This window comes from Mytilus edulis, chromosome 10 (assembly GCF_963676685.1).
Source record: "Mytilus edulis chromosome 10, xbMytEdul2.2, whole genome shotgun sequence".
Lineage (NCBI taxonomy): Eukaryota > Metazoa > Mollusca > Bivalvia > Mytilida > Mytilidae > Mytilus > Mytilus edulis.
Window position 1 is genome coordinate 20922458 of NC_092353.1, and position 280857 is coordinate 21203314.

Here is a 280857-nt window from a genome sequence, read left to right on the forward strand (position 1 = left end):
ACCATTCATACGACTATAGGTAGATGTGTGTAACGAAAACAAGGATTTTTCTGCACCTTGTTCAGATATAGACACCTTAAAATGTTACAAATTTATAAGTTCTAACTTAGAATTAAAGACCGTTGTGCAAATTCATCATGTACGTATATTTATATCTATAAGTGCAAATCAATGTATATGATTATCTACAGTACGTGACGGTTTTTCTCTAATAATTCTTTCACTATGGAGGAAGTTTAAAAACTCTTTTCTAGCATTTCTATAAATTATTTAAATGCTTTTTATATGCAGACAATCCAGCACTCTAATACGGTTTAAATAGAGATAATATCATGTTAAGCACAAACAAATAAAGTACATTTTCTACTGAAAATAGTCTATACATTTAGATTATGTCTTTTGGATAAGGCGAGATAACTCAAATGATCAATTTAACTTGAATTGTCTCTTAAAGACATTTAATTTGTTTTGACCGTACGTGAGTTCAAAATAAATGAGGCACGGGATGAATAACCAATTAATTTAATTTACAGACAGTCTTAATGATTTGAGGCACACCATATCATGTTTCATGCTATTCTGCACTTGTAGACCAAAAATCAAAGATAGGTCTTTCAAAATAATGAATTGTTGCCCGAAAAGGATGCTACAAACGTAAGGAGTGCAACACCTTTTTGTGACATAAAAATAGACTTTTATTAATGTCTACTATTTTAAACTTAAAAGATTTATATCAACAGGCAGCTGTTGTTTCAAAAACTTCTATGTATATTAATTTCCAATAATGATTTAACATTCGATGTATAGGATGTCACTCAAAGAACGTGTAATACCATATCAGGAGTGTAACACACAAAATGCCTAATTTGTATAGAATGATGTATTTTTAGTTCAAAGACTGTAATGCAAGTATAAAAGTAATTTATTCTGTCAAAACAATATTTCATCTGTCCATTAAAACAAATATTTCAGTTTGGACTCATATCTGATTCGATAGAGCCAATTTAATGAGTGTGTGAGGGAAGTTTATTATCAAGAAAAGGGTTCGAATCTATCATAGATTTTTTTGTTGTGTGTGTTGAAATATTAAATATTAATGTTTTTATCATATTTTTTCGGATGTTCGCTTATTTCATAGAGTCATTCTGTATTATTTTGACTATATATCATTCTATTAAAGAAAAAAAATAATGTATCGCTTATTGTGTGTATTCCAATGACTGTACATACTCTGGACTTACTTTCTATTCATGTGTTTACATTTATTACATATTTGCAAGGAACAACTGCCGTCAATCTGAAGTAGATGCATGTACATAATCAATTAATCGAGAATTGATTATATAGCAATGCAGCTCAAATATTGCATGTGTAATATACACATAACTTACAATTGTATACAAGTTTCAAAACAGCACAAACAATTTTTGGAAACATTTTTTGAACATGGTATTATATGTAACAAATCCAGTCATCAGCAATCTTGTCGCCAATTCACCAACTGTGTAGATACTAGGACTGTAATTTTACCACTGTCCCTTCACCGGTAACTAAGTCATCGGTAACTAAACAATACCACAAAACAAGCCAATTACACTACAAATCGTGATTGTATGTAAAACATCAAGAGCTGTTGTATTTGTTAAACGGCCAGAAAAGGCCATATAACATGTGTTGTGTGGTTGTAACACAAGGTGTTCTATGACCAACTAATGTCAGATGGTGTCGTCCGGTTAAAATATATATGATCTTATCTTATCTTATAGACGTTCAAACATTAAAGACCAGGGCAAATACAGATCTGTATACTTCAGAATGAGAAAACAGCATCCCATTTCAATTTATTCGATATCATTTGACTTCTTAACATGTTACGTGGTATGGTACCTAAAGGCGCATAAAGGGTGTTAACAATTAGATAAAATCAATATAAAGAAATCAATAGTCTTGGTCCTGTTTTTTTGTAGGAATACCTGTTCAAGGTATGAAAATAGATGATGTGACGTATTTTAATGTACTATAATAAGCATCTATCGGGCTACTTAAAACATGATATACCCATTTATACCTATCTTATCGAATGCAAAGAATTCACGGGAAATTAGCCATATTTTTAGATACTATAGGGATAGTCAAAATATTTATAAAGCCACACATGTACAAAGTTAAAGAGCATTGAGGATCAAAAATTCTTAAAAGTTGTGCCAAATACGGCTAAGGTAATCTATGCCTGGTATAAGAAAATCCTTAAATTTTAAAAGTCATCTGGAGCCAAAACAAATAGATTTGTTTGCTTTATTTGTGTACCATATCATAAAATAACAACTAACAGTGTTATTTATAAAATTTGTAAAAAAACTATTTTTTTTGTACCCTCGAGTTTTCTAATGCACTGTGTTATTGTTTGGGTTTTTTTTTTGGGGGGTTATATCCTGTAAATAAAAACGCTGAAAATTTTATAAAAATTTCTTGATTTTATTGCTCTATTGGGTTTATGAACTTCAATGATTAAACAACATAAAATTACCCAAAGAAAACCACTTGATTGGAAATTGACAAAACCATTCACTGCTTGCCTTGTTTATTTTTAATTCACCCACTTATAAATTATAGTTTCCTTTTTCATAGTTGCTTATTTTTCGTTTCATTTATATATTCATTTATAACATGTATAGTTGGCATGTTGGTCAAAGTAGTTCATCTTCAGTGTTACTTGGCTGTCAATTTTTAGGTTATAATTTGGAAACCCGCTCATTGCGATGTGTGTTCGGGTCGAATATAATTGAAAAGGGATTGTCGATGTCCTGCCAAGGGTCGCATATTTCATCCGGGTACTCTTGCGTCCTCCACCATTATATAAACAAGGTGTATTATAAGGTGTTAATAAGTGTCTATGGGAGATAACATTAAATCATTATTCTTTTGAATATAGAAGACTTTTCAACAGATATTGTTTTTCTTTTGTATACTACGTTGTTAGTAAGTTTCCATTGGAGATAGACAATTTTTCTGTGGCTATATTCAAAAGAATAATGATTTTGTGTTATTTCCCATGGAAAGATACTAACAACATAGTGTAATTGCACTGAAAAGAAGTTTATATTTCACTTCCTGGTTAGCAGTAGTAAACAGGATAACTTTTTTTAACTACTCTTTTTTTTACTTTCTGACAAATAAAGGCAATTTAAGTGTTCATGTGTTTAAAAGTCATAAATCGATTAAGAGAAAACAAATCCGGGTTACAAACCAAAACCGGGGGAAACACATCAACTATAAGATAAGAAGTGGTAAAATGCACAAACGTTTTGTTGATACAATTATTTTTAATGTTTTTCATAATTCCATTATAAGTAGAAGTAAAAAGAACAAACTTGTTATTCGTGAACTTACCTAGATTTTACTTCCTGGTAAGTAGTACTATAGTTAACTGTATAAACTTTTTGTTCGTTCAATTATCAATTATAGTTTGTACAGTTAACGTCTCTGAATTTTACTTCCGGATAAGTTTGTTTTCATGAAGTCAAAATGCAACACCAAAAAAATATCTCATAAGGAAAGGTTTATTTAAGGAATAACAGTAATATTTGTTTCTGTCTATGAAGAAATAACATAAAAAATGTGGTGCACACTGAATAACCCGCGTAGCGTGTTATTTTTAAGTGTGCACCACATTTTTTATGTTATTTCGAAAAGACTGAAAAATATTACAGTCAATTCTTATAATTTAATTTTAAATTCCATTTTAAACCGGAGTAAACCATGAAAAAAACCGTTGATGACGTCACAGTCACATGACATAATAATGTCTATGAGCTGATAAACAAAACAACGTCAGCCAATCAGAAGATGTGTTACATCCAACATTAAATTATTGATATATAACAAAGGAATAGATCCAGTAGGACTTCTTTTTGGCACAAAAATATAGCAGTTTTACAAAATTGTTAAAAAGTAGAATACTTCTGTTACATACATATGGACTGTCTTTGACAATACTATGCACATATCTCGGGGATTAGCATCATAAAATCATGCAAAATTACTGCAATTTTCACAATTTTAGCATTAATTTTGAGTCACCTTTTAGACAGTTCTCGTCTTAAATAGAAGTGGCCGCATTTGTGTTCATTCTTAATATCAGAATGTAAGTTGTATTTGATGATAATACATAACATATATAAAGGTTGAGAGTGAACACGAATGCTGCCACTTTAATTTTTGTCAAAAAAACATCTGAAAAGCGACACATTATGGCATATTTGTTGGATTTTTCATATTATAGCTTGAATTTGAGCGTCTTTAATGACCCAGTCAGTTCAAATTATTCACGTAAACTTATTGAATCGAATCGACTTTAGTAGACACTCAAGTATTTAAAAAATGTTCAAAATCTTTTATCAGATGAACCTGAAATTGAGGCAAAAATTGGCCCTTACCGGATCTGCTCCTTTATAATCGACAGTTAAGTCTCACAAGACACCACTTAGAATCTTTACAGAAGCCTCATGTTCAATGCATGTCGTTTGTTGATGTGATTCATAAGTGTTTCTCGTTTCCCGTTTTTATATAGATTAGAACGTTAGTTTTCTTGTTTGAATGGTTTTACACTAGTGCTTTTGTGGCCCTTTATAGCTTTCTGTTTAGTGTGAGCCAAGGCTCTGTGTTGAATAGTTATCAAAGGTACCAGGCTTATAATTTGATATGTCAAACGCGCGTTTCGTCTACATTAAACATGTTAAACTCATTAGTGATGCGCAGATCAATATTGTTAGAAAGCCAATACAGATACAAAGTTTGAAGAGCATTGGGAATCCATAATTCACAAAAAGTCTGTATTTTGACCTATAATGGTTTACTTTTACAAATTGTGACTTGGATGTAGAGTTGTCTCATTGGCACTCATACCAAATTTTCTAAAATCTATTTCATGCCATCATGTATTCTTGTTATGTTGATAAGAAACATTTCCAAATACCGTAGGTCTTGGTATCTTCCTGTGAACGTTTTGTTTTGTTCATCAACTTACTGCTCAGACACTTATGACGTTTCATAAAGTTTGAGAAGCAGCTGCAAGCTCTCGAATATCGAATGAGTTGGGAACTATACATCTCATATGCAGGCGAGGCTTATATATTAATGCTACGATGCGTGAAATAATAATTTCAAATCAAAATCGTCTCGTTTGTTATGGATTGACTGTCTCTCTGGTATCTTTCGCCCCTCTTTTTTGGCACTGATATGACCGCTTAAGTCAAATTCAATTCAATTCAATGAAAATGAGGCAGAGGAATCCGTCTCTGCTATATCTTTCATTTCTAGATCTGACGGATATTTATTAATATGGATATGAATCTAAATAACATCATCAATATAATCTTTATCTGATTGTAAAATTAAATGATCTGGATCCGATAAAGATCTAGTTTATGACAAGTGTCCAATGAAACAGTTTTAAAGTTTTTCTGAAGGCCCACTTGATACACTTGGGGACTTATAATTCTCCAGTAGCGACTCGATGATGGTTTAAAAATATAAAAGTGGCACGAAAAAGCTACTTTACGAACGTCTTGAAAATTGAAGATTAAAAGAAACGACAATTAAACGAATTTTGAATACGATGACAGTCAGTTAAAAGTTCATAAAAGAAAAACAATAAACGACATAATACGAAATACTTTTTTTTCCTTCTAAAATATACATTTCATTTTTAAATTCCATACCATATTTTCAATCTTTTTTTGCAGAAAATCATAACATTTGCTGAATTAGTTGTATCTTCTGTATATAAGCAATATTGAGGAACTTTACTAGCAGTTGAAAAGGTAGGAACTTTTTGATGCATATACATTGATTATTTAGTTTGCATTTCTTACTTTATTGCGTCATATTTTCGAATGACATCAAGTGTTCTTAACACAGTTATATAGACATTCAATTAATTACTCATAATCTTATATAAGTATAATAAAACATAACAATATAACCCATTTAAAAAGTGTTCGTACAACTAAACACACTGGAGTTTCAAAATCCTGAAAGAACTAACATTAAAACGATTTAGGAACGATTTAGTAAAAATCATCTTATTTTCAAAATAACATGTCTGATCTCTACAGTATTTAGAGCAAACTAAAAGACAAGAAAGATCCGCGATCTCTTAATCTTAAAAAATAATGCCGATTTTATGGGTCCATGTCCTTTAAAAAAAATTGATGGTGCAATTGAAATTTGTTATCTTATGTTTATATAAGATATTTGATCTCACATTTAGATTTGACTTTAAGGTTAAGCGTAATGTCACTTTTATAAGACATTCTTTATGATTTATATCTCCTTTGACCAGACAGCTATAAGAAACATAACGCTGCTAGATTGTTATATTTGTATTTACAGTACTTCCAGTACATTGATAACGTAACTGAATTTTTCATGTCTAGCTTTCATATACTATCAGATTATTACATGGCATTTTTCATATCGCATGTATTATCAGCCCTAGGTTCAATATCAGCCCAAGAGCCGCATGGTGCGAGGGCTGATAATACATGCGATATGAAAAATGACATGTTATGATCTTTTTATCATATGCTTCAACATGCAATATATTGATCCTTTTACGTGGTTCCCAAATAGAAGTTCAAAGAGTAAAAAGTTCACGGACGTCGGACCCCAAATTTAGTATATTCGATATGAAAACTTTCTATCATATGCCTCAACAGAGAAGAAAAACATTTTAATATGGACGAATCAACAAAAAAATAATCCAACAATATGTATCATGAACACTGTTTTGAAAAGTCAAATTTTGTTAAAAGTAACTTTCTAAATTATGTTTGAAACTAGTGTCTCAGATTTTTCCTATTGTATTTCATTCTCTCATAAATCTTCAATGAAGTTTGAAACATCAATTCATAGTTATCAAAGGTACCAGGATTATAATTTAGTACGCCAGACGCGCGTTTCGTCTACATAAGACTCATCAGTGACGCTCATATCGAAATAGTTATAAACCAAACAAATACAAAGTTGAAGAGCATTGAGGATCCAAAATTCCAAAAAGTTGTGCCAAATACGGCTAAGGTAATCTATGCCTGGGATAAGAAATCCTTAGTTTTTCGAAAAATTAAAAGTTTTGTAAACAGGAAATTTATAAAAATGACCACATAATTGATATTCATGTCAACACCGAAGTGCTGACTACTGGGCTGGTGATACCCTCGGGGACGAAACGTCCACCAGCAGAGGCATCGACCCAGTGGTGTAAATAGTTATCAAAGGTACCAGGATTATAATTTAGTACGCCAGACGCGCGTTTCGTCTACATAAGACTCATCAGTGACGCTCATATCGAAATAGTTATAAACCAAACAAATACAAAGTTGAAGAGCATTGAGGATCCAAAATTCCAAAAAGTTGTGCCAAATACGGCTAAGGTAATCTATGCCTGGGATAAGAAATCCTTAGTTTTTCGAAAAATTAAAAGTTTTGTAAACAGGAAATTTATAAAAATGACCACATAATTGATATTCATGTCAACACCGAAGTGCTGACTACTGGGCTGGTGATACCCTCGGGGACGAAACGTCCACCAGCAGAGGCATCGACCCAGTGGTGTAAATAGATATCAAAGGTACCAGGATTATAATTTAGTACGCCAGACGCGCGTTTCATAAGAGATCACTTAATTCAATTGGGTATAAAATTTGTTCTATTGATGTTTTTGGAAATCTGAGACACGGTTTTGGAGGTCAAGCTGTGTTGTACAAGAATCTATAAAATATTTTGGGATGCTATGAAGAACAAAGAAGCTAAATTCATTCAAGTGTGGACATCACAATATAGCATCTAATTACATAACAATTGATTATGTAATAATTATGTCATAATGAAATTATCACAATTTGAAAGATTAATCTTTCTTCTTTCTTTTGGTACCTCATTTATAAAATATAAAGACGGATAAAATGAATTACATCAGTTTAAAGTTATCTGATTGGGAGTGAAAAAATCTTTGTATTGTGCTACCTTAAAAGGTTAACTTCTTATCTTCCGACTGTCTGTCGATACTTTAACTTTTGCCATAGCACAAGTCATGTCTTTGTTGACTACCCATGACGTTAAAATGCTAAATTATTGGGATGTGTTTTAGTTGAAATTAGTCTCTGATGCATAATTTTTTTATTAATAATTGTTGTTGGCGTTTAACTAGCTTTCAGTAATTGCGAGTATTCTCAAATTGTACTGTTGTGTTAATTTGACCTGTTGTTACAATTAGTATTGCTTTTTTTAGTCAATGTTTACATAATTAGCTTTAATTCTCGTCTCTATATTTTAACATACACCAGCTTTGATAAATGTTTGGTATGACTATAAATTTTCACTTCTGCTCTTTTGCTATGAAAAACAAATCTATAGATTATGTGAAAAAAAATTCCGTATTCCATTACTGTTTACCCTACAACAAAATTATTTTCATTCACCTGTGTACATTATATTATTTGGTGGTATGTTGTCCAATGTCTTTCTGATATCATTTAACATATCACCCCTTATTTCATTGCTTTTGTAATTACATAGTGTCATATAGCAAAGTTATTCTTTCAGTGTATGTTAAATTGTTTAAGTTAATATGTCTCTTGATTGAGTTTAGCCATTTTAATTGATATTTTATAATGTCTTTCTATATTGGGATGTTACACTTTTGTTTCAGGTAAAGGTGAAGGTTTCTTCCTATTCAAACGTTTAAACATGCTGCATTTGTTTATTCTTTTCTAAGTCAGGAACCTGGTTCGGTGTGAGTCAAGGGTCCGCATTAAAGACCGTGCTTTACAAATTGTGACTTGGATTAAGAGTTGTCTCATTGGTACTCAAACCATGTATTTTTCAGCACTTTGTTTCTTATTTACTTTTAGAGAATGTTTGAACATAATGCTACGATGGTAAAAGTGTACAATACTTTTCTTTTCTGCTTATATCTTTTTTTCCTGCTTATATCTTTTTTTTCTGCTAGCATTATTAGAAATATAATTATATATATGTTTGTTCCTCTTAAAAACCTTAGCATTCACCAAAACCGCGTATTATATCTTTTCTGTTCGTAATCTCTCTAAAAAACATTTTCCACAAGTCTGCCACACAGACAATCATACTGACACAGATACCTACACTGATTAAAAACATACAGAGACCGTATCATAATGTCAAAATATACTGAGTGAATTAGATCGTAAACATTAGAGAGGTGAAACATATCAATCCTGTAATTGTTTTTTTTTAATTCGGAATCTGATCTGGAAAGCCAAGTGCTTACATTAGTTATTGGAATTCTTTTAATGATGAATTTGTGATAAATTCATCATAGATACCAGGATTGACATTTTGTGGTTGTACATACACTCATCATAGATACCAGGATTGACATTTTGTATTTGCGCCAGACGCGCGTTTTGTCTACAAAACAATGATCAGTGACGTTCGAATGAAAAAAGTTAAAAAGCCAAATAAAGTTGGAATTTGAGGAGCATTGATGACCAAAAAAACATAAAAGTTTTGTCAAATATAGCTAAAGTAATTTATTCATGAGATATAAAAGCCCTGGTTATTAAAAAGTGTTGACTACTAACACTACTGGACTGGTGATACCCTTTGACTGTCTTGTCCTGAAAACGTATAAAGCAAACTTATTTGATGCATCCTCTCAAAGCAGATCCATCTTTTAAACATATGTAAGCTACATTTTGATATAATAAATATTACAAATTCACAGTACAAAATACGAAATAGAAATGTCAAGTGAAATACCTTTATTATGTGTCATAACAACTGATACATTTATCCTAAAATATCTGTTAAATGTTAACAGGCAGTAGAAAATCATGCATTGCAACTCATTCTATTGATTGGTCAATAAGCTATGATGAACATTGTTGAGAATTATTTCAACAAACAATTATGTTGACATGAATGTTAATGAATGTGTATCCATAAAAGGAGGTAAATCCAACCGTATTTAGCGGATTTCTGACGAGATATTTAAATGACTTGACTACCCGTAACACTGGTGGTAAGCGGATGGTCGTAACTAAAAGTTACGACCATCTGAATATGGGAGACAACTCTAGGGATAAGTTTTTCTTTTCCGATTTTCGTGCAGTAAAAGGTTCATTTGAGTCAAACCGCTTGTGTCATATACACATATCGTGAGTGCGTTGTTTTTGAAACCAAATTTGACGCATAAAATTATTCCATTTTTCGTAAAATAGTCATTCAAAAATTCGAGCATGATGGTCGTAACTTTAACTTGTGATGGTCGTAATGTCAACTATAGTATTTTGGATGATGGTCGTAACACACAAAAGATGGTCGTAACTTTGAAAGATGACCGTAACTCAAGTATTTAGACGAACTTTTATCAAATTATTTTAAAAGTACTGTGCACATGCATAACCATGTTAATAAACTCAGTTGTTATATAAATTTTACTACAAAAATATTATTTCATTTGTTACTCTGATAATGGTATGCAGAAATTAAAGAAAAGAATTATCAAACATACATTTTTGATATGTTCCAAACGACCATCATTTAGGAGAAACATTGAAAACTAATCAACTCGCATTAAGCCAAATAGTATGTTAGGGTTGAGTATTAATATATTTTTTACTGTACGTTAAGGCATAAAATTGTTGAATATTTGCTTTCAGATTTTTTTTTATTTACGACTTTTTATTACCAGCAATCATGTCGGCAGATGGAATTATTGAACGTACAATTTTGAACAATCTTCTTTAATTTTTAATCAGCTATTGCAGTTTTTATAAACCATTGGCTTTCAAATATTAGGCTTTTGGTGAATCATGATTAATGAAAATCCACAAATGACTGGTGTTTTTAACGTGTTGTCTTTATTTTTTATCGATTGCAAGACGATCTTGCGGTATATCATTGATATTTGTTCTAAGTATTGGTTTAGAATAAAAAAAAAACTGAATCTATGGTGTCGCAATGAACATTGTGTTAACCTAGAAAGTATGAATAAGGTTGGTATACACGCGTTGAATTTAAGAGTAAGATCAAATATTAGTAGTTTATAGACAGGCTTGTAGCCAGGATAATATTACAAGGTAGAACTAAATGTATTGCGGCAACTATCACATACATATGCAGATTGAAAATAATGTTTATGTTATATGTTTATATTGTATGAATGTACTCAGATTTAAAAGACCAGCACGCTGAGTTGAAGCATAAAGTTCTATTTTTTAAATATTATCCTGGCTACAAGCTATGTATGAATACTGTTTGCTGAAATTCAAAAAATACATTATCATCAGCATATAGTAAACAATGTAAATTGCTAACCCCTTTGATATTCTTTAGGACTACTGTGAAGGATTTTTTACTCGTGTAGTAATTTTGACTCTAAATATGGCTCCTCTAGTAGTGGAAAGATGATCCCAAATTGTCAAGCCTGTGCTAGTATCTGATCATAGACTTTGCAATGTCAAAATACAGAGTGAATCTACCGAGTTAAGAAAGATTGGCAAAATGTGTTGCTCTTTTGGGTACACCAAGTAAATGTTTACAAAATAAATTTCATGCGTAGTCTTTCTGAAAGAATCTTAGGATAAGCATGATCTACGTTTGTAGTCATAGATTTTTTTTTTTGAAAGGGTTGAAATATCCCCAAAGGAGTAGGTTCAGTAAGGCCCTTTTTTGGCCCCAAAATATAGCAGTTTTACAAAATTGTTGAAATGTAAACCTTTAGTTATTTATTGGACAGTAGAATGCTTCTGCTACATAAATATGTGTTGTTTTTGACAATACAATGCACATATATCCGGTACTAGCACCATTAGGTCATGCTAAATTACTGAAATCCTTATAATTCTAGCATTTTAATTAAATTTAAGACGGTTTTCGTGTAAAACGAAAGTGGCCGCATTCGTGTTCATCCTTAATATTGAAATGTAAGTTGTATTTTATGATAATACATAACATATATAAAGGTTGAGGATGAACACGGATGCGGCCACTTTCATTTTTACCAAAAACCATCTGAAAAGTGACATTTTTCGGCATATTAGGTAGATTTTTCATATTTGAGCTTGAATCGGATCGTTTTTAATGACTAAATCTGTTAAAATCTTTCACATAAATTAATCAATTCAAATAAAATAGACACTTAAGTGTTTAAAAAGTGGTCAAAATCTTTCGTCAGATGAACCTGAATTTTGAGGCCAAAATCGGTCCTTACCGGACCTACTCCTTTTAGTACTGTATAAGAGATTAGATTTTATTGCAATTGTATGCTCAAAAACATGAAGACTGTTTTTTAAACTTGGATTCAGTGACAGAATGTCCTTGCATAGCTTATATGTCTCACTACAGAGCTTGGAATTGATAAAACTACTGGTAATCCTACATATTCTTTAACATCATTTACCAAGGACGAAATTTTACAAAATCATAAATCTGTCCTTCTTTCTTTTGGTATCAACATCAAAGAAAACGAAGAAAACTTGCCTTCATTATACTGGATACTCAAATTACACAAAACTCCATATAAAGAACGATACATAGCTGGGTCTTCAAAATGTTCAACCAAACATCTTTCTAAAGTACTGACTACTATTCTTTCGACAGTTAAAGATGGGCTTCAAAAATATTGTGAGGAGATATATTCTACCAGTGGTGTTAACCAGATGTGGATTCTCAAAAATTCGAAAGATCTACTGCTTAACCTTCAATCACAATCTTTGCAATTTTGCAGCAACATAAAAACTTTTGATTTTTCTACGCTATATACTACTATTCCCCATGCTCAGTTGAAAGATCGACTACACCATCTCATAAAACAGAGCTTTTTCTATAAAAATGGAAATCGTAGATACAAATTTCTTGTTTTGGGTTACAATAATTCATATTTTGTGAAAAATCACACTGAATCTCCCAGAAAATATGCAGAAGATGATATTATCAAAATGCTGGACTTTTTGATCGACAATATATTTGTTGAGTTTGGAGGATTTATATTTCAACAGACAGTCGGTATTCCAATGGGTACTAATTGTGCACCCCTGCTGGCTGATTTGTTTTTGTACTCGTATGAAGCAGAATTCATTCAGAACCTTCTAAAAGACAAAAAGAAAAAGCACCTTGCGAAATTCTTTAATTTTACTTTCCGATATATTGATGATGTTCTATCATTGAATAACCCATATTTCAGCCAATACTTACATCTCATATATCCAAGTGAACTTGAAATTAAGGATACCACTGATACTAGAAGGACTGCTTCATACCTTGATCTTTTCCTCAATATTGACGTAGATGGACGACTTCACACGAAAATCTATGATAAACGGGATGATTTCAACTTCCCAATTATCAATTTCCCATTTCTCAGCAGTAACATACCCTCTGCCCCTTCGTATGGTGTTTACATATCACAATTGATACGTTATTCACGTGCTTGTTCACACTATACGGACTTCATATACAGGAGTGTGCTCCTTACGCAGAAACTGCTCCAACAAAGTTATGAGGAGGACAGATTAAAATTGACACTCCGTAAATTTTATGGACACCATCACGATTTGGTGGATCCATACGATGTTTCGTTGACCAAACTAGCTAAGGACATTTTTACCACATGGTAGATTGTGTTTTGTCATAATGTCGTCTAATCTTTTAATTACCAAACGTGACTTATTCCCGAGTGTGACTGTTTTGCCGAGTGTGAACTCGCATTACTATAAGACGTGGTACGGTACTTATACATCCCAAATTCATGTATTTAGTTTAAATGTTTAATGTTATATTTGTAATTCTCATCGGATTTTGTCAAATGTGTTGACGTCTTTTCTATTATATTTATGTGTTATGGTAAAGAAAATTAATCACCGCCTTCATTTATCAGATTTGATTTCGTTCAAAGTAATCAGTACGATATTTTACGTTTGAAGTTAGATTCATAACAAACCTGACATAGTTTTATAATATAGTTAATTGCTACCTCAGTTTTATATTAATAAGAATTAAAATGTGCTTTGTTATTAAATGCAATATCAGTATTTAGTTCAAATATATAATCTTAAATTAATCCTAATTCTAATGACGTCATTTTTTCGTCATTTTTCATTTTTTGATGCTCTGTTTTACTAATTCTAATGACGTCATTTTTTCGTCATTTTTCAGTTTCAAATAGGACGTCACTTGGCGTAGAGGTTTAAACGTATTCGGATGTGTCTACTTTTGTGTTTCAAATGTCTGGTTATGTAAATGTATTTCAGTTGTTTCCTGTAATTAGTTAATACTTCAGCTTTATCATGTACATCTTTTGAATATTCATTTTATTAAATTTACTGTTTGCAAAAGTATAAATTACTCTAAATTATAGGGATTTTCTGGTAACTTAACGGAAAACCCTTGCCGTTTTTGGCACAACCTTTTTGATCTTTTGGTCCTCGATGCTGTTCAACTTTGTACTCGTTTCGGCTTTCAAACTTTTGTATCTGTGCGTCACACATAGGTCTTGTGTGGACAAAATACACTTCTGGCGTATTAAAATTTTGAACTTGTTGCCTTTTGTTGGCTGTTGTTCGTGTGATTCTTTGTCAATTGTGTTCTCCAATTTATTTATATTGTAGTCCTGTGTTGTCATTTTGATGTTATATTTCACATGGCCATAAAAGTGCGAGGTTTGGCATGCCACAAAACCAGGTTCAACCCACCATTTTTTCCTTTAAAAATGCCCTGTACCAAGTCAGGAATATGGTCATTGTTATATTATAGTTCGTTTCTGTGTGTATTACATTATTACGTTGTGTCGTTTGTTTTCTCTTATTTTTGAGTGTAAATTCACATTGCGATAAGACGTGTCACGGTACTTGTCTATCCCAAATTCATGTATTTGGTTTTGATGTTATATATATATGTTATATTTGTTATTCTCGTGTGATTTTGTCTATATGTGTTACATTTTAGTGTTATGTCGTTGTTCTCCTCTTATATTTAATGCGTTTCCCTCGGTTTTAGTTTGTTATCCCGATTTTGTTTTTTGTCCATGGATTTATGAGTTTTGAACAGCGGTATACTACTGTTGCCTTTATTTATAGTAGGCTTTTAACGCCTAATAATAAAATTCTCTCTGAGCGAAGGAAAAAAATCCAGATGCACTAAAAGTTATTCCTTAATATTTACAATGTTGAGCAAAATCAATAAGTCTGTTATTAAAATAAAAATCATGTTTGATATGTCTGCCTGTCTTGTTAAATACAAGCACCTTTGTTTTAATGGCATTCATTTTCAAACACCGATCTTAATCCATCAAGTTTACTTTGAAGTCCTTTGGCTGAAGTTAAAAAAATGGCAATATCATCAGCATATATATAGTAAAGAATAAACTGGTCGTGACTAAACAACAGCTTGATCAGGGGAACTTTTAATACAATCAGGAAGATCATTTATACAAATTTCAAATAAATTTGGAGTCAAATTGTCTCCTTGTTTTACTCCAACTTTAGTTCTAAAGAGATCTCTTACCATACTCTTTAACTATATTCAATAGCTTAAGTTTTATCCCTGGGAGAATGACAGTATCAAAAGCCTTCTGGAAATCAACAAAGCAGGCAAACACTCTACCTTCTTTTGTATAACAATACTTATTAATAATAGTTTTTAGAATGAACATATGGTCAGATGGTCGTTTTTTTTTTTGGTAAACCCAATTTGGCTATCACCAATGATATGATATTTATCTAAGAATTTACAAAGATGTGTATCTTAATAAAAAAAAAAGCTTTCCCTATGAATCAGTAATTGTAATTCCTCGATGGTTATTAAGATCGGATGCATCATTCCCTTTGTGTATTTGGAATAAAAAAACCTGTGGTCCAGGGTTCATGGTATTTTCCATAAGAAACACAAAGATGTATAGCGGATAGCATGCATGGTACCAATAGGCGTATTCAGAACTTTCTAAAACCACGGATAATAATTATACCTGAACTTCGAAATTGCACCTTATAATCAGCTTGACTATATACCAAATGACATTTACGACTTCTCAAAATCCAGGCTAAGAATAAGATGTATGTTCTTTAATTCAATTACGGACCTGCGAATTCGCGGATATGGTCTTGTCTCGATAACGACCCCATACCATTATTTTGATTCCTTACTTATGCTATCTCGACCTAAAGCATCAATTTTAAATTGTAGATTTTTCTTTTGAAGTCCACCTAGTACATTGTACTAGTAAGTACATACTAGTTTTTAAAAAGTTTATCTTTTCAATACATGCAAAATATAAAGAAAATAAATCAGGATACTGTTATTTCATGTGATGTCAAATTTGTTAAAAGCGCCTTTTCTTAATTCGTAACTAAGAATGATCATAACCAGAGCTGTGTTTTAAAATGAATTCTCCACTTTTGAGAAATTTATATTGTTATTAAACTTAACCGCTTATAATTAGTTGCCTCTTGGTCGATTTTATACATTATATTTTAACATTTCATTTTGTATTGGGTTTTTTTCCGATTCATTCCAATTTTCTTTCCTTTCGCACTTTACAGGTATACCTCTCTTCATCCCTTTTAGTTTTTATCATTTAGTGAAATCAACTTCACAAATATATCATATAATATATTCATATAACAAAAGACACATTTAAAACTCTTGATTTGTCTTATTCGGTCCTATTTAATAAAGAGTTACGACCATCCCAATTTTAAGTTACGACCATCTTGAACATTTTTGTTTTTTTAGTTACGACCATCATGCTCGAATTATTGAATGATCATTTTACGAAAATTGGAATGTTTTTATATAACAAATTTTGTTTCAATATCAACGCACTGACGATTAGTATGTATGAGATAAGCGGTTTGACTGTAACATCTTTTTTTACTGCACGAAAATCGGAAAAGAAAAATTTATCACTAGAGTTGTCTCCCATCTTCGGATGGTCGTAACTTTAAGTTACGACCATCCGCTTACCACCAGTGCCGTAAGTAGATTTATATTGCGGCACGATATATTATATTTTCAGCAATCACAAATCAAGACATTTCTATTCCAATTTTTGGCAAATGCGATTTTTAGCGTTCTAATAAAACCTGTTCATGTTTAAATAAAAAACTGCAATAAAACTTTAACATTCACAAATAATAGGAAAGTTGTATGAAACTAGACGGGCAACATTTGCTCAAGTGAATTTCACATGACAGTCACGCGAAAGTCACGCGAAAACTTTCATGTGAGATTCATCTAAAACGAGCATTTACATGAAATTCACGTGAAATTGTTTTATGTGTTTCTTACTTGAAATGAACTCACACGAATATCATGCGAAATTTTTCGCATGAACTTCTGGTGAACTTGACCAAAAACAATTTTGGTATTTTTATGATTTAATTTAATACAATTTGAAAATGTAGATGATATTCAAATACTTATTTTTTAAAATTTCACCAGAAAATATTCATGAGATTTTGAAATTCTCTCGAGTTTTACATGGGATTCACGTGAAACTCAAATAAACTGATTTCACGTGATTTTCATGTTTTAGCTCCTTTGTGGTGAAATTCATATCATCATATCGATGATGTTCTGTCTCTGATTTTTGAAATTAAATAGACGTTATAGTCATAGCACTTTTTGAACTGACTGACCTTAAATTAAACCCCGTTTACACTGTCAACGAATTACTTCGATCTTTATTTGAATCGATCTTAAAAAGACCAGTTCGCGTTTACATTGCACAAGCAAGATCGATCGAGATCGATCTTATTTAATCCAGTGCGTTTACACTACAACATAAAAAGAACCGGTCTGACCTTTTTTTTCCTATCTAAATATAACATTCACCTGAAAAAAGATCGATCGCAATCGATCTAAACGTTTACACAAAAAAAAAGATCGATTCAAATAAGATCGATCTTTTTAAAACCACCTCTAGAGGTAGACTTTTTAAGTCCGATTGATGATCGATCTTACCCGTTTACACTGGACCAAAGATCGATCTTAAAAAGACCGATCTTAGTAAAGATCGATCTTTTTTGTCAGTGTAAACGAGGTCTTAGTATATGCGCAGAAATGTCTGATTGGAACAAGAACATAATATTCGCCTGTAAGCGTTTAACTTTGATGATTTACAATCCAAACACATATTCATTGATTTCGTGTACCTGGCTTTGATCGGTCATGAAAAACCTAAATCCAGAAAAAACTTTGGACCCATAAATTTAAAAATATTTATTTTTATTTTTTTCTTAAAAAATATTGATTTTTTATGAGTCATTTATGAGAAAGTCAACTTCTTCAAAACAAACTCATAGATACCAGGATTGAAATTTTATATTTGCGCCAGACGCACGTTTCGTCTACAAAAGACTCATCAGTGACGCTCGAATGAAAAAATGTTTAGGCCAAATAAAGTGCGAAGCAATACTACGTTTAGCAGTGGCAGTTTTCTCTTTTCCGTTTGCTTGCCAATCTTTTAAGAATCTGCTTAACCGTTGTATTTTTTGTTTCATCATTAAATTTCACAAAATCTATATGCCATTGGACGTTTGCACAAAATTGTGTATGTACAAAACTCAACCTCGATCCTCTATGTCATTATTACACACTAATGTACCAAAAATAACTCAAATTCTACGGGCATTACAAACCCATCATAAATATACAAACTTCAACATTTCTTCAAGTCGATTAACAAGAACGAATAGCAAAATTGCGCAATAAGTCCTCGTTTCACAATTATTCATAAAGAAATCAGCTCCAAATCTAGACCTGATAACATTACAAAATATTTGGACAATATAAAGGACAATTTAGAAGATGTGAAATGATTTCCAATGAAACAGCTCTCGATCAGACACTACACGACATTGAAGGCTACAACTATAGGTTGATGTACGATCTTCACGTACAATTCTTTCTTTAATTACCTTACTTGGCAACACATCAGTAAAGCGGAACAAATCGCATTTCATCTAAAGGTTATCTTCATACACTTACATGTCAAACATCAGCCCCAGGTCTATGGACATAGCAAAAAGATTCTGGACTATTGCTTTAGAATGACGGACTAATGAAAGCAAAGAAAAACAGAACGATCGATATCGGTTTCAACACATGCCCCAGTCGTTTAGAGTTCTGTTTCCTGTTGATACAAAAACTGGTCGGTATGATCTGGAGGAGTGCCAACTTTTATAAAAATAATACTTATTTAGTACTTAAGGAACGCCTTTCTGAATTTACGCAGAAAGGAAAAGTAACCTACGATTTCCAGTATGGCAATTGATTCACTGGTACATAGAGAATAATACATGGCAAAATCCGTATCATATTTCGTATCATCCCGAGACATCAATATCAGCCCAAGGGCCTTTAGGCCCGAGGGATGATATTGGTCGAGGGTGATACGGCATGTGATACGGATTTTGCCATGTATTATACACTTTATCATATATTTCAACAGAAGAGTATTATATTGTATGAACTGTTTTCTGATTCATAGCACTGGGTTACCTTCAGTTCTACTTTTATACACTTTATCATTTATTTCAACAGAAGGGTATTATATTATATGAACTGTTTTCTGATCCACTTTTGTCTTGTTTCAAAGGCCTTAAAAGAACTGCTCAATTACTTATCCGAAGCACCTGGGTTACCTTACAATTTGCGTGCTGTTGTTTTAAAAATATTTTGTTTATTATTGTATTAATTTGTGTGTTTTGTATTTTTCAAAGTTACATTTAGTGTGCCACAAAATATGAAAACTTGACGTTCGTGACGTCACATACAATATGAAAACTCGACGTTCGTGACGTCACATACCAAACAATGACGTCATTCAAAAAATTTACCTATTTTGAGGAAAAATTTTCTTAAGCAAAAAAAAAACCAAAACTGACTTTATGTAAAAAAAAAAAAAAAAAGTAGGGGTGTGATAAAGGGTATGCGATAAAGGGTAGGGTGTGATAAAGGGTATGCGATAAAGGGTGCGCATCAAAGTTGCGCGATATGGATTAAACAGCAGGCTATTTATCACATATGCAAAACTACTGTATTTACTACTAAACATATGATAAATGAAAATATTTAGTTGAACTTTGAAAAATAATCCTGCTTCATGTATTCCTATTTTTAATATATATCATAACAATGTTGTAAAATAAACTCATAAGTATTCAAGATGTTTTTATTTATACGGGGGAGGATAAGAATGTTTATCATATGTTTAGTAGTAAATACAGTAGTTTTGCATATGTGATAAATAGCCTGCTGTTTAATCCATATCGCGCAACTTTGATGCGCACCCTTTATCGCATACCCTTTATCACACCCTACCCTTTATCGCATACCGTTTATCACACTCCTACCCTTTATCACACCCCTACTTTTTTTTTTTTTTTTTTTTACATAAAGTCAGTTTTGGTTTTTTTTTGCTTAAGAAAATTTTTCCTCAAAATAGGTAAATTTTTTGAATGACGTCATTGTTTGGTATGTGACGTCACGAACGTCGAGTTTTCATATTGTATGTGACGTCACGAACGTCAAGTTTTCATATTTTTTGGCACACTAAATGCAACTTTGAAAAATACAAAACACACAAATTAATACAATAATAAACAAAATATTTTTAAAACAACAGCACGCAAATTGTAAGGTAACCCAGGTGCTTCGGATAAGTAATTGAGCAGTTCTTTTAAGGCCTTTGAAACAAGACAAAAGTGGATCAGAAAACAGTTCATATAATATAATACCCTTCTGTTGAAATAAATGATAAAGTGTATAATACATGGCAAAATCCGTATCACATGCCGTATCACCCTCGACCAATATCATCCCTCGGGCCTAAAGGCCCTTGGGCTGATATTGATGTCTCGGGATGATACGAAATATGATACGGATTTTGCCATGTATTATTCTCTATATGAAAGATGATTGTTCTGTCTGCTGGCTAATTATTCAATATAACATTTTCTCTCTTTCATTTTCTGTTATATTTTGATCAAAGCTGTAAAATGTCAGTTTGAACTAATCTCATGTCCTGCTGTACATTAGGATCTAAAACATTTAACAACTAAGAGATTTGTTAGCCAAATGTCCGATATATCGAATTCCCTAGTCCAAAGATGCGTAGGAAAACATCAGGTTACTTATTCATGATCTGATGCGTGGCGCAGTTGATGACCATTCCAGAAAATGAGCAAGGCGCAAGCCAGATGAACCAAAACTTAAAAACACTTCAAATGAATGAATCAAAGCTGTTCAGTGCATTTATACGCGCATTCCAAATCTACAGTGTACAAAAAGCACGCGGATTTCTTATCTTTTCAAGAACCCCAGGGTTATGGATGCTTTACAACATATTTATTATAACTAATTGTAAAACCGAGAAAAAGTATCTATATACTTAATGGTTGAACTTGCAAGCTGCAATATGTTGGCGAAACATGAATTAAATTCAGCATTAGACTTTAGAATCACTTGTCATATTTTTCCCAAAGTATGAAACTGCCAAATTACGAGACACCTGAAGAACAGGACACACTTTGGAATCTATCAACTTTTAAATAATAGAGGGCCTAAAACAAATTTGACAACCAAAGTAGAAAACAGGAATAAAGAGTTTGGATGCAGAGTTATGTAATCTTGAACCTGATGGACTGAATGAGATCGATGCATTTGTTTTATCATATACCAAAGGAATAATTATTGAACTCCTCACTGTATAACCAACGCAATTATTTGGTTTTATTTGATAATCGCAATGTGCAATAAGCAGCAAACTTTAGTTAAGGGACATGTACAATAAGCTGCAAATATTGCACTACAGCATCCGACTTTTACCTGGACGGCTGTACGCGCCTCATGGCGTTTATTTATGCAGCAAAATGTTGGTTGAATTTTATTTAAATTATATATAGCTGAGAGGGGGGAGAACAGATTAATACCTAGCTTGACAATGTCTTTTCGAGGGGCACCAATCTGCGTTATCCACTCTTAGCTTTGTGTTATTTAATCTACTATACTGAATGTTCTGTCCTAAGTTATTATTTAATTTCAAATCTAAAGTAAAAAACTATGAAAATCTTGTCCATACGTTTTTGAAAAAGCGCACAATTGATCCAGCGTGTACATAAAGGATAATAGAGTATTTTGCAATGGGATAGAGTAAATTGTGTACGTCGTCTTAACCAATCAAAATCCGGCAGTTTGACATGAAGCATAATAAATGAAATATAAAAACTATTTGCATAATACTTATTAATGTGTTAAAGTTTGGCATTTATAAATACGTAAGTCTGAAAATTAAACCCAACAGAGGATTATATTTTTATGCTGACATATTTTGTCCCTCAAACGGGATTTCAACTCACACCTTTGATACACTACGACACATAGCCTCGTATCCAGTGCTCTAAACTACTCGGCAACATCCGCTATTTTAAAATATAACTTCAATAGTCGTATTGTTACCGTGTTACGTAATTGGAAAGACGTAAGACATGAGTGTGTATTAAGCGTGTGTAAATAATATATTATATCTTTCTCCTACTTCCTCCATAAACAGATTTTACAAAATCACAAGTCCGTCCTTCTTAAAGTTTATTTTGGTATTAACATAAAAAAGAATATCAACTAGTATCTCAATTGTTTGTAAAACAATTGAAAGGTCTTTCCTGAAAAAGTGATGTTTTCGTATTGTACTTTGTACGACCTTTCGTTTGATATACGACAAGCATACCTTCTGAAACTTTTCGCTTTTTACACTTAATGACCTCATCCGCCTACATTTTTGAGATCGAAGTTATGATATATGTAACACAGGGTAGGTGAGCTTTCATTTGAAATGCGACAACACCATGTTCTAGAAAGTTTGATTTTTGCACTTAATTACCCTATCCAACTAATTTTTGGAGGTCGGGAATTTGATATTTCAAAGGTACACATCATGACGTTTCATTTGATATACAACAACCCTACCTTAAAAGAACATTTATTTTTTGCACTCATGACCCCATCCAACCCATGTTTGGGAGAAGTCAATTTGAAATTTGAAATGTACGCTTTATGTTCTTTCATTTGTTATGCGACAACCTTACCATCTGAGAAATTTGAATGTTTGCACTAAATGACCCCACCCGTCCCCCTGGGATGAAAAGGGGGTTTAAAATTTTCATTTTTAAGTAGAGTTTATTAAGACCTTCAATTTGATATATCAGATGACCCCATTTGACAAAGTGCAAATAATGATGCAATATCAACTATATAAATAGAAGTTATGAAACTTACAAAGTCAATGCAAAACTTGAAATTTTCAAATTGATTTTTTGGTGTTTTTTTCAATAGAATGTGTTTGGTATTTGGTCAAACATATAACTATGTCAACCTCTTCAATTTCTAAAACATTTTAAGTGGTAAGCTCTTGATGATTCAGAAATACATGCCTCCGCTCGCAAAACTTCAAACTGCATTATCTCTAAAACGACAATAGATATCTCAAATCTGTTAAATGGTAAATGATCTACAGTTGAAGGACAACATTATAGAAAAAGAATTGGGACAATTTCAAAGTTCACCAAGGTCACAATTAATCATCAAATATATGATGCAATACAAAACTTGAGAACCGGAAGTCGTAGAGACATGGGACTATCACCATTCAACTCAGGACCACTTGTCCTTTCAAATATCACAAGGTCAAGGTCATAGTATAATGTGAAGGTCAAGGTGAAATTTCATCATGACCTGACATTGACCTCAAATTGAAGGTCTTGAACTACTGATCATCTTTGCAGTTTATAGTAGGTTAATATCTGTTACCTTTAAAAAGATATACACACAATACTATACTTTTAAGAATCATCCCGTCGTAACTTTTGAACAGACAGTCGGACTCTTTTGAGCTCAGTGTATAAAATGTAGAGCTCGTCGAGAGAAACATTTTATACGCTGTAAGTATGCAGCAAACTCTTATCGTTTTCTTAATATGAACACTTGAAATTGCAGCGTAAATTTTTTTTGCACTCGGTGACCTTTGACCTTGGGTGCAAATTGAAGGTCACATGAACTTAAGATTATTGGTGTAGCTCCCAAGTCTTTACGACTTCCGGTTCTCGAGATACAATTTTTCAAAAATTGTGTATATTTTTTCAAGGGAAATAACTCCTTATAAGGGTTAACAACAAAATGATTGTATATGTTAATTAACATTGCCATCTGGTCTTGTACATGTTGCCGTTTTCAAATGGATTCTATCTTGAATACTTTTTGAGAAAAATGTAAAAGAAAGAAATTGCTTCAAGGGGACATAACTCTCATAGGAAATGATGAAATCCTTAGCAGCCTCATATGGTAAGACATCATGATGAGATCTAACTATTGTCCAAATAAGGTCATGATATCTTTTAAAACAACGAGGGGGAGCCATGTCGAAAAAACCCAATAAAAGAGAGATAACTTCTAAAGGGGATGATGAAATCCTACACAGCCTCATCTGGTAATACTTCATGATGAGGTCTACCGATGGTCCTTATTTGGTCTTGATAACTCCAATAGAAACGAGGGGAGGCCATGTCAAACAAATGCTGGATGAAAAAAAAAACAGGAGAAAAACAATAAGGTCTTTCCTCGCGGAGAGGAAAGACCTTAAATATATTAATATTTCAACTGACATTCAGTCGCTAAATTAATATCAATTGTTCATTTCAACTTGTCGATTCATTCACAAACTTTTCAAAGAAAGAAGAATACAAAACCTTGCATAGTTCTTTAATTCTAATATTCCAAATATGTTAATGATACATTAATAATATCCTGTCACTTAATAGTCCCCATTTCAGTTAGTGCTTACATCTCATATATTCAAGTGGACTTTATGATACTACACTACGATCTGCATCATGTCCAGATATTGTTCCTTTGGTATTGATGCAAAATGAAGTCTTCAAACTAGAGTCTACGACAAACGCAATCTTTTCAACGTTCCAATTGTCAACTTTCAATTAGTCAACAGTAACGTGCCCTCTCATCAGTCGTATGAGGTCAACGTATCTAGGCTAATTGGATAATTCGCAATGTTTGTGCATGTTCATAATATGCGAACTTCGTTAACAGGATGTGCTCGCTCTTTACAAAATCAGAGTTATGAGAAATACGACTGAAATCGACACCGCATAGGTTTTACAGCATAATTACGAATTGAATAACTGATTTGATGTGTCTTTGTTTTACCTCACTATCATGTGTCGTGGTCTTAGAACTTTTGATACACGTCTAGTCTCCTGGTCTGTAATTTTAATGATAGTGTCGTCAAAGGACACTTTTACTGAGATTTTATTTGTCTGTCTAATGACTAATGTATATCAGAAAACGCTTACCATGTCAACGCCTCATCCAGTTCCTAGATTACTTCGTTTTTTTACCTTTTTTGTTGCTTGGATTTGTATCTCTTCATGATTTTCATGGTTCTAAATATCAAGTATAATAAACAAAAATATCCGAATTTTTGTGAATCGATAACAGAACTGAGCTTTTGGCCTTATATCATATATATATATATATTGCTGGTTGGTCCTTTTTATAGACTTTTATATATATATATATATATATATATATATGTGTGTGTATCTATGAAACAATTTAGTAAATGTTTAAAGAAATTAATCACTAAGTTCCTGACTTGTAACAAAACAAACACAGTCATTGGAAAAAAGTGAGTTCCTAGTCAAAAAAATGGCCTATCATTTCAACTAAATCAACATTTATCAAACAAATAATACCAGGTTTCTATATGACTGATTTATATTCATATAAATATAGTAAGATGTAGAAATGTTTGAAGATTTATGTTTATTCGGCCAAGATATTATTCATCATGTTTATTATAATTTTCTGACGAGATGAACACAAAGACAGATATTTCTTGAAAATTATGCTAGGTATTCTTACCAAATTAAAATCGTAAATATTTGCATTTGTTATTAACCTACCAGATAATGAAAACGAATCTCAGGAAAATTATTGCTAAATAAACAATAAAAATTCAGACATTTCTGCTTCTTATGGTATCTAGTTTATAAAAAATACCTCATAAATTTACCTGGTAATCTTTTTTTGAAAACTATTATTTTAGTTGATATGATAGGCTTTTTTTGAGTGAGAACTCACTTTTGTCCAATGACTGTATATACTTAATATAGGTTATTTTTATATCTCATATGACGCTATTTATATTCAGATACTTCCGTGTTTGTGTAAATTTTCCTTATATGTGGTGTGATCATTTGATGAATTATTTTAATCTAAAGTTTTCAAATTGTTCTGGTAAGTAGTTAATATTTAAAAAGATCTATCATGATTTATAGGTCACCATACGGTCATCAACATTGGGCAGAGCCCATACTACATAGACAGCTATAAAAGGCCTCGCAATGACAATGTAAAGCAATTCAAACGAGAAAACTTACAGCCTTATTTATGTACAAAAAATGAACAAAAAACAAATATATAACACATAAACAAAGAACAACCACTGAATTACAGGCTCCTGGCTTGGGTCAGGCACATACACACACAATGTGACGGGGTTAAACATGTTAACGGGATCCCAATCATCCCTTAACCTGGAACAGTGGTATTACAGCACAACATAAGAATGAACTATAAAAATCAGTTGTTAAAGGCTTAACTCATCAGATGGACAAAAATACAAGTGGACGTGGCCGGGTACTTGTGCATCCCAACAAGAAAAAGACACTAGGTACATATAAGTTACAATATACGTCGGACCACAAACGTCAAAATCATTCAATCGCGTAGTGGAATTAACTATTTTTGGATTCTTATAAATTCTATATATAACTTTTGGACTAGTTTAAATCTCGGTCTATTTCTTAATTTATGCTTACATACTTTTGATTTTTTAACCCTGTATGCTAACATTCCCATGAAAATTTTAAAATTGTTTGTACGCACATTGAACGACAAATTTATGTGACGTATAAAATTTTCTGACGTCAGACACTCAAATCAATAAATGTGTTCGTAGATAGTAGATGTTTTTGTGTTCTGTTAAATTGTTCCTTTTAAAATTGTTAAACGATGATGACTGATGTACCCATATTTTGACTATTATATTTATTGTGTCTGTTTATTTAACGCATCAATGTAAAAATATCGGAAATTGATGAGACTGTCATTAAAGTGAGAGGGTTAGCGCTATAGAACCAGGTTTAATCCACCATTTTCTACATTTGAAAATGCCTGTACCAAGTCAGGAATATGACATTTTTTGTCCATTCGTTTTTGATGCGTTTTGTTATTTGATTTTGCCATGTGATTATGGACTTTCCCAATTGATCTTCCTCTAAGTTCAGTATTTTTGTGATTTTACTTTTAACGTCAATTGCCTTCGTCCATGCATGCAAGAAGTAAGCTTAGTTCTCAAGTTTTCATGTTTACAATATGTCTTTCAAGCATAATAAATTGGTTGAATATGAAAAAAAAATCAACTAAGAAGACAAAGATGGTAGTAACATCAAATTTAAAAATAATCTAACTAACATCATGTAAAATTGATAAAAATTGAAGAAATTGAAAAGCGGTAAGAAGTAATACAGGTTTTCTAAACTTGATGTTGATTTCCAGTTTTGTTTAATACATTGTAACAAGTACTTTTCCATGAATTACCATTAACCAGGAAATTTACACTTATCTATTATCCTTTACGAGGAAACAAAACTTTTCTAGAATATTATTCAACAGAGATAAATATTTTGAGTAGGACTTTTGATATGATATAAGTTAAGGAATAGATACTTTTAAATGAGTAGAACTATGATTAATAGAATAAAATGGACAAATATTGAATTTATCCTTATATGTAATATTCATTGTATTTAATGTAAAATGACTCACCTGCATCGCACTGCTCTCAAACAGGTCGAGAACTCTAGATTTCCTGACGTCAGAATACATTTGCATAGTAATTTCCAAAACACAAGGCCAATGTCGCCTTGAAAACTGACCAATCGACTCAATGAACTGCAATGCATTGTGGGCTACTACGAGTTTACTTACACTTGAAAACACGTGGAATTAGTGGGAAAACGTCAACTAATATAGTGTCTTGGACTCTCATAATATATGTTTTTGTTCTGCGAATATGTTTAATATAACATATAAAACATAATCTTCAATTTGCATGCTCAGATTAAAAAGTATTGTTTACTGGCTTCACGATTTGACTTTCTTTTTCGTCTTGTAAAAGTAGTTGAACAGGATTTTTCCATTGTTATGCATTGTACCTGTGCATTAATTTCACGGCGTAAAATTTGATATGAAGTGACCTCTGTACAGTATGACATTTTTTTATAACTTGAACTTAAGGACATCATGATATTCGGTTTGCTAAAAAAAAAGTCTTATAAAAAGCGTGCCAATAAAAAGCTCAACAAATTTGTATAGTTGTGTCAATCGATAAAGTCCGTCTGTTGTTGATTTTATCCCAAATATATCTTAGAGGAATTTTATTGATCGGCTGCTGTCATATTGACTTATGTGCAACATTGTCAATCATATAAATCCTCTGGATCATAGTAGGTGCCATATTGCCCACTACGGTTTTCCAAAACGTGCTATGTATAAAGAAACCAAACGATGAGGTATGAGTGCCAAATGCGATATCTTTCCATCCAAGACACAATCTATTCGAGCGTCACTGATGAGTCTTCTGTAGACGAAACGCGCGTCTGGCGTATATACAAAATTTAGTCCTGGTATCTATGATAAGTTTATTTAAACTAAGCAATCACTGGTTCAACGCTGAAAAATAAAAGTAGTATAATAGGTTTAGATCCAACGCCACAATTTTCGCAAAACATGTCAAAGCTCACGTCCTTGTCGCACATACACATGGATAACATCATAAATGATTTTATTAAGGTTGGCAAATGTCCGAGTCCGTTAAAAATATAAAAAAATCCATTATCTCCATTAGAAAGAAAGAGAAAAAAGGGAACTTTGAAAATACTTAAGCAAAATGAAACTACATCTGATGGCTTCATTACCTGCAAATCAAAGGAAACAGTTTGAAATAGAAAAAAAGTCCAAAATACTGAAATATGTCAAAAATCAATACTTAAATATTTTGTTAACATTGTCAGATAAGACAAAAAAATGTCTTTTGCAGTTTAGATGAAATATGATACAAAAATTGCAAAAAACTAAGCAAAATTGTGAATCCCGCAATGCATGAAAATATGTGTTGCATTTCAGTACATAACATGTATTCTCGGTTGATTGTAAACATGTAGTAGTCCATCATGCATTGTTACTCATTTATTGGATTGGTCAAAAACCCAGGTATAAATAAATTGCGTCACACGTAAATAAACAATTACATGCGCGAGGAAATAAGTATGCTAATTTATGCATATCCATATAAGGTAGTGTTCCCAACCTGTTAAACGGAGACGTATTTACTCTTTTGTATCTATTAAATACAATATGTAATATTGAAAGCACAGCTATCTAGAGGTATATCACTTTAACCCGTTAATGTCTAAAATGCCCAAATCTATACTCGGGTGTTGTGATTTTTACTCGATCAGTCTGAATTGGTTTGAAATTTACCTGATATTACTCGACTGATGTCTGTACCATACTTGAATTAATTTACATTTGTCATTTCGAGGTCTTTTATAGCTGACTATGCGGTAAAGTATTTGCTTATCGTTGAGGGCCGTTCGGTGACCTATAGTTGTTATTTTCTGTGTCATTTGGTCTCTAAACAAGAGTTGTTTCATTGGCAATCATACCACATCTTATTTTTGCTATTAACAATATATAAAGTGTATAAGACCTTTACTCGACAATAACTTAATTATTTTAGACTTTTTTGAAAAAATACTTGACTAAGTATTTAACTTCTTAGTATTACTGTATACATGTATAAGTAATTCACACATGCACTATAAGTTTGTAAATTGTAAATATGTATATGTTCTCTGTAACTGTTGTTTCATAAGAATAAAGTATTCATTCATTCGTTCATTTATTCATTCATTTATTCATTCATTTATTCATAACCTTTTTCTACAAAGTCTGAACAATGCTCAACCTAAGGTTTAAAGGTCCGTGTATATTTGCGTCCATTCTTTTTTCATTTTTAAATATCAAAAACAAAGCTGTTCCCTAAACAACAGTTGTGTACTTATTCAACGAATCAATGCCTATTCATGTGTAAACTTTATGACAGACATTCTTCATCGGATAACACGTGGTTATACATGGCTAACACTATAAAAGAGGGGCGAAACTCAAACTCACAGATCGAGAAAAACTGACAACGCCATGCCTATGGCTAAAATGAAAGCGACATACAGACAAATAACAGTACACATGACACAACATAGAAAACTCAAAACTAAGCAACACGACTCCGGTACTTCACGTGAATTTCGTACAACTGGCTTATAAATAAAGGCAACAGTAGGAAACCGCTGTTCAAAATTCATAAATATATAGAAAAAAAAACAAATCCGGGTTACAAACTAAAACTGAGGGAAACGTATCAAATATAAGAGACCTACGACAAAACAGAGACACAACACCGAAATGCAACACACACAGAAACGAACTATAATGTAACAATGGCCATTTTCCTGACTTGATACAGGGCATTTTATGAACAAATGGTTACAATTGACTATAAAAGTAATTTGAAATAAACATTATTTTATGTTTGATACTTATGTTAATGTAGTTCAAGTGTCGTATTAAATATAAAAAAAAGGATTATTTGTTATTATTTTCCGATGTTAGTGTTACTAACTATCTACACAACATTGTTTGGTTCCTGTACCCGAGATTAAGTCTATTCCGAAATTGGATCTAAATTCAGGAAATTCAAAATGTCAAATGTGCGATTCCTCAAAGGTTTGCGAACAAGGTACAGGAACAGTATTCATACAGAAATACAGAACGGGATGCACATCTAATTATCAGAGGTAAATAAACCCGATGAACAACGTTTGTGTTGGAGGCAACGAAATATGCGGACAAGCTGAAGATGTACGCCGACAAAATAGAAATTCAAAGTGGGAAACTTGATTGTGCTTTGGAAGATGAAGGAGAAGTCATAAATGATATAGATGAACATTGTAAGCTGTGTTCAAGTGCGATAGATTGTTACTTGGATGTGACAGAAATTAAAGAAAGGTTAGTTGACTCTATTAAAAAGGCGGGCATGGAAGTTAAAGAAAACGAATTCTCTTGCCAAGTTGTAGAGTTACAAAAGGAAATAAAAGATATTATGCAAAGTCAAATAAAACAACAACATGAAAAACAAATGATAAAGGAGAGGGAAAATTCTATCCGCTCTATAAAATTCTACATGCTCTATAAAATTCTACATGCTCTATAAAATTACCAAAATTAGATCTGCTCTCTTTTAATAGGTGAGAAAATAAAGTGGATGGAGTTTTGGGATTCGTTTCAAAGTTCCGTACATGAAAATACATAGTTGACAGATATCGTGAAATTCAATTATCTTTGGAACAAGTCACAAGAAGAGCTAAACGTGCAGTGTCAGGTTTAGCTTTATCTAGTGATAATTATGCTTTAGCCATTAACATATTAGAGGAAAGAATTTTAAACAAACAAGATGTGATTGATATTCATTTTAATCAATTAATAAATCTTCCAACGCCATCAAACAAAATTTCTAGGTTGAGAGATTTTTTGGAAAAAATTAACAGACATATTTGAAGTCTGGAAGTTTTGAAACAGGACGTGAACAAAGACGTGTTTGTATCTATTATCAGATCAAAATTACCATACGATGTATTGCTTCAGTTAAAAAGAAGCTAAAGCAAAGTGGAAAGTATCAAGTCTTTGTATAAATTTAAACGAGTATGCACGATAGAAATCCTGTGTCACTGAGAAGGCAAAAGATTCTGAAAAACCGAACGGTTTTGGAAAATAAATTTTCTCCAAAGCCATGGAAAAAACAATTCATTCAATAATAATAGAGGTGAAAATCGTGTGTGTCAACAGAAAAGTTCTGCTGAGGCATTGATGGCAACTTTATCCAAGTCATAACCTGGAAGTAAATACTTTGACAAGTGTAGGTATTGAGGAAGTAAACATTGGAGTGACGAGTGCCAAAAATTAAAGACGAGTGAAGAACGAAAACGTCAGTTAAAAGGAAGTTGTTTCAAGTGTTTGAAAGCAAGACATGGTTCTTTTGAGTGTAAAAGGAACAAATTGTGCATTCAATGTAATGAAGTAAATTCTCATTATAGAAACCTGTGCCCACACGTTCAACCTGAAGAACACATGTGTTTACTTGTCAGAAGAAATTAGTGAATATTGAAATTGAATCCTTGGGGTTCTTTGATATGCCGTATCTAAAAATGTACTTAGATTTTTTATTATTGGCCCAGTTTTCAAGTTGGTCCAAATCGGGGTCCAAAATTAAACTTTGTTTGATTTCATCAAAAATTGAATAATTGGGGTTCTTTGATATGCCAAATCTAACTGTGTATGTAGATTCTTAATTTTTGGTCTAGTTTTTAAATTGGTCTACATTAAAGTCCAAAGGGTCCAAAATTAAACTAAGTTTGATTTTAACAAAAATTGAATTTTTGGGCTTCTTTGATATGCTGAATCTAAACATGTACTTAGATTTTTGATTATGGGCCCAGTTTTCAAGTTGGTCCAAATCAGGATCCAATATTATTATACTAAGTATTGTGCAATAGCAAGAAATTTTCAATTGCACAGTATTGTGCAATAGCAAGAAATTTTCAATTGCACAGTATTGAGCAATAGCAAATATTTTCAATTACACAGTATTGCGCAATAGCAAGAAATATCTAATTGCACAATATTGTGCAATAGCAAGAAATTTGCAATTGGAGTTATCTTTCTTTGTCCAGAATAGTAGTTAAATCAACTTAAATCATTGTTTTATACAATATACAATGTATATTCACTTTTACTACCAACTGATAAATTAATTTCTTAAAACATTTTTTTGAGAGGATTAATATTCAACAGCATAGTGAATTGCTCAAAGGCAAAACAAAAATTTTAAGTTCATTATACCACATTCATTCTGTGTCAGAAACCTATGCTGTGTCAACTCTTTAATCAAAATCAAAATTTAGAGCTGAATCCAGCTTGAATGTTGTGTCCATACTTGCCCCAACCGTTCAGGGTTCAACCTCTGCGGTCGTGTAAAGCTGCGCCCTGCGGTGCATCTGGTTTATTTATGGTTTTCTTTTCAGAAAATATTCTCAGAGGTTAATAAGAAACCTAGATGGGGACAATCATGAGAAGTGCAGCCACGATCTAAGTTCCAAATATATGAATAGCTACGATAAATATTGCATAAAGAAATAAATTGGAAGCCTGAACAAAAGACAACTATCAACTTTAATTATTACAGCCTCTCACCATGGCGTCTAGACTTTCACAAGAGGAAGAAAACTATGTCAGGATGGGCCTATTACTGACGGGAATATCTCCTCGTGCAGCAAGAGCTCTGTTTGATCAGGAATTTGCTCCATCATGCTTAGATTTCTCTCTGAAGAAAGAGTACAATAAACTGAAAGACCTTAAAAAGAAACGAGTAATAAACCAGTCACAGTGGAATCTCCTGTTCCCAAGATTTCCCGGTAAGTTAACAGTCATGTTTTATGTTAGTTAATTACATTGAAACTTTACATTCCCTAAATTCCAGTGTAAGAGCATTTTATATTTCAAACAACGGTAGAAAGTTCTGTTCTCTAACTTTCTGACCTGTTATATTTTAGCCTGTGACAGACATATATTGTCAACAGACTTTGAAAGTTTTCATCATTAACCAGTTGCTAATACTGGTGAAATAAAATGTACCAAAACAACAAAAATAAAGTTTGTCTACTGAAAATGCATTGAAAATTTAAATGAACCAATGATGTTTCTACAATTTTAGACACTATTTCTTTGTAGCGTTTTGTTTCCACGCTTTGTTTTTATGTATTCTGCGTTTTATGAAAATGATCCAATATCTCTGATTGTCAATCTTACTCCCAGGAATTATACAGGTAGTTTTGTAAAAATGATCAAGTTTCTGTGGTCTTCAGTTTTACAAAAATATATATTAAGGTCATTTGTAGAATTGATCAAATTTCTGTGATCCTTCATCGTAATCTAAGGATTTTTGTAGTTTATTTATAGAAATAATCCACTATCTGTTATTTCTTTGAAAGTGTTCTATTTGTAACACAAATCTCTGATTTTATTTTTTGTCCTTTAACTATACAGGAAGTGTCCAATAAAAACAAAGTGAAGATGAATCCGGCAATAATTTTTTTTTTCTTTTAACAACAAATGAATATTCTTTATTCTTCTGATTGCTTGTTACAACTTAACTTCATGTTCCGAGCTTCAATAAATCTCTGTGAAATACTTTTAGTGTATCAAGGAAAATACACAGAATATAATAAAATATAAAAAAAAAATTCCCATCAACTAATTTGATCAATCTTTTTAACTTTATGAAAAATACATTTTGAGATACTGTTTTGTTCTTATTCATAACCCTTCGTAGCTGCTTTATAATCAAAGCATGCATGTACAAAACTAACCATTTCAGTTTTCCTCGGATACATAGATCGACTTGTAAATACAAAAACCTAAAATTGTCAAGAAATAGTTAAAACCGTTATACCCTTGATCTGATATTTTGTATTCAAATACCATATGTTTTGCTAATATCTTGTTTTGAAAATTCATTTTAGCTAGATGATAATTTACTTTCTCCCAAAAATCTTTCAAAAATGAACATGTAATAAAGAAATGAAAATTTTCAACCATACATAATCCTATACAAATGAAATATGTGGAAAGCATTTTAATTTAATATCTTGTCCAAATGATGATACCAATTGGCTTTGCATATTTTTATCTACTAAAGTTTTATAGAGTATTTTATTATTGATATCTTTCGTTTCAATTTGTTTATTTTGCCATCCTACTTTAACCTTACATATATTGATTATACTCTTAACAGAGTTTTCTTTTTTAAAAACGTGCATCCATTCTTATGGGATGCAGGATTTTAACATCTTTTTCCTCTGCAATCCAGTTTGATTTTTTTTTTAAATTAAAACTTTCGAATAAATTTCCTTCATGATACAATATGTCGTTGATATACACCAATCCACTTTTTACCCAGTTCTGGAAAAAAAAAGCATTTGTTGCGATATTTAATATATTTATTTCCCCAAATAATCTGTTTTCTAATATGCGGAAAGTGATCAGAAAATGTTGCTTAACCTCCTCCTGTTTTAACCCAACTTGAAATTACTTGTAAAAAAAAGTCGGCTAATGATAAATTCATTTATTGATCTAATATTATCTAAATGTTAAAGACAAGAAAGTTAAAATATTTGGTAAGAATCATTTTCCAATTTGGCAGATTAGTTGTTGTTAATTTGGAGACCCATGAGGCTTTCAGTGCTGTAAAATAACTGTCAAAATCAATCATTCTTAACCCCTTTTTGGTATTCCCCAATAAATTTGTTTCTTTTTACTTTGTCATTTTTTTCCTTCCCAAATATATCTGAAACAGCAGCTTTCAATTTTTTTTAAGTAAATATCTGGAACTTTGCACGAAGTAGTCAAAAATGTAAATTTTGGTAATATTAAAACAATTATGATCAATATTTTCCAAACCATTATTAATTTCTTTTTCCCATGGTTTAATTAATGATTTCATGTTATCTATTTCCGAATTTAACTTTTCACATTGAAGTCTGTCGTGACCAAAACATATACCTAAAGTTTTGACGGGTTTGTCCGTCCAGCGTATGCCCTCAATCTTATCTACGCTTACGCTGTTTTTAAGCACCCCAATCCAAATTCCTTCTATTTTGTTACGGTTCAACTTCAACTCTGAGAAAGAACCAAATGTTTCAATTATATTCATAGCTTTCGATATAGCTGACTTTGAACAACAAAACAGTAGTGCATCATCAGCTAATTGGGATAGTTTGATGCTATGTGTTTTATTATCTATATCAATACGAAAACCTTTAATGTCTGAGTTTTGTTTGCCTCAATCGTTCCACCATAATTTCGACCGATAAAACAAAAAATAAACCGATAAAGGACACCCTTGTCGGATTCCTCTAGAGTTTTCAAAAATTTCGGATACCCATCCATTATTTATTACACACATTCTGTATTCCCTTATATAATGTTTTCACCCATGATATGAATGATTCATTAAAACCCAAATGTTTTAGAACGTTTAACACAAATTCCCATTCCAAAGAATCAAAAGCTTTTGTAAAATCAACAGATATAACCCCATCTATTCCGTTTGATTCTGCATAGTCCATTATATCTTAGATTTTCCATAAGTTAAATCCAATAAAACGATTTTTTTACATATCCAGTTTGATCTATATTAATTAATTTAGGAAGAAGTGTTTTTAGTCACTGTGAGCTAAAACATGATCTGAGATAGATAGTATTTTCAAATCTACATTTAATAATGATATTGGACGATAATTGTCTACAGTAATGGATATTTTTTTTAAATATTAAAGATAAAACACCTGTTCGTTGTGTATATGAAAGAAGTTTTCCTCATGTCCCTTATTTAGAACTTTTACTAACATTGTTTTTAATTATTCCCATTAAGGATACATAGAGGTTATTCATAGAAATTTTCAAGTTCTGAGACCTTCCATCTTACTCTAAGAACATAGGGTTATTTATAGAAAAGATGATCAAGTGTCTGTGATCTTCCATCTTTTTCTTAGGATATATAAAGGTTACTAATTTATGAATTTGTCTGAAATCTTTAACGATTTGATGATCTTATATATTTTGTTTCTAGATGTACCTGATTCTAAAACATTTGACGTAACTCTAGTAATAACGTTACTCAGAAACCTGACCAATATCAGTCCTACTCATGGTGGATTTTACAGGTTACCATCTGATAATGAAACAGCACCTTCTTCAGATTTAGCCAGGATAAAATATTACAGAAATTTCTTAGCTCACCTGGATGAAGGGAAAGTAGAAAGTACTATATTCACAACAGCATGGGACAATGTCACAAAGGTAAGTTCATTGTAAATAATATGTTACCATGGAAACAAACTATAAAGTTATAGTACTTATTAATATACAATATTAGGTCAATGTCAGAAAAAAAACTTGATTGTATGAGGCTGAAAACCTGGGGGAAGTGCGACGATTTAATAAGTCCTTCCCCAGTTTTGTGCCGATTACAAAAAGGATTATATATTTATGGCATCGACCTAATATTGTTTTTATACTGCAACTTAAATTAATTTCTTGCATGGTATTGTCACAGGGTAAATGACCATTTTTCTTTAAGGCCTTATCATGCATGTACTTCTATCCAATTCATAGTTCAATTTAAAAGGAAACTTCAAGTTAACATTTGAAATAAATGTTTATTATAATTATGTACTTTCAGTGTGAAATAAATGGTTTGCCACATTATATTTCGTCACAATATTCAACGCCCTATTTACAAAGACCAAATGGCCATTTACCCTGTGACAATTTGCAATCCTTGGAGTTCTTTGATATGCTGAATCTTAACATGTATTATTATTTTTGCTTATGGGTCCAGTTTTCAAGTTGGTCTAAATCGTGGTCCAAAATTAAACTTTGTTTGATATCAACAGAAATTGAATCCTAAGGGTTCTTTGATATGCTGAATCTAAAAATGTTTTTAGATTTTTTATTATAGGCCCAGTTTTCAAGTTGGTCCAAATCGGGGTCCAAAATTAAACTTTTTTTGATTTCAACAAAAATTCAATGTGTTGGGTTCTTTGATGTATGCTGAATCTAACCATGTATTTAGATTTTTTATATTTGGGCCCGGTTATCAAATTGATACACATTGAAGTCTGAAGGGTCCAAAATTGAACTTTATTTGATTTCATCAAAAATTGATATCTTGGGGTTCTTTGATAAGCTGAATCTAACCATGTATTTAGATTTTGGATATTGGACCATAATAGGTAAATGTCCAATTTAAAATTTTAAAGTTTTTAATATTTAGTTCTTAGACCACATTCATTTTGTGTCAGAAACCTATGTTGTTTAACTATTTAATCACAATCCAAATTCAGAACTGTATCAAGCTTGAATGTTGTGTCCATACTTGCCCCAACTGTTCGGGGTCCTGCGGAGCATCTGGTTTGGTGTTTTTTTCATGGAATGTTTCTGTTATTTGGTCAAACATATAACCATGTGAAACTCTTCAATTTCATAGAATATCAGGTGGTAAACTGTTGTTGCTTCAATAATTATGCCTCCGCTCGAAAAACTTCAAACTGGATTATCTCTAAAACTACAGCAGATATCTCAAATGTGCTAAGTCATAAATGATCTTCATTCGAAGGACAACATCATAGAAAAAATTGGACGATTTAAAAGTTCATCAAGGTCACAATGAATCATCAAATATATGATGCAATACCAAACTTGAGAACTGGAAGTGGTAGAGACATGGGACTACCACAATTCAACTCAGGACCACTTGACCTTTCAAATATCACAAGGTCAAGGTCATAGTATACTGTGAAGGTCAAGGTGAAATTTCATCATGACTTAATATTGGCCTCAAATTGAAGGTCTTGAATTACTGATCATCTTTGCAGTTTATAGTAGGTTGATATATGTTACCTTTAAAAAGATATACACACAAATGTACTTTTAAGAATCATCCTGTTTTAACTTTTGAACAGACGGTCGGACATTTTTGGGCTTATTGTATACAATGTAGAGCTCTTCGAGAGGAACATTTATACGCTGTATGTATGCAGCAAAGTTTTATCGTTTCCCCAATATGTAAGTTTGAAATTGCAGCGTAATTTTATTTTGCACTCGTTGACCTTTGACCTTGGCTTCATATTAAAGGTCACGTGAATTATAGATTATTGGTGAAGGTTGCAAGTCTCTAGACTTCCCGTCCTCGAAATAAAAATTTTCAAAAAATATTTATAATTTTTAAAGGGAAATAACTCCTTTTAAGGGTAAGTAACAAATTAATTGTTTATGTTTATAAACATTGCAATCTGTTCTTGTACATGCTGTCATTTTCAATTAAATTCTATCTCTAATACTTTTTGAGAAAAATGAAAATAAAAGAAATTGCTTCAAGGATATATAACTCTCAAAGGGGATGATGAAATCCTATGCAGCCTCATATTGTATTACATTATGATGAGATGTACCTATAGTACAAATAAGGTCATGATATCTTTAAAAACAACGACGGTGGGCCATGTTGAAAAAAATCAATAAAAGGGAGATAACTTCTAAAGGGGATGATAAAATCCTGAACTGGGTCATCTGGTTAAAACAATAAAAGGGAGGTAACTTCTTAAGGGGATAATAAAATCCTACAAAAGTTCATCTGGTAAAACTTCATGATGAGGTCTATCGATGGTTTCAATTTGGTATTGATAACTTTAATAGAAGCGGTAGGAGAGCGTGTCCAAAAAAAAATAAGGTCTTTACTCGCATAGAGGAAAAACCTTAAAAAAGAACCCACCAGAACAGTTAACCGTATATTTTGGTTTCCTTTCCTTCTTTTTATTTGAAATTAATGATATTTGATCTCGGTTTTTTTTTCGTTTCTTTTTTTCAATTTTTGATTCCCTTTATTTTCTATTTCGTTTGGTTTCTTGTTATAATGCTTTTATAATTTCAGTACATGCATACCTGCAGTAACGACTTCGTTTGCACGCTTGTTGTGAGGCATATGAAAGATATACTTCACTCGTGTCATAGAAACCATAAAGTTCGGAGACACGATGTATAGTCAATTGGGATGGAATGGGTGGAAATTTCATAATCTTATTAAAATATTAAATATAATCTGAGATGGAAGGGTTTCTCATTGGAAATTTATGTCATAAGCGTTTCGTAATTGTCCTGAAGTTATTGAATTATATAATTTGAAATGCGTGCATATATTTCGTTCGTTCGTCAAATTATGTGCGTTTGTGAAATTGAGAGATATCTATTTGATTAAACTTATCATCCAATGTACAGTGTACTTCATACCACCGTTCCAAAAATAAATACAGATTATCAGTTAATCTAGTCGATTTGATAAATAGGTTATCGCTTCAAACCACAATTCTTTATAATTTCGTTTGTAAGTTTCCGTTTAGCAGTTAATCATAATCCACAGTTTTTTTTCCATTTATTTTAGTCATTCGGGAGATTGCCAAACGTACAGAGTTCCGACATTCAAAGCAATTTACAGAAGTGGAAAGAGTAAGTGTCTTTCATTACTATTAGAACTGGGACCTACATAGTGGACGAAAAGAGAATTCATGACAAATTTCCAAGTTTCAACTCAAAACACAAAAGAGGACAACATCCTCATTTATAAGGACTATCACTGCTATAAAGCTTGATAGACTTCTTATTTTATTGGTAAAGTTTTACTTGTTTGAAGATATTGGCCATCGTCCATCGATTACCGCTACATTTTCTTTATTAAAGATAATATCTTGCTGATAAATTTTGCTAATTCAAATTTCCGTCTTTCTATTATGATTTTAAGATACAATGCAAGTACGTCAAAAAAAAAAGGTAAAATCGTCATCAAAGAGCAATTACTCTAATGAGTTGTATACTGACAAATTCAAGCATGCAGACTTATTTGTAGATCTGGTCGTGTTGATCGTGTTTGCAATTTACATTTTCACTGTATCCTTTATCGTTTTCAAGATAAGAGTAAAAAGGGAGAATCGTGGTGAAATTTGGGCAATGAGAAGTTCACTGACAGTTTTGACATATATGGACAATTGGTAGATCTCAACATTCTCAACATGTCTGCCTTCGTCAGATTTCTGTATTTATAACGCTTTTCAAAATGATAGACAACACTTGCATTTTTATTCTGTATGCTGTTTAGCAATGTCGGCCATCTTGGTTGGCAGTCAGCGTCATCAGACTTATTTCAAAACGAGATACCCCGATAAAGATTTTAGCCAACAATGGTTAAATTCGCCCCATTTGTTTCTGATGAAAAAAGTTTTTTTTATAGTGAACGTCAACAGACAACGACTACGGACGCTAAGTGATGATGACAGCTCATTTTGGCTTTTTGGCAAGGTGAGCTAAAAAGGAGTTCGTCAAATTATATGTCTAAACAACCAACACTATGTGTATGACATATTTGTACTATTATAGACAACAGTCTGCACAATTTTTTCAATAGATAACTATTATCTTGTTTATTTAAATATCATTTTCTTCTTCGAAGTAATCACCTTATCATTTTAATACACAAGTGTAAACTCAAACATATGCAAGATATGAATGATTAATTCAACTAAATACTTATACAAGTGCAATGTAGACTTTGTTTCTCATTTTGAAAACCTTGAATTGACTTATTCATCAACTCTTTGTTTTGAACTGTAGAATTATTGCGCGTTTTACTCGACCTGCGCCAACATGGAAAATCACTACACAACTATTCGACTTGAGATATTGTCATTTAATTGACTAACACTGTGAAATACAAAGTTATTTTATCGTAAAAACAGGATGAGGAAAGTTAAAGATAAATGTCAAATGCACATTGAAAATCATTTTCCTAAATATGAAACGACCTGGCGCTTTCGCTCTTTATTTTTACTCAATTATAATCACCTTCGCAGGGTAGACTGTCCTCTGGTGTTGGAGATTTTCTGCCCCTTACAATAAAACTGAAAAAATTGAACTGCTCAACATACATTTGGAATCTTTCCATTCTTCTCAGTAGCATATAGTCATTGACTTCTTTTGAAGTACGCGCTTGCGATCCGGTTGATTCATTTAATCAGATGATGATAAATTTTGTTTTATTTCGTCTGGAGTCAATAAATGTTTTCACTTGTGTGTCAATTTCAAAGTTCCTTAGATTCATGTCTGAACTGTTTGCAATAAAGTATTGTTCGACATTTCCTAGTTGAGTACTTTGATGCGATATTACAGACGGCAATCTTGGAAGGTCGGGTATAGATTTAGGTTTTATCGGCACACATGGAGGTGGATAGGAGATGATGTTCACTCTTTCGTCGTCGTCATTCATGAATGCGGAGGAAGACACTGAATGTTTCAAGTTGCGAAATATCATAGGAAACTTGTAGCAATCAGAACATTTTACATGATAAGATAAAATAAGTTTGTCTTAATTGGGATCCAATTAATTTACGAATATTGCACGATGGGGTATCCAGAGCTACCACTAGGTATCTATCGCGTGACTTAGTTTGGTTGCGGTCATATCATAGATATACTTTGTCATCAATTTCTCCATCCGAACACATTGGTAATTTGCCTGAGGAACACATTGTCCTCTCGCTGTGTGAATGTTTCTTAAATTTTCGTTCGTGTTTGGCAATAACAAGATTTTGATCGGAAAGTGGTACTTAATTATTGGAAAACTAATCTCTCTACATTTCTCGTGCAGAAAGTCCTCGATTTTGAATACGTGTTTTCAGTAGGCATCTGACAAGTAAAAGCGTTAATGGCGTTAATGTTGAGCTTTATGGGTTTCAATCTAGTTTCTTAATAACTTTTTCAACCACCTGGCTTTTTGTTAACATTTTTGAGACTCACAAATTCTACAGTACGTCTTTTAACTGATGTTTTAAATAACAGCAAATGGGCCGTTCAGTTGGTGGACTTCAAGGAACAGTTAATAATGTCGTTTCGTAAATTGTGATGGCGCTCGGTATCGAATAGTTTCGTAAAGGTCACGGTGTAAGAGGTTACGCCTTCTCGAAAAGCAAACACTAACTGATGCTCACGTTTTAAAACAACTGCAGCAAATAAAGAACCAATTGTTCTAGGGGGTTATGCTGAAACTAATCTTCGCGGACCTTTGGAGTATTCAACGATGAAGCACACTGGTGACAGCTATAAGTTACATATTCGATCGCCTTGTCCATGTCTAATGCTTAAAAGCATTTTTGTAATATAAACTTCATTAGGTGACACGACGGATGGTATATTCTAATGTGAATTGAAGTAAATAATTCATCTAATGCCTGACGTGGTACAATTATTAATTCCCGACATGTGAAAACGGGAGAATTCGTTTGACAACCAAAAGTCCTTCATCAAATAACGCATCTATATTCAGGTATAGCTTAATGTCCTTTGTGTTTGTGAGTTTATAGGAGGGTTTAGTCCCCTGGCGTAAAGAGCAACAGTTCGAATGTGGTCGGAAACATGTCTAATAGATATTTGATAGTTGAAAGCAAAGGGTTTAATGAAAATTAACTTGTAGATAAAGATTGAATAATGTACAGACTAAAGTTTTTTTAATAAAGCTCCAAGGCTTCAATGAAACCACTGATGTTGAGTTTGTCCAAGTTTTGCATGGAAGAACCTTGCGAGAAGAATTTTCTTTTTTCTGCTTACGTACAACTACAAGGCCGCATGTTTATAAGGCTCCATCAGTTATTATCCAGAGTTTGTCGATTGGCCAATGAGAGCAATCGGGGGATAAGAAGAAAATACGCTTTGTGCGCTAGTAAAGGCTGGGTTCAGTTCTGCAGTCCATAATATTGTGGTTTTGACTCACAATCAGCTACTGCGTTTTCAAGAAGTGACAGGAATTCCAGACTACTTCTTAATTACCCAAGACAACACTTTGTAAGTACCTTGCACTTATGGTCTTTGGAGACTGACAGCTAGAACGTTTAGCAATACGATTAGGTCCGAGTTCCCAAAGACAGGCGACGATTGTACCTTGTTTAGGTGCAATGATTGTTTTTGTAGCTGATAAATTAATTCAAAGCTACACTTCTGTAAGACTTGTTATTCTCTTTCCTACTTACTATGAAGATATTCTGGTAAATTACCGCCGCAATATAGATCGTCGGTAGTTTTTAATACGACGCCTTCTTGTATTAGTTGGCCAATTACTAGCACACGTCAATTAAGGTCCTCCTACGCCGTATCAGATCCAAGTATCCCCATTATAAACTTCGCATACTGTAACCTAACTTTTTTTCGCAGATACTTAATTTCACGTTTAGCCCTTTCTAGCAGACTTCACATCAAGTAATTTTCGCGGTTGTTAAATTCACTTGATGACGTAAATAATAAATAGAATGCCAGCCAATATGTCAAAATCGAAGTTCTCAACTACTAGTCCCTCAAAATACAACTAGTCTTTATCTCTCGGAAATGTGATTCTAGTATTTCGTCAACTGTAAAGTGTGATGATCCTTCTGCTTGATTGGCGGGCTGTAAGATGCTGGTTTTTTGCGGTATGTTTGGTAGCGGCGGAGCAGGTATCATATTTCTAATAGCACCATTGCCACTGGTAAGACTTGTAGGATTGTAGCCATAATATAAGTTAAAACAAGTTGATTGTTGAATCTGAACCCTGTAAGATGTTTCGGGGAACTGGTCTTGAAAGATGGAATCATTGTTATCTGAATCGGATTCGCCATCATCATTGATATCAGATATTAGATTACCTGATAACATCGTGTTGTTTCTTGTACTTCAAGGCATGATTTGTCCATTTCTCCTGTATACCATGCGGTAGTTTCTTAACAATTGGTAGTTTTCCAGACGATGAATCGTAGAATGATAGAAGTTGTCGAAATTACTGATCTTCTTTTACTGCCTCAATTTCATATAGAATGTCCCATTTTTATTGTCTTTAGCTTTCAGTTTTGGAAAGTTTCAATTTTATTACAAAGTGCTGTGTATATCATTTCTGGACAACCGTACTTCTCAAATAATCTTTCCCACAGTCTAGAACGTCCCTTGTGAGCGTTTGCTGATCTTTTACTGTTGGCATATGAGGATAATTCCGAACCCAAATATTTCACTAAGAGATCAAGATCCTCGGACGGATTAACTTCGAGTTCTGACATCATGCTTTTAAAACACGCCTTCCAGCTACAAAAAGATTCCGATTTATCGTTAAATACCGTAAATCTGGAAAGAAGCAAATCTTTCTTCAACAAAAAAGCATGTTAAATACGAAGCAAAAGTTTGTGATGGTTGGTAACCTCCCATTGTACGCGATTATGGACTTTTCGTAAGTTGAATTTTCCTCGGAGTTCGGTATTTTGTTATTTTACATGATCCTAGATATCAAATCTTTACAAATGTTCCTTGTTATTATTTATTATGTAGTAGGTGGTTTTCAATGCTAAGGAATAACACCAACAAGAGCTAAGGGTTCTGATGATTTATTGTACCAGTAGATAAAAACAAGTCTGAAATAGCAATTCAACATATATAAATAACAAGCTATTTCATATAACATAAATATATATACTTTACGAATATCACAGGTTATATGATACAGAAATATAATAAATATTACCTTTAACTGTTATTAGATCTTATTAACTAAGTAGCAAGTAAAATGTATTGTAAGTAGAAAATGTTCAAAAAGTAAAATCACAAAACTACTGAACTTAGAGGAAGATCAATTGGGAAAGTCCATAATCACATGGCAAAATCAAATAACAAAACGCATCAAAAACGAATGGACAAAAACTGTCATATTCCTGACTTGGTACAGGCATTTTCAAATGTAGAAAATTGTGGATTAAACCTGGTTCTATAGCGCTAACCCTCTCACTTTAATGGCAGTCTCATCAATTTCCGATATTTTTACCTTGATGCGTTAAATAAACAGACACAATAAATATAATATTCAAAATATGGGTACATTAGTTGATGTTAATACATTGAAATTATCATCGGATGTCACGTGTTTTTTTACACATGCTTGACCTTTGACTTGTTCTTTTAATGTGTCACAATTTGCTTTCAGTATTGTTTTTCCTTCCACTTCTAGTAGGTAAGTCTTTTGTGGAAGGTCTAGTGTGATTTTTTGTATTATTATCTCCCCCTTTTTGTGTTTGCGGCGTTCCTTTCTTTCTCTACCAGTTGTCGATGTACCCTCGGCATTAATAGAGAAAGCGGAACCTTTTGGCGATGATGTGGCTGTTGGTAGTGGAGGAGCTTCATCTTTCTTAGAGATTAGCTCAGCCGGTGCGTCGTTGCCGAATCTGTCTCTATTGGTTGAGCGGTATTGCCTAGCTCATCAGATTTTGAGGAGTCATTTTCTAACATTTGAGCTGGAGTTCCAATCTCTGCAGTTGACTCAGACTTTTTGGCAAAAAATTCCCTCAGCCTGCGGTTATTCCTTTCAGAACGGGACTTTGATGACTTCTTTTTAGGTGGTAATGTCGACCTCTCTCTTTCCGCTATCTTCCCTGGTGTCCATTTTACTATAAGTTTGTAACGTCCATTCCGAGCTGATAAAACCCAGTCGGCGGCTTGATGTTCAAACAAATGCAAAATGGTAAAGATATCACAAGATAATACGGGCTGTTGTTGGTGTGTTTCACTGCCATCATCAGACATTATGATAGTTTCCAGGACATAATGTCAACACGTCCGTCCAGGTGATAATCTACTCACTCGCCTCTGACATGTTTAACTAAATGTGGTGCTTGACCTTTGACTAGACACTAAATCGGAAAGTGATATGTAATATATATAAGGAAGTTTTTAACGACCTTGACTGGCTTTATTTTTTTTTATCTTTATTATAATCACACTTCAATATACATATCACAGATTACAATTACACATATATAAAACATCCATATCAATTATTGTCATTTTTCCCTGAAATGAAAAAAAAAACCACAAAACAAATCGCTCATTCACTCTAAGTCATCAAAATGTCATATAATAAACTGATTATATCAATGTAACTTTTTTAGATTTTCATTTTATATATAAAACAATAAAACCATATTTGAACTAGTACCAGAAACAAAAAAGACACGAAATGTAAACATACGCAAATTGCTATTCAATTAATGTTTTAAGTCCTAACAAAAAGCGGTTGGATTCCAAACCCGAATTTTGATACTTAATAAAGCTGTAATTTAGAAATAATTCACCCATGAAATGGATCTTGTTTTTTAAATACTGTTCATTCAACAAACCATCACGGACAAATACTGCTATCTACCGCATGTTTTTTCCTGATATCGGAACCTTAAATCTAACTGATCAATCATGGCTATACAGCCCTTGCACGGTCGGCTGATATGTAATTTACGTGTATCTGTATATTAATATTCAATACTGGTTTACCTTACAAACGGTATATAATAAATGTACGTTACATCTACATTTATTAATAATGACTTCATTATAATATATAATAATGTATGTGAAGTTAGCAGCCGGTTCGTTATTCGTTATTCGATATTCAATATCCAACCGGCTGCTAGCAGCCAGTTTGATATTCAAAATTTAGTGAAAAATCATAAGAAATTAAATACTTGAAATTATAAAAAGCACGATTTTCATAGTCAAAAGGACTGAAAAGATACGTAGGAATCATTAAATGACCTTTTCAAGCTGTCGCAATTTCTCGTTGTCCTCGAATATAAACCCTTTTCCGTGCGACTTATTTGTCTGTATGTAATATAGAGTTTTGTCATAAAAACGACTTCAAAGATGTACTTTTGTGTATAATGTTTCTTACGACAAAAAGAAAAACCAATAACTCTAGAAATATTTTTAACTATAAATAGAAATATATATGGAAAGCCAAAAAAAAAAATTTCAGTCAAAAAATGTCCAAATTTTAGGACAAAGGGCACAGGGTGATGGTGAGAGCCCCCTGATCTCTCAATCTTACTAATATTTAACAGACATTTAGTCAATAGGTAGATACAAACGTGACTAAAAGGACTTTGGGTACACTTCCTGTCTTCTATGTTTACGGAGCGCCCAAAGTGCCAGTTGGATATTCAAAATATATAGCGAAAACCTACCCGAGACCGCTTAAATGAGGTTGAGACCCCCCTGGTCTTTCAATGTCCCTAAAATTCAACCAAATCATTGACTCTGTATATATAAAGATTGTATTAGATGGAGTTTCCAGAAAAACGTCATCTTCAATATCTACGGAGGGCTAAGATTGTCACTTTTCAGTCAAAAAATGTCCAAATTTTAGGACAAAGGGCACAGGGTGATGGTGAGAGCCCCCTGATCTCTCAATCTTACTAATATTTAACAGACATTTAGTCAATAGGTAGATACAAACGTGACTAAAAGGACTTTGGGTACACTTCCTGTCTTCTATGTTTACGGAGCGCCCAAAGTGCCAGTTGGATATTCAAAATATATAGCGAAAACCTACCCGAGACCGCTTAAATGAGGTTGAGACCCCCCTGGTCTTTCAATGTCCCTAAAATTCAACCAAATCATTGACTCTGTATATATAAAGATTGTATTAGATGGAGTTTCCAGAAAAACGTCATCTTCAATATCTACGGAGGGCTAAGATTGTCACTTTTCAGTCAAAAAATGTCCAAATTTTAGGACAAAGGGCACAGGGTGATGGTTGAGAGCCCCCTGATCTCTCAATCTTACTAATATTTAACAGACATTTAGTCAATAGGTAGATACAAACGTGACTAAAAGGACTTTGGGTACACTTCCTGTCTTCTATGTTTACGGAGCGCCCAAAGTGCCAGTTGGATATTCAAAATATATAGCGAAAACCTACCCCGAGACCGCTTAAATGAGGTTGAGACCCCCCTGGTCTTTCAATGTCCCTAAAATTCAACCAAATCATTGACTCTGTATATATAAAGATTGTATTAGATGGAGTTTCCAGAAAAACGTCATCTTCAATATCTACGGAGGGCTAAGATTGTCACTTTTCAGTCAAAAAATGTCCAAATTTTAGGACAAAGGGCACAGGGTGATGGTGAGAGCCCCCTGATCTCTCAATCTTACTAATATTTAACAGACATTTAGTCAATAGGTAGATACAAACGTGACTAAAAGGACTTTGGGTACACTTCCTGTCTTCTATGTTTACGGAGCGCCCAAAGTGCCAGTTGGATATTCAAAATATATAGCGAAAACCTACCCGAGACCGCTTAAATGAGGTTGAGACCCCCCTGGTCTTTCAATGTCCCTAAAATTCAACCAAATCATTGACTCTGTATATATAAAGATTGTATTAGATGGAGTTTCCAGAAAAACGTCATCTTCAATATCTACGGAGGGCTAAGATTGTCACTTTTCAGTCAAAAAATGTCCAAATTTTAGGACAAAGGGCACAGGGTGATGGTGAGAGCCCCCTGATCTCTCAATCTTACTAATATTTAACAGACATTTAGTCAATAGGTAGATACAAACGTGACTAAAAGGACTTTGGGTACACTTCCTGTCTTCTATGTTTACGGAGCGCCCAAAGTGCCAGTTGGATATTCAAAATATATAGCGAAAACCTACCCGAGACCGCTTAAATGAGGTTGAGACCCCCTGGTCTTTCAATGTCCCTAAAATTCAACCAAATCATTGACTCTGTATATATAAAGATTGTATTAGATGGAGTTTCCAGAAAAACGTCATCTTCAATATCTACGGAGGGCTAAGATTGTCACTTTTCAGTCAAAAAATGTCCAAATTTTAGGACAAAGGGCACAGGGTGATGGTGAGAGCCCCCTGATCTCTCAATCTTACTAATATTTAACAGACATTTAGTCAATAGGTAGATACAAACGTGACTAAAAGGACTTTGGGTACACTTCCTGTCTTCTATGTTTACGGAGCGCCCAAAGTGCCAGTTGGATATTCAAAATATATAGCGAAAACCTACCCGAGACCGCTTAAATGAGGTTGAGACCCCCCTGGTCTTTCAATGTCCCTAAAATTCAACCAAATCATTGACTCTGTATATATAAAGATTGTATTAGATGGAGTTTCCAGAAAAAACGTCATCTTCAATATCTACGGAGGGCTAAGATTGTCACTTTTCAGTCAAAAAATGTCCAAATTTTAGGACAAAGGGCACAGGGTGATGGTGAGAGCCCCCTGATCTCTCAATCTTACTAATATTTAACAGACATTTAGTCAATAGGTAGATACAAACGTGACTAAAAGGACTTTGGGTACACTTCCTGTCTTCTATGTTTACGGAGCGCCCAAAGTGCCAGTTGGATATTCAAAATATATAGCGAAAACCTACCCGAGACCGCTTAAATGAGGTTGAGACCCCCCTGGTCTTTCAATGTCCCTAAAATTCAACCAAATCATTGACTCTGTATATATAAAGATTGTATTAGATGGAGTTTCCAGAAAAACGTCATCTTCAATATCTACGGAGGGCTAAGATTGTCACTTTTCAGTCAAAAAAATGTCCAAATTTTAGGACAAAGGGCACAGGGTGATGGTGAGAGCCCCCTGATCTCTCAATCTTACTAATATTTAACAGACATTTAGTCAATAGGTAGATACAAACGTGACTAAAAGGACTTTGGGTACACTTCCTGTCTTCTATGTTTACGGAGCGCCCAAAGTGCCAGTTGGATATTCAAAATATATAGCGAAAACCTACCCGAGACCGCTTAAATGAGGTTGAGACCCCCCTGGTCTTTCAATGTCCCTAAAATTCAACCAAATCATTGACTCTGTATATATAAAGATTGTATTAGATGGAGTTTCCAGAAAAACGTCATCTTCAATATCTACGGAGGGCTAAGATTGTCACTTTTCAGTCAAAAAATGTCCAAATTTTAGGACAAAGGGCACAGGGTGATGGTGAGAGCCCCCTGATCTCTCAATCTTACTAATATTTAACAGACATTTAGTCAATAGGTAGATACAAACGTGACTAAAAGGACTTTGGGTACACTTCCTGTCTTCTATGTTTACGGAGCGCCAAAGTGCCAGTTGGATATTCAAAATATATAGCGAAAACCTACCCGAGACCGCTTAAATGAGGTTGAGACCCCCCTGGTCTTTCAATGTCCCTAAAATTCAACCAAATCATTGACTCTGTATATATAAAGATTGTATTAGATGGAGTTTCCAGAAAAACGTCATCTTCAATATCTACGGAGGGCTAAGATTGTCACTTTTCAGTCAAAAAATGTCCAAATTTTAGGACAAAGGGCACAGGGTGATGGTGAGAGCCCCCTGATCTCTCAATCTTACTAATATTTAACAGACATTTAGTCAATAGGTAGATACAAACGTGACTAAAAGGACTTTGGGTACACTTCCTGTCTTCTATGTTTACGGAGCGCCCAAAGTGCCAGTTGGATATTCAAAATATATAGCGAAAACCTACCCGAGACCGCTTAAATGAGGTTGAGACCCCCCTGGTCTTTCAATGTCCCTAAAATTCAACCAAATCATTGACTCTGTATATATAAAGATTGTATTAGATGGAGTTTCCAGAAAAACGTCATCTTCAATATCTACGGAGGGCTAAGATTGTCACTTTTCAGTCAAAAAATGTCCAAATTTTAGGACAAAGGGCACAGGGTGATGGTGAGAGCCCCCTGATCTCTCAATCTTACTAATATTTAACAGACATTTAGTCAATAGGTAGATACAAACGTGACTAAAAGGACTTTGGGTACACTTCCTGTCTTCTATGTTTACGGAGCGCCCAAAGTGCCAGTTGGATATTCAAAATATATAGCGAAAACCTACCCGAGACCGCTTAAATGAGGTTGAGACCCCCCTGGTCTTTCAATGTCCCTAAAATTCAACCAAATCATTGACTCTGTATATATAAAGATTGTATTAGATGGAGTTTCCAGAAAAACGTCATCTTCAATATCTACGGAGGGCTAAGATTGTCACTTTTCAGTCAAAAAATGTCCAAATTTTAGGACAAAGGGCACAGGGTGATGGTGAGAGCCCCCTGATCTCTCAATCTTACTAATATTTAACAGACATTTAGTCAATAGGTAGATACAAACGTGACTAAAAGGACTTTGGGTACACTTCCTGTCTTCTATGTTTACGGAGCGCCCAAAGTGCCAGTTGGATATTCAAAATATATAGCGAAAACCTACCCGAGACCGCTTAAATGAGGTTGAGACCCCCCTGGTCTTTCAATGTCCCTAAAATTCAACCAAATCATTGACTCTGTATATATAAAGATTGTATTAGATGGAGTTTCCAGAAAAACGTCATCTTCAATATCTACGGAGGGCTAAGATTGTCACTTTTCAGTCAAAAAATGTCCAAATTTTAGGACAAAGGGCACAGGGTGATGGTGAGAGCCCCCTGATCTCTCAATCTTACTAATATTTAACAGACATTTAGTCAATAGGTAGATACAAACGTGACTAAAAGGACTTTGGGTACACTTCCTGTCTTCTATGTTTACGGAGCGCCCAAAGTGCCAGTTGGATATTCAAAATATATAGCGAAAACCTACCCGAGACCGCTTAAATGAGGTTGAGACCCCCCTGGTCTTTCAATGTCCCTAAAATTCAACCAAATCATTGACTCTGTATATATAAAGATTGTATTAGATGGAGTTTCCAGAAAAACGTCATCTTCAATATCTACGGAGGGCTAAGATTGTCACTTTTCAGTCAAAAAATGTCCAAATTTTAGGACAAAGGGCACAGGGTGATGGTGAGAGCCCCCTGATCTCTCAATCTTACTAATATTTAACAGACATTTAGTCAATAGGTAGATACAAACGTGACTAAAAGGACTTTGGGTACACTTCCTGTCTTCTATGTTTACGGAGCGCCCAAAGTGCCAGTTGGATATTCAAAATATATAGCGAAAACCTACCCGAGACCGCTTAAATGAGGTTGAGACCCCCCTGGTCTTTCAATGTCCCTAAAATTCAACCAAATCATTGACTCTGTATATATAAAGATTGTATTAGATGGAGTTTCCAGAAAAACGTCATCTTCAATATCTACGGAGGGCTAAGATTGTCACTTTTCAGTCAAAAAATGTCCAAATTTTAGGACAAAGGGCACAGGGTGATGGTGAGAGCCCCCTGATCTCTCAATCTTACTAATATTTAACAGACATTTAGTCAATAGGTAGATACAAACGTGACTAAAAGGACTTTGGGTACACTTCCTGTCTTCTATGTTTACGGAGCGCCCAAAGTGCCAGTTGGATATTCAAAATATATAGCGAAAACCTACCCGAGACCGCTTAAATGAGGTTGAGACCCCCCTGGTCTTTCAATGTCCCTAAAATTCAACCAAATCATTGACTCTGTATATATAAAGATTGTATTAGATGGAGTTTCCAGAAAAACGTCATCTTCAATATCTACGGAGGGCTAAGATTGTCACTTTTCAGTCAAAAAATGTCCAAATTTTAGGACAAAGGGCACAGGGTGATGGTGAGAGCCCCCTGATCTCTCAATCTTACTAATATTTAACAGACATTTAGTCAATAGGTAGATACAAACGTGACTAAAAGGACTTTGGGTACACTTCCTGTCTTCTATGTTTACGGAGCGCCCAAAGTGCCAGTTGGATATTCAAAATATATAGCGAAAACCTACCCGAGACCGCTTAAATGAGGTTGAGACCCCCCTGGTCTTTCAATGTCCCTAAAATTCAACCAAATCATTGACTCTGTATATATAAAGATTGTATTAGATGGAGTTTCCAGAAAAACGTCATCTTCAATATCTACGGAGGGCTAAGATTGTCACTTTTCAGTCAAAAAATGTCCAAATTTTAGGACAAAGGGCACAGGGTGATGGTGAGAGCCCCCTGATCTCTCAATCTTACTAATATTTAACAGACATTTAGTCAATAGGTAGATACAAACGTGACTAAAAGGACTTTGGGTACACTTCCTGTCTTCTATGTTTACGGAGCGCCCAAAGTGCCAGTTGGATATTCAAAATATATAGCGAAAACCTACCCGAGACCGCTTAAATGAGGTTGAGACCCCCCTGGTCTTTCAATGTCCCTAAAATTCAACCAAATCATTGACTCTGTATATATAAAGATTGTATTAGATGGAGTTTCCAGAAAAACGTCATCTTCAATATCTACGGAGGGCTAAGATTGTCACTTTTCAGTCAAAAAATGTCCAAATTTTAGGACAAAGGGCACAGGGTGATGGTGAGAGCCCCCTGATCTCTCAATCTTACTAATATTTAACAGACATTTAGTCAATAGGTAGATACAAACGTGACTAAAAGGACTTTGGGTACACTTCCTGTCTTCTATGTTTACGGAGCGCCCAAAGTGCCAGTTGGATATTCAAAATATATAGCGAAAACCTACCCGAGACCGCTTAAATGAGGTTGAGACCCCCCTGGTCTTTCAATGTCCCTAAAATTCAACCAAATCATTGACTCTGTATATATAAAGATTGTATTAGATGGAGTTTCCAGAAAAACGTCATCTTCAATATCTACGGAGGGCTAAGATTGTCACTTTTCAGTCAAAAAATGTCCAAATTTTAGGACAAAGGGCACAGGGTGATGGTGAGAGCCCCCTGATCTCTCAATCTTACTAATATTTAACAGACATTTAGTCAATAGGTAGATACAAACGTGACTAAAAGGACTTTGGGTACACTTCCTGTCTTCTATGTTTACGGAGCGCCCAAAGTGCCAGTTGGATATTCAAAATATATAGCGAAAACCTACCCGAGACCGCTTAAATGAGGTTGAGACCCCCCTGGTCTTTCAATGTCCCTAAAATTCAACCAAATCATTGACTCTGTATATATAAAGATTGTATTAGATGGAGTTTCCAGAAAAACGTCATCTTCAATATCTACGGAGGGCTAAGATTGTCACTTTTCAGTCAAAAAATGTCCAAATTTTAGGACAAAGGGCACAGGGTGATGGTGAGAGCCCCCTGATCTCTCAATCTTACTAATATTTAACAGACATTTAGTCAATAGGTAGATACAAACGTGACTAAAAGGACTTTGGGTACACTTCCTGTCTTCTATGTTTACGGAGCGCCCAAAGTGCCAGTTGGATATTCAAAATATATAGCGAAAACCTACCCGAGACCGCTTAAATGAGGTTGAGACCCCCCTGGTCTTTCAATGTCCCTAAAATTCAACCAAATCATTGACTCTGTATATATAAAGATTGTATTAGATGGAGTTTCCAGAAAAACGTCATCTTCAATATCTACGGAGGGCTAAGATTGTCACTTTTCAGTCAAAAAATGTCCAAATTTTAGGACAAAGGGCACAGGGTGATGGTGAGAGCCCCCTGATCTCTCAATCTTACTAATATTTAACAGACATTTAGTCAATAGGTAGATACAAACGTGACTAAAAGGACTTTGGGTACACTTCCTGTCTTCTATGTTTACGGAGCGCCCAAAGTGCCAGTTGGATATTCAAAATATATAGCGAAAACCTACCCGAGACCGCTTAAATGAGGTTGAGACCCCCCTGGTCTTTCAATGTCCCTAAAATTCAACCAAATCATTGACTCTGTATATATAAAGATTGTATTAGATGGAGTTTCCAGAAAAACGTCATCTTCAATATCTACGGAGGGCTAAGATTGTCACTTTTCAGTCAAAAAATGTCCAAATTTTAGGACAAAGGGCACAGGGTGATGGTGAGAGCCCCCTGATCTCTCAATCTTACTAATATTTAACAGACATTTAGTCAATAGGTAGATACAAACGTGACTAAAAGGACTTTGGGTACACTTCCTGTCTTCTATGTTTACGGAGCGCCCAAAGTGCCAGTTGGATATTCAAAATATATAGCGAAAACCTACCCGAGACCGCTTAAATGAGGTTGAGACCCCCCTGGTCTTTCAATGTCCCTAAAATTCAACCAAATCATTGACTCTGTATATATAAAGATTGTATTAGATGGAGTTTCCAGAAAAACGTCATCTTCAATATCTACGGAGGGCTAAGATTGTCACTTTTCAGTCAAAAAATGTCCAAATTTTAGGACAAAGGGCACAGGGTGATGGTGAGAGCCCCCTGATCTCTCAATCTTACTAATATTTAACAGACATTTAGTCAATAGGTAGATACAAACGTGACTAAAAGGACTTTGGGTACACTTCCTGTCTTCTATGTTTACGGAGCGCCCAAAGTGCCAGTTGGATATTCAAAATATATAGCGAAAACCTACCCGAGACCGCTTAAATGAGGTTGAGACCCCCCTGGTCTTTCAATGTCCCTAAAATTCAACCAAATCATTGACTCTGTATATATAAAGATTGTATTAGATGGAGTTTCCAGAAAAACGTCATCTTCAATATCTACGGAGGGCTAAGATTGTCACTTTTCAGTCAAAAAATGTCCAAATTTTAGGACAAAGGGCACAGGGTGATGGTGAGAGCCCCCTGATCTCTCAATCTTACTAATATTTAACAGACATTTAGTCAATAGGTAGATACAAACGTGACTAAAAGGACTTTGGGTACACTTCCTGTCTTCTATGTTTACGGAGCGCCCAAAGTGCCAGTTGGATATTCAAAATATATAGCGAAAACCTACCCGAGACCGCTTAAATGAGGTTGAGACCCCCCTGGTCTTTCAATGTCCCTAAAATTCAACCAAATCATTGACTCTGTATATATAAAGATTGTATTAGATGGAGTTTCCAGAAAAACGTCATCTTCAATATCTACGGAGGGCTAAGATTGTCACTTTTCAGTCAAAAAATGTCCAAATTTTAGGACAAAGGGCACAGGGTGATGGTGAGAGCCCCCTGATCTCTCAATCTTACTAATATTTAACAGACATTTAGTCAATAGGTAGATACAAACGTGACTAAAAGGACTTTGGGTACACTTCCTGTCTTCTATGTTTACGGAGCGCCCAAAGTGCCAGTTGGATATTCAAAATATATAGCGAAAACCTACCCGAGACCGCTTAAATGAGGTTGAGACCCCCCTGGTCTTTCAATGTCCCTAAAATTCAACCAAATCATTGACTCTGTATATATAAAGATTGTATTAGATGGAGTTTCCAGAAAAACGTCATCTTCAATATCTACGGAGGGCTAAGATTGTCACTTTTCAGTCAAAAAATGTCCAAATTTTAGGACAAAGGGCACAGGGTGATGGTGAGAGCCCCCTGATCTCTCAATCTTACTAATATTTAACAGACATTTAGTCAATAGGTAGATACAAACGTGACTAAAAGGACTTTGGGTACACTTCCTGTCTTCTATGTTTACGGAGCGCCCAAAGTGCCAGTTGGATATTCAAAATATATAGCGAAAACCTACCCGAGACCGCTTAAATGAGGTTGAGACCCCCCTGGTCTTTCAATGTCCCTAAAATTCAACCAAATCATTGACTCTGTATATATAAAGATTGTATTAGATGGAGTTTCCAGAAAAACGTCATCTTCAATATCTACGGAGGGCTAAGATTGTCACTTTTCAGTCAAAAAATGTCCAAATTTTAGGACAAAGGGCACAGGGTGATGGTGAGAGCCCCCTGATCTCTCAATCTTACTAATATTTAACAGACATTTAGTCAATAGGTAGATACAAACGTGACTAAAAGGACTTTGGGTACACTTCCTGTCTTCTATGTTTACGGAGCGCCCAAAGTGCCAGTTGGATATTCAAAATATATAGCGAAAACCTACCCGAGACCGCTTAAATGAGGTTGAGACCCCCCTGGTCTTTCAATGTCCCTAAAATTCAACCAAATCATTGACTCTGTATATATAAAGATTGTATTAGATGGAGTTTCCAGAAAAACGTCATCTTCAATATCTACGGAGGGCTAAGATTGTCACTTTTCAGTCAAAAAATGTCCAAATTTTAGGACAAAGGGCACAGGGTGATGGTGAGAGCCCCCTGATCTCTCAATCTTACTAATATTTAACAGACATTTAGTCAATAGGTAGATACAAACGTGACTAAAAGGACTTTGGGTACACTTCCTGTCTTCTATGTTTACGGAGCGCCCAAAGTGCCAGTTGGATATTCAAAATATATAGCGAAAACCTACCCGAGACCGCTTAAATGAGGTTGAGACCCCCCTGGTCTTTCAATGTCCCTAAAATTCAACCAAATCATTGACTCTGTATATATAAAGATTGTATTAGATGGAGTTTCCAGAAAAACGTCATCTTCAATATCTACGGAGGGCTAAGATTGTCACTTTTCAGTCAAAAAATGTCCAAATTTTAGGACAAAGGGCACAGGGTGATGGTGAGAGCCCCCTGATCTCTCAATCTTACTAATATTTAACAGACATTTAGTCAATAGGTAGATACAAACGTGACTAAAAGGACTTTGGGTACACTTCCTGTCTTCTATGTTTACGGAGCGCCCAAAGTGCCAGTTGGATATTCAAAATATATAGCGAAAACCTACCCGAGACCGCTTAAATGAGGTTGAGACCCCCCTGGTCTTTCAATGTCCCTAAAATTCAACCAAATCATTGACTCTGTATATATAAAGATTGTATTAGATGGAGTTTCCAGAAAAACGTCATCTTCAATATCTACGGAGGGCTAAGATTGTCACTTTTCAGTCAAAAAATGTCCAAATTTTAGGACAAAGGGCACAGGGTGATGGTGAGAGCCCCCTGATCTCTCAATCTTACTAATATTTAACAGACATTTAGTCAATAGGTAGATACAAACGTGACTAAAAGGACTTTGGGTACACTTCCTGTCTTCTATGTTTACGGAGCGCCCAAAGTGCCAGTTGGATATTCAAAATATATAGCGAAAACCTACCCGAGACCGCTTAAATGAGGTTGAGACCCCCCTGGTCTTTCAATGTCCCTAAAATTCAACCAAATCATTGACTCTGTATATATAAAGATTGTATTAGATGGAGTTTCCAGAAAAACGTCATCTTCAATATCTACGGAGGGCTAAGATTGTCACTTTTCAGTCAAAAAATGTCCAAATTTTAGGACAAAGGGCACAGGGTGATGGTGAGAGCCCCCTGATCTCTCAATCTTACTAATATTTAACAGACATTTAGTCAATAGGTAGATACAAACGTGACTAAAAGGACTTTGGGTACACTTCCTGTCTTCTATGTTTACGGAGCGCCCAAAGTGCCAGTTGGATATTCAAAATATATAGCGAAAACCTACCCGAGACCGCTTAAATGAGGTTGAGACCCCCCTGGTCTTTCAATGTCCCTAAAATTCAACCAAATCATTGACTCTGTATATATAAAGATTGTATTAGATGGAGTTTCCAGAAAAACGTCATCTTCAATATCTACGGAGGGCTAAGATTGTCACTTTTCAGTCAAAAAATGTCCAAATTTTAGGACAAAGGGCACAGGGTGATGGTGAGAGCCCCCTGATCTCTCAATCTTACTAATATTTAACAGACATTTAGTCAATAGGTAGATACAAACGTGACTAAAAGGACTTTGGGTACACTTCCTGTCTTCTATGTTTACGGAGCGCCCAAAGTGCCAGTTGGATATTCAAAATATATAGCGAAAACCTACCCGAGACCGCTTAAATGAGGTTGAGACCCCCCTGGTCTTTCAATGTCCCTAAAATTCAACCAAATCATTGACTCTGTATATATAAAGATTGTATTAGATGGAGTTTCCAGAAAAACGTCATCTTCAATATCTACGGAGGGCTAAGATTGTCACTTTTCAGTCAAAAAATGTCCAAATTTTAGGACAAAGGGCACAGGGTGATGGTGAGAGCCCCCTGATCTCTCAATCTTACTAATATTTAACAGACATTTAGTCAATAGGTAGATACAAACGTGACTAAAAGGACTTTGGGTACACTTCCTGTCTTCTATGTTTACGGAGCGCCCAAAGTGCCAGTTGGATATTCAAAATATATAGCGAAAACCTACCCGAGACCGCTTAAATGAGGTTGAGACCCCCCTGGTCTTTCAATGTCCCTAAAATTCAACCAAATCATTGACTCTGTATATATAAAGATTGTATTAGATGGAGTTTCCAGAAAAACGTCATCTTCAATATCTACGGAGGGCTAAGATTGTCACTTTTCAGTCAAAAAATGTCCAAATTTTAGGACAAAGGGCACAGGGTGATGGTGAGAGCCCCCTGATCTCTCAATCTTACTAATATTTAACAGACATTTAGTCAATAGGTAGATACAAACGTGACTAAAAGGACTTTGGGTACACTTCCTGTCTTCTATGTTTACGGAGCGCCCAAAGTGCCAGTTGGATATTCAAAATATATAGCGAAAACCTACCCGAGACCGCTTAAATGAGGTTGAGACCCCCCTGGTCTTTCAATGTCCCTAAAATTCAACCAAATCATTGACTCTGTATATATAAAGATTGTATTAGATGGAGTTTCCAGAAAAACGTCATCTTCAATATCTACGGAGGGCTAAGATTGTCACTTTTCAGTCAAAAAATGTCCAAATTTTAGGACAAAGGGCACAGGGTGATGGTGAGAGCCCCCTGATCTCTCAATCTTACTAATATTTAACAGACATTTAGTCAATAGGTAGATACAAACGTGACTAGAAGGACTTTGGGTACACTTCCTGTCTTCTATGTTTACGGAGCGCCCAAAGTGCCAGTTGGATATTCAAAATAGATAGCGAAAACCTACCCGAGACCGCTTAAATGAGGTTGAGACCCCCCTGGTCTTTCAATGTCTATAAAATTTAATTAAATCATAGACTCTGTATATATGAAGGTTGTATTAGAAGGATTTCCCAGAATATTGTCATATTCGATATATATATGGAGGGCTTATATTGTGACTTTTCTGCTAATCATTATCAGAATTTTAGGACAAAGGGCACAGGGCAATGGTGATAGCCATCTAATCTCTCAATCTTTGTATTACTAAGCAGACATTTAGTTAATAGGTAGGCAGAAATTATAACCTATGTTGGAAAGGGCCAACCATATCCCCACTTGGGGTTGTGAGAGATTAAACAAGCAGCTGACCACCGTCTTGACAAAGAGAGAGACAGATTGAGCTCGGCAAATTGTGAGCTATGGGATGAAAAAAAACCAGGCGCACCGGGTATGATTACCACGAATTTTATATTTTTGATATGGACGATAGGATCGAAAGATCAAAATCTGGGTCTAAAAACCGTTTAATCGTGGATATTGGTTTTGGGTGAAACAAATTGATTTTATTTTGGATTGTTATAAAGATTAAGACATCGATCCAATAACTATTAATAGCTGGAATTAGTTGTTGAAAACGTCAAAGCCCTGAGTGGTATTGCCAAAATGAACCACCGCCGATGGTACTCCCGGATGAGGAAGGATCAGTTGGATCAGTTGATCGGAACGAAGACCAACATTTTTTTAGCGTTGGTCCAACCCTATACTAGGAAGGATATTATCACCCAAGCCAAACAGCATGAGTTGATAGAGGTTAGCAGGATGTCGAAAGATCGACTACTGGATAAGTTACAGGAACAGATCAGAGAAGATGGGAAATCATTGGGGATAAAATTGAGGTACATCCACTGAAGAAAGCCTTTAAAGATGTATTTAATACCTGAAAGATGACCACTATTATTGACATGGAGGTGCAGACCTTCCTTGAGGTCTCTCAGATGTCAAGAGTGGAACTTATAGACGATTGGGCATTGAAAGGATAACAAGTCAATGTGATGCTGCACTGTGAAGATTAACCCAACAGGTAAGATGGATGATGAGAACGTGGGATACTTTCACTCGGGAAACCAGATTTTCCCTTCAACCACGGACTTGCTTGAAACCCTTGAGAAGGGTAGATTAACCCTTGATTTAGAATAGATGATAGTGAAGTATACCCGCTGCACATTTCAAACATTGGTGAACAGCGGGAAAGAGAACTCAACTTACTGCTGATCCAAGGCTACATGTGCTTAAACCACGTTTATAGCAAGGAAGTTCTGGAAACCAACAAAGAGTGTTGCGTCAACCACAAGGCAGCCAAGATCAGAGCTGCCCAAAGAAGGGACATACCAGCTGACTTTTGTCAACAACACCCACCCGATGAGAGTCCCTTTCGTAGTGTACGCGGACTTTGAGTGCTTTGATTTACCGATAAGGTTGAAATCAAAAACGATAAGGTTCTGTAGCAATACACAGTTTAATAGAAGTTTAGTATCGCATTATGGCCATGGTGAATTTTTTAAATATGAAAGTTTTTGTACAATGAAATACATTTTTAGATAATTGAAGAATAATATAGCCTCCTTAGTGGGGTTATATGAACATTTAGATTGTTTTTAGCATGTTTTATATGGTATGTATCTGTTTGACAGTCCGTATTTTTCTATCCGTACCACCCATAGGTCCATAAATTATTGTAGTGTTTATCAACAAATATTTATAGCTCGACCTTTTCAATTCAAATTATGGAAAAACGAGCAAAAATGCATGTATGTTTTTTTAACCTTTCGATAGTTTCAGGAAAGGTACAACTGTTCAAACCAACGCTTAGGGGCGTTCAAACAAACGCTTACAGGTATTCAAACCTTCACTTAGGAAGGTTCACGTCAACGCTTTAAATAAATGAACGTTTATAAAGATTACAGACCCGAAACAGTGTGAGGCGCTCGCCAAGGAGTTGCAAGAGATCAAGCGGAAGATTCAAGCCAGTAACATGCAGCATCGCCTGGAGAAGATTGGACTCAACCCTGACCTTTCCAAGGTGTTAAGCCTGTGGTTGAGGCTCAGCGAGAGGCAGCTTCACCGATCACCTAAACGATCGTTTAACTTCCTGCAGCAGTGACAGCCCTCCAGCCTCCACCGCCCAAGTTTGACTACCCACTATCCATTGCACCACCTATAGACACCATTCTCGGACTTCAAGCACAGCAGTATTTGCAGATCAGTAACGATCCTTCGCCGACCACACCTTTGGAATTCGATCTCTTCATCGGAAGCTAACCAGTTACTTCTGACGACGATGATATTTTCGTGGATGGTGTGAGGTACAAAGGAACCCTTAACCTCTGGGAACTCATGGTGAAAAAGAAATCAGAATCTTTCGAGTCCGAAGTTTTTAAGACCTTGTCGACTATGCAGAGATCCTGCACAGTTCCGGTGCATGTATCAAGGCAATTAACCCTCTCGAGAACCCTAAGGCGATAAAGATCTAAGTGGACGAAGATTGTGTCTCACATCTAAAGCAAGATAAGCATTGTAGCGGACTTCAAACCGTGTTTCTACCCTCCGACTTTGACCAGCTCCTTTTTTGCTTGGATCTGTGCAACACTGCATACCGTGCTGGAAACAATGGTGTGCGCAACGCGATTATGGCGATCATCGATGTCATAAAGAAAGGTGAACACATCAGCATCAAGGAATATAAGCAACTCCATCGTAATATCCTCAATTAAGAAAGGTTTTGTTTGAAAGTATGCATACGGTGGTAGAAGTTTTTTTGACACTATCACCAGTATCGCTGGTCGCATGTTCACCTCCTCTGCTGCCAAGACATTGAAAAGTAGGCCTATGAGCACTGCCACCAATGCAGCTATGATAGGAGTGGTAGGTGGTAGTCGTCAACCATGTCGTTGACAAAGTGACTCGCACTCGAAAACCCATTGACCAACGCAGCAAGCCCAATCAACAGCTCAGTGTTAAACGCAGAAAGCCCAACAACCAAACCCAGTTTAACAATTTCATCTCTGGTCGTGGCATCGGTACCATCCCAACTTCCTCCAATGCTATAAATAAATACATAATGTCTGACATCCTTACAATCACAGAAGGGTTGACCTTCGATGAAAGTCTTCAAAAATATTAATACTAGGTTCACGAATTCGAACCTTAAGCCGGCGCCCAACTTACCAACTCTGGAGCGTCACTCCTGCAGACGAAAACAAGATGCAACTGTACAAAACCATCCAGAAAAAATCCACGATCCTCTGTGGATTTCGCATGAGACAGTGTGATTTCATAGTCGTTCTCCAAGCCTCACAGTTTAACTGCCGCCTAGCTGCCAATAGTGGTCGCGAAAAGCCAAGATATATTATCGTTGCCTTTCAAACCGACAGAGATAATGACAAAACCAATAATGCTTCCGTGTTCGATCGCTGTCGATTGCAAAATATCCATGTCACCCTCAAAGCTGAACGCTACTCAGCCGTCGACTTTAATGCCGGTTTTTTTTCAGAAAACAAGGTTGCCATAGTGTTCAAGGAGGATGTAGACTTCAGAAAGAAATTCTACAACATTGACACCCTCCTTAGTAACGGTGATGTCAACCCCTCTGATTTCATTGACATATAGCCGCTGTTGGTCATCGATGTAAGTCATCAGTCCGAGCGGACATCCAAATTCGAGCGGAATTCGAGCGTTATGTTCCCGCCAACACCGAAGCATTTGCACTTCAAATCTCCGTAGGAGTCCTAGGCATCCAGTTCGAATCGTTCGGTCACTAGTTGAACGTCGTGTTTTAATAAATAAATGGACACCACACTGTTGCAGCAAATCGTCCACAACACAGACCTAAAACAAGGGTTTTCCATCCTTGTCTCTAGAAACGACAGTCGCATTTTTACTCTGTTCAACCCCCTCCCCCAACTACAATTTAAGGAATCGAACACCACATTGGGATTTAAGCGACAGCTCTACACATTTGATCGGGCAACAAATGTTACAAAGAGGGTGAAGACATTGTTAGCATCAGAAGCATCAACAGCATCCTGGTGAACAGTGGCATCATCAATAGCAGCTACATACACGGCTCCTAACAGTCCACTATCTGAAGCTTCCCCCCCCCCCCCCCTGCAATCGATTCCGGGGTAAAGATCATTCAAACCCCCCAAAAATATGGTGTTCTTACCCGTGATCTTGAGAACCATCAATCGCATGTAGACATACCTCACCAATCCAGACGGCGATCCTCCACAATCTCCGCAGAGAACATCTCACCATCCGCTTCCATCTTCGCGAGGCATGAATAAATAGTCTATTGAAATACGGTTTGAACTTTATAAAAGGTCAATCTAAATATTACAGAGAGCAGACAAAAAAGGTTTCTCGGTCACCATTCGTTTATCCCACACAAACCTGCATGGTGAACACAAGATGTTGTTTACCCCGCGACAGATTGAAAAGATCACCAAGCTTCTACAAAATGGTTCTAGTGGAAAAAAGCACTAACCAATTGAAGAAAAACATTCAAAAAGAAAGTGGATTCCTATCCATGTTAGCGGAAAGGGCAATGCGAGCCTTTCCTATGTTGGCGAACACAATTCATGTCAGCATGAGGTGTTGGAGCCCTAAGTTGTCTGTGTGAAATAGCGATCAACAATGCATTTGGACCTGGATTTTACATCAAAAGGGGTGGTTGTGTGAGCTGTGTGAAGGTGTGTGATAAAGGTCTGTATATTTTCCCTTCAACCTATAGTGACGGTTTGTATTTTAAACTAGGTCATCGATTCTACTAGGCCTAGGGTTCTGGTCTGATCTGATCTGCAGCAAACAGGACGTTCAAGAACATTCCACTTTTGATACAATCTTTATATATATAAAATCTATGATTTGGTTGAATTTAATGGACATTGAAAGACCAGGGGGGTCTCATCCTCATTTAAGCGGTCTCAGGTAGCTTTTCACTAAATATTTTGAATATCCAGTTGGCACTTTGGGCGCTCCGTAAACATAAAAGACAGGAAGTCTACTCAAGTTCCTTTTATTAATGTGTGCATCTACCTATTGACTAAATGTCTGCATAATATTAGAAAGATTGAGCAATAAGGGGGCTCTCACCATTGCCCTGTGCCCTTTGTCCTATAATTTTGATAATTTTTAGCTGAAAAGTGACAATACAAGCCCTCCATAGATATCGAATATGACATTATTCTGGGCAATCCTTCTGATACAACCTTTATATATACAGAGTCTATGATTTACTAAAATTTTGTGGACATTGAAAAACCAGGGGGGTCTCACCCTCATTTAAGCGGCCTCAGGTAGCTTTTCACTATCTATTTTGAATATCCAACTGGCACTTTGAGCGCTCCGTAAACATTAAAGACAGGAAGTCTAACCCAAATTCCTTTTAGTCACGTGTGTATCTACCTATTGACTAAATGTCTGCATAATATTAGAAAGATTGAGCAATTAGGGGGCTCTCACCATTGTCCTGTGCCCTTTGTCCTAAAATTTTGATAATTTTTAGCTGAAAAGTGACAATACAAGCCCTCCATAGATATCGAATATGACATTATTCTGGACAATCCTTCTGATGCAACCTTTATATATACAGAATCTATGATTTACTTAAATTTTGAGGACATTGAAAGACCAGGGGGTCTCACCCTCATTTAAGCGGTCTCAGGTCGCTTTTCACTATCTATTTTGAATATCCAACTGGCACTTTGGGTGCTCCGTAAATATTAAAGACAGGAAGTATACCCAAATTCCTTTTAGTCACGTGTGTATCTACCTATTGACTGAATGTCTGCAAAATATTAGAAAGATTAAGCAATTAGGGGGCTCCCACCATTGCCCTGTGCCCTTTGTCCTAAAATTTTGATAATTTTTAGCTGAAAGTGACAATACAAGCCCTCCATAGATATCGAATATGACATTATTCTGGGCAATCCTTCTGATACCACCTTTATATATACAGAGTCTATGATTGACTTAAATTTTGTGGACATTGAAAACGGGGGGGTCTCACCCTCATTTAAGCGGTCTCAGGTAGCTTTTCACTATCTATTTTGAATATTCAACTGGCACTTTGGGCGCTCCGTAAACATTAAAGACAGGAAGTCTACTCAAGTTCCTTTTATTAATGTGTGCATCTACCTATTGACTAAATGTCTGCATAATATTAGAAAGATTGAGCAATAAGGGGGCTCTCACCATTGCCCTGTGCCCTTTGTCCTATAATTTTGATAATTTTTAGCTGAAAAGTGACAATACAAGCCCTCCATAGATATCGAATATGAAATTATTCTGGGCAATCCTTCTGATACAACATTTATATATACAACGTCTATGATTTACTTAAATTTTGTGGACATTAAAAGACCAGGGAGGTCTCACCCTCAATTAAGGGTCTCAGGTAGCTTTTCACTATCAATTTTGAATATCCAACTGGCACTTTGGGCGCTCCGTAAACATTAAAGATAGGAAGTCTATCCAAATTCCTTTTAGTCACGTGTGTATCTACCTATTGACTAAATGTCTGCAAAATATTAGAAAGAGTGAGAAATCATGGGGCTCTCACCATTGCCCTGTGCCCTTTGTCCTAAAATTTTGACAATTTTTAGCTGAAAAGTGACAATACAAGCCCTCCATAGATATCGAACATGACATTATTCTGGTCAATCCTTCTGATACAACCTTTATATATACAGAGTCTATGATTTACTTAAATTTTGTGGACATTGAAAGACCAGGGGGGTCTCACCCTCATTTAACCGTTCTCAGGTCGCTTTTCACTATCTATTTTGAATATCCAACAGCCAATTTGGGCGCCCCGTAAACATTAAAGACAGGAAGTCTACCCAAATTCCTTTTTTTCACGTGTGTATCTACCTTTTGACTAAATGTCTGCATAATATTAGAAAGATTGAGCAATTAGGGGGCTCTAACCATAGCCCTGTGCCCTTTGTCCTAAAATTTTGATAATTTTTAGCTGAAAAGTGACAATACAAGCCCTCCATAGATATCGAATATGACATTATTTTGGGCAATCCTTCTGATACAACCTTTATATTTACAGAGTCTATGATTTACTTAAATTTTGTGGACATTGAAAGACCAGGGGGGTCTCACCCTCATTTAAGCGGTCTCAGGTAGCTTTTCACTATCTATTTTGAATATCCAACTGCCACTTTGGGCGCTCCGTAAACATTAAAGACAGGAAGTCTATCCAAATTCCTTTTAGTCACGTGTGTATCTACCTATTGACTAAATGTCTGCATAATATTAGAAAGATTGAGCAATTAGGGGGCTCTAACCATTGCCCTGTGCCCTTTGTCCTAAAATTTTGATAATTTTTAGCTGAAAAGTGACAATACAAGCCCTCCATAGATATCGAATATGACATTATTTTGGGCAATCCTTCTGATACAACCTTTATATTTACAGAGTCTATGATTTACTAAAATTTTGTGGACATTGAAAAACCAGGGGGGTCTCACCCTCATTTAAGCGGCCTCAGGTAGCTTTTCACTATCTATTTTGAATATCCAACTGGCACTTTGAGCGCTCCGTAAACATTAAAGACAGGAAGTCTAACCCAAATTCCTTTTAGTCACGTGTGTATCTACCTATTGACTAAATGTCTGCATAATATTAGAAAGATTGAGCAATTAGGGGGCTCTCACCATTGTCCTGTGCCCTTTGTCCTAAAATTTTGATAATTTTTAGCTGAAAAGTGACAATACAAGCCCTCCATAGATATCGAATATGACATTATTCTGGACAATCCTTCTGATGCAACCTTTATATATACAGAATCTATGATTTACTTAAATTTTGAGGACATTGAAAGACCAGGGGGTCTCACCCTCATTTAAGCGGTCTCAGGTCGCTTTTCACTATCTATTTTGAATATCCAACTGGCACTTTGGGTGCTCCGTAAATATTAAAGACAGGAAGTATACCCAAATTCCTTTTAGTCACGTGTGTATCTACCTATTGACTGAATGTCTGCAAAATAATAGAAAGATTAAGCAATTAGGGGGCTCCCACCATTGCCCTGTGCCCTTTGTCCTAAAATTTTGATAATTTTTAGCTGAAAGTGACAATACAAGCCCTCCATAGATATCGAATATGACATTATTCTGGGCAATCCTTCTGATACCACCTTTATATATACAGAGTCTATGATTTACTTAAATTTTGTGGACATTGAAAGACCGGGGGGTCTCACCCTCATTTAAGCGGTCTCAGGTAGCTTTTCACTATCTATTTTGAATATTCAACTGGCACTTTGGGCGCTCCGTAAACATTAAAGACAGGAAGTCTACCCAAATTCCTTTTAGTCACGTTTGTATCGACCTATTGACTAAATGTCTGCATAATATAAGAAAGATTGAGCAATTAGGGGGCTCCCACCATTGCCCTGTGCCCTTTGTCCTATAATTTTGATAATTTTTAGCTGAAAAGTGACAATACAAGCCCTCCATAGATATCGAATATGACATATTCTGGGCAATCCTTCTGATACAACATTTATATATACAAAGTCTATGATTTACTTAAATTTTGTGGACATTAAAAGACCAGGGAGGTCTCACCCTCAATTAAGGGTCTCAGGTAGCTTTTCACTATCAATTTTGAATATCCAACTGGCACTTTGGGCGCTCCGTAAACATTAAAGATAGGAAGTCTATCCAAATTCCTTTTAGTCACGTGTGTATCTACCTATTGACTAAATGTCTGCAAAATATTAGAAAGAGTGAGAAATTAGGGGGCTCTCACCATTGCCCTGTGCCCTTTGTCCTAAAATTTTGACAATTTTTAGCTGAAAAGTGACAATACAAGCCCTCCATAGATATCGAACATGACATTATTCTGGTCAATCCTTCTGATACAACCTTTATATATACAGAGTCTATGATTTACTTAAATTTTGTGGACATTGAAAGACCAGGGGGGTCTCACCCTCATTTAACCGTTCTCAGGTCGCTTTTCACTATCTATTTTGAATATCCAACAGCCAATTTGGGCGCCCCGTAAACATTAAAGACAGGAAGTCTACCCAAATTCCTTTTTTTCACGTGTGTATCTACCTTTTGACTAAATGTCTGCATAATATTAGAAAGATTGAGCAATTAGGGGGCTCTAACCATAGCCCTGTGCCCTTTGTCCTAAAATTTTGATAATTTTTAGCTGAAAAGTGACAATACAAGCCCTCCATAGATATCGAATATGACATTATTTTGGGCAATCCTTCTGATACAACCTTTATATTTACAGAGTCTATGATTTACTTAAATTTTGTGGACATTGAAAGACCAGGGGGGTCTCACCCTCATTTAAGCGGTCTCAGGTAGCTTTTCACTATCTATTTTGAATATCCAACTGCCACTTTGGGCGCTCCGTAAACATTAAAGACAGGAAGTCTATCCAAATTCCTTTTAGTCACGTGTGTATCTACCTATTGACTAAATGTCTGCATAATATTAGAAAGATTGAGCAATTAGGGGGCTCTCACCATTGCCCTGTGCCCTTTGTCCTAAAATTTTGATAATTTTTAGCTGAAAAGTGACAATACAAGCCCTCCATAGATATCGAATATGACATTATTCTGGGCAATCCTTCTGATACAACCATTATATATACAGAGTCTATGATTTACTTAAATTTTGTGAACATTGAAAGACTAGGGGGTCTCACCCTCATTTAAGCGGTCTCAGGTAGCTTTTCACTATATATTTCTTTTATGGGCTTTCCATAAATATTTCTATTTATAATCCTAATTGTTTTCTAGAGTAATCGGTTTTTGTTTTTGTTTTTAAGAAAAATCCTGTATTAAAGTACTGTACCTCTTTGATTTTTTTTTATTGACATTAATCTATATTACATTTAGACAAATATGCAAATTAGAAAAGGGTTGATATTCGAGAACAACGAGAATTTGCGACAGCTTGAAGAGGTCATGAAACTATCTCCTACGTATCTTATCAGTTCTTTTAACTATAAAAATCATGCTTTTAATGTTATTAAGTATTATTCTTTTTTTATTTTCAACTTAATTTTGAATATCCAACCGACTGCTAGCAGCCGGTTGGATATTGAATATCGAATATCGAATAACGAACCGGCTGCTAACTTCACACACATTATATAATACGTATAGTAATTAACTACATAATATCATACAATAATCATATAGTTGCAAATATTATAAAAATCATAAAGACTTATGATGTCAATATTATTGATTTATTATAGTGCCTAACAAGATTTTGTGAGGTAGACGAAATTGACTTTAAAAAGATCGTATTGACTTTTGATGTCCAAAAATAGGCAGATCGGACATATTTTGACTTCATATACCTACTACTTAAGTTTGGGAGTTATTGTAATTAACATATTCCAATGAGACTGAATAATGCTTTTTTTTGTTATGATAAATAATAACTTTACCTGCCGTAGCTGTGCGTAAAATGTATTTCGGCATTTCTCTTAAGAAAATGACTTGTTTAATGGAACAAAACGTCTTATTTGTAAACTTTCTCTTTTATCTCCACAATAGGCTTTTAAAAAATAATCTATCAACTGTGTAGTCGGAAAATTTTGTGAAAATAGAAGAAGTGGCAATTCTTACCTTTCATACCTTAACTTTCATTGATAAAACATAATATTAACTCGTCCAGTGTCCAGTTTGAAGGTCATTTTAGTTACCGTACACATGCATGCACGTTCTTATTATCAATATTCATGTATGAAAAGAATAAACAAGTTTGAAGGTAAACTAATTACAAGTTAATCCAATCAAATTGCGTACGAATTAATAACAATGACCAGTCCACATCATAAACAATAATAGGGGTAAACTGGGTAGGGAGAAAATGTCAGATATTTTAAGTTCATTATTTTGCAATAACGAATAAAAATTTGTAAACCAAAAGATTTGCTATAATTCCATAAACATGTCGTTCTGTATTGGTATAGTTTTTGGATCTTTTATTTGCGTATTTAAGGCTGTAAAAAGTTTGGGCTTCAAAAGTCAACATAATTATTGACTTTATACAGAAAATTCGCCTTTTTAAAACATTGAATGTTTAAAAAAAATACGCGACAACAAAGTAAAATCATTTTCTAAAACACTGCAAAAATAATCATACAGATTGATGCAGTGGTATTGTCATAAATTGCGTTGGAGTGAACAGTGGTACAGCAAACGTCGAATTCCCTCACACAATGTTATCACACACTAAGCTCCAAACTAACGGGAGGTAACTCATGTTTACAATACAATATAAACAATGCTAAACTATAAATAAATATATACTCTTACCACTTGTGGAGTGAATTGTACCGATAAGGTTAAGGTTTATGTACCCTTCTGTAGCCATTTTTGTACGAACTTTTCAAACTTCAATTGTATCAAAACTACACATATTATGAATAATAGAGATAGGCCATTTTGTACATATTCCAAGGGGAAACTTGACGCAAAGCATTATTTTTTACTGTTCCATTGCATTTAATAGAAAAAGAGGACTTTGTGGCAAATAAATTAAGATTTTTATAGAAAATCCACAGCCTTTATCCTTGTACTCTCATATTTGGCAATTTGATGACTGATAGATATAGGATTATTACTTAGAACTTTTTGTAAAAAATAAACACTAGCACATCATAGAAAATCAAGTGAGTAATTTATGTTTCAAATTTTATAACAAAAATCTCTGTATTAAAGGCTGTGGATTTTCTATAAAAATCTTGATTTATTTGCCACAAAGTCCTCTTTTTCTATCAAATGCAATGAAACAGTAAGAAATAATGCTTTGCATCAAGTTTCCCCTTGGAACATGTACTAAATGACCTATCTCTATTATTTATTATATCTTTAGTTTTGATACAATTGAGGTTTGAAAAATTAGTACAAAAATGGCTACAGAAGGGTACATAAACCTTAACGACACATCATATACACATCACACAATCTAATCTGGATTGTACTAATGAAGTTATATGCAATACTCAGACTCTGTTCACAAAAATAGTTTACTAGAATTATTCCTTCTTTACCTTCAGTGTCGCTTTTCCTTTTTCGGCAAGAGCCTGTTTTTAACTAGAGATCCATGACTCAGGGGCGGGTCCAGGTAAGGGCGTAATGGGCGTACGCCCCCCCTTTAAAATGAAAAAAAAAAAAAAAAAAAAATGATCGTTATAAACTGCTAGTATTGTATTGAATGATGGCAATTTATCATATTCATTGATTAAACACATACTCTGATTTCTTTTTATACGGATTCCCCAATTTGATGAGTCATCATCAACCGTAAAATTTCGTTTCTCGGAGTCCGGCGTGTTCGACTCTGCGATTAGTATCCATTGTTGTTGATGTGATAAAGAATTCGCAAAGATGTCGATGTCAAAAACAAAACGTCAAAAGACCTTAAAATCGTATCAAGGTGTCTTGGACACCTTTTTTAAACAACCAAAACGGTAAGTAAATCAGTATAATACATGAATTTTGGTTGTTTTGTGTGACACTAACAACGATTCCCCATAGCCATTCTAAATATACCGGGGGGGGGGGGGGGGGGGGGGGGGGGTATATTACTATATATACGATACTGGGTATATTCTGACAAAAGGGGTTGTATTTTCAGCTAAATTGTCTAAAATGGGGTAATTTTTTTACGCGTTGCCTTGGAAAGGGTCACTCAGATTTGACTATGATATCCAGAACGGGGTTCAAACCTATGATTGCGTTGGATAAAAACCGCAATTTTTATACGTGTGCATTCAAAACAAATTTCTTGGTAGAGTGGTATAAATACAGCACACCGTATTGAAATGTTAAGTTACTCCTTATACCCTTGAGATTAGAATTTCTCGTTATTGGTCTACTGCTGTTAAGATCCATCCAATCATTTTAATATACCATAGACAATTAATGAAGAAAACTCGGCATAAAAAATGTCACACCCTGACACTTTAACTATAAAATATACATGCTCCAAGTCAGGAACCGTTACATTAGTGCAATTCTCTATTATTTTATGTTTTTAAGCCAAAAAAGGTCAAAAAAAATTTTCGCCTCGCTTCGCTCGGCGACATAATTTATTCTACACCCCCTTTCAAATATCCTGGACACGCCCCTGTGACTGTCCCCTTCCGAAGACAAATCAAGTACTGGTCTTCGGAAGGGGGCAGTCGTATTCATTTCTCCGTTTCACAAACTTTTGACAAATCAAGTACTGGGCATCGCAAGGGGGCAGTCCTGTCTGCGTATTCATTTCACGAACTTTAATCTTTCTCTTTACAGATAAATAAAATATAAATAATATGAAATATGCATGGATTAGTTTTTATCCATGTTTCTTTAACTTTAAAAATTGAAAGAATATCCCATATTCCAATTTGATATTATTGAGCAATGGTAGAACTTTTAACACAGGATTTCATCTTTACTTATTCGGGACTACGGAATTTCGTTTCTTTATATTCGGGGTTTCGGAATCGGACACCCCCAACCCCTAACCCCTAAATTTATAGATTCTGGAACTAAAATACCACCAACTATTTCCAGAAATAATTGGAAATTACGGACCTACATGTAAACGTCAAAAACTCCATTCCAATTTCCCCTGTACCCATCTGACAGATATACTTACTCTATAGATAGAGTCATATACCTGTATCTTATCTCATTCTATCTCTAGTTTGTCTACTCTTTGTCAGCATAATATTTTTCTATTCTTAATTTATATCCCAAAAATGACAAAATAGTTGTCAAAATAATTATGCCGTTTTTGTACGGCTTTTTGATAAAAAAAATTTGGACGCCTTCCTTCGTATGAGACAGCAAAATCAAAAATATCCTTTCTAGACGGCCTAATTATTTGGACTAGCAAAATAGGAGACCCGCTCTATATGCATAATAAAACGCTATAAACGCGATAAAAAGCCGCCGAAGAGGCTATTTCACATGTATTTTGCTGGAGCCTGTAAAATTTCCTCCAAGAGGCTATTATGCAGGAGCCAGCAATGCTTAGTATAGTCTGAGATCATTCTGACGTTCAACGGCTGTTTTGCAATACAAACTGGGGCCATGGGCGATGTAGCGGTATGGCCGAAACAACCTATGAATGTCATTGCATTTTGTGGCCGTCGCTTCTCAAAATATTAATTTACTTCCGGTTAACTATTGGTAATAGGATATATATTTGGCGCCATCTGTCAAAATATATATACATATCAAAAAGTGAAACCCGTCTTTTATATTTGTCATTTATTGATTGCATCTAAAACACCGCGTAAATATATTATAATATTTTAAGATTTAGGGTGGTAATGATGTTTGTAGAAATAAATGTTCACAAAATTTCAGACCCTAAAGAAGTTCATCCTGTCAGGTTCACGCATGCGCGATATTTAACACTTTACAGTAGAAGACGCACATCGACGTATCGTCGAACATTGTTATTTCACATAGGCCTATATTGACTGATGTATGAAAGTTTAAAATCAGGAACACATTTCAATTTCATCATTCAGAGACGCATGTCCGAACCCAATCATGTCCCTTGATTAATTGTCTAAAATACTATGAAAATGGTGTAACATAAGAGGAAACTATTCATACAAGCAAGACAAGTTTTGTCATCTACATCTACATCATACGACGACCCATCATTACATTGATGACTATACGTCGACGCATCGCAAACAGACACTTAATAAAATATAATAACCAATTTTGTGCAATAATTCCAAAAACAAAAATTAACACATTTACATTATTTACAAACAGGTTAGATATCTAAATATACTGACTCTGGATCAGTATTTTAAACTGATCCAGGGAGTTAACACTGATGACGTTTTGTGGGAGTGAGTTCCACAGTACAACTGTGAATGGAAAAAAGCTGTACTTGAAGTAGTCTGTTCTTGTGCTAAATGTTTGGTATTGTAATGAATTAGTGAATCTGGTGTTTTTGACTGGCTGTGGTAAAAGGTAAAGGTTTGGGTCTACTGCAATGAGATGGTGTGAGATTTTGTAAAGCATAGTGACTCGATTGATGTTTCTGCGAGTTTCAAGTGACTTCCATTGAAGATGGTCAATCATGGAAGTGACACTAACGGTGTTGTGGTATCTGTTGGTGACATAGCGTGCTGCCCTTCTTTGTACTTTTTCAATGTTGTTTTTTTGTTTTTGGGTGTGAGGTGACCAAACTGAAGAGCAGTATTCTAAATTTGAAAGTACCATGGATTTGTATGCCAAACTTTTAGTTTCTTCCTGATTTATTTTTAAGTTTCTTTTTAGAAAGCCTAAGATCTTTTTGTCAATTTTGACTCCAGGATCAGGAGTCTGTCCAAAAGGCTGGTCATTCTCCCTAGCTCTTGCACAGCCTTGATGATAATTAACATGTTTTGGTCAATAGGATGTAATGTGGTTCCCCCTTCACAATAGATGCACTTTGGCCTACTAAACCTAATGCTCAAAGTATCAAGTTTCCTGGCTGCCTCCAGTTGAAATCTCCAGGTCGTCACTGCTCTCTTCACAGTGGTCATCAACCAGACTTTCCTGGTAATCATTGCATGCATCAGTTTTAAAATTAAATTACAAGAAACTCATTTTATATGACATTAAATCATGTTCAGTTATCAAATAGGTCTGACGATGTCTGCCAGAAACTTGATAGATCCAACTGTGGCTTCATAATACATTTTAATAATTTGAAATAATTTAGTTTTTAATCAACATTTTAGATTTTTTATTTGGTTATATGTGTAAAATTTCTCACTAAACTCATTAAAACTATAATATATATTTTTACAGGACAACCAATAAATGCACCAAGTTATCAGATGAAATGGATTTTACAGAAGATTTGAAGTTTCATGAAGATGATGATATAAAAATTAAAAAAATAGGTTTGTATTTTAACATTGCATGAGTTTTATTGGGCTATATCATCTACTTGTACATGTATATTGTCATTTCCTGTATTGTTAGACAATATTAATTTGCATCATCTGCTCTGAATCAAGCCTCAGCCAGGCCAATTTGAACCAAACTTAGCAAGAATATATATGTAATCATTCTTTATATACATTATATGTTTGGTTTTGATTTGATTTGATATCACTTTGATCCTGATTGTCTGCAATTTATAAGGAAATCCGTTCATTTGAAACAAAAATACACAAGGGGAAATGATTTGAAAAGTTTGATTTTTTAAAATTCTTTAACCAAGTTACAATGTACATGTCCGATTAGTTTCTGCATGAAATTCCAATGAAGACTCATTGCTCATTGTTGAAGGCCGTACAGTGACCTATAGTTTTAATGTCTGTGTCATTTTGGTCTCTTGTGGACAGTTGTCTCATTGGCAAGCATACCACATCTTTTTTATATTGTTGTTTTTTCAATTTTGTTAAATTCCTTTATGAAATCATGGAGATGAGCCAGGCACCTCAAATGTTGATTCAGGTATACAAATGTGGTCATCCTTGGACTTTCATCATACAAAATTTGATAAAATTTGACATCTGTTAAGTGTTTTAATGTAGAAGGAAACAGCCACACCAAGAGTGAATCGATCCTAGGCCTCCATAAAGGAGATTGCTATGTTTTCTGCAAATGATAACTGCTATAAAACTATTTTTCCCCATTAAAAAAACATGGACATTAGCTGAAAATTATGTATTTGTTGTTTCACAAATATAAATTTACATGATAGGAAACACGCAGATGTGGGGACATGATCAAGAAGATTTAGATGTAAAATGTGCAGTGGTAAAGATTGAACAGAATAGGACATATGTTACTGAACAAGATAATGGTTTGTGATTTAAAAAGTTAAGAATGACAGTATAGACTGCCCATAGAGTTTTTTTAACCCAAAATATTGTAACAGATGTATTGATATTCATTTGCATAAGGTTGATTTTTTCCCTAGGCAGCTTAAATGTAACTAATTATGGTACATGTAGTATTACACAAAAACCAAAATTATGAGTAATGTACTATGTCATTGAAGTTTAATTATGACTGACTTACAAATATTAACTCTTTTTCAGTGATTAGTGAAAATCTTCAGATGACTAACCAATAACTTTAAGAAAAACATTAAAAAAGGGACAACATTTTACATTAAATTTCCAACACCACATTCAATCCTTTTCCAATATTTAATCACAATCCAAATTCAGAGTTAATGCATACAGCATGTAATCGCTACTCAAGGATGCATTGGTGGACCTCTTCTGCAGTGCCTTATCAAGTTCACTCAAATTTTAATGACATCCCTACTGCTCTTTAGTTTTAGATGTATTGTTTAATGAACTTGTGTTTATCTTTTCATCTGTTGTTTTTATACGACCGCAAATTTTGAAAAAATTTTCGTCGTATATTGCTATCACGTTGGCGTCGGCGTCGTCGTCGTTGTCGTCCGGCGTCCGAATACTTTTAGTTTTCGCACTCTAACTTTAGTAAAAGTGAAAGGAAATCTATGAAATTTTAACACAAGGTTTATGACCACAAAAGGAAGGTTGGTATTGATTTTGGGAGTTTTGGTCCCAACATTTTAGGAATAAGGGGCCAAAAAGGGCCCAAATAAGCATTTTCTTGGTTTTCGCACTATAACTTTAGTTTGAGTGAATAGAAATCTATGAAATTTTGACACAAGGTTTATGACCACAAAAGAACGGTTGGGATTGATTTTGGGAGTTTTGGTCTCAACAGTTTAGGAATTGGGGGCCAAAAAAGGGCCCAAATAAGCATTATTCTTGGTTTTCGCACAATAACATTAGTTTAAGTAAATAGAAATCAATGAAATTTAAACACAATGTTAATGACTACAAAAGGAAGGTTGGTATTGATTTTGGGAGTTTAGGTCCCAACAGTTTAGGAATTAGGGGCCAAAAAGGGACCCAAATAAGCATTTTTCTTGGTTTTCGCACCATAACGTTAGTATAAGTAAATAGAAATCTATGAAATTTAAACACAAGGTTTATGACCATAAAAGGAAGGTTGGGTTTGATTTTGGGAGTTTTGGTCCCAACAGAATAAGGGGCCCAAAGGGTCCAAAATTAAACTTTGTTTGATTTCATCAAAATTGAATAATTGGGGTTCTTTGATATGCCGAATCTAACTGTCATGACTGTGTATGTAGATTCTTAACTTTTGGTCTGTTTTCAAATTGGTCTACATTAAGGTCCAAAGGGTCCAAAATTAAACTTAGTTTGATTTTGACAAAAAATCAATCAGTTAGGTTCTTTGATATGCTGAATCTAAAAATGTACTTAGATTCTTGATTATTGGCCCAGTTTTCAAGTTGGTCCAAATCGGGGTCCAAAATTAAACTTTGTTTGATTTCATCAAAAATTGAATAAATGGGGTTCTTTGATATACCAAATCTAACTGTGTATGTAGATTCTTCATTTTTGGTACTGTTTTCAAATTGGTCTACACTAAAGTCCAAAGGGTCCAAAATTAAACTTAGTCTGATTTTAACAAAAATTGAAATCTTGGGGTTCTTTGATATGCTGAATCCAAAAATGTACTTAGATTTTTTATTATGGGCCCAGTTTTCAAGTTGGTCCAAATCAGGATCTAAAATTATTATATTAAGTATTGTGCAATAGCAAGTCTTTTCAATTGCACAGTATTGCGCAATGGCAAGAAATATCTAATTGCACAATATTGTGAAATAGCAATTTTTTTTTTAATTAGAGTTATCTTTCTTTGTCCAGAATAGTAAGCAAGAAATATCTAATTGCAAAATATTGTGCAATAGCAAGATTTTTTTTTAATTGGAGTTATCTTTCTTTGTCCAGAATCAACTTAAATCTTTGTTATATACAATATACAATGTATATTCACTTTTTACTACCAACTGATAAATTAAAATAATCTTTACCATTCAGTGATAACAAGCAGTTTTTTTACATCTTATTTCCTTATCTTATCTAAAATGTTTTTAGATAATGTATGTTGGACATTTGCCAGACATGACTATGATGTCATTTTCTATTTTTATTTGCCCATTACTTTATGTAAATAACTTCATTGGAAATTTGCCAATATAAAATGTTGCTGATGAAGTTTTTTTTTATTGTTTTATACAATAAACAATGTATATTCACTTTTACTACCAACCAATCTTTACCATTCAGTGATAACAAGCACTTTATTTTACATTTTAATATTTTATGATGTATTTAAAAGAGTAGTTATTGTTGCAAACTCCATTAGAAATTTGAATTGATATCAGTTTTGGAAAAAAGGAAACGGGGATGTGAAAAAAGGGGGGGGTTAAATTTTTCTCATTTCAGATTTCATAAATAAAAAGAAAATTCCTTCAAACATTTTTTTGAGAGGATTAATATTCAACAGCATAGTGAATTGCTAAAAGGCAAAAACAAACTTTTAAGTTCATTAGACCACATTCATTCTGTGTCAGAAACCTATGCTGTGCCAACTATTTAATTTTAGATTTAAAAAGTTTGAAGAAGAAATCTTTAATTGTAAAATTTGTAAAATCTTGACATTTGTTTTGTGTAAAAAAAAACCCATGTAATGTCAAAAATTTGATCACAATCCAAATTCAGAGCTGTATCACCCTAGAATGTTTTGTCCATACTTGCCCCAACTGTTCAGGGTTCGACCTCTGCGGTCGTATAAAGCTGCGCCCTGCGGAGCACCTGGTTTGGGTATATATGGCCATGATGGTGTTTGTTTTTCATTGACTAAAAGTACTAAATTGTTATCTTGGAATTTCCTCTTTTTTTTTGGCATATGTACTGTTGTTGGAATGAGAAACTAACAATACCTTAATTTGTAATCATGCATGCACATACCAATTTTTGGGTGTATACTAAAGTAATATCCTAAGTTGTCTATCACCAGTGGCAAACATTTCAAAATTAAAGACAACAATATCAGATAAAATTTAACATGCTTATCTTTAGCCTTTGGTATTATCATTATGATATATCTATTGTTTTTATGCTTTGCAGACCAAGTTTTGAGTCCAGGTGATCACATTATTGACAGAAGAAATGAGAATAACATTTGTTATCATCATCATGCAATAGTTACAGGTATGATAAAAGAAATAATGATAGATGTAGAATTAAAATTTGTTTTTAAAGCTGTGAATAGTTATTCATTATTGTCAGTCGTTGATAATGTGGTCTGTTGTCTTTTTTTGCATTGGGTGAATGTTGAACTAGCAAAATGTACATTGTAGGTATTGTGACAAGCTCATTATGTTCTATTCAAGATTATCTGTTTCCTTTCCTTTACAGTTTTCATTTGCTTCCATACATCAGTTTCATTCTGTGTTGGAGATCAAACTTCCTTTAATCTTAAAACTTATGCACTGTGAAATAGTTTTCTAACATGTCTTATATGGATTGTGTAATTAAAAAAGCATTATTATGTAAAACTTTGATCACTGCTGAAATTTAAATTTATGTAGAAAAGTTTTTTCTGTTATTTTTTTCTTTTGAAGAAGTGCTATTGATATTGAATATATGATGTTTAATTAAGACCCAACCTGTGATTGATTTAAATGTACAGCAGAATTTTGTTATTTTGTTGATTTAGTCATGACTTAATGATCTTAACCGTTAGAGTTTTCACATTCTTCAAAGGTACAAAAAAAAAATCTGAAATGGCAAGAGTAGAAAAAAAAGATACAAAAAAATCACTAATATTAAACATACTTGTGCTGTCATGGTAACAATATCTAGACATCTGAGTGGGAATTTGTTCAGTCATGCTCTAATGATTTGAAATTTTGCCAGTGTTTTATGCCTAGTCTATGATAGAATTTCTATTGGTATGTTTTTTGTGTTAGTCCATTTATTAGATTGTCTGTACATATTCTTGCTGAAAGTTGGGGGTTCTCTACATATTTCTGGCTTACTCCACCAATAAAACTTGGCAGCCACAAAAAAGCCTATACACATTTGTAGATCACAATAGGTTTTGCCCTTGAGGAAGGTGATCTTATAATTTACATGTATTAGTTATTAAAAATCTTATTGTATTGTTCCTTATAAATAATTCATATACTCTGTTATATATGTTCCAGACCATATGAGTATTTGGACCGTACGCGTACGGTCCGGACCGTATACGTATACTCGTACGGTCCGACCATACGCGTACGGTCGGACCGTATGAGTATACGCGTATGGTCCAGTATGAGCTGACCATACATGTTATTGAATAATATGGGTTACATCTATACAAACATTTATCACAATCTTTATTTTTAGTTTTACAAATTGTTATTATTACATAAGATGGATAAAATGAACTACCTAACAATTTCATTAGATATTTGTTAAATTGTATATCTGAATCCTATTTTGAAACTCTCGCCAAAGGTGACACTCGCTACCAAAAGTATATTTTTCATATTTACATTTTTTCAGTTCATGCATGTTCCTTTCGATTAGCATTTTTTTGAAAAGTTGCTAAATATTCTAAAGCAATTGTCCTCCCACATTATTTGCATTCAATTGCAGTGAGAATAATTGTCATAATTCAATTAGTGTATTATGTATTACTGATCTACATGTACATGCTTAATACTAGAGATTTACAGATTTAATTAGCGTGAATTTTTTAAATAGTTAAAATGTAAAGTTTTTATTTCAATTACAATTGATTTTTTTTCTATTTATTTGAGAGTTAAGTTATGTTGATCTGTTACATGTATTTGTATCTAGTACAATTGATCAACTCCTTGATATAAGTCAGACCGTACGCGTACGGTCCGACCGTATGAGTATTTCGAAAAAGTACGCATACGGTCCAGACCGTACGCGTACGGTCCAAATACTCATACGGTCTGGAACATATACATGTACACAATCTAAAGTAAAACAAAAAAGAATTCAGCAAGTGTTGATGTACTTTTTATCAATTCAATTGGTAATAAAAAAGGGAAGCTGTCTGGACTAATGTCTTAAAGAATTATATGAATAAATGAAATTTAGAAGTCAGAAAACCAATGACATAAGATGCCAGAAGACTTCTTTATGTGTTATCAAGTTTTTTTTCCACATTGATGCTTAAAGACCAAAATGGTTACACAATGACTATGAATTAAAAGATTGTTCTGTTAATTAATGCGTTTTGCCTGGACAAATCATACAAATAGCACACTGAAAACCTTCGTGTTTGCACTTGTGTAATTAATTATAAATCTTTTCTTGTATTACAGATCTACAGATCTGTTCTGAAGTAAAATTTAAGAGGAATGTTGAAATAACAAAGGTATGTGACTTTTCTTTGAAGCAAGACAAGTACAGAATTTTGTATTGTATTTTTGTGAAGCAAGAATAGGACCATATTAATTTTAACTGGTTGATATCATTTCAGTTTTAATGTTTTAAAACCGTTTGGAGACCTATATAGCTATTTATTGCTGTGAAGGTATTATATGAACATGATGAACAGATAAATATAGCTCCAAACAGTTTTTGCCATTTTAGACCCATGTTCAATTAATTTTCGATTAGATTGTTTTTTTAATACTTTCAAATTTAAACAACCTATAATTATAGATTGCTATTTATTTTTATACGAACGCAAACATTTTAATTTTTTGGTCGTATATTGCTATCACGTTGGCGTCGTCGTCGTCCGAATACTTTTAGTTTTCGCACTGTAACTTTAGTAAAAGAGAATAGAAATCGATGAAATTTTAACACAAGGTTTATGACCACAAAAGGAAGGTTGGGATTGATTTTGGGAGTTTTGGTCCCAACATTTTAGGAATTGGGAGCCAAAAAGGGCCCAAATAAGCATTTTCTTGGTTTTCGCACTATAACTTTAGTTTAAGTGAATAGAAATCTATGAAATTTTGACACAAGGTTTATGACCACAAAAGGACGGTTGGGATTGTCTTTGGGAGTTTTGGTTCCAACAGTTTAGGAATTAAGGGCCAAAAAAGGGCCCAAATAAGCATTATTCTTGGTTTTCGCACAATAACTTTAGTAGAAGTAAATAGAAATTAATGAAATTTAAACACAAGGTGTTTGACCACAAAAGGACGGTTGGGATTGTCTTTGGGAGTTTTGGTTTCAACAGTTTAGGAATTAAGGGCCAAAAAAGGGCCCAAATAAGCATTATTCTTGGTTTTCGCACAATAACTTAAGTATAAGTAAATAGAAATCTATGAAATTTAAACACAAGGTTTATGACCATAAAAGGAAGGTTGGTTTTGATTTTGGGAGTTTTGATCCCAACAGTTTAGGAATAAAGGGCCCAAACGGTCCAAAATTGAACTTTGTGTGATTTCATCAAAAATTGAATAATTTTATTTGCCAATATAAAATGTTACTGATGAAGCTTTTTTTCCTTATCTTACAGTACGCCCAAGGAGTTTGTAATCCCAAACTCCATACTCCGATATGTTTCATGGTGTAACACCAGGAAACCCTGACATCCCTCCCAAAATTCTCGGAGAAATTTGGGAGTATTCTCTCCGACTTCCGCGTAAATCCGCTACCTTTTGTTTATTGTATTAGCGACATCTCTCCCAGTCTGGTGTGACGCGGTGTGACACCAGGTAATTAATTGCCCTAATCCGTCTGATCTATGCCGGCACGCGACAGTCAAGGTATGTGAGATTTCTAATGTAATTAAACAATTGTATTTCCTGTCTATTGATTATCAGGTTATATTTGATTGCTTGAAACAAATGAAAGATTAAAATAAAAAGCAAAACGTTGTTGTTAATTCTTTCAATTACTCTGTACATTTTAATCAAGTTTTTAAACAACTATATTTGATTTTGACTTCCGTTTTTTTATCAGTAAATAAATATTTAATTTACTGAAAGAGATATAATTGTGCAACAATAAACGGAGACTAACGCTGAATAAATGAGGGCAGTTTAAAGAAAAATTACACGTCTCAAAGTTTTTTATACTACAAGTAAAAAAGAAAATATTATTCCTTATCTGTTAAATGCTAATAATTCTACGCCATTTCCATTTTACGATTACAAAATAAAAGTTTTAAAATCCAAAACGTTGTTGTTAATGCTTTCAATTGCATTAAAGTTTTATAAAAAAAATCTATACTTGATTATGACCTCGTTTTTTATTTATCGGTAATTGATATAACTTACGAAAAGAGACATACTTGCGTGAAAATAAACGGAAACTAACGCTGAAGGTATAAAATGTGAGCAGTGAGTTTAAAGATAAAAATTACGTGTCTTAAAACTTGTATATGCAAGTAAAAAAGAAAATACTATTCACCATTCGTTATGCTTAATAAGTCTACGGCATTTTCTCTTCACGATTAGCATTATTTTAGGATATAATACATTTCGGCTACAACAGGAATACTTCTAAAGCTGCATCAACTCGTCGTTGCATAATATTCATTTACGCACAATGAATGTAAACCTTTGTGTTGTATTTACAACAGTTATCTTTAAATATTTTTAAAACAATTAATTGCCGTGGGAAGACGACACGCATCTCAGTGATCAACAGTGCGTGGTTGAACTTGAACTTGACTTCGCTCACAATATTAAATTCAATTTTGTCCACGAGATTTATATTTGGCGGGAAATAGTATCATGTAACAGTAAACTCAGGTGACCTTTCTAGATAACCGTGGGAAAATTCATGTAATGATTGACATTTGTGTGCGTAAAGATTGAGGCTCTAGAAGGTCCTTTTACAATTGATTAACCGGATTCTAAATTTTATTCCTTTTCTGAATAAACGAACATCAGCCTTTTATTTATACGTTTCTCAGTCAACAGAGGACATAAACCTGGACATTATTTATTTCCATAGTCAACACTATACATTAATGGTAGATGAAAACAGGATGCATGTCGTTCAGTTCCTGATGGGCGTTGGTAGAGATCCTCTGTGAAAATGTGTCGATCGTAAAAATCCGATCCACATTTTTTTTTACATATTTCTTTCTTGTACGATATAATTTCATTTTAATATTCTATAGTATAAATTGTTGAAATATTCTTTTTATATTTCGCCGAGGACTTTTAACACCAGTAAAATACGGATTGCGCCAATCCAATTTTATTTTAAATAATAAAAGATCAATAACAGATCATAACAGATAAAAAACACATGATTTTATTTCTTCATATAATTAAATAAGGTTGTGATTATTGTGTTGTGTCTGGGCGGGGAATTATCTCAGTATTTATGAATATAGGGCTGCCACATTGCATACAAAACTATTTGTCACTTTACAGTTTCTTTTTTAAATTCAAATATTTCAAGTCGGTAATCTACCGAGGTAGTGAAACATAATATTTTACATTTCAAAATAAATTGAAAGTAACAGAGTTCACTTGTTGGTCTGATAAATTAACTCTAGGGTTTGATTTAGATTGGACAAATTACCGTAAAAACAACATTTTGTTTTAAGCCAGTTGATATTAATTATATAATATTGAACTATTAATGAACCGGATATTCACTGAGTAGGTCATAAAAGGTTCTAATTGTGGTAAAATCATCTTTGTTGAAACTTTGTTGAAAAAAACAAAAATTATGACCTGATCGGACTATAATGAAAATACTAAATAAGTATTTTTATACGTTTTTACGTTTTATTTAATATGACAATGACATGGGCATATACATACAAGAATAATTATCTTATTTTAAAAAAAAATGTCACACTTTTATCTGACAATGAATGGACATTTAAATAACGTATTTTAAAACACACAGGTGCAATCAAGATCGATTAAATGTACAAAGGTAATAAATCTGGCTAATCCGATTATGTTGTCACGCGTCATTAATTTTCAGTTCATCCGATGGGTAATAAACCAATTAACAGCCACGCGGTGTTGGGAGAGAATCTTTGGAGGAAATTGGGAGTAGAATCCGTGATTCGCGGTGTCACACCGCTACACTCGGAAATCGGTGATAAAAGTTCGCGATTACAAACTCTCTGGGCGTACTGTATCTAAAATGTTTTTAGATAATGTATGTTGGACATTTGCCAGACATGACTATGATGTCATTTTCTATTTTTATTTGCCAATAACTTTATGTAAATAACTTCATTGGAAATTTGCCAATATAAAATGTTGCTGATGAAGCTTTTTTCCCTTATTTTTTCTAAAATGTTTTTAGATAATGTATGTTGGAAATTTACCAGACATGACTATCATGTCATTTTCTATTTTTATAATTTTCTGATGTATTTAAATGAGTGTTTATGGTTGCAAAGTCCATTTAAAATTTGAATTGAGATGATGATAATGATGGAGTGGCTTGACATTTGTTTTGTGTAAAAAACCCATATAATGTCAAAAATTTGATCACAATCCAAATTCAGAGCTGTATCACGCTTAAATGTTTTGTCCATACCTGACCCAACTGTTCAGGGATCGACCTCTGCTGTCGTATAAAGCTGCGCCCTGCGGAGCACCTGGTTCAATTTTGTAAAAGCATGAACATGATGAATATGTATCCTACATAACTGCATTGATATGTGGATAGTGGATAATGAAGATTGAAGCATATATATATGTAAATATGAAACAAGCTCTCATTAAAAAAAATGTTTTTTTTTAACGAAATAGTATTTACTATCAATGTTGATTGTTAGTTTGACAGTTTAAAAACCTGTTATTTGGAAATAAAAATATTGTATTGTTATGCCTTACAGATAAACTAGTATCAGATCTTTGTCTAATTTTTATGGTTGTTTTTCATTATGCTAACCTAAAATTTCGGAAGCTAAAAGTCGTTACTTTGTCCACCCACCCTAATCCAAAACTTGCATAGATGAAAGATACAAAGTTGGCACTTCTATTAAAATATGAGTGATGAATATCTTAATAAGCTAGAAAGGTATCCTGAACAATTACAGGACAAAATTATAAATAAACTAAAATTTTATGCATGGTGGGGTAAAATGCAAAGTGTTTTCTTTCACACACCCTACCCCCTATAACCCCCCCTGCATTTCTTACATTTCATGCAAATTAATAAAAAATGAAACCAACACATAGATTTGATGCATCCAAATATCACATCAGTTGATAGTAGTTTGTTTCGAACATCTAGGTGCACAATAACTCATTTATATGCTATGTTTATAGGTTCAAATGGCAAATCAGGAAGAACCGAGGAAAAGGCTCAGTAAAAATGATGAGCCTTGTCATATAATGCAAAATCATAAAACATGCACAGAGACCTCTCAGAATTATGCTAGATCTCTAGTGAATGGCAGTGAGAAATTGAAAATTAGCAAAGTTGAACATGACATCAAAGGCGGAATCAAATATGGTTTAATAGAAAGCATTAAACAATTTCTTAATAAAGGTAAAATCATTATACCAGTCACAACAAAGTTGTTAAAGGTATTAATTGAAACAACTCCCTGATTGTTTTCAATGTTACTGGAACATTTTTGTTGAGCCTGCAACATTTTGTTGCAGAAGCAAGACAGAGCAATCCTTCATTATGTTGTCATTTATTGATTTTATTTTCATTTAGGTTTCTTCTGTTGTTGAATTATTCAGACATCAATAACTTTCACAAACCTTCATGGAATTTAAGGAAACTCAAAGTTTTGAAGAAAAAGAAACTGTTTTTCCACATTAAACTTTAGTCATACAGACAAAGTATATCACATTTCAAACTGCAAATAATTTTTTTATTTTAAATGTTGGATATGCAAACAAGGTAAACAATAACTGAAGCATCATGAGAAATTCATAAAATGGTGCAGGCGTTAATACCTTCGAATGAGGACCAAGTCCATATTACAAATTTTCATTGGCTTGTCATTTTTGGGGGGTTATTAGATATATGCAAAATTGAATCAGAAATAGTATGACTTACAATATGGCTTCAGCTGAAACAGGGTATTGTGCAAGGACAACTGTTGGAAAAAGTTAAACAATTTTGAGTTCAATAGTACATTGATTTTTATGCCCCACCTATGATCGTAGAGGATCGTTGTGTTTTCTGGTGTGTGCGTCCATCTGTCTGTTCGTTGGTTCGTCCTGCTTCTGGTTAAAGTTTTTGGTCAAGGTAGTTTTTGATGAAGTTGAAGTCCAATCAGCTCGAAACTTAGTACACATGTTCCCTATGATATGATCTTTCTAAATTCAATGCCAAATTAGAGTTTTGACCCCAATTTCACGGTCAATTGAACACAGAAAATGATAGTGCAAGTTTCAGGTTAAAGTTTATGGTCAAGGTAGTTTTTGATGAAATTGAAGTCCAATCAATTTGAAACTTAGTATACATGTTCCCTATGATATAATCCTTCTAATTTTAATGCCAAATAAGAGTTTTACCCCAATTTCACGGTCCACTAAATATAGAAAATGAAAGTGCAAGTTAGGCATCCGTGTACTATGGACACATTCTTGTTTTACATTTTCGAGTAATGTTGTTATATTTATAAAAATATTTATAAAAAAAGGAGGATTTTCCAGTTTATGGACATTAACTCAAAAATTCTTTCAGCAGTTTTCATGAAATTTTGAATCATTGTTTATATCTATTGACTTAAGCTGGCTTTCGATTTTTATGAATTTAAGATTTTACGTTTCAGAGATTTTATTCATAAAACAGGGGGGATTTTCCAGTTTTATGATAATATCTTTAAAATGCTTGGGGAGTATCGCTGAAATTTTGGTGATTGATTTATATCTATAAAAATAACCTCCATTTAGTTTGTCATAAATTCTGATATGACATAGAGATATATTGAACTTCAAACGCAAAGGGCATATCATGCAATCATGGTACAGCTTTTAATTTTATTATTTTCACCAATTTTGTTACTGATATTGCTGGTGAAATGCAACATTATGCATTTATTAAAGTAATTCATGATATAAATAAATCTTTTGTAGTTGGTAATTTTGATTTGATGACAACAACCAGAAGTGGTGGAAAGTTACGTCTGACACTTCTTCTGTTACTGGTATGTACTTTATACATCCTTTTACTGTAATTACTGACAGGTTAAAGAATGTTTGTCGATTCTGCTCTTTGTCTTTACAAATTACACATGTTATATCAACTTGGTTAAAAAGATTGTTAAATCTTAAAAGTTAACACTTTATAAGGATAATGCATGCATTGTTGATAGTTTGGAAACTTCGTAATTCTGATATACACTTTAGTAAATTAAAATCAAATATGAGAGTTTTGGTCAATTTGGTGAACACAAATACGACAACTAATGCTGCCTTAAGTGTTAATACTAACTGATAAGAAAGTATATAAGTCAAATTATGATTAAAAACATGAAAATGGACATTATCTTTGAATAGTTATGATCACAAAAAGATGGAATCCATTGTTATGATGAATCATTCTCAAACAATAAGCATTATCTAGTGTATGGTAATACAAAAAGTTCTAATTTATGCTTTAAAAAGTAAAATTTAAAAAAACTCTGAAAACTAATTATCATCTAGATTTGAATTACAGTACTAAAGTTTCATATTACTGAGTATTCATTTGACATATATGTATATATATATATATATTGATTACTGATTACAAACAATTATATATGACTGAAATAAATAAAACCATCCTGAATGTGCTTGTATTGGATAACATATATATCAAACATCAACAAATAGATTAAAAAAAAAAATCGTGACAATTTCTAAATGGTTATTCTATGCAGCTAGTCATGAAGTAGTTCATTTTCACATACTCTGTGTTAATTAAGAAATAATTATGTTTTTAGCTCACCTGTTCCAAAGGGCCAAGTGAGCTTTTCTCATCACCTGGCGTCCGGCAGTGTCCAGCCTCGTTAACTTTTATAAAAATCTTCTCCTCTGAAAACACTGGGCCAAATTTATCCAAACATGGCCAAAATCATTATTAGGTATCTAGTTTAAAAATTGTGTCCAACAAAGATGGCCGCCATGGCTAAAATTGGAACATAGGGGTAAAATGCAGTTTTTGGCTTACAACTCAAAAACCAAAGCATTTAGAGCAAATCTGACAGAGGGGGGGGGGGGGGGTAAAAAATGTTTATCAGGTCAAGATCTATCTGCCCTGAAATTTTTCAGATGAATCGGACAACCCGTTGTTAGGTTGCTGCCCCTGAATTGGTAATTTTAAGGAAATTTTGCTGTTTTTGGTTATTTAATCTTGAATAACATTATAGATAGAGATAAACTGTTAACAGCAAAAATATTCAGCAAAGTAAGACTTACAAATAAGTCAACAGAACCAAAATGGTCAGTTGACCCCTTTATGAGTTATTGTCCTTTATAGTCAATTTTTAACCGTTTTTCGTAAATCTTGGTTATCTTTTACAAAAATCTTCTTCTCTGAAACTATTTGGCCAAATTAAACCAAACTTGGCCACAATCATCATTGGGGTATCTAGTTTTAAAAATGTGTCAGGTGACCCTGCCAACCAACCAAGATGGCCACCATGGCTAAAAATAGAACATAGGGGTAAAATGCAGTATTTTGCTTATTACTCAAAAACCAAAGCATTTAAAGCAAATCTGACATGGGGGTAAAATTGTTTATCATGTCAAAATTTATCTGCTGTTAAATTTTCAGATGAATCGGACAACCCATTGGTAGGTTGCTGCCCCTGAATTGGTAATTTTAAGGAAATTTTGCCGTTTTTATACGACCGCATGGTCGTATATTGGTATCACATTGGCGTCGTCGTCCGTAGTCGTCGTTGTCATCAGCGTCCGAAGACTTTTGGTTTTCGCACTATAACTTTAGTATAAGTGAATATAAGTCTATGAAATTTAAACACAAGTTTTATGACCATAAAAGGAAGGTTGGGATTGATTTTGGAAGTTTTGGTCCCAATAGTTTGGGAATTAGGGGCCAAAAAGTGCCCAAATAAGCATTTTCTTGGTTTCCGCACTATAACTTTAGTTTAAGTAAATAGAAATCTATGAAATTTTGACACAAGGTTTATGACCACAAAAGGAAGGTTGGGATTGATTTTGGGAGTTTTGGTCCCAACAGTTTAGGAATAAGGGGCCAAAAAAGGGCCCAAATAAGCATTATTCTTGGTTTTGGCACCATAACTTAAGTATAAGTAAATAGAAATCTATGAAATTTAAACACAAGGTTTATGACCATAAAAGGAAGTTTGGGATTGATTTTGGGAGTTTTGGTCCAAACAGTTTAGGAATAAGGGGCCCAAAGGGTCCAAAATTAAACTTTGTTTGAATTCATCAAAAATTGAATAATTGGGTTCTTTGATATGTCGAATCTAACTGTGGATGTAAATTCTTTATTTTTGGTCCCATTTACAAATTGGTCTACATTAAGGCCCAAAGGGTCCAAATTAAACTAATTTGATTTTAACAAAAATTGAATTCTAGGGTTATTTTGATATGCTGAATCTAAACATGTACTTATAATTTTTATTATGGGCCCCGTTTTCAAGTTGGTCCAAGCCGTGGTCCAAAATTAAAATTTGTTTCATATCAACAAAAATTGGATCCTTGGGGTTTTTTGATATGCTGAATCTAAACCTGTATTTAGATTTTTGATTATAGGCCCAGTTTTCAAGTTGGTCGAAATTGCGGTCCAAAATTAAACTTTGTTTGATTTCAACAAAAATTGTATATATGGGGTTCTTTGATATATGCTTAATCTAACCACGTATTTAGATTTTTGATGTTTGGGCCTGGTTATCAGATTGGTCCACATTGAGGTCTAAAGGGTCCAAAATTGAACTTTATTTGATTTCATAAAAAATTGAATTCTTGGGGTTTTTTGATATGCTGAATCTAACCATGTATTTAGATTTTGGATATTGGACCATAATAGGTAATGTCCAATTTAAAATTTGTAAGTTTTTAAGTTAAAGTTCTTAGACCACATTCATTATGTGTCAGAAACCTGTGTTGTGTTAACTATTTAATCACAATCCAAATTCAGAGCTGTATCAAGCTTGAATGTTGTGTCCATACTTGCCCCAATGTTCAGGGTTTGAACCAGGGTTTCTGCTGGCGGTCGCCATTTTCGCAATTTGCGAAAAAATAATAATTGTGGCGATAAAAATTAGTCATTTACGAAAGAATTTGGCGACAGAAATATATATAACGATTTATTTTTCTCCATCTTGTTTATTTACTTTTTCGAGTTTCTCGGACTTTACCCGATCAGACAATACTCGAAATTCGTCTTGACCTCATTAAGATTTGGATAGAAAATCAATAATCAGCTGATTGCATTTTATAGCTATCGACAACAAAGGACTAATTAATAAAGGTGTTGATTGAATTGTTTGACAAAATGATATGGTTAAATGGTTTCAGCTAAATATCACATACAGAATTTATTTACCACTTTGCGACGCACGTATTTGAAGCAAATTTTTGACGTCTCCTCTCCTTTTAAAGATAGTTCAGAAAAGAAAGCTGTTGTGAAGAAAAATGTTCAAAAGCAAGAAAAATATCATATGATCAAAACATGTCCATTAATTTTGTTATATTCTAGGACTTATATTTTTTTAATTAATAATAGTATAGTGGCCTCATCATTTAGAAAAGTTGTTTAAAATACAATGAATATTTTTCCCTTTTAAGTTAAAAAAAATTCTGTTGCTTTAACGTAAATGTTTAATTTTTATTCATCAAAATAATAATAGTTTGAGAGAATAATCATATACACAAATGGGCAAAATCATCTTATTTAAGGGAAGGGGGAGGGGGTAGAAAAAAGGGTAAGTTTTAAACGAAACATATATTTATGTGACTTGGCGAAAAAAATTATAAAGTGGCGAAAAATATATTGTTTTGGCGAAAGAGGTGGCGAAAAAAATAATTGACCCAGGGGAAACCCTGGTTTGAACTCTGCGGTCATATAAAGCTACGCCCTGCGGAGCATCTGGTTTGTTATTATCTTGAATATTATTATAGATTGAGATAAACTGTAAACCGCAATAATTTACAGCAAAGTAAGACCTAAAAATCAGTCAACATGACCAAAATGGTCAATTGACCCCTAAGGAGTTATTGCCCTTTATAGTCAATTTTTAACAATTTTCATAAAATTTGTAAATTTTTTCTCATATTTTCCGCTGAAACTACTGGGCCAATCATTATAGATAGAGATAATTGTAAGCAGCAAGAATGTTCAGTAAAGTAAGATCTACAAACACATCACCATCACCAAAACACATCACCAAAACACAATTTTGTCATGAATCCATCTGTGTCCTTTGTTGAATATTCACATAGACCAAGGTGAGCGTTGACACAGCCCCTAAAGAGCCTCTAGTTTATGTTGTTTAGAAAATAAAGTTTCCTTCTTTCTCCTATAGATGCTTTCAACTGCTCATAGTAAACCGGTAGACAAAATGGAATTCAGTTCAGTGTATGCATCCAGTAACGGTAAGTAAACTTATGTACAAGTCAGTGGAATGTACATAAATGAAGTATGAGGAAGACTAAAGAAAATAGGCATACTGGCTCATACTATAGCTACAATCTATATATACTACTTACATAGCTACACTTTCATTTATAAATCAAATACAAGCACATCACAAATTGCAAATAAATACGAAAAAATAACATTAATAAATGATACTCTGGTTTCAATTTTGGTTGATGGAAAATTTGCATTTTCTTGGATATTAGATTTCATTATTTTTTCTAAATTTGCCTACAAAGCCTATAGACAATAAGTAAACTCATTTTAAAAACATTTTAATTTGTGGTTCACTTGTGCCCATGAAACCCACAAAAATTGTTATTCATTGAATAATATTTTTTTCGTTAATGTAATTTTACTTTAGTAAGCCATTAATCAAAACCTTGTTTGCAACTTTTGGTTTTTGATGCCATTCAACCGCATAATTGATTAAGTAGTCTAACTGTTTATAATATATAAATACCACTTATGATTCCTATGATATTTGGTCAGCAGCTCAATAGTGACAAGTTTTAACATGTGTATGGTTGTTAGATCTGTCTGCAATCACAATCTTATTTCTATTTGCTGATGAATTCTTACATCTAGTACAACTACAAGATCAGTTTGTAATTGTAGTGGATCAAGATCAAATCCTTATATTAGTTGTTTATAAAATCTTTGGTTGAAGCTCTTTTTAGCAATTTAAAACATTGTAGAATGAATGAGTGTCTGTTTGCCTTAAATATTCTTCATTTTTTGCTGAATTCTTTTTGTTTAAAAGTCCTTGTCATGTCCAACTTAGATAAACAGTTAAGACTCCCCATTCTATATAAGTCTTGTCAATATTTCTGTACAGTTATTCAATCTCAAAAGTGTGTTTCCTTGAACCTTTCATTGTAAACATAGCAAGTTTTAGAGCTATAGCTAATCATTAACTATGCCATTCAAAATTTTGTCAACCTGAAAATCCTACAGTTTATGAAACTGGCAAAATCACCTCTTATGAAGTGTATTTGTGCGGATCTTACTTTATTCTTTATCATAATATTTTATTAACTGTACATTTCAGGATCTATTTCATGTCATGAAATGGGAAAATATGTGTGTATGTATTCAACTGAGATCAGAAATATGACATGCAACAGTCTTAAGTTATTAACCAGACCACATACATGTATAAGAGTGATTTGTTATGATGCAAAGCAGCAGATATGCTGTAGGCAGACAATTTACAACTTTAGTAGTCACTTGTTTCAGAAATACTATGGAACAGAACTTCACAATCCAGCCATGCAGATGTTCTTAGGTAGGATATTAAAACTATCACCAAACAGTGAAAATGTATCATTGCCTTTGCACAAGTACTATAACATCCTCTATATGACATGCAGTGACATGCTATTATTTAAGTTAAGATCTTATTTATGTAGGGTGTGTGGTTAAATATGAATATGTTTTACTTTTTTAGATAAAAAATTAAATGAACAAAGGGTGAGACTATGAAAATTTAATAAGAGTCAGTTTGATAGAAATTTTTTGGAACAAATTGTATATAATTACACAAACAGTTATCAAATCTGGCTCACATTACAACTAAAAATAAATACAAAAATAAATATATATTGATGGTATTTTTTAGGCAGTTAAGCTGCCTTATGCGAGCAACTTATGTCAATGATCCAAAATATAATCAGACATGTTCATCAGTGACACTAAAAATGAAAATTTAAATGAATATAATTCAATAGTCAGTTATTTCATAAATTAGAAAAACATTATTTAGGTTTAAACATATGTTCACTCTTTATACAAATGCCAAAAAAAATTAAGAATCTTATAATGCTATCATGTCATCGTTGTCTTTGGAAGACATTTGGTTTCTGGACAATAACTTTAGTTTAAGTGGTTGGATCTCTTTGAAATTTAGGCAAAAGGTTTAATACCTCAAAAGGAAGGTTTGGATTCATATTGGGGGTAATCACCTAAACCATTCAGGAATAAGAGCCGAAAAGTGAAAATTTCACCCACGTAAATTTTTTTTACCGAGGGTATAGTTTGCCGGCCTAGATGGTCGAGAGACCCGCGGTAGCCCGTCCGCGTCTAACGTGCGACACCTCGATGAAAAGTCTAAAACAAATATTTTATCTAGTTTTCAGACAATAACCAAAGTACTTATGTATGAATGTCTCTTAAACTACCACATTTTACAAAACAGAAAATTTTCTTCAAATGGTGTTTTTTTTGTTGGAAAAGGGTGGGGTGTAAATTTTGTTCTGCAAGATTTAAGAAATTGTCAATTTTCGAAAGAAAAATTGGAGGTGACAATTGCTAATTCTTTGTATATAGTCTGAAAACAGATTTACTAAGTAATGCACAATAGCACAGTGCATAGTAGTGTATTGAACTTAAGCAAGAAATCCTAAATTGAATATAAATTCAAATCATATAATTAATTTTAAGATCTTCGACTACATGTCTTCTGTGTCAGAAACCAATAATAAGTCAAATCTTTAATTACAATCCAAATTCAGACTTGAATATTGCTTGACGAAGCAGTTCATAGTTAAAAAAAATTAAACAAAAACACAGGTCAACCCTATTTCAACAAATTCATAAATCTTAGTCAGGTTGTATCTATGCAAAATATGAGATAAAATGATCTTTTTGTTTTTATGCTATTGAAGATATATAGATTGACAGATTGATATTTCGAGACAATGTATGGTTATTCTTTATATACTGCAACTCTTATAACTGTTCAAAATGAAGTATTTAGGGTAAAAAACGTCATTCTTTTATTATGAGCGGACAACGTAAAATTGCCGCGAATCTGTATGTTTTATTGACGTCATAAATAAAACTCTACGGAAACGCATTGTCAACGTCATAAACAAGGTGATATACGGTCAGTGACTGTATATCACAAATAAATATACAGTCAATGCAATTTGACTGCTCAAATAGCACAGCTGCAGTATATAATGATATATAAGTTTCTATAGGATATAAGTGATATAGAAAGAGCTTACTGTAATTCTTTCCTAATACAACTTGTATAAAACATCGAAACACTCTCATGTTTCTTTCTTAGATTTTCTCTTCTCATTTACAGCATTTAGGAGGAATATCAAACATTTCATAGTTGGAAGAACAATTGAGAGCAACTCTAAAAAGAAGCAGAAGAATCCATTTAAAATTGATGATTGTTATTTACTGTTTTCAAAGTTGATGAAAAAAGAGACTTTTATAAATTTTTCTGAATTAAAGGATGCTTCACCATACTTTTCATCAACAAAGAAGTCTTCAAGGCATAAAAAGAAAAGGTATGTACTTCAGTCTGTGACAAACTCTTTTGTTTCTGTCTGACATTCAAAAAATAATCAGTTAAGCTTATTGTAATGTTTATGTTTTTATCCGGTTTACAAAGTAAAATCTGTTAATGATTTGGCGATGTATGATGGGAGGGTGGCTGCCAAACAGTGTCCCTTCATTTATGTAAAAAAACTTTGAACATTTTTTTTCAAATTAAGATATGTCATGTGACTAAATCAAGGTCAGGTTCTATTTTCACTATTTTAACCTTGAGTTATCGCCCTTTTTAATCATAAAAAGTGGTACTATTATGTGATTGAGTTATTTCTCTTTGAACAGAGATGGTTTATTATATATATAAAGTTTAATTACACTTACATGACTAATTTTCACCTGTTTATAAATAACAAATTAAAGCATCTGGTATATGTCATATGATTGGATTGACAGATTTATTTGAGTTGTTTCCCAATTGTTGATGATTGTAAGTTATATAGGACTGCATAAATAAAGTAAGAAACTTACTGTTCATTATTAGACATTTTGAAGATAATTACAGATAAGTTTGTAGATTTTGAAAAATACTTTGTGTTTATGATAAATAAAATTTTGGATTTTTGTTGAGCCTGCAACTTTTGTCGCAGAAAGCATGACATAGGGATAGTGATCCTGTTTTTCTTATACTGTATGCAATAGGTCTTCTATATTTTGTGTATTGTCAGGCCACACCAATTTCATTCCTTATTTGACCGCACATATTTTTTTCAAAACAGAAGAAATTTTTTTTTATTCCTGCCTCCCGCATCCGGAAAAGTAATTGTGACTATTTCCAGTACCTGTTTTTTTGTAAACGATAAAAAGATATATTTACATTGATTTCTTTCCCCTTTACTTACATTCCCCTGCAATATCATGCTGATTTTCTAGAATAAAGCATGCAGAACTTTTGAAGGAGAAGTGTTACTTTCAACTGTAATATTATTTGCCAGGGGAACAAAAAAATTCAACTTGCTATATGTCTGTTCACCTGAATCGAGTTAGGAGCCAGTTGTTCAGTAGTTTTTGTCGAGCCTGCGACTTTTGTAGCAGAAAGCGTGACATAGGGATAGTGATCCAGCGGCGGCAGCATTAGCTAACTTCTTAAAAGCTTTATATTTTAGAAGGTGGAAGACCTGGATGCTTCATACTTTGTATATGAATGCCTCATCTTACGAAGTTTCCGTCAGTCACATGTCCAATGTCCTTGACCTCATTTTCATGGTTCAGTGACTACTTGAAAAAAGTTAAGAATTTTTGTAATGTTAAATTCTCTCTTATTATAAGTAAAAGGATAACTATATTTGGTAGCTGCACATGTCTGCCTGGCATGGTTCATTTGACCTTGACCTCATTTTCATGGTTCATTGATCAATGTTGAGTTTATGTGACAGTTGTAATAAAGCTTTATATTTAGGACTATCAACATAATATCAATGTTTAGTAAAGAAGGCAAGACATTTCAGTGTGTGCACTTTTGTTTGCCCTTGATATCATTTTCATGGTTCATTACTCAATGTATGTTAAGTTTTTGTGTTTTGGTCTGTTATTCTTAAACTATAAGCAATAGGTCAACTATATTTGGTTTATGGAAGAATTGTAAGCTGTACATATCTGCCTGGCATGGTTCATCTAACCTTGACTTCATTTTCATGGTTCATTGGTCAATGTGTAGTTTTCTTGGTTAAGTCTATCGATCTGTTTCTTAGAAACTATAAGCAATAGGTCAACTATGGTGTATTGGATGATTGTAAAGTGTACTTGTATTTTTGTTTGGTTTAATTGACCTAAGTCTCATTTTCTTGGATCATGTTTTTGTGATACTTGTAGTAAAGCTTTATATTTAGGACTATCAACATTAAATCAAGGGTTAGTAAAGAAGGCAAGACATTTCAGTGTGTGCACTCTTGTCTTCAATTATGTTTGCTTTATATGCACTCAATCTATATTCAGGTTAGTTTTTGTATATTATACATGTAATGTGATATATTGTTTATTTATAGCCAAGACAGCCACTCCCATGAGCATACTTCAAACTTCTTCAGAGTGACAATCTTGTGCTTTTTGATAGTAGCAGCCTACTTGGTGATTGTAGAAGGTTATTCTCTTCTACTCCGCACTACTGTTAAAATTGCAGTAGCAGTTTTAGTGTGGATGACATTTTCAGCAGTCAAGCAGTACAAAGAAATGGAGAAGGTCATTACCTGGATGGAAATACTAGGGGAAAAGCATATTTTCTTTACTGAGACTGCCACAGCTAATCACCTAACTTATTTTGAAAGGTAATTTTATTATTGGCAATATTTACAATTTTCCCTTTTTTCGTTCAAGAGTTATGGTCCTTTATTTATTTGGAAAAGGCAAGTGTTTGTAGTTTTAGTGCAATATCTGAAGAACCTTTTATGCAAATGCCTGCCAATTTTAAAATTTTAGTACTAATGATAAATGGAAATAAATTTTGATATTGACAACTTTTCCTTTTGAACTAAGGGTTTATGGCCTTTGATTGACCAGAAAATGACACTTTATGTTGTTTCTGTGCAAGAAATATGAGAAAATTGAGGTCAAAAGTGATATTGACATATTCATTATTGTTATCAGTTTTTCCCTTGACTAGAATATCAATCAAAACACATTCAATGAATAGATTGTAAAGCTTCAACTAATAAATAAATCTTGTTCTCCCAGACTTAAATAAAATGGATATCTAGTGTTAAGACATCATAAACAGTCTATGAAAAATATGACCTTGTATAATGAGAAAATAGAAGTTTAGTTGAAGGATCATAAGTGCTTGTTACTGTTTTGTAGAACATAATAAAAAAAACAAAGGATATGGGGTATCCATCCATGACAGAAAAATCTTAACATGCAAAACAACAGCAAAACACACGAAAAGCAAAGGACAGCACTTTCATTGCTATTCTTCATCTGAAAGTCACAGTGCACAATGACATGGAGCAAAAAATATGAAAAACAAACCTCTAACCTCATTGCAAGTTAATGACGACCCCAGGCACTGGCTTAACTGGAATTCTTTGAAAAAATAATTTAGAATGACTTTGGTCAACATGGTCAATGTTCAGTTATATTCTTATTTATTTATAACAAAATCAATGCAATTACTGACATAGAAAATGTTCAAACTCATAAATGAGTCTTTATCTGATTATATCTCTATTTTAGGTTAGGTCTACTATTGAGGCACTTCAGCTGTATGATAGCAGGTATCTGTGTCCTTGCCATTTATGCAAGTAAGTTTTGATATACAAATGTATTTTAAGATCAGATTTTTTATTCATCAGATTAGTATTTTGTCTATTGTCCTCCATCAAAATTGAACACTAGTCAAGATTATAAAAAATTATTGGCTCAGACCAAGTTTAATGATTTTGATGAGTCATCAATGCCTCTCGTCTGGCATTTTCAGTATACTTGTGTCCTGCTTTATCTCACATATAACAAATTTGTGTCTTAGGTATTTGTCTCACCTATGATAAAAATCACAGAATGCAAGACAGGAGTGCCAAGTGGCTTTAATTATTTGTATAAATCTTTGTATATATTTTAGACCTTGCCACTTTATAAATTATATACAGACATGACAGATGCATTATGTTATGAAGTTTCTGTCTCATATATCCATGTCTGGTCTTTGTTACAGATACTATAAGCAATAGGTCAACTATATATATTTGTTGTATGTTATAATTGGAAGGTGTTCAGGAATGTCCAACTGGCAGGTTTTATTTGGCTTTACCTAAGTTGCATGGTTCATTTTTCAATATTAAACTTTTATGGTTCCTTTTTCTGATATAATAATCATCTGTATTTCGAATCAGGAATGATAGCAAGATGTACATATATATAAGAAGATATGGTATGAGTGCCAATGAGACAACTCTCCATCCAAGTCACTATTAATAAAAGTAAATCATTATTGGTCAAAACTGTATGACCTAATGTCTGTTTTGCAGAGTTCATCTGATCGTGATCTCATTTTCATAGTTCATTAGTCAATAATAAATTTTCCTAGATAGGTCTGTTTCTAGGTTACTGTAACCAATGTTATATGCTTACAGAACAATTTTATGACAAACATGTCTGCCTTGCTGTGTTCACATGACATTGACCTCATTTAAACACAATGCTTTCAAGGTTGGGTTTGTTTCTTTGGAAGCCTATTGGTTGTGTATGGAATAATGGAAATGTGAACATGTTTCTGTGCAGGTTTCATGTAACCTGGACCTCATTGTTATTGATAATTGCATAAATAGGATTCAGTGTTTATGATACTTGATGTTGATCAAATATAAATCCTTATATATAGTTTGTTGATATATGTTTGGGTACATTTAGATAGTACTCCAATAAAAATAAATCCAAGAAGTCAAATTGACAACTACAATTTACTTTTCTATAAAAAAAAAATCATAGTAATGGGAAATTTGCATCTTTCAAATGAAAATTCAGTTCACACAATTAGATATTCAAATATTGCTTTTTGGATATCTATGATGAGCTATGATGCCACTTTTGATTTTATTTTTGTAGGAAAGCTGAACCCTCTAGAAGTTATACTGGTCTTTAGTATTGTTTGCATTATGATGATTTCAACACTATGGACAGCATACTTAGTGTATCTTCCAATTTTTAATATTTTTAAAATCTTATCAAAAATTTGTAGTGGATTAGGTGAGTGCCAAGTGTTATGTAACTATTTAACTATGTACGGCAGAGATGAAGCAAAATTTCCCTATATGCTCTTGTGTTTCTGATTCTGCTGGTAAATGTTCAAATGAATTATTTCAAAACACAGAAAGAAATATCACAGCAATTTATATGATGCTTATAAAAACTATAAAACAACCACACCAAACAGTATACAGTACTAAAACCAAGTTGTTTTCAGGGTGATTGGACTTGTACTTCCAAGTATAAAGAGGATCAGTTTACCTGGACAAAATAGCTGCTCCTCAAAACTACCCCAAATGTTCTCATCAGATTACTCATTCTTAATAAGATCATATTTGTGAAAGTGTCATTATCTCAACCACACAACTTATTGGAGTTGTTAGAAATTAAACAACTTAGGCAGGTAAAACAAAAATTACAAGGATTTTAAAACTGATCAGCAGGCCAATTTCAATCTGTTGCAGAATTTTTAGAAAATAAAGACTACCCATTTTGGAGTTATCTTGAAAATTTTAATACAGAGAAAGACAGAAATTTTCATCAGTAAAAACAACTAAAACCTAACTAAACGACCATGGATAAAAAGCATTTAGAATAAAATTCAAAGGTTCTTCTTAATTTAACCTATATATTTTATACAGAGAAAAGGAACACTTTTATTGATCATGAGCAATGTTTATTTGTTGAAACGATCTTCTTTTATATTAATATTTCTGCCTTAGAAACACTAGACAAAATCATTTGTTACATGTATTATTATATATCTTAAAGAATCTTTAATTTATGTTTTTTAATATTTTACAGGAATATGTTTCATGGCAAATTTGAATTCCACATATTTACTGATAATGTATCTTGTGCGTAAAATGTTCCCTATTATTGCAAAGTTATTCTGCAAGATGAAGAATATTGAGTACAAAAAAATGTACATTGGAATAATAAGAGTGATTATGATATTCATACAATGCACAAAGTATCTGTGTCTTTCTTTGGAAGAAATTTGTGGTAAAGTTATTTCAGGGAGCGAAGAAAATGTTCAATCAAATAGATTGGAAAGTGAAAAAGAAGAGGTGAAGATAGGCTTATCAGAAGAAAAAATTTGCAACTTAAGTGAAGATGAATTTGAAAGAAGCAGTAGTAAAGATTCTCTGTTTGCAGGTAGGAACAATTTTGTGTGGTTTAGTGCATTCTCCATATAAAATCTGTACAATATCTGACAGTTTTGCAGAACATGTAGCTTGAAACAAAACTTTTTATTCTATTTTTGAAATTGTCATGTTATTAGCTACATTTTGGAGAAGTATCTCCACCCTTCAAATTTACCTAATAGTCCCGTTCACACAAGGACATTATTAGTTCACTTAGTCAATTTTAGGACCAATGTGAAATCTTTGAATCAATCTTTAATCGGTCTAAACTAAAATGCCTAAAGAGGTAATTCAGCAGTCAGAGCTCTGACATAAACAAGTCAGAATAAAATGACTTCCATAGGTCAGATATAATTTGATGTAAGTGTTGTCTCCCTTCTGGCACTCAACAGAATATGACTTGTACAGGTCAGTTTATGTCAGACTTTAATTTATCATAAAATGACTTCCACAGGTCAGCTTTTGCATAAAATATTGTGACTTAATATCTTCATATTCTAATAAGATTTATGTCCCTTTTTAATGCATTTTGACTTAGAGAGGTCATTTTTGTTCTGACTTGAAGCAGTCATTACTACCACTTTGTTATCAATCTCCATAAAATATAGTGATTACTAGTTTCGAATCTAAGAGTTTAAAAAGTGGGGCTCATCATACCTTCTTCTTTCCAGAATCTTAACATAATATATTTATCTCATCAAATTCAATCATTTCCAAATAAACAAAAACCAAAGCAGAAAAAATGGATCATACAATTTTCTGTCAATATCAAAAGATTTACAAAATACAATATTGGATACATTTACTAGTACCATGACAATACTTCAAATCTTCCAAGGAAAAAAAAAGGGATCTATTCTCATCCACTTTTAGCTAAATTTATCAAGAGCAAAACATTTATTATTTTAATATTTCATTGAGGTAAATACTGTTGTGCAAACTGACTCAAACAAGTCACACTATGTTCTGACTTCAAAGAGTCAGTCCAAACTAAACTTATTTCAACCTTTAAGTCTAGTACTGTCATATTGATTTAAAAATGTATGGGAAAGCCAGATATGGGACAGAGAAAATATTAAAGGTCCCCTAAAGTCACAATGAGGACTTTAAAAAAAAATATTTGGTATATTCAATATTTAAATGCATTTTCTTTTAAACAGGTCAAATCATGTTTTGACTTAAAACAGTCAGCCCAAAACTAAATTTATTGAAATTTTTAGAGTGGGGCACTGACATATGATATTAAATGAAAGTATGGGAACGTCAGACATAAGAAATATATATAAGATCCCCTAAAATAAATAATCATTTGACTTAATTGTTTCTAAACATTTATCAAATAAATTCACAAATGGCAGACTCAGAAGCAGGGCTTAAAGGAAGTACACCTAGCTTTGATTGAAAAATTGTTCTGCAATCTGACTTGAACAGGTCAAATCATGTTCAGACAAATTGACTTAAACAGGTCAAATGGGCATGTTCGGACTTAAAATAGTCTGTCAAAAACTAAATGGCTTGCAAAGTTCTGTAAAAGTTGTGCATTATCATGATTGTGATGTGATTGTTAGAATGTATGGATACAAGTAGGAAAAAAAAATCACAAAAAATTAAGTCACAATTATAAGAACTATATAGATAAAAGATAATTTGGTATATTTTTGATATCTTAATATTTCATTGAGGTAAATCCTGTTGTGCAAACTGACTTGAACAAGTCACATTATGTTCTGACTTCAAGGAGTCAGTAAAAAACTATACTTTAATTAAGTATTGCAACTTTAAGTCTGGGATTGTCATATGCATTTAAGAATGTATAAGAAACTCAGATAAAAGACACCCAATAATAAAGTCACAAAAATGTGGACTATAAAAAAGTGTATTTGGTATACTATTATTTAATATTCAAATGTATTTTGTTAACAAATTTCTCCAAATTATTTAAATTTTTTTTTTATATTTCTGTATTTTCATGACTTTTTTTCTGTTAAATTAACATTTTGGAACTTTCGGTTTTAAAAAACATTATTTTAAAAACCATTTGACTGAATTGTTTCTTAAAAAAAAATATGAATTAATTAACTCAACAGTAGCAGATTCAGATATGGAGGGGGCTTAAAGGAGGAAGACTTAGTTTTGATTGGACATTTTTTTTTCTGTCAACTGACTTTAACAGGTCAAATCGTGTTCTGACTTCAAAGAGTCAGTCCCAACTAAACTTATTTCAACTTTTAAGTCTAGTTTTTTTCATATTGATTTAAAAATATACGGAAAAGCCAGATAAAAGACAGAGGAAATCAGGTCCCCATACGGCGCAATAATGAGGACTATAAAAAAGTTTATTTTGCATATTCAATATATTTAAAAGTATTTTGTTTTAAACCGGTCAAATTATGTTCTGACTTCAAAGAGTCAGTCAAAAACTTCACTTTAGCTAATTATTACAACTTTTTAGTCTATATAATACAATGTAATATATTATTTTAAACCATTTGACTGAATTGTTTCTAATAAACCTATCAATTAATTAACTCAAGGGAAAAAGGGGAAGAAGGGGGGGGGGGGGGGGGGGCTTAGAAGAAGAAGACCTAGTTTTGATTGGATTTAATTTTCTCTGTAAACTGACTTTAACAGGTCAAATCATGTTCTGACTTCAAAGAGTCAGTCAAAACTAAACTTATTTCAACTTTTAAGTCTAGGATTTTCATATTGATTTTAAAATGTATGGGAAACCAGATAAAAGACTGATGAAATAAGGTCCCCTTAAGTCACAATAATGAGGACTATACAAAAATGTTTTGGTATATTTTATATTCAAATGTATTTTGTTAACAAATTTCATCAATTAATATCTTAAAAATTTATTCTATTTCCGTATTTTCATGACTTTTTTTCTGTTAAGTTAACAAATAGAACTTTTGGTTGTAAAAAACATTATTCTAAAAACCATTTGACTGAATTGTTTCTTAATTTTTTTTTTAACTCAACAGTAGCAGATTCAAATAAGGGAAAAAGGGGGGCTAAGATGAAGAAACATAGTTTGATTGGATTTTTTTTTCTGTAAACTGACTTTAACAGGTCAAATCATGTTCTGACTTCATAGAGTCTGTCAAAACTAAACTTATTTCAACTTTTAATCCAGGATTTTCATATTGATTTAAAATGTATGGAACATTTTTATTTGATATATTCAATATTCAAATGCATTTTGTTTTTTAAAGATTTTCATCAAATTATCTAAAAAAAAAAAAAAAATATTGTATTATTTCTGTATTTTCATGACTTTTCTTTTCTGTTAAGTTAACACATGGTTGCAAAAAAAAATTAACCATTTGACTGAATTGTTTCTAAAAAAAAAATCAGTTATTAATTAACTCAACAGTAGCAGATTGATATTTAGTAGGGAGGGGGATTAGAGGAAGAACACCTAACTTTGATAGGACATTTTTTTCCTGTCAACTGACTTTAACAGGTCAAATCGTGTTCTTCAAAAAGTCAGTCCCATCTAAACTTATTTCAACTTTTAAGTCTAGTTTCTTCGTATTGATTTAAAAAAACGGAAAAGCCAAATAAAAGACAGTGGAAATAAGGTCCCCATACAGTGCAATAAATAATGAGGACTATAAAAAAGTTTATTTTGCATATATTGATTATTCAATATTTAAATGTATTTTGTTTTAAACTGGTCAAATTATGTTCTGACTTCAAAGAGTCGGTCAAAAACTTCACTTCAACTTATTATTACAACTGTTAAGTCCGGCATTGTCATAAATATATGCATTTAAGAACGTATGGGAAAATCAGATAAAAGACACCCAATAATAAAGTCACAATAATGAGAACTAATATTTTATATTCAAATATATTTTGTTTACAAATTTCATCAAATCATCTTTAAATTTTATTATATTTCTGTATTTTCATGACCTTTCTTTTCTGTTAAGTTAACACATGGAATTTTTGGTTGTAAAATATATTATTTTAAACCATTTGACTGAATTGTTTCTAATAAACTTATCAATTAATTAACTCAGCAGTAGCAGATTCAGATAAAAGGGAAAGGGGGGGGGGGTTAGAAGAAGAAGACCTAGTTTTGATTGGATTTAATATTCTCTGTAAACTGACTTTAACAGGTCAAATCATGTTCTGACTTCAAAGAGTCAGTCAAAACTAAACTTATGTCAACTTTTAAGTCTAGGATTTTCATATTCATTTTAAAATGTATGACAAACCAGATAAAAGACTGATGAAATATGGTCCCCTCAAGTCACAATATTGAGGACTATAAAAAAAAATGTATTTGGTATATTTTATATTCAAATGTATTTTTTTTAACAAATTTCATCAAATTTATATCTTAAAAATTTATTTTATTTCTGTATTTTCATGACTTTTTTTTCTGTAAAGTTAACATATAGAACTTTTGGTTGTAAAAAATCATTATTCTAAAAACCATTTGACTGAATTGTTTCTTAAAAAAAATTAATTATCCCAACAGTAGCAGATTCAGATAACGCGAAAAAGGGGGGGGGGCTAAGATGAAGAAACCTAGTTTGATCGGATTTTTTTTTCTGTAAACTGACTTAAACAGGTCAAATCATGTTCTGTTAAAAAAATGTTGAGGAGAAAATACTAAGAAAATCAGACTAAGTTTGGTGACTTTGTTGTCCTTCAAGAAGTGGTACATATAAATACATAATATTTTCACTACAACTATCTATTGGGTGTTTTTTAAATAGATTTTTTAGCAACATTTATAACTTTGTAATTTATGTTCAATTGTACACTTGTTATTCTTAATATATATTTTTTTGGGAACAAAATCTTGTCAGGGTTTCTTATGGTACTAGCATGACAAGAGCATTCATATTCTTAAATACTCTAAACATTAAAAACAAGTCATTATCTTCAGATCATTCTGAGTCTTTCTTTTATTAAATTAAAGTCAGAACATTCAGACTTTCATAAGTCAGAACATTCAGACTTTCATAAGTCAGAACATTCTGACTTTCATAAGTCAGAACATTCAGACTTTTATAAGTCAGAACATTCAGACTTTTATAAGTCAGAACATTCAGACTTTTATAAGTCAGAACATACTGACTTCCAATGTTCTTCTCACTTCTGTAGAAACAAAGATTATCTATATTTCAAATAAAAGGTTAATGCTTTATGTGGCTAAGCATCTGGGGTAAGAATTATAGATGTGTAACTTCATAGGAAAACATATATGCCATATAATTAGGGATTGACCCTGTACATGTATGTCATTCAAATTTTCTTGAAATGACGAACAGGAATATTATATGGTTTAGGGGTGGTGATCCAAACCATTTCAAAAAGGGGGATGGGGATGACCCCCATGGACTTTCCCTTTATTTCATTTGATTTGTTGTATTGTCCCATATAATAATATATAGGCTTAAGGGGTGGGGATCTCAACCGTTTACAAGTTTTCAAACATGAGGGGGTGGGGTGACCCCAAGGGACTTTATCTTTATTGTATTTGATTTGTCTTGTTGTCCCTTACACTAATATATATGGTTCAGTGGTGGGAATCTTGACCATTTACATGTTTTCACACTGTAGGGGTGAACACCCCCCCCCCCCCCCAAAATGGGACTTCCCCTATATTACATTGGGTTTGTTTTATTTTCCCATACAAGAATATATATAGTTTAGGGGTGGGGATCTCGACCGTTTACAAAATATAAGAACATTCGCAAATGGCAGGGGAGGGGGTAAACCCAGAGACTAGCCCGGTATATTTCATTCAAATCAATTTGACATTATAAAAAGGAATATATATGGTTTACAGGTGGGGATCTCGACCATTTTCAAGATATAAGATCATTCTAAAATGACAAGGGGTGGGGCGACCCATAGAGACTAGCCTGGTATATATTTCATTATACTTTACAGAGAGAAAAAATTGAGTTAAGGGGGCAGGGATCTCGACTGTTCAACATTGTCAAATGACAGGGGTAGGGTGATCACTGGAGCCTTACCCTACATTTCATTTGAATTGTTTTAAATATCATATTCCATGTTCATAATTGAAAAACCCGTTTTGTGAATCTCTTTATAATGTTCTCAAGTTAAAATCATTTTTAAAATTAAAATAAAAAAATATTTCGGTTCTTTAGTTAAACCCTCCTTTCCCTTTTCCTTTATTAAAATTATTCCGATTTCATTTCATTTTCATTAATATCAATATTCAAAAGATCGTTTTTCTCATTGGGAGAAACGAAAAAACAAATATATTTATAAGCCGCAAACTCGGAAAGGTTAAAAAGTCAATTCATGATTGAGTTTAAAAATAGAAAAATCACGTGATGATGTTCAGCTTGAAGCAATAATTTTACTTTTAAAATTGCACTGACTGGTTATTAATGTTAATACTGTTTAAGACAACACGAGTTGTCTCCCGAAAATAACAGTTCATTATCATAACAACATTTTCTGACCTGAACAAGTCAGAATTGTCAGACACCAGGTCATCTCAAAGGCCACGCGTCCGTATTTACAGGTCACGCGCCTTCATGAAACAGCAACAAAATGACTTGCAAAGACCTTCTTCACACGCAAAAAATATTAAAATGGCCATGAAAATACGGAGATAATATGTATTACCTTCTGAAAATGACCACATTGACCTAGATTTTCACTAAAAAAACGTAAATAATCACTATATTTTCAATAACTTCTCGTTCGAGAAACTCCCAAAACAACGACTCTCAAACACGTGATCTCTCGCAAAAAAACCACGTGATCGTATGTGTCTTAGATCGGCGGCAAATTCAAAATATCTTCTGGTTTGACGGACTCGATGGAAAACTACGCAAAACAAAAATTGACCCGTACAGGTCAGAATGTCAAAACATTTTCTGACTTGAAGAAGTCATTTTATTCTGACTTGGGTATGTCAGAGCTCTGACTGTTCAGTGTGAATCGATCTAAAGTGAACTGATTTTACTTTATTGTGAAAGCAGAAATCAGTTTAAACTATATATATATCTAGTATGATTGAATCAAAAATACTTTATGCACATTTTTTCTTTCAATAACAGATGCCCAATGTAGCAGTATTTATCATTCTTACAATTATATGTAATACTTATCACTGGACATTAGACAGACATTGATCCAATCTGATGATAAAATTTATTTTTAGATGATGTATTAACCAAAAAAAGAAGTGATTTTGAGAAAGAGGAGTATAAAAAAGTAAAATCTTTTGAAGAAGGTCATGTTGATTGTGTTATGTCAGAAGAATCTCTGCTGACCATTAAGGATAATACTGGAGAGTCTTTTCTGAAAGTTCAGGAAGTTGAAGAAGTTAAAGACATACATGAACAAGATGAAAATATATGTAAGAGTAAAGACATGTTGGACAAAGCAAATAATAATTTTGAGACAGATGAGCTTCTGTTGGAGAAATGCAAAGAAAAAGATTTCTACACGAAAGACAAAATTGTTTATTTGTCTAACACAGTACAGACAGAAAATTATAGAAAACCAATGGAAACTGATATCCACGAAGAAACTTCTGCCAAGGCTGTTGTAAACAGCTCTTTCTCAGAAACTGATGGAATGAATAATCACAATAATGATTCCAATGATTTGTCTGATTCTTCTCATTTGTCAATTAATGACTTCGCAGAAGACCAAGACTTTGGTGTTACTGAAAATGGATATAATATAAGGTTATGCACTGAAACATCTGAATTAGAACCTATGAGATCGGAAATTTCCTTCTGTAGGTCGATTGAAGTAGATGCTAATGTTTCACCAGTTGGTCATTGCACTTGTCACGCTGATGAGAATTCTGGCAGAGAGAAGGTATGGGGGACTCATGATGGTCACGTCATGCCAGATACAGAGATGAATGAAGTATACAGTTGTCATAAATACTCCCAATGTTCTGACAGTACTAAGAGTGAAAAGAGCTATATCTCGTCTCACTGTCTTGGATGTAATACAAACAGTAGTTATGAACAAGATATGAAAGTTTATAGGTGTGAATCTGGTGGTTCAGCACTTACAAATAGCACAGATTTATGTAAAAATTTAAAAAGTGTATCAGTTTCAGATGAGAAATTATCGCAACATGAAAATTCTGAGGAGCCAATGTATTCAAGCCAAACAGTTATAGATCTACAGAAAAAGATAGAAACTAAAGCAGTGAAAACAAAATATTCTGATGGAGAGGAAATTTCAAAGAAATTAAAAAAATATTCAAATGACAATGACATTGCTAATATTGTCATGAATACCTTGAAAGAAGAAGCAAAGAAAGAAGTGGCTAAGATTTCAAAATCACATGAAAAATGTCTGAGAAAGCATAAAAGGAGAAGGATATCTAGTAGAAGACTTCGCCGAATAGTCTTTTCTAATAGAAGTAATTCACCACCTTCTTGTACGATGCAAGTAACACCTGTTCAGAATTCACCTCATCTACAACATGTACAAGCAGGGTCAAGTAATGTCAGTCATGCAAATCAAAATTCAAATCCAAATGGAGCTAATTTGAGCTTACAGCATGTAAATCAACAAAATGCAGTCCAAAATGGGTTAAACAATATTCCCTCTGATATGAGACCTGATGCAGCTTCTGCTACTGTCTCAAAGTCATCATTTTCAACATCTTTGCCAGCTTCATCTAGTTCATTATCAACCTACTTCAGTAGGCTGTTGATGGGATATGAGTTCAGTGTTGAGGAAAAGATGCAGTATGAAATGCTGAGAGTACAAACTTTCCAGGATCTTCCTGCTACCTGTCATGCAAGTCCCCTACGTTTAGCTAGGACTGGTTTCTTCAGTAATGGAACAAATGATGAAGTTGTATGCTTCAGCTGTGGGGTTAGATACAGGAACTGGCAAAAAAGAGATGATCCAATGGAAATTCATCGTAAAATATCACCAGAATGCCGGTAAATATTTGTAAATTTGTGTTACAGTTATTACCATCATTATTTATTTAATTAAATAACAAGTTGAACTAGAAAGTTGGTAGAGACAGAAATATTAATTGCTACAGTATTTAAGTACTAGGCCTTCTGATATTTGGTATGTAATGATCTTAATACCATCATTTAAACAGAAATATTTGTGCCAAGTTCCAGTAACATAAGATATCAAAAAAATGTCTATGCACTGGATTTGGAGCAATTAGGATTTGAAATTAATTTTACTTTAACTTTATACAAACTGCATCTATCATGTCTATTTTAAGTTACTTTAATTAATTATATTACGGAAGGTCATTTTAAGTAATGATAGTCATTTTACTCTTAAGTTTATACAAAAAATGCAAGGTCTTGTTTGATAATCATGGTTTAGTTAGTTTTATGTATATTATTGCTGTAAATCACAAAGGGTGCCTATCAAAACTTTGCCTAATGATACCATTAAACAAGAATATGTTTGGTTTTTTTTTTATATAGGATGGTCAATAGGAGAGAAACAAGGAATATACCAATAATTCCAGAAAGCAATGGATTTGTTTCTCACAATCCAAACCAAGAGTCGCTCCCAAATCTCTCAAACGGTAAGTAACTCAGAAACTCAAGTAATGCTGGTTATCAAAAGCAAAATATGAATATTTCTCACGACAAGTATTATCGGGTCAGTACATCAGTTTGAATTTATCACCACTAGCTAGAACAAGGGCTCAAAATTCCTACTCTCTGTGGCATGCAGGAATTAAAAGTTTCAGTTTGCAGTTGTTTTGGGTTGCCATTCATACAATCATAACAAACAGAAATGGCATATCTAATTTTATTTTGAAGTTTGAGAAAGTTAAGGTAAAATCCAAGTAAATAAAGAAACTGAAAGTTTTTTTGCTAGATATATCTAGGTTTGTAAAAAAATTTTGATATGAATCAAATCATAAACATGATAAAAGACAGTATGTAAATATTGCCCTCTTATCTGATTTCAGGTTTTCTGCAGTCAACTGTACTCCAAGATGGTGGTGTTAGTACACAGACATCTCTTTCTACTCAGAACAGAACATTGACAAGAGAAACCATACGGAATACCAATGATGCAGACACTACAGCACAGTTCAGAAATCAACCACAGCAACCATATGCAGTGCAAGAGGCAATGAGACAACCTGTCGAAGAAGAACAGACAATTAGACCACCACCTTCTGTTGACAGAGCCCATTCTGTATTAGAGGGAGAACAGAACAGACCTGCACACAGAGACATGGCTGAGGATTTGGGTATCACATTAGAAAGACCAAAATATCCAGCTTATGCTCAACTGAGTGTTAGAGTCAGTACATTCCAGGGTTGGCCTGGATACTTAGATCAGGCTCCTAGGGATATGGCACTGGCAGGATTCTTCTATGCTGGATACAATGACTATTGTAGATGTTTCTTTTGTGGAGGAGGTTTACGTAACTGGGATGCTGGAGATGATCCTTGGGTGGAGCATGCAAGATGGTTTTCTAAGTGTCCATTTGTTAGACAAAACAGAGGCCACCGATTCGTTGAAATCATTGTGAAGAGACAAGCAGAAATGGTATGTACAATAAGAATACTCATCAATGCATGTGGAAAGGTTTTATCCCAAGTAGAAATATCCTTCATTTTATGATATATTGTTATCCTTATGACCCTGTTTGAAATAATGAATATAACTAGTCACTGACCTCATTTTGTCTTAGATGGAATAAAAAATCAAGACAAAAGGGATGCTAATCAGTGGGGTATTGGTATAAACTTTTTATTTAAAGCTTTATATTTCACTGAATGTGTAATGTCAAATATAAATGCATTTAGTTTCCAATATTGTCCATTGACATTGTCCTTGACCTCATTTTCTCTTTGGATCAAATACTGAAAATACTGTAAGGTTTTTTATTTTTATAAATTGCTTGCTTAATATGAGTAGTAGGATAACTGTATTTTGAATTCTTCAATCCAGGTAAGGTCAAAACGTCCATTTGACAGGGTTCATCTAATCAAGGCATCGTATGGATCAGTGATCAAGGTTTAGTTTTTGTGGTGAAGTCATTATAAAAGATACTATAAGCAATAGGTGAACTATGTTTGATGATTTAGATCACCTAGGTTAAAATATGGCAGGGTAATTTGACTTAGACCATATGTTCATGGGTCTTTGATCAATGTTTAATTTTCGTGGTAAGGTCCGTTTCTCACCTATTATAAGCTATTGTTGAGCTATTTGTGGTAAATGGAGTGATTGTAATAAGTATATGTTTGAAATTAATAGTTAGCCTATCTTAGATAGAACAGCTATATTATTTGAGAGATGCCACAACTCTACTGTTCAGTACCTATATTACCTTTGAGCTACAGAAAAGGTGGTTTATTCCTTTGGACAATATTTTTTGAAATATATTTCCCTTCAAACTTTGAGAAAAAAAAATGACAACCTATTTTCTCCCCAGAGACTTGTGGATATGACCTCAACAATACAGTTTGATATGATATCATCTTATATACTTTTTTATCATAGATGACTGATCTTTTTTGTCTGTGGAATAGAAGTTTTATAAAAGTCTAGATATAAATTCTTTACTGAATTAATTAAAAAAATCAAAAGTTCGAACATATTTTTTAAACTGAATTTCTAAAGGTATGGTTATTGTTTATTTAAGCAAGCATCAGGTGCATCAGGTAGTGCTAAGAACCAGACAGCAGTGACAACACAGAGTGAGATTGAAGCTAGAACCCAAGTAACATCACAAGAAACATCAATGACACAAACATCCATTCAGTCAGGTAAATTGTTGTTCATTTGTACATGTACTGTTTTTCCTTTCATAGTAAAAACAAAATATAAACATTTGGTATGTTCTAATGTAAACTAAGTGGATATTTTGTTGTCAGAATAATCAGTAACATTTATTGGCTTTATGAATACCTTTTAAATCATTTTTATGTCCAACATACGATAGAAGGGGGCATTATGTTTTCTGGTCTGTGCGTCTTCATTCATCCTTCCGTCTGTTTGTCCTGCTTCAGATTTAAGTTTTTGGTCAAGGTAGTTTTTGATGAAGTTGAAGTCTTCTTGAAAATTAGTATACATATTCCCTGTGATATGATCTTTTTAATTTAAATGCCAAATTAGAGTTTTTACCCCAATTTCAAGGTTCACTAAACACAGAAAATGATAGTGCGAGTGGGGCATCCATGTACTATGGACACATTCTTGTTTTTTGTGTTTTGAGTTGATATTTAAATCTAATTAAGTTTTCTTTCAATGTTAGCTTCAGCAAATTCCAACCGAGATCCTGCTATTGAGAGTGTAAGAGAGCTTGGATATTCTGATGAAATAATACAGAGAGCTGTTGATATTGTCAAAAGTCACAATCCAGGTATTACTATGTTTAATAAGTAGAATTTGAAGTCATTCAAGTACAGTAATTATTTGAATGAAGATTCATTCTTAAAAAGAAGCATTTTTTCAGTAATGTACGCTTGAAATTATAAACATAATACATGTAATAAATATGCATTAAACCTGATAGAATAATTAAATAGTTGTATGCCATCACCTAAGAACTTTTTTTTTTTTAATTTCACAAAAATAATGCTGTGGCTTGATGTCTATGTTATTCAGGAGGCAATTAATAATTTTTCTCTTTACTTTGAATAACTGCACATTGACATGTCAAATTTATCTTAAATTTATATTCCTAATCTGAGTAGGTTCAAAATCCTCTTAATTTCCTAACCTCTCTCATGAAATATCATGTAGATCATTTGCACATAAGGGGATATTATGATATTTTAAAATATATAATTCTTGGATTGGGAACATTTTACCCATGGTTGACATGGCCAATTTGGATTAGGCACAGCTGTCTTAGAAGGTACCAATATCATATTTAGGGATAGATTGACAATACTTCTGATTGGGGAGATAAACCATTGTTTATATAAAAATAAGAAGATGGCAGAACACTCAGCAAATTTAAAAAAATGTTGGGGGTGTTTACACATTCATTTATTTGGAATTTTGCTAAGATGAACAATTATGTAAGACAATATAAAATTTTGAATAACAGGCAAAGAAAATATTGAAGCAAGAGACATCTTGGAAGTGATTTTCACAATAACTAATGACGATACTACTACCCAGACTAATACAGCTGTTGTATCAGAAAACACACCAAGTTCTGCTTTTGGTTCATCACAAGCAAGCATACAGCCAAGTGTTAGAACAACAACAAGTCAGTCACAAACAGCAACATCAAGTGTGCCAGCCAGTACATCTGAGAGCTCTCTCCCATCTTTATCTGTTAGCTCATTGGAAACAGCAAATGCAGCTGTATCAGGTTTGTAAAAAACATAATAACAGAAATATGATGTATTTTAATGTTGGAATCTTTTCAGTTGTTAACTTCTTTTTCTTTTGAGTGTCAAGTAAAAATTAGGTCTATATCGTGTTGTATACTGTAAACCAACTTATTTCGCGGATACTTTATTTCACGTTTTAACCTTGCTTGACCACTTTGCGGCTATTTATATTCCGGATTTATTGATTTACTTGATGAAGTATAGATAATAAGGAAAGATCATAGTTTTACATATTCGTAAGATTTATATTCACGTTATTTTTCTTCTCGCAAAAATAAGTTGGTTAACAGTATACATTTGTTTATAGATATAGGAAGATGTGGTGTGAGTGCCAATGAGACAACTCTTCATCCGAATAACAATTTAAAAAGTAAAGTATATAGTATATTTCAAATCTATCTTATTATATCATGCTTTGAGAGGTGAAAAAGCATTAACTAAAGGAAGCATTGGAATAAGCGGTAGGAAGCAAGAGTTATTGTTGGAAATAGAGGTCTAGAATAGGGATATGCTATAAGGGGTAGGTGGAAGTTGGTTTAAGTTCAAATCAGGGACCCATTGTACACCTTTATGTTTTATTCAATGAGTTATCAATATATTGTGTTCTTATTGTTTTTGATTAGTCATTTATAAATGTTAACAATGGAGACATGAATCATTCATCTCAGTCATGGATTACTGATTTGTGCATACTTAATGTGTTAAAGTTTGTGATTAATTAAGACAGCCAATGATATTTTATCATAGTTGCCAACCATGATCTTTTTGGTTGTGATACACACTTTTTTTTAATTCCACCTATATTATTTGGACGGACAGCTTTTGTCATGGTGTATTGACTTAAAGTATTGCTATTTTAATTTCAACATTTGCATTTTAATACCAGTTTTCAGTGAATAGTGTAAAAGCAATTTACAAAGGTTTACATGAGATATTTGTTTTTTAGGTGGTAAATCAGGACAGGCAAGTGCAAATAAGGAAATAACTGAAAATGGTAAGTTGTATATTGATAAAGAGGATGAACTATTTCATTGATTTTCTCTTAGAAATGATGAAATGAATTTAGAAAAAAATTGTTAAATTTCATCATAAAACATTGAAAAGAAATATGATGTGATCTTAGAATGAAATATTGTACTTGCTATATGCTTAATAGCTATAGTGCTTTCTGCTTGTGAATTTTGAAATTTGCAATAACCTTATTTACTTTAAATTATCATTTATATGCTTATGCCACTTTGATTTTTATAGTAATCTTGATCTTGTAATTGATATAGACATAATGCATGTTCATGATGTTGTACATTGTAATATTACACATGTTGATCAGTGATATATGGACATTACTAGTATTGATTGGAACTACAAAACATCACAATTGTTGATTGTTATAAAAAGATATGGCACATGTTGATCTGTGTAATATGGACATTACACATGTTGATCAGTGGTATATAGACGTTACACAAGTTGATAAGTGTAATATGAACATTACACATGTTGATCAGTGGTATATAGACGTTACACAAGTTGATAAGTGATATATGAACGTTACACATGTTGATCAGTGGTATATAGATATTACACATGTTGATCAGTGGTAGATTGATGTTAAACATGTTGATCAGTGGTAGATAGACATTACACATGTTGATCAGTGGTATATAGACATTATACAAGTTGATCAGTGGTATATGGACAATACACATGTTGATCAGTGGTATATGGACAATACACATGTTGATCAGTGGTATATAGACGTCACACATGTTGATCAGTGGTAGATAGATGTTACACTTGTTGATCAGTGGTAGATAGACGTTACACATGTTGATCAGTGGAAGATAGACGTTACACATGTTGATCAGTGGTAGATAGACGTTACACATGTTGATCAGTGGTAGATAGACGTTACACATGTTGATCAGTGATACAAAGACATTACACATGTTGATCAGTGGTAGATAGACGTTACACATGTTGATCAGTGGTAGATAGACGTTGCACATGTTGATCAGTGGTAGATAGACGTTACACATGTTGATCAGTGGTATTTAGACGGTATACATGTTGATCAGTGGTATATGGACACTACACATGTTGATCAGTGGTATATAGAAGTTACACATGTTGATCAGTGGTATATAGACATTACACATGTTGATCAGTTGTATATAGACGTTATACATGTTGATCGATGGTATATAAACATTACACATGTTGATCAGTGGTAGATAGACGTTACACATGTTGATCAGTGGTAGATAGACGTTACACATGTTGATCAGTGGTAGATTGATGTTAAACATGTTGATCAGTGGTAGATAGACATTACACATGTTGATCAGTGGTATATAGACATTATACAAGTTGATCAGTGGTATATGGACAATACACATGTTGATCAGTGGTATATGGACAATACACATGTTGATCAGTAGTATATAGATGTCACACATGTTGATCAGTGGTAGATAGATGTTACACTTGTTGATCAGTGGTAGATAGACGTTACACATGTTGATCAGTGGAAGATAGACGTTACACATGTTGATCAGTGGTAGATAGACGTTACACATGTTGATCAGTGGTAGATAGACGTTACACATGTTGATCAGTGATACAAAGACATTACACATGTTGATCAGTGGTAGATAGACGTTACACATGTTGATCAGTGGTATATAGACGTTGCACATGTTGATCAGTGGTAGATAGACGTTACACATGTTGATCAGTGGTATTTAGACGTTATACATGTTGATCAGTGGTATATGGACACTACACATGTTGATCAGTGGTATATAGAAGTTACACATGTTGATCAGTGGTATATAGACATTACACATGTTGATCAGTTGTATATAGATGTTATACATTTGATTGATGGTATATAAACATTACACATGTTGATCAGTGGTAGATAGACGTTACACATGTTGATCAGTGGTAGATAGATGTTACACATGTTGATCAGTGGTATATAAACATTACACATGTTGATCAGTGATACATAGACGTTACACATGTCGATCAGTGGTAGATAGACGTTACACATGTTGATCAGTGGTAGATAGACGTTACACATGTTGATCAGTGGTAGATAGACATTACACATTTTGATCAGTGTTATATAGACGTTAAACATGTTGATCAGTGTTATATAGATGCTACACATGTTGATCAGTGGTATATGAACATTACACATGTTGATGAGTGGTATATAGATGTAGCACATGTTGATCAGTGGTATATAGACGCTACACATGTTGATCAGTGGTACATAGACGTTACACATGTTGATCAGTGGTATATAGATGTTATACATGTTGGTCAGTGGTAAATCGTCGTTACACATGTTGATCAGTGGTATATGGACATTACACATGTTGATCAGTGGTATATGGACATTACACATGTTGATCAGTGGTAAATGGACATTACACATGTTGATCAGTGGTATATGGACATTACACATGTGTTGATCAGTGGTATATGGACATTACAACATGTTGATCAGTAGTGGTATGTTGACATTACACATGTTGATCAGTGGTATATGAACATTACACATGTTGATCAGTGTTGTATGGACATTGCACCTGTTGATCAGTTGAATATGGACATTACACATGATTACCAGTGTGATACAGACATTACACATGTTGATCAGTGGTAGATATACACTACACATGTTGATCAGTGATGTATGGACATTACACATGTTTATCAGTGATATATGGACATTACACATGTTGATCAATGATATATGGACATTGCACATGATGACCAGTGTGATACAGACATTACACTTGTTGATCAGTGGTAGATAGACACTACGCATGTTGATCAGTGGTAGATAGACACTACACATGTTGATCAGTGGTAGATAGACACTACACATGTTAATCAGTGATATATGGACATTACACATGTTGATCAGTGATATATGGAAATAACACATGTTGATCAGTGATATATGGACATTACACATGTTGATTTGCATTACAGAACATCACAGTTGTTGATAGTTATAAAAGGACATAGAACCTGTTACTCAGTGATATATGAAAGTTGCATATTATCATCAGTGGTATATGAACATTACACAATGTTACATTTGTTGATTGGCATTACAGAATATCACTGTTGGTTTGTTATATTAGGAAACCACATTTGTTGATCAGTGGTATATGTACATAACATCAATAACATGAGAAATTACACATGTTGATTGGAAATGCAGTACATCACACTTGCTGATCAGTATTATACAAGTATATGGAAGATATTCATGCCATTAAACTTGTTGAGTAGCATACAGAAGACCACTTTGTTGATTATAAGTACTCAATATCATGTTTTTGGATTGACATTCATGGTCATCAATTTGCTGGTTGGAATATGAAAATCAGTTTTGTCTGTTGCCACTGTTTGACTTCACACTTGTTGATCAGCATTCATTATACTTGTAAATAGCCATTATAGCCCATTGCACCTGTTGGGCAGTATTATACTGTAGCCATCACACTTGTTGAATGGTGGTACAAAATGTCACATTTGCTATTTACCATTTTAGGACATGACACTTGTGTTATATGATTTCTAGACTGAGATTATGGTTAACATTGAAGAATTCACACTTCTCTAAGAGAAGATCAAACTATTCTGAAAGTGCTTTACCTACGAATCAAAAAACATGTGTACCAAGTTATGGAGTGATACATTTTAATGACACATTTCTCACATGAACTGTCTGCTTTAAGAAAAGGGAGGATTGGTACTAGACATATTGAATACATTTGTTGACCTAACTATCCATGGATACAATACCATTACAGCTTATTTGTGAGCTATATTTATTATTGGCTGTTTAACATGTTTAATTCATATTACAATGTATACTTGGTCATTCAGGTTTTTCACAGAAGCACTCAATTGCTGTGGATTCATTGCAATCAGTGGCATAATAATTTTTATTAATGTTATGGAAAATGTTAAACAATTATAGTTTTTGCATTTAACAAAATGCACATTCTCTAAAATATGAATCCACAGTTATATAATCATCTGTTTGGCTAAACATGCATGAAGATATTAATTGCTACATTACCTTGCTTGATATGTATGCTAAAAATAGCAATGTATTTGTTCATCTGTTTTCCACCTGCAAGACTATCTTCATTTTTAGTTGTCAGAGATTGTCTTTATTATGATTAGTTAAAATTTCATGTTTATTTTTTTATAGAAATCAGATCACTTCAGGAAGAGAACATACAACTAAAGGAACAAGTCATGTGCAAGATCTGTATGGACAAAAATGTTTCCATAGCTTTCTTGCCGTGTGGACATTTAGCTTGTTGTATCGACTGTGCCCCAGCCATGAGAAAGTGTCCTATGTGCAGAGTTTATATAAAAGGGACAGTGAAAACGTATTTAGCATAAGTGTAGGGTCTGACAAAGCTATATTCACTCCACATATATGTGCCAAATCATATATCATTCAATCTTATGTGTTTATCTTTAAAGACATTTCATTCTCATATACCTTTGAAGGGGGGAATGGGGCACCTTATATCATATTTATCTGTGTAAGTAGTTCCTCATTTATTATCACACTCACCATGGATAAGTACATTTTTTTTCGAAACTGAATGTCCTCCATTTCAAAGTGCAGTAAAAAAATATTTAAGATTTATTGATGTACATGTAAAATCAAAAACAAAAATATGTTATTCATTATATAAGTTGAAAATAATGTCAATTAACCATTACGGGTATATATGTAAGAAAAATATTTGAATGTTGCTGTATTAAAGGGATGAATGTGTGTTTCTTTTTTATAAATATGTTAAAATAGAATAAATATCTTCAGATCAAAAATAAATAACACATGCTTTTAGTAATAAACTAAACTATGTTCATCTTTAATCCCTTTTTGTGATAAATTTCACCATATATCTTTTGTTAAAATATTACCTTAAAAACATCTTGGATAATAACATCAATCGGATAATAACATCATTTTGTTTATAATAAAGGTATTTTTATTAGAAACTCCATTTACTATTAACATTAACAATTTTAATTAAGTTTTGGAAATTATTTTCCTATCTGTGAAATAAACTTTATTGTAATAGTTTGTCAATTATTTGCATAAAAGAAGAAAGTTCATTTTGGGATACAATATTAATTAGCCCTGAGGATTAACGAAAAAATTTGTCATTTTATGAAAAATAATTGATAACATTATTAAAGCTAGTGTCCACTTTATACAAGTGCCAATTTTTTGTAATTTATCTTAATTCGTACTACTTGTTATAATATTGTAAACGCTCGTTACCATATTTTAGTGTTTAAATGTTAAATGACATTCTCATAATATGAATTGCATATTTTTATTTTTGACTGTACAGTATATTATTAAATCAAAATAATGTCATGAATGTAGTGCATTCAGTTACAAGAAGCTTATAGTAAACCATTAGTATTGCTTACACACATGTTTTACAGAAAATGTTTTGATTTCCATAGTCTATTAACATATCAATAATATGCAAGGCAGACACATATTTTGAAATATACAGTAACTTTTTGACATGAAATTGCCAGTTAATTTCTGAAATAGTTTTTACAATATGAGCACCATACAATTATCAATTGAATGACAAATCTTCACTCTGGTGGTGCATTCTGCATGTTTAAATTGCTGAAATTTACAGCTATTAATGCAGAAGGAAACATCTAACATGGCAATCAATTTCATACAATATCATATCTTGGATGTACATGCAACATTTAAAACAAAGTTTCCTGAAATAATGAAATAATGTGTTTTTGTCCTTTATAAACATTTCCCAAATGTGTCCAAGTGAGTTGAAAACTGTCCAAGTTCAACTGTGTCCAAGTGCAAGTGAGTTGAAAACTGTGTGAAAGTGAGTTGAAAACTGTGTCCATGTGCAAGTGAGTTGAAAACTGTGAAATACAAAGAATTGTTGGTTCTAAGTATAATAGTTTAAATCGTTTACATACATGTAAACATTTTCATCCAATATCACAGGGATTGTGCAATACAATACAATTAGTATTATAACTGATACATATCATTTGAAAATTTTAATTTAAGAATGCGAATACTTGACATGTGTGTGTAAGTCATAAAGAAAAGTTTAAATGTTTACATTAAAACCAAGGAAAGAAATAAAAAAAAAAGAAAAAAAGATGGGTGTAATTGCTTTTTAGTGTATAATTGTAGATGAGGGACTGAAAATCCTGCAGTTTATTAGCTGTTCAAAACTTCAATTGATACTGTTTCCGATTGTTTGGAATTTGAATATAGCTTTGTCTTTCACTACACTATGTTATAATCGCCCTAAACATATATATGTGAAAGAATTTTTTCTGTAGATTATATTTTGTTGTTATATTTCGTTATTGTTGCTGGGGTTTTTTTTTGTTTGTTTTTTTTCATTATTTTCGGGGTTTTTTTTGGAGAGAAGGGAAGGTTTTTTCATTTTATTTAGAGTAGGTAGTCTGTAGATTTATTCTTAACATCAATTTTAATGATTGAAACAACTGATAAGTTATTTAATTTGGGGTGTTTTTGTTGGCTGGGGGTTTAGTAGTAGTTGATTTATATTGTTTTATTCCAAAGAATACCATGAAAAATTCACACTAGTTTTTTATGTGAAGTTTGATATTCTGTTGTTTGTATCTTAATATCAGTATGTATACTATTATAGGTTTATTATATAAATATTGATGAATATTAGGGACAATATTCATGCAATAACTTTTTTGTTGTTTTATTGTAAAACAAAACTTTTCAAACAAATTTTTGTCACTGATGTCATTACTAATTTAAAATTTTATTTCAACTAGTAAAATTTAAGATATTATTGCAGGCTAATTTTGGTAATGCTTTGTATGATATCTATGATTATATACAATACATAAAATTACTGTAACTCTAATGTTCATTTATATTTTGCTTTTGTTTAAAGAATGCTAAATGTTTCTATTTTTCTTTTTTTATAATGCTAAATGTATTACATTTAAATTTATATTTTTTTTTCAATTATATTATTGCTGTAAAAATTGGATTGTAGATGTACATGTATGTATTGAATTATAAGAATATATATATAGTTTTGGGGTGATAGTACAGGAAGTACTTTTCTTATTTTACATAAGATGACACAATTGTTGTATTGAAGTATTAGTATGTTGGAGACATCAGCTTTGCAATCCTTAATGCTGGTTTCTGAAATAAAAAGTATAAAGAGGTTATTAATATCAGTGCTTTCTCTAGCATTGCTATAAATAAGATATTCTCTTTGTATTCTTTATGAAAATCAACATTCTTTCAAGTGGTTTAGTCTGTCCTGTTCTGTAGATAATTATTTCACAACCAAATAATGATACATTTCTTTTGGCTCGTTATATTTTTGAACTACAAGTGACAAAAGAATTGAAAAATCATTCATTTCCAAAGTCAAAAGGAGTTCAAGAGAGAAATTTCATTGAAATAAACTACACCAAAATTTTTGATAGATAAGATAAGTTTTATTTTCCAAATTAGGTCCCCAGGGGGGCATATACACATAACATATATAATTGATACAACATACAGTATTTTACATGACATTAATATAGATTAACAGATTTTGTAAATATATATCTGAATGTTTTTAATTATTTAGAACATTGTAAGGGCTAGATCTTGATTTTGATTAATTTATATTTATATTTATAAGAGGATATCCAGTTGTGTTATTTTGATCAAGGAGCTCTACATTGTCTGTCATATACTGGCAAAACTTTATTTTTTTCATTGTTGAGTGTATGTACATAGATTAGCCCATCAGTTTTTCTTGTTTGAATTGTTTTACATTTCTAATTTAGGGGTTTAAATGAATGAATATTTTATTTGCAAAAGCATATAGAACATGCTATGGCAATACATAATATATACATAATGTGACAAAAGACTGGTAACAGAGAACAATGCAATAATAAAATACATGTTGTAACTAACCAATAATATCAGATCTAGCTTTCCATGCACTCTTCAAATAGTTACAGAGCTTAATTGTTAGAGATCTAGAATTAGCTTTCAACAAACAAGATAGTTTAAAAATAGAAGGCCATGAACAATAATAGCGTGGCAAAAACAATATTCTAATTGCCCTATATGCTGGACATACCAATACAAAATGGAATTCATTCTCAACACATTGCATATTACAACATACACAAAGACCCATTTCTCTTGGTATATCAGGGAAGCGACCAACTTCAACATTTAGTTTCAATGTACCACTTCCTAGTTTTTATACGACCGCAAAATTTGAAAAATTTTTCGTCGTATATTGCTATCACGTTGGCGTCGGCGTCGTCCGGCGTCCGAATACTTTAAGTTTTCGCACTCTAACTTTAGTAAAAGTGAATGGAAATCTATGAAATTTTAACACAAGGTTTATGACCACAAAAGGAAGGTTGGTATTGATTTTGGGAGTTTTGGTCCCAACATTTTAGGAATTAGGGGCCAAAAAGGTCCCAAATAAGCATTTTCTTGGTTTTCGCACTATAACTTTAGTTTAAGTTAATAGAAATCTATGAAATTTTGACACAAGGTTTATGACCACAAAAGAACGGTTGGGATTGATTTTGGGAGTTTAGGTTTCAACAGTTTAGGAATTAGGGGCCAAAAAAGGGCCCAAATAAGCATTATTCTTGGTTTTCGCACAATAACTTTAGTTTAAGTAAATAGAAATCAATGAAATTTAAACACAATGTTAATGACTACAAAAGGAAGGTTGGTATTGATTTTGGGAGTTTAGGTCCCAACAGTTTAGGAATTAGGGGCCAAAAAGGGACCCAAATAAGCATTTTTCTTGGTTTTCGCACCATAACGTTAGTATAAGTAAATAGAAATCTATGAAATTTAAACACAAGGTTTATGACCATAAAAGGAAGGTTGGTATTGATTTTGGGAGTTTTGGTCCCAACAGAATAAGGGGCCCAAAGGGTCCAAAATTAAACTTTGTTTGATTTCATCAAAATTGAATAATTGGGGTTCTTTGATATGCCGAATCTTACTGTCATGACTGTGTATGTAGATTCTTAACTTTTGGTCCCGTTTTCAAATTGGTCTACATTAAGGTCCAAAGGGTCCAAAATTAAACTTAGTTTGATTTTGACAAAAAATGAATCAGTTAGGTTCTTTGATATGCTGAATCTAAAAATGTACTTAGATTCTTGATTATTGGCCCAGTTTTCAAGTTGGTCCAAATCGGGGTCCAAAATTAAACTTTGTTTGATTTCATCAAAAATTGAATAAATGGGGTTCTTTGATATATATCAAATCTAACTGTGTATGTAGATTCTTCATTTTTGGTCCTGTTTTCAAATTGGTCTACACTAAAGTCCAAAGGGTCCAAAATTAAACTTAGTCTGATTTCAACAAAAATTGAAATCTTGGGGTTCTTTGATATGCTGAATCCAAAAATGTACTTAGATTTTTTATTATGGGCCCAGTTTTCAAGTTGGTCCAAATCAGGATCTAAAATTATTATATTAAGTGTTGTGCAATAGCAAGTCTTTTCAATTGCACAGTATTGCGCAATGGCAAGAAATATCTAATTGCACAATATTGTGAAATAGCTAATTTTTTTTTAATTAGAGTTATCTTTCTTTGTCCAGAATAGTAAGCAAGAAATATCTAATTGCAAAATATTGTGCAATAGCAAGATTTTTTTTTAATTGGAGTTATCTTTCTTTGTCCAGAATCAACTTAAATCTTTGTTATATACAATATACAATGTATATTCACTTTTTACTACCAACTGATAAATTATAATAAATAACATTCAGTGATAACAAGCAGTTTTTTTTACATCTTAATATTTTATGATGTATTTAAATGAGTAGTTATTGTTGCAAACTCCATTAGAAATTTTAATTGAGATTAGTTTTGGAATAAGGGAAAGGGGGATGTGATTAAAAATATTGGGTTCAATTTTTCTCATTTGAAATTTCATAAATAAAAAAGAAAATTTCTTCAAACATTTTTATGCACCACCTACGATAGTAGAGGGGCATTATGTTTTCTGGTCTGTGCGTCCGTCCGTCTGTCCCGCTTCAGGTTAAAGTTTTTGGTCAAGGTAGTTTTTGATGAAGTTTAAGTCCAATCGACTTCAAACTTAGTACACATGTCCCCTATGATATGATCTTTCTAATTTTAATGCCAAATTAGAGTTTTTACCCCAATTTCACGGTCCACTGAACATGGAAAATGATAGTGCGAGTGGGTCATTCGTGTACTGAGGACACATTCTTGTTTTGAGAGGATTAATATTCAACAGCATAGTGAATTGCTCTAAGAGAAAACAAAAATTTTAAGTTCATTAGAACACATTCATTCTGTGTCAGAAACCTATGCTGTGTCAACTATTTAATCACAATCCAAATTTAGAGCTGAATCCAGCTTGAATGTTGTGTCCATACTTGCCCCAACCGTTCAGGGTTCAACCTCTGCGGTCGTATAAAGCTACGCCCTGCGGAGCATCTGGTGTAAGAATGTTAATATTATTAATGTAACTAAAATAATTTTCAAGACAAAAATCAAACTTTATACTTCTATACACACTTGATTTCGCACAGTCACATATATCTGCTGACCATTTATGTAGATATTGGTCTTTAATGTGTGTCTTTATAACTTCAAAGATATATCAATATTATTCTGATCAATCCAAATATGGTTCATTCCAAGACTAAATAAAAAATCACGCACATTAGATGCCCAATTAATTTTACCATGATTTGCATCATCATATAAAATTTTATATACATCATATACAAAAGCTGTTTTATATGTAACAATAGTTAACCAATATTTTAAGATTAATTGTTTTCTCAAAACATACATAGGTAGATGACCAAGCTCGCCACAAAGAAAACTAATAGGAGCATGTTTACCTAATTTTAAAACAAACCTACAAAAACGGTTATGAATAATCTCTATGTCGTTGGCACAATGAAAACCCCATATTTCAGAAGAGTAGTTCAGTACTGATCCAACCATACTGTCATAAAGCAGACATTTTTGCTTTTCCACTGAAACTACATGGCCAAGTTCATTATAGATAGAGATAATTGTAAGCAGTAAGAATGTTCAGTAAAGTAAGATGTACAAACACATCACCATCATCAAAACACAATTTTGTAATGAATCTATCTGCATCCTTTGTTTAATATTCACATAGACCAAGGCAAGGTGAGCGACACAGGCTCTTTAGAGCCTCTAGTTATTTTAACTTCTTACATTATTTTAAAAGCATTCCAAAACACATCACTGTGTTTACTTGCATCTATTTATATATTTGTACAAGCTGTCTGTGTAGATATATTGTGCCAGCATTATCATATGCTCTTGATTATTATTTGATATATTTTTAGATGAATGAATGAATGATCTTTATTGTCATAAACTATATACACAGTTACAGAGGAAAGATAGTATTACAATAATTATAAATATTTAATATCGCATGTGTGAAATACAAATTATAATGATTATAATATGTAATTGGACAAAAGATGAATAAATAAGTTATTTTTAACCAAGCGGAAACACTTTTACAGAAACAGATTTGAAAAATACAATAGTTTCTCAAGTTCAATTCCATTTCCGGATTAAAATATACTTGTTTTTTACATTATTATTACAATACTGTTGTAAATATTTGTTTCTTTAACATTTAAAAAAATAATGTGACAAAATGTGAAGCTATTCATTATATATGCTTAGTTTGATTGATTTTTTTTTTATCTCTGTGGATACATTGTTTATGTTATATTACTTTAGTTATTTAGACTTCTGTTTAGTGTATTACAATCAAATATACCAATAAGCTATGCATTGTTTCTAAGGAATCTACATTGATTCATTTAATTTTGTACAATAATACTCAATGCCATATTTTTTAAAACACAGATAATTTCTGTATAATAAACACGGGTATAATCCTTATACAACTTGTTGAACATTAGAGGACACAGAATTAAAATTTTATTGTATAACTATAAGTATTATTCAATTGAATGGAGACTGTTTTTAGGGGTAACATAGGACCAAGTAAGTTTTAGTCCATGGAAAGATTATATTAACTAAATCATGTGAGACAAGGTGTATGTTGTGGAATGCCCTTAAATAATGAGCTGTAAACAGACTTCATCAATCACCAACACCTTATCCCTCTGAAGATACTTACAAACAACACATGATTAAGTTAGCCAAACAGGATACACGAGCAAAATATAATGAGCTTCAAACTTGTTTACATGGAGCACAGACCTTCAATGTTGTCCATCTTATGTAAATTATGTAAATTGTGTACATTGTAATTGTATTAAGATATTTTTAGAATCAATTTTCTACTTTTGTAAATGCATATAAAAAAAAACGGGAAAAAAAGTTTAAAAAAAACATCCTGTAATTCAGTGGTTGTCGTTTGTTTATGTGTTACATATTTGGCTTTCGTTCATTTTTTTTAACATAAATAAGGCCGTTAGTTTTCTCGTATGAATTGTTTTACATTGTCTTATTGGGGCCTTTTATAGCTGACTATGCGGTATGGGCTTTGCTCATTGTTGAAGGCCATACGGTGACCTTTTGTCTTTTGTGGATAGTTGTCTCATTGGCAATCATATCACATCTTCTTTTTTATATTATTAAAATGAGAAAGCTATAATTGTTATTTTGCTTTTTAAATATGTTAAAAGAAGTTTTATGATTTAAATCAGATTACCATTTTTGTCCTATGGATAATAATTAAAGCTATTCTTAGGTTTGAAATGTTATTTTATTAAAAAAATTAGTCTAAAGGGAGTTTTAGATATCTGTCATATGATCGAGTGATTCTGTAATTCTTCATAAAAAGAACTGATGTTTTGGATAGATTAAAACTCGTTCTAAATCTTTTCTAAGGCACAGGCCTTCCTATCAACAAGTAGCACAGGTTAGCTATAAATTCTCAAAATGTATACACACTGAAATATAGTCCCCTATATTTATCATGTCTGTGTACATGTATGCACATATAAACTGTAAAAGATGTGGGTATTTTTTATTGTGTCACCTTTCTGACTTGTAAGTTAGGTTATATATAATTATTTATGTGATAATTGCTTTCAGTGCTTTGTTATCCTACTTGTGCAGCTGCTTTACAATAATTTTTATATGGATTTAGTTTGAAGAGAACAATTAATCAGATTTCATGTGTATTATATTTTCAAAAATGGTAACCAATGTTTAAGATATAACTATAACAAATACATATGTAGGCTAGCTAATTCTCAATTATGTGTATATATAAATTGACAGCATGTTATGCACTTGTTTTGTTTTGGTTTGGTGTTGATCTAGAATTTATGCTTCTTTTTTATCATTGAAAATGTTTCTACCTAACTGTCAATTTCTGTAAATACCAATCCTACACAGCTTTCACGCTTCTTAATGATTTCTGTTGGTTTGCGGTTAGATTGTTGTAATTTTTTATATAATTTGAATAGGAAAGGCCTTTCCTTTTAATAAAAGTACTTGTATTCTTTGATTTGTATGGATATTAGAGTTACTTCTTAAGTAATCGCTTGAAATTTTATTTACAAGAATTAAGTTGAATTATTTGTTTGGATACACTTTACAATAATAAGTCTAAAACACCACTTTTTATTTTCTTTGAAATTTTAAGTTCATAATGTGAAATAACCTGAATAATGATCAATAATTCAAGCCTTTCCCATAATCGATCTATCTAACTGTAGTTATGATAGAACAGCCAAGTTCAAGGAATATTAATTTAGGTTAATATAAAAATCTTCAGAATTGTTAACATTCACCTATATTGGAATCCCACAATAAAGGCACTTTTATTTAGATTATCATTTACTGTTTTATAGTGTCTTAATTTTAATATGCTTGTTCTTATAAATTACCAAAAAAATTAATAAAATTTGGTTTAGAAATGTGTTGTTACCTTTTAGTTCTGTAAGAAGGAACGTTATCTCCATGTATATGGATAAAAATGGTCTTTTCACTATTACCACTTAAGTCTTCCACTAGTAGCAGCTGAAAATTGAGTGCAGTTTATGCTTAAAAAGAATTAAGGAAGTCTAATAACTTTGTATTGATTGCATAGTGATTTTTATACGGACATCAAAGATGAAATTGAGAGAAAACAAACCCGGATTACAAACTAAAACCGAGTGAAACACATCAACTATAAGAGGAAAAGAACGAAACAGCAGAAAAACTGAAGTGCAACAAGAAACAAATGGCAATGCAACACTCACAAAAATGAACTATAAGATAACAGCTGTCATTTCCCTGACCTGATACAGGACAATATTCTTTTATTAAAAGATGATTACCCGCTAGCCTTACTTGGGGCCCTTTTTAAGATCGTCCAAAACGACATAGTATATACACATAAACTATAAAAACACACAAGCAGTATAAGTTTAATAAGAGTGAATAAAAAGACTCCTGGAAGTTTATGATGATATATATTTCATGCATTCATTCTTAGTTAGAATCCTGTTGTTCGGTGGTTGTCGTATGTTGATGAGGTTTGTCGTTTCTTTGGGGTAAAGATTGCACGAAATGTAACTATTATGGTACTGATTTGATATCTCCATTTTCAAGGCTTGATCACTTGATCACAAAATATATTATGTCATAACATTCTATACATATTATCCATAGCCATTTAAGAATTTTATCAATAAAATATATGATCAGATATTCATGTTATAAAAGTATGTTAAAACTTGGTACGAACACTATAACACTATTTGTGCAAGGTGCAGGAATCTAACATTAGTTCTGAATATACCAAATATGTCATTGCTAAAGTAATCTTAAAGATTAAAGTCATCTTCGTTTGTCCATAATTGTAGTTGAATCAACTACAACCAAAGCTTTATACAATGCAATGGTAGTTTTACTTCCCACTGATAAATTAATGCAATCTTTACCCTTCAGTGCATACAACTACTCTGATAATGTCATAAGACCGTTAGGTTTCCTGTTCGAATTAATTTACCCTAGTCATGTATATGCCCTTTATAGCTTGCTGCTCGATGTGAGCCAAGGCTTCGTGTTGAAGGCCGTACTCTGACCTTTAATTGTTTTGTAACTTGAAATACATTGTTATACAAGTAAATGACTGTATGTTAATGACTACCTATATACCACATTTATGTATAACCAATAGTGGTAATGGAAGTGTTATTATTGAGAGGAACTGTGACAACCTATATGCTTGTCATTATGAATACTGTAATACTATACACAACACGGTTAGTAATTATTTCTTAATTTTATTGACAAACTAAGACACAATTGTATAACACTACTCATAACAAATTCACAAACAATTCTAAAAGATATGCACATAACACATAAAATAGCAACAATTAAATCATTTAGATTTCCAGGGGGTTACAAGCACCATAACTTGAGTTTGTTTAGATTGATAACACACTTTTTGGAATTGATACATGGCACACTTCTCAATTTAAAAAAAAACAATTGCTGATACCAATTTATCATTATAGAGCAATCACACGTTTGATCATCAGATAAAGAAAAGACATTGGCTATAGTATGCCTTGACCAAATCATGCAAACCTAATACTGTTATTGGGTTTAGTCAGAGACATTATGTCTCTGGTAAAGTGAATACCCATTCTATTTTCTATTCAATATAATACTGGTATGACGTCTCAGACAGATAAAATCTGACAAAGAAAAAGAAAACTTGATGGTGAACTTGTTTTGGCGATAATATAAGTATTGTATGTAACGTTTGAATTAATCGTTGGACCGAATTTACGTTCGCTGTAAAAAGGGACAGTTAAAAAATTAATAAAAGACTGCGTATGACCTTTAAAATTATAACTTCTCTACCTGAATTACACCCCTTAACTCCACTAATAAAAAAAATAAAAGGCTTTCATATCTTATACATTTAAAGAAATCCAAGACCTCAATACAAAAAAAAACACAAACCATGAAATATGGCTGGCCTGGAATTTATGCAATCAAGGAATTGGCATTATTCAAGTTAATCACTGACGAATATTTATACACCAAATCACAAGCTTTATATCTATTGTATCTAGTTGAGCAATTCTTCATTCATTCATTCATTCATTCGTTCATTCATTCGGGAAGCATTTGAAGTCGACATATCACAGTCGAATAATCCGAACTATTGTACCTACTTTTATGTAGAATTCTTGTAATATAAAGTTTGATTGCAAAATTTAATTACATTATATATTCACACTGTACTAAACAGACAACAATCACTACACGTATTGATCATGTGCACGAAAAAGTGTCATATTGGACAGGCACATAATTCAGTGTGACTATCATATTAAGTTTGAAAAGTATTACTTCGGTTTTTGTCATTTACTGAGTTAAATTGATTGATACAATGTATATTGCTTGATGAAATGTACCCCTCCTTTTTGGGTAGACATTGCATTTGGTAGACATAGCATTAAATGCAATCAAAACCCTAAAGTACTGACTTGATATCTATATCTTCCAAGATTGATCACGACTTTTGATATACGATTTATCAATGAAATACATGATCAGATATTCATGTTGAATAATGATGTTCTAATAAGAATAAACATTACATAACTTTTGCAAGGTACAAGAGTCTAATATATGTTCTATGATGTCTTTTTACAGTAATATTTAAATTCAAAGTTGTCTTTTGTCCATAATTTTAGTTGAATGAAGTACAAACAATATGTAATACAATACAATGTTAATTTTGCTTTCCTTGATAAATTAAAGCAATCTTTACCCTTCAGTGCTTGTAAGCACTTTGATATGGAGTTGTATTTTTCTTATCATATTAGGCGACACAAATTAATCAAATAATTAATCTTTACTACATAATCTGACTACATATTTAGACTCATCATACACTAATTGGAAAAGCATAAAAAAAAGCTTAATTAAATCACTAACATGAATATTCTTTTAAATAAGAGGTAGATACAAACATTTGAATACACAAAATTGGAAAACATTGTATCATAATATTGATGTTATTTATTCAGTAATTTCTGTTTTGTATGATTTTGATTATGTTAACTGGTAGAAAAAAAAATTATACAGAATCTTTTCCCAACTTACATATTGACTTGTTTCGTTTTTCTAATTGTTCAACGACAAATCATCGACTGTAAATTGAGTACTATTATTTCTTTTCTACTTGAAAGTATATTCCAGGGCCTGTTTATCTTAAGTGACACCCGAGTCAGATTAAAATGCTTGAAATAAAGTAACTGAACAAAGTTCTCAAAAGTTCAGTGTTGAAATTACCCTTTCAAAGTGATATCGATGCCATCTTGATTTGTTGACGTTAACAAATATCTATGTAACATTTGACCGTGAACTTATTCCATTAATGATAGACACAATCCCCTTTTCTTCCAATCGATGAGCAACACGACGGATGCCACTAGGAGGGCAGAAATTATAACACTTACAGTTTGTCTCCGATTTTGAATGGGTCTGTGTTGCTGATTCTTTCCTTTCCCGTTGTTTTTGTGTTGATTGTTTTTTGTCTTCTAATATTTGAGCTCTACTGACTAATTAAGTGTAGACGGAACGCGCGAAAGAAGTAAAATATTATATGCTGAGTATGTTTGACTACTTTGCAACTTCAACTTAATGTCTAAAGTGTCTAGACGTTATCAACGTCACCAGGAAACAAAGAAACCAGCATTTTTTGTTTTCAAATACTGTTCCTTTCAATATAAGTACAAGCCAATATAGTCAATGTGTAACGATCCATTTGACAGGATTGAAAGCTACAAAGTTTTAGAATTTGAACTGTTCCATTAAAGGAGTAGGTTCAGTAAGACCCCTTTTTGGCTCCAAAATATAGCAGTTTTAGAAAATTGTGAAAATGTAATCTTTAAGCTATATTTAGGAAAACAAAATGCTTCTGCTACATAAATATGAGCTGTTTTTTACAATACAATGCGCAAATATCGCGTTCTAGCATCATTAAGTCGTGCTAAATTACTGAAATCTTCAAAATTTTAACATTTTGGTTAATTTTTAGACGGTTTCCGTCTAAAATGAAAGTGGCCGCATTCGTGTTCATTCATAATATTGAAATGTAAGTTGTATTTGATGATAATACACAACATGTATAAGGTTGAGGATGAACACGGATGCGGCCACTTTCATTTTTGACAAAAACAATCTGAAAAGTGACGTATTTTGGCATATTTGATAGATTTTTCATATTTACGCTTGAATCAGAGCGTTTTTAAGGACTAAATCAGTTAAAATCTTTCACATTAACTAATCGAATCAATTGAAATAGACACTTAAGTGTTTAAAAAGTGGCCAAAAACTTTCGTTAGATGAACCTGAAATTTGAGGCCAAAATCGGTCCTTACCGGACCTACTCCTTTCATAGACTAGACTAATGTTGAAACTGTTACTAATATACACTATATAAAACAATCATCAACTAAGAAATACAAGTTTACGTAAAGAACACTTCTGCATAGGAATTTGTTTGTAGATATTGCTGCCTTCTGGGAATGATTTCTCCCCAACATCGTTATTCACTATCACTAATATTGTTTGGAGATCATAGCTGTAAAAGAATAGATAGCATTTCCATGAATAACATTATATATATGAATATACATTTTACCACAAAATCCTGAAAAACTTGATAAACAATAACTATGAATAAAATTTTGATAATGCATCATCATAATCAAAACATTAATTAAGTGTCGATCTGATGTATATGCATATCTACGACTAAATTTGAGTATCAGTAATGTAAAACTATTTCTCCCAGAGTCAAAATGCAATATCAGGCTGCTCAGAATTGTCATTATTGTATTGTCATGCTTGAATCAATACAAAACTCCACATAGAAAGGGACAAAACAGACAGTATGATGACACCTGTGTGTCCTCTTGATTTCGCTAAACAAATGTAATTGTTTAAACATGTATATTTCCGAGCGAATGATTATTATAATTACCTCTTTGAATATAATCTGAGATTCTTAACCAAGCTATTGATAAACCATGTTCCATTTTGAGGACACCGATACGAAACGCTGCCAGAAACAGTTGAGAAGCATATAAGTATATCAGCCTCGTCTGCAATTATGTCTTTTCTCGTGTCGGCGTCAATATCGGAAGAATCTTGGGACAATTGTTGACCTTTTTGAAAATTAGAAATAAAGAAAAGTTATCAGACATTGTCACAATGTGATCCAACCCTATATACACATGTATGAAAAAGTCAGTGCTATACTTAATCAAAATATCTATGCATATAAACGTTTTATTCCTAAATATTTCCTGTATACAATTACCTAAGTCGTCCAGGAACAGGCGTAGGAACCCTGATACAAAATGAGCCATCTATCCAGGGGAAATCGAAGGCATTAAAAATTTTGTCCTTTATTAACCTTGAATTTACAATTATTGTAAAAAAAAGTATATCCGTATAATGTTAGAAGTATCTTACAGTTCTATACATTAATTTCAAAATAGGAAGTAAATAATAAGATACACACAAAAAAGATGTGCTTAACTACAATAAACATGATAGGCCAATACTTTTTTATCATTTCAATTTTAAATCCAAATATATTTAAATAGGAACAGAATATGCAGTTGTTCAACTACCGAGCACAACGCATAATTAAAATCTCTAAACCAAATACCAAATTAATCTTTAGGTCAATATATAAGTCTATATGAGATATATGTGACAGTAATAAATTTGACGCCCAGTAGGTAAAATGAAAATTCAAAAAATCCTTAAAGATATGTAATCGCCAAAGCAATTCTAGAAATAGCTTACATGTGCAACTTATAGTTAGTAAGTTCAAGACTTCATTAACGTAAAAAAACTCCATGATATAGAAGCGAAGTATACTATGATGCGACGTTAAACATTGCAAAAGAACCAAGGGAATGTATCGGAAGTATAAACTAGTTTAAAATTTCTAGACCTTTACATGTGCTATAGTTTATGTGTTCTAAATTTTGGATAATTCATTATTCTGTAGAAGATCTTCGTCTCATCATTTGTGACATAAACATCAAGCGTGATTATTGAAAAAGCACATAATGACCCAGTATAATTAAGAAATAGAGAGGAAAGAAGAAGAAACACAATAGTACTATAAACCATGGATAAAACGAAAATTATGCTGTCATTTTCGTATGTGATTATTTTGTATATGTTTGTACTTTTAAAATTTAGTAAAATTTTCATGGAACCCTTCATAATGAAAATACTCCTCGCTGTTGTCCTATTAGCAATCATACCACATCTTCTTTTTTTATATGGTTTATAATTAGTAAACCGAGTAAGACCCCATCCAACCCCAACACCTAAACCCTCTAAGTCACTTGAAAATAATCCAGTTATAGTTATATAAAAACAGAAATTTACTATTCAGCACATTTGAAAATGGCTAACACAGATAACTTCCTGATTATAAGTTCAAAGATCAATGTTGTACAAAAGCTAATAAAATAATATGACCAGAAGGTATAATACACATTTCAAAGTACCCTAAAATATAAATTCGATTTTTTGAACATAATTAAGACTGTTAGTTTTCTCGTTTGAATTGTTTTACATTGTCATTGCGGGACCTTTTATAGCTGACTATGCGGTATGGGCTTTTCACATTATTGAAGACCATACGGTGACCTTTAGTTGTTAATTTCTGTGTCATTTTGTTCTCTTGTGGAGAGTTGTCTCATTGGCAATCATACCACATCTTCTTTTTCATATTAAAAAAAATACACTTAACTGGTACGGAACGACGAAGTAATGAGTAAGGCTAGATAAGTTTACCTGCACTCAGTGAGTTGCGCTATAATTTAAAACTATTTTGTTTATGTATCGTCAAACAGGAAGTGACTTTCAAGCAGGTCTGAAAATCGCATTAAGGATGTTCGCTCCTTTTTTTTTTTTTGAATTTTGTCAGATATTTGGAATCCTCTGGTTTAAAATTTATCCATGTAGTACCATCAAAAAAATTTGCCCGCTAACCCCTACTTTTTTTTCATAATTATGTTACAGATAGTTTAAAAAGCCGTATTTGAAAATCTTATGAAATCCTTGTTATTTTTTATTGCTTTTGAAAGAAAAATTGTCCCAAATGTTAAATGTATGAAAATCCTAGAGAGAATCATTTCCCGCCAAATTTTCAATGGCTTATATCTCCAAAACAAGCGCACAGACCCTTGTTTTTTTCTGCTTTTTTAGTTCCTTTATTTCTAACCTATCAAATTATAACAGTCTTTACAAAAGTTTGTTATTTTTAAACAGAGTAGCGAAATCCTTAAAGGTAGAACGGTTAACACAGCACAAAAAAACCCGACACCAAATTTTATATTAAAACATATTCCCGCCATATTAAAGCAGAAGCTGAACAACATGACAGGAATATAATGTAAATATGATGATACGGAAGAACAGACAAACCAATGTATAGACCTGGTGATTGCAGTATACTTCCACTTCCGGGTGAAGTGGTATGCAATATTTTAAAAAAAAATATGGGTACTTTTTAAAACAATATACATTTTTTAAGTCTGTTGTTCAACTCAAGTAACAAAAAAATCCAAAACTCATTGCAGTATCCAGTAAATAAACACATTAGTCGGTTGTTATTTTTACAAATCCTTTTGAATAAATGTATAATTTCAGATGCCCAATTATTTGATTAACTTATATTTGTATGCCAAAATTATGCGTTTTGACATATATTTCCCAACATCCGGAGGAATTTTGCAATTGTATTTGGTCAATGAAAAAGACAAACATTTAAAAGAATGTACTGTTTTAATGTTTTCACATACTCAAACCGAGATGTATTGTCCATAACTATGTATAAAAGAAGAGTTCAACTTTCTGAACATATTTTCACTTATTAAATATTTTGTATTGCTATATACCTGCTTGGTTATTGATTCCTTGACAAGCCTGGATAACAAAAATTTTCGGCTTCCCCGCCAACGTTGGACAATGGCTACTTCGAAAGAAATTTACAATTTTTTGAATTTCCAATGGCACGCAATCTGTTCCGTATAGTACTCCATATCCGCCATGTGTCATTATACAAAATACAACACAGTCGTATGTTGTATGGTCCAGCTGTGCGATGTCACTAGCTATTTGTATAATGTCGGCTGCAGTTTTATTAATATGATAGATAACCTTAAACTTCAAATTGTTCCATAGTTCTTTTAATTTATCTGGAAAAAAAATTATTTAAGATTTTAATAAACACGTATTTTTGCCTGTACATTCAACCAAAATCCCAAAAGAAAGAAATTATTTTCTATTTAACGATCGATTCATTAAAAAAACCTGGCTACAATGTCAAATTATATGCTTTTACAACTTGATCAGAATATTAACTTGACATTCAGGAATTCGTTGTATTGTAAAGTTGCTGTAAATGATCTTTTATCCGACATTTGTGCACAGTTTTCTTATAAATCCTGGCCCTCGTTAAAACTAAAATATGCTTTCTTAAAGTTCCTTATCAGTAACAAAATATGTTTATACTTTCACATGTTGTGTATATGGTTAAATGACATTTTAGTACCTTTAAACTTGCAATATAAGCATGATAATAAACAATAAATGAACATTGGTAACAAATAAAAATCTTGTGTATTTTTTTCGTTGTAAGTAACTATGATTACCTCCATCTTTTTGAGTGCCTGTTCTATTTTCCATGTCTCCATTGAATAGCTCGTTGTTGATTATAATGGCAAGGCCTACAGTATAAATATGAGATCAGACTTATGATTCGTAAATAAAAATATAGTACATTATTCAATAAATATAAATATGAACAAATAAACAAAGCCATTGTTAAATATGAAAAAAAATAGACAAATGTAATCATATTTCAAATTTAGAATCAACTGCCTTTCCATCTCTTACGCGAGTGGAACAATTGAGATATGATTCGTATCCAAAGTGTTCATGGAAAAGGTCTTCAACTTTTAGACAAACATATACTGGAAAATACATATTTATGTCATTTGGTCTCTGGTGAAGAGTTGTCTCATTTGCAATCATACTACATCTTTTTTGTATTGTACCGGATTGTAATTTTAAAATCTCTGAAAATTTATGCATTATTATTAAATAATCAAAAATAGATGATGTCAATTTATATCCACACATATATACTCCATACAATGTATCTTTAAAATAGGAATAAAACCTTAAATCCACCCATAATTAGAGGTGCCCAACTTCAAAAAAATTAAAATTTCTTTGAAGTTTCAGGTATCTAGATTAAGAACGATTGATTGATATATCATAGCAAGACAAATCACGACGAAAATACAAACAATAATAACAAAACAGCCAAAAATACCCGAAGAATTACTAAGGTCGATTTCCAATGTCTAAAAAATTGAGTACAGTTCGAAAACCAATTTCATTATTTCATGATAACAGATACATTACTCTCATACCAAAAGGTGGCCGAATATACTAATGAGACAGCTTTGATATATTTACCTCTTGGCTCAGCGTTCATCTTGTACTTAATTTCATTATATATACTGTCTTCTGAAAATATATACATGTGTTTACCTATCATATATTAAATTAACTAAAATGGTATGCCAGTAAATGACAGGACATCAATAATGAATGGTTTAAGTACTGCACAACCCAAAGTAAATGCAAAAACAATATGAAATTAGCACACCTAATCTGACCAGATGTGGAATATTTCACATCTTATCTGCATTGAATATATTTCCAATTCAACTCAACAACATCTACCCGTATTTTTCAAGCACACTGGAGTTAACATGTGAAGTTTTTCAAGTGCCCTAAATCGGACGGTTGAATTTCTGTAACTCTTTAGCGACAAAGAGGAAAATATATGAAATCCAAAAGGAGCTTTTTTATTAATCAATTCCTTTAACTCAGTGGTTGTCGTTTGTTGCTGTATGTCAGATTTGGGTTTTTTTTTCTCACTTTGTTCATAATTCAGACCGTTAGTGTTCTCGTTTGAATTGTTTTTTGCATTTGTCATTTTTGGGCGGTTTATTGATTACGATGTGGGTATAAGGATTTTACTTATTGTTGAGCCTGCTAATTTTTGTGTCATTTTGGTCTCTTGTGAAGAGTTGTCTCAATGACAAGCTCGCATCTTCTTATTTCTATATTTACGTACGTGTATAATTATGTACGGTCATTTCAATTTCTCTAAACATTTCTCTGGTGGTATCATCAGTGATCAGTTTATTTGTATATTCTGTCCCTAATACCATTCTAAAAAAAAGGTAAGTAATAGTTATAAAAGAAAATTGAAATAAAACTAATATATTTTAACATGTTTTATTATATTTCAAACGTATAAAAGTCTAAAATAAACAATTTACAGGGCACAGTCTTGGTAATTTGTAGCTTCGTATGGTTTATATTTTAGTCTTGACGCCATCAAATTAACTATCAAGACGACCTCTGATTATCATATAAGCGATATAAACTAAAATATAGATATAAATAGAAAGCAAACTCGTGCAATTGGATTTTCTAGGTCTGTTAAATTTCATATTATTGAGTTAGAATATGTATGTTTATCATCGTTTTTACCTGTATACGAATAACTTTTATTTTGGATCGAATCAGTCAATTAAATGATTTAATAAGTTCCACTTTCAATGTTGACATTTGTTTCCTCTAAATAACCGAACACATACCTCTCATGTGTTATTCATCTCTACCTAAGTGGTTAGATAGAAGTTCACATGAATACGAATTCATTGATGTCGAATTATTAAATTGCAAGTGAATAATTCATCATCAATGTTTCTTATCTTAATTTGGCAATTTTGAACCATACTGCCTTCTAAAAGAGAATTCTTATTTCACTATTTCACTTTCACTAATAATTGAACAAAAATAATCACTTTATTTTTTTTATATATATTTTTTTCATTCAATCTTATTCAACTTTAAAACGTGTTCATGGACCCGGTTTTTTTTTAAATGTCATTTGGTTTGATAACGTAAGACGATAATGTGTGCAAATTTTCATGAAAACGTAAATAGTGCAAATTTTTTTTAATTAGATAAATATACAGCAAAAAATGATGTTTTTTTCTACATTCGTGAACATTTGTTAAATATGAGTTATTTGAAGAAAAAAATTGCACAAATTTAAACTACATTTACATAAAACAGGATTTACAAATAATTTAACAAAAACAGCTTGTGTTTATCTTTGAAAACATAAAAGTTATGTTTATCTGTCGAAAGGAAAAATACGTCCACAAATCCGAATTTTGGGAAATAATTAAAATTCCGACCTAATTTTACTCAAAAAGTAGCAAATGAAGGTATATTTTTTATTACATATTTGATTTAATCAGGTAAAAAATAGCATATATTCAAATTGTCAGCAAACTGTCAATATGGGATCAAAACTGTATCGTATGCCCTTAATTTCAACCATGACACAAAATACCTAAACAAATATTCTGTACTGTTATGATAAAATGAAATGAGGTCAGCGTCTATGACGTCTAGGTAAAAGGCATGTCTATCTCAGACATAAAAACTTCTTCAATTTCAACCAAGTTGCATGGATTGTGGGGATTAAAAATCTTGAGAATGCGGTGTATACATTGATGGGTAAGCAACCAATGACACGAATATTTAAAGCACTTTAAGTTTTTCGCATACGGTCGTCCACATAATAGGTATGTTTATATTACATCTAGCTCTATATATGACCGGATCCTACAAAGCTTTTTGATAAGCGAGGAGGTAGGTTAAAAGCTTTTAATTGGCATATGAAGTTGCAAAGATTATGATTTGGATAATTTAGTCGAGAAAAATCAGTTGCTTTATCATAAAATTGGGAATGAAAATGGGAAACATGTCAAGGAGACAAAAACCTGATCACTGGGTTTTTAAAGCAGCGAGAAAATCAGGCACCCGGAGGTGGCATTCAGCTGGCCCCTATATAAAATATGTACCAGTTCAGTGAAAATGGACGTCATACTAAACTCAAAACATATTAATGAACTAAAATTAAAAAGACATACAAGACTAATAAAGGCCAGAGGCTCCTAACTTGGGAAAGGCACAACAATGCGGCGGAGTTAAAAAAAAAATGTTTTGTGATATTTCACCCCTCCCCCCAAAAAATAAAAATCCCCTTATATATATTCTTATTCTGGCCTTTTAAATGCCCATTTAATCAGAATTGTGATTGTTTTCTTATTAAGATTATTAGGCAAAGTGGTATATAGGATATAAAAATCAAAACAGATTCGAAATAACCAATATAAGCATGCAATCGATCAAGTACTTCCAACGAATATTTGACACTTCAAAACTAATCGATTCCACCATTTTTCAAGGCCTTTTAACAATTTAAAAGAAAGATACCAGAGGGTCAAACTCATAAATCGAAAATAAATTGACAACGCCTGGCTAAAAATGAAAGAAGACAAAAAGACAAACAATAGAACACATGGCACAACATAGAAAACTAAAGAATAAGCAACACGAACCCCACCAAAAACTAGGGGTGATCTCAAAATTTACAAAATCAAACCCCTTTATTGAAATATTTAATCTTTAATCAATGTTTTTTGTGACCTTCAGTGCGATCAATTTTAGGAAAAATTTAAAATAACAATTTAGATTAATAATAGAGAATAACCATATGCAATTATATTTTGAACGATTTCATACTTAGGACTGCAATATGCATTCCTCCAAAATTTGTAATTTATTATCAGGCAAAGAATAGAGCTTGGTTGTTGGATATTTTTTTACCTTACATTACAAACAATTCTTCTGTGTAACAGGTTACACGTGACATTGACTAATTCAGGAAATTTTCATTTAATTGCCAGGACGAATAACACTAAAAATTTACACCAGCGTTGAATTACCCTATTATTCGCCGGCGAATAACCTTTTGAGTTTCTTGATTTGTCCACGAGTTATCTCATATGAATACAACAAATGGAAGTTTTTAACGACCTTGACTGGCTATACAGCCCTTTCACGGTCGGTAAATGAATACGAAGTCACAGACGTAGATACACAAAATGGCAGCGTTCACATTACAGGAAGCCCACCGAGAGATGAGGAAATTAGGCTTTGAACATGCACCGAGTGCCAATGATATATCTTTTAAACGGTCCTTTTCAGGGCCAATACTTTTTTATAGAAGATTCTACCTTTGTTGTACATACGAGAAATTCATCAACTTGAGTTTGGTATTGAGGAATATAGTGAGTGCGTTTTCAATGATTGAAAAGGATGTTAGTTCGGTATACTAAAACAATTATGGGTCATTAGAATCGATGAATATTCAAAATTGTCAACCCTTAACTTTTTTTTTACTTCGGGCTACACCCTCAGTGAAATAACCTTCTCGAGTTGACAATTTTGAATATTATAGTTTTCTACGGGCAATAATTGTATATTGTCTACCGTTGTTGATACTTTTGAATTTATGGGATCTTCCAAAGCGATAAAGGTGTTCTTACGTGCGTTTAGGTAAATATGGTCCAGTATCACCTACGTACTGTTTTCCGCATCACGGTTAGTTTTTCAGTTGATATCAGTTTTAACATTTCAGGGAAAATGTTAGAGAAAAAGGCATTGTAAAATTATGTGATTGGCTGTCATCCATTGTAACATTCTAGTTCACTAGCTGTTACATCTGTTCACTTTGATTTCGTGGTGCAAGGTTGGTAGTGAGTAAATTCCTGAGGTTATAAATGCTACACTTGCGGAAAGGGTGTTTGAATCCAAAAAAATAAGCTGTTGTCTCTTTAAAAAAAAGAATTTTCAATCCTTATGAATTAGGAAGTAGTACTAAAAATATAACCAAAAGCTCGGATATATAAACCAATGAAAGAAATGGAAAACAACTGTCATATTCCTGACTTAGTACAGACAGTTTAAGAAACAAATGGTAAATAAAAACCTGCTTTTATAGATAGATTGAACTTCTTCTTATATAATTGTTATCTATGGATAAAAGTAAAATAACAAAAAATACCAAACTCCGAGAAAAAATCAAAACAAAAACTATGTCATAATCCTGACTTGGTACAGGCATTTTCTTACGTAGAAAATGGTGGATTAAACCTGGTTAACTTCTCACCATATTCACAACGATGTGTAAACACAACAAACAGTCGTTATAGGTAACAATGTCAAAAATTGTGGTAAAGCAGTCAACATAGTTTTATAATCTTAATATAAATACAAACAAATGTGTAACAAAGAAACACAAAAAGGCATAAAAACAAAGCACATTGGCAAAACTGAAAGACAAGAATACAAAAATTTACCATCGCACAATGACGGGATGTATAACTACATATAGTTATCAAAGGTACCAAGCTTTTAATTTGATACGCCAGTCGCGATTTTCGTCTACAAAGGACTAATCAGTGACGCTCATATCAAAGAAAAGCCTTAGTTTTTCAAATAATTCATTCTTTTGCAAACAGTTAATTTATAAAAATAACCATTGATTGAGATTCATGTCACATCGAAGTGCTTACTATTGGGCTGGTATAACCCTCGGTAACGAAACGTCCACCAGCAGAGGTATCGACCCAGTGGTGAAAATATTTATTAAAGGCATCAGGCTTATAATTTTATATGCCAGACGCGCATTTCGTCGACTAAAGACTCATCAGTGTTCCTAAGATTAGAATGTTAGAAAACCAAACAAGTATAAAGTTGAAGAGCCTTGAGGACCCAAAATTCCAAGAAGTTGGCCAAAATACGGCTAAGGTAATCTTTGATTTGGATAAGGAAAATTCTTAGTACTTCGAATAATTTATACTTTTACAAACAGTTAATTTATAATATTGAACACAATATTGATATATTTATGTCAACACCGAAGTGCTGAATACTGGGCTGGTGATACCCTCGGTGACAACACGTCCACTAACAGAGGCATCGACCCAGTGGTGTTAATAATCATCAAAAGTGCCAGCCTAATAATTTGAGACTCATCAGACTCAGATCAAAACAATTATAAAGCCAAACAAGTATAAAGTTGAGGAGCACATTGAGGACTCAAAATTACAAAAAAGTTGTGCAAAATACGGCTAAGGTAATCTATGCCTGGGATAAGAAAATCCGTAGTTTTTTCGAATAATTTATTCTTTTGTAAACAGTTAATTTATAAAAAGAGACATGTTATATATAACAAAGAAACACAAAAAGGCATATTGACAAAGTACATTAGCAAAAATAAAAGACAGGAATACAAAAAAATATCACAGCACAATAACACAATGACGGGATGTATAAGTACAGAGCCACGTCATATGTAACCTAGAAACACAAAGGCATATACACAAAGCACATACGCAAAAATGAAAGACAAGAATAAAACATTTACCGTATCACCATAACACAATGACGGAATGTATAAGTACAGAGCAACGTCCAATTTCTTACACCAAAACAGACTAAACAGTAAAAGTTTTATGCAGAAAAAACAATTTATCATAACACGTTATTAAAATTATTAACAACGTCAGTACCTATAATCGTACTTCAAAACCATCGTGTATTATTTGGGAAGTTGATTTACCTTGGTACCTTCCGCTGAACTTGTTTTTAGAAAAGGAAGAGACGATCTTTGACATACCCCGGGTGCATCAACTTTCTACTCCGATTATGGTGACGTTTTACAAATAAAGGCAACAGTAGTATATCGCTGTTTAAAAGTCATAAATCGATTGAGAGAAAACAAATCCGGTTACAAATTAAAACCGAGGGAACACACATCAACTATAAGAGGAACACAACGACACAACAGAACACTGAAGTGCAAAAAAAACCAAAAGACAATGCAACATACATAGAAACGAACTATTACACAACAACTGCCATATTCCTGACTAGGTACAGAACATTTTAAGAAAAAAACGAAGGGTTGAATTTGGTTTTCTGGATAGCCAAACCTCGCGCTTTATGGCAATGTTAGATATAACACCAAATATATGTTGAAATAGCCTACTTCAAAATTCAAAAAAATATGTTTTCAATAAGAAACATCAGTATACTGATCATTTGAGTAACATGTTTTACCTTTTTGTTCACTATTGAAAATTATGCAGTATGGTATCACAAAAGAACAAATTAATAGTGTATGCTACGTTTTGTATGTTGAAACGCATTGTGAATTATTTCTTGTAGACGACTTTTTATAAAGGTATTGGTGATATACAGGGCTGAAAAATCAAAAATTTGGATAGAACTAATTTCAGAAAAAGGTCGTGATTAAAAATTAACCAGATGTTCTGTAGGGTTTTGTTAGAATCCACATATGGTTAATACAACTAGTCCTTGAGTAAACAGTTGCACAGTATTTCTGAAGACTCTCTTACACTGCGGACAAAATATTTGTCAATCTAATGGACAATTCTTTATTTGAACACGCAGACGAACCGGCAACGTATGCCGTTTTTTGTACGGAATTTTTTAAGCATATGTATCCAATACAAAACAAGGTAAGACCTCTGATTTGCTGTAATTGGAATTTAGATTGAAATATTTATACATTTTATGTTTTATGCACTTTTAGATAAATTACCTGGACGCAGATCCTCAATTTGTTCTGGTGTTTGGTGGTATTTTTGGCAAATAATTTTAATTGCTGACTTCTCGGAGTTCGGTATTTTTGGGTTTTTTATGCCCCACCTACGATAGTAGACGGGCATTATGTTTTCTGGTCTGTGTGTCCGTTCGTCCGTCCGTTCGTTCGTCCGTCTGTCCCGCTTCATGTTAAAGTTTTTGGTCGAGGTAGTTTTTGCTGAAGTTGAAGTCCAATCGACTTCAAACTTGGTACACATGTTCCCTATGATATGATCTTTCTAATTTTAATGCCAAATTAGAGATTTTACCCCAATTTCACGGTCCACTGAACATAGAAAATGATAGTGCGAGTGGGGCATTCGTGTACTGAGGACACATTCTTGTTTTACCCTCTTTTACAGTAGGAAATACTTAAGATCTCATGAAAATACATCTAAAGTCAAGAGAACAAAGTGTCATTCCATTCGGCCATAACACATACATAAGTATCTATATACGTACCTACAATTCGGTTGATGAGCAGGTTCAACACAATTAATACAATTATTATCATCGTGGGTTATACTGCAACTATAACATTGAATTTTTCCACCTATATAAAAGAACCCTTTTTCAGCAACCCTTATTGCTCTGTAAGAAACTGCTGTTTCGAAAGTTCTAAGACGCATCAATTCATATTTCATTATTCCTCTTTGATAAAGATGGAACAACAAGGCCCTGTTTGATCCAATTAACCAATCAGGCAATGTAGAACTAATGGGAAAACTCTCAAAATTAACAGTTTTCTCTTCATTGCCTTCTGAACGTTTAAACGTGTCAGTACATTCCAAAACTAATTCACTTGTTGATAAACGAATTTGTGTTGCAGTTTGACTAGACATAAAGTCAACTAATGGTTTACATCTTATTTGATCACGAAGGCAAGCATTGGTTGTAACAATGGTATCTTCAGTACATTGCATTGGTCTTTGTAGATTCGTCGTGTCAAAGACACTTGTTGAGTTGATATGCACATATTCCTGCGTCACTTGTGGATAAATACATTTTGCTTTTGTGGGTTTAATTTTTACGACTATAACACGTTTAGATATTTCTATATCGTGATTAAGACAGTAGCTAGTACTTGAAATATTATCATTTTTTTTCCTTCGTATGCTAAATGATACTATTGTACTTATCTGTTGTAGAAAACAAACTCTCGCTAAATCAAGCTGTTGATGCATATTGAAATCTATCAAACTTCCTATAATGTAAATAAAACAAATACATGATACTTTTTTAATTGTAGAAACCAACATTTGAGAGAGAGAGAGAGAGAGAGAGAGAGAGAGAGAGAGAGAGAGAGAGAGAGAGAGAGAGAGAGAGAGAGAGAGAGAGAGAGAGAGAGGATATTATATCCCCTATTTAATCTGTATAAGATGTAATTTAACGGTTGTATGGTCCTTTGCCGTATTTTTCCTGAGAGATTTGACATTTACTAATCTGTTGCTGGTACCCTTTTGTACAAAAGGTACAGTGGCAGTGGTATATTTAATTTTATTTTCTTGTAGTTCGATATTTCTGTTAATTTACTTTACATGAAATTACTAAAATAACTCGATGATAATTCACATGCTCTGGTGTCAAAATCAAAGATTTTATATTATAAGATATATAATATTAAACAAAAAAGAGGCTAAAAATACCAAAGCTACTAACGATATACAAAAATAAAAAGGAGACTTATAACACCTTTCATTATATTTTTCTCTTTTAAGGAATATATTTCTGAACCATTAATAAAGGAGCTGCAAAGTGGTGCGTTTGATTTGTCAAACAGTGTTCAGAAACTTACCTTTCATTTGTTGACAAGTCCAATAGGAAACTAAAACAGATATGATTAAGTATACTGTCACCAGATGAACCAAGTGAGGTTTATCTGTAAAATAATCAAAGGGATTATCTTGAGTATTTCACTTGAGTTTCTAAAGTTATGTAAAATTCGTTTCATTGCCAGTAAAGAGACACCAGTATCATTTGCAACTTTAAGAAGGATGAAATATAAAAGAATAATACTGACACATAAGACACTTAAGAAAATTTTAGTAACGTATACAATTAAAAATGTCTGAATGTTGTATTTCGCTTTGGTCATTACACAAGGAAGTTAACTATCAATTTGTCTGTGTTATCGTGTTTACTTCATTGACATGATAGATTCTTGGTACTGACGTTGTGTTATAGTGTCCTTTTATTTGTTTTTGTAAACAAACAACATTCCTGTTCAGTCAATTTTTGTAAGATCCTTTTGGCGATGCTCGCTACATATACATATACGTCCCGCCATTGTGTTATTGCGTTATGTTAGTTTTTGTTTGTACTCTTGTCTTTCTTTGTATGCATTTATGTGCTTTGTTTTATTTGCCATTTTCCTTTCTTTTTTAAATATCTGTTTGTTTTTATATTGATTAAGATTATAACACAATGTTGACTGCTGAATCTCTCAACTTATGACATTTTACATATAATATCTGTTTCTTTTGTTCACACATTGAAAACAATGTGAATGCATTTAATGCGACCGTAAAAAGCGATAAGTAATCTGCCATTTTTCCACATTTTTTATAAAATGCCTGTATCAAGACAGGAATATGACAGTTGTTTGTCTTACAAATTATTTTTTTATGTATTTGAGCTTTTTATTTGTTACGTGACTATCCGTTTTGAGTATGCATTGTAAAAAAATTCCCCCCCCCCCCACCCCACCCCAACAAAACATCTTCAATTATTGACATATGTTTATAACATTGTTATCTCTATCTATCTCTTTCAACTCCGGTTTTCGTTGCTTAGTTTCGAGGAATAGATTTTATTTGCGAAAAAATAAGAAAAATACCGAACTTCTAGGAAAAGTCATTAAGAGGAATGTCCAAAAAAAACAGACAAAATCAAACCTTATACAAGACTTTTGTAAACATTTACAGAAAACCACGGACGAACGGATAAACGGCATTGGATATGCAAAGCTCACTTGACTATATGGTGAGCTCATTTTAAGCGAAATTTGTGGTAATGAGGTGACAAATGACTTAATAAGAAAAGGTTGGCTATGAGAGGTACACTGTTCGTTCCCATATGAATACTGACAACCTCCTGGAAATTTCTACCTCAAAATTCAACAAGTATGTTATCTTCGAGAAACTCCAGCAGACCGATTGAATTTAAAAGGGTTTAGCATGTTTAATTTTCTAGAGTACATTTAGCAAAATGTGCCAAATTATATCCCAAAACATTAAATATGTAGCGTATAGTGCCATTATTATGAGAAGAAAGCATTGTGGATTATATTTAAAGACTGGTATCACTAATCAGGAAAGTATTTATATTTTGTTGACAACATTTGCGTTGGTTATCTTTTCTGTAAGTTTTGCTTTTATGAGCTTTTCAATGTTTAAAAAATATTTCGATTTTGAAATATTTTAATCTCGATAATGAACAAAAAGACATTGATTAAATGCGCATCTGGTACATTTAAATTGGTACCGATAATGTTATTACTACTACGTGACGAAAATGTCGTTTTGAAACGTTAATTCGTTCATATTGTTATTAAAGTAATTTTTGTTTTTTTATTAAATGTGTATATATGTTCCATTATAACCTAAACGCAAGCGTTACAACTAATAGTTTTTGATTACTTGTAACGTTAATACAGTTTTATTTTTAAACGGTTTATGACGTTTTCATTTTTTTATCTTGAGTAATAGTAATAATAAAACATGTAATTTGCACATCGTAGTTTCTGTACATTCTCAATATCGCTTAAAGTATGCATCTATATTAACAACTTACTTGAAATAACTGCAGAGGAAGTTGAGGTAAATACTACACTTATACAGGATAACCACGAAAAAAGAAGCACCAACCTTAAGATCAATACACATCTATATACATTTGAATAAGATTTTTAGAAATATATAATACTGTTATGTTTCTTGCAATAAACCTGAACAGAAATTGAAAAATATGTATATATAGTTCGACACATGTAGCATTAAGAATCCTTTAAATACAGATCGGAGTTCCAACATTAACCAGTAGAAATTGGGATTTCCAGACTTGTACTTTTGAGGATGTGGATGTATTTACATTTCTAATACGTTCCAGGATATTACTCAAAACTGTAGTAAGTATGATTATCGCTCCTGCTAGATTTTTTGTTTATTAGTAATTGTGTTTACTGGTGCACTTTAGTAGTAGAAAAATGGTTTAAATTATAATACTATGCCACTTTCAATATATAATTACAAAACAAAATATGGTTAACTTTAAGGGAATTTCTTTTGATTGAATTAAGCCATTTCAATTATTATATTCTATCTTGTGTCCTCAATGTTGTTATGTTACATTTAGGTTAGGTAAAGGTTGGTTCCTATTAAAAACGTTAAACCCACTGCATTTGTTTGCACCTGTCCTAAGTCAGGAACCTGTTGTTCAGTGGTTCTCGTTTGTTGATTTGGTTCATCGTTTTTCGTTTTTTATATAAATGAGATCGATGGTTTTCCTATTTGAATGGATTTACACTTGTCATTTTGGGATCCTGTATAGCTCGCCAAGGTTCCGTGCTGAAGGCCGTAGTACTTTGACCTATAACGGTTTCCTATTTACAAATTGTGACATAGATGGAGAGTTGTATCATTGACACTCATACCACATCTACTTATATCTATTTCTATGATATAACTAAATTACCTTTGTTTGACTTTATGAATTTTGTCCTGAGATTTCTTCGAGGTTCTTTCCGCTTCGTCATAGGATATGAACAAATATGATCCATGACCCGTTATTAAACTATGTTGCAAAATCAATTCAGGTATCTCAAAATATTCTATATGATACCATTTAAATCCTATTGCAAACAAAAATACCAATCCGAGTATTAAGACAAATATCTTTCTGTGTGTTGTCCTCTTCTGCTGACTATTAGTCCTATTTTCCAAAGATATAAATATATAATGTAAAATTTATTATATGTAAAATGAAAACAAAAATTCTGAAGACAATTTTTTTGTATAATTTATATACATTCATCTTCACATTTTGTCTATATTTATCATAATAAATTATTGTTATAATACAACCTATGATTCATCTAATTATTTGCATTCATTTGGTCTTTCAATATTTATGAGATATATCACTTGAATTTAGCACAAAACAAAGTGTGTTTTTGAAAATCTCCCTTTTGTATATCAAAATATAGGTAAAGTGTTTCAAAAACTTGTTTTAGATATATCAAAGTAGCATTTCATTCCGTACTTCTATATTGCTTTAGTGTCAAATTTTAGTATTCGGTGGTTTTTGTCTGACATTTTATTACAATTTCTATTCACGTAACAAAAGGGCACAGTACAGTACAGTTCAGTACAGTACAAGTGGGTACTGCTTACGTCGATGATGCTTCATATCAGACACACATAATGTATTTAACTGTATCTGTTTTTGTAAAAACGGGTGTCACATGTTTATTTGCTTACCTCCTGTTTTTGTAGGGTTTATGTCGCTCAGTTTTATAGTTTTCTATATTGTGTTTTGTGTACTTATGTTTGTCTGTTTGTTTTTTTTTATTTTTTAGCCATAGCATTGTTAGTTTGTTGTTTACTTGTGAGTTTGAATGCCTTTTTGGCCTGTCGTTTGTGGAAAAAAGAATATTTTAAAAATGCGGGTGAGAGGTTTGAGCTGTGAAACCAGGTTCAATGAATAATTTAATTTGGCATTAAAACCACTTGGTTTATTCTTAAAAACGAAGGCTATCAACAAAGAATCATAATGCTATTTATTTGTTTACAAAAGTTTTCTTTATCCAATGCTTTTATCATTGTTTTGATAAACAGCATATGTAAATCAGTTTGATTGTAATCTAGAGAAGGTGACATAGTTTTATGTCTCGAACAGATTTCGTTCAAAAAGTTATTGAAGATGACAGTCTTCAAATTGAAGACTCTTTATAGGCACTTGAATCAAGGAAATTGTTAACTGCTAAAATGAATACAAACATTTTGTTTTGTTTAGGGGCCAGCTAAAGCACGCCAGCGGGTGCTTGAGTTTCTCGCTGCTTTTAAGACCTATTGGTGGTCTTCGGCTGTTGTCTGCTCTTTGGTCGGGTTGTTGTCTCTTTGACACATTCCCCATGTCCATTCTCAATTTTAAATATGATGAGAATTAACAATTTAGATGAACTGATAACTGTATGCAAGTGATTGTAATATGTATAAGCCTGTTAGTTAGACGGAATGAAGGTAAAACTGATATATTTTGCAAACTATACAATCTGAAGGCGATTATTGTAAAGCTTGGGTATGTTTCCAAAGTGGTTTCAGGGCGAATTTTTGTTTAAATTATAATATATTTTCATCAAATGTTCACACGGAAACAATACTTCTGATGTGTTAGTCATAATGATCAAGTAATATCTTAATCCGCTACTAATATGAATAAAGGAAACAGTAGTATACCGCTGTTCGAAACTCATCAATCGATTGAGAAAAAACCAAATCCGGGTTACAAACTAGAACTGAGGGAAACACATCAAATATGAGAGGAGAACAACGACACAACAGAAACACACCATTAAAATGTAACACACACAGAAACGAATGGCCATTTATAATATAACAATGGTCATTTTCCTGATTTGGTAGAGGACATTTTTAGAAAAATATTCTTAAAAGAGGACCAAAAATTCCCCAAAAAGTTGTTCCCAATACAGCTAGGGTGTTCTGCCTGGGATAAGAACATACTTACTATTTAGAATAATGAACAAGATTATTCATTGATACTTTTCTACAAAAAGTTTAATCAAATTACACCAGCTATCGGCTTTTAAGAATGTACTTATTCTGCATATTCCTTTTTGGTTTTACATCTTGCATTATCAACAGGGATAGTTGTGAATATTTTAAAGTAGCTCTACTAGAGGCATATTTCGTGTTTGTTTCAGTATCGTAAATGAGGTTGTACGTGCAATTTGAAATGTCTATGGATTAGTTTATATTACTTTACTCTTGAAAGGTTAAACATACTATGGTAGTATCTTTCCTCTTTCCTTAATAATCCTCCAAATATAAATATTACGAAGACAGATAACACAAAATCAGCACCAGTCATGCTGCATGCGTCCTTTTTGAAATTTATGTTTTTAATTCAATCTTATAGCCTTGCCACCTATGTGTATTTCTTTTTTATATATAAGTCAATGTATCTAGCATCAACAGTTTTGTCTTTCATTATTGGAGGTTTATTTTTTTATGTTGTTTTATGGTTATCTGATGAAAATATAGCTTATAACTATTTTAATCATGCAACGATAAGAAATGAAAAGTGTGCTTACCGTAATTTGTGCAAATCCGTTAACTTCCGACACCGCAGTACAAAATTGTCAAGGTCTACCATGTTTGCCATTTCTTGAAAACGACTGAAAGCATTTTTTGAGGATTTGCCAAAGGGAATATCGAAGTTTTGAAAGGCTTCATTACAATAAATTCTAGTTGTTTTTGTTGGACGGAAGGTAATGATGAAACCTAAAATAAATTAAACAGTTCTTCCTTGATATTGATACTTGTAAAACGAATTTTTAAAATAAGATGCAAGTGACCATGTATTCTCACCTGATACATTTATTTATAATGCAGAATTCTATCAGATTGTTAACATATGTATTCCCCAATTAGATATACGCTAATAATAAGAGTATAACCAGAACTTCAAAAATATATAAGTAACTAAACAGTAATGAAATCTGAGTTTTGTCAATTTATTATTTATAATGCAGAATTCTATCAGATTGTTAACATATGTATACCCTAATTAGATATACGCTAATAATAAGAGCATAACCAGAACTTCAAAAATATATAAGTAACTAAACAGTAATGAAATCTGAGTTTTGTCAACTTATTAAAATTGAAATTATCTTACCTCTCATTGTTTTAAAGCTGTGTTCTGTCTTCACCATCGTAATGAATACTGGAAATGCCACCAAAATCTAAAAATAAATCAGTTAATTTGTATTAACCATGTTAACGTTGCTGCATATGAGAACAAATCAAGTTGGTAGCAGCAGCACTATCAGTATTTATTGGATTACTTAATATCGTTTGTAAAATCAATGTAATAATGTCAATTAAACAAATTTAAAAATTAAATTTATCATACTTAGTATATTTTTTAATGGACCTGGATTTCGAAACATTTTAAAGACGAAACACTGTTAATGAGGTGATTTTTACAATTTGTCAATTCATAATTTAGAACTATGGAAGAGATAACGTTTTGATGAATCTTATGTAGACGAAACGCGCGTCTGGCGTACTAAATTATAATCCTGGTACCTTTGATAACTATTTGATATTGATTTGACATTTTATGACTGTAATGTCTGATATTTTAGAAATCCTACAGTTTGCTTAACTTATTTGACAAAAATGTTTTGTTTTAAATTTGTCTTTAATTGATTTTAACAACCGTCTTAATATTTGACAGTAATTAGCCTGGAGTATACAAAAAAGACATTTGCCAAACCATTCCTTAAGGGTATATCTGTATCTGTATCACTTATTTCATCAGCAAGGCAACCTGTGGCAACATGTCTTAGAGTTTTATTCGAATTTGGATAAGAAAAGAATCATAGATATTATTTAAGGGCGTTGATATTTATTGAAACACCCTTGTGTAATTGTAGGTCTTGGATGCAACAGGTGTAATATTTGTATACGATCATCTTTATTTTTGAAGTTTTGTGTAAGATTAATGACAAGAAAATAAGGTTTTTTTCCGGCTCGATTATTAAAAGTAGTGATAACTCATATGAATTTTGTTTAAACTTTGCTTTTGTTTATCGAAATATAATGATGAAACCTTAGATCAATTAAAACCGTATTATTTCTGTTTGTTTTACTTATACATTGTTGTCAATTTATTAGTTCAATGCGACTGTCATACAAGTTAGGTGTTAAGCTAGATATAAAACCAGGTTTAAATAAACTCATCAGATACCAGGATTAAAATGTCATATTTACGCCAGACACGCGTTTCGTCTACTAAAGACTCATCAGTGACACTCAAATAAAAAAATGTTAAAAAGGCCAAATAAAGTACGAAGTTGAAGAGCATAGAGGACCATAAATTCCTTAATGTTTTTCCATTCCACTGTTTTCTACATTAGGAAATGACTGTTCCAAATCAGGAATATCGCAGTTGTTTGAGCTTTTGAATTTCCCTGAGAGTTAGGTATTTTTGAAGTTTTTTAGAAGTTTTCTACATAAGAAAATGTCTGTACAAAGTCAGGAATATGACAGTTTTTATCCCTTGGTTTGATGTGTTAAAGCTTTGGTGCAGTTATTCGATACAGGAAGATGTGGTGTGTGTGCCAATAAGACCACTCTTCATACCAGTCACAATTTGTAAAAGTAAACTATTATGGGTCAAGGTACGGTCTTCCACACGGAGCTTTGGCTAATGTTGTGCGGCCGAAACGCTTTCCTGTGTTCATCTTCTTCGTCGAAAGATGTGGTATGATTTTTCAATGAGACAACTCTCCTCCAGAGACCAAATGGAAGTTTTAATGAACTCTTATGAGAGATTAAGGAGGATTTTGGTGAATAGGAACCCTGTAAAGTATTGCAAACAAACACATGTTTTGCGTATAACCACTGACGAACTATAATAATACACCTACACTATAAAATATAAAAGTATAAAAGTGACGAATATGTCATCATAATGCATACAAATATTCCTAGAAACAAAATACTTACTATCCATAATGTCTTCATCAGAGTAAAAACCATTTGATCTTAATTTTAAAATGTTACTACTATTCAAAAAGAAACTCATCAATATCTCTGGTTCCGCTTTTTGGGGCCACCATGTTCTAAATGAAAAGATATATTTCATCATGTAATTATACACCATATTTAACCAAATATATTTTTATAAGAAATTTGATATACGATCGAAAACTCCGTCTATACTTTTTTACAAGTAGGCCATATTGACCTTTTCTTATTCATGTCTTAAACAATATCTTATTTATCTATAAAAATAAAAGATGTGGTGTAAGTGCCAAAGAGACAACTCTCCATCCAAGACACAATGTATAAAAAGTAAACAATTATAGCTCAAAGTAGCACAATGTTCTAAATAATTGACTATATATCCAATTTTGTATTGATAAAGGGAGTTTGAATTTGGTATGTTTGTATAGTTTCTGTTAAATTCATTCACAAGTTTTAGACTTTGGGACTTGTCATTCCTTTTGTTTTGGAATCTAAATACTTATTGAAACTCATGAAAACTCAAAGCATTTAAAACTTAAAGAGATCTGCTTTATAAGGTTCTAGCATTTGCGTGTCTACTTTTCACAATTGCATTGTGTATGATCTTTTGGTCGTATAAATTTTCTGACGTCAGACACGCAAAGCAATGAGTGAATTTTAATTTGATAGATGCTTTTGTGCTTTTTTGTAAAATTGTTTGTTTTAAGATTGTAACACAGTTATGACTGTTGTACCCATATTTTGACTATTGTATTTATGATGTCTGTTTTGTTCACGCATTGTTGTAAATTTAACGGAATTTGATTAGACTGCCGTACGAGTGAGAGGTTTAGCGCTTTTAAACCAGGTTCAATCCACCATTTTCTACATTTAAAAATGCCTGTACCAAGTCAGGAATATGACAGTTCTTGTCCATTCGTTTGAGTGTTTTGTCATTTGATTTTGCCATGTGATTAGGGACTTTCCGATTGAATTTTCCTCGGAGTTCAGTAAAAACAAATATTTTACTTTTTTTGACAAAGTTTTCATGTTCAAAGAAATTGAATTATCCTAACCTTCGAATTTAATGTATACTAGGAATTTAGTTGCAAATATGCATGCAGTTGTATTTCAACATTAGTAGGTCTTTAGATCAAACAAATCCCGATCCTTTAGTCTCCTTTTAATTATTTGCGATACAAGAAAATTAATATAACAAAAATACCCACCTTCAAGGAAAATTCAAAACTTGTAAACGAATAAATTAAACAACTGCTATATTTATATGTTGAACTCGAATTGTTACCTTCTGTAGATCCCTCCTCTATCAGGATGTTAATAGTGTTATCTCCCTTTGCACATATCAAGTTAATCAAATATAATAGATTGCCGAAAAAAATCGAATTTCAATGGCAAAGTCTTCGATAAACACGAACGATGATTGTTTGAGTCATGAAAATATTGTATATACTAATGAATTTATTTCAACTGGATTTGCCGTATGCATAATATTTTCAGTGTTATTTGAACACGCATTTTTGCGTTTCTTGTTGCTCAAATCATGCTCAGCCTGGCAGATAGCAAGATGCATACCCCAAAACAAATATTAATAACAGACAACACCATGCCCAAATTAAAATGACGAAAAAAAAAGACAAGAAATGATGTCGACATCCTAATGTATGTGTAAATCCGTTCAAGTATATTTAAACCTCAGATATGGTTTATTCTATAGCTGAATCCGTGAGGTATGCATCCATTATGTATAACAAAAAGAATTGTCCGTTTGAAACCATGGCACTCTTTTATTCAATAAACGACAAAAATTGGTTGAAATTCTAATTTTCTATATATTTTATATCGTACGCTAGGCATAAAATTAATTTGGACAATATAGTCTATTTATTTATACTTAAAGAAATTATTAGAAATATGTATATGTATTGTACCTTGATAGCAAATTATTATTAAATCATCAAATCAGTAGATATTAATGAGAAAATTAATATAATTAACTACAATTCTAACTACCAATTTTTATTTATGAATGAAAACAACCCCTTGTTAAGTTCGTTCGTCCAAAGCGCTTTTTCTGGATTTGTCATTTCCAAGAACATTAGATCAATAATATGCAATACCCTTAGTACAATGGCACACCAAATTCTGAAAAATTTGAAGAGTCACTTTTATGTCCTGTACCAAGTCAGGAAAATGGCTATTGTTATATTATAGTTCGTTTATGAGTGTGTTACATTTTATTGTTGTGTTTCTGTTGTGTAGTTGTTCTTCTCTTATATTTGATGCGTTTCCCTCAGTTTTAGTTTGTAACCCGGATTTGTTTTTTCTCAATCGATTTATGAGTTTCGAACATCGGTATACTACTGTTGCCTTTATTTAGAAGCAAATACCATCATATAACCTGATCAACTCATTGTAAATAGTATTAAAGTAAAGATTACTTAAATAGCAGGTAAAAGCTGATGGAAAAGTGAGAACTTATTAGAGGTTTTTTAATTGTATGATTAAATTTTCAGAGAGCCTCCCTAAGCACCTAATTGAAAAGGACTGCATCTTTGATCATGCCTCAACGTTATCATATCAATTGCTTCATAATTATAATACCCTTAAAACAGAAATTACCCATCTACAATATTAGTTCATAATTCATATACGTATAACGTTCAACCATGTATGTTTCAGTATGTTTTTAAAATTAGAATCAAAATGTTTCATTTGACAAAAAAGTTACATATATTGATCAATGGTGTATTTATTTTTAGAACATGATGTTTCCCTGTCATTATTCTTAAACTGCTATAAATAACTTCTAATAAATACGCATATTGAAAGATTATTTTTTTCAAAGTCACTTAAAATATTTATACAAATCATTTTCAACGTCTTTTAAACGATCAGTAACATTAACTTTAATACTTATAAGATGTTTAACAGTAAGTAAAAGTATGTCATGATACGTGTCAATTGATGACGTGTACAAATATACTAGCATATGTCACTTGTTTTGTGTTTGTTGAGCAAACAAATGACAATAAAAACATGTAAATACGAATAATTTAACATGTTTTGTATTTACTTTATCTATGCATTTCATTTCAAACATATATTTAAATATTTTGATAAGCTTACCTATAATAAATCGGTCGAATGTCAATTGAAAAAGGGAAATAATACGTTTACCCGCCAATTACAAATTGTTTTTAAACCCGATTATTTATTTTATTATACGTTAAAATGCCATATTTTGATCGGCTAATACGAGGGTGTTGATTTACTCTATCACATGTCTGAGTTCTACGTTTTGGCTCAGATCGTATTATTGTATTGTCAAAATGAAATAATAAAACAACATCTTGCTTCACTTTTGTGTTTATAATACCAGTAACGTTGTTTTGTTCGTGACGTCATAGAAAATACTTTTAGAATAAAATTAATCTGTAAAAGACATTAATGATAGGACATTCAGTATAATAAATTAAATAACACATAGCTGAGAGAGTGATAGAGAAGATTGTAACCCCGAGAAAACATTATCAACCGCGGCGAAGCCAAGGTTGACAATTCCTTTTTCGAGGGGTACCAAAAGAGATATGAAAAACGACATCTGTAACAAACATCAACTTTTAGCTACCGCTTTACAAGCAGAGCCAAATACAATGAAAGTCCCAACTATGTACTGGCTTCCGAAGCTACACAAAACACCTTACAAATATAAATTTATTTCGTCTTCAAGCCATTGTTCCAATACTAAATTGTCTATTCTTCTTACCAGCACACTTGGTACAATTAAAAATCTGATAATAAATTGTTCAAATAAGGCCTTCGAAAATAGTGGCATTAATTACTTTTGGAGTGTCAAGAACTCGTTGGAAGTACTTGATAAATTGCATGCTTATTATATTGGTGATTTTGAATCTGTTCAAAGTTTTTATTTTTCTACCCTGTATACCACATTGCCTCACATTCTCATTAAGAAAAAATTGACACACCTAATTAAATGGGCATTTAAAAAGTCAGAATGTGAATATATATGTTCAAACTCTTTTAGGTCATTTTTTAGTAGCAATAAACAAAAAAACTATGTCAATTGGACATGCGTTGATACTATATATGCCCTTGAATTTTTACTAGATAACATTTTTGTTCGCTTTGGGAATTCCGTATATCGTCAGATTATCGGAATTCCAATGGGAACTAAATGTGCACCACTTATTGCGGACCTGTTTTTGTATTGCTATGAGTTACAATTTATGACAAAAATAAGCAAAGACCCATCGAAACAACATCTGATAAACAAATTTAATAATACTTATAGATATTTGGATGATATTTTGGCTCTCAATAATGACGACTTCAGTATGTATATTAAAGAAATTTATCCTGCTGAACTTACTTTAAATAAAGCTAATACTAACAATGACCACTGTTCTTTCCTCGATCTTGATATCTATATCACTAACGGAAAGCTGAATACTAAAGTTTATGATAAAAGAGATGATTTTTCATTTCCTATCGTTAATTATCCATTTTTAGATGGTGACGTTCCCTTGTCACCATCTTACGGTGTTTATATATCTCAACTTGTATGATTCGCTCGTGTATGTAACAATGTTTTAGATTTTAACGAGAGAAATTTATGTATTACTGAAATATTATTACACCAGGGTTTTCGATATCACAAACTAGTCAAAACATTTACTAAATTTTATCATCGGTATAAGGACATCATTCGTAAATATAGCTCAACATGCAGACTTCAGGTTCAGGTATTTCACATCCATTTTTTTATGGAAATTTTCTTTATAAAGCACAAAGGTGTCAGTATTCACCTCAAAAACTAACAAAACCTTTGAATAGACTTATTAAGAAGGGATATAGTTACGATACTGTTGTCAGGTCATTAAAGATTGCATATTTTGGCGTTAATATTGATTCACTTATAGGGTCTTTGCATCGGAACTAAACACATTTATTAAAAAACAGTTGTTGGCATGACACGGGTTATGTTCTTCTCATATATGTTATGATGGTATGATACTAAACCCCTAACGGGAAGGATTGTGCCTGATGTTCACATGATCAGTTTAATTGAAGTCTGGAGCTGGCATGTCAGTTAACTGCTAGTAGTCTGTTGTTATTTATGTATTATTGTCATTTTGTTTATTTTCTTTGGTTACATCTTCTGACATCAGACTCGGACTTCTCTTGGACTTAATTTTAATGTGCGTATTGTTATGCGTTTACTTTTCTACATTGGCTAGAGGTATAGGGGAGGGTTGAGATCTCACAAACATGTTTAACCCCGCCGCATTTTTGCGCCTGTCCCAAGTCAGGAGCCTCTGGCCTTTGTTAGTCTTGTATTATTTTAATTTTAGTTTCTTGTGTACAATTTGGAAATTAGTATGGCGTTCATTATCACTGAACTAGTATATATTTGTTTAGGGGCCAGCTGAAGGACGCCTCCGGGTGCGGGAATTTCTCGCTACATTGAAGACCTGTTGGTGACCTTCTGATGTTGTTTTTTTTTCAATGGTCGGGTTGTTGTCTCTTTGGCACATTCCCTATTTCCATTCTCAATTTAATGTGTTATTTATATATTGTCGTTGTCCATAAAAATCCACAATTATACAGGTTTATTAAGATTTGTTTTGTGAAATATAAAATAAAAATGTATTGGAACTTTTAACAATTGGCACTAAATTCTGTCAATGTAAAGTCATGATCAAAACGTATGATATATTTGACAAAATGCAGGATCAAATATTTTCAGAAAACTAATCCGGGGTGATCAATGGCCACCAACAAAGACGAATTAAAACATGTCATAGGAACAAAAAATACAAAACATAAACCTATACTATGAATTTAAAACATTATTTGGTATTACCAGAACGATACCTTATCATATTGTTATTCAAATAAAATGGTATAAAATGCAATAACTTTTTACATCATTGAAGAATAGCATATATTGAAGAAAGACAACGGTAGTTTACCGGTGTTCACAAGTCAAAAACCGATTAAGAGAAAACATATCCGTGTTTCAAACTCAACGGAGGGAAACACAAAAACTATGAGGAAAACAAAGGAACAATAGGAACATTAACCACTGCCATATAACTGACTTGGTCCATGACATTTTATGCTAACCAAACCGCCCGCTTTATAACAATGTTAAAAACCTGACATTACTTGACACGCAAGAACATTCAACACGTCAGATTTATTCGTTGACCTAACATGCAAACCACAGAACAATGAACACACTCCACCAATGACTAACTACACATGATTTCAAAAATAGTGACGCGCCTACGATACTAACATGCAATCTCGAACTTTATACAATTATTTTCACTATACTCGTCCAAACAATGATGGTCAATATCAAGTTGTGGCCAAAGCGTTTTCAAAAATGATATAACAATAGATTCGGAGATTGGATCTGTTATCAGATTGATTCTATGATCAGTATTTTCAGGGTCGACAACATCAATTTTGTCATTCGTACAGCACACGACATGTGCAGAACCCGACCAGTTAATTTAATTAGAGACATTTACTGCTACATCATATGGTTCTTCGAAAAATATGTTTAAAGCATTTGTCTGAGAAATACGTACAAGAACTTTTCTCCACCACAACGTACATGTATGTTGCGGCAATAAATCATATCGCCGCCGACGATGCCCTCTTATAGCATATGTGCTTTTGTATTTATATAAATCATAGTTCAGGGAAACCTCGGTAAAGATTTGCATAAAGTCGCTTTCATTGATCAAGTTAAATAAAAACATATCGTTACGTTCATAGATATATCATTTTGAATCAAATAAAATATGTTTTTAATCACGTTGCCGACATTCAAACTCATGTGACCTATTAGTATTTTCATATATATTTTTGATCTCTAACGGGGGTTATACTTCCCCATCTCTTTTATTTCGTCTACACACTTGATCTGGGGTTTTAGATTAACATGAGTGTAGTTTAAAGCCCTGGTCACAATGAATCCACGACACATCCATGAAGCGCCTCGACATGAAATTTGGTCAAATTACGGGTCATCTGTGATCGTCGTACGACAGTCGCACGGTATTTTGAGCATCGTGGTGCTGTCGTGTGTTGAGGGACGTAAATTGGACATGCACCTTTTTTGCTATGAGATTTTTTGTCGTGTCACTGTTTTGTAGCTGTCGTGAGAGTGTCTTATCACAGTCATGCAACTGTCGTGCGATAAACACATTATTCGTGGGTACCAACATACAGAATTTTAATAAAAACAATCATACAAATGTCGCATGACTGTCGTACTACAATCTGACGATTTTCACAAAGCACTCGTGATACAGTCGCAAGATTGTTTCACGAATACCAAATTTCGTACGATTCTCGCACAACATTGTTTGTCTGTCGTACGACAGAGGTACGTTCGTCGTACAACATATTTTCGTTTAATTTAGAAGAAAACAATTCGGCGGGAATGAAAGTTTGGAAAAACATACCGTCTGTCATTTAAAGAGGATGGCTATTCCACCTGAACGAATAAGCTTGGTCTTGCTGAATAAGTGCTTTGCTAGACTCCGACAAGAGCAAAACATGGTCCTGTTAGTGTTGATTCGAGCCTGTGAACATTATAGGAACCAGATATATCCTGGTTTAATTTTGCTGAACAATATAAACTCATACGAAAAACGTCGTTTACTTGGATTTAACTTATAATGACACTGAACAATATTGCAAGCAAATGGCAAATGACACACAATAAATCGGACCTTCTTTATATACTAGAAGTTCGGAGTCAAACAAGCGAAAGCTTCACTACGGTTGTGCGACAGTCGTACGACAGTAACACGCGCATCCCATGACATGAAAACCTGAAAAAAGGCTCAAAAACAACTCACGATTGTCGTACGACTGTCGCACTTCCGACAAACCCACGACAGTACAATTACAAATGTGTTATTTTCTGTCGTGTACCCATCCTGGTACCATCGTGGACATGTCGTAACTGATGTGACCACTCGAAATATTTGTTAACATTTTTCACGACAGCGCCATGACAACTATTTTATAGATCTCCCACGACAAAAAAAACGTACGATCTGTTGTGACCGGGGCTTTATGTACGACTGGAACTTTTTTTAAATCAGGGAATTATATACCAAAAAAAAGGCAACAGTAGCATAACCCTGATCGAAATTCATTAAATCGATTTTAAAAAAAACGTACCCGGGTTACAAACTAAAACTGAGGGAAACAAATCTAATATAAGAGGAGAACTACGACACAAGAGAAAAACAACACTAAAATGTAACACACACAGAAACGAACTATATAACAATGGCTATTTTCCTGACTTGGAACAGGACGTTTTAAGAAAACAAATGGTGGGTTGAACCTGGTTTTGCGGCTAGCCAAACCTCGCGCTTTTATGGCAATGTTTAATATAACATTAAAATGACAACATTACATGACTGGACTATAGTACAAATAAATGCAAGAACATTCAGGACATCGAAATACACAAATAAACACTACAATAAGACATTTCCACATGCTAATAGTTATTAAAGGTACCAAAATATTGATTAAACTTTTTCATAAATTTAACCGTTTATAATTAGTTTTGAAGTTTTGCTGTACTTATAGAAATTATGTCACTTACGGGATTGCACATTCTAGTTTTTACCGTGATGTTGTTTATGAAGACGGGGGTTTCGGGAACAATTTATTAAAAATAATTTATACTTTGAATAGATTTATTGTTCATAGTTATCTATAAGTACCAACACAATGTCAATACTAATCAATTGACAGTTAAGTATGTCTTTTTATCCACTATTTATATCCGAATAGTCTATGAACGACATCACGTGTTGGTTGTCGGTTATTGAATAACCGTTTCTCAGATGATAGCAGATACGTTCAAAATGTCGTAGCTACCATCCTGTCCCCTTTTCCCCAAATGTGACCTACCGTATAATGCTTATAACCCGATTTGCAACACGACGGGGGCATTACGTGGGGTATGATCTGCTTACCCTTCGGGAGCACAGGAGATAACCTCAAGTTTTTTTAGGGTTTCGTGTTGCCGAGTCTTTAGTTTTCTATTTGTTGCCACATATTTTTATTTTCAAGGAAACTTGTTCAAGGAAACTTTATTTTGGACTTAGTTAAAGAGGGTATCGTCAGCTCAGTAGCCCGTTCCTAGATTCTAACATGATTTATAAACCTGTCAAAAATAGTCCGTGTGTAAATTTCGAAATTATTAAATAAAAAGCTAAGGTTTCAACTCCATCAGACAAAATTGACCTTACGCGGATCTGGCTATTTTATTTTATTTTATTTATTATTATTTATTCTATTTATTTATTTGGGGGTATTATACTGTCATATAGCTCTTCTGTCGTTTAGGTTCTTAAACATTCTTGGCGTTTAAGTATTTGGCATTCTGAGTGCCTGATGAAGGTAAATCCAGAAAAGCGCTTTGGATGCATGAAATTGATTAATGTGAAAATTCAAACAAAATTTAATTGTAGTAATGATAAAATATATTATGTAGATTTGAGATACCTTTTCATTTCTATGAATCAACATTCCAGAGGCGCTTGCATATGGAATATATATCTCTCATTTGATACAATATCTAACATGCCTTCACGTTTTAGTTGACCGTTATAAAATATCTGCTCTACAGATGTCGACCGATGTGTTCCAACTATTGTAACCACAAATCCGTCCTCTATTCCTCGAATGCAATTTTTCTGAAAAAAAAAATTCCCGTCAGCTTCGTATACACATGAGCAGCAAAACGAGTGCCACATGTGGAGCAGGACCCGCTTACTTTCGAACAGCGGTATACAAGTGTTGACTTTATTTACCCTGCGGCCCTTAGTTCACCGCCGTGTTTTCACAGGGTGCGTGATAATCAGTCTTTATTGTTCTTTGTTATGTTTTGTTTACTGGTTTTTTTTTCTTTTATAGATTTTTGACATGTCATTGTCAACTTATTTTTCACTTATAAATTTAAATTTTCCCTTGGAATATTTTCCCTCTTTCTACAACAGATTTTAGATATATAACGACAGTGTAACACAAAACTGTTCAGAGATTCAGAGATTCCACTCGAGAAAAAATATTGAGAAAAACAAAAGTAGGCTTTAATGAGACAAAGGAACCCCCATTTTAACGAAAAAAGTTATAACAAATTGACTTCTAATATATAAATTAGAAAAGAAAAGAATTGTCATAAAAACTTACAGAAAAGCGCTTCGGACGCAAGAAGTTATTTAACGTGTTGTTTTCAATTTTTTTTTTACATCACTGGGTCGATACCTCTGCTGGTGGACTATAAATCCTCGAGGGTATCATCAGCTCAGTAGTCAGTACTTCGGTACTGACATGATTTAACGAACTTTATTAAAATTGTCCGTTTATAAATTCTGAAATTATTAAGAAACTAAAGTTTTAACTCCCTCAGGCAAAGTTGGCCGTACATTGACCTATAATGGTTTACCTTTTTTTAAATTGTTATTTGGATGGAGAGTTGTCTCATTGGCACTCACACCACATCTTCCTATATCTATTTAAATGAATTTGGTTATTTATTTTCGGTATTTTTGACATATAGCTCTTCAACGGTTTCGGTACTTATACATATTCGGATTTCAAATGTTTGGCTTTGGGCGTTCCTGATGAAGGCAAATCCAGAAAAGCGCTTCGGACGCAAGAAATTATCAAACGTGTTGTTTTAAAATTGTTACAAGTCAAACGTTATTGGCCAACAATTCAAGCGAAAACAACCTATCAAATTTAAGAAAAATCAGTGTTGAGACCAACTATACTTAATTGGAATTAAGTACCTTCATTGATTCACAACTAAGTCAATGCAGTGCTGCTTAGACTATGAAATTTCATCGTTTTCACTGATGAGCTTTGTATGTGTACCTTTTTTGCGTTTCTTTGATGCATATGGCGTGGCTCTGTACTTATACATACTGTCATTTTGTTGTTGTGCTATTGTAAATTATTGTATTCTTGTCTTTCATTTTTGCTAATGTACTTTGTCTATATGCATTTTTATGCTTCTTTGTTACATATTTGTTTGTTTTTATAGTGATTAAGATTATAACACAATGTTGAATGATGTACTTTTATTTTTGACATTTTTACCTATTATATCTGTTTGTTTAGTTCACACATCGTAGTCAATATCATGGAGTTTAGGGCGACTATCATACAAGTGAGAGGTTTAGCAAGCTATAAAACTAGGTTCAATCTACCATTTTCCGCAAAAGACAATGCCTTCACAAGTCAGGAATATGACAGTTGTCCATTCGTTTGATGTGTTTAAGCTTTTGATTTTGTCGTTTGATTAGGGACTTTCAGGTTTGAATTTTCTTCGGAGTTCGGTATTTTTGTTAGTTAATTTTCTTTTTGCTCAATCTTTAGATTTTTGAATATAATTTGTTTATAGGGTTTGTTGATAAACTCATCGTGTGTTCTTTTAGAAACGGCTAGCTCTCTGTGTTTGTTTTAATCATTCTTGGAAAGGAATTTTAGTCTAAAACTGTGATTTTGAGCATTTTAAAATCATCTGAAAAGTCTGAACAATAAATTATTCAGTGAATTTTCAGATCTTTTCACGGCGGTAAATTCATTACTGTTCAGAAAATATGCATGCAGATAATTCATTAGTGCTCATTAGTTTTTTCAGAAAATTTATTATACTGTTGATATTGAGTATAGTAATAAAAACAACTGACTGCTATTAACTGTTCTGAACAGTACAGTACAGAATTTCGTATAGTGGATAAGTCAGATAATTGTATGAAAGACTGAAATTTACATCATAATATATTTTCGTATTTGGGAACTGTTCTCATTGAAAATAAATTACCGTTTAAGATCAAAATAAGTTTACGAGTGTTAATTTTCATTATTTTTCCTACTTATTATAAAAGAAAATCGGTATTGTATGCTTTTTAAATCACATGAAGTTTATCCATACAGATGATCAAAGTAGACCAAATTACCCAAATCTCAGCAGTTTAAACTAAAGGTAAAATTATATTAAATAGCTGAAAAAACTTGATTAGTGATGCGCAACAATGACAACTGTTATCTTAATTCATCATCTGGCGGAAATGGTTCATTGGAACATTTACACAGACAGTATGTAATGGTCACTTTTGGACATGGCTAAGTGAATTGTAATGCTTCTTGCACAAATGTGACATTTAGAAGAAAAGATAAAAGTTAAAAAGTTTACAAAATAAAGACTTCAGGGAGTCATCGCGGCGTGGAGGCAGAAAAATACTTCTCAAATAGCAGAACAGATTCGGTATTTAGACAAACACATTTTCCTGTTTTCTCAATTAAATCTTGTATTTTGAGCTCAGTAATTACAAAACGAGATTTTTTGTAGAAAACATAGCTTATGATATGGTTGGTGTCATTTTTGATAGATGGCGCTGTGAAACATTAGTACAATATTCATATACATTTGCAACAAGGCGTAACTAGTAACATATATATGTCAAATACATCGCCAGTAGGAAAACTTTCTGGACATTTTTTAAATACTTTGGCGCTTCTTGAATAAATACGTAAGAATGAGAAAACAGCATTGATTTTTTTTTTACAATTTGTATTTGTCTGCTCTCTTTCACCTTTTTGTCCTCGGGTATTTTTGTTTTTATTTTTTGGTCTGAAGCAATTGATGTTTATATAAGAGAACTAAATTTTACTTAATAAATGAAAAATAAATTTCAACGGCATTATTGTATAATCAGCATTGTCCCTCGCCTTTTGACCTGAAATGTTCTTTATAAGTTAACCAGGAAAGTTATTCGATTACAGCTATATGTCTTTTTTCACTTCGATTATTTAAAGAAGACATCACTGCTAATATAGGGATATTTCACAGGTCGCTTCGGTCAAACATCACTTATTGATTTAAATACATTAATCCAGAGTTAAAAGATTTTGTAATTTTGAAGAAAAACAAGTTTTTTAAGCACTTAAATCCTAGAGCAAAGTGTACCCAAAGACTTTTTATCAAATACCTTTCCTTATATGTATGTGATTAAACATCATCCAACTTATTGGTTGATAATTTTCTTCTTCTAAGATGTTTCATGAAAGTGCCTGGTACACACTTACTTCTTATGTTTGATTTGGAGGTTCAACATATGGTATGAAAGAGAGACGGGAGGTACTAAATGGCCCAAAGCTATGGTCGGAATGGAAGAAAATACTAAGGGCTTATAAGAAGAAAAAATACAACATGGTAACAAAACACGTCATTCAGCTGGAAAATTAAGCGTGTTTCATATACATTGTTGTTATAAAAAACAAATTCCCTATACAGTTTGTTCCCAAAACTTTATTATCATTACTGATATCCCCTATGCTCAATCACAAGGAAAACTTCAATGTTTATTTCTTAACGTTGACCTTCTGCATGAGAAAGGTTTATTTCTTACAATAATCACCAATACGTCAATCACTTCTTGAAAATCATAATATGCACACAAATCATGTTACATTTCAACACCGTCCCATAAATGTGCAGTATATTTATGACTTCACATGTGTTTTCACACATTTCTAATTACTTAGCTGTTTTCAAATTGCCTGTCATTGGCAATGGCAGATTAACGGATTACCCTGGACTAACCGTCTGTGCCAGTTGTCAGAACAACCAAGTCTACTTGCAGTTGTGTTTTGACACCCAAAATGTAAGAGAATATTAACTTTCTGGAAGATTAATGGTTCCACAAACTTTGTTGGCATGTTCCTCTGAAGAATTTTGTTTTTGAAAATTGCCGGAATAGATTAAATGAAATGATGGGTGAAGGATGTAGCAGGAGAGTAATTACTAGAAACCAAATTGGTTATTCATAAATCACTCGGTTGCACCTACGGGTAATTGGACAGTTTGGTCTCGAGGCAAAGTTAATTGGCTATCCGTATTTACAAATACTGATATGTGCTTGTCTACCTTGGACATTCATTTTATAATTACTAGTATAAAATATGAATGATGTTACCTTTTGTAGAACCAATTTCCCTTCTGTTATGTTTTTTGTTGTTATTATTTTTTTCATTTTTCATTTTTTTATTATTCTATTGTATCAAGGTTGGTTTCCTTGTTGTTTTTATGATTTTTATTCTACCAGAAGGGTTAATCTTAAATTTGCAATTTATTACTGAAACTTAATAATTCGAACTATTGCAGTTCCAGTAGTGTTAATTTAGGGGTTTTTAAATATTATGTACGGTTGGGTTTTTTTGGGTTTTTTTAAGTTCACATAGTTGACTGAAAGTTTTAATTTCAAAAGATTTTAGCATGAATTTATGTATTAATTCGACCTATAAATATATAGAAAGCATGCTCAATCAACATCATAAAGTAACTCAATGTATTATCTTTAAGAACGTTCATTCATTTTTATTCAAGATTTCCGTCAATATACGATTTAAAAGTTAATAAAAAAGATCACATTTGCAACATTCTATTATTTTCTTCAAAATGAGTCTGAATTATATTTTGATATAGTAGATATGTGTAGCCTTAAATATTCTTTTGTAACTTTTATTACAATAGAAAACAAGGCAATGCTGATGCTATATTCTGTCATTTTTCTCTGCAAATTACACCTATACCAGTGCCAATACCACTTATAATTGTTTTGTTTTGTTTTTTTCAATTTTCAATCACACAAAATCAGCCAGTCAAACCGTTAGTTGATTTTTTCATTTTCTTGTACTTGGTTATTTTTAAGGTATATTGGGCGTCTTCCTCCGTCTTGGATTTTGAAAAAGCAGATAACAATCGCTCTAGATATTTAATGAAATGTGCAAATTTAGAGAGCAGGAGCAGTATGTAATTCATGTGTAAGACTTTCATTTCAATATAGAAAACTATGTGTTTTTACATATTTACGGCAGTACTTTTACAAAAAACTAATTATTTTTGTTTTAATCATATTTTTTTTCCATTTTTTTCCATATAAGGGTAAATAACTCAGATACAAGGGGAGATAACTCGATAATGTAACTTTTGTAAATAGTATGTGTTGTGAATTTACCTATGTTATTATATAGCTAGAAACGAGTCCCCCATGACCCCATTATTTCTTTTTCTTATCTGACAGCATATATTTTAGTTATATTCTCATATTTTATCTTAAAGTTCTACGGTGTAGTTTTCTTTTTATCACCCAAATTTGGGTTTTCCATGAATAATCTATTCAAAATTAATAGATGGATTTGAATTAAGACCCCAATCTACCTTAAATTATAGATTTGAATTCAACGGCATATGCACATTACAAATTCTCAAAACTTTTCACATTAATGGTTTGATGAGGCAGATGTTAAAGTCGATGGTATTAAATTCGGATACCGAGGTAACAACACCGTCCACTAATTGAGACAAATATACCACCACGAGACCCCCCATTTATATTTTTATATGTATGAAAAAAATGAACCTATGAAAACTAGATTTTGTTATTCTTTAATTACATATACATTTGACACAAGAAATATTTCTCTCTTATTCTCTTTTATAATCATATTCCTTACATTTCCATTCCTCCATCTCTCTATCAGTCCTTCAATCAGCAAGTACTTTCTCCTCTCTCTAAAACACACATACACACACACACACACACACACACACAACGTCACTGTCACCAACAAAGCTCTTTTCTCATCGTCTGTAAGGAATAATCCAGCCCTATAAAGACAGAAAACATCGTTATTAATACACTTGGCTATACAAATCTTATCACATTGAAATCAGTAAGGAAATGGTTTATAGTATATTAAAAGTAGTAACAGGCAATAAATGATGTAGTGTCAATCAGACGACTGTTTTATTTGATAACGTTAAACCTGCATTAAATATCTGTGGTTGGTTTTTCATTTTAAATTCATTATCATGAAAACCCTATTTTAAAAAAAGTTATTTCCCTTTCCTCATTATTTTTTTTTTTCTTACTTCTCTCATAAATAAAAAAATAACTGTTTTTTTTTTATATAATTAAAAAAGAAAATGTTCAATATCGCTCCCTCCCTTTTCCCCATTCCGCCCTAAAAAAAACCAACACTAAATATGCTTATTTAAGTTATAAATCTAAAAGAGTTTATAGTGATATACTTTTTACTATTAACTTATAAAGAGTGCCAATACTTCATTTCATTTCATTTCTATTCTTTATTTGGTTGTCAACCAATAGAAATATATATCTTGTAAACATGTACACTTCAAAATAATGTATCGTTCACAAAGTTCATTAAATTCGAACTGAATTCGAATCGAATGCGAACCAAATTCGCTAATCGGGTTCACACATTTTTCTTTTTTAATTCGAAATGATTCGAATTGGCTAAATTGCATTATCCAATTTGCATTAGAAATGCGTTTTTTTATTATACGAATTAAAAGTAAACGTCGTTCTGACAGTTAAAGAGCGAATTTGACGCGCATTTCAATTCGAATTATAATTAACGTTTGGACGTAGAACGTTTCGAATGGTAATTTAACTAATTCGAATTAGTTAGTGTGAATCGAATTCGAATCACTTGTGAACGCAGCATTAGTATACGATAGTCACTAACCAGGCGTTGATGGTTCAAAGTTCATATTTGCAGACGACAGGTCAGCTCCTAATCTTAAGCCATAGTAACTACTCGGGCTTGATAATGATTCCGGGATTTTTGTCCTATCATATTTAGAGTTCCTTGATTCAAATCCACTCCGTAACATTAGTGACTGGTATGTTGGACTCAATTTACTCATTGGATCTAATGGTGAATATGGAAACGGACGGGAAAATTCGGAACCACTCGGATAGGACGATGGCGGGAAATGATATGGCCAGTTATACCATGACGAGGCAGAATATAAGTCTCTAGAAAAATCTTGTGATCCGTAGGCAGGTCTTGGGGGTTGGTAATCACTGATCCAAAATGAAGGTGGGAGTTTTCTGTTGCACATTAAATTTGTATCTATAATAAAATATTGAAAACAATAGTTATTTTCAATTTAGGCACTATAAAAGATTAGGCAGTGATATAAAGCCAAAACATTAAAACAAAGCTGTTATATATACACCAAGTTACTAAATAAATCCATGCATATATGTTAAGTTGAGAAACTACAGAGAAAGGATAAGAATTAGGGCTTTAGAGAACATATCTTATCGTGTTCATACATAAATAAACATGTAGAATTAGACAAAACTTTCTCCAAAGTCTTACATACAGATAAGTTCAATATTTTTAAAAATGAATCTGTCATGCCCAGATGTTTAAATTATTTAAATCTAAATTCAAATTTTGATGAATAATACAGTTTGTCACCTTTCATAAACGAATTGATGAATCATTTTCTGTAATTTGAAAATTTTAATTTACAATATTTACAAGTAACAATTTGCCTGTTGAAACCGTCAAGATTTTGACAGTTCTGCTTCCCATATAAACAGAGATTGACAAATGGCCTACCAACTGCTTATCTCAAAATTAAGGCGATTTATCGCCTTTTCAACAAATTGATATAAATTCTTCTCAAGATAAGTGAAAATATATGATTTTTATGAACCTAAGATATCATTGGGAGGTATAGTATAAGCAGTTTGTGTGATTATTCATTGTTCATAGTCTATTTAAACAAAAGTTTTATGCTTCTGCTTATCATATACACATAATTTTAATGTTTTTCAAAGTATTTGCTGCGCACGCTTTCAATGTTACTTTTGATAATGTTTATCCATGTTCCTTTTTTAATGAAAACTGTTGTTCATTAAACCCCTTAATTTCTCCAGTATTTTTGTTTATTGTATATTCTTTTTTGGTTTTTGTTTATCTAATTCATATATTAAACATGTATTTTCCAATAAAAAAAATTATATGAAAATTCAAAGGACATCCTTTTCTTGTCAGCATTTCATATTCAAATGCTTGTTTCTAAAAAAAAAACAGCAAATTAATTTAGCTGTATCTTTCTGTGACTTTAATATACTACACCCCCCCCCCCCCACCCCATATATAAGAACATGCGGTAAAGATTCCAAAGAGACAGCTATCTATCAAATGATAGGTAACGTACAGATCCGCCATCAGCGAATACAAAACCATATACACATAGTAAGCTATGAAAAACTCCAGAATTTCAAAATGAGAAATGAATCAAAGAAAAGAAAAGACCAGTTGATTGAATCTTATAACATTTAAACGAAAACAATTATGACAGACTTCAATCTGTGACAACCACTCGACTATAAGTTATTTGCTTTTGACAGAAAGAAAAAGAAATGATGGAGTTAAACATGTTTACGAATGCCCCTAACCCGGAGCAACTGTATACTAGAACAACATTGAAACGAATGAAACGAAAGGGTAGACTCGTCAGATCGACACTTAGCAAAAATAAAATAACGAAGAGAAAGACACAAATCATCAATCTATGTATACACGAAGCAAATGCAAGAACACAATTTCCGTTGAACAAAGACTAAATCTGTCAATAACTGCGAGTACTCTCAGATCAGTACTTAGTGTCTTTTTGTTGTTGGGATACAAGTACCTGGCCACGTCCACTCTGTGATTTTGTTAGATGTATTTCTATTTGTATCCATCTGATGAGTTAAACCTTTTTCAACTGGTTTTTATAGTTCATTCTTATGTTGTACCGTTACACCACTGTCCCAGGTTATGGAGGATACCGCTAGCATGCTTAACCCCGCCACATTCTGTATGTAAGTGCCTGTCCCAAGTCAGGATCATGTAATTCGTTTGAATTGTTTTACGTTTGTCATTTCGGAGCCTTTTATAGTTGACTAATCTATGCCGTATGGACTTTGCTCATTGTTAGAGGCCGTACGGTGACCTATAGTTGTTAATTTCTGTGTCATATGGTCTCTTGTGGAGAGTTGTCTCATTTGCAGTCATACCGCCTGTCCATTTTTATATTAAATGCAAGGACTAAAGAAGACTTATACATCTTATGTTATACACTGTAGATTTTGCTCATTGCTAAAGGGTTATAGCCTTAACACATGTGTCATTTGTTTCATATTATTTGTTATAAAATTTATGAAATAAAAAAATGCTGTTATTTTCTAATATGAGACCGGAAAACGTTTAAAACAAACCTCACTGTTTTTAGTAAACCATTCGCAAAATGTTTCATAGTATTGAAATTGTGTAAAACTAAGAAAGTTATAAAAAGAAGTAAGACCCAGTTATCAATAATTATTAGATTCAAACAGATTCATTGTGGGTAAATATTAAATAATAAATGTGAATTTAAATAATATGAAATAAAGTGACTTGTACAAATATAGTTAAGTCTTTTTTTATAATTTTACCGATCAGTGCAATTAATTTTTTTTACCGTACATATTGCTGTGTAAGATGGTTGGTATGATATTAAATATTGCAAATTTTACACGGTAAAAATAAAATAATTTACATTGAAATACAACATTGAGGACCAGGACAATTTTAATTTGTACCAGCAGAAATGACGTGTTCCCTCAATTCCGATACCGGTAACATATAGCCCTGTATAGAATCTATAGAAGTGCTTCGACGCACCAAATTCGTATACTAATAGCATTTAATAAAAAATAAAAAAAAAAAAAATAGCAAATTGTAATTTTATTCAAATGACTGTGTACTTCAGACTTCATTATTTTTTTTATAATTTTATTAAATGATTAACACTATGATATACCTTTGTTAGAACTTTACGGAATTAGAATACTTAAATTCATTAATGCTGAAGTAATTCTTAACAAGGAGTATGGTTGATAAATAAAACATGCAGGTCCAAACTCAAAATTTTGAAAACCATATTACGCATACGCTTTTTTTGGTTCAAATAATCATTTCTCACTGAACAGCCAACGCAAGATGTCACTGTACTGATAATTGTAAAATTCTGTATGTATCATATTTCTATAGTTTAAACTTGAGAACAATTTTTGAATTCAGATTGAATATGTTTACTTGTTTTATTTATGGAAATAACTTAACGGAAAATAACATGTAAACAAAATTGTCCTTAAAAATCATATTATTTTTTACATATTCATATTTTACCGGAATAAATGATGGGCAAATGTAATTATTGACAAAGCCAAGTAAATATGTTCAACCGGAAAATTGGTATACTAAACATATATTGCGATGTACGAAAGTGTAACTCTCAAACGATTTTGATACATTTACTTTCATTCATTCATGCATTCGTTTCTTTATTTCCTCTATTAAGAGATTCAATGAACAACTATATGTAAACAGAGCACATTACAAAAGTTTTCACAATATAATTTTACAATATGTACAATATCCGTCGTATTTCAAATGTTTTGGTTTATAATGTCTGTTTACCAATTTGTTATCCGAATTGGTTGCCATTTTTCCGTAACAAAGCTTTTAAAAAGGGGGAAAAAAGGTAATCAGCATTTTATTTATGATATAAGGATATTCAGAATTATTGCCAATGAGAACTAAGTCAATTGCAATAATCCATAAGAGTCTATACTTTAGGCTCTTCGTTTGATCCAGTTGTATTTCATTGCCGCTAAAATATCAGTGCATTCAAGTCATGGTTGTTGTAAAAAAAAACTATGTTTGTCATGAAATCCACATTGCTTGATCGCAATCATATACATATAGATATAAAATATCTTCGATTAAAAAAATTTGAATCATAAAATTTGTAGATTTTTTTTTAATTTTTCTAAAACGAGACCCAGATCGGCATATATTTTATGATAACCAGGGACTATTAGTATTACACTAACAATATATATTAAGTCCATGATGAAAAGTTATTATAAACATCAAATTCAAACAAAACAATTATTTGAAATTCCCTTTTTTGATTATATCAAACAAATATTCAGTGTAGCATTAATTTAAATGTTGTTTGTTTACAAATAATTTTGATTAAAATATAGTGTAAAATAAATATATTTAATTTAATTTAACGTACCTTGTTGGCGTTTCGTATTCAATGACGGATTTCCATTTCTGTCGCTAGAAAAACTACTTGGTTGACTTAATGCCCTAGAAAAATGTTCATCAACAACTGTAGAAGTGTCACCATGGAAATAAGTCAATAGTAAACAGTTTGCATTTAAATATTGAGAACCTCTTGGTTCCGATTCCGGATCGTAAGTTGCACTTTCCGTAACTTCCCTTTTACTAACAGTCCGAGAGTCTCCTAAATACGGATAACTTCCGGTGTGTGTTGTATAATCCAGTGTCTGGGAACCATATCTCTGAAAAGGATAGATTTCTGTGTAGAAACATATTTTTGATATCTTCGAACGGAAAATGACATTTCACACATTTTTTTTTTAAATATATAGGCTGAAAATCATTTTTTTTTATTAATATGGAATAATTGTTATAAGATATTTACTTTTATATTTAAATTACAATGAAATATTTTTTTAATCAATCTATCATGTATATAAAAAAAACTCACCAATGATTCAGGAACAGTCCGATGCGGAACAGCAGACGGATAAAATTGGTACATTAATTCTGAGCAGCTCATACTATCAATGTAAAAATTCTCGGGATTCAAGACTTTCCTTTACAACTATGTATAGGAATGCATCGTATTCTATGTGTTATTGCAGAATATCTTTTAGCAATTTGTAGTAATGCGATACAAATGCAATCCGTGTGTAACCATTGCTGATGAGAAATGACAGTTATTGAAAGCCAATTAAATCAAGTGTTTTGACGATTGCTCCTCCTTATCATGCTGGTTCTTTATCAGATTTTCTCATGTTTACATGTAAAAAAATCACTTAAAGTATGCAAACGACTTAAACACACAGTATAAGTGCAACTTGCAACAATATTTAAAAGGCATATTTAAAAATAAAATGACTAAGACATAACAAAAAAAATTTCAGAATGCAACAAAAAATATTTTTATTAACTTATCTCATATGAATATAAGAAAAAATCGATTATCGTCAAAATTGTTATAAAACAAGAACTATCTTTAAAAAAGATATCCGACGTATTTAAATTTGAGTATATGTTTAAAACTATCATTTCGATAACCTTCAGAAGTACAAATATACCTTTTAAATAACGTTTTCTCTGTTTGTGTTCAGTATTCTCGGTCCTCGTATCTTTCTGTTTACATTCACCAAAACCCCGCGAAAATCTCACATGCGTAGGTGCGTTCTAAAAGTCATGTACGTTCGTACAACAAAGTTTACATTAAAAATTATATAATTGTCCCGAATAAACAGCTGTCACGGATGCAAAGAGCTATTGGAGAAAAAAATATTTTAATAAAAATATAAATCTTTGTAAGATCTAGTTCAAATATTTATAGTTTTTCACTTGCTTTCCATCACGATATAATTAACGAGACGTTTTTTCAAACACAACCAAATCACCCAACATGACAGCATTTTGTCCAATCACAGAAAGGATTTTCGAGCATACGTATTCTATTGCCATAGTTAAGCGTCCTTAAGTTCATAGGGCACAAACCGAAACTATACCGACTACGTTGGAAAAAGACAATCTTTAAGAGGGAGACTAAGTACTAGAATTTAACATCTGATGAAATATTTAATGTAAATATAATTACAGTTAATACACATATATATACAAAAACCGACTTAACGTTCACATTTTTTCATGGAGGCAATGGACAGGATAGACTGAGACTCCTGAATGCGTGAACAGGGTTAGCCGAGTAACACCAATTTTTAGACCCCGGCCATGTCGAAGTTAACTTCTGCTATATATTCTTTGCATCACAAATGTGCATCTATACATGATAGATCTTTAAACTGATGGAAACTTTAGTATATATATATATTCAAATAGATACGATCAATCACCTTCGTAGAGTTTTGACTTTAGGAATTAAATATAGTCTTCGAGCTGATTACGTAATTTCTGTCAAAACGTATCCAATGAATCATATGGATGATGAACGGAGGAGGAGGGGTTGACAATACATAATACAACTGTTCTATAAAGTCATAAGCACTAACCACGAATTGATGGGACATTTTATGCTTAGTTCTAAATAGTTATGGCTTTTCCAGTAGTTTGAGTTTGCGAATATAAAAATATACAATTATGTATATGATAAACCTTTTAGATACTTTTACATACAAACAATATCAAATAGAATTCAAAACCATCACGGAAATTGTAACGTTTTCTGATATAACAAAAAAGAAGCATTTGAGACAGCAACCCAACCACACAAATAACAAATCATCTAGTGGACGCAGCAATCTATAAAAAAAAAATGCCTTTGCAAATAATCCAGTTTCAATACAAAGATGTTATTGTCCAGTGAGCGCAGAGAGCGAATTCTTATAGGCTTCTTATATTCGTGTCGAGCAGCTGATATATACTTTCTTGTGTTATTTTGATTTTAGTTTCTTGTGTACAATTTGGAAATTAGTATGGCGTTCATTATCACTGAACTAGTATATATTTGTTTAGGGGCCAGCTGAAGGACGCCTCCGGGTGCGGGAATTTCTCGCTACATTGAAGACCTGTTGGTGACCTTCTGCTGTTGTTTTTTTTTCTATGGTCGGGTTGTTGTCTCTTTGACACATTCCCCATTTCCATTCTCAATTTTATTTAAATTTGCAATGTGATGAAAAACTGGTAATCGTTTAATCAGTTTGTATGTGTGTGCTTGTCGTGATAGAAACAATAGCGTTCCATTTGCTTTAAATCCAACATACTTTAAATAATGTTTTCCAGATTTTGTATATTTCATAGTTAAGAGAACTATATAATGAATGATTTTCCTTATTCATCCAACCTTAAGATCAAAATCTAAACCTTAATCTGTCAGTAACTTTAACAGTCATTGTTACAGTTTTTAGTTGCAGGCGACGGATTGGTAGTGATGTGAATATTTCCTCTAGGGTACCATCAACTAAGTAGTTAGACAAAATACTTCATACCGAGATACGAACACGATTTAAAAAAAAAAACTGTTCTTAACTGTTGTAAAATCAAGAATTTTGTGTTACAAAAAGGAATTAAGTTTTATTTCCTACTCCTTAGTCAAAGTTGACATTAGATAAATTTGGCGTGTTTAGCTCCCTTTCGGTAATACATTTGTACTATCTATGTGTAAACTCAACAATGATACCAGACATGTCGTATACCTCTTTAACGTTCTGCTGTTTGCGTGGTTTAAGCGTTCTTGGTGAAGCTGAATCTAGACACAATCCTTGGATGCACCAAATAAAAGAGCTTTATTTTTCATTTTAAATAGTCAGCTTTAGGGTAACCATTAGATATATATAAAAATTGTTAACTATTAACTTCTTTTATTTTAATTAGAAAATTAGGGAGAAAATGTCGACTTGTTAATTCATCAACGGACGGTTTGCCATATTTGCTTTGGTAATCAAGGCGACACTTGCTTAACTTCTTCTTGCATTATTGAATGACGAATAAACGTTAAGAAAACTTATCCATCGAAATATTAAATAATATTAAAACAAATAAATTATTTACGAAGGTTGCGTCTATTATTGGTATTCTAAATATAAAATTCAAACATCAAAAGTACAATATTAGAAAAAGAAAATTCCATCCGTCTTTTTTCGTGCACTTTTCTAAAACAAATAATTTTCAAAATTTTCATAAAAACATTGGTGTTTAATTTCCCAAATGGCGACGCCATTATGACAACTAGCTGAAAATCTCTTTGAACGTATAATACAAAATAAAACTTTTGCAGGGTTTTAATTAATTCGTCATCAAAAGTTTACCTTTTGACAGTTTGGTGATGTAAAATGCTGTGTCACTTAATTATTTTCGCACTTGCACTCATGCTTACAATTAGTTTCGCATTTCCAACTTTAAAATTTCTTAAAAAATAATTTTCCTTAAATTAAAAGTTGAAGAAAATTTTTGGAGCAAAACAAAAATTAGCGTATTATGGTCGTGCATGCTGCTATTATTCACAAATGATGAAACAAGTATTTCTGTCCCTGGGTGGTGTGCTAAAAATCCTCAACAAAACTACTTAGTATAATTGACAGAAATATTTCTTTATGAAATTAATACGTCTGATAAAAGAAGTACCTTGTGGTGAAAGACTAGTTTGATTGAGTCACGCTGCATAGCAATTTGCAGTACTTAAAAGTTTTAAAGCAATGTCGTAAATAGCCTAATTTGCAATAATGGCATTAAGTACATATTATATGTTTTACTTTATTTATTTGGATATGAAGAAAGGGTTCAAGAAGCTCACTTGGTATACCTATTTCTATAATACAAAGCTGTTGTGCAATACATTTGCAAAGAGAACATCACCTTGGCCAGTATGATGGTTTTTTTCAATTTTACAATATTCAGTAAAACGTAAATGTATTGAAGTTTGGTTATACCTTAAAATCACAGGCACTTGTCTCCGATTTTTCCCCCTATATACCTTAATGTTATATTAAGGTATATATAGGCATTTTTTTTTCTGAGACAAGTACCTGTGCTTAAAATATATAAAAATGTATCAGAGGAACCATAATGTTCAATATATTTGCATTTCCGTACGTTCATTGTTAGTTCATGCAAGACAAGACAAGACAAATATTTTATTAAAGTCTCACCTTATGTACATACATTTGTACATATATTTAACATATACATGTATAACCAGCAGCGTATACATAAGCCACTTTAAATAGAGTCACGAGAGACTGATTTAGACACATATACATAAAAGATAGGTATATATACAAGCATTAAACCAATTTTTTTTTCGAGCTGTGACTATTACACTAGTGCAAGTTAAGAGATCTCCATGACCTGTTTTATGATGGCGCACTACCATTTTAAAAAAATAACAAATAACACGACAGCACAGTACAGCAGGTATTGATAATATTGAAAACCTTTACAAAGTTGAATATAAATTCATAAATATAATCTGCAACTTGGTAGCCAGCAGAAATTTCGTATCGTTATTCCGAATTCATTTCGTTGATACATCCGGCTTTCCAGTTTCCATTCCGAATCGAAAGATGCATGTTGCCTATAGCATATAAATTAATATGAAATTGGCAATATAACGCCATTAAAACCTTTTAAGCTTTAAATGCATTCCTTCCAAATCTTTCTTCGACGTTTTTTTAAAACGGGTACAAAACTTCTTATGTTGATTCTGCAAATTGTCCATACTGGAGAAAGACTTCTTAATTTGAAAATCATTTTTAAGTCCTAAACACGGAAAACCGGGAAAGCGAGAAAGCGAAAACGCGAAATCGAGAAAGCAAAAACGCGAAAACGTGTACAATGATTTCTTGATTTCCCGATTTCTTGATTTCTCTTTCTCGATTTCCCGATTTATCAATTTCTTGATTTCGCTTTCTCGCATTCTCGATTTCCCGACTACCGATTTCCCGATTTCCTCGATTTCGCGTGAAAGTGAAAGGAGAAAACGCGAAATGGCCGCATCCGACCACAATAAAAATCTTATGCAAATGGCAGATTAAGCTTTTCGGTATTCTAGTTTACATTTGTATAGTTATTTTTTTTAATGAGTTTCAAGTGTACAAGAAACATACACGGAAAAACTGATTTATACAAACATACCAACGGACAAAGGAATAAGTTTTTAATCAAATTTAACAATAATAAGAACTGAAAGATTGGGCTACGACCAGTATAGATGTTGTGTATATCATTATTAGCGATGTGGTGAATAATATGCGACACAGATATATACTCACTCCTCCTTCATAAACGCATTTTAGAATTTTTTTTATCAGAAAACGGTTTGAAACTATGTATTAGATACTTATTAAAGCATCTAGGTTGAAAGCATTCGTTAAAAATAACCAAAAGAAAGGAAATACATCAGATGATAGGGGGAATTGAAAACTATTCGATGAAAGACACATTACACCAAGCATGAAGGTCAACAACAAACATTGACGAGATGAGAAGCTTCAGTAAAGATCTGGGGATTAGAATCATTCGATTTGGGAAGGGTAAGAATGGGACACATCCGTATCGATGTAGCTTATAACAAAAACAAGTTCTTGACCTATACCAGAGGTGCTAGTTCTCAATATTCTCTGTAGCTACAACAAACAAGTTAAGTGGACCAGGCCTTCTAAATTAGTTTCTGAAAATATATACGGTCAAAAGTAATTAATATGGATATAAAAACTAAGTATTTTAATTACCGAAATCGGCAGGATTGAATCAGTGTCATGACTTTGTCGGCATGTGATCATTAAATGTTTTTCTTCACTATTCCTCAGTTTCAGTAATAAAAAGGCATCATCTGGCTAATTTTGTATCTACATCATAAGATCCGTTAATCACCGCCTACCTGTGTTGTGCTGGGAAACCAGATAAAATTGGCGTGAAAAAACAATCTTACTACGAAAAAACGGAGACAAAGACTCAATTCTTAATGCAAAACAAAAGTTGAAGTAGGCTCAAGCAGATTTTGACAAGCTGAAAAAACAACTTGTGGCTAACAAGATGTAAGAAAAATCATCATCAGTTTAATTAGTTATGATGGACAAAATATTATAGAAAAACATTTTAAATAGTATTTATTATTAGTAAATGACATTCCAGCGTTCTGTTTTCTGTCGTATTATACAAGTTCGGTGTAATTTTCTTGTTTCATGCTGTTCCGAGCTTGTTTTATTTTCCATGACACGTTAAAGTTGTGCTGTACTATATCATTATAGAAGCAAAATACAGGCTAAAAAAGAAAACTAATTTGTTAAATTATTTTTATGTTTGTGTATTTACACACAATAATGAGCGTTAAATCATGAATACTTGTTGAAACTACTCGGGGGGGGGGGGGGGGGGGGACATCGAAGAAGAAAAATTAGGGTTCAGTCATTGAGACCAAAAATCTTTATATCACACCTTAGTTTTTTAAACTATTTTTTTTTAATTTTTATTCATTATTATACTTCTTTTTACTTCTTTAATTTTCAAACTACAATGTAGTACTTTTTTGAATGTTTTTCACTGAACTTATATTTTGTTTGGAATAAACACGACTTTAAAGCGGGTTGGCAAAAAAAAAAAAAACACAAAATAAAACGACCGAAAGCCTTTCTGTCGGACTGAGCAAGATCAAAATTAAGACTTTAGTAGAGGAACGACTATATGTTGTGGTACCGTGTGCTTGCAAAAATGACTGTATACATTGATCACCAAAAAGAATATCTTGTTCATTTAAAAAAAAAAGATTTTTTGCTTTTCAGTTCAGGGAAAAAATTCCGGCTCTAAACATTTTAACATAAGGATGTATAAACTGGCTATCAAAATTATGAACATTAAATAAAGCATAAAAGTATCACGTTTTTTTCTCGGCTTGAACTATAAGTCAAAGAATAACTAGTCATTGTCAGTTGGTAGGTTTTCTAATTTACAGACAAATCTGTGTTTATAGAAATTGAAGATTTTTTGTTATTTAAAGAAAAATGCAACTTATGTGTTCTGTCTTTTTGCTCGGCTATATGTTGTAATCGAAGAGTTAGTGGGTTTATTGGAATTTGTTTTGAGGAAGGTGATTGGAACACAAGATGTTGTTAATTTTAAGATTACTGCATCATTAATCACTGTTAAATCAGATGCAAAATTAAAAAATACTTTTTTTTTTAATAGGTGGTTTTTTTTTTTATCTTTTTGTTGAAAAAAAACCTCTTGTTTTAGATTTTACCCCTATACTCAAACTGGAACAGTTTAATACTACCGACTGAAGTAAAGTATTACTTTTAATTTGAAAAAATTACCATCCTCTAACCGGAAATTTGCAAAAACTCATTTCACATACAATCGTACAATTAAATAAACTGGACCCCTGTTGTGTTCACCTATCGCTATACTGACAAAAGATGGAACGGCGGACCAGTTTAACAATTAAATAGCATAAAACTGGACGAGTTTGTTAAAAAAAGAGGAATAATATAACACGTGCAAAAATTATCATCTAGGCATGGCCTTGTATTACGGCATGGTTTCCAACCGGTAAACACATTATACTTGACTTCAAAAAAATGATAAAACAAACTAAAATGTAATATGCACTCTCAAAGCCGTTGTAATATTAGTTATGACAACTGACCAAAGTAATCCATCATATTTCACGTAAAAATATTTTGATGCAATTACTGGTCAAGATATTGGTGATATGTAAAGCATATGTAGATAAACATGTTGGCTATACAACTATGTAAATAGTTTTCTCTTCATCAATATAGGATGCCATAATGTTAATTGACTGCGAAATGAGTTCTCGTGAAATCTCGGACCATGTCGCAACGGGTTAAGATTTCATTCAATCATCACATGTTCATATGTCAAGAAATGTCAAAATATTTTTATTATTTTTCATCTGTGTGTATTTTGTATGTATTTCTTGTAATTTGATGATTTGTGTTGTTTATAGAAATCTTTGTTTGAAATGTCAGAGGAAACTTACACTGAAAAGTTTTATATTATGTGTTCCGAGTTCCTTATTAAAGAAAAAAATGGATTATTTTTTTAGTAATTAGAGTTTATTTGCAGATTTATTACGTGGAATAAAAAAATATGTATTATGAAATAGATTTTTAATCATAACGAACAATCTTATAAAACAAATAGTCTTTAACATTTTTTCCTCGTTATACTAATATTTCACAATTAATATCAACTTGCATTTGTATAGCAAATTAAAACTTTTGAAAACGAATTAATGTAGTGTGAATTAATCATTTGACCCTGTTCATACTTAAAAAGTGCAGATCGAACTTGCAATCCGTGAATTCATGACGTTTGGTGTTTATTGGTGATGATAGGGACAGATAGAGTGCAAGAGAGCATGGTTGGTCCGACTTAAGGGTGCCGGGTCTTTTATAGTCCCATCGACATTTAAAAAATGTTTTCGAAATGATAGCTATCCGATGCCTCGATTAATTTAGATCTATTCCAACCAGAATATGGTTGAAAAAACTTAATTTATCACAACAAATATACCAAAGCATAAGTAACTCTTTATAAAAGATATATTCATTGTGCCTCGATAGTCTTTTTCGGATTAATATAGTCTAAGACCTTGTCAGGATAAAATCAACTTTTGAAGCCAAAATAAACAATAAATGAAACTTTTGATATTGAAATCAAACAGTTTATATTTATAAAATCATACTCGCACTAACACGGTGGTGATGTTTTCAATTAAAATTTCTTTATATCATAATGGCTGCAATTAATGTAAATGGCATATATGACTTTTGATCTCACGGGAGTACAGGAGCAACGTGATTTGATACGCCAATCAATTTACAGATAAATGGGTAACAACTGGACTGTCGTCACGCTTGCCAATTTTAGTGGCCAATTGATGCCATTAAAAGTTATTAAGGATGATAATAGTAAATTAGTATTGTCAATGCATAGATAACAAGACGGTTGCTTCACCTTTGAAAGAACTGATCCAAAATAGAAAATTAATTACAAACATAATGCCAAACATGTTTAAAAATCCAAAAGAAAATTTGATCTTGGCACTGAAAATTTCTTTTCTTTTCTTTTCTTTTCTTTTCTTTTCTTTTCTTTTCTTTTCTTTTCTTTTCTTTTTCTTTTCTTTTTTTTCTTTTCTTTTCTTTTCTTTTCTTTTCCTTTCTTTTCTTTTCTTTTCTTTTCTTTTCTTTTTTCTTCCTTCAACATTATTATGTTCTCTGCTTTTGCAACACAACAAGGAATATTACCTTGCATGAAATACCATTTTACTATTAATTTTTGTAACATTTATGCGTGGTTGTTGGGAATATTTATTTTTAAACATTCTCACAAGCATCTGTTTGATTTTTTAACGCACAATTAGCATACATTATATAATAACCCATAGGTCGCTGATTTTTCCACACAGAAAACATGACATATAACATCATTTTCGCCGACAAAAATCGTTTCATAATTTGTTAAACGGTGGGTGGAGAAATTATGAAATTAACAAACATTTGTTTCCAGTAAAATACTGATATTTAATGATGTGAAGTAACTTGACATCTAATTAAAGTTTAAGAAAAAGATAAAACTCTCACCAGGGCTCTACAATTAGCTCCCAAGAGGTGGTCGATCCGCCATGTATTTCTCACGTTGATAGTTTGCAACTTTAACATCGTCATCCTTGTTTCAAGCTTTACAAATGTATTGTATAAGTTTATACAAACAATGAAAATATCTAAAAATTGTAAATCCTAAAACTAAGTTATATTCATTAATGTATATGTTCATTCACATTCCCAAATAATCCGTTTCGCATTTGATTTTATGTATGAAAAAAGTGTCTTTACTTGGCTACCTCATACTAAACATTTTTTGTAGGTTGTTTATTGCTTTTTTATTTGTTTATATTGGTATACGAGTTCATTTAAAATCAAACAAGTACAAAAATTAACGAACGTAAATGCCTCTAGATGCTGCTTTCCTCGTCCTTTTAACGAACAATAATGGTATTAAAATACTGTTTCTCCTTGCATAAATATTTTGGTCCAAGTCTTTGAAGGTTGTTTGATAATGACAAAAGTTAAAGAAAACTTTGATAAACAAAATTGATAGAAAATCTCACTTTTCGGTTGTTGTTTTTTTATTCTTTTTTATTTTTTTTATTTTTTGACTTGGATGGACTTTGACTGGAGTCAATCGTAGTGCAGTTTAAGAATGATGCATCGTTTGTTTACAAAACAAAAAAATCAGGACAAAATTGGAGGAAAAAGCAGCAGGAGTTCTAGTAAGGGTAACTCAAAATTGTAGTGAACAAACGAATTGACAGATGAATTTTGAAATGGTGGGGAAAAAGAACAAATCTCGAATATAAAATCAAATAAATACTGTAATAAAGATATAGCAGTTTCTCGTTACCCTATTTCTGGGCGCATTACGTTTGCGCGCATTTTTTTTATTGCATTTTATTGCGCATTCATTTTACAGGTAACCAAGGTAAATAAAGATAATTCGCAATAAAAAATGACTTAAATTATAATAAACTTTGAACATGTTTGTAAATTATTAAATTATACATTTCTCATATGGAATTCTGAAAATATATACACAGATCACGAGAAATCCCGTAAAAGCTTAAGATATATACATGTAACTTAAATTCGAATGTTTCAGAGTAAAAGTAATCTGTTTCATCATTTTACTGAATAGTGATCGGAATAATAAATAATTTAAGTCAGTTTGGAAAAAAGCGCTAAGGCACGCACATGGCGTTTTGTTTGAAACATGAATAAAATCCTCGAAAATGTATTCAAAAGCTGCGCGCAAATGTAATATAATGCATCGCTTCTCGCTCCCGTACGATTCTTTTTGCTTAAAAATTGCAATACACAGAATATATACGAGGAATGTGAGATCGAAGTCATTCTGTGAGAAGTTTATTGGAACCATTTAATTTTCTCTTTTTGACAAAGTTTTCATGTATAAAGTTTATTGTGATAATATTATCCGAACAGAACCACACAATGTATCAGAATGAAAAAGTAAGGATTTAGTGCTTTTAGATCGCTATGCCCATGACTCATATTGGAAATATTTTTAAAATACGGATTGGGTTTATTATCAGAAGTCCATTACTAGAGCTCTATACATACCGGTATATAGTTAGTATTGGACTTCTGGTATAATGCAATGTAAAAGTCAATATAACGAAACGGGTAAGTTATTAAATCTATGTCATTTTGTCTCTGTCTCTTCGTCTCATTGGCAATCATGCATACCACATTTTCTTATATTTATAAAGATCTATTTGCTGTAGTTTTCTATAGACACCATATAATTATAAGACAAATGTTCATGTCTTAGTAAATAAAACGTCCAATCAAGTCTATGTAACATAAGATATTCTAATTAAAATCAGAACTATATCACATATCGGCCTAGTCTTTGAAAGACAATTGGATGATACAGAAGAATAAAGATAACCAGAAAATTCTTTTATTAAAAAGAACTATCAATATCTGCGGTACTTGTGGTCAAAATTGAAGTTAATTTTCTGTATCACAGGTATATCTCACGGGTCATATAAGAAGAGGAATACTTCACCATTTTAACGAGATCACAATTCCGCAGAAACAAAGATAAGTAGAAAGCATTGGCTTATGCTATGCACATAATTAATAATACTTGAAATTCTTTTGTAGGACGGCATTGGAGTTGAAGCGATAATAAATTAACTGACCTTCAGTAAGATAATGTTTATGGTTACTGGGAATTTTATGTGAATGTCGGGACATTCTTTTATGACAACACACAATGATTGTTTGTCTTAATTAGCTGTCTTGCATTTCCATTGTTCAGACTTCTTCCCCCTGTTTCATTTACTATATAGTAAAATGGACTTGAAAGCATTGTTAGTTACACTGTTTCATAGTAAATAATATATAAAAAAAAACGAGGCCAGTATTTTCGTAATATTTTGTAGATAAAATTAAAATCACAAAATACTGAACTCTGAGGAAAATCAAATCAGAAAGTCCGTAATCACATGGCAAAATCAAATGACAAAACACATCAAAACGAATGGACAAGAACTGTCATATTCCTGACTTGGTACAGGCATTTTCAAATGTAGAAAATGGTGGATTAAACCTGGTTTTATAGCGCTAAACCTCTCACTTTGTTGACAGTCTCATCAAATTCCGTTATATTTACTCAACAAAAAATGGTGGTAATAAGATTTGTTATTTTTTTTTATAAATAATGCGTTTTACGCTTTTGTACTTTTAGAGTCCATGAAAAACGATTGTGCGTCGGTGTTTTTGGTAATCTTGTTTCCGAATGTCTATCTCGACTTGATAACATCAACAAGTAAATCATACACCCAAATTTGTAAATAACAGAATACTTAATTAACTGGCTGTCTCTAATAAGAACAAATGGCATTATTTTTTTGTTATTAAAGGGTCCGATTGGTTGTTTTCTGATATATATCATATCATGTCTTGCTTTTTCTTAGCATCGTGTTTGGAGGAGAAGGCAGTATTTAAATATTCAAATGGCTTTCTTTTTTTGTAGTAATGTGATTTGCAGATTCCCAATGGATTGCAGTTTAAATGTCTAATTAATTAGTTTTTCGTAAATCAAATGGACTGATCAGTAACAATTCCTAGTATTAAACAAATATGTGAAATACATCTTCCAAGTCTTTAAGAACAAATTTTTCAAACTATAATATATAACATTAATCATTTTAAAAAATGTCATTTCAAGTTTTAACAACAGGATACTTATCATTTCCAGTAAAGAGAAACACGCCTGTCTGGATTTACATTCTATAGGACGTCAAACCAAAATGTTCGAAAACCAAGACTGTACAAATTCTTAAATACGCTATGAGTTATATGAATTTAAATGTCAAATCCATTTTTTATAGAATTATTTTATTATTATTATTTGCATCATATAATCATCTATAAAAACATATACGTATATTTTTTTTCTTTTTCAGATTTTCTAATTCATACTTGTGTGTTTTATTGAGCAGAAATGAAATATACTCAATAAATTATATATGATATAAAATAGAAGTAATAAGTATAGTCCGAATAATTTATATTAAGTTTGGGTAATGCCAAGGTTATGTCTTCATCGACTGTTCAAGACGTTGTTGAATTGCTACTATTTAATAATACAGCATTATGTGAATTGTAGATTCCATCGCTGCAACAAGGTTGTTAAGATACTTCTACGGACTTCTATATTCGATACAGTTGAATTCTAATATTTAAAAACGGCCAGACCATATGATATTTAAAAACTAAACCGAAAAACACTTCTAGTGTTGGATATAAAATGTAGGTAAAGTATTGTATTGAATCATAGAACAATGACTAGAAATCAGAAGTAGTTGTAAAACGAGAGTATGCATAAATACTAGCTTCTTAGTCAAAAGTGACTATTTTCAAATTACGGATCAAGACTAAAATAACAGGAGTGATTTTAAAGTAAGTCTGATTGGAACATTCTCAAAATGACTAAAAATCGAAATTCTCTTAAAATTAACATTTGGCAACTGCACCTTGAGAATATTGAAAAACATCAATCAGCTTCTAATTTGGACTTTTTATATTCTGTTAATAATGAACAAAAAGGTAAAACATGCTACACAGAGAAGCAAGTGGTCAGTATGCTGGATTTTCTTATTGAAAACATATTTGTTGAATTTTGATGTTAAAAATTGTTGGCATTCCTATAGAACCGAACTGTGCTCATCTCATTGCCGACCTGAGTGCATGCACAGATTTTGTGTCATGGATGGATATCCCATATCTTTTGTTTTTCTACTAAAGTTATTTTTGTTCTTTTTTTTTTGTCTTTGTAAATATTACTTTTAATGTTTAGTCTATTTTAGGTTTTAGTTAGTAACCCTGATTTGGTTTCTCTCAATCAATTTATAACTTTTAAACGCTGGTATACCACTGTTGCCTTTATTTTTGTTTGTCATATTCATTTCACGTGGCTCAGTACCACCCGACATTATGTTGTTGCGCTATGGTAATTGGGACGTTAAGCTAGGTATAAAAACAGGTTTTATTCACCATTTTCTACATAAGAAACTGCCTGTACCAAGTCAGAAATATTACAGTTGTTATCCATTCGTTTGATGTGTTTGGGCATTTGATTTTGATTAGGTACTTTCCGTTTAAAATTTTCCTCGGAGTTTTTTTTTTATTTGTTATTCTCCTTTTTCGGATAAGAAGCAATATAACACACTCGATTAGCTAAAAATCCGTCCTGAATTAAAACAAATCCCGCAGGCATCTTCACTATGTACAGATAACAATAAAAGAGAAATCAAATAAAAATATCATCTTATAATGTAGCACAATTCCTGTAGTGCCTACACAAGATTGTAAGTGCACCTGTCGAGAAAAGTTAGAATCAGTTTTCCTTAGCTTTTCCTCAACAGAAAGGCTTGAGTCAGGAGCCTGTAAATTCAGTGGTTGTCGTTTGTTTATGTGTTACATATTTGTTTTTTGTTCATTTTTTTTTACATAAATAAGGCCGTTAGCTTTCTCGTTTGAATTGCTTTACATTGTCTTATCGAGGCCTTTTATAGCTGACTACGCGGTATGGGCTTTGCTCATTGTTGAAGGCCGTACGGTGACCTATAGTTGTTAATGTCTGTGTCATTTTGGTCTTTTGTGGATAGTTGTCTCATTGGCAATCTTACCACATCTTCTTTTTTATATTGACTATAGAATATTATCAAAACTTCGTTTAAGAAACAACATTATGTAATAATGGGTATTACATCTATGGAAACACCAACTTGGGCTTTTTACTTTAAAATTTATCAACGAAAAGAGACTAGTTGCCGATTTTTTGCGTAATGTTTGATTTTTAAAAGTAACCATCATTAAGGAATCTCTACTAAATTAGTGTCGTTTTGTAGCAAGATGATACGACAAAATGTTAGATGAAATCGTATTTCATCGCGAACTCTTTAGATCTTCCTTTCCATTCTAAATCCAAATTTTTGTTAACTTGCGTCATTTTGAATCAACAATTGTTAGCTTGCAGCTGCTTTTATATGATATTTCGTGTTGCTTAGTCTTTAGTTTTCTATGTTGTGTCATTTGTACTTTATTTGTCTCTTTGTCTTTTTATCTTTTAGCTAGGGCGTTGTCATTTTATTTTCGATCTATGAGTTTCACTGATCCTCTGGTATTTTTCGTCCCTCTTTTATCGTTAATCATTTCGGTATTGTTTAATATTACACACAAAAATTAAAACAAATTAAAACATTTCGGAAAACAAATCAAAACAAACCAACAATTAATTATACAGAGTATTGGACAGAACAATAGACCACACCAACAACAGACTTGTAACTATTAAATAAGTGAAATGCGAATATTCTAATGATACATGACATTGAGGATCGATTGATAATTGTGTTCTCCCACTCAATAGTTCAAATTTGGTGACTATGTTTACAGGACACCGTCACGAGTTTGTTGGCTGCTATGGAATATTAGTTTCACAGATGATAACGGATATGTTTCTAATATCTCAACTACAATCCTGTACCAATTTCATAAACGTCACCTACCGAATTAGACTTATTACCGGGTTTGTGATAATCTTAGTTACACGGCGGGTGCCAAATATGGAGCAGGAACTTCTTACCCTTACATAGCACATGAGATCACCACAGTTTTTGACGGGTGTTCATGTTTTTAGTTTTCTATTGGTCTTTGTCTTTTAACCCATGGTGTAGTCTGTTTATTGTTGAAATCGGAGTTTAAATATCCCTCTGGTATCTTTTGCCCTACTTTTGAGAACTAATTTTATAAATTTTAAAACAAAAGAGATGATTTCAGCTCTCCTATTGTGAACTTTCTACTTCAAAACAGTTATACTCCGGAATTGAGTGCAGAAGAATATTTTCTAAAATGTAAACTGTCGAGCCAAAGGCTCTTATTTGTAAAGTTTAAGTCATTCCTTCGAAATGTGTACGGTTTGCATCATCCTTTGGTTAGCCGTAATGGGAAATCGGTGAAACAGATGACAAGATGATAAGTTCCACTCGTTGGTTCTTCAATCTCGTCATTTCTAATTTTTGTTCGATTATGACATGACTGAAATCGACTAATCGTCGATATTTTCTTGTCATGAACAACATGATTATTGCCACTAGTGGAGCAGGACTTGCTTATCCTTCCAGAGCACCTGATACCACACCTGGTTTCTTTGGTGAAGTTCATGTCGATCAGTATTTAGTGTCTGTGTTGTGTTTTGAAGATAGTTATTTGCCATTTCCTTATTGGAATCAAACTGTTATGATTCGGAAGCAAACTACAGTATGCTCAAATCAGCGTCCGTAATTTAATTTAAATTTCAGACAACGGTAACTGGTCCTTGTCTTCATTGGTTCTTTACTTGTACAATTTCGAACATAGATGCTTCTATGCTATTGTGCATAGAATCGTTTGTACTTTAATCTGTTTTGTTACGTCTTTGTTACGTAATATACGTCATATGTTGTCACTTATATATACTGCTCTGATAATCTACATTACCGTACATTCAGTGTCACTGTCAGACTATATGAGTACCAATGATATAAACGACAGAGCTCTTCATCACTTTATCTTCTGTTCTGTTACATCATAATGATATCAGAGGAATATTTGGCGAGGTTCCGTCACCTAGAATAAACATTTGCCTGGTTTATAGACTTAATTAGAACGCACATTTAGAAAATACTCCCTGGGAAACAAAACATATTATACACATTTTTTGGATGCTACTGTCAAAGAGATTAGATGGATATTAAAAAGATAATTCGATGTTGCGTTTGATGGGTATAATGAAAAAGTGCGTCTATTATAAAAGTCTTTGTGAATGTTGTTATTATAGTTCCGTAACGTACAACTGAATTTAGGCAACATATTTTCTAAATCAAGATGTCAAATGTATAATTAATTCGATTTATTTTTTCATTATTTAAGTCAAATTATAAAATTATATAAGTTCAATAAAATCTGATTTTAGAAATGCTTGCTGTAAGTGTGGAATTAATTACATAAATTAATTAAACGTCTGCACATCCTATATGGTATTGTTTTCTTTTTTTAATCCCATATGCTTGTTGATATAAAACTTAAAATATGGCATTATGCTCTTAATATTTTACTGATGGTTTAACAATGTCTGCAATCGGAGGTATACTGGTCGATATTTTGGCACACCATTCACACCAGAGTTAACGATAATAAGGACATAACGTAATCTTTTTAAAGTTCCCTGACACGGCTGGTAATCTACACACGCAGAACATTTGGTTCTGCAATGAAAACCGTGAGAGGATTTTCCGGTTGGGCTTGAGTGGAGTAATTGTCACCGCTTCAAAAGGTATGTACATTTCTAAATCTCAATTTTCTTATTCAACTGATCAAAATATTGAAAATCAGAGAATGCTATGCTGTGGTGAATACTTTAACGAACATATACATGTATCATTTACTGTTGTACGTAGAGTTGAACTCCTGCAAAATCAGTTGCCCCACGAGAAATTGCTTAAAAAAGTGACATTTCAAATTTGAAATGGTTCTATTTACAGACCTACAAGTTCAAATTGAGTTTTTTTTAGGACAATGGGTATGAATGTTGTTTTTGGCGGTGTGAACGCTGTCCGGTGTTGATAGACGTCTTAATAATTCCAAAAACTACATTTTTTCATTAAGTCATGCGTGAGGGAATCGGTTCTGATTGAAGACATCGTGAATGCGTGAGGGGAAGTACAAATTATATCTTTATATTCAAGCTATGAGTCGTTGAAACTTACCTAAATTAGGCTGCATTGTTCATGTGCTTAGAAAAATTTATGAGATTGAATTATGAAATAAATTGTGGGAACCTAGGTTTAATAATATGTTTCACGAAGAATAAAAACAAAAAATGTTGTCAACGATAACCAAAAATACTGCAGAGATGTTGGAGAGTATCTCATTCGTCTTGATTCGTCCTTTTCAAACCACTCAACAATGTCCAAAAACAGGTCGAATGCAATGTTGTTTAAAGGAAAACGTCCACTCTGTACTTATGAAAAAAATTAAAAATCTTTCCCTTTTCACTACGTCTGAGAGTTTATCTAAAGCACTTTAAAAAAAACTTTATGTTCTTCCTCAAGTTCTTCCATGTGGTCTTTCTCGTGGTCTACTCCGTGGTCTTCTTCTATGACTTCTTCGTTGTCTAATGCATGCTCTTCCTTATGGTCTTCCTCCAGATTATCTTGGCTTTCATCGATGTTCGTGAATAATAAATTATGTATATCTGCCTTTTTTGTTTCGAAAATTTAGTGATTTTGGGTGAACAGATTACGTCTAATATATATAGGTGTTGAAGTTTTGATCGGCGATATACTTTTCTTAAATATATCATGTATATGTGGTGATCTCTGTGACGTATATTTGACGACAGGACTACTCCCAGAGGGTTTAGTTCGCTTCGAGGGCGGGGATAACTTGTATCTCCATGGATATTTGTAGAAGGTCAATTTTAGTCCTCTTTTCCTTTTTCCTTTGAACAATGGCATTTTCTGAAATTTAACAAACAATTAATAATTTGATTTCATTGAATCAGTGATCAATTTACATCTATTAAAGTATAATGATCTGTGCTTTTTAATCAGCATTGATCACATTTATTGAGTCAACAAAAGTCACAAAGCCAAAGATTAAAAAAATGTTTGTCCTTTCCCTCACGCATTCACGATGTCCTCAATCAGAACCGATCCCCTCACGCATGACTTAATGAAAAAATGTAGTTTTTGGAATTATTAAGACGTCTATCAACACCTGACAGCGTACACGCCGCCAAAAACAACATTCATACCCATTGCCCGATAAAAAACTAAATGTGAACTTGCAGGTCTGTAAATAGAACCATTTCAAAATTGAAATGTCACTTTTTTAGGCAATTTCTCGTGAGGCAACTGATTTTGTAAGAGTTCAACTCTACGCACAACAGTGAATGATACATGTATCTCTTCGTTAAAGTATTCACCACAGCATAGCATTCTCTGATTTTCAATATTTTGATCAGTTGAATAAGAAAATTGAGATTTAGAAATGTACATACCTTTTGAAGCGGTGACAATTAGTCCACTCAAGCACAACCGGAAAATCCTTTCACGGTTTTTATTGCAGAACCAAATGTTCTGCGTGTGTAGATTACCAGCCGTGCCTGAACATATATATGACTACGCATATTTTGATTTTTTTTCAAAAATATATTAAGAATCTTTATAATTTACCGCTATGCAATATAAACACAAATGTCTTCCCCTTGTTTCTATAGATACATTGTACTAGCCAAAACTCAATCACGAAAATAGGGACACCAATTGCAACATAACTATGGACTTTGTATCTATAGAAAACTCTTATACAGGCGCTACTGGAAATTTGCCACTCATACACCGATAGTTTTAGGGTATTGAACAGTGGTTTACTACTGTTGCCTTTATTTCAGTATAAGAAATTGAAAGAGTCTTTATCAAAGTTTAGTTCTGAGCCGATTCTCGTTGTTAACTTGTATATACCGGTTATAACTTTATATTTGTTAAGAATTGCACATGAGGTGTTCCCGCTACCGCTCTCTATGTACACGACGTCACCGTTGTTGTGACGTTATCTATTCAGAGTTCAATACATGTATCATTGCAAGCAGACGTTCTTATTTACTAAGCCTTAATTTGTGTCCGATACAACCACTCTACGATATTAGTGCCGTGACCAGGATGAATCTGAAGCTACGTTCGATACGAGCAGGACATAGGAGTGCAGTTTCCAGACTTATAAAGAAATTTGAAGACGTTCAACAAGAAGAAGATGGAACCGTGGACACGGAGGATTTGTCAAACATATTGGATAGTCTGAAACGGAAGCAAGAAATATTACGCAAGTTAGATGAGGACATAGTACAGGAACTCGACGACGGAGATATTGAAACAGAGATCGTTGAAGCAGATGAGTATGCATTTAACTTAGAAGGTAAAATTCGTCAAGTCAACAAATTTATCTTAGTCAAAACTACATCGTTGAATACACACGCAGAAAGTTTTACTCCACGCATAGAAACTACTCAACCCGTTCATACTATAAACTCTTCATATACAGAACATCAGAACAATTCAAATTACCGTTTGTCAGATTTTCGCCCATCTTTTAGCTCAACTAGTGAATACAACAAACTACCCAAGTTGAATCTCCCTACTTTCGATGGAGATATACTTCAATGGCAATCATTTTGGGACTCATTTGAGACAGCCGTGCATACGAACCCAACCTTAAGCAACGTCCAAAAATTCAATTATTTGAAATCGTTACTTCACGATGAAGCTCTAAAATCAGTGACAGGTTTTGCGCTCACTAATGCAAACTACGAAAAGGCAATTTCCCTATTACAAGAAAGATATGGTCAGCAACATAAAATTACACAGAGGTATATGCAGGAACTTATTGATATTACGTCGCCTAGGTACACACTTTTCATCCTCCGACATTTTTATGACAACATTGAAATTTACATAAGAGGTTTAGAATCACTAGGACAAACTGATGATTCATACGGAGCGCTGTTAGTGCCAATAATATTGAACAAACTACCAGGGGAAATTCGAAAAAACCTAGCAAGAGAATTTGGGTCCACAAACATACGCTTAGCAGACTTACGAAAAGGCATATTTAATGAAATAAATATCATGGAAGCCGGTAACTCAACAGACAGTCATGAAAATCCTACCGCTACTGCCGCATTTTTAACGAACACAATACCGCGAAATCGACAATCAAGTCCCAACCACCAAAATAAGAATCACCAAAACACTAACTTCAAATCTAAACAGTGCGATTATTGTCACGAATCACACGCCTCGGTAAACTGTACCAAAGTTGTTGAATATCAAGACCGGATATCAATAGTCGAAAGAGACCGCTTATGTTTCAACTGTTTAGGACATCACAATTTGGTTGATTGTAAGTCAATCAAATCATGCAGAAAGTGTGACAAGCGTCATCACACAAGTTTATGTAAAGATAATACACATAATGATTATCTAGACAGTGTAAATGTAAGTACCATACAACATAACGCGAAGGAACCGGACACAATTTCACAATCACAGGCAAACACAAATGTTTTGCTCAAAACTGCAATTAATCCTGTAAGATCGGGACGACACTGTTCAGAAGCCAACATTCTTTTTGATGAAGGAGCACAGAGATCGTTCATCACAGAAGACCTAGCCGTTAAATTACAGTTATCAATTACTGGCACAGAAACTTTAAACCTATCCGGATTTGGGGACACTGCAGAAAGTACAAGAATTAGACACTTAAAAACTAGTATTATTTATTTGCTAACAGATGAAGGACAATTGCCGATCAGAGTATTGATCGTACAGGAAATCGCCGCACCGCTGAAAACGTACAACCGTAAAGCCGCAAAATTGCCGTATTTATCAGGAATAGAACTCGCTCATCCAGTCACCGCGAACGACAATTTTCACATCTCAGTACTTGTAGGAGCCGACTACTATTGGTCAATTGTAGACAACCATATAATTAGAGGCGAGGGACCTACTGCTGTGAAATCCAAAATTGGTTATCTATTATCAGGACCACTTCACGGTACACCAAGCTACAGTAATCAGAAAACATCTACAATGACTGTAAAGAAATCACCAAAGACAAAAGAACGCAACCCGGAGAAGTTACGGAAGACAGAATCATTTGATATTGAACATATTGACGAGAAGACAGGAAGAAAGCAAGTATTTCAAGTATTAGATTCATATCAGAAGACATGTATAAGTAACCATAACAACAGACATTTCGATGCTGTATCCCGGAAAGATGACCACACACCTTCACCAGTGAACAAAGAGATTTCAAAATTGAGAAAAGAAAATGTTATTAAAAGACTTAAAAAGGAACCGCAATTATTATATCCGTTAGAACTGACAAAAAAGAATATATAGGACCGTGATCAAATACTGCCCTCCTGACGACCGAAGACCAATGCAAAAGAAAAGATACAAATGTGGACCAAATGAGACTATCGTTTAATTTTATGGACTGTTAACTGATCGTGATTTATTACAGACTGTGAAATAGTTTTATTTTCATTCGTGCTCATTATCAAAGAGAGTGAAAGATATTCAAAGTTTTATATTTATCAGAGACAGTAATTCAAAGTGAAATTTTCATAATTTATTTTCATCTTATTGTATTAAAAATTCATTTGCGGGCCCCCAGAATGTTAAGAATTGCACATGAGGTGTTCCCGCTACCGCTCTCTATGTACACGACGTCACCGTTGTTGTGACGTTATCTATTCAGAGTTCAATACATGTATCATTGCAAGCAGACGTTCTTATTTACTAAGCCTTAATTTGTGTCCGATACAACCACTCTACGATAATATTAGATCTGGAACTTTTGCTGTAACTTTTGTAATCTTTCTTGATAGATAAAGTAAAGTATCAATCGACAAAAGACACGTGCTAAACTTTCCCTTGCAGATGTATTGGTGATGGCATGTCACTCAAAACCCAACATTTAAGTAAGTCCTTGGATCTACATCAAGAATAATTTCGAAATAAAAAGATCTGCTTCATATTGTGAACCTTTTGTGATGCGGCTTCTTAATAACACCTATATTATATGGGCATCTACTATCCTAATCAGCACACATGGTAAAGATCAGACACTAATTTAAAAATGAAAAATATCACTGAACAGAGATTTTTTTGTTTTATGCACTACTTTTCAGTTCCTCAATTTGAGGTGCATTGGGGATATTGAACAAGATGAACGACTTCAAACTTTCCAATCGTCAAACGTTCATTGCTTAGCAGTAACATATCCTATGTTGCATCTTCTGACATTTAAATATTTCAATTGAAACATAATGCTGGTGTAGTTTACACCCTACAAATTTCATTCGCAGGGGTATGCACCTAACAGAAAATGTTCTACCAGAGTTCAGAGAGAAAACATTTTGGATCGGTTCTACACAAGTTTTGCGGTCATCATTACGACTTTATCATACCGATACAATATGGCGTTGTACTGTCCTAAATTAATTATAGTTATCCGTTGTTATTCTGTGGTTAACATTTCGAAATGCACTATTATACTATTTAAGGTCTTTCCCCTACATGGGAAAGACCTTATTGTTTTTCTAATGTTTTTTTTTTTTCTTTTTTTTCTTTTTTTTCTTCCAACATTTTTTTGACATGCCCGCCCCTTCTTTCTGTTAAAGTTACCAAGACCAAATATGGACCATTGATAGACCTCATCATGCAGTTTTACCAAATGACCCTGTTAAGGATTTCATCATCCTCTTTAGAAGTTATCTCCCTTTTATTGATTTTTTTCAACACGGCACTCCCTCGTTGTTTTTTAAGATATCATGACATTATTTGGACAATAGGTAGACCTTATCATGATTTATTACCATATGAGGTTGAATAGGATTTCATTGTCCCCTATGAGAGTTATATCCCCTTGAAACAATTTCTTTCCTTTGCATTTTTCTCAAAAAGTATAAAAGATAGAATTGATTTGAAAACGGCAACATGTACAAGAACAGATGGCAATGTTAATGAACATATACAATCATTTTGTTATTAACCCTTATAAGGAGTTATTCCCCTTGAAAAATTGTGTACAATTTTAGAAAAATTGTATTTCCAGAACCGGAAGTCGTAAAGACTTGGGACCTTCACCAATAATCTTTAATTCATGTGACCTTTAATATGCACCCAAGGTCAAAGGTCACAGAGTGCAAAAAAAAATTAAGCTGCAATTTCAAGCTTTCATATTAGGAAAACGATAAGATTTTGCTGCATACATACAGCGTATAAAATGTTCCTCTTCACGAGCTCTACATTTTAAATAATAAGCCCAAAAATGTCCGACCGTCTGTTCAAAAGTTACAACGGAATGATTCTTAAAAGTATAGTATTTTGTGTATATCTTTTTAAAGGTAACAGATATCAACCTACTGTAAACTGCAAAGATGATCAGTAATTCAAGACCTTCAATTTGAGGTCAATGTCAGGTCATGATGAAATTTCACCTTGACCTTCACATTATACTATGACCTTGACCTTGTGATATTTGAAAGGTCAAGTGGTCCTGAGTTGAATGGTGATAGTCCCATGTCTCTACGACTTCCGGTTCTCAAGTTTTGTATTGCATCATATATTTGATGATTAATTGTGACCTTGGTGAAATTTAAAATTGTCCCAATTCTATTTCTATAATGTTGTCCTTTAACTGTAGATCATTTATCATTTAACAGATTTGAGATATCTATTGTCGTTTTAGAGATAATGCAGTTTGAAGTTTTGCAAGCGGAGGCATGTATTTCTGAATCATCAAGAGCTTACCACTTAAAATGTTTTAGAAATTGAAGAGGTTGACATAGTTATATGTTTGACCAAATACCAAAAACGTTCCATGGAAAAAAACACCAAAAAATCAATTTGAAATTTTCAAGTTTTGCATTGACTTTGTAAATTTCATAACTTCTATTTATATAGTTGATATTGCATCATTATTTGCACTTTGTCAAATGGGGTCATCTGATATATCAAATTGAAGGTCTTAATAAACTTTACTTAAAAACGAAAATTTTAAACCCCTTTTTCATCCCAGGGGGACGGGTGGGGTCATTTAGTGCAAACATTCAAATTTCTCAGATGGTAAGGTTGTCGCATATCAAATGAAAGAACATAAAGCGTACATTTCAAATTTCAAATTGACGTCTCCCAAAAATGGGTTGGATGGGGTCATTGAGTGCAAAAAAGAAATGTTCTTTTAAGGTAGGGTTGTTGTATATCAAATGAAAGGTCATGATGTGTACATTTGAAATATCAAATTCCCGACCTCTTAAAATTAGTTGGATAGGGTAATTAAGTGCAAAAATCAAACTTTCTAGAATATGGTGTTGTCGCATATCAAATGAAAGCTCATCTACTCTGTTCCATACATCATAATTCCGATCTCAAAAATGTAGGCGGATGAGGTCATTAAGTGTAAAAAGCGAAAAGTTTCAGAAGGTATGCTTGTCATATATCAAACGAAAGGTCTTACAAAGAACATTACGAAAACATCACTTTTACAGGAAAGACCTTTCAATTGTTTTACAAACAATTGAGATACTAGTTTTTTTTTTTTTTTTTTTTTTTTTTTTTTTTTTTTTTTTTTCATCCAGCATTTGTTTAACATGGCCTCCCCTTGTTTCTATTGGAGTTATCAAGACCAAATATGGACCATCGGTAGACCTCATCATGAAGTATTACCAGATGAGGCTGTGTAGGATTTCATCATCCCCTTTAGAAGTTATCTCCCTTTTATTGGTTTTTTTCGACATGGCCCCCCCTCGTTGTTTTTATAGATATCATGACCTTATTTGGACAATAGTTAGATCTCATCATGATGTGTTACCATATGAGGCTGCTAAGGATTTCATCATTCCCTATGAGAGTTATGTCCCCTTGAAGCAATTTCTTTCTTTTACATTTTTCTCAAAAAGTATTCAAGATAGAATCGATTTGAAAACGGCAACATGTACAGGACCAGATGGCAATGTTAACTAATATATACAATCATTTTGTTGTTAACCCTTATAAGGAGTTATTTCCCTTGAAAAAATATAAACAATTTTTGAAAAATTGTATCTCGAGAACCGGAAGTCGTAAAGACTTGGGACCTACACCAATAATATTAAGTTCATGTGACCTTTAATTTGCACCCAAGGTCAAAGGTCACCGAGTGCAAAAAAAAATTACGCTTCAATTTCAAGCTTTCATATTAAGATAACGATAAGAGTTTGCTGCATACTTACAGCGTATAAAATGTTCCTCTCGACGAGCTCTACATTTGATACACTGACCTCAATAGAGTCCGACTGTCTGTTCAAAAGTTGCGACGGGATGATTCTTAAAAGTATAGTATTGTGTGTATATCTTTTTAAAGGTAACAGATATCAACCTACTATAAACTGCAAAGATGATCAGTAGTTCAACACCTTCAATTTGAGGTCAATGTCAGGTCATGATGAAATTTCACCTTGACCTTCACATTTTACTATGACCTTGACCTTGTAATATTTGAAAGGTAAAGTGGTCCTGAGTTGAAAGGTGATAGTCCCATGTCTCTACGACTTCCGGTTCTCAAGTTTTGTATTGCATCATATATTTGATGATTAATTGCGACCTTGGTGAACTTTGAAATTGTCCCAATTCTTTTTCTATAATGTTGTCCTTCAACTGTAGATTATTTATCATTTAACAGATTTGAGATATCTATTGTCGTTTTAGAGATAATGCAGTTTGAAGTTTTTCGAGCGGCGGCATGTATTTCTGAATCATCAAGAGATTATCACTTAAAATGTTTTAGAAATTGAAGAGGTTGACATAGTTATATGTTTGACCAAATACCAAAAACATTCCATGGAAAAAAACACCAAAAATTCAATTTGAAATTTTCAAGTTTTGCATTGACTTTGTAAGTTTCATAACTTCTATTTATATAATTGATATTGCATCATTATTTGCACTTTGTCAAATGGGGTCATCTGATATATCAAATTGAAGGTCTTAATAAACTCTACTTAAAAATGAAAATTTTAAACCCCCTTTTCATATCAGGGGGACGGGTGGGGTCATTTAGTGCAAACATTCAAATTTCTCAGATGGTAAGGTTGTCCCATATCAAATGAAAGAACATAAAGCGTACATTTCAAATTTCAAATTGACGTCTCCAAAAAATGGGTTGGATTGGGTCATTGAGTGCAAAAAATAAATGTTCTTTTAAGGTAGGGTTGTTGTATATCAAATGAAAGGTCATGATGTGTACATTTGAAATATCAAATTCCCGACCTCCAAAAATTTGTTGGATAGGGTTATTAAGTGCAAAAATCAAACTTTCAAGAACATGGTGTTGTCGCATATCAAACGAAAGCTCATCTACTCTGTTCCATATATCATAATTCCGATCTCAAAAATGTAGACGGATGAGGTCATTAAGTGTAAAAAGTGAAAAGTTTCAGAAGGTGTGCTTGTCGTATATCAAACGAAAGGTCGTACAAAGTACAAAACGAAAACATCACTTTTACAGGAAAGACCTTTCAATTGTTTTACAAACAATTGAGATACTAGTTAAGGTCTTTCCTCTCCGCGAGGAAAGACCTTATTGTTTTTCTCCTGTTTTTTTTTTTTTTTTTTTTTTTTTTTTTTTTTTTTTTTTTTCATCCAGCATTTGTTTAACATGGCCTCCCCTTGTTTCTATTGGAGTTATCAAGACCAAATATGGACCATCGGTAGACCTCATCATGAAGTATTACCAGATGAGGCTGTGTAGGATTTCATCATCCCCTTTAGAAGTTATCTCCCTTTTATTGTTTTTTTTCGACATGGCCCCCCCTCGTTGTTTTTGAAGATATCATGACCTTATTTGGACAATAGTTAGATCTCATCATGATGTGTTACCATATGAGGCTGCTAAGGATTTCACCATTCCCTATGAGAGTTATGTCCCCTTGAAGCAATTTCTTTCTTTTACATTTTTCTCAAAAAGTATTCAAGATAGAATCGATTTGAAAACGGCAACATGTACAGGACCAGATGGCAATGTTAATTAACATATACAATCATTTTGTTGTTAACCCTTATAAGGAGTTATTTCCCTTGAAAAAATATAAACAATTTTTGAAAAATTGTGTCTCGAGAACCGGAAGTCGTAAAGACTTGGGACCTACACCAATAATCTTAAGTTCATGTGACCTTTAATTTGCACCCAAGGTCAAAGGTCACTGAGTGCAAAAAAAAATTACGCTGCAATTTCAAGCTTTCATATTAAGAAAACGATAAGAGTTTGCTGCATACTTACAGCGTATAAAATGTTCCTCTTGACGAGCTCTACATTTCATACACTGTCCTCAAAAGAGTCCGACTGTCTGTTCAAAAGTTACGACGGGATGATTCTTAAAAGTATAGTATTGTGTGTATATCTTTTTAAAGGTAACAGATATCAACCTACTATAAACTGCAAAGATGATCAGTAGTTCAAGACCTTCAATTTGAGGTCAATGTCAGGTCATGATGAAATTTCACCTTGACCTTCACATTTTACTATGACCTTGACCTTGTAATATTTGAAAGGTCAAGTGGTCCTGAGTTGAATGGTGATAGTCCCATGTCTCTACGACTTCCGGTTCTCAAGTTTTGTATTGCATCATATATTTGATGATTAATTGTGACCTTGGTGAACTTTGAAATTGTCCCAATTCTTTTTCTATAATGTTGTCCTTCAACTGTAGATCATTTATCATTTAACAGATTTGAGATATCTATTGTCGTTTTAGAGATAATGCAGTTTGAAGTTTTTCGAGCGGAGGCATGTATTTCTGAATCATCCAGAGATTACCACTTAAAATGTTTTAGAAATTGAAGAGGTTGACATAGTTATATGTTTGACCAAATACCAAAAACATTCCATGGAAAAAAACACCAAAAAATCAATTTGAAATTTTCAAGTTTTGCATTGACTTTGTAAGTTTCATAACTTCTATTTATATAATTGATATTGCATCATTATTTGCACTTTGTCAAATGGGGTCATCTGATATATCAAATTGAAGGTCTTAATAAACTCTATTTAAAAATGAAAAATTTAAACCCCCTTTTCATCCCAGGGGGACGGGTGGGGTCATTTAGTGCAAACATTCAAATTTCTCAGATGGTAAGGTTGTCGCATATCAAATGAAAGAACATAAAGCGTACATTTCAAATTTCAAATTGACGTCTCCCAAAAATGGGTTGGATGGGGTCATTGAGTGCAAAAAATAAATGTTCTTTTAAGGTAGGGTTGTTGTATATCAAATGAAAGGTCATGATGTGTACATTTGAAATATCAAATTCCCGACCTCCAAAAATTTGTTGGATAGGGTTATTAAGTGCAAAAATCAAACTTCTAAGAACATGGTGTTGTCGTATATCAAACGAAAGCTCATCTACTCTGTTCCATATATCATAATTCCGATCTCAAAAATGTAGACGGATGAGGTCATTAAGTGTAAAAAGCGAAAAGTTTCAGAAGGTGTGCTTGTCGTATATCAAACGAAAGGTCGTACAAAGTACAATACGAAAACATCACTTTTACAGGAAAGACCTTTCAATTGTTTTACAAACAATTGAGATACTAGTTCTAATGTTTTTTTTTCTTCCAACATTTTTTTGACATGCCCTCCCCCCGTTTCTATTGAAGTCATCAAGACCAAATATTGACCATCGATAGATCTCATTATGACGTATTACCAGATGAGGCTGTGTAGGATTTCATCATCCCCTTTGAGAGTTATATCCCCTTGAAGCACTTTTTTTATTTGCATTTTTCTTAAAAAGTATTAGAGATTGAATAGAATTGAAAATGGCAGCATGTACAGGAACAGATGGCAATGTTAATAAACATAAAAAAATTGTAGGTTATTTGCCCTGATAAGAAGTTATTTCCCTTGAAAAATTATACATTTTTGGAAAAATTATATTTCGAGAACTGGAAGTCGTAGAGACTTGGGACCTTCACCAATATTCTTTAATTCATGTGACCTTGAATTTGCACCAAGGTCAAAGGTCACCGAGTGCAAAAAGAAATTACGCTGCAATTTCGAGCTTCCATATTAAGAAAACTATAAGAGTTTGCTGCACTCATACTGTGTATAAAATGTTCCTCTCGACGAGCTCTACATTTTATACATTAAGCTAAAAAATGTCCAACTGTCTGTTCAAAAGTTACAACATAATTCTTAAAACTATAGTAACAAGTGTATATCTTTTAAAAGGTAACAGATATCAACCTACTATAAACTGCAAAGATGATCAGTAGTTCAAGACCTTCAATTTGAGGTCAATGTCAGGTCATGATGAAATTTCACCTTGACCTTCACATTATACTATGACCTTGACCTTGTGATATTTGAAAGGTCAAGTGGTCGTGAGTTGAATGGTGATAGTCCCATGTCTCTACGACTTCCGGTTCTCAAGTTTTGTATTGCATCATATATTTGATGATTAATTGTGACCTTGGTGAACTTTGAAATTGTCCCAATTCTTTTTTTATAATGTTGTCCTTCAACTGTAGATTATTTATCATTTAACAGATTTGAGATATCTATTGTCGTTTTAGAGGTAATGCAGTTTGAAGTTTTTCGAGCGGAGGCATGTATTTCTGAATCATCAAGAGCTTACCACTTAAAATGTTTTAGAAATTGAAGAGGTTGACATAGTTATATGTTTGACCAAATACCAAAAACATTCCATGGAAAAAAACACCAAAAAATCATTTTGAAATTTTCATGTTTTGCATTGACTTTGTAAGTTTCATAACTTCTATTTATATCGTTGATATTGCATCATTTTTGGCACTTTGTCAAATTGGGTCATCTGATATATCAAATTGAAGGTCTCAATAAACTCTACTTAAAAATGAAAAATTTAAACCTCTTTTACATCCCAGGTGGAAGGGTGGGGTCATTTAGTGCAAAAATTCAAATTTCTCAGATGGTAAGGTTGTCGCATATCAAATGAAAGAACATAAAGCGTACATTTCAAATTTCAAATTGACGTCCCCCAAAAATTGGTTGGATGGGGTCATTGAGTGCAAAATATAAATTTTCTTTTACGACAGGGTTGTTGTATATCAAATGAAAGGTCATGATGTGTACATTTGAAATATCAATTTCCCGACCTCCAAAAATTAGTTGGATGGGGTTATTAAGTGCAAAAATCAAACTTTCTAGAAAACGAAGTGGTCGCATATCAAATGAAAGCTCATCTACCCTGTGTTACATATATCATACTTCCGATCTCAAAAATGTAGGCGGATGAGGTCATTAAGTGATAAAAGCGAAAAGTTTCAGAAGGTATGCTTGTCGTATCTCAAACGAAAGGTCATACAAAGATGATTACGTAAACATCACTTTTACAGGAAAGACCTTTTAATTGTTTTACAAACAATTGAGATACTAGTTAAGGTCTTTCCTCTCCGCGAGGAAAGACCTTATTGTTTTTCTCCTGTTTTTTTTTTTTTTTTTTTTTCATCCAGCATTTGTTTAACATGGCCTCCCCTTGTTTCTATTGAAGTTATCAAGACCAAATATGGACCATCGGTAGACCTCATCATGAAGTATTACCAGATGAGGCTGTGTAGGATTTCATTCTCCCCTTTAGAAGTTATCTCCCTTTTATTGTTTTTTTTCGACATGGCCCCCCCTCGTTGTTTTTAAAGATATCATGACCTTATTTGGACAAAAGTTAGATCTCATCATGATGTGTTACCATATGAGGCTGCTAAGGATTTCATCATTCCCTATGAGAGTTATGTCCCCTTGAAGCAATTTCTTTCTTTTACATTTTTCTCAAAAAGTATTCAAGATAGAATCGATTTGAAAACGGCAACATGTACAGGACCAGATGGCAATGTTAATGAACATATACAATCATTTTGTTGTTAACCCTTATAAGGAGTTATTTCCCTTGAAAAAATATAATCAATTTTTGAAAAATTGTATCTCGAGAACCGGAAGTCGTAAAGACTTGGGACCTACACCAATAATCCTAAGTTCATGTGACCTTTAATTTGCACCCAAGGTCAAAGGTCACCGAGTGCAAAAAAAAATTACGCTGCAATTTCAAGCTTTCATATTAAGAAAACGATAAGAGTTTGCTGCATACTTACAGCGTATAAAATGTTCCTCTCGACGAGCTCTACATTTTATACTCTGACCTCAAAAGAGTCCGACTGTCTGTTCAAAAGTTACGACGGGATGATTCTTAAAAGTATAGTATTGTGTGTATATCTTTTTAAAGGTAACAGATATCAACCTACTATAAACTGCAAAGATGATCAGTAGTTCAAGACCTTCAATTTGAGGTCAATGTCAGGTCATGATGAAATTTCACCTTGACCTTCATATTTTACTATGACCTTGACCTTGTAATATTTGAAAGGTCAAGTGGTCCTGAGTTGAATGGTGATAGTCCCATGTCTCTACGACTTCCGGTTCTCAAGTTTTGTATTGCATCATATATTTGATGATTAATTGTGACCTTGGTGAACTTTGAAATTGTCCCAATTCTTTTTCTATAATGTTGTCTTTCAACTGTAGATCATTTATCATTTAACAGATTTGAGATATCTATTGTCGTTTTAGAGATAATGCAGTTTGAAGTTTTTCGAGCGGAGGCATGTATTTCTGAATCATCAAGAGCTTACCACTTAAAATGTTTTAGAAATTGAAGAGGTTGACATAGTTATATGTTTGACCAAATACCAAAAACATTCCATTGAAAAAAACACCAAAAAATCAATTTGAAATTTTCAAGTTTTGCATTGACTTTGTAAGTTTCATAACTTCTTTTTATATAATTGATATTGCATCATTATTTGCACTTTGTCAAATGGGGTCATCTGATATATCAAATTGAAGGTCTTAATAAACTCTACTTAAAAATGAAAATTTTAAACCCCCTTTTCATCCCAGGGGGACGGGTGGGGTCATTTAGTGCAAACATTCAAATTTCTCAGATGGTAAGGTTGTCGCATATCAAATGAAAGAACATAAAGCGTACATTTCAAATTTCAAATTGACGTCTCCCAAAAATGGGTTGGATGGGGTCATTGAGTGCAAAAAATAAATGTTCTTTTAAGGTAGGGTTGTTGTATATCAAATGAAAGGTCATGATGTGTACATTTGAAATATCAAATTCCCGACCTCCAAAAATTTGTTGGATAGGGTTATTAAGTGCAAAAATCAAACTTCTAAGAACATGGTGTTGTCGTATATCAAACGAAAGCTCATCTACTCTGTTCCATATATCATAATTCCGATCTCAAAAATGTAGACGGATGAGGTCATTAAGTGTAAAAAGCGAAAAGTTTCAGAAGGTGTGCTTGTCGTATATCAAACGAAAGGTCGTACAAAGTACAATACGAAAACATCACTTTTACAGGAAAGACCTTTCAATTGTTTTACAAACAATTGAGATACTAGTTCTAATGTTTTTTTTTCTTCCAACATTTTTTTGACATGCCCTCCCCCCGTTTCTATTGAAGTCATCAAGACCAAATATTGACCATCGATAGATCTCATTATGACGTATTACCAGATGAGGCTGTGTAGGATTTCATCATCCCCTTTGAGAGTTATATCCCCTTGAAGCACTTTTTTTATTTGCATTTTTCTTAAAAAGTATTAGAGATTGAATAGAATTGAAAATGGCAGCATGTACAGGAACAGATGGCAATGTTAATAAACATAAAAAAATTGTAGGTTATTTGCCCTGATAAGAAGTTATTTCCCTTGAAAAATTATACATTTTTGGAAAAATTATATTTCGAGAACTGGAAGTCGTAGAGACTTGGGACCTTCACCAATATTCTTTAATTCATGTGACCTTGAATTTGCACCAAGGTCAAAGGTCACCGAGTGCAAAAAGAAATTACGCTGCAATTTCGAGCTTCCATATTAAGAAAACTATAAGAGTTTGCTGCACTCATACTGTGTATAAAATGTTCCTCTCGACGAGCTCTACATTTTATACATTAAGCTAAAAAATGTCCAACTGTCTGTTCAAAAGTTACAACATAATTCTTAAAACTATAGTAACAAGTGTATATCTTTTAAAAGGTAACAGATATCAACCTACTATAAACTGCAAAGATGATCAGTAGTTCAAGACCTTCAATTTGAGGTCAATGTCAGGTCATGATGAAATTTCACCTTGACCTTCACATTATACTATGACCTTGACCTTGTGATATTTGAAAGGTCAAGTGGTCGTGAGTTGAATGGTGATAGTCCCATGTCTCTACGACTTCCGGTTCTCAAGTTTTGTATTGCATCATATATTTGATGATTAATTGTGACCTTGGTGAACTTTGAAATTGTCCCAATTCTTTTTTTATAATGTTGTCCTTCAACTGTAGATTATTTATCATTTAACAGATTTGAGATATCTATTGTCGTTTTAGAGGTAATGCAGTTTGAAGTTTTTCGAGCGGAGGCATGTATTTCTGAATCATCAAGAGCTTACCACTTAAAATGTTTTAGAAATTGAAGAGGTTGACATAGTTATATGTTTGACCAAATACCAAAAACATTCCATGGAAAAAAACACCAAAAAATCATTTTGAAATTTTCATGTTTTGCATTGACTTTGTAAGTTTCATAACTTCTATTTATATCGTTGATATTGCATCATTTTTGGCACTTTGTCAAATTGGGTCATCTGATATATCAAATTGAAGGTCTCAATAAACTCTACTTAAAAATGAAAAATTTAAACCTCTTTTACATCCCAGGTGGAAGGGTGGGGTCATTTAGTGCAAAAATTCAAATTTCTCAGATGGTAAGGTTGTCGCATATCAAATGAAAGAACATAAAGCGTACATTTCAAATTTCAAATTGACGTCCCCCAAAAATTGGTTGGATGGGGTCATTGAGTGCAAAATATAAATTTTCTTTTACGACAGGGTTGTTGTATATCAAATGAAAGGTCATGATGTGTACATTTGAAATATCAATTTCCCGACCTCCAAAAATTAGTTGGATGGGGTTATTAAGTGCAAAAATCAAACTTTCTAGAAAACGAAGTGGTCGCATATCAAATGAAAGCTCATCTACCCTGTGTTACATATATCATACTTCCGATCTCAAAAATGTAGGCGGATGAGGTCATTAAGTGATAAAAGCGAAAAGTTTCAGAAGGTATGCTTGTCGTATCTCAAACGAAAGGTCATACAAAGATGATTACGTAAACATCACTTTTACAGGAAAGACCTTTTAATTGTTTTACAAACAATTGAGATACTAGTTAAGGTCTTTCCTCTCCGCGAGGAAAGACCTTATTGTTTTTCTCCTGTTTTTTTTTTTTTTTTTTTTTCATCCAGCATTTGTTTAACATGGCCTCCCCTTGTTTCTATTGAAGTTATCAAGACCAAATATGGACCATCGGTAGACCTCATCATGAAGTATTACCAGATGAGGCTGTGTAGGATTTCATTCTCCCCTTTAGAAGTTATCTCCCTTTTATTGTTTTTTTTCGACATGGCCCCCCCTCGTTGTTTTTAAAGATATCATGACCTTATTTGGACAAAAGTTAGATCTCATCATGATGTGTTACCATATGAGGCTGCTAAGGATTTCATCATTCCCTATGAGAGTTATGTCCCCTTGAAGCAATTTCTTTCTTTTACATTTTTCTCAAAAAGTATTCAAGATAGAATCGATTTGAAAACGGCAACATGTACAGGACCAGATGGCAATGTTAATGAACATATACAATCATTTTGTTGTTAACCCTTATAAGGAGTTATTTCCCTTGAAAAAATATAATTAATTTTTGAAAAATTGTATCTCGAGAACCGGAAGTCGTAAAGACTTGGGACCTACACCAATAATCCTAAGTTCATGTGACCTTTAATTTGCACCCAAGGTCAAAGGTCACCGAGTGCAAAAAAAAATGACGCTGCAATTTCAAGCTTTCATATTAAGAAAACGATAAGAGTTTGCTGCATACTTACAGCGTATAAAATGTTCCTCTCGACGAGCTCTACATTTTATACTCTGACCTCAAAAGAGTCCGACTGTCTGTTCAAAAGTTACGACGGGATGATTCTTAAAAGTATAGTATTGTGTGTATATCTTTTTAAAGGTAACAGATATCAACCTACTATAAACTGCAAAGATGATCAGTAGTTCAAGACCTTCAATTTGAGGTCAATGTCAGGTCATGATGAAATTTCACCTTGACCTTCATATTTTACTATGACCTTGACCTTGTAATATTTGAAAGGTCAAGTGGTCCTGAGTTGAATGGTGATAGTCCCATGTCTCTACGACTTCCGGTTATCAAGTTTTGTATTGCATCATATATTTGATGATTAATTGTGACCTTGGTGAACTTTGAAATTGTCCCAATTCTTTTTCTATAATGTTGTCTTTCAACTGTAGATCATTTATCATTTAACAGATTTGAGATATCTATTGTCGTTTTAGAGATAATGCAGTTTGAAGTTTTTCGAGCGGAGGCATGTATTTCTGAATCATCAAGAGCTTACCACTTAAAATGTTTTAGAAATTGAAGAGGTTGACATAGTTATATGTTTGACCAAATACCAAAAACATTCCATTGAAAAAAACACCAAAAAATCAATTTGAAATTTTCAAGTTTTGCATTGACTTTGTAAGTTTCATAACTTCTTTTTATATAATTGATATTGCATCATTATTTGCACTTTGTCAAATGGGGTCATCTGATATATCAAATTGAAGGTCTTAATAAACTCTACTTAAAAATGAAAATTTTAAACCCCCTTTTCATCCCAGGGGGACGGGTGGGGTCATTTAGTGCAAACATTCAAATTTCTCAGATGGTAAGGTTGTCGCATATCAAATGAAAGAACATAATAAAAATAAATGTTCTTTTAAGGTAGGGTTGTTGTATATCAAATGAAAGGTCATGATGTGTACATTTGAAATATCAAATTCCCGACCTCCAAAAATTAGTTGGATAGGGTAATTAAATGCAAAAATCAAACTTTCTAGAACATGGTGTTGTCGCATATCAAATGAAAGCTCATCTACTCTGTTCCATACATCATAATTCCGATCTCAAAAATGTAGGCGGATGAGGTCTTTAAGTGTAAAAAGCGAAAAGTTTCAGAAGATATTCTTGTCGTATATCAAACGAAAGGTCGTACAAAGTACAATACGAAAACATCCCTTTTACAGGAAAGACCTTTCAATTGTTTTACAAACAATTGAGATACTAGTTTTTTCTTTTTTTTCTTCCAACATTTTTTTGACATGCCCGCCCCTTCTTTCTGTTAAAGTTACCAAGACCAAATATGGACAATTGATAGACCTCATCATGCAGTTTTACTTAATGACCCTGTTAAGGATTTCATCATCCTCTTTGGAAGTTATCTCCCTTTTATTGATTTTTTTCAACACGGCACCCCCTCGTTGTTTTTAAAGATATCATGACATTATTTGGATAATAGGTAGATCTCATCATGATTTATTACCATATGAGGTTGAATAGGATTTCATTGTCCCCTATGAGAGTTATATCCCCTTGAAAAAATTTCTTTCCTTTGCATTTTTCTCAAAAAGTATAAGAGATAGAATTGATTTGAAAACGGCAACATGTACAGGAACAGATGGCAATGTTAATGAACATATACAATCATTTTGTTATTAACCCTTATAAGGAGTTATTCCCCTTGAAAAATTGTGTACAATTTTAGAAAAATTGTATTTCCAGAACCGGAAGTCGTAGAGACTTGGGACCTTCACCAATAATCTTTAATTCATGTGACCTTTAATATGCACCCTAGGTCAAAGGTCACAGAGTGTAAAATAAAATTACGCTGCAATTTCAAGCTTACATATTAGGAAAACGATAAGACTTTGCTGCATACATACAGCGTATAAAATGTTCCTCTTGACGAGCTCTACATTTTATAAGATAAGCCCAAAAATGTCCGACCGTCTGTTCAAAAGTTACAACGGGATGATTCTTAAAAGTATAGTATTTTGTGTATATCTTTTTAAAGGTAACAGATATCAACCTACTACAAACTGCAAAGATGATCAGTAATTCAAGACCTTCAATTTGAGGTCAATGTCAGGTCATGATGAAATTTCACCTTGACCTTCACATTATACTATGACCTTGACCTTGTGATATTTGAAAGGTCAAGTGGTCCTGAGTTGAATGGTGATAGTCCCATGTCTCTACGACTTCCGGTTCTCAAGTTTGGTATTGCATCATATATTTGATGATTAATTGTGACCTTGGTGAACTTTGAAATTGTCCCAATTCTTTTTCTATAATGTTGTCCTTTAACTGTAGATCATTTGCCATTGAACAGATTTGAGATATCTATAGTCGTTTTAGAGATAATGCCGTTTGAAATTTTGCAAGCGGCCGCATGTATTTCTGAATCAACAATAGCTTACCACTTAAAATGTTTTAGAAATTGAAGAGGTTAACATAGTTATATGTTTGACCAAATACCAAAAACATTCCATGGAAAAAAACACCAAAAAATCATTTTGAAATTTTCATGTTTTGCATTGACTTTGTAAGTTTCATAACTTCTATTTATATCGTTGATATTGCATCATTTTTGGCACTTTGTCAAACGGGGTCATCTGACATATCAAATTGAAGGTCTCAATAAACTCTACTAAAAAATGAAAAATTTTAAACCTCTTTTTCATCCCAGGTGGAAGGGTGGGGTCATTTAGTGCAAAAATTCAAATTTCTCAGATGGTAAGGTTGTCGCATATCAAATGAAAGAACATAAAGCGTACATTTCAAATTTCAAATTGACGTCCCCCAAAAATTGGTTGGATGGGGTCATTGAGTGCAAAAAATAAATTTTCTTTTACGATAGGGTTGTTGTATATCAAATGAAAGGTCATGATGTGTACATTTGAAATATCAAATTCCCAACCTCCAAAAATTGGTTGGATGGGGTTATTAAGTGCAAAAATCAAACTTTTTAGAACATGGCGTTGTCGCATATCAAATGAAAGCTCATCTACCCTGTATTACATATATCATACTTTCGATCTCAAAAATGTAGGCGGATGAGGTCATTAAGTGTAAAAAGCGAAAAGTTTCAGAAGGTATGCTTGTCGTATATCAAACGAAAGGTCGTACAAAGAACATTACGAAAACATCACTTTTACAGGAAAGACCTTTCAATTGTTTTACAAACAATTGAGATACTAGTGTTTTTTTTTAAGGTCTTTCCCCTACGTGAGGAAAGACCTTATTGTTTTTCTAATGTTTTTTTTTCTTTTTCTTTTTCTTTTTTTTCTTCCAACATTTTTTTGACATGCCCGCCTCTTGTTTCTGTTGAAGTTATTAAGACCAAATATGGACCATCGCTAGACCTCACCAAGATGTATTACCAAATGACCTTGTTAAGGATTTCATCATCCCCTTTAAGAGTTATCTCCCTTTTATTGATTATTTTCAACATGGCCCTCCCTCGTTGGTTTTAAAGATATTGTGACCTTTATTGGACATAATGTAGATCTCATCATGATATATTACCATGTGAGCCTGAATAGGATTTCATTGTCCCCTATGAGAGTTATATCCCCTTGAAACAATTTCTTTCCTTTGCATTTTTCTCAAAAAGTATAAGAGATAGAATTGATTTGAAAACGGCATTATGTACAAGAACAGATGGCAATGTTAATAAACATGTACAATCATTTTGTTATTAACCCTTATAAGGAGTTGTTCCCCTTGAAAAATTGTACATAATTTTAGAAAAATTGTATATCGAGAACCAAATGTCGTAGAGACTTGGGACCTTCACCAATAATCTTTAATTCATGTGACCTTCAATATGCATCCAAGGTCAAAGGTCACAGAGTACAAAATAGAATTACGCTGCAATTTCAAGCTGACATATTAGGAAAACGATAACACTTTGCTGCATACATACAGCGTATAAAATGTTCCTCTTGACGAGCTCTACATTTTATATGCTAAGTCAAAAAATGTCCGACTGTCTGTTCAAAAGTTACAACAGGATGATTCTTAAAAGTATAGTATTGTATGTATATCTTTTTAAAGGTAACATATATCAACCTACTATAAACAGCAAAGATGATCAGTAATTCAAGACCTTCAATTTGAGGTCAATGTCAGGTCATGATGAAATTTCACCTTGACCTTCAAATTATACTATGACCTTGACCTTGTGATATTTGAAAGGTCAAGTGGTCTTGAGTTGAATGGTGGTAGTCCCATGTCTCCACGACTTCCGGTTCTCAAGTTTGATATTGCATCATATATTTGATGATTAATTGTGACCTTATTGAACTTTGAAATTGTCCCAATTCTTTTTCTATAATGTTGTCCGTCAACTGTACATCATTTATCATTTAACAGATTTGAGATATCTATTGTCGTTTTAGAGATAATGCAGTTTGTAATTTTGCAAGCAGCGGCATATATTTCTGAATAAACAACAGATTACCACTTAAAATGTTTAAGAAATTGAAGAGGTTAACATAGTTATATGTTTAACCAAATACCAAAAACATTCCATTGAAAAAAACACCAAAAAATCAATTTGAAATTTTCCGGTTTTGCATTGACTTTGTGAGTTTCATAAGTTCTATTTATATAGTTGATATTGCATCATGTTTGGCACTTTGTCAAATGGGGTCATCTAATATATCAAATTGAAGGTCTTAACAAACTCTGCTTAAAAATAAAAATTTTAAACCCCTTTTTCATTCCAGGGGGAAGGGTTGGGTCATTTAGTGCAAAAATTCAAATTTATCAGATGGTAAGGTTGTCGCATATCAAATGAAAGGACATAAAGCGTACATTTCAAATTTCAAATTGACGTCCCCGAAAAAATCGTTGGGTGGGGTCATTGAGTGCAAAAAATAAAATTTCTTTTAAGATAGGGTTGTTGTATATAAAATGAAAGGTCATGATGTGTACATTTGAAATATCAAATTCCCGACCTCCAAAAATTAGTTGGATAGGGTTATTAAGTGCAAAAATCAAACTTTCTAGAACATGGCGTTGTCGCATATCAAATGAAAGCCCATCTACTCTATGTTACATATATCATACTTCCAATCTCAAAAATGAAGGCGGATGAGGTCATTAAGTGTTAAAAGCAGAAAGTTTGAGAAGGTATGCTTGTCGTATATCAAACGAAAGTTCGTACAAAGAACATAACGAAAACACCACTTTTACAGGAAAGACCTTTCAATTGTTTTACAAACAATTGAGATACTAGTTATTTATGTATTTCTCTGTCCTGAGTGTTCTTGCATTTATTTGTACTGTATTCCCGATGTAATGTTATTATTTTAAGACGTTTATTTAATATTGCAATAAAGCACGCGGTTTGGCTAGCCACAATACCAGCTTCAATCCACCATTTTTTTCTTAAAATGTCCTGTTTCAAGTCCAGAATATGGCAGTTGTTATCTTATATTTTGTTTCTATGTGTGTTCCATTGTCGTTTATTTTTTCTTCCCCATGAGTTTTTTTGGGTTTTTGGGGGTGTTTTTTCTCTTATAGTTGATGAGTTTCCCTCGGTTTTAGTTTGTTTCCGGGATTTGTTTACTCTCAATCGATTTATGAGTTTTGAACAGTGGTGTACTACTGTTACCTTTCAATTGAAACTGACATTTTTTCGAAGATATTTATGGATACCAGTATAATCTTCTAATCTGTAATATAACCGATTATGTCCTTTTCCCGATTTTGACATATTTTGACTGAGTTAATTTCGAGTGTCTGGTGATGAAGCTTGTTAGTATCTCGATTGTATTTTAAAACGATTAAAGAAATTTAAATATCGGTAAAATAGTATTGACTATATTTATACATATTCCACCAATCAAGTTCACTTGACATTTCAGTACGCTTGTATTGGTAAGTGCATTGCTACGCATGTGGCTGAAAGTCTATTATTGAACGTGTTTATCAAATTTTCAATTATGTTGAAAAACACGAAAACACCACGTTAACAAATGTTGATATTCACTATCACTGACTATGGTCTTTTCTCAATTTTATGTCGAAATTCATAAAATTGAAATAATTGTAATAAATTAATAAGTGCACAACAAAGCGTTGTTATTGAGTACTACCGACTTCAACAATGGAAATTTACACAGGAAGTAAAGGCATTTTCATTTATTATTGCTCATTGATAATAAAATTGAGAAAGGAAATGGGGAATATGTCAAAGCGACAACAACCCTACCATAGAGTAGACAACAGCCGAAGGCCACCAATGGGTCTTCAATGTAGCGAGAATTCTCGCACCCGTAGATGTCATTCAGCTGGCCCCTAAAAATATGTATACTAGTACAGTGATAATGAACGTCATACTAAACTCCGAATCATACACAAGAAACTAAAATTAAAAATCATACAAGACTAACAAAGGCCAGAGGCTCCTGACTTGGGACAGGCGCAAAATTGCGGCGGGGTTAAACATGTTTATGAGATCTCAACCCTCCCCTACACCTCTAGCCAATGTAGAAAAGTAAACGCATAACAATACGCACATTAAAATTCAGTTCAAGAGAAGTCCGAGTCCGATGTCAAAAGATGTAACAAAAGAAAACAAATAAAACGACAATAATACATAAATAACAACAGACTACTAGCAGTTAACTGACATGCCAGCTCCAGACATCAATTAAACTGATTGAAAGATTATGTCTTCATCATATGAATATCAGACACAATCCCTCCCGTTAGGGGTTTAGTATCATACTATCATAAAATATACGAGAAGAGCATAACCCGTGTCATGCCAATAACTGTTTAAAAAAATAAATGTGTTTAGTTCCGATGCAAAGACCCTATAAGTGAATCAATATTAAAGCCAAAATATGCAATCTTTAATGACCTGACAACAGTATCGTAACTATATCCCTTCTTAATAAGTCTGTTTAAAGGTTTTGTAAGCTTTTGAGGTGAATAATGACATGTTTGTGCTTTGTAACGAATATTACCATAAAAGATTGGATGTGAAATACCTGAACGTAAAAGATGTCTGCATGTTGAGTTACATTTACGAATTATTTCCTTATACCGGTGATAAAATTAAGTAAATGTTTTGACCAGTTTGTGATATCGAAAACCCTGGTGTAATAATTTTTCAGTAATACATAAAGGCAACAGTAGTATACCGCTGTTCAAAACTCATAAATCCATGGACAAAAAACAAAATCGGGGTAACAAACTAAAACCGAGGGAAACGCATTAAATATAAGAGGAGAACAACAACATAACACTAAAATGTAACACACATAGAGAAAATACATAAATTTCTCTCGCTAAAATCTAAAACGTTGTTACATACACGAGCGAATCGTACAAGTTGAGATATATAAACACCATAAGATGGTGACAAGGGAACGTCACCATCTAAAAATGGATAATTAACGAAAGGAAATAAAAAATCATCTCTTTTATCATAATTTTTTGTATTAAGCTTCCCGTTAATGATATAGATATCAAAATCGAGGAAAGGGCAGTGGTCATTGTTAGTATTAGCTTTATTTAAAATAAGTTCAACAGGATAAATTTCTTTAGTATACATACTGAAGTCGTCATTATTGAGAGCCAATATATCATCCAAATATCTAAAAGTATTGTTAAATGTTTGTATCAAATGTTGTTTCGATGGATCTTTGCTAATTTTAGTCATAAATTGTAACTCATAACAATACAAAAACAGGTCCGCAATAAGTGCCGAACAGTTAGTCCCATTGGAATTCCTATAACTTGACGATATACGGAATCTCCAAAGCGAACAAAAATGTTATCAAGTAAAAATTCAAGCGCATATATAGTATCAAAGCATGTCCAATTTACATAGTTCTTTTGTTTATTGCTACTAAAAAATGACCTAAAAGATTTTGAACATATGTACTCGCATTCTGACTTTTTAAATGCCCAGTTAATAAGGGAGGTGAATTTTTTCTTAATATGAATATGAGGCAAAGTGGTATAAATGGTAGAAAAATCAAAACTTTGAACAGATTTAAAATCACCAATATATACATGCAATTTATCAAGTACTTCCAACGAGTTTTTGACACTCCAAAAGTAATTAATTTCAATATTTTCAAAGGCTTTATTTGAACAATTTGTTATCAGGTTTTTTATTGTACCAAGTGAACTAGTAAGTAAAACAGACAATTTAGTAGTGGAACAATGGCTTGAAGATGAAATAAATCTATATTTGTAAGGTTTTTTGTGTAGCTTCGGAAGCCAGTACATAGTTGGGACTTTCATTGTATTTGGTTCTGCTTGTAAAGAAGTAGCTAAAAGTTTGTGTTTGTTACAGATGTCGTTTTCTGAAAATGAAGTATGTTGGAATGTTGGTGAATTCGTGATTTCCTTTTGCAGAACCTCTATATAAAATTTACGTCAAACAATAATGATATTATTAGCAGCTTTATCAGCCGGGACAAAAACAAATTCCTTGGCTAGTTCTTTTAGTTTATGATACGTGAAATAGGGTTTTTATGATTGTTGTTAAGAGTAAAATGTTCTTTAAAATGTTGTATTCGAATATCAACTATCTTCATTACTGAATTTAAAAAAGAGTCCAAAGATTTTTTGTCAGCTTTTTCCCGTTTTACCCATTTGAAACAGTAGGTATGGAGTGAGTCGTGGATGATATTACGACACTCCTTCCCATTAATAATTGACGGGCGACGATACATAGGTCCTTTACTGAGGAATGAATACCGTAAGTGTATTTAGTCAATCCCTTCTGAATGTTGGTCCTCAATGCTCTTCAACTTTGTACTTTTTGGGGGATTTTATGACCTTCGATTGATTCGAGCGTCACTGATAAGTCTGTTGGTTGAAAAAAACGCATATGTGTTATACACATATTAAAGCCTTGTACCTATGATGAGTTTTTTCATTTTATTTATTAGGTCAATGACATTACTGGTGGGGGTTTTCACCTCCAAGGTATCACCAGCCCGGTCGTCAACATTTTTTTCTGACATGAGTGTCATAATCATAAATTAACTGTTTACAAACTTTAGACTTTTAAAAATTCGAAGCATCTTCTACCCTAGGAACAGATAACCTTAGCTGTATTTGACAAAACATTTCGGAAATTTGGGTTGCACACTGCTTTTCAACTTCGTACTTTATTTGGCATAGTTTTTTATTTTATTTTTATTGGAGTGTCACTGCTGAGTCTTGTGTAGACGAAAGTCAAACGCGAGTTTGGCGTACACAATTTTAAGCCTGGTATATATAAAGGTTTCATTAGCACTCTTGTTTTTGAAACAGCAAAATGACAATTATACTAAAAATATATACTAATTTTACTAAAAATATATACTAATTTTACTAAAAATATATACTAATTTTACTAAAAATATATACTAATTTTACTAAAAATATATACTTATTTTTATTAACTTTGTGTTCCTAAACTTAAAAAAATAAAGTAAACGACATGCAACAATAGCGAAGATGCCATCTTTTAAATACTGAATAGAATATTTAGGATACTAAATTAACATAAACCAAACATAAATTTTTGTTGATCTCGGTATTCTAGACCACAAAGCAAATTCTGCTCCACATGTGACATCTGCCGAGTTGCTCCTGGTAAAACAATTTCGATCATAAGTATCATTCTGTGATGTCAAAAGCGAGAATGGTAGATACAACAACTTGAATATTCCGTGGTTAACTGTGACACAGATATCCCGTTACGATCAACCAACTCAGTATGGCATCAGTAATGCTCTTGAAAATGATTCCAACTTTACAATTAGAAACTCTTTTTCAATAGTTTCCTTGTGAAAAACAATATTTATTTTGTGGGAACCGCATTAAAAAAAACACATGCTCTGTAATATTGTACCAACTTGGAGATACATATTTCGAGGAGCTAAATAGAAATGGTGTGTTCACAATTGGAAGTTAAGATCGCCTCATTTGTCAATTTCTACATTGAAACAAGATACCATACAGAACTAACTTTATCGGTGGTAACATTTATTTCAAGCTCGATAGGATAGATGAGTGCAACACAGTCACCAAACGTTCAATAACTAAGTGAGAGGACATACTATCCAGAACTTCGGTACTGATAGAAAATATAGAAATTGTATTATAAAATTTGATGTTTTCAAAAACTCTGTAAAGATTTTCAATAAATGCATATCTTTGATTCAATGCTGTGTTTTCGATTTACCTTTTGCCTATTTTGGTTTGTAAGCTCTTTATTTTGATAAGATTTTGATTTTATAATTATTTTGGCTTTTGGCATCATTTAAGACACAATTAGTTTCGAAATCTGCAATAAAACAGATACTGATAAAGTTCATATGTTACTTTATAGCAAGGCGTGAAGGTAAATGATAATGCTACCTTCTTTTTTTATTTATTATTCAACTGCTGTATGATGACTTTCTACTAAGAATAAAGGAATAAATCAACAAAAAGAGGAACACAGCTGGTTCCCATAGGAGGTTTTTTTTATACATATACAATTGCAAGTGTAAAGATACTTAAATCGAACGAACTCTAAAAGATCTTCGAAGTATTTTTTGGATATCTAATGAACACCGCCCCTAGAGTAGGTCGTGTCTCAGTAACTCTGAATCCAGGCTTTTATTGGTGATGAAATAGATGTTGATAATTTTGGAAAAGAAGATCCGATTCTCCGCCTTTGGATAGATTCCAAAGGAACACGAAACTAACTTACTATTGGTAAGGGCATTCTCTTTATTTAATGTAGTGGGAATATACTTTATGATATAGCATTTCTAAGTGAATAGATATAGGAAGATGTGGTGTGAGTGCCAATGAGACAACTCTCCATACAAATAACAATTTAAAAAGTAAACCATTATAGGTTAAAGTACGGCCTTCAACACGGAGCCTTAGCTCACACCGAACAACAAGCTATAAAGGGCCCCAAAATTACTAGTGTAAAACCATTCAAACGGGAAAACCAACGGTCTAATCTATATAAACAAAACGAGAAACGAGAAACACGTATATATTACATAAACAAACGACAACTACTGTACATCAGATTCCTGACTTAGGACAGGTGCAAACATTTGCAGCGGGATTAAACGTTTTAATGGATCCAAACCTTCTCCCTTTTTCTGAAACAATAGCATAACATCACAACAAAGAAAAACATACGATAAAATATCAATTGGCAGACTTAACTCAATCAAAAAACGTATGATTAAACAATGAATAGTCTATTTCTAATGTCTTTGTCATGCATCTCATATTTAAAAACAAAAATGATTTTGTTGGGAGACGCTTTCTTCAGCGGAAAAAAAACATTTTTGTCATGCATGGTGGTGAAAGAGGTTATTAGAAAAATCAGACTCTTCATAGTCATATTTAACATGAGCAATGACCTATACTCAACAAGCCATATAAATTAAATGCATCATAGACACCAGGATTTAAATTCTGAACGCCAGACACGCGTTTCATTTACAAAAGACTAATCAGTGAAGCTCGGTTAAAAAACACACAAAAAGTACGAAATTGAAGAATAAAAATTCAGAAAGGTTTTGTCGAATACGGCTTATGTAGTCTATATCTGTACTATAAAACTCTAGTACATTGAAAATTTTAAACTTTTATGAAGAGTACATTTTTACTTATGACCATATCAACGATAATTCATATTAACACAACATTCACCCGCAGTAGCATCGACTATATATATATATATAAGTAGTTATAGAAACCAGAACTTAAATTGCGTTCGCCCGACGTGCGTTATTCGGTATTCAAGAGCTTGCAGCTTCTACTGTGTAAAACGTGATCAGAAAGTTGATGACCCACAGAAGTCAATGAACGTCTTGTCATTTTTCTAAAAAAAGATAGTTCATCGGAAGGTACCAAGACCTTGTTGATGAATACATTCCGTCATTATGTTATTGTTCTATGATAATTCTCGTATTCTTGTCTTCCATTTTTGCTTATGTACTTTGTCTATATGCCTTTTTGGTGGTTTTTTATTATACAAATGACGTGTTTCTGTACTTATGCATCCCGTTATTGTGCTATTGTGAAACATTGCTGTATTCTTGTCTTTCATTTTTGCTTATGTCTTTTTATGTTTCTTTAATATATATGACGTGGCTCTTTACTAATACATCCCATCATTGTGTTATTGTACTATGGTAAATTTGTGTATTCCTGTCTTTAATATTTGCTTATAGGCTTGGTCTATATGCCGTTATATGTCTTTGTTACATATTTATTTGTTTTTATAGTGATTAAAGATTATAACACAATGTTGACAGTTGTACCCCTACTATTGACGGTTTTATCTATTATGTGGATTTGTTTTGATCACAAATCATTGTCAATATAATGAAATTTGATGCGACTGTCATGAAAGTGAGAGATTAAGCTAGATTTGAAAACAGGTTTAATCCACCATTTTCTACACAAGAAAATGCCTGTACCAAGCCAGAAATATGACAGTTGTTATCCACTCGTTTGATGTGTTTGAGCTTTTGATTTTGCCGTTTGGTAAGGAATTTTCCTTTTTGAATTTTCCCCGGAGTTTTACTTTTTCTCATCAGCAACACTTGAATCTAAAGTGCAAAAAGTCAAATAAGTTACAAAATTGGAGAGCATTGATACCATTTGTATTTTTTATGTAATTGGTCTTAAAAATATATCATTTCGACATTTAAGGTCAGTGGTATATAAGTTTGCATTGCTAAATTAATTTCCTTATAAAATTTACCCCCAGTATTTTGTATAATTTCTAATGCACGGTCTCTTGGAATTCATCAGTCGCAACATTTACAAGAGAAAAAAAATCAGCAGTCCAACATTGACAAGTAAAAAAGTCCGCCTTCAAACATGTTTAACCCAGTCAGGGGAGCCTGTAAGTCAGTGGTTGTCGTTTGTTACTGTATATCGGTTGTTGGTTTTTTTTTGGGGGGGTTACTTATTGCTTGTAAATAAATCAGGCTGTTAGTTTGAATGTTTTGCATTTGTTGTGGAGGGGAATTTTATAGATTAGTTTGCAGTATGGGTTTTCTGATGGTTACTTTTCAAAAATACTAAAACACTTTTGCATTATTAAATGGATTTGCTTTATAAAGGGCAATACCTTAAATAATTAGTTTTTTCTGAAATTTATCTATTCTGCTACAATGAAATCAAAGATAAAATAATTGGTATTCAACTTTTTCAACTTAAGGAGAAACAGCTTCATCTTGTATTGTAGACTTTACGTAGATTTCTAAAGACATATTTTGTTTTTCTGTGTCTTTGGGTTTTTGTCTCATAGACGTGTACCCTACACCTAAATGTACTCCTAGTTTCGTCAATTAGTGACACTAGTTTAGTTCTACCTTGTTGACTTAGTTGTGAGCTAGAAAGAATTTATACTATTTCATCACTAAGTAATTACCTAACCAATTTTGCTTTTTCTTATTTCCTCGCCAACACCTTAGTGAATAAATATTATTACATAATGTATGTATCTGTTGGTCAGTTTGATAGTGTAGAACTTTGAATATTAGGGACATTTACCTGTAGATGATTAGGCACAATGGCATACACCAATGAGACACATGCTTTTGGACTGATCGATACTATAATTTGGAGTGGACCTCGTTAATTATGATTTAACTGTGTCAATTCCATTTTAATTTGAGTAAACGAAATATATCTAATCTTAACAAAAGACATGTTTCTAACCAAACTGTCCCGATTTCAGACAAAAAGTTAATAACTTTAACAGAGACTTACAATTAAGATATGCTGCAATACAAAAATTCTCTATATGCATGTTAAGCAGAAAATCATTACGATATACCAAAACAAAATAGCTTTAGACGTAGTGTTGTAGTATTTTTGTGTTAAAAAGTGTAGAATAACTCAATATTTCGCTTTTATAACAATAAATTCAGGCAAAATTTTCTATGTTTGTGAACTGTAATATCAGTTTCAAACAAAAGTTATTTTTGCAAGTTTGCGTGAAATCACTGTACTGTGAATCATCACTGTTGTCCATCCTTTGCAAATCTTTTTTTTTTATTCGACAAAAAAATAAATGACACATAATAGAATAAAAAGCACAGTTAAAACCACAATGAGTCAAGGGCATTGGTTTTGAATTCCCCACATAAATATATTGTTATAGTTGATTTATAGCCCACCAAAGTTGCTCAGTGGGTAAAGTTCGGGGTGACAAAATCACAATAAAAAAGATCTAACTTTCATTGTTTTAACACTAGAATAGTTCTATAACCATGTGATTTTAATACAAAAAATGTTATATGCTACCACAACATATGTTGATATCAAATATGATAAAATCAGAATTTACATTCTAGCGCTTAAGCGTCGTTTGTGTCTATAACAATACTGTTTATCAAGATGATGGGTACTTCTATTATGCGCCGGCGTGCTATTAATGGCGCAATGACTTTATCACAACACGTGTGTGACCTATAGGTATGCCTTTAATGTCCAACTTACTTATGGTCAAGAATAATATTTTTCACAAAATCATGATTACTTTTTGATATCGTCCTATAACTAGTTTTTAAAAGTACATGTTTAACGTTTTACAATTTTGAAAGAGATGGAGCAGAATTCAGACAACTCAAAATGTTAGTGTATACCTCTCAACTTTTCTTAGTTTATTTTTTGTATGCAACTTTTATGTTCCTTGAAAAGATACCGTTACATTTCATAAATACTAAACAACAGACGATTTTCTTTACCTCCAACAGTTTTGATAAAATAAATCGCAAAGGCGTGGAAAGTGTTGAAACTATGGCACTGTTGAAATGTCCTAAAAATGAACGAAAGCGATTTATTGTTACTAAGACAAAATTGGTCCACATCTGTTTTGTTGGTTTTTGCTGTCACTTTGGATGTATTGTAATTGTGACAGGGATACATTTCACGTCGTGTATATTTCACCTCTCTCCAGCTGTGTACAATTATCGCCTCGCTCATATATCAAGAATGGTTAATTTTATTGTTCTTTTTGCATGTCTACATGCAGGACCACCGCAATTAAATCTCTAGATGCATGAAAATAATGCAGATTTAAATCAAAGGAAATAAATTTTATCTGAAATAGATCTCATGTTAAATTTATCTTGACTTTGTAAATGTATGGTATAGTCCATTGTAAAGTACAACAATGTGCATTTGGCGCATGCTAGGGCGCATGTGTTTGTCGTTTATTGTTTGTGTCTTTCCTCTTCTTTTTTTATGTTGGGGTGCCCAGCATGTAATGTTCTAAGAGTTCGAATAAGTATTCCTATAATAATTTATGCAAATTTTGTTCTGAACTATGTTTTCTCACCTTGAAAAATATACCATACAACTAATCCGTAAAATGTAATATATCTGAAAAGCCTTGGAAGTAGACCAGGGGCCTGTTTATCGAAGCTCTCTTAGGATTAGGACGTGTCCTAAGACCAACTTAGGACACATCTTAGTCCTAAGTGGGTTTATCAAACATGTCTCAACTTAGGAAAATCCTAGGAATTGTCCTAACTTTAGGATACAAATTTAGGTGTCTTAAGATGGTCTTAGGATGGTCCTAACTTTAGGATATATTCAATTTCGCCTTTTGATCATTTTTACACGTATTGTTGTTTTTACTAGTAGTAAAATAGTTGAAATACTCCAGATTTATATGAAAAATGCACGAGATTTGTCTTTGGACTGTTAAATATTGAAACCTTGACACTTCGAATTCAACTCACTCAAAAACATGTAATGATTTTTACCGATTATATATCTAGTTGACAATTAGTTTGTTAAATTTTTTTATAATACGTAGTTATTATTTTTGTCTTATGTTTTGTTTTATAAAGTTTAAATGTACAAATATTATACAATAATCATTCATTATCTTTAATGTAACACTAATAATTAGTTTCTAATTAACTATATTTGAAAAAACAAAATTATTGATAAAATATGATATCATATTGTATTTTTTCATATCTAATTTGTATAATCTTTTCCGCCAATACTTAGGACATCGGTTAGGAGGTCCTAGCTAAGATATTCCTAAGATAGCTTCGATGTGCATGCTGAGACGTGTCGTAAGTCGGTCCTAACTTTATCCTAAGTTCTGTCCTAAGAAATTCTTAGGACGGAACTTAGGACAGTTTAGATAAACAGGCCCCATGAAGACAAAAAAAATCCGCATTTGGATGTCTAGGCAATACTTTTACTTCTTTTGGTTCATGGATAAATAAATCCAATTTCTTTCTTTTAATTTAATGTTATATATTATGTATAATATTGCAAAAGTCAGGTAAATTATTATGCAAAAACGTCTATCTATTTTATCAACTCTAATTAAAATGTTGCTGTCTATATAAGTTTTGATAAATTCCAACAGATATATTAAATATACAATTACTTGATTGTATACTGCAGGTATTATATATAAAGTGCGTTACAAATGAACGAATTCGTCCTACGTTTGTGCAAAAATTACCACGTTTGCGCGACAAAACACATTAGGTTTGCACGAAATTTAACGGTTGATAATTCATTACGTTTATGCATATTAATTTTAGAAAAATATAGTACATAAATCTTGTCTTTTTATAAAAAAAAAAAAAATATGAACTTCCGAATTTAAACAAATTTACTTCAAGATTTACAAAATAAACTGAAATAAATTTGATATTTTCGAAATTTTGTATATTTGCGCAAAATTCGGATTTGTGGCCTTATTTCCTTTTCGAACGAAAGACGTCACTTTTTTGTTTTAAAAGATAAACACAAATTGTTTTTTTTTTTAATAATTAGTATTTAAAAATTATGCATTTTTATTCAGACATAACTCATATTTATCAAATGGTCATGAATTGAGAAAGAAACGTCATTTTTTGCTGTATATTATCCAAATTAATAAAAATGCACTATTTACAGTTTTATAAAATTTGGTCCACATGATCTCCCTGCAAAATGAAACCAAATGTCGTTTTAAAAAATTGGGGTCCATGCACTCGTTTTCAAATTAAATCAGTTTGAATGATAAAAATCAGTCGAAATGCAACTTTTCCCGTTATGTCACAGTTTGACGTCGCAAAAATATTAATTTACGTTAACATCAAAAATATATGATTTCGTAGAAAATTAATCACGAAGAATAAAAGATTTCTTTTTTACTGCATTTTTTGTTTTTGTTTTGTAATGTCCGAAGATAATGATGTATAAAAGCAATATAATAACATTAACGGTACCAATTTTCCTGCACCAGATGCGCATTTCGACAATACACGTCACTTCGGTGATGCTCGTGGCCAAAATATTTGAAATCCAAAGCTTATATTAAAGATGAAGAGCTATAATCCAAAAGGTCCAAAAAGTATAAACTTATCGGCGGATTTACAGGACATGGTTTTCTAAAAAAACAAAACTGTTTAGTCTATTGTTGTTTTGTTGTCTTTTGGATTGTTTTATGTTGTTTATGTGGTGTTTTTTAGGAAATTAAATTGGTTCAAGTTGTCTTATCAATATCTACATATGTATGATTTCAACAAAAGTATTTAGACGATTTCACAATCGCATATATGTGTGTATATATTTTCATATATTTATTTAAACTTTTTTTATTTTTTTTATATTTTTTTTTAAAGTTATAACATGCGTATGCATGTTTTTAACTTCTATTTTACCTTTGAACTTGCATGGTTTTGTAAGAATAAACTATCTATCTATCAGCAATTGATAATTTTCATAAACTTATAAACACACATGTTCATCTATTTTTATCAAAAAAAACTCTCCAAATAGTTCTTTTACATAGCCTGAATATTTGCCTTTGCTCTTAAAAACGAATCGACACATACAGATTAAGTCTGTATAATGGACAGTGGGCGCTAACAAAAAAAAAAGAAATCTTGAATGAGTAAGAGTAAGACAAAAGACATATAACTTGGTAATGACTCGTTTACTGCTGTGACTATACCTGCACTGCAATAGAATTAGTTTTGTTGGTTTTTAAAAAGAGAATATAAGCCATTTTAACATATTTGTAACTTTGCAGCCATTACTCGTATCAACTTTAGGGAGGCAATTACCTTTAAGCATTACAGTACATTATCATTATCATAAGTTTTTTGTTGAAATCAGGATTTTTCTATTGGTACATGAAATATCACAGAAATATTTCAAAGCGTGAACGATTCGCCAATGTCACAGCAGTAAATCTTGTAAATCGTATGCAACGAACAGGCCAGTATATAATACCAAATACCTATAGTTGACAAGTGTCTTTTCAGCAAAAAACCAAATGACTTATCAACCTAATATTTTACTGCCTCCTACATTTTTTTCATTAATTCATCTTTCTTTGTCTTGTAATATCAATGGCGTGAATTTTTGACACGAAATAATTCAAATCTACGATACGTTTTGACATCTCTGTGCATAGTTAGAATAGATGTGTAATAATAGAGAGGGCGTGCTATGGCAGGATTGAAAAACTTTCCATCTGGGAATATTATCACCTTGATAATTATCAATTTAATCAGAGTTATCACGCTATTGATAATCAGTTTAATCAACCAGTGTTAATTGATTAGGTTGATTAACTGTATTAATATAATACAGTTTCAATTGATGTACCGTTTAAAACAAATGTTCTAAATATACATATTATATACCCTTTTGATTGTTTTTATATTAATTTTCCTGGAAAATGGTGAAAACTGGAAAATGATAGTAAATGTTGAAATGGTTGGAAAGATAACCGAGGAACTATTGTAATGGTTGAACTCTTGTTTTTCTAATTTTAGAATAAATGTAACAAAATACTTCAGATCATTCGAAAATTATAAGATATTTCTTTTTTCTGTTTAGAAATACTTTTAATTTTATTATCTCAAACTTTCTTAATAAACGTCAAAATTGATAAATGCATATATTTATGAAATATTTATTCAAACGGTATTCATTTAACACTACTTAGGCGTATATTTTTCTTTCTGACAAAATGTTCATTCCAAAAACATTGATTATTTCTATGAACAAGAGAAAAATTCGCATTAAGATTTTAGATAGAATGTCATAATTGCTTCAGCAGGAGGAGCACTGTCAGAATACTGCTGCTGATTGGTCGAAGGAATGTCAACCTCGCAGACGATCTTCATTCGCGAGGAGAGCGCGTGCTTATGAAAGTGATACCATGACGACAAATAACAGCGATAGGCCAACGATTCTAATACCGCCGACAACTTTGAGAAAAACATCCAGATATGTCAAAATGATGGCAAAATTCTCGTCGGGAATGTAGCTTTGACATCTGTATACCGCAACAGTCGCGAAACAATTTTTTTAAAAATGTATCAATTTTATTCGCCTTACTTTTCACACAAATCGTCTAGTAATGAATTTTCTGTAAGTAATTTAATTTTATGACTGTTGATTTTCAAATTCTTTTTCTTTTATTTAGTAATCTTATATATTTGTGAAAGAATTATCCTGAAATTCTTTTGGACATAACTCTCTCACAACAATAACATACTTAGGGCATTTTGCGTTTTCGGCATTACAAATAAACGAATTACAGAATTAAGGTAAAGCATTTGTAGATAAATACCGACAAGTAAATTCTGAACATTTTCTACATTTATACACAATTTGCAATTATTTTTCTTTTCTTTATTATAGAAAATTGGAAGTTCTGGAATTTATGACTATCATTTGTCTGGTGATTATTTGACTTCTAACCATTCCACTACAAGTGAACTTGAAAGAGACTTGCATTCTGGATTAGATTCTGAAACGGAGAGACCAAAATCATCGCAGTATATTGCACCAAACTGTGTATTATTTAACTATTTTAGTGGTGACGTTTCAACAGTTGTCGATGACCACTTCAGCAGAGCTTTAAGTCAACCAAGTAGTTTTACCCTGGACAAATGTAATACTGGTGACAGAAAACCGGGTAAGTAAAATTTATTTATACTTGCTATTCTTGGTGTTTAGTATTGCTGCGACAAAACTTCAACAAACATTCAAGTTTGCATCTTGTCAGTACTTTTAATATACGTATTTGTCATTGGATGTTAGAAGCGAATTCCATTTGTTGATTATTTTTTTTAGTTTAATGGTTTTTCAATACATTCAATTCAAAAACACAAGTGTTTACATTTATCTAGGTTTTAGGTTTAAATTTGAAAATTTGAAAATATCAGGGATTCTGCATGAAATCAAGTATATTTTTTTTATTCATTCGTGGGTTTGCAATACAACATTTTGGCCATTGATTGTTAGAAACAAAACTTTTCGTCGTACGTTTTAATGCAAGGAAACGAAATGTTAAAACATAGATATAGATAGTTACTATATTTATTTAGGTTTCATATTTCAATAATTGAGATTGAGATGTGTAATAATGGGTTATCGATATGCATCAGAGATTTTTTTTATTGTTTTTTGCGATATGCCATATAGATATATACGAAAAGATTTGCAGAGGCGTGTATGTTAAAATATTATTGGGCAATTCGGACGTAATAAAATGACAATAATAGATGGCTTCCTACACACTTTAAAAATCCTTTCTGTTTAACCCAGGTGCATCAATATTGGTAAAATTGTTATAAAAATATATAGAAACGAAACAATTAAACGACTCGAGAAAAAACCCAGCTTACATGTAGTTACAACTATAAATAATAAATACATGTGTTTGAATAAATTATCTAATCCTTCGAGATTTAATATAATTGACCGTTCCGTTAGACACATTTTATCATCTGTTAATAATTAATTTAATTACATCTTCATTGACGGTTCCTTGAGAAGTTTATTAACACGTACTTAAAGCTGACATTTTTATATACGCTGTATCAAATTTTAATTGATTCTCAGTTAGGAGTACTAAAACTTAATTTGGGGATTCATTTACAGATTCGACAGTTCCAACTGAAAAATAACAATATTTGTTTACTAAGAGGACATGTAAATATTATCTTAGCGTGCTACTGAAATTTTACTCTGCAATTTCAGCGGCAAAGTTTGAGTTTTAATTTCACCTTGATAAAAGCCATCATGGGTTGTCAAGGTCGTTCAACACTCCCGTTATACAGATTCAGATTCAGATTCATTAGTTTATTAAAGTCTCACCACTTGAATAACATTATACATTCCAATATACATATAAAACATTGCGTATAACATGAAATATTGGATAACATATATAAAACATATTGTATATTAAAACTAACAGTAAAATATTATTAGCTTCAAATACATGTACTAAAACATATACAAGTGCCATTCTATTAAGAATTATGAGAGACTAATATTAAAGGATTAATTATATACAATATTTCACACAATTTTAAAACTATATATATCTAAGATTTAAAATACATCATTAGCTATATACAAATAAAAAATTTGTTCTTCTACATAAAATATTAAAGCAGGTTTTAGCAACTACCTGACATAGTTCTTCATTACTGAATAAAAATATAAATTTTTCGTCAAAAGACCAGTTATAAAATTGATCGTTATGTTTCACTGCTTCATTATACAATATATTTCGAAGGTCTGCATATAAAGGACATAACGTAATTACATGTTTCTCATCTTCAATTTCGTTATTACACATAAAACAACATCTTTCATTTATTGGCTTTTTCTCATATCGTCCTGTTTCTATTTTAAGTGGCGCAACGCCACATCTAAATTTTGCATAAGCACTTCTAAATTTAATAGACATTTTTTGTTTTAAATATAACTCTGTACAATATTGTGACTTATATAGCTTATAAGTACGAAGCTTGTTACCATTACTCTGTGACAACATTTTCGTTTGCCATTCTACAATATATTCATCAAATAAAACATTTTCAATTTGAAGAACAATATTCTTATGCAGCACATTATCAATTGTAGTATACAAATCAAAGTTACAATCTTTAAATTTTTTCATGACTCTATTACACCAGTTTTTCTTATTATTTACAGCATTTTTATGTGACCATTTGAAAACTTTATAATTCATTCTGTCATTAGTCATAGAACTGCATACATAAAGAAATTATAAAATAAATGTTAGTTTTTCCAATTGACGAAATCAAAGAAGTATTGTTGTTCGAAGTGTCTTGCGGCCTTTTTTATTTACCGCACTCTTTATCAAGTTAATGTAAAGGGAAACTCGCGAGAATTTTTCCTTCTCGGAGATCTCGATTTATATAACTTTTATTTATATTTATTGATTTTTGAGGAGTTTCTTATCCACCCTTTCATGAATAACTTTCTATCTTATTGTTTTATAGCGGCTCTTTGTTTTGGTATAAGTTTCTACAATATCTAAATAACTACGACTGAACAAGCAAAGATTTAAAAATATATATTAATAAGTAGTTGTCTTTTTCTTTTTCATTCTGTCTTCATCATTTTCGAAATACTTATAAGTGTCTTATTCATGAAAAATTAAATTGGTAATTCTTTACATGTTTGTATTGTATACATGCATGCATAATGCAGACTAACCAGTGCTATGTATTTTTTAATAATTTCAATGCAACATTTTATACTGTGCGGTGATCGTTGGTGTGATTTGGAAACGACAAAAAGATTTAACAACAAAAATTAGATATATAAAAGATTTTTATACCACGTTTAAATGTACTAATTTTTGTATACATTGTCTGCTTAACTTGTGTTTTCCTTATTTTAAAATTCAGGTTTTTTTTTCTAAACATTAAATTAATTTTGACTGCGCATGTCATGATTGATATATACAGTTTATGAAAAAGAGGCAATTTCAGTACAAAAATCAGTCATATAAATTAAAACGATACTCATCTAGATATGATTTCTTATGTTTTTACATTGATGTCTCAACGTAAATACATTTTAGATATTCATAACAGCATATGTATGTACATGATGTAAGAATATTGAGATGTGGTATTATTGACAATGAGACGTCGAACTTTTCACAAGATTTCAAATGATGTGGAAATAAGAAATTATAATAGGTGAACCGCATGGCCTCAACAATGAAACAAAACATAAACGTATAATCAACTATCAAATGTACGTCCGACACGAAAATAGTTTGTTTCTATGCTCATAAAACACAGTAAAACCACCTCGAATTTTAGATACTATATTACTTATTTAGTTTAGATCATCAAGTGACTCGTTACCCGAACAGCACTTTACAAACCAACAATTTTTTTTTGATAGAAATAATGCTCAATTAATTTTATCTTGTTGGATATAAACACTCATTTATTCCTTATAATATAGGGTATAACGATTGGAGCAGTCCCGTTTGATTTGCACATAATGAGAGTTTCTAACATAATTTTATCTTAAACGTATAAATAAGAAACCTTCTTTTCTTAAACTTATAAATAAGAAACTTTCTTTTCTCATCATTCCAGAGAAACCTTTGATGTGCCAGAGAAAAATGCCTTCATCATTCTGGAACAGTAATCACAAGAGAACGAGTCCATATGGATCGTCATGTGGGTTGGACTATAGGGATCCGTATTTCCCGCCATCTTGGTACACACTACAGAACAATCATTGGCCTTATAGCTTCCCAAGACATCATGCTCATTCAGAACTCGGTCAGAACTTTACATATTCATCCCTAGATACGGCGGGAAAGTTGGGAACACCATACCAGTCTTTAATGTTTCCGCCTGGCTACGAATCAAGACAAAATAAATATGACTTTACTAAGAATATGGAGTCTTTATCTAGTCCAAGTAACTATTATGGACTTTCAAGATTTGGAATGGACTTAGCGACCAAGGGAAACATTGATTCAACTGTTTCTGGTAAGTTTACTTAGAAATCGCCAATCTTTTATCTATATGCATTATACAGTAAAATCACGTACATCAGATCTGAATGTAAATCTATAGAAATGGACTTCTGAGAATATATGAAATTTTAAGGAGAAAAATTCAGACACACAAAAAAAAACAAATAAAGAAAACATTTTGAGTGTTAATGTATATAAAATATATTGTCATATATTTAGTTCTTTGGTTTCTGTTTCCCTATTCCAAAAATATAAGACATTCGTTTCAAAGAAGGACTATTCGAAGAAGCTTTTACACAACTGAACCAAACAATATTAGAAAAACTCAGTCAGTATACATATTAGACATGGAAATTAAAGAAGTTCGTTTTGTATTAAAAAAAAACAAAAAATCTATAATGTGCATGTGACGTATTGATAAGTGTCTGCATGGTTCGTACATCAAGCCTAATTTTATTTTTGCAAAGAGGTTGAAGATTTCAAATTTTTACGGTTAGTCTTTGTTTTATTTTCAGGTCTAGAATACCAGTTACAATCAGCCAGAAGAGAGATGTGTTGGTAGCTTCCTCTTGAAATTAAGTAGTCAATAAAACCTCCGTATTAAATCAATTCTTCATCAGCAATGACTGAAATGTTTGGATAAGGATACTGAACCGGAGTTACAAGTTTCGGACAGTGATGAACAAAGTGTTTCCGGTGATGGGATGTCCACCAAGTGGACACATACGACGATTATTTTAAATGTTCGGACCATGGAAGTAAAGTAGACTTCCATGTTCCGACTAAACGACGATTGTTTAAAATATTCAGACTAAGCCTGACGGTTTTTGTTTTATGTTTTAGTGTACATATTTGTTCTACAAGTTGTAGTAACGTACATTGGATGAAGACCATGATATTTGTTATTTATTATATTTGAAGTAAAAGATTACATAGGTTATAATTCGTATTGTATTTCTTGAAGCAACTACATGGCGAATGACAGTTGTTAACTTCCAATTCTTGAATCCTGAATAAAATATAAGTAAAAAAAACATGTCAATATATATAAGAATTTAAAAGATGTTGTATGAGTACCAATGAGACAACTCTCTCAATCCAAGTCACAATTTGTAAAAGTAAACCATTATAGGTCCCCAAAAAAAAGAAGATGTGGTATTATTGCTAATGAGACAACTCTCCACAAGAAACCAACTATATGTCACCGCACGGCCTTCAACAATGAGCAAAACCCATACCACATAGTCAGCTATAAAAGACCCCGAAATGGTAAAATTTTATTTGTAAAACAATTCAAACGAGAAAACTAACGGCCTCAAAGTACGGTCTTCAACACGGAGCCTTGGGTCAAACCGAACAGCAAGATAAAAAGGGCCACATAAATGACAAGCATATTTCTTTAAAGATTAGGACTTAAATTTATTACAAACCAATATCATCATGATAACGTCTTTCTGCCTTAATTTGAATGCTTCGAATGACAGCTTATTGTGTAAGTCAGGATTTTAGTGTTTTTCTAATGTGTATCAACTTAAAGTTCAAAACAACATTTTATTATATCATTTGTACAACATCTACGTATTTTTCTATTGTATGTACACGTATTTAAAAAAAAATGTTGCAAAATCATTTATACTGACCACTGAACCATTCAGCAGTATCATACGAGCTCAGTTTTCGAAAATAGCTGAACTCCCGCCTTTTTCAAAGCTAATAATATGGTTTTTTTAAATAATAATGTATATATAATTTCCGAATAACATAAAGTGCGTTTATTTTTGTTGTATATTTGTCTAACTTACTGACAACAATGTCAAACAGAACATCTCCCTGACACTATTTGATGTTAAAACAAAACAACGTGATTATTCCGAAATATGTCCATCCCATTGGGACATGTCAGATATAGTCCACTAACTTGATTCATGGAAGTACATGTATTACATAATAGGATACTTCAATGCTTGATTGAATGCATTAGGTCTTTAGTAACGCACCGAGTCAAATGGTCCTCAAGGGAAAGTTTAGCGATACTGAACTGATAGAAATTATCTTCTTTTCACATTGTTCTGTGTGTATAAGACACCCTATAGATATAGGATGTGGTGTGAGTGCCAATGAGATAACTCTCCATCCAAGTCACAATTTATAAAAGTAAACCATTATAGGTAAAGGTGCGGTCTTCTGTGGCCCTAAACTAGCATGTACTCAGACTTTAAGTGAGCGATGAAAATCTTTATTTTTTAGACAGTAAATGGTAATTCATTTAAATCTATCAATCAAGGAATTCTGAAACTATTTTAATTTGCAACCAAATATTTACCATGCAACACTTTTGAAAACTAAAACTTGTGCTTGAAAAAAAATGTCTTGTATTTATTACAGAACAAACATTATATAATAGTCTTTTCAGGCTTGTACTGCGTAACATTTGGTTTAAAATCCCCTTTCGCTCTACACCATCGCTGCACTAGAAGGTGTCTTTAATTGTTCTAAAGCAAATACAGATGTAAAATAGATACACAGGTCGTAGATTAGCTTTTGAGTATGAAATACAGCAGTCGAGGATCAAGGTTTATCAGAATTGATTATCTTCAAACATATTAGATACACGATTACATGACAAAATAATGAATTCAATTGCTAAACCTCTTCAAGCATATTGGTAGAGTCAACAAGCATAGTATTAAGTATCACTCTTTTGTTTTCTTTGCGAATTATACTCGTATTTTTCAATATTTACGCGTGAAGTAAAAACAAAGTCGTACGCGCAATGTTTTTAACATTCTATGTTATTATTACGAAATTGGTTAAGGAATAATCATTGAAAACAAATGACAGAGTTTGGGGTTTCTGAAGGCGTTGTATTTCCAAGTTTCAAAACTAATTAGATAAACCGACATATTTTTGCAACAAAATATCAAGAAACGAAAAGAATTATTACAAGTCAAACATCTGATTATAAGCAAAAAACATAAATTAAATTTCTAAAATTAATACTGATATCAAAGAATACAACGAAAAGATTCAACAAATAAATTTTATTTCATTTGTTTTATTTCTTATATATTTTTTATGAAAAAGAATGAACTTTAAAATTAAAACCCAACAAAAATTATAATAAGTCTAACTGCTCTAACTGCTATTTTCAGAGATATTTTTCGAAATTTTATTTCTTGACCTATCCAGACCAACCGGCCAACACGAACCTCTGACTTTTACAGGAAATCATATATTACAAATGCTCTCATCTTTTCTGTGAAACATAGTATAATTAGGCTACCCATTTAAACTTAAATTTGAAACTAAAGGCCTAGTTATTACCAAGTTTATTTTTTTTCTCTAATACCAAGTGAAGAACGAATTTGAAGAGCATGAAGGACCAAATTTCAGAAAGGTTTTGCCAAATACAGCTATGGTAATCTATTCCAGTGATAGAAAATCCTAAAGTATTTAGAAAAATTCATAGTATTGTTAATTAAGTTTATTCATAATTTATCAATGATATTTCATGTTAACATATACGTTTTGATTACTGGGCTGGTGATAAAAAAAATGACAATTTTTTTCCGTACTGTCCAATAATTTACGATATTTGAACATAAGACCATGCATGCAAGAACTGTTATAAATTAGATGAAAACTGTAGTGTAGATTCAAATTATTTTTGGGGAAAACACAGGCACTTGTCTCAAGAATTTTTTTCCCAATTTATACCTTAATGTTATATTAAGGTATATGACATTTTTTTCTGAGCCTGAGGGGTAAAATTATGGATACAAACATCCCCTGTCTTTGATGTAATGTTAAGTATAATAAGACGGCGGATAGTAATCAGCACACAGAAACTGAGGCAGAAAACAAATCAAAATAAACATGTAAAAACCCTTATACCACAACAATTCACCTTCTTGTCAGGTAAACTACAACACAAACAGTTGCTGAAAAAAACATAACACTGAAATATAGCAACACATTTTTCGTTCTATGTATAGTCTTAGCTAATAATTGTGCCAAGATAAAGTTAATACTTCCTGTTTCCTTGAAAACATGCGAGTGTTGGCTAACTTTGGCTAACAATAAGCTATTGGAATGCAGATAGTGCAATGACAAAAAGAAACAATAGACTAACCAAGATGAAGCAGAACACATGCAGGAAGTTGAGGATTACATGCAAATTCAAAATTCATATCTATTATGTGTTACTTGTTGGTTTAATCATTGACAATAAAATATGACAAGAAAGGGAGAGAAACTAATGTAAGTTACTGTAATATGTGTAGATATCGCATTGTGTCTGTGTACCAGACCGTTTTAGTAATTGGACAATACGCGTATTAAATGGGTTTTTTTTAAAGACAAACTTCTGGTGCAATAATAAAAACAATAAACTACTGCATATTCTAGTTCACCTCAAAATTACAGGTGTACATAAAAAAAGAGTGAACACTGACACGATATGTATGGTCATTGACCGAAACGTTTTTATGAAATAATTGAAAACAAGGATTGCTATATTCTTTATTTCTAACATTGTGTGTGATTGATACTCTTTTAACTAAATGTTCAGTGGCAATTATAACATATCCAGTGCGGACATTTGCAAGTGCTGTGAATTTAATCTGACAGATATACATACATGCTGGTCGGATCAGCAGGCACGAGGACATGACTCTCTATAGTCGAACTCCATTGCACAATTATTTGCTCTTACATCAAAAGTTTACATGATTGAGCGTCAAATAACAACTTTAAAGCACAGGCACTTGTCTCAGTAAAATAAATATCCTATATACCTAAATATTACACTATTTATTTAGGTATATAGGAAAGATAGTAAGATAGCAGTCCAGGCTCTTTTGCTTCAAGATAATTACTAGATTGGAATATTCACCCAGATCTGTGGCTTCTTATTAAAAATCTATACTCTGGCCTTACCACCAAAGTCAAGTGGCTAGAACTTAGTGATAGCTTCAATATATTTCAAGGAGTCAGGCAGGATGGAATATTGTCAACCCATAAATATAAGATATTTGTAGAGGATCTGTTAGTAGAATTTAATTAGAGAAAAACGCAATAGGATTTAGTCTTGGAAACATATACTGTGAAATGCCTACCTGTACTGATAACATTGCACTGGTAAGCTTCAACCCATCAGAACTGCAAATAATGCTAAATATCATTGGAAGGTGTTGAAATCAACATCATAATAATATTCATCTACTGATAAATCGCAGTGAACTTATGATGACAACAACAAAAGCTTCTTCTATCAAACTGCCTTATTACTATCAAAATACAACCTACCAGACATTCTAGGCAAAAACACTGCTATTCCATCAAAATTCTCCTGGAAGAAATGAGTAAAAACAGAAATCTCAACATTTTGGACTCCTAATATTAAAGATGAAGCTCATCAATTGTCATCTCTTTCTGAACCTCAACTTTGGAAATGCAGAAACCACAAATACTGTTTCAATGCCACTCAGTAGGTCAAAATGTAATAGACATCAGAAAAGCCAACACTGAAGTAAGGATGCTCACCGGGACATACATGGTGCAGGCAGACAAACACAAGTTCAGCCAATATACAATTGACCCTATTTGCTTGCTGTACCACAGGGAAATAGAGGATATCTTGCATGTCCTAACAACGTGTTCTGCTCTTGGTAATGAGAGAAAAGAATACTTCACTCCTATAAAACAATTTGTGACAGAAAACTCTCTCCTCTTGGAACATGGAGACTACTGTTTAACAATAAGCTAGCAGTTACTCAACTCATACTTGACTGTACAAAAGATACTGAACAACTAGGATTCAAAGAAGAGTCTATTCTTTAACCAGCCATTCTCAGAAGACACTTCTGCTTCAAGTTACATTTTCACAGATTATCTCTATCAAGAAAAGCTAGACTTCAGACATGTGTCACTAAGAACCTGAATGTGAAACAATATAGGCATTGGAAAAATGAAATAACAAATAATTTATCATAATTATGAACTTTGATTTTAGCTTCTGTATATACAATTATTTCAACTGTTCTTTAAGCAGTCAAAATCTAGAAAACCATAGTTCATTTTATTTCAAGCTTTTTTGGGGGGCAGGGGGTAGCAATTCTCTATCTTTAGTTCTCTTTGTAGCGCTTAGTAGACAATTGTTTGTTTTTCATCTGTTTTTATTTTGGATATGGTGTTATCTGTTTCAGTTTGACTTATTCAGACACATTATTTTGTCTCTGAGCCATTCAGTCTTTGCTTATACTCCTAAGGCTTAATGCCACATGCTTAGCAGAGAAGCAACATATATCCTAATTTAAAGCCTTTGGTTCGACCTAGCTGGAGTTAAGACCTCTGACTTCTCACACTCAAGACAAGCATACCTAATCAATGTTCATTTAACTAAAGAGAAAAAGCCTCTATTCACCCTTTTCATACTAATGAAAAACATAATAACATGGCAACCAAATATAAACAACAATACTGTCGTAGTGATGTAGTCTTATGAAGATTTGTGCAATAACTAACTTCTGAAATTTCTAGAGTAGGTAAAAACTAGTTCAATTTTTAAAACTGACTATTCAGTAAAAATTATATCATCAACTTTGAAAAATCTTTACTAAAAAGAGATGTTTTTTTAATTTATTTCTGAAAATGAAAAATAACCAAGTTAAGCTTATGTCTATATATACTACTCTCCTAAACATGGAACAACCTGGAACAGTTTAAAACTTAGTAAGTTGATACAACATGTATCTATATACATATACTATATCCAGATAGTATAGTTATCCATTTCTATAGTAAATATCGTTTCAGGATATCAATTTCAATTCAGCTAATTTTATCTTGTTCAGAAACAGATGAGATTTTATCAGATGTCACAACATTGCTAGAGTTATTTCCCTTGTCTACTTCAGCTACTGAGGTGAGAGTGGAATTATCTCCCTTGTCTACTTCAGCTATTGAGGTTAGACTGGAATTATCTCCCTTTTCTACATCAGCTATTGAGGTGAGACTATCTTGTGAGGTTTGTATTTCCTGACTACTATCTACAGGAGCTTTACTTTCAGCACTTTCAGCACTTGTATTTGTTATATTATTGCTACTTTGAGACTGTTCGTCCTTTTCTAAGAATTCTCCCCATTTTTTCAGTCTTTCGTCCCTTTCAGCTTCTGATTCCTCAATGTCATATTTAGTTTTTCCATCCCAAGCTTCTGCTGTGATTTTTTTCTTGGCAAACCATCGACCATTGAGTAGTTTTATTACTTCATCAGCTTCACATGGTGTTTTCATTGTGACAGTTATAACTCCATCGGGATGGTTCTAAAAGAACAAATTTATAACATATCATTTCTATTGTATTTACAGCAACATACTTTTTATACTGTTTTGTCAACATATCAGCTCCATCAGTTAAAAATCAACATAATGCATGTGCACATACATATACATGTATAAGACATTATGCATGTGCGCATGTGCACATACATATACATGTATAAGACATTAGGCATGTGCACATACATATACATGTATAAGACATTAGGCACGTGCACATACATATACATGTATAAGACATTAGGCACGTGCACATACATATACATGTATAAGACATTAGGCACGTGCACATACATATACATGTATAAGACATTAGGCACGTGCACATACATATACATGTATAAGACATTAGGCACGTGCACATACATATACATGTATAAGACATTAGGCACGTGCACATACATATACATGTATAAGACATTAGGCACGTGCACATACATATACATGTATAAGACATTAGGCACGTGTACATACATATACATGTATAAGACATTATGCACGTGTACATACATATACATGTATAAGACATTATGCTTGGCACATACATATACATGTATAAGACATTATGCACGTGCACATACATATACATGTATAAGACATTATGCACGTGCACATACATATCCATGTATAAGACATTATGCACGTGCACATACATGTACATGTATAAGACATTATGCATGTGCACATACATGTCCATGTATAAGACATTATGCATGTGCACATACATGTCCATGTATAAGACTTGGATTGGTTTTGGAAAATTCAAATATGTAATAAATAAATGATGAATTTTGGTCTGTTTTGTAGGGTTCTTTAATTAGACTTCGTAGACTTTGCATAGAGATTTTTCAATCCAAAATAGGATAACAGATGTATTGATATTTATCTACATTTTCTATCCAACTCAACTCATATCTTTAGACATACAAATTAATAAAACCCATCAGTATTATTTGATCAATATGTAATAGTCATTCAAAAGTATCATTTCTTTTTTTTTTTTTTATCTTTGTCACACTATTCATTCTCTACTTTACTAATTAATAATTGACTCAATACTCCAGCAGAGTTATCTAACTATTATTTCTGTACATCATGTATCTCTTAGACAATATCCATTCTCTTTTTTTACTGATGAATTTATAAGTAAATGCTAGTGATCAAAAGGTTTTAACTAATCTAGTACTGTTAACTACCAGATTCAAGCTGTGTACATCTTAATACAAGAACAAACATTTTTTTTTTACACGTCTAAAATTGCTTTTATTACTTTGTATTGGAAAAATACCAAAAGTTATTAATTGCTCCTAAATCAGTAAAACATTTAAATAACTGCTGTAATAGTGTATTTGCCAATTCCATAATTAGCCTGTAATTAAAGATCCATACCTACAAGTTGTTTCCCATAGGAGGAAAGTACTTTCACATTGCCAATGAAAAGCAACTGGAACAAGCATGTGTCAATAGTACACAGATGCCCCACTAGCACTATCATTTTCGATGTTCAGTGGACAGTTAAATAAGGGTAAAACTCTAATTTTGCATAAAAATTAGAAATTATATCATAAGGAACATTGTACTAAGTTTCAAGTTGATTGGACTTCAACTTCATCAAAAACTATGTTCATCATTAATTTTAACCTGAAGCTGGACAGACATACGAATAGAAGGACGCACAGACTGAAAAACATAATGCCCATAAATGGGGCATAAAAATAGTTAAATATCAGGGAAAGAAATTCTATCTGGAAAACTAAAACAGAACATTGCTACATTAGTATAAAAACAGATTATTTGCAAATAATAAATTAAAAACCACAGCCTGTGTTAAAAAAAATACAGATTCATCTTATTTGACAGATAGAGGAAGAATCATCCTGATCATGTACACAATATTTATTTGCATGAGTAAAAAGAAATTTAAATATCTAATTTCCTTCAGGCTTGTATACAGATTTTGTCAAATAAATGTTTCCCTCTATATATCTGATTCATTGATTGTTGGTTGTGTAATGTCCAGTAGCAAATATTGTGTAAATGTTCATGTACAGTTTAAAGTATTAAAACCATAAAAAACTATTTAATAAAATAACATTTCTAATATATTTCTATCCTAGGAAATGTCATTGTATATATTATTATCTAATTTTCTTCAGTCAAATCTATCTGTTAATCGCACAATTCATTTACTTGTATATTTTGGATTCCAAAAATTTGAAAGTATACATATATATATAAGTATTACTAAAAAGAAAACCATCCTGATTTCAAACTTACATCATAAAGCCTGATATTTTTCACCTCCCCTAACTTGGAGCATTCTGTTCTTGTATCGTCTCTCAGTTCATTGATTAGCAAAGGATCAACCTGAAATAAAACAAAAATGTTCTTATGTTAGGGGTACATGTATATGTTATACAGTAAATAAGTCTTCAATTATGTCTAAACAAGAAATTGCTGATTCATGCCCATTTTCTATTTATAGACTTGAAGTATTATTGAGGTATTAGCTAGAGCATCTCTAGATATCACTAGGATAATTAAGTTCTTTTGTTGTAGACTAGTCCAGTCTAGAAAACCTTTGAATACACAAATATAATCAGACCCTTTTTTAAAGAATAATTTATTTTTTTTTCAAATAAAAAAGATTCTATTTATTGTTTCACTGACAATGTTAGTCATCCACTTAAAGTCATAAGAAACCTCAAATTAAAAAAAATAATGCATATGTTTTTTTATAACTCAATGGATAGTTTTCATTATAAAACATATGTACATATACTTTTTTCTGAAGAAAATTCTTTAATTTGTTCATATTTAGAAGAAGTTTGCTTTATGTTAATTGCTTCCTCCAAAACACTTCGGCTCCAAAACACGAACTTTAATTACCTGCCATATTTTCACAACAACACTGACCAATTGAAAAAAAAATTGACGATTATACGAAAATCCTGCACAGAAGACTAAGTTTATGATGTTTGTATGCATTGGTACAAGAATTGGAATGACATTATTTTTCACCGGTCACTTGTTTCATATGACTTAAAGGTCAACAGAATCAATGCTAAAACTTGGCCTTTTAACTTATTTTATTTGAACATCACTGATGAGTCTATTGTATCATAGGGTGCATCTGGCTAACACAATCTTAAGTCTGGTATCCATGATGACTTTATCTGTAACAAAACAAAAGCCGTTTTCAAAAATTTTTGAAAATGTTCAACTTCTTGAATGGCAGAAAAAATATGTGTTGCTAAATCTATTTAATCTATTTAGTGTTTATAGAAATAATGGCATTAGGTGACCTGGACTAATTATCTCGACTATGACTTGACCTGACATTAAAATGATTTTAAATTTAATTGGCTTTAAATTGAGAGTGGAAATTCAGAATTTGTCAAAATGACAACAACCCGTCCAAAGAGCAGAAAACAGCCTTTGGGATGAAAGAATAATACAACAAATATCAATGGAAGAGACTTAAAGCTGCTGTAATTTATATGCTTGTACAACATGCATCTCTATCAAAGTCTTAAAATTTGAAATCTGAATAATCTAAATTTTTAGTAGTTAAATGTCTTCAGGTAGCCAATAATAACAACTAAAAATAAAAGTACATAGAATTCTTCCATTTTACAATATATCTTGACTTTCTCTAGGAAATTTACATCTCTGTTTGTTGTTTTACAATAAGATTACATAAGCAGTTCTTTGTAGTTTAATAAAGCTATAAATCTCAGCAGAAAATGTGTATTCCCTACTGATCATCCATTAAGATCAAGAAAGATAAAAATTCTTCTATATATTCGAAATATAGTTTTATCCATTTACTTAATTAGTTATAAGAATGTCAATTTCTCTTTCAAAATGCAACTCATCATGAGCTAACTGTGCAACTGCAATTTGTATAGAGGGTTCAGATTAAATAAAATATGCATAAATGTATGCGTTTATTGAAGATCAAAAGGATTTTAACGGTGTCCTGAATGTAAAATGACTACAAAAAATTCACTTCTAAAAGGTTTTCTTCAAAATAGGTCTAAAAAATTTCAAAAAATAAAATCAAATGCATATGATTCGGATTTATGAAATTATATATTTTAATAAAACAGTTATTGAAAATGTTATATTTTTCTTTCTTGAATGCATTTTCTCGTACTTATTTCAAAATTTCTCACCAAAACGTAGACCAAGTATTGACCTTTTCCACAATTTTTCGTAATTTAATTTATCTTCTAAGAGTCTGAGAAAAGTCACAACATGAAAAAGGACGAATAAACAACTCTTTCACAATATCCAGACAAAAAACAGGTCAAATTTTTATATTATGCAGTAATATGTATATAATAAAGTTATGAAAACTTCCTTTTAAACTAATCTTGCAATAGCATACAGCTTGTATAAACACTTAAATCAAGTGTAATTACTTTCTTCACAAATGACAAATTAGTTAACTTAAGGGTTCTTTATATTTGATATCAAAATGTTCCTACCAAACAAATTGGTTTTAAATTACTTTAAATTACTTTCAATATGTAAGAAAAAGTAAGCTCATTAGCTATAAATATCAGTACAATAGTGTATAATATTTCCTAGAGACATTGTAATGTAATTTGGCCTCAAATGTTTCACAGACTTTTCTATTTTAGTGCATAATTTATTCATAATAACATAAGAACCTTCTTGTTTGATAAACATTATAATAAAATGATTATTTTGGCCTTAAAGATTCCAGAGTCTTTTTATCTGGTCGAATTGTTTTGAAATATTGTGAATTCTGTTTTGTCAAATATTTCTCTTGAACCTGTACATATAAAAACTTCAGAACACATTCATATCTTCATTTTTTAAATAATTGGATATTGTAATTAGGTTTCCACTCTCCAATTTTTTTGGGTTTTTTTTTTATAAACATTTTTATATTGTTTTTTTCTATCACAGTAGAAGGCTGTTTAGACTGAAATTATCTTCCATATCATAATATAAACATTAAATAATGTCAGTACAGCATGTTTATTTCATAAATTATGTAATTAAAACATCAGAGAAAAAATGTAAGAAAACATATCACAATTTGTTTTTCAAAGTCTCTACCATTTGTTGATGGCAATTACAGACAGCAAGGGACCGTGTTGGACACGTGGAATCATGTAAAATATGATATAAAATATGTACCGTAGACATACCATACATTACGTATACAAACAAACTACATCAACTACATCATGTACAAATTCCAATGCTAGTAGTTTATATTATTAAAACATCACTAAGCCTCTAGCAGACCCATTACACTAACATATAAAAAATGACAAAAAGAATTCTTGTAGAAGTTGCATTTTTCATTACAAAATTGCACTACATAAAATATTTTTTCTGTTCAGATTTATTATGTTTTTTATTAATTCTTTTATGAGGTAAAACATCTTTTGCTACAATATTTTTATCATAACAGTTTAAAAGATACTCCTTTTAACATAAAATAAAAGTAAAATTTGCCATGTATATTAGAATTTAGTACAATTTTAATGTTGCAAGTTAAGTCTTATTTCATTAGTGGAGGTAATGACAACCAAAATGTTTAAACATGTATAAACACTTTTTATGGCCTCACAAGTATGGTTTTCTACCCAGACCAATATAATCTGAAGTGTTTATGAAATACTTGATCTGGACATAAATTATAAGTTCAAAAATAACTGAATCAGACAAAAAAAAGCTTCTATTTGCCTTGTGATTCTCTCCAGTTTTGCTGCTAAATCCTGTAAAATGGAAATAGTTTCTTGAGGGTGTATTTTCAGTATTTTCAACAACAACAAAAATCCCTCATATTTTTTTTTTTTTACGTACAACAGATTGGGGGAGAAAAAAGAATAAAATCTAAGAATCAGCCTTTGTCCTTCATTTCAAGAAATGTTACCTCTGCAAAAATAATTCATTTCAGTATGTGCCAATAGACCACTTCTGATTCTTAACAATGATTGTGTATGTTAATTAATGCAAGGGTATCTGATACCTGAAGTACTTGTGTATGTCTCAATAGTTTATTGACAAGACATTTCTAATTATCCAATGGGTAACAGTAGTCAAATATTGTTCATAAAACAACTTCAGTGTCAAGTGATACTTCACGTACACTTAAAACACTCTAAACTGGAATCTGATGGTACAACATTGGCAGTATTTTTGGAATTCCTATCTTTGAGAGACATTAGAAATGTCTTATTAACACAGATTCATAACAATTCCTGTATATTTAGTTGATATAGAACCAGGAGTGCCCAATAAACACCTACTATAACCTAAAGTCCTAGTCCTAGCTTACTGGAGTGAAGATCCAATAAACACCTACTATAACCTAAAGTCCTAGTCTTAAAATTTAGAATGGAAAATGGGAATGTGTCAAAGAGACAACAACCCGACCATAGAACAGACAACAGCAGAAGGTCACCAACAGGTCTTCAATGCATCGCGAAATTCCCGCATATGGAGGCGTCCTTTAATTTACTAAAGTGAAGATCTAATAAACACCTACTACATGTATAACCTAGAGTCCTAGTCCTAATTTACAGGAGTATAGATAAAAATTCACCTTCCTTAAACTTCTATCACACAAAGATATATATTTGGTTGCACAATTTGTGTATAATTTGCAGCAGGTTTTGATTTTCAGAAGTTATCAAAAAATTTATAATGGGAACACATTTATCATTGATATAATAAATGGTTAAGAATCACTACTTAAATCATATAATTTATAAGAATCATTTCACTTATAATACTTTTGTCTTTTTACAGGGTATCATCTAACTAATATTAATTCGTTAAGGCATTTAGTAGCTGATAATTATTATTTTGAAATTACGGTAAGTTCATGTTTTAAATTCATTAAATATAAGGAAAAATTTGAAAACATTTTTTATTTTTATTCGTGGACAAAAATTGGAACATCCCTGATAATTTTCAAATAGCCAGTTGATAGCTCAAACTGTTGAATATATGAAATTTATTTTTTTCTGCATATTCAATAGACATCTTTGTAATTCACATGTGAAATACAACCTAGGTAATCATGTGACCTGTATTAAAGGGATGAAGGATAATTTACGTTAAATATTTGATGGTAAGAAGAAGGATACAAAGAACAAACATTTGAGTTTTTGCTAAAACAGTAAAATACTGTCAAAATTACCTTGTTGCTGTACCATATATCATATTGGTTTTTCATCTATAGTTTTATACATAAATCAGGCCAATAAGTTTCTTGTTAAATTGTTTTACATTTGTCAATTTGCAGCCTTTTTATAGTTTACTTTGCCATAGGGTTTTGCTCACTGCTGAAGTCTGTATGGTGAACCATAGGTGCTAACATCTACTTCATTTGGTATCTGGGCATCAATCTTAGGAACAGATAAACATGTATTCTCTTATGGTTGTGGCCTGTTATCTATTTCTTGCAAGAAGAGATATTTCTAGTATCACCATAACCAACATAATTTCTATAAATGAATGGGGAATGTTTTTATGGGTCACATATGTGTCCACTGTCCCCACTTGCATATAACATTATAAAGGAACATAACTCAAGGACAGTAAAAGTGACCCTACTCAAATTAGTACTTGATCTGAATTTTGTGGTAATAAGCATCATGTATAAGTTTTATAAAATTTGGTTGAGGCAAACTCAAGTTAGAGAACAGAAACGACAAATTCAGCATTTTTTTCAATTTGTAAAGGGGCATTACTCTAGAACAATAAAAGTGACCCCATCAAAATTCAAACTTGATCTGTGTTTTGTGGTAATAAGCATTGTGCATAAGTTTCAGAACATTTGGTTCAGGCAAACTAAAGTTAGAGAACAGGCTGAATATTTCCATGAGTAAAGGGGCATAACTCAAGAACAGTGAAAGTGATGCCATCAAAATTTAAATTTATCTGTATTTTAAAGTAATAAGCATTGTGTATAAGTTTCATAACATTTGGTTGTGGCAAACTAAAGTTAGAAAACAGAAACCAATTTTGGGACATACAAAATAACATAAAGGAGTAGGTTCAGTAAGACCCCTTTTTGGCCCCAAAATATAGCAGTTTTACAAAATTGTGAAAATGTAATATTTAAGCTATTTACTGGAAAGTAGAATGCTTCTGCTACATAAATATGGGCTGTTTTTGACAATACAATGCACATATATCGGGTACTAGCATCATTAAGTCATGCTAAATTACTGAAATCTTCACAATTTTAGCTTTTTAGTTAAATTTTAGACGGTTTCGGTCTTAAATGAAAGTGGCTGCATTCGTGTTCATTCATGATATTGAAATGTACCGTAAGTTGTATTTGATGATAATACATAACATATATAAAGGTTGAGGATGAACACGGATGCGGCCACTTTCATTTTTGACAAAAAACATCTGAAAAGTGAATCAATTGAAATAGACACTTAAGTGTTTAAAAAGTGTCCAACATCTTTCTTCGATGAACCTGAAATTTGAGGCCAAAATCAGCCCTTACCAGACCTACTCCTTTCTGAGAGACAAGAGAAAAACTTAAAGACCCTTCACTACGGCAGGGACAGTATAAAAATAGTAACCTTCACCTTTGACCCACTTATATTTGTACTCACATTTTTTTAAACCATTTGTTTCAGATACAGAGAGGAAGATGAACAAAGAGATTGCTTTATGCTCCAATTTTTTTTAAGGGAGCTTTAAAAGAGAAAGCAAGAAATATCATGATGAGAGTTTTAGGAAGTTTATGATAAAATTATGTTACACATAAACTGAAGTCTACTTGCCATGTTTTATATATGACAACCAATCAATAGTTCAATCAACAAAATTAATAATGTAAAATTGCATGACAGCTGAACAAAATAATATTAATGTGTAGTTCTAAACTGATTCATGTGTAGAAGTAACAGTCCATGTTCAGCAGTCTCTCTCTTTAATAGTACTGTGGTTCTTATATTTACTTTAAAACATTTAAAAAATATAAAGACACTGTTGTCTTTTATACACAAATTTTAATAAATCATGTTCTTTTTACAACTCAGTTTCTAATTTTATCTAGTTATGAATTTCTTTGAAACATTTCACTGGTATCATAGAATATGCACATAGACATTTTAATATTTTTCCGTAATTCTGGTGAGTTATACATTCATTGAAGTGTGATGGACTCTTCATATGTGAAAATGTTCTGTTTTCAATTTCAGTGGAGAAGGGGAGATAATTGCATCTATTTTTAATTAAAAGGTTAAATAAACTGTTGATACAGTGATATGTATTGCCTCTTTGTATATTTGAAAGTAAAATAATGATGTTTAAATTTTAATACCAATACTTATTTCATAATTTTTTTTCAATTTTTAGGGACCAGATAGTAGTTCTTATAGTACATAATTTTTAATTGATTAATCTAAACAAGAAAGAATGTGTTGTCACATTCAGCACTACATATTTGTAATTCAAAGTACAAGAAAACATGAAGCAACTATCTGACAGATCCAAAAAGTGCACATACATAACAACTCATCTCTGTTGAAGTGCTGACCAAAAATGAAGCCGTTCTGCTTAGAATTTCTGACCAAAATGTGTGACAAAAACAAAAGTGTATTCAACATATTGAAAAATTCAGAGTATTGGCATCAGGAAGTTGTATATGACAGATCTAAAAATTTCTCCCAGTTCCTTATTCCTCTGTTAACCTGCTGACCAAATATAAAGTCAATCTGTTTAATAGTTCCTATGATAATGAATAGTGTGGTGAAAATATTTGTCAGATGTATCGATGGACAAACTAACAAGGTGATTAAATCCCCCCTCCCCCTCCACCAAGATAAGATTCCATGAAACCATAGGCAATCTGTAATTTCAGTGATTGATTGTTCTACAAAATATTTCTGTAGAAAAATTGCTGTATAATCTATTTATTTGGCTACCAATCACCTTGAAATCAACAAATGATAAGACTTTCCTATAAGGTTACATTTGAAGAATAACAAAATTGAGAATTTGTTTACTTTAAAAAAAAATTTACAAAATGATAGAAAATGGAATTTCATGCAATACAAATTCATATTTTCAAAAATTCTGTTTTGCCATAGGTTTTAGAAAACTCATGATATAATATATGTCACTAACCTCAAATTCTTTTGGACTAAACATATTCTTTAATACAACTACTTTTTCATTCTTAGGTCTTGTAGCAGGTTCTAACTTCTTTTCAGGTCTCCAGTCAAACAGTCTAAGAATTAAATTATTAGGAATTACTGCAATATTTATTTTAAATCTCACAAGAGTACTTATATTCTAAATATTTAAAAATAAACTACAATTGATGGAACAAAGTCTTTAATGTATAGTTGCAGCGAAAATTTCTAAAAGTGTATATTCTGAAACTTGAGAAAGCAAATCACATCACTTTATGGATATTCACTACATGACCCATTTACTCATAATCTATGCCCTACATTTGCATAAATGTCAAACTAGTTATGAAAGTTAAGTTGGGGGTCTGAGAGAAAATTGAAACTGCCTGAATCTATTTATTTTTCTTGATAATCAAAAGAAACCTATTGTAAGGAAGACAACTCTTACTGTATAAGTTGTATAGCTTCTCTTATTTGTGTACATGATATGGTTACGTATTGAGTTTAATAACATTGTTTCATTGAAATTCTTCATAAATTATTTTTTTTAATTTACAGAAATAATTTGGAATTAAATCTTCTAAAAATTTTAGGAAAAATTATAAAAATCCAACAAATATATGGTTAACTTACCAACAAAAAAAAGCATAAACTTTATAGTGTTGAAAACAAATGTGACATGAAAAAAGAACAAGTCATACTTCACTGTGAATACAGTTCTCCAAGTGAATGCTAAAAAAAATAATACTTAAATAAGTCCTTAACAAAATAAACATAATCCTATTTCTAACTTATATTTAGGACATAAGATAAATATAAATACTTTTTCTGCTTTTCCAGGAATTTTCTTTTCTGTTTGTTTGACAGCTTTTTCTTCTTTTTAGTAGGATCAAACTGTCCTTTGAGAGCAAACTGTGCCCTCTCTACATGGATAGTACTACCTCTTACGTCAGATCCATCTAAAAACTTCAGGGCTAACTCTACTGACTCTGTCTGTCAACACAAAATACAAATGGTGTGTAATACAAAGAAGTCAGATATTTGATAGATGTAATGGAAATTTTAGGCTAATGTGATTGGTACACATATTTCAAGAGGTATTACATAATCATTGACTATAAAAGATGAAACATATTTATATATAAGGATTTTATTTTTTTAATTTGCAATTCAAAAAAAAAATTACAATACTGTAAATTCAGAAATTACTGCATGCATTTCTGTGATTTGGTTATTTTAAACTAACATGTGATTCTAATATTTGCGATATTGATAAAATTTGTAAAAATGTGATATGAGAGTTTTAATTATTGTGATTACAAACCCTGTCACATTTTTCACAATAATAAGAATATTGCAATAATTACTGAATTTACAAAATTGTTTTTACATGTTCTATCTTTAAATATCATGTCAATAAACAATACTTGAAAGGGATTTTGAAAATACATTTGTGCTGATATTTTTTTACCCATAATTCATTGTTTTAACATTACTTGACTGTAAAATACTGGTACCTTTATATAACAACATCTGCCATCCCCTTTAGGATTACCATGCTCATTGAGGTAGAGTTTGAGTTTGGGTTGCTTCATAACTGGGTCAAACATCACTAGTCCACATCTATTCATCAAAGTTTTAAATTCCTCCTCTGTTACGTCTGAAGGCAATCCTGATACATAAACATTAGTGTTCTTATCTTCCTCAACCTCAAACCAGCCTACAATGAAATAATAGATTATTTGAAATTTCCTATTTTGTTATTGTTGGTTTGTTGCATTAAAAATCAAATCCATGAATGGTTGCCTAAATCTTACTTTGGATTGAAACTGCATGAGAACATTGGCCAATGCAATGCTAATATGGAAGTTCAACGTATTTTATGTGTAAGAATAATCACTATTTTCAAATTGCAAATATTTTTGAACATGTATACATACAATGTACAAAATATTGTTAGTTTTTTTGCCTAGAAAAAATTTCTTGATCACATACTTGTAACAAAAACATCTCCACCAAAAAGTAACATGTTATACCGTATGAACAAAAGTTTTAAGTTAGAAATATGTGAGGTAAAGGCTAACAATAGACTGTTTTATTTAATAATTTTCAAGTTATATAGGGCCAATAACCTTCAGTAAGTTACTGTTTTTTTTCTTTTCAATGACATCTATTTATAAGTTTTGGTAATTGTAAATTTTGAGAATTTAACTTGCACACGAGAAAAAAAATTGTACTAGATTATTCTCCCAAAAATTGTTTAGAGTATATCAAGCTATCATTACAACCATAACTTAAACAAACAAGATGGATGGCCAGCCTTGACTTTTTTTGTCATTGTATGATTGGCTGGTTAATAATCAGTGTATGGTTAAAAATTTCACCATAATATTTTTGTTCAATTATCAATTATAGGTACCTTCTTCACGTTTTGGTGGAGGATCAGGTTTTTCTCCTTTCTTTTTTCTTTTCTTTCCTTTTTGATTACCATCCTGACTTTCACTTTCACCTTGAACTTCTGCCTGAACTTCACCTTGCACCTCTTCTTGGTTGTAATAGCTATAATAATTAGCGTAATCTTCCCCATAGTAGTAAGCGTAATATTCATGATATCGTTTGGCATATTCTTCACTATTGACATCTAAACCTTCTAAGCTTGGAGCCCCTTTATCTTCAGACTCATCACCGTCTTCTTCCTGATTTTGGTCTGCACTTTGTTGATCTCCATTTTGTGGATCTGCTGAATGAGCACCATAAGTCATCTGATACTGGGCAATAAAATCCTCACTTATCTGTAAAATAAATCAAAATTGTTGTTGTCATAACTAGAAAAGGTACATGAACAGAAACCTCAAACGATATCAACTTTGATTATTAGAATGTTCAGAAAGCTAATTTACAACATGATTTTAAAACAAATGATTATTTTACACCAAATTGCTGAATTTGAAAGCACATGCTACCAAAATGTTCTGCTGCATTTAAACAACTAATTACATTTAGAATATACAATTTCTCTAATGATATTTTAAAATACATTGTAAACACCTGACAAATCCTGCTCCATGAGTCTGTGTTGATTGCTTAAGGTTATGTTTAGTAAACTTTGATCATGTTGATAATAAAACGCTGTTGTTAATTACTGTCAATTCAGAAATTATTGTGATATTTTTATAATTCAGAAAAATGCGACAGAGTTATAATCGCAATAATTTAAACTTGCATTTTGAAATTTTTCATATAATTTAAACAGGATTTTTTTTCAATATCCCAAAAATTAAAATTTCATTTAGTCTAAAATCGCAATAATTAATACACACAATAATTTCTGAATTTACAGTAGAAAGGAAAATTGATTAAAATATTTTTTGTCAATAGTACATGTATGTTATGGAGGATTTGTAATGATTGTAAACAAATTATGCATAGACGACTTAGTCTAATATATAAATACATGCATTGGTGCAATAATTCCTGTAACATTTTGATATCAAGAAACTTGTTTCATATGACCTTAAAGGTATTGACCAAAAGCATATTTTTAGTGTTGGGCTGCTTTCCTTACAAAATGTACTTGTCCATTCTCTCATACTTGATAAAACTCAAAAAAATATTAAAAGTACTTAAGAATTGAATGCTTCTTTTTGTAACTTCATTGGGGTGTAAAAGCGTTGACCGAAGTACATTTTGTATGAAGCACAGAAGCGCTACATTCTAAAAATGTGCGCACGGTCAACGCTGTTACAACCCTATGAAGTTACAAAAAGAAGCATTCAATACTTATATCGGTAATTACATTTTTTAGCTAGGATCATGAAAACATGAATTTTATCAATTTTTTATTTAATTCACCTGTGCACTTTATTGTGGGACCTCGTGTTATCATGAATGAAAAGTTTTATTGAGTAATGCAATTGCTTAAGGAATAACATGTGATGTGCAGTTAGCCAATCAGAATAACGTATTATAGTGAAACATACATGTAATGTAATTATATACACATGTTCTATGGAAAATATAAATCTACAATGCATTTATTATACAAAATGATTACTTTAGGGAACCATGCTTTTTTGGCCTCATCCCATTCGTACTCTGTTCCATCTTTGTCTTTGTATGTTTTATCTCTGCTCTCTTCTTCCTTTAGTTTCTGTATTTCTTCTTGTTTTAACTGTTCTTCAAAACCTATATCCTCCATACTGCCACCCTAAAAATCAAAAGTTAAGTATCAATCAGAATTTTATTGAAATTTAATAGAGACAATAAAAATATCATTACTGAAATTGCTGATATATCATGTAAAATGTATGTTGTTTATTAAAATCAACAATTTACAAACATCAAGTAAAAGACTAACATTTAAACGAATTCAGTTTTTACACGTTACAACAGACAACACAACAACGTCTAGCTAGTCCAAATAATTATGACGTCTTGAAAGGCTATTATATTTTTTTTCTTTGACGCCTAACATCAATGTAAGGAGTCAAAGAAAAAAAATATCTTCAAGACGTCATAATTATTTGGACTAAACAACATCATGCTTAGTTTGTATTTTGTGGTATTCATATATTTTCATCAAGAACATCATGTACAAGGATGTACTTGTAGGGTAACACGAATGACAGAATAACACGGTTATTATCCGAATAACACTTGAAATGACCGAATAGCACTTGAAATTTTAATATTAACACATGTTGGTGACTTTTAAACATTGATTATAAAATAATAATATAATATCGATGTATTTTATAACTTAACAAGAGTGCACACGCTGAAATGTCTCGCCTTCTTTACTAATCATTGATATTATGTTGATCAAGGTCAGTTGAACCATATACTAGGCAGACATGTACAGCTAACAATGCTTCCATACACCAAATATAGTTGACCTATTGCTTACAGTTTAAGAAAATAGACCAAAAAACAAAAACTTAACACTGATCAATGAACCGTGAAAACCAGGTCAAGGTCAAATAAAACCTGCACGACTGACATATAGATCATAAAATATTTCCAGACACCAAATATAGTTGACCTATGACATATAGCAGTGCTCTAGCTAGAAATCAAAAGGGGCAGGGTGCCAGTGGAGGGCAGGGCACTTTTTATGATAAGAAAAGGCATTTCAGCTTTTTACATCTAATATGAATCTGTTATTGTGTATTACTAATTTATCAATGTTTAGAACATGGATTGCTAAAAGTATAATTATCAAACAGAAATTGCAATATATTTTTTTTAATATGTTCAAAGACAGTTAATATCCTTAAGGTAACATTATTATGTTATTATATATTCAATTGGTTCTTTATTCCTTTTTTTGATACTAGATAATATTTTTAGAGCACAAATTTGTAAAAAGCTAAAACAGGGGAAGTAACTCCAAAATTAATTTCCAACACGTTTGCGTTAATTAAAAACTGTGCTTGTCGCTAACAAGTTGAGATGGAAGGCATTTCTGTGAAGGCATAGTTTTATTTTGATGACTTAAATTCAATTCTAAAGTCATGAAAGTCTTCATTTATACACTCTTCCATTGTGACTTGGAAATCGAAAATGCCGACCCAAGCTAAACACACTCGCTGACACATTCATCAAATGTATGACAAAAAGATACATTGTCCAAATTAAATTACCTAGATATTAACACCTTTGAAGTCTTTATCATTGTAATTGATTGCAATGACATGATTAACCTGGGGGCAATCACATAGGTGTCATATATATGTAATTAACTTGGAGATCAGAAATCATGAAACAAAAGGCAGTTTTACCAAAACGACACAAGAGAATTTTGGGAAAAGACGTCAGGGCAGAAGGGCGCGGATGAAGGCACCCAGGGCGCGGCTGAGGGCACCCAGGGCGCAGCGCCCTTCTATTTTGGGCTAGCGAGACCTCTGTATAGTATTAGATAAAAAGACCAAAACTCAAAAACTTAACTTTGACCACTGAACCATGAAAATGAGGTCAAGGTCAGATGACATCTGCCCGCTAGACATGTACACCTTACAATCATTCCATACAACAAATATAGTAAACCTATTGCATAAAGTATGAGAAAAACAGACCAAAACACAAAAACTTAACTATAACCACTGAACCATGAAAATGAGGTCAAGGTCAGATGACATCTGCCCGCTAGACATGTACACCTTACAATCATTCCATACAACAAATATAGTAAACCTATTGCATAAAGTATGAGAAAAACAGACCAAAACACAAAAACTTAACTATAACCACTGAACCATGAAAATGAGGTCAAGGTCAAATGACACCTGCCAGTTAGACATGTACACCTTACAGTCCTTCCATACACCGAATATACTAGACCTATTGCTTATAGTATCTGAGATATGGACTTGACCACCAAAACTTAACCTTGTTCACTGATCCATGAAATGAGGTCGAGGTCAACTGAAAACTGTCTGATGGGCATGAGGACCTTGCAAGGTACGCACATACTAAATATAGTTATCCTTTTACTTACAGTAAGAGAGAATTTAACATTACAAAAAATCTGAACTTTTTTTTCAAGTGGTCACTGAACCATGAAAATGAGGTCAAGGACAATGGACATGTGACTGACGGAAACTTCGTAACATGAGGCATCTATATACAAAATATGAAGCATCCAGGTCTTCCACCTTCTAAAATATATAGCATTTAAGAAGTGAGCTAACACCGCCGCCGCCGCCGGATCACTATCCCTATGTCGAGCTTTCTGCAACAAAAGTTGCAGGCTCAACAAAAATGATTTACAGAAAGCAGATAAGTTCATAAAGATCATTTTAAATTTAGTGTGTACATCGAACATGGCGGCCATTGTGATTATACTTATATTCTTCTAGTAGTCCAAGTTTGTTATAGTCCGATTTTGGGAGGCCGATTTATAATATGTTATAGGCCGAGTTTGTTTTAGTCCGATTTTGTTATAGGCCGAGATATCATGGATTTTGAGGAGCACAAGATTTCCACTAAAACTATTTTTGTAAAATTATGCAACTAAAAACATCTATCAATTCAACCAGTCTGTGAATAATATGGGGACGGAGTCCCAAATAACAGTAGAAAATTCAATAAAAAAAAAATACAGGAAAATTTCCCGAATTTTTCATTGTACTAATGAACTCAAAATCGTTCAATTTTTTTTGTCGTGTTTTGAAATCCCGGACCTGCGCAGAAATGTTCAATGTACTTCCTTTTTCCGGTCTCATTTGTATGAAACTTTGAGTAAAATATATATTTATCAGTCTAGTATAAAATAGGAAGGAACGCGCAATACCAATTTCATTTTTAATAATTCCTTGATATGAAAAAACGTTACCTGATGATAGCGTTTCTTTGTTTTACATTGCATATGACGTCATAATTTAAATAACGTCACAACTAAATCCCTAACAACAGAACCAAAATCGGAAACGTTACGGTATTTCCGTTTCTTTTTTTTAAACAAATATTTATCGTCGTGTCATATGTTTTCATATGTCATATGTTTTCGTATCAACCACATTTCGTCGGTTTCGACTGCATACGCGTACATTGTGGCATGTTTTTCTGTTTCTATATTTAGAACAACAACACCACTACAACTTGATATATTTAAAACATATTCAACGTCGCTTTTTAAAGACGTTAGAACAAATTAAATAAAACTGACCTATTTAGCCATTTTTATTTAATGTCAAAAATACGCATCACTAGAATAGTTGTGGAAAAAAATTCTGAAGGGTTAAAATAAAGTCCAGATATGTTTTTTGCAAGTCAGACACCGGATCTTCAAGACATATGACTGTCATGTGTTTTTTTGGCCGTTTTAATTACAAACCATCGAGTTAAAATTAGCAGGGTTCTTATATAAAATGGTTGTTCAAAATCCAACTATTCAATATTTCATTGACAATTTTTTTTTATACATCCTTGATACATGAAGATGAAAACAGTCTTAACTTTTTATATTTAATCATAAATTTTGAAAACTGCATTTTATTTTAGAAAAAATAATGTATTTTGTACAAACCAGGTGCCAATCTGAAAATTAATCAAAATCTAAAAATTTCATCACACGAAACACCAACCTTACACTATTTACTAGTAATTTTTAGTACTGAAAAGTATTTAATAACTTTTTTTATGATTCAAGCGATCACCAGAACCACGACTTTAGAAAAAATTTATTTCCGGATTTTGTAGTCATTTCCTGTCCGTGTACTGATCCAATTTTTATTTCATACAAAAACATATGACGCCGTTTTTTTGACATACAAAAATCGCAAAGTAATCGGAAACAGTAAAAAATCGTAGAAATCATTGACAAAAAAACTAGATACCTAAAATCAATCTACAGGACATGCTTTTTAAATCTGAGTATACACCTAAATAAAAACTCAACAGTAAAAACCGTAAGCAGTGAAAATTGTTATTAGTACGAAAACACATTACACGATGATAAGTTACAAAAAAATAATTCATACAGACTTCGTCCCCATTTACAGGTAATGCCTGCCTCATATTAAAAAAAAAGTGCGGTATGCCTTGGGCGTGAGGTCGAACGTGTGGGCTCAACATGTAGAGTGCGAGTGTGTTTTGGGATCGAACAGGCTCGATAAATTATTTCCCGCGGGGTCAGAAACAAGTCTTAGGGTGTAGAATAAGATCTATATATTTTTTCAGTTGTGTTCTACATAAAGTTTGTAGTTATTCAGTCACAATTAAAGGGGGAGTGGCAGTTGTTTTACTACGGTGTAGAGTACATACAAGAAATAAAAGTTTTTCCAAAAGTAAATTTTCTGGACGTTGTTTTGTGAAATTGCCTCCCCTTTTGACGTAAAGAAGATCTTTGATATAGCCTAGAATAAACGAGCAAATATAAACGTAAACAACAACGTACTCAGTACATGTTCTCAGTAAAGGCGGTATAAAGGAAAACCAAAGTATAATACATATTAGCTGAGACTACTATAACACATATGTGTTATAGAAGTCTCAGATATTAGATAACATTTCGATATACATATATGCATTTGATTTGCATTTTACTGGATTATGTCAGGATTTATATAGTGATTCTTATTCTGCAATATTATGAGATGGATAGTGTTTGAACTGAAAACTCGTATCCAAGGCTTGTAAGATATCAAGTGATTTTAGATTTTAAGTACGTTATTTGCGTGTTATATATGGAACAATTGCTTGCAAAATGAACAATGGAAAGTTTTTAGATTTTAAGATAACAAGGATAGTGTTTGAACAGTAAACGCTAATGCGAGGGCAGGAGTGTTATAAATGTACAATTGTTTGGCCTATGTGATATGGAGATATGAATTTAGTGAACCGGCTATGGACGATTGGACTGTGTAATATATAAAGTTAACTTCGTTTACATGGTGATGGATTAGTCCGCATGCTGTATATATGTTACTTTTATAAATTATAATAATTACGTATACTGATTTTATGAGTGCCCCGTGTGTAAGGGTTAGGGTGCAAATAAGGGTGCAAATAAGAAGTACGCTTTAGAAGCGAATCTCCTGCTAGAGGAGGAAGATAAAGACTAGGTAACAGGTAACGTACTGGTTAGCCCGTAAGGACCAGATATATATATGACATAATGTAGTCCCAGAAAAACACTGAAAGTTTATACAGTGGCGGATCCAGGGGGGGGGGGGTTCCGGGGGTGCCCACCCCCCTTTATTTTTGCCGATCAATGCATTTGTATCGGGACATATGTTTTGCACCCCCCCCCCCCCTTTACCCTGGGTTACCTGGGTTAGCACCCCCCCCTTTCGAAAATTCCTGCATCCGCCCCTGTTATACAGATAAGACTATTATAAAAGATACATTTTTACAAATTATTTCCCCAAAGGGAAAAAGGGGGATGTGTACAAAAAAATGACCATGTCACAAATTAAACATATAGTTGAGGTGGCCTCAGGGGTTGTCTCATCACGTTTCACCAGTCGATTTTTTTTGTCAGTCACGATTCACAGAAAATTAATTTACATGATCACGGATCACGAAAATATATATAAAAAAATCTGTAGAAAAACGGACCACGAAGAACGAAAAAAAACCATCAGGCCCCTCATAGTTACGATACTGTTATCTATATTGGCTAGAGCTGAGACTATAGTAGTCTCAGGCTAGAGGTATAGGGGAGGGTTGAGATCTCACAAAGTGACCGGCACGCTTAGCCCCACCGCAAGCAAGGAACCTCTTACTTTTGTAAATCTTGTATGATTTTTAATCTCAATTCATTTATAAATTTCGAAGTTAAGTATGACTTCCATTATCACTGAACTATAAAAAATACACAGTTTTGTTTAAGGTCGCCGAAGCACGTCTCTGGTGGGTGATTTTCTCGCTGTGTTATAGTCCCATTTGGTCGGTTTGTTGCTGCAGTCTCTTTGACACATTCCCCATTCCCATTCTCAATTTTATATAACAAAGGATGTATTCTATTTGCCGCGTGACATTTTTCATTACTACATTTGTACTTCTTTTTTCCTGTAAATTATCTTTATTTTGCTTAGACCCTTTATATGGCGGTAATTTTGAAATAAAGATTATACATTTATCAGTACAATGACATGTAATATATATATAATATATGATAAATAAATACATATTAATTTTTTTTTATATAAATAAGGCCGTTAGTTTTCTCGTTTGAATTGTTTTACATTGTCTTATCGGGGCCTTTATAGCTGACTATGCGGTATGTGCTTTGCTCATTGTTGAAGGCCGTACTGTGACCTATAGTTGTTAATGTCTGTGTCATTTTGGTCTCTTGTGGACAGTTGTCTCATTGGCAATCATACCACATCTTCTTTTTTATATAATAGATATTAGAAGATGTGGTATGGGTGCCAATGAGACAACTCTCCAACCAAGTCACAATTTGTAAAAGTAAACCATTATAGGTCAAAGTACAGTCTTCAACACGAAGCCCAAATGTAAAGTATGTGTCCTCTTGTATTACACTTATGTGCCTGAGGTTTGATTTTTAACATAAACTGAGACTACGATAACACAGTGTGAGTCAGCCTTTTCCCGCCATTGTTTAAACTCAAATATCTCGAAAAGTAGTTCTCTAATTTATATAATTTTTTGCTTATTTTGTTCCTTAACTAATGCTATTTCGAATTATAGTATCGTATCAATTTAAAATTCTTGATTTGTAAAAAGTAAATTGTAAAAAATGATGTGATTTTGATGTATCCAATTAGAATGATTCCTGAGAATCATAATCACCAAACTCATCTTCGCTAGCCAAGGGTTACGACCCACTTCCCTGGTGGAGAGGAGGGAAGTGAATCGTAACCCTTGGCTAGCGACATACATAAGTGTGACAATGGCCACGGAACTGCTTGAGAAATCTAGTATGCAATCATAAAAAATCCATAGACTCGGAGTTATAGTGGCAGTTGAAGAGTTAACACTTATTAATGGTAAGCGTGGAATTACCTGCGAGATCCAATATTACAAACAATTAAGAACCTACTAACCACAAATGGGAATGTGCGAGTAGAAGATCTCACATGTGAAATGACAATTCAAGTATTAATGGACATTATAAAAATACAAAAGATATACAGAATCACATCTCATTCTGACCTGATATCTCAAATAGAATTCCAATCAAGAAGACTAGTATTCCTCATACACAACGCACGATATCAACTGGTGACGAAAGACCAAGCAAAGAAAAAGGCTGCCTGAGAGTGAGGGTAAGGATAGGAGGACAGCAATGTTTCCAGTTTTTGGAGAAAAAAATAATTTGTTTTTGATTCTCAGAAAAAAAAATGTGTTTGTTTCCCCCTCAGCTTACATCCTTAGAGTATCAACAAAGAAAAAACAAATACATTTTTATTGCAACATGCATGGTCATATCTTAGAACAAGTTCAATCTGCAAAATATTTAGGCATTACACTTTCTTCAGACCTCAAATGGAACAAACATATTCAACAATCAGCAGCAAAAGCAAACCAATCATTAGCATTCATCAGACGTAATCTAAAAATAAATTCTAAATTAGTTAAGGAAAGAGCATACCAAACAATAGTTAGACCAAAATTAGAATACTGCTGTACAGTTTGGGATCCATACACCTCAGAAAACATATATAAGTTGGAACAAGTACAAAGAAGAGCTGCAAGATATACTTGCAACAGATATCACAATACCAGCAGTGTATCTGAAATGATAGAACATCTAAAATGGCAATCCTTACAAGAACGCAGACTAAAAACCAGACTCCAAATGTTGCACAAAGTCATCAACAATGAAATTGCAATACTATCGCAAGATATACTCATAAAAAGCCAGTCTAAAACAAGAACTACCCATCAACAGACATACAGACAACTTCAGTGTAATAAAGACACCTTTAAATTTTCTTTTTTCAGCCAAACAATCAAAGATTGGAACAAATTACCACCCGATATCTCAAACCAAACCACTACAGACAACTTTAAGGATGCACTCACTCATGAGGTGCTCCTTAAAACATACTTTCATCTGAACTTAATGTGCTTATTGTTTTTATCTTATAGTTATAAAAAAAATATATATAAAAAATGTAAAAATTGAAACTAAAAAAATTGTAAATTTCATAAATAAATAAAAGTAATAAAAAAAAATGAAATTAACTTAAAGCGACCTCATACAGGCATGCGCCGGAAAGTAATCCTCAAAAAGTTGATGGTATTCCGTAACTAAAGAAGAAGCTGCCACTATATGTAATGCTAAAATTGAAAGAAAAAAAATGTTTTCGACTTGTCGCGAAAAAAAAATCCATAGCCCCCCCCCCCCCCCCCCAGAAAATCAAATGGTTGCTGCCTAAGAAAAACATTGCTAGGTTTGCATTTCTAAAGATATGCGGTTGCTAGCCTACACTCGGGGATGATTAAGTTACATAATGAATTTAATGTCGCGACCACTTTGAAGCAGTTAAAAAGGTAATACCCAACTAGAATGGTGACTCATGCAAATGTGTATTGCCTAACAAGATTTTTCATGAACGTTCTTTACAATATTTTATCAATTTTGCATTGCTTAGTTTTTATATGCTAAATGTTTAACAGTGCTTATTCATTAAAATTTGTGCATGTATTGTCTCGCTTGCTAATACTTGCATATCATAGCATATTTTGTTTGCTTTGTAGTACTTGCGGCTTGTATATATATGACTCTCTAGTAAATTTATAAAAATTATGCAGGACATATATGATCCGATACTACCAACGACATAACTTATTTTCTTAAAGAAATATGAAAACTTAAGGTTATTCTCAGGTTTAAATCACAAGTAAAAACGCAGGCAAAAACATAACGGTTCGCTCAAACGTATTACCATTTCTTTGCGTAAACGTTATCACTGTCATATTGAAGACTCATTGAAATTCCACACGCAAATGTAAGTCGCACTGTATTTTGTGTTTGTTAACCTGATTACTCAATCATCGTAGAGATAAAAATTGGCTAAGATAAGGGACGACATAATGAAGGCTAGAGTTGTGCACCTACGGTTTAATAACAAATCCAACAAAAATTGATTTCAAGTTTATATGATAAGTTGTTGTGTTATGCTGTCAAAAAATGATTTGTGGTATTGCACATAAACCTTTATGCGGTAAAAGTGTAATATATTAACGTAAGAATACAGAATTAATGTAAACTGGTAATATACTTTTTTATTGTCATGGCTTTGTTCAAATAGAACAGTATTGTTTGATAGATTATAAGAGTATGATATTTTTTTTTATAACAGCATTTAATTTGGTAAGGTTTGACCTATAACCTTATAACCAACACAGAAGTCCATCACATGATTTGTTTTGATGAATCAGATCCATTAGCTTACCTGGGTGCGCGAGTGTAATTAAATTTTGAAAGTTTTCCTCATTTAACAGTAACAGGAGCAATACGTAGAAATGATGTGTGGCGGTCTTGGTAATATTGTTGATGCTGACGATGATGTGAAAGTACTAGTTGAACAGGTTAGAAGACATTTGGTTTCCTTTCTTCTTTAGTTACGGAAATTATACCATCAACTTTTTGTAAATGTAAATAGAAATCTATGAAATTTAAACACAAAGTTATAAGTTATTATAACCATAAAAAGAAGGTTGGGATTGGTTTTGGGGGTTATGGTCCAATCAGTTTAGGAATTAGGGGCCAAAAAGTGTCCCAAATAAGCATGTTTCTACTCTATCTATCTATCTTCCCGTCAAGGAGTGGACTCATATTTGAGTGTATATACTCCAGCGTGAGTGAACAGCTAAAAACCTTCAAGTATGTACAGCTAAAAAGAGATCTGTATGTACAGTTAAAAACGGTGCTGTAATTTAGATGTGGAGTAGTGTCGACACGCTGACATCTTGGATGGCGTGTCGAAAGTGTTCCACAGACGGGGAAGCTCGGATATCTGGAGGTATGTTGTTCCAGGATATGATGGTGGCTGGGATGAATGAATATTTAAAGCAGTCCAGTCTGGTCCTTATCTGTCTGATGTTATTTGACACGGAACCACGGGTTCTGGTATCATGATGGCTGAGCAGGTGGTGAACAGGAACTTCTACAATATGGTTTATTATCTTGTAGAACATGATGACTCTGCTCCTAGCTCTCCTATGTTCCAGTGGTTCCCAACCTAGTTGCTGAGTCATTTTAGTCACACAACCTGGTTCCCTCGAGAAAAAGTCCCCCATTACGAATCTAGCAGCCTGGCGTTGTACGTTTTCCAGTTGTTGGATTTGTTGTTGCTGGTAGGGATCCCAGACAGCGCTGGCGTACTCGAGGACGGGTCTTACTAAAGTTGTGTAGGCTTGACTTTTTACTTCCTGAGGACAACATCTGAGGTTCCTTCGCAGGAATCCAACAGATCTGGAGGCTTTGGCTGTGGTCTGGTTAATGTGCTCACGCCAAGACAGGTCCTTGCTGATGTATAAGCCAAGGTATTTCCCGCCTGGGACGCTTTCAAGGGTATGGCCATGCAGATGGTAATCGCATATGGTGGGTTTGCGTTTCTTGCTGATATGGATGGTGGTGCATTTTTGCGGGTGGAACGCCATTTGCCAATCATTTTCCCATTTTTCTAATTTATCAAGGTCGTCTTGTAGCTTGGTGGAATCGCTAGTGGATCGAATAGGACGATATAACAGGCAGTCATCAGCAAACAATTTCACGCTCGAGTTAACCGATTCAGGGAGGTCATTGATGAAGACAAGAAAGAGCAGGGGTCCCATTACTGTACCTTGTGGTACACCAGAAACTACCTCTGCTTCGTCTGACATTGTTCCCTCCACTAGAACATGTTGTTTCCTACTGTTCAGGAAGCTCTCCACCCATTTGAGAGTATAGTCACTGACTCCATAGTATTGGAGCTTATGGAGAAGTCGCTTGTGTGGCACCTTATCAAAGGCTTTGGCAAAGTCTAATAGTATTGCGTCGATTTGTTGGCCATCTGATAGTCCATTTGCCAGACAATAACTTGTGGAATGGTGTAAAATTATATCACAAGTTTCCATTCCACAACGGGATGGTTAGGATTGGCTTTTGGGGGAGGGGGGATATGGCTCAAACCGAATAGGATTTAGGGGCCACAAAAGGAGAAAATAAGGGTTTCCTTGTAAGTGGACAATTAAAAAAAAATACAAATTATAAGTTTGAATTACCTCCCTTACACTGCTTTTAGATTATAAATGTATAAAGAAATGTTGTATTGACTTGAGGTGATTGGCTGTCAATTTATTATTAGAAGTTACTATTTAAAAAAATGCTGATTAAGGAATATCTATTTTAAGCCATGATAATGTATGCCATTTTCTATTTTGAAACTTTTATGATTTATTTGAATGAGTAATTATGGTTGCAAACTCTATTGGAAATTTGAATTGAGATTATGACCATATTTTGAGGGAAATTTTTTTTTGGAAAAGAGGTTACTTCACAACAGTATAGTGTATTACTCAAAAGCAAAAAAAAATGGGGTAACGTTTTTTTTGGGGGTAGGGGGCAATTCGCAACAGCATAGTGTATTGCACAAAAGCAAAAAATTGAATATAAATTGTAATCCTATAACCAATTCATAGTTCTTATTATGTGTCAAATATTTAATTTCAATCCAAATTCAGACCTGTATCAAGCACGAATATTGTGTCCATTTTTGTCCCATCTGTTCAGGGTTGGACCTCTGTGGTCGTATCCAGCTGCCATCAGCAAAGCAATTTATTGGTTATTATCTTCAATATTATTATAGATGGAGATAAACTGTAAACAGCAATAATGTACAGCAAAGTAAGATCTACAAATAAGTCAACATGACCAAAATGGTCAATTGACCCTTTAAAGAGTTATTGCAAGAATGTTCAGTAAAGTAAGATCTACAAACACATCACCATCACCAAAACACAATTTTGTCATGACTTCAGTTCCTGTCTATAATGTGTGACTTTTGTTTTATATGCACATAGACTAAGGTGAGAGACACAGGCTCTTTAGAGCTCATAGTTTTTCTTTCTCCTCTGAAAGCATGTTCCATCATAATACAATGCAATGCTTAAAACAAGACATTGCTAAATAAAAGCAATCTATAAAGGAGTGTCAAAATTTAAACATGGATTCAATATTGTGAATAATTTTGATCATGCATGACAAAACATTCTCAGCTGAACTGAAACTGAAATTAATTCCCAATGATATTTTGCAAAAAATCTTTTATAATCATTATTGATTCATTAATGCCTTAGTACAAAAATAAGAGATTTTAACCTCAATATATTTACAAAGTTCTATTTTATTCCAGCTTACTGGTGCAGTAAATGAAAAGACAGGGAAAAATTATGGCAAACTGGCAGCCTTGAAATATGGTACACAAGTTGTAGCAGGGACCAACTACTTTGTAAAGGTAATTTTAAAGAATACTTTTGGTTTGTATTACTGGGGGGGGGGGGGGGGGGGGGGAGGGAGGTAATTGAAATAACAATACTTTAATAGACAAGTAGTTTTCATGTCATTATCCAAGATTCAGTACAACTACAAGGTCATCACCTGACATGACCGGTCATGCTAAAGACAAGATGTTGGTTCTGATAATTGTAGCAGTATTAATTAGTTCCTGGATAATTAGTATTATATAATTCAGTCTGGTGATTTATTTGTACTACTTTTCAAAATAGGTGATTCCCTAAGAAAGACAACTCTTACTTACAACATTTCTGGAAAAATGTCACTTGGATTAGTGATTTCTTAATCACTCATTTTAAAGTAAGTCCTCTGACTGAACAAGTATCTGTTAAATAAAGACAAGAATACATAATGTTGTATACTAGTTAAGTACATATTTCTGTATTTATATACCCCTGTCTGTCCATCCTTCCATGTTTATGTCTGATTGTCCCAATGAAGTCTACTTCATGAATTACAATCAGGTTTTTAAGGTTCATGTGGACCCTTTGGCTAAAATGGCTGCATTTTTACCCACAAAATTTACTCGAGTTACAGACAAACCTGCGCATCAATAAAAGTTTTAAGGCATAGAATGCCCTTGATAAACAAATTTCTAATGCATTGTATGATTTAATAAATTTAAAACTTAACTGAGGGGGGATAGGACCTTTACCGGGACTCCAGGATCAGGTTTTTTACGCTCGGGATTTCGGGATTGACCCTTTCGGGATCCGGGAATTCTTTTATCGAATTTCTGGACCTCAGGATTTGATGTTTTTAAAGCCCGGGATTTCGGGATTTCGTGTTTTTAAGCTCGGGATTTCGGGATCAGGACCCCTCCTACCCTCCCTCTTAACTGGATTTTGCAGTGCACTATTTTTCGTCCCTTCAGAAGATGATAGAATTAACAAACAGTTGAGTTTCACTTGATATGGTCCACAGTTTAAATCACCAATTATTGCCAGGTATCTATTGTCCTTGTATTGTCCAAATCAATCTATACAGTTCACTTCAATTATTACCTGTGGGGAAGATCTCAAACCTCTTTCCAACTTAATTTATTTTTTCACTTTCTGGAAAAATGAAAAAAAGTGCACTGTAAAATCCAGTAAAGTTTATAATTTTCTAAAACATAAAATATATTTGAATTTTATTTATCTAGGGCATGCTATGCCTTAAAACATTTCCAGATGCACAGGTTTTTCTGTACTTAGTGAAAATTTTAAGACAAAAAAGTCCACATGAACCTTAATAGCACAAACAGAATATCTTACATTTGTTTTGTATGTTTCAGGTAAAATCTGATGATGGTAGTATATTACATCTAAGGATATATCAACCACTACCCCATACCAACCAACCAGCAGAACTCCATAGTGTTCAGGAAAATAAATCAGAAGAAGAAACATTAACTTATTTTTAAGGATAATTATTTTTTGTTACTGGTAGATTATTTCCAATTGTTATTTTTATTTCAGATTCCTTTTTACATGATTTTTTGTAATGTACTTTTTTGCAATAATATACACCGGTTGCAGATACTCCTAGAACCACAATATACTTTATAAAACATTGTGTTTAATTTTATTTTTGTCGAGCCTGTGACTTCTGCAGAAAGCTTGACAGTGATTAAGCAATGTGTACAATCTTCTTATAAGCTTAATATTTCAGAAGGTAGAAGACCTGGATCATTCATACTTTGTATATAGATGTGTTATGTTATGAAGTTTCCTTCTGTCATATGTTTTTTTGTCCTTGACCTCATTTACATGGTTTATTGACTACTTAAAAAAAAGCTTTTTAGTATTCTTAATTTCTCTCTTATTAAGAGTAAAAGGATAACTATATTAAGTATTTGCGTACCTTTCAAAGTTCTCATGCCTGTCAGACAGTTTTCACTTGACCTCAACCTCGTTTCATAGACCAGTGAACAACTTTAAGTTTGTGATTAAGTCCATATCTCAGATACCGTAAGCAATAGGTCTTGTATATTTTGTATATGGAATGATTGTAAGGTGTACATGTCCAACCGTCATCTGACCTTGACATAATTTTCATGATTAAGTGGTTTTTGCCAAGTTTGTGTTTTTGGTCTGTTTTTTTACAGTATGCAATAAATCTGTAACCAAGAAATCCACAGTCTAAAACTAGGAGACTGATATGAGGATTCGGTCACAACTAAATGTTAAACCTAAATAACCATGCACCATAAACTAGCAGTAATACACAGAAGATTAATTCCACTTAGTATATAATTTATTTCCAAGACTGGAACTTGTCACCAAGCCTGTGACTTCCAAACTTATCTCTTTTACAATATAGTACAATATATATATATGAGAATTAAACAATAAGCTAAGATCAATTATTACATAATGTGTTGACAAATATAAACAAGTTATTATCCAGATAAAGAAAGATAAATAATTAATACAACTCTTTTAGCAATGTCTCTAATTTAAGAAGGATAAAGGATTAAGCCCTGAGGCATTATTGTCACTTTGATTGTAAAATGTCCATTATCAATTAGATATATATTAACTTATTGTCCAAGTAGAATATGTAATATAAAACATAATTAATGATAAATTCTTTGAGTCTCAACATTAACATTAAAAACCTAAACACATTTGAAAGTCATTTTAACTCTGTCATACATTTCTCCCTGTCCGACTAAAACATTTCCACATGTTTTTGAATAACACCTTAAATCTTAAGATGTATTTTTGGAAACACGAGATTTGCGTTTTGAATTCTTTGAACTTCTTTTGGTTGAATGTTTTTTATTTTGGTTTTGAATCAATTTGTCAACAATATCCATTGGAGACATACGTGTCTCTGTATTAAGTCTAGTTTCTTGTTTCTCGATGGTTGAATTTGCACATTGAACTGATGTCAGATGTTCCATTTTACTTTTTAGAGTCCTATTTTCATCCTCAAGTTTTGAAACTAATTTTAGATGAGTGTCACTTTGTTCTTCCAGCATTTTGTCCACATCTTTGTTCGTAATAAAATATGTTTCCTCACCGTCAGAATCAAACATTGTATTTTCTTCTTCGAACTCTTTATATTCCTCTAGTTCCTCTGATAGTTCACTGTTCTTTTTATACGACCGCAAATTTTGAAAAAATTTTCGTCGTATATTGCTATCACGTTGGCGTCTGCGTCGTCGTCGTCGTCGTCGTCATCGTCGTCGTCGTCGTCGTCGTCCGGCGTCCGAATACTTTTAGTTTTCGCACTCTAACTTTAGTAAAAGTGAATAGAAATCTATGAAATTTTAACACAAGGTTTATGACCATAAAAGGAAGGTTGGTATTGATTTTGGGAGTTTTGGTCCCAACATTTTAGGAATAAGGGGCCAAAAAGGGCCCAAATAAGCATTTTCTTGGTTTTCGCACCATAACTTTAGTTTAAGTTAATAGAAATCTATGAAATTTTGACACAAGGTTTATGACCACAAAAGAAAGATTGGGATTGATTTTGGGAGTTTTGGTTTCAATAGTTTAGGAATAAGGGGCCAATAAAGGGCCCAAATAAGCATTTTTCTTGGTTTTTGCACAATAACCTTAGGTTAAGTAAATGGAAATCTATGAAATTTAAACACAATGTTTATGACCACAAAAGGAAGGTTGGTATTTATTTTGGGAGTTTAGGACCCAACAGATTAGGAATTAGGGGCCAAAAAGGGACCCAAATAAGCATTTTTCTTGGTTTTCGCACTATAATGTTAGTATAAGTAAATACAAATCTATGAAATTTAAACACAAGGCTTATGACCATAAAAGGAAGGTTGGTATTGATTTTGGGAGTTTTGGTCCCAACAGTTTAGGAAAAAGGGGCCCAAAGGGTCCAAAATTAAACTTTGTTTGATTTCATCAAAATTGAATAATTGGGGTTCTTTGATATGCCGAATCTAACTGTATATGTAGATTCTCAACTTTTGGTCCCGTTTTCAAATTGGTCTACATTAAGGTCCAAAGGGTCCAAAATTAAACTTAGTTTGATTTTGACAAAAAATGAATCGGTTGGGTTCTTTGATATGTTGAATCTAAAAATGTACTTAGATTCTTGATTATTGAAGTTTTTTTGGTCCAGTTTTCAAATTGGTCTACATTAAGGTCCAAAGGGTCCAAAATTAAACTTTGTTTGATTTCATCAAAAATTGAATCCTTGGGGTTCTTTGATATGCCAAATCTAACTGTGTATGTAGATTCTTCATTTTTGGTCCTGTTTTCAAATTTCAAATTCTACATTAAAGTCCAAAGGGTCCAAAATTAAACTAAGTTTGATTTTAACAAAAATTGAATTCTTAGGCCTCTTTGATATGCTGAATCTAAACATGTACTTAGATTTTTGATTATGGGCCCAGTTTTCAAGTTGGTCCAAAACAGGATCTAAAATTATTATATTAAGTATTGTGCAATAGCAAGTCTTTTCAATTGCACAGTATTGTGCAATGGCAAGAAATATCCAATTGCACAATATTGTGAAATAGCAAATTTTTTTTTAATTAGAGTTATCTTTCTTTGTCCAGAATAGTAAGCAAGAAATATCCTATTTGTGCAATAGCAAGAATTTTTTTTAATTGGAGTTATCTTTCTTTGTCCAGAATCAACTTAAATCTTTGTTATATACAATATACAATGTATATACACTTTTTACTACCAACTGATAAATTTAAATAATCTTTACCATTCAGTGATAACAAGCAGTTTTTTTACATCTTAATATTTTATGATGTATTTAAATGAGTAGTTATTGTTGCAAACTCCATTAGAAATTTGAATTGATATCAGTTTTGAAAAAGGGAAACGGGGATGTGAAAAAAAAGGGGGGGGGGGGTAAATTTTTCTCATTTCAGATTTCATAAATAAAAAGAAAATTTCTTCAAACATTTTTTTGAGAGGATTAATATTCAACAGCATAGTGATTTGCTCAAAGGCAAAAAAAACCTTTTAAGTTCATTAGACCACATTCATTCTGTGTCAGAAACCTATGCTGTGTCAACTATTTAATTTTAGATTTAAAAAGTTTGAAGAAGAAATCTTTAATTGATTTGTAAAATCTTGGCATTTGTTTTGTGTAAAAAAAAACCATGTAATGTCAAAAATTTGATCACAATCCAAATTCAGAGCTGTATCATGCTTGAATGTTTTGTCCATACTTGCCCCAACTGTTCAGGGTTCGACCTCTGCGGTCGTATAAAGCTGCGCCCTGCGGAGCACCTGGTTTATAAGTTCTTCCAGTATTTGATTTGTTTCAGCTTCTGACTCTTTGTTTTGGTCTACAGTTATTGAGAGTTTTTCATTTTCCTGCTTTAAATCTGATGTTTGGTCAATGAATTTGGTAATTATTTGCCGAGCTTGAATTATTTCATTTACTAGTTTTTCTAATTGAGACTGTAGTTCATTCACACGATTTTGCTGGTCAATTTGATTATTCTTGTATTTCTGCTTAACATTTTTCAGTTCTGTTTTAATCACACATGTTACATCCAAATATTTTCCAAAATTTGCATCCTTTAAGTTCGAAAATGGTAGTTCACGACATATTTTCTTGTTCTGAATGTATGTGTCCATTCTCTTCTTGTCTCTTTGAATTTGCCTTCCAGACTTGTGATGACATTTCAATGCATTTAGTTCCAATTTCGGTTTATCACTAGTTTTGCACATCCTTGCATAATGTCCTATTTTCTTACACTTATAGCAACTCCTAGTTAATGAATAGCATACTTTATATAAATGTTTATTTCCACATCTTCCACATGTTGGCATTGTTGGTAGCTGGCAAGGAAAATAGTTCCATTGTCTCCACTGTGGTTGGAATGAGTAGTTCATATTGTCATTAAACGAAGTTTCTCTTCTTGGGGGGTAACTCGCTGTGCTGCTGAGGTTGCCGGAAAAGGCGGTCCTCGACCATGTGTAACCAAGAAATCCACAGTCTAAAACTAGGAGACTGATATGAGGATTTGGTCACAACTAAATGTTAAACCTGAATAACCATGCACCATAAACTAGCAGTAATACACAGAAGATAAATTCCACTTAGCATTTTGCTTAGTATATAATTTATTTCCAAGACTGGAACTTGTCACCAAGCCTGTGACTTCCAAACTTATCTCTTTTACAATATAGTACAATATATATATATGAGAATTAAACAATAAGCTAAGATCAATTATTACATAATGTGTTGACAAATATAAACAAGTTATTATCCAGATAAAGAAAGATAAATAATTAATACAACTCTTTTAGCAATGTCTCTAATTTAAGAAGGATAAAGGATTAAGCCCTGAGAGTGTTTGAAAATATTTTAAGATGTCTGGCAATTATCATCTGAGGTAATTTGCATGGTTCACTGGTCTATTTTAAGTTCTATTGGGTAAGTTTGTTTTTAAAAAAGTAACATATAAAAATAAGCAGATGACGTATGATTGCCAATGAGACATCTTAGCAACAGTGTTCAAATGATGTGGATGTTAGAAATTATAGACAAACCTATGACCTTCAACGAGTCGATGAGAAAAACTCTCATCATATAGTCTTCTATAAAATACAGGACAACAAATTGTGAAACAATTTAAACAATGAACCAAAGACAACCACTGATTTACAGGGTTTCGACTTAGGACAGCACATAAAGAATGTGGTGGAAACACGTTTGTGAGCACTCAACCCTGCCATAACCTTGGTTTATAGTGGTGTAACAGCACAACATAAGTTCAAGTTTAAAAATCTGTAGCAATTGGTTAAACTCCTAAGATCAGTACAAGGCACACAAACAAATAAAGTTAAAACAATAGAAACAAAGCACAGAAATAAGAGTACTTGCAGTTACTGAAAGCTAGTTCAAAACCAACTACAACTAATAAATAAATCAAACTTAGCACAAATTGTTGCCTATGCTCAAGGAGGTGTAGTGACCATAATGAATGTTCCTTAATTTTAGTTCCAACAAAGGTCACCAAGGACAGATCCAGCCATTTTCACAAAGGGAGGGGGGGTTAAAACTATATGTCCGCATTCAAATGCATTGAACGTCAAATACCCTGGATCCACCACTGGTCACAATGATATGTAAGAGTTTATAGCAGGATTAGTATCCAAATCAATGAAGAAATGTTTTACCAGCCTTTCTTGTCTTACCTTTTTGTTAATAATTATTACAGAATTTTAAATTGTCTCTAAGTTGTAGTCCTGCTTATCAATGAAGACTGGTATTACGTAACCTCTAAAATTTTGAGTTTTTTTGTTGTTGGATTTGGGTTACTGTATCTCTGGTATTCTCTTTTTCACTTTGAGCTTCTTTATTTCTACACAAATTATGGTTTCAAGTTAACATCAAAGTTTCAATCTTGTGTACTAAAAATGAGGATCATCTATTGCAGTGAGGCACATATAGATCAACAGTTGGACAATTTGACATATTCATACTTTTCATAAATCTACACAGA

The 280857-nt window shown here is 32.5% G+C and overlaps 6 protein-coding genes across 8 annotated transcripts; 3 read left to right on the plus strand and 3 right to left on the minus strand.

Annotated features, from left to right (window-relative positions):
- The first annotated feature begins 33346 nt into the window (after positions 1 to 33346).
- LOC139490609 (uncharacterized) lies at positions 33347 to 123608 on the plus strand. Of its 2 annotated transcripts, XM_071277497.1 has the most exons (24): positions 33347 to 33707; positions 36923 to 37152; positions 40292 to 40356; positions 76276 to 76370; positions 77180 to 77281; positions 80460 to 80543; positions 82682 to 82734; positions 87575 to 87797; positions 89345 to 89415; positions 93766 to 93835; positions 94930 to 95166; positions 96973 to 97183; positions 99212 to 99490; positions 100395 to 100462; positions 101763 to 101903; positions 102708 to 103061; positions 110223 to 111981; positions 112495 to 112598; positions 112992 to 113581; positions 114684 to 114807; positions 115296 to 115403; positions 116097 to 116366; positions 117335 to 117382; positions 121637 to 123608. In XM_071277497.1, the coding sequence occupies exons 1-24, from the start codon at positions 33488 to 33490 to the stop codon at positions 121831 to 121833; spliced, it is 5703 nt and encodes a 1900-aa protein (XP_071133598.1). In that variant the 5' UTR covers positions 33347 to 33487; the 3' UTR covers positions 121834 to 123608. The 2 variants fall into 2 exon arrangements, with proteins under 2 accessions (XP_071133598.1, XP_071133600.1); XM_071277499.1 differs by lacking the exons at positions 33347 to 33707; positions 36923 to 37152; positions 40292 to 40356 and adding an exon at positions 74863 to 74944.
- A 12306-nt stretch (positions 123609 to 135914) lies between these two features.
- On the minus strand, positions 135915 to 161113 carry LOC139490610 (uncharacterized). Its single transcript, XM_071277500.1, has 14 exons — positions 161071 to 161113; positions 157924 to 158039; positions 156086 to 156152; positions 155499 to 155688; positions 152861 to 153097; positions 151961 to 152034; positions 149964 to 150047; positions 148631 to 149372; positions 141705 to 141802; positions 141038 to 141088; positions 140206 to 140280; positions 139450 to 139749; positions 136503 to 136686; positions 135915 to 136100 (listed from the first exon to the last, which is right to left on the minus strand). Exons 2-14 carry the CDS (start codon positions 157954 to 157956, stop codon positions 135968 to 135970), a joined length of 2268 nt encoding a protein of 755 aa, XP_071133601.1. The 5' UTR covers positions 157957 to 158039; positions 161071 to 161113; the 3' UTR covers positions 135915 to 135967.
- Positions 161114 to 173454: 12341 nt separating this feature from the next.
- Positions 173455 to 179635, minus strand: LOC139490590 (transcription cofactor vestigial-like protein 3). The gene is made up of 4 exons (XM_071277465.1): positions 179462 to 179635; positions 178964 to 179252; positions 174577 to 174966; positions 173455 to 173692 (listed from the first exon to the last, which is right to left on the minus strand). The coding sequence occupies exons 1-4, from the start codon at positions 179531 to 179533 to the stop codon at positions 173646 to 173648; spliced, it is 798 nt and encodes a 265-aa protein (XP_071133566.1). The 5' UTR covers positions 179534 to 179635; the 3' UTR covers positions 173455 to 173645.
- Positions 179636 to 234351: 54716 nt separating this feature from the next.
- On the plus strand, positions 234352 to 239895 carry LOC139490591 (transcription cofactor vestigial-like protein 2). The gene is made up of 4 exons (XM_071277466.1): positions 234352 to 234550; positions 234824 to 235100; positions 238564 to 238965; positions 239468 to 239895. The coding sequence occupies exons 1-4, from the start codon at positions 234494 to 234496 to the stop codon at positions 239512 to 239514; spliced, it is 783 nt and encodes a 260-aa protein (XP_071133567.1). The 5' UTR covers positions 234352 to 234493; the 3' UTR covers positions 239515 to 239895.
- A 5596-nt stretch (positions 239896 to 245491) lies between these two features.
- LOC139490611 (17S U2 SnRNP complex component HTATSF1-like) lies at positions 245492 to 265276 on the minus strand. 2 transcript variants are annotated; one of them, XM_071277502.1, is made up of 9 exons: positions 265208 to 265276; positions 260499 to 260651; positions 258864 to 259236; positions 257962 to 258164; positions 257268 to 257437; positions 256437 to 256539; positions 248568 to 248657; positions 245920 to 246275; positions 245647 to 245877 (listed from the first exon to the last, which is right to left on the minus strand). In XM_071277502.1, exons 2-9 carry the CDS (start codon positions 260640 to 260642, stop codon positions 245784 to 245786), a joined length of 1533 nt encoding a protein of 510 aa, XP_071133603.1. In that variant the 5' UTR covers positions 260643 to 260651; positions 265208 to 265276; the 3' UTR covers positions 245647 to 245783. The 2 variants fall into 2 exon arrangements, with proteins under 2 accessions (XP_071133602.1, XP_071133603.1); XM_071277501.1 differs by having other exon boundaries at positions 245492 to 246275.
- Positions 265277 to 270247: 4971 nt separating this feature from the next.
- On the plus strand, positions 270248 to 274973 carry LOC139490613 (cystatin-B-like). Its single transcript, XM_071277505.1, has 3 exons — positions 270248 to 270451; positions 273259 to 273360; positions 274696 to 274973. The coding sequence occupies exons 1-3, from the start codon at positions 270386 to 270388 to the stop codon at positions 274822 to 274824; spliced, it is 297 nt and encodes a 98-aa protein (XP_071133606.1). The 5' UTR covers positions 270248 to 270385; the 3' UTR covers positions 274825 to 274973.
- Positions 274974 to 280857: the final 5884 nt, after the last annotated feature.

What these genes read in the sequence shown, in the direction of transcription:
- LOC139490609 (XM_071277497.1), top strand. Translation starts at nt 33,488, where the DNA reads ATGGCGTCTAGACTTTCACAAGAGGAAGAAAACTATGTCAGGATGGGC. An exon ending in TCATCATGCAATAGTTACAG is followed by an intron (nt 80,544 to 82,681) that starts GTATGATAAAAG and finishes CTTGTATTACAG; the next exon opens with ATCTACAGATCTGTTCTGAA. An exon ending in CACCTAACTTATTTTGAAAG is followed by an intron (nt 99,491 to 100,394) that starts GTAATTTTATTA and finishes TCTCTATTTTAG; the next exon opens with GTTAGGTCTACTATTGAGGC.
- LOC139490610 (XM_071277500.1), bottom strand. Translation starts at nt 157,956, where the DNA reads ATGGTTTTTACTCTGATGAAGACATTATGGATA. An exon ending in TGATGAAGACATTATGGATA is followed by an intron (nt 156,153 to 157,923) that starts GTAAGTATTTTG and finishes ATTTATTTTTAG; the next exon opens with ATTTTGGTGGCATTTCCAGT. An exon ending in GATGAACGCTGAGCCAAGAG is followed by an intron (nt 140,281 to 141,037) that starts GTAAATATATCA and finishes TTTATACTGTAG; the next exon opens with GCCTTGCCATTATAATCAAC.
- LOC139490590 (XM_071277465.1), bottom strand. Translation starts at nt 179,533, where the DNA reads ATGAGCTGCTCAGAATTAATGTACCAATTTTATCCGTCTGCTGTTCCG. An exon ending in GGACTGTTCCTGAATCATTG is followed by an intron (nt 179,253 to 179,461) that starts GTGAGTTTTTTT and finishes TATCCTTTTCAG; the next exon opens with AGATATGGTTCCCAGACACT. An exon ending in GAATACGAAACGCCAACAAG is followed by an intron (nt 174,967 to 178,963) that starts GTACGTTAAATT and finishes ATTTTATTATAG; the next exon opens with ATACAAATTTAATGTGCAAC.
- LOC139490591 (XM_071277466.1), top strand. Translation starts at nt 234,494, where the DNA reads ATGTATCAATTTTATTCGCCTTACTTTTCACACAAATCGTCTAGTAAT. An exon ending in CGTCTAGTAATGAATTTTCT is followed by an intron (nt 234,551 to 234,823) that starts GTAAGTAATTTA and finishes TCTTTATTATAG; the next exon opens with AAAATTGGAAGTTCTGGAAT. An exon ending in CATTGATTCAACTGTTTCTG is followed by an intron (nt 238,966 to 239,467) that starts GTAAGTTTACTT and finishes TTTTATTTTCAG; the next exon opens with GTCTAGAATACCAGTTACAA.
- LOC139490611 (XM_071277501.1), bottom strand. Translation starts at nt 260,642, where the DNA reads ATGGAGGATATAGGTTTTGAAGAACAGTTAAAACAAGAAGAAATACAG. An exon ending in TTCCTGGAAAAGCAGAAAAA is followed by an intron (nt 256,540 to 257,267) that starts GTATTTATATTT and finishes TTTAATTCTTAG; the next exon opens with ACTGTTTGACTGGAGACCTG. An exon ending in AAAATATCAGGCTTTATGAT is followed by an intron (nt 246,276 to 248,567) that starts GTAAGTTTGAAA and finishes TTGTTCTTTTAG; the next exon opens with AACCATCCCGATGGAGTTAT.
- LOC139490613 (XM_071277505.1), top strand. Translation starts at nt 270,386, where the DNA reads ATGATGTGTGGCGGTCTTGGTAATATTGTTGATGCTGACGATGATGTG. An exon ending in TGAAAGTACTAGTTGAACAG is followed by an intron (nt 270,452 to 273,258) that starts GTTAGAAGACAT and finishes ATTTTATTCCAG; the next exon opens with CTTACTGGTGCAGTAAATGA. An exon ending in GGACCAACTACTTTGTAAAG is followed by an intron (nt 273,361 to 274,695) that starts GTAATTTTAAAG and finishes TGTATGTTTCAG; the next exon opens with GTAAAATCTGATGATGGTAG.